Genomic DNA, 288358 nt, shown 5'->3' with positions numbered 1-288358 from the left:
CCAAAAATGTAAAAATCTGTGACATTAGAGTGTTGCAATATGAAGTTCAGATCTAAAAAGAGGACTTGTTATCACTAATTTTCTGCCCTCCTCTCTTGATTCTTGCTGGAGCACAATTCTACAGGTGCTGGATGCCCTCTGGTGTCTTGGCTGTTCAGTATGCGTGAGCCCAGGCACTGAGCATTAGCTGGCCATTTGACCTTGGGCAACATCGCAGTTTGGCATGATGCCATTCTCAGCTGACAATCTCACACATACACTTGCCTGCAGGAGGCATTGCTTACTGGTAAAGAAGGGATTTTGTTTTCCCCCTCTTCCTCACACAGGGGTGCTGAAGCTAAAAGAAATCTGTCATGAACGCTGTGTTGATGAGCCTTCTAATAGCTGTCTCTATTACTGATGAAGAACCCTCCCACCCCATTACATAAATACTCTGGAGCTGTATATGGGAAACCTGTCTCACCAAAAACTCCATGTAAACAATCATGCCTATCAACCAGATGTACTGTAAATTAAAAAACACTGACATAGTAAGTCCTTAAAGCAATAAATGTCTTTTTAAAATGAAAAATGGGAGAATGTTTATCTTTCTCTTTAATTATCTCACCAATAAAATCCATGACATTTTTATTCTGCACAATAAAGTCATTTCAATTTTTATGCAAGTATAATACTTAACTCCTAATTTTATTTTACTGAGATCACTGCATAAAATGTACAGATTGTAGAAAGCATTATCAGGCAGTAGAATTGAACCAAATGATATTCATAACCCATTCCAGTAGTATTTTATCTACTGCAATGTCATCAGAATCTCTTACGCACAGAATCACAGAATCTTAAATGGTACAAAAGGAGGCTAGTCAGCCCATCATGTCTGCACCGGCTCTCCAATGAGCATTATGACCTAGTGTCATTGCCCTGCCTCTCCCCCGTACCCCTGCATCTTATTTCTATTTACATAATCATTGAATACCCTCTTGAATGCCTCGATTGAACCTGCCTCCACCACACTTCCAGGCAGTGCATTCTAGACTCGAACCACTCGTTGTGTAAAAAAGCTTTTCTCACATCATATTTGCTTCTTTTGCAAATCACTTTAAATCTGCGCCCTTTCGTTCTTGATCCTTTTACAAATGGGAACAGTTCCTCCCTGCCTACTCTGTCCGCTCGCCTCATGATCTGGCAAACTTCTATCAAGTCTCCTCTCAGCCTTCTCCTCTCCAAGGGAAACAGTCCTAATCTCTCCAATCTTTCCACATAGCTGAATTTTTTCATTCCTGGGACCACTTTTGTAAACCTCTTCTGCACTCTCTCCAATGTATTCACATCCTTTCTATAATATGGTGCCCAGAACTGTAAAACAATATTTCAGCTGAGGTCCAACGAGGGTCTTATATAAATTTAGCATAACCTCCCTGCTGTTATACTCTCTGCCCCTATTAATAAAGCCCAGGATACAATACGCTTTATTAACTGCTCTGTCCTGTCCTGGAACCTTCAATGATCTATGCACACATATACCCAAGTCCTCCTGCTCATGCACCCTCTTCAAAACTCCACCCCTTATTTTATATTGTCTGTCCATGTTCTTCTTATCAAAAGGCATCACCTCACACTTCTCCACATTGAACTTCATCTGCGTCCTATCTGCCAATCCACCAACTTGTCTATGTCCTCTTGAAGTTCCCCGCCATCCTCCTTGCAGTTCACAACACTCCAAAGCTTTGTATCATCTGCAAACTTTGAAATTGTCCCCTGCACACCAAGATCTAGATCATCAATAAATCAGGAAAAGCAAGTGTCCCAATACCAACCCTCGGGGAACTCTACTACAAACCTTCCTCCATCCCAAGAAACGTCCATTGACCATATCTCTCTGCTTCTTATTTTTCAACCAATTTTGTATCCACGTTGCTACTGTCCCTTTTATTCCATGAGCAATAAAAACTTTCCTCACAAGTCGGTCGTGTGGCACCGTGTCAAATACCTTTTCAAAGTCCATGCACACCACATCAACAGCATTTCCCCATCGACCTTTTCTGTTACCTCTTCAAAAAACTCCAGCAAGTTAGTTAAACACAATTTCCCCTTTAGAAATCCATGCAGGCTCTTCCTTATCAACGCATATTTTTCCATGTGACTACTAATTCTATCCCAAACAATTGTTTCTAGAATCTTGCCCACCACTGAAGTTAAACTGACTGGTCTGTAATTGCTGGGCTTTTCCTTTACAGCCTTTTTTGAATAGGGTGTAATGTTTTCAATTCTCTAGTCCTCTGGCACTACCCCTGAATCTAGGGAAGACTGAAAGATTATGGCCAGAGCCCTTTTTACTCTCACTTCCTTCAATATTCTTGGATGCATCCCATCTGCTCCCGATGTCTTGTCAACTTTAAGTACTGACAATCTATTCAATGCTTCCTCCTTATCAATTTTGAACCTTTCTAGTGACAGAGTTTCCTAATCTGTCACCATGGCCTGGGTAACATCTACCTCCTTGGTAAAGACAGATGCAATGTATTCATTTAATATCTCAGCCATGGCCCCTTTGTCCATGTATAACTTCCCTTTTAGGTCCCTGATTGGCCTTGCTCCTCCTTTTACCACCCCTTGCATATTATTCCTTTTTTAAAAAAAACACTTCCTTAAGAATTATCAAATAACTTTAAAATTATCTGACAAAATAGTAATTAAAGATTGAGTAATTTTGCAGTAATTTAATCCCTGAGTTAAGGTGGCATCAGTTTTGTTCTTGGTTTGTGATGTCATTTGGCATAACTACAGTCAACTGCCACAAGTAGGCATACATTAGGGAATAGCTTCATAGGTAATCTATTCCCTCACTATCCTGGCCTCTCTCATTATTACCATCATATTTAATTATGGCCATATGGAATGTCTAGATGCATTGAGTGCCCACTGGTTCCAGAGATGGCAGAATGCTGCTATACATTAAAAAAGATCATCATACAAACCACAATCATTGGGCTTCCCTCCCTCCTATAGCAAGATCTCAGTCCCAGGGTATTGCTGCAGGTGTTCCTCAGGGTAGTGTCCTAGGCCCAACCATCTTCAGCTGCTTCATCAATGACCTTTGGTTCATCATAATGTCAGAAGTAGTGATGTTCAGTACCATTCCCAACTCCTCCGATGTTGAAGCAGTCCGTGTCCATATGCAGCAAGACCTGGACAACATTCAGATAAGTGGCAAATAACATTCACACCAAACAATTGCCAGGCAATGACCATCTCCAACAAGAGAGAATCTAAGCATCTCACCATGACATTGCTATTTCTGAATCCCCCAGTATCAACATCCAGGGTGTCACCATTGAACAGAAACTGAACTATACTAAATGCTGTGTCTGCAAGAGCAGGTTAGAGGTTGGGAATTCTGTAGTAACTGGGTCTCCTGACTCCCCAAAGTCTGTTCACCATCTACAAGACACAAATCAGGAGTGTGATGGAATACTGTCCACTTGCCTGGATAAGTGCAGCTCCAACAACACTCAAGAAGCTTGACGCTATCCAAGACAAAGAAGCCCATGTGATTGGCACCCCATTCACTACCTTAAACATTCACTCCCTCCACCACCGCTCCACAGTGCCAGTAGTGTACATCATACACAAGATGCACTGCAGCAATTCATCAAGCCTCCTTCCAAAGCATCGCCCAAACCTGCAACATCTACCACCTCGAAGGACAAGGGCAGAGGATGCCTGGGAACAACATCACCTGCAAGTTCCCCTCCAAACCAGACACTATCCTGACTTGGAACTATATTGCCATCTCTTCACTGTCGCCAGGTCAAAATCCTGGGACTCCCTTCCTAACAGCGCTGTGGGTTCATGAAGGTGGCTCATCACCAGGTTCTCAAGGGCAATTAGGGATGCGCAACTAATACTGGCCTAGTTAGCGATGCTCACATCTTGTGAAAGAATAAATAAAAATCTCCGGCAGAGTAAATTCCAACATAAGCTCAAAAATACATTAAATCCGGCTAAACTGGGAAACCTTGGGGTTCGCAGTAACACCTATTGCCTGGAGAGAGATCTCTCCCTGTCATGCTTACAGCTTATACTGAGGAAAATCTGCTTTAACCTTAGGTATGGCTAAGAACAAGTTTTTTTTTAAACTTCTCCGAGTATAACTGTGCAAAACCTTCGCGTAATTGATCTTTTAAAGCCATCAAAATTCAAATTTATGCCTATTTCTTGCCTGGCTTTGTAGTTATCCATTTTTTTGGGTTACTTGGGTAAGCTGTTTATGAAATGGTGAGCAGCTGTGAAATGTAGCTAGTTGCATATTAAAAGAGGATAACAGAACGAGCATATCCAGGTTTATGCTGTCCTGCAGGCATTTTGTTCAAACCTATTATTTAGTTTATGCCAGTGAAAGGATTAATGAAGGTACCAACATTTATAATTAAGTCCTACTTAATTTTCATCCAAAGTGCAAAAAGATGTTTCTCAGCCATGATTTGTAATAATCATGTACAATTTTGATAGTATTAACAATGACCCAAACCTCGTTGTATTCTGTGATGAACAAATTATTGCTAAACACATATGTATTGCAAAGTGTTGTGTACATGTGATCAGTTGTGCTTGCCGGTCTGTTTCCATCACTGTGGCAAAATTGAACCATGTTTCTCTCTATAATTCGTCTAACAACCATAGGGATTAATACCCTATAAGATCTCTGTATTCCCTTCAAAATACGGAATTCGGCACTATGTGCAAATCAAAGCTGTTTTTCATCATCTAATATCAACAAGGTAAGTGCTTAAATCATATTGGACTGGGTTATGCTGAAGGAAGAGAATAAAGAATGGGAGATGTTAATATTTTACAGTGAAACCTGAAAAATACAAACATCTTGGGACCAGGAAGTGCTCCTGTGTTTGAAATGTCTGCAAATTAGAGACAGCAATTTTGTAAATGATTAAATATGTATTTAGCTTTTTTAATTGTGTCATGGACAACAAAGGTATTATTCATTTTATTGTCTACATTGCTACATATGCATTTATTCTAGGAAGTTACCCAACAGAAATGGAAAATGGTATAAATAAGGTGCAGGAGACAGTGCTTTAGTAATGTGCACAAGATATTCAGTTGATAGTTTATCACATAACCACGGGGCTATACTTGAAGTTACATGAAGGTATTATAATGTATGGCCATGGTGAAAAATTCAGCTGGATTGTGCTCAAACTGGAGAAACTCCATAGGGCATAGAGGAGCTTCATCCTTTCAAAAATGTGGATAAATCATATCCTCAATTCTTCATTCCCTTTCAATCTGCAAAATGAGTGAGTGAGAGACAATTAGTGGGACTGGCAGAAGTGTGAGCTAATCTGCGGCACCTTTCCCATTACCAACCCCTTTGGCCTTGCACCATGAAGCCTTTTGTCATTTAAGCTCTCCACCTGTCACAAACTTTCCCTTTTGTTCTTCTTCCCACTGTCCCTCTGTTCACTTGCTCAAAGCCTATCACTTAAGGAATAGCAGGAAAAATGGCGTAAGAGGTAGATGATCAGCTATGATCTGTTTGAATGGTGCAGCAGGCTCGGTGGGCCGAATGGCCTACCCCAGCTCCTGTTTCCTATGTTCCGATATATAACTTTGTCCAATTCAACTGAAAGATCATGGACCTGAAATATTAGCTTTGCTTCTTCCTCCACAAATGTTGCTAGGCCTGCTGCACATTTTTCAAACACAATAGGAAATAACTGGTTTGAAGAAATGACACCAAAATAACAGTGCCATTAAATTTGTACTTTTATAAAAAAAAAAATATCACTGCTTTGTAAGAGGGATAAACCAAACAAATTGGGTTTGAGGTTGTAGAGATAAACATTAAACTGACAACTGAACACATTCAGTAAGCAAAGATTGCATACTCCAGTTTAAAACTGCAGCCATTAACACAGTTATTATTGCAGTTGTTAATGTTATTACTTCAGCCGTCAACATATTGTGAATACAGCAACCAAGTTATTTTGTGATCATTAATGTGTTGGTATGGATGGTAAATGCTTTTGTTCTACCGCAGTTTTTGTTGATAATTTGGCATTCCTAAATTGTAACTTGGTTTTGTTGTAATTTGCCATAGGTATTTATCACAATATGCTCCACATCCATGCTGGTGTTAAGAGGCTCTGAAGAAGTCATACAGACTCAAAATGTTAACTCTGTCTTTCTCTCCACAGATGCTTGAGACCTGCTGAGCTTTTCTAGCATTTTTTTGTTTCTGTTTCAGACTTCCAGTATTTTGCCTTTAACCTGGTGTTAAGAGGAACTTGCTTGAGGCAGTGATATCAAGGAAGCTCACATATTTTGGACAGTTGATGTGAACGTGAGAGGAGTGTTTGGAAAAAGAGGTAATGCAAGGAGAAAACGCCTGGGACACGTGCACAAGGAAGACCCAGGATTGTTTGGATGGATAATATCAGTATGTGGGCTGGGCTGCCTATGGGACAGGCAGTGAGGGTAGCGGAGAATAGGAATCGGCGGAGAAAGATTGTTCAGAGTGCAGCCAACCCTCTGAACGAGAATGGGTGAAAGACAGACAGATAGACAGCTCTACTCTAGAATGAAAATGATTTATAACTCTTCCCGACCTCCCTTTCCAAGCAGCATCAGGAAAGGTTTATAAAAATCTTTTCTACATGTGTCCCTTTAAACCCAAATCTTGATTGTTTTTCTCTGTGGCAAAATAATGAAACAAAATCTTAAATCACGCGCGAACAAGTCTAACAAATGGCAGATGATGTTAGATGACCTGCTGTGGCAAAATCTTCTTAAAATAGTGGTGTGTGAGACAAATATCTAGTTTTTGATTCCTGTTAATATTTTAGAGGTAATGTTTAGTTCTGGGAAGATTGTTGCTGTGAAGGTGGGGTCACTGAAATGCTGGGTTTTAGAGATTGCCAGAACACCTCAAAGAAAATGGTACTTCAGAAGGTTACCCATGTTTGTTTAATAGAGTTAGAATCGAAGAGATGGAACCTTAAAACAGCAGGTGGGCTTACTTAGAACTGGAGATGTGATGTCTACACTGCTTGCAAGAACGGCAGTCCAGAAAGATGTTTTTGTTTGGGAGTTAGAGCTAAATGAGTTTAGCATTTAGTGCACCCTGAAATGTCATCATGGGGAGGATTGGAAACTAAGAAGGTTGTCAGATTTCAATTTATCTGTGCATTTGCTGGGAGGGGGAACTATTTGCAGTTTGGACCTAGTGTGGTTTGCAGTTCATAGAGAAGCCTTGGGATGCAGTTAAGGCTTAGAAGAAGTCCTGAAGAGCCGAGAATGTGGCCAAAAGTTAATGGTTCTATGCTGGAGGCAGTTAGGGCTCAGAGAAGCCCTGGGAGCAATTTATAGCTCATTGAAGCTGGGAGACTGGAGTTTAAAGAAACCCAGGGGCAGTGCCAGCTTAGTAAATCTGGCAGTGAGAGTTGGTACCATGCCAGTTTGGAGGCGAGTAGTCATTAATGAGGTCCAAATCAAAACAGCTTTTGAGGGAATTCAGAGGTGAGGTCCTAGAAAGTGAAGAATTGAAATCCTTTGTGAGGGTGACAGTTTTAATGAGACATTAAGACTCTTAGTAATCACTGACATCTAGATGGGTTGCTGAGAAATCCACGGGATCTATCTTGGTTGCATCTACCATTTAATGAGCAGTGTGGTGTATTTGACCACAGTTCTCCTGTTAATTCATATTTACCTCATGTTATTTCTGAATGTTGGAGTGTAAGATAGATATTGTAAATTGTTTGATTTTTCTGACTTTGTATAGTAAAGTTTATTTTGTTTGTTTAAAACGATGGAACCTTGTGGCTTTATTCTCCTAGCGGGTAACTGGAATTTCAAATGTTGCCTACGTTAAGCAAAAAAGTTACTGGTCCCTAAATGGATAGTAACATAAGCAACCAGTGGAGCAGCCTTTTAAGCAGCATCTTTATATATCATGACACTATGAATCAGAACATATATTTTAAAAATATTCAGTTAATATTTAAATCTTTTTGATCACATATAAGCACGCATTTACAAAGATTATTCTGTTGATGCTCAGTGGAGGTCAAGATAATGATCACCTGAGTTTTTTGGTGTTTACTTCCATTGTTCTTAAACTTTAATTATTTGTAATTATTTTTAACACTGGTTTCTTTAAATAACAGCTTAACAGTCAATGTAAAGCATTACCCACAAAATGTATCTTTAAGAAGTGGTCCTTAAATACAATGAAATATTTATGAGAATGTAAATGTATCTTGCTTTTAGTCAAGGATTTATCTAACAATCTATGCAGCTTGAGATGTTTAATCTGAGCTATAGATTGATTTCACTGCATTTTGAAAAAAAAAAACATTCTGCAAAAACCAGCCTTTATCATTCTATCCAGAAAATACTCAGGATTTATATTTAAAGGGAAAGAGTCTTTATAGAAAAGTTTTTACAATTTTTTTTGCTGTTCCTATGGAAAGGAGAATAGAAAAAGTTGTTTATCATTTTCATTACAGTGCAAGTGAAGGTATATTTTAAGGTAATTCATATCCATGCATTGCACCTTTGTAAACAAAAGGGCAAAAGTGTGCCAAACATTAAGTGCTACAATTGACCTCAGTGTTCCTGAAGGAAGGAGAGGCAAACTAGATAACAAGGATTTCCCTTCTCGATTGGTATCCAGGGTCCCCCTGCTGGATAACACAACTGTGTCCAGTGGATGAGAAAAGGATCAGGCTCAGCGGTGGTCAACAGTAAACTGGCATGGCAATATTTACTGCCTAGGCTAACTCATGAAGGATGGTAACTGTGTAATGGAAGGTGGCCATGCCCCTGGCACTGCACAACAGCAAGTCTTAGTGTCTTCAAGAGAGGATGGAAGGTGGAAATTTGGTAGGGAAAAAAAGCTCCCTTGATAAAGTAAATGTCCATTTATAAATAAAGTTTATTCACCTGGTCAATAGATGCAGCAAGCAGAACCAATAGTCTGCTATCATCTTCAAATTCTCTCTGTGCAATATTCTATTGCCCCAAAATTCATTTCCTTATCTGAGATTTCGCATTAAGTTCCTTTATTATAGCTTAGAATATCTAGAGTTAAATGTTCATCTTCACTGTCCAAAGCAGGCAAGTTATATTGAAGGCAGTCAGTCTGCTTCATCAGATTACCATCCATGCAGTTAAAATGAAAATTTACACCCTTGTCTTCCCGAACCACCAAAATTTTGGTAACAATTCGGGTTATTAGCACTGTGAAGAAGAAAATTCAACATAGAAAGAAAACCACGATGCTCTGTATAATTATTAACGGTCAAGCTCATTTACGTTATATTTCTTTTTACAAATAAAAAGTGACTGACTTTTTTTTAAATTTTCAAAGCATAAGAGAAACAGCATTGCTTTTTGGCAAAATGACTCCAGTCATGGTCCAGATACATGTACACCTTCGGTCTGTCCACAAGCATGACCCAGACCTCCCTGTCGCTTGCCGTTTCAACACACCACCCTGCTCTCATGCCCACATGTCCGTCCTTGGCCTGCTGCAATGTTCCCGTGAGGCTCAACGCAAACTGGAGGAACAGCACCTCATCTTCCGACTAGGCACTTTACAGCCTTGCAGATTGAATATTAAGTTCCACAATTTTAGATCATGAACTCTCTCCTCCATCCCCAACCCCTTTCCAATCGTCCTTTTTTCCAATAATTTATTTGGATTTTTCTTTTCCCACCTATCTCCATTATTTTTAAATGTATTTCCATCCATTGTTTTATCTCTATCTTTTAGCCTATTTCGATCCCTTCCCTTCCCCCCACCACCACTAGGACTATCTGTACCTTTATTATTACATTCCTTAAATAATTTCACTAGCTTCAACACCTCTTTGTCCTTTTGTCTATGACATCTTTAGGTTATCTCCACCTATAACTGGCCCTTTAGCCAGCTTTACCAGTCCCACCCCCCACCCCCCTTAAACCAGCTTATATTTCACCTCTTTTCTATTTTTCCTTAGTTCTGTTGAAGAGTCATACGGACTCGAAACGTTAACTGTGTACCTCTCTGCAGATGCTGTCAGATCTGCTGAATTTTCCAGGTATTTTTGTTTTTGTTTTGGATTTCCAGCATCGGCAGTTTTTTGCTTTTTTCCAGAGACATGTATGCTTGGTCCAAAACAAAGATAAAATGTAAGATATAATAAGCAATTACCATTTACTCTCGATATATAGAATTCTTCTTCCAGGTACAACACTTAATGTACCATCCTGATTTAAGCAGAAATAGTCCTCCTCTTAATTACTAATGTTTTTATTGCTCAGCGTACTGAATATTGTCAGCTCAGCAGATGTCAGTCATCACTTGTCCATTAATAATGTCTACTGAAGTTAAGGTTTTGGATAATGAAGTACTTTAATTTATATTCTACTGCAGCATGACTGATTAAGCAAATATTGCCAATAAGTCAATTTTTAAAAATAAATAGATTCATTGCTTTTTTGGAAATTTGTAGAATTTCTGATCACATTTCTTAGAAATCTTATTATTTAATGGGATAGAAACATATTATTGCAAAATATTTATAAGCTCTGTGTAATCTAGGGGATAAACGCATCTTCATTAGCCAAATGCATGAGGCTAGACCCTGAAGCATATAATTTGCTCCTTGTAATTGCTCACTCTGGTCATTAACAATAACCATTTGGTTACACCCTTAGTTGCAAATTGTGCTTCAGTGTTTGGGTCCTAACTTCACAGTGTTGCTCTTATTTTTAGGTAGCCTTTTTATTGATAATGAGGTATAAACAATTATTTATAATGATTTATTGCACTATTTTTCAGTTTAAAAGGAGGGGGGAAATAAACTCACAATGACTATAAAGATGTTAGCTACCATTTCTAGGACTTTTTTTCCAGAATTTCACCCATGAGTGCTTTTTTTCCACCACTCGTAATTCACTTCAGTAGAGTTGATGGAGTAGCTGGTTTTCCTGAAAGAAGATGGGTGAATTTCACTAAAATGCAAAAAAAAAATATAAGATGTTAAATTAATCATGTACCAGCCTAAGTCTTCCACTCTTCTTGAGACACTCAAGATCATATAAAATATTCAGGGGTGACTTTGGGTAGCCATGGGGTGAAAGCACAGAAAGCTTACAAAAGCTGAGAGTGAGCAAAGTATATTTGGTCCCTCACAACAACAAAGACCTGGGCATTAACAGGGAAACAGGAATATAGCATCGGTGAAATAAATACAAACAGCATGATGCCCTGTTAAAGATAGCGTATATTGTTATTTCCAGCAGACACATATTACTTCAGCCCAAATGAGTAAGTGAAAGAAACTGCATATCCACAATCTGAATTGAAGTTTATCAGCTGTCACTTGTTCTATTTACAGAACTCTCTATTTTTCTATTCATGCACCAAAAGCTGGCAAGGACATCATGAAAGCCCTCTTTGAAGTGCTTCACTAATTCAAACATGCTGACATTGTGAGCAATTATTTAAAACAATTCTCTGGTATGATTGCTAAAACGTATCCACGTTTACTGTGTTGAAGAGTTTGTCCGTTAATGTTTGTCATTCATTGGCTATTGTTAGTATTGCTGTGTTAGTTACATGACAACTTTGGAGTATAGCTTTTGAGCATAATTGCAAATTATTCTACACCTTTCATTTCTCCCCCCACAACTCTCCCTTGCTCCCTTCCCCACATCATTCCAACCCTAAAGGGGAATGTTGGCTCCTGTAAACCTTTAAGGAGCTAGTCACATTTGTTATGGTGGCACCTAATCTGGTTTCACCCCCTACTTCAACCCACAAAAAGCTTGACCTATATTTTCCATTTCCCAGCCATAGGTACCAGACGAGAATGCAAATTAGGAACTTGATCTGTCGGTAGTTGGAAGAAAGAACTTGCGCCCTCCCACTCTCCTTGCTAAACCAATGGTATTTCAATAACATCAGTTACAATTTTCAAAATTATGCAAAAAATTAAGAATGTCCCAATAATGTAGCAATCATCCTTTTCTAGGAAACAAATCAATAGACTAACCATTTTTTTTTTTTCTTTGAACCATACATTATTGAACTTTTCAATTAGATTGGGATGTTTTGAAAATGTGTAGTACAAATGTAAGGTGCCTTTTCAACACTTACAAGCTCCAAATCTATTAAGTGCTACCATGCCCCAAATAATTCATTCTGCTCCCAAATCTGGATAAGAGCCAAAGGCAATCCACTCTATCTTCATCGCCACTGTCTTTTCCACCACAGCCAATACTCCATCCCATGCACCATTCCTAGTCTACACACTTCCTCCTTACCTCCACTAACAGCAGCAACACCCTAGCTTCTCTTTCACCTGCATTTGTTGGTCGCGCTTTCAAACATTCTGTACCATTTGATTCCAAGAACCACCCGATACAGGTTTGCTGTCAACTTTCTGTACATGCAGGGTTTTCACAATGTTAAGAGGTGGGAATTCAGTACAACAATGAGTAAGGAGCATGCGGGAAAGCAGGCAGAGAGGAGAATGCACTCAAATAAAAGCAATAGACACAGGGAGATGGACAACACCTTGAACCAAGTGCGAACCATAGAGACCATTATATCCTTCAACCCACTGAGAGCAATACCATAGGATATCAACTAGTATTTTATTATTACATTATATTAAAACAACGGCACCCAGTAGTATTACTGCAATATTGGGTGAGTTTTTACACCATATAGTATGTGAGCTGAAAGGTTGGAAAAAATGTAGTTGGTCCAGAAAGTACATAATTCCCAACATTGCCAGTCCTGTTAAGGGCTCAATTAAGTAATTGCCAGGCTATGAAATGTTTAAGATTATTAAATTAGTTATATGCTGGTAAATTATAGAAGCAATAGAAATCACATCATTTATTCAAAAATGACAGCAATTTTGACTGTAACCATAGCAAAAATTTACAATGTGAAGTCAGTTAATGAACACTATGAATGGAGCATGAAAATGTTTGACATTATCCCTCTTTTAACTGAAAATATTTTCCAGCTAGAGGACTTAACAGAAAACCAGTTTCAATACAACACCCTGTTTATATTCACTTCCAGTTCAAAGGCCTCATTGACATTTCATCAATTACTTTAGTATCATTGAAGTTGCACTGTCAATGTAAACTCTTCGTTGTAAGCGTGCAGCATTTCACTCACACAGGACTGAACTGTATATATTATTGTGGCAGTGCAGAGTTGGAAGTGAGCAATCAGCTTTTGGTCAGATTGAAGAATGGAATGACACAAAAAAGTAATTCATTCCACCATGGGGGAAGGAGGCCTAGGGTGGGAGCATTGAAAGCATGGTGAACATCATTTATTCTTAATCAAGTTCCTGCATTCAGATCTAGGTGTGACACCACAAGAGAGTCAGAGACGTGCTTAAATAACTAATTTTCTGCAAGGAAGAATCCAACATCCAACTTATCTCGGCATATTAAATCTATCCTGCTCTAATCTCTAGAATTTAAAACTATTGACATGACTGGCACTGAGGAGGTCATTGAGATAGGGCACTTTGCTTTCAGGTTGAGGCCTCTAAAGTAGCTCCAATGGATTAGAAAGAGGGATTTGCATTTACTTAGCATCTTTCAGGCACTTGGAGAACTCCAAAGTGCTTCCCAGTCAATTAATTACTTTTTGAAATATAGTTATGCAGGCAATCAAGGCAAGGTCCCACAATTAAACAGCATTGAGATTAATGACCAGTTAGTTTGATATTTTTGATGATGTTGGTTGAGGAATGAATGCCAGCTAAGGCACCTCCTCATTCCGAAAGCTGTGCTGGATGGACCTTATGCATTCACAGAAGAGGGCGCACGGGCTTCAATGTTTCTTCCAACTACCAGACCTCCATTAAAGCATCACCCTAGATTTCATGCTCAGATTCTGTAGAAGAGGCTTGAACCTATAACCTTTTTGACTGAAGTAGCAGCAGCACTATTCCTGGGTCAAGTTAACATGCAGAAAGTCATGATGGGCTGCTGGCTGCAGAGCACCTGCCAATTTTCCTCATTAGAAATCACTGTCAGTTATTTTGACGTACTCTATGGTGATCTGTGATCCTGTTAAAATAAAAGAAACACAGCTTCATCAGAGATCCCCCAATTTTTCTTCATCATGCCATGCCCACATAAAAGGTGTTTCCTTAAAGTGGTCCATGAGCTAAGAATGTAGGCACCTTTTAACTTATGAGCGATTTAATTAAAAATAACCCAGCAAACAACCTTTATCTTGTTTAAGGCTAAAGCTTATTACAAAGGCTAGTGCTGAAATTTATTTAGGTAAAAGTAATAAAGTTATATACAGACATAAAGATTAAACACAGATAAAGATAAACAGATACTTAAAAATGAGATTTTAAATCCCCTGAAGGGGAAAAAAAAGTAAAAACTGGGGAATAAGAATACTGGTCCGAACTGGTTTTTCCTTCTGAGTCAGTCTGAGAGACATTTTTGCCGGCTTGTTGCTCGAGTTCTTTTCTTTCTGAAGTGAAGGGGTTGGAACTTAAGGTTCTGCTCACGGCTACAATGCCTTCTGCAGTCAGCATTTGCCTTTTCAGGTGGCTTCAGCAGGTTTTTGGGAGAGAGGTGTGTCCTATTCTTCACTAATTCTGTGGTTATGGCACCATGTTTCCTGGGTGTTTTAGGCAGAAACAGCAATTGATTTCTGATTTCATTCTGAATTGATTTCATAGCCCCAGCTATGCCTGTCTCTTTATGGGGTATGTGGAACATTCCTTGTTGCAGTCCTACTCCGGCCCCCTTCCACAACTCTTTCTCCGGTACATCGATGATTATTTCGGTGCTGCTTCATGCTCTCGTCAGGACTTGGAAAAATTTATTAATTTTGCTTCCAATCTCCACCCCTCCATCATTTTCACGTGGTCCATCTCTGACACTTCCCTTCCCTTCCTTGACCTCTCTGTCTCAATCTCTGGTGATAGACTGTCCACCAATATCCATTACAAACCCACCGACACCCACAGCTATCTCGACTACAGCTCCTCACACCCCACTTCCTGTAAGGACTCCATCCCATTCTCTCAGTTCCTTCGCCTCCGTCGCATCTGTTCCGATGATGCTACATTCAAAAACAGTTCCTCTGACATGTCCTCCTTCTTCCTTAACCGAGGTTTTCCACCCACGGTCGTTGACAGGGCCCTCAACCGTGTCCGGCCCATCTCCCGCGCATCCGCCCTCACTCCTTCTCCTCCCTCCCAGAAACATGATAGGGTCCCCCTTGTCCTCACTTATCACCCCACCAGCCTCCGCATTCAAAGGATCATCCTCCGCCATTTCCGCCAACTCCAGCATGATGCCACTACCAAACACATCTTCCCTTCACCCCCCTTATCGGCATTCCGTAGGGATCGCTCCCTCCGGGACACCCTGGTCCACTCCTCCATCACCCCCTACTCCTCAACCCCCTCCTATGGCACAACCCCTTGCCCACGCAAAAGATGCAACACCTGCCCCTTCACTTCCTCTCTCCTCACCGTCCAAGGACCCAAACACTCCTTTCAAGTGAAGCAGCATTTCACTTGCATTTCCCCCAACTTAGTCTACTGCATTCGTTGCTCCCAATGTGGTCTCCTCTACATTGGAGAGACCAAACGTAAACTGGGCGACCGCTTTGCAGAACACCTGCGGTCTGTCCGCAAGAATGACCCAAACCTCCCTGTCGCTTGCCATTTTAACACTCCACCCTGCTCTCTTGCCCACATGTCTGTCCTTGGCTTGCTGCATTGTTCCAGTGAAGCCCAACGCAAACTGGAGGAACAACACCTCATCTTCCGACTAGGGACTTTACAGCCTTCCGGACTGAATATTGAATTCAACAACTTTAGGTCGTGAGTCCCCTCCCCCATCCCCACCCCCTTTCTGTTTCCCCCTTCTTTTTTTTTTTCCCAATAAATTATAAAGATTTTCCTTTTCCCACCTATTTCCATTATATAAAAAAAAACCCACTAGAGCTATACCTTGAGTGCCCTACCATCCATTCTTAATTAGCACATTCGTTTAGATAATATCACCAACTTTAACACCTATGTGTTCTATTGTACTATTGTTGTTGACATCTTTTGATGATCTGCTTCTATCACTGCTTGTTTGTCGCTACAACCACACCAACCCCCTCCACCTCTCTGTCTCTCTATCTCTCCGCCCCCCACACACACACCTTAAACCAGCTTATATTTCAGCTCTTTCCTGGACTCGAACTCAAGTTCTGTCGAAGGGTCATGAGGACTCGAAACGTCAACTCTTTTCTTCTCCGCCGATGCTGCCAGACCTGCTGAGTTTTTCCAGGTAATTCTGTTTTTGTAATTGATTTCTCCTCCTGTCCTCCCTGGGCCAATAATTCTTTCTGAAGTTATTGCTCAGAATTCTTCCTGGGGTGCTGCACACTAAATGGCTGTTTGCAGCCTGTCATTACGCAGTTCAAAAACTTAAAATGGCTGTCATCATGTGATCTTGCCAAAATGCCAAGTCATCTTTCAAATAAAGCAAGCGGTAACCCCATTTAGCAATCCGAAGACCCTTTAGCAGATGTAGTGTTCAAAAGGGGATAAGGTTTTTATACCTTAAGGGAAAACCATTGTCTGTTTGAAGACTCATTGAATTTCAAAAGTCTTTTCATGTCTGGGTATGTCTGCCTGCAATCCACTTAAAGCTTTCTAGAAGCTTGACTACATCACAATTGAAAAGGTTGGGTGACTTTTGGGAGTCATTTTTAAGGCTTCTTGTGTCCTTTTAAAAAGGAAGGTTAACTATTTCCCCAAAATCTACAATATCACAACTACACATTCATGACAACTATTTTAAAAACTTCAGGTGAAATGAGTTTGCGTGGCATTATAAACTGAAAACATTGAAAATTCTCAGCAGCTCTGGAAGTATATGTTGAGAGAGAAACCGAGTTAACATTTCAGGCTGGCGGCCTCTCATTGAATGATGTTGCTGGGTACATCCAGCATTTTCTGTTTTTGGTTCAGGTGTCAAACATTCGCAGAATTTTGCCTTTATATTGGGTGGTATTAATTCAGTTTCCAATGGGTAAATCGAGCATTCAACACCCATGAGTTAGTAATCTCGCCCAGCAATGCAGGTTTGCAAATGGAAAGGTCTCTCCGACTTTATTAAGTGGGTTGCTCTTTCGAGATTCAGGCAAATCCGTTTCGTCAGCACAATTCGCCGCAAGAAAATCACCAGAGGTCATCACATCATTTATGTTCTGGATGGATATTGGTTTCCTATTTTTGAGGTCTTCAATACATTTGCGTAGGATGTCATAAGTGACTAAATAAAAAATCCTTTGATTCTCAAAGTGATCTGTGGGTACACACTTACCTGTAGAATTGGACTGAACATGGATTCCTGGCTATCATCACAAACACATTCCGAATTCTTCAGATCACCCTGCAATGTGAACTCCATTTTAAGGATACAGTGAAACCCTACAAATCACAACCGCTCAAATAGAGAGCTTCAAAAGATGCATGAAGCAGTGACTTAACACATTGAATGTTACAGCAGAACTCAGTGGTGTGACCAGAATCAAAATGTCACTTTTTTTTCATTGTTTGCTAATAGAATACATTTCCTCAGTTTGTGTGCATTAAAGGGAATTCAAAACTTTAAACGCTTAACTTGAAGTTTAAAAAAAAAATTGAAATGAAAGAAGATGGGAGGAGGGAAAGGTCGAAATTTGCTCCAGTCAATGTTTCAGTCAGAGGCTGAGAGAAAGCCCCTGGAGGAAGATTGGATCAAAGTGGGAATGGAAAGTGGGGCGGGGTGGGAGGCAGGGGGTGTAGAAATATGAAGCCACAGGCAAGTCAGGGTCATGTTTGCATTCAACTGTTTGGACAGGAGAGAAACGTTTGTTAGTTAACCAATCGGTTTCCCGATACAGAAGGGACTAGCCAGCATATGTAAATTACTCCCTCAGAGGCAGGCAAAGTATTTGGAGCCATGTGCAATAGTGTGGTATGAAAATTGGGCTGTGCCTGCAATGGTTGCAAGTGTGTAGGAAGAGCAGCCAAGAGTAGAAAAAGATGCCAAGTCCTCCTGGTAAGCAGAGAGGGAAGGAACATACGAGGTAAGAAGTGTTTGGTGCAGCTGGTTACCATTGACGGCGAAAATTGTATTAGGTAATTTGTCAGATGCAAAATCTCATTCTTTGGAAAATTGAGGACAAGAGGGATCTTGTCATTGTTGTGAGGGGTGAGAGTGGAGGGCTGTAAAATGAAGATACAGTCGGATGGGGTGGGACTCTTAAAAAGCCTACCTCTGAAATCCTGCAACCTCCAATTACTGCCTCATCTGCAATTTTCTTTCCTCTCTCAAGGTTCTGGAATGAGTCATCACCTCCAAAATAAGAGACTACCGCTGTCTGTTCAAATGCTTTTCAGTCTGCTCTTCATCAGACCTACACTACTGAGATCATCTTCAAAGTCAACAACAACAAACCGTCTGACTTGGATCCTTTTTGCACTCCTTGGGAAGAATTTTGCCCTCGATGGGCGGACGGGCAGCCAATCGCTGCTGCCGAAACGGGTCCCGCTGCCATTTCAAGTGGGCGTGCCAATTAAGGCCCGCCTAGCGTGTCGCCAGACGGGAAGCGTTATGCACTTCCTGTGCAGGCGGTGGGGGGGGGGGTGGGGGGATTCCCCAAATGTGAGAGTGCTCTTTCATGCATGCGTGTGAAAGAGCACACATCTCCCTGAGGCAAAGTGCTGCCTCAGGGATAACGATGAAACCCTGTGAAACTCTAAAAATCGAAAAATTAAAAAAACATTAACATGTCCTCCTCATGTGAAAATGTCACACAAGATGAGACATGTTAATGAGGAACACAAACACTTTATTAAAAGTTTTTAAACCCGATATCAAACCTCATCCCGCCACTGGATGAGGTTTGTTAAATAAATCACTTATCCAACGTTCGCACGGGCCCCTCAAAATCCTGGTCGATTGGAGAGTTAATGGCCTTAACAAGGCCTTTAATTAATGACGGGTGCGTGTCCCGCTGCATAGCCCGGCCGCTGACCGAAATATCGTGATGCTGTGCGCTGACGTTGGGATGCTCGGGCGACATTTTAAGCAATGGCGTGTGGACTCCGCCACCCGTCCGTCAACCAGAAGATTCTGCCCCTTGATCTTTCTTTGGTTTCCAGCACTATCTCCTGATTGACAGAACACTTTGACTAACATCTCCATTTGATTCACAAGTGTGAACCTGACATCTCTGTGCCCAACCCCAATTTCTGCTCTTTCCCTTCCCACCTGGGCCAATTTCTGAGTTTTTCATCATTCACGTTGTACATTGTTCAAGTTCAATTAAACTTCAACAACATGATATTTCCCTCATTAGCATGATACAGCTCAATGATTTGAAGATAATTTAGAAAATTCGGCCCATAGCCATAACTAGTATTTCTGTGTCAGTTCCTCCCATTTACATTCTGCTTTGTTCCAATCCATTTTGGGGGCTCATTCATTAAGCTTTTGTTTTTCCAATGCCTTCTCATAGCCTCACTGAGAAGATCATTGTATACCATCCAAACAACATCACAGTGACCTGTACATACAATGCAAGGGCACCTTAAAAAAGAGCCTTACAAACTTTTGCATTGCAGACCGCTTTTTGGGAAAACGCTGCAGCTGACCAGCCCACGTAAAGGCAAGCACTGAAATTTGGTTCAGCATGCTTCAAGGGCAATCTATGCCAAACTTGCAACATCCAACTTGCCCAGGGGAAGATCAGAGGTGGTACAGCTGCAGAAGTTGCTCCAAGCACCAACAATGAGCCAGTTCTGTGGAAGTCCATGCCAATCTCTTCAGTCACAAGGGGGCCCACAGAAGAATGTGAAGTCGCTTACAGCTTGAACATAACAAAGAATCTACCACCACTATTATCCAAATAAAAAGTTAAATACCAAAAGCACTGGAGATCTGAAATGAAGGCAGAGAATGCTGGAAGCACACAACAGGTCTGTTTGCAACTGTGGAGAGAACAGACAGATGTTTCAGGTGTAGACCCTTACTCAGAACTGGAACATAAGAACTGACAATATGTGCAATGACGCAGATCATCATCTTATCTATGTAATGGATAGCAACATCAAGATATTAAAGAAAAATTATGAATAAGTAATGAGTGGTTTTCATTGTGGCAGAAGGAAAGTTAAGGAACAATAGAAATAGTAAACATGCTTGCAACGTTAACCCCATAAACTTAAGCTCACCCAAAGCACTAGTGCTCATACCCTAACTCGCAAGTTCCATTCACCTATCGCCATCCCGCTCACTAAACCTACATCGGCTCCTGGTTGAGCAACATCTTGGTTTTAAAATTCTCACCCTTGCTTTCAAAGTCCCCCATAGCCTAGCTCTCTCCCCACCTCTTTAAACCCCTCTAGCCCTGCAATCCTCTGAGATATCTGCACTCGTCTAATTCTGGCCTCTTGCACATGGGATTTTAATCACTCCACAATTGGTGGCTGTGCCTTCAGCTGCCACAACCCTAAGTTCTGGAATTCCCTCTCTAAACCTTTCCACTTTTTTACCTGTCTTTCCTCCTTTCTGATGCCCCTTACAAGCTACATCTCTGACCAGGGTTTCGGTCATCTGCCCTTATGTGGTTCAGTGCCGAATTTTGTTTGATAACACTTCTGAAAAGTGCCTTGGAACATTTTACTACCTTAAAGGGTTTATATAAGTGCAAGTTGTTGGTGAAATTTAACAGCTATACAATACTGAATATAAACCAAACCTACTTAAACTTAATTTCTCTGGTCCCATGCTGGATAATGGGCAGCAAGTCTCCACCACCAGTCCCAGGTTCATCGCAATCTCTTTTGCTCCAGAACAGGAATTGTACGCCCCTTGATGGCCCTCCTTAAATGTATGTTGCCACGTCTTCTTTGACCAGCCCCATTGTCTTCTTCCATCTGGTGATGTCATTCTGCTGCCACTCTGGTGGGGTATATGTCTGGGAGGTGAAATACGTGCCCTGCCAGCCTCCGTCGTCTTTCTGTCATATATAAATGAAAAGGCAATCACAAAGAAAAAACTATTAGTATGATGACAGTTACATAAATATTAGCATTATGCCTTTCTTCAAAATCAAATTAAAAGGGCCATTATTTCCATAATTAACCACTTTGGGTGGAAGGTGGTAATAGGTTTATCATTATTGCTTTGATTTCTATGGCAATAGCATTGTGTCGATCTACCAAAAAGTTGTGCCGCAGGCCTTTAATGCATAAGTTCACACTGCTGATTCACTGACCAATGAGGTCGGGGTTTAGCTAAACTGTTATGGACAAATCAATTATTGTATCATAACAAGGGAGGGAAATGGAATCACCCAGGTTGCCCTTGCATACAAATCAACACTAGTTTCCATAGGACATTTCAGAAAAGCCTACCTTTCTGCCTGGAACATGCTAGAATGACCCTAGGAAACCTTAGAGCAGACAAAATCATTGGCCCAGAGTTTCCTGGGACAATAACAGCAATATTAATGTACATATGGTTATTGGTGTATTAATAGCCCAGTGTTTGCGAGTTGTGAATTGGCACAAATTGCTGGACATGAAAACCACCACTCGCCATCAACCATTACTGCATTTGCACAGTAAATATAAATTTCTTGCCAAAGTTAGGGCTAGTATTTAATGATGCAAGGACCCTTTTAATGAAATATTTTTGTCCCTGAAATGCCATTCAACTTCACCAACTCAGAAAGGGAACAACTGAAACATGTAGAGCCTCATACATGCAGATAATAAATCTAAGATTTAAAATTTATTTTTCTTAATTTTCTTTGTCTTTTCTGTCAATCTAGTTTCTCTTTCCCTCTTTATTTCTCTTTCTGTGCTTGATTTGATACCAATTCACCCTATTTCCTTCTGTCATTCCTCTATTTCTTTCTTTATCCTTAAGTCTTATTGGTTAAGGAGATAGCTATTGGTCCCATAGTTCACTAAGGTCCCAGGTGTCTCGTTGACCTTGCCACACTATCATCAGCTTGCACTTCCAGCAATTTGTGGTGCAAAAGATTCGAGGTGAAGGGTCAGGAAATAACATCTAAATGGGGCATCTTGTGAGATATCCTGTTCCAGTTAATTCTGAGCCAATATATGCATATATTTAACACAATAGAAAATAAGTTCGTATCTGATCACAGAAAAGACTGTGTGCTTCAGTAAATCAGGTTTCAGTTTAAATATGTAAGCTACTGCCTCCAATAATAGGAATCAACCTCTCATCTGCTCAGCTAAAGAAACCTTATTGTTTCAGTGTTTATTACAAATTATCATACCATTCTTAACGCTGGTTAGAACCCTCTGCGGTGGTAAACACACAAGGGAATTCTCCAGACAATACTCTATAGACAGAGACAAGGTCATCCAGTGTACATTATACCCTTATAGTAATGTTTATTTTTCAGTTTTATTAACATTATGTAACACTGCTACCACCATAAAATGGAAAGTAAGTTAAATATGTCTGATGAGACAAAATTTAATTAATTTTATTTTATTTGAGTGCACATTAAAACAAACAAATGCTCTTAGCCCTAACAAGGAGATATAGGGGTATGTAAATCTCCCAGCAAAAACGTGCTCATTATCCAAGACAGAAGTGATCTATGAGTTAATGACAGAACAGTCACTACTGATGCCTACCAGCACTTCATACTTCCAATTTCTGGTAATTAAGTCATGACATCCTTGTTAGGATCTCTAATTGCAGCTAGCTAATTAAACCAACTGACATTTTGTGCTGAATGAGGGCTGAGGGAAGTCAGAATAGTTGGAATTGTAAGCATGAGTTTTAATTATGACTTCCCTGAACAATCAGATGGTACTAGTCAAAGTCTGTGTACAATATGAGTATAGGTATGACAAAAGCTTTTTAATAGGAACAACTTTGCAGTGAGAAAAACATTTCTTTTGTCAAACAGTTTCTATGAAGCAAACAGTGAGTTTATTTAAGAGAAAGCGACAAAGAACAGCCTAGCCCATGTCTGTCTCTTTATGTAAAATCGTAAGATGATGTAAAACACGCTGACATTATTCATTGTTAAAATGTCCTCGATAATTTACCATGGTAGGTAAGCAAAAGATGTGATATTATTGTACCATTTTAGAAAGTCATAATCATTAGCTTCTCTGAGGGCAGAATGATTATTTAACAATGAAGCATAAAACATCCCTGGAAATTTTCATGTACAGCATGGCTATCTACATAGAATATATTGTATTTGCAAGTACTAGCATGCAAAAGACAACATAAGCAGCATCCAAACACCATGTTTGATTAAATCCGGTACCAGTGAAAAACTCTTGGACCTTATTTGACCTGCGTATACTAATCTGCCACCAGGAAAAGTGAGCAAAATTAGCAGTATAGTTGCTGGGAACCACTTCGTAGATGCTGATGTCTTTGAAACCAACCTTTTAAAAAAACAATTTAGAATAGAGCTTTAATTTCACTTTTGCTGTTGGTGGTGCTACTTGACCACAATCGTGGATGAAAATTAGTGCAGACTACTTTGTAGAAGAAGCTTATGTGCTTTATAACGTTCTTTAATAGTGGCGATATGTTTACAATATAGGTTTCATAATGTTTGCAGATACATACCCTCAAGGTGGCACAGATATCATTCTATATATTATGGTAATGAATGCTTAGTGATAGCACCATAGACATTTCTAATGAGGGCTTGGTGAGGTTCAGAACTGGACTCGGCCACAATACCTAGAAAAACCCCATCTTATCCAATCACAGCCAGAACCTCTCCAATAGTGGCTTTTCCTCCCCCACCTCTGTTATCTCTGATGCCTCCAAAGAATCTATCCTTAGCCCCATCTTCTTCATCGATATGCTGCCCATTTAAAAATGTGGCATTAGTTTCATACAAATGCTGACAAGACCAAGCACTCTGACTCCATTTTAAAGCAACTTTTCCATTGTCTGTTGTCAGAATGTTTATCCCATGTGCATTGCAGTATAAGCTACAATTTTCCTCCAGGGAAACATTTGAGAACCCAAAACCCATCATTTCTGGCCAATCACAAATGGGTGCGCATCGCCAATTTACATGGGCAGGCCGATTAAGGCCCGCCCAGCGTGACACACACCAGGAAGCGCTGTGCGGTCCCTGGGCGGTGGGGGGATTCCCTGAGTTGGGGCCTGTGCTCTTCCATGCATGCGTGGGAAAGAGCGCAGAAACCCAGGGAAATTAGTTTAAGTCTTGAAAAATGTAATAAAATGGAAAAAAAAATTTTAAGGACATGTCCCCTCATGTGAAACTGTCACATGAGCTGGGGCACGTCCATTAATTTTTTAAAAACATTTTATTTAATGAACCCTTCATGAAACCTCATCCTGCCTGTGGATGAGATTTCATGAAAAACGCGAAGGCCTTAAGGTTGGATGGGCAGCATTCTTAACAGCTTTAATTACTTTAACAGCCTTAATAGGCCTTTGACAGTTCGGCGGGGGTGCAGCTGACTCAGGGAATCCCCCCTCCCTCGCACTGCACAGGGAGCGTATAGCGCTTCTGGGTGTGTGTCACGCTGGGCGGGCCTTAATTGGCCCACCCATGTAAAATGGCGGCGCGCATCTGTTCGGGGGAGCCAATCAGGTTTGCGCTCGCTCCTGCCTGCCCCCACACAACCCCCCACAACGGTCGGAGGGGGTGAGTGGGAATTCAATCCATGGAGTTCAATTACCTAACTGAAAATTGTATATGTATGTATTTAAGCAAACCGGAATAAACTAAAGTCACCAAAAGAGGATACTATTCCACTCCTCCCTCGTTAATGAAAATGTTACACAATGTTCAAAATTCCATACAACATTTCTTGTTTTTCATTTATTTACAAATCTAACTTAATCACTGGTGTGCTGTTCCTAAGAGGATACCTCCTTTCTTGACCCAAGCTTCAGAACTTGAGGAAGGACCTTGGCCCATCTGGACCTGAGTTTGAGGAGTTTTCTCCAACAAAGACTGATTTTGCCCTTGACCTTCAACTGAATTTTCCATACATCAGACATGCCTGTCTGTCTCGGATTCGGATCTGAACTAGGTTCAGGCAGAAGTTGTGTTGAAGTAACTATACTTTACTCGTATCACAACTATCCAATTCATCCAACACATCTGATTCTTCACAACTTCCTTCTTCATGAACCTCTAAAAGTAAAACATGATCTAGAAGCAGAAACTTAACCTTTCTACTGCCAAACATCTTGACCAAATATATTTTCACGATTCTTCCTGGTAGCCACATCAGCCACTTATGAGAATGTTCATTCAGCTCAATCTTCTGGTTCAACTTCAGACTTTTTCCTCTGACTCTACCCCTTTCATGGCTCTCTTCTACCTGAATTGTTTCTCTTCTGTTGACTGTGCTAAATGTAACTTCAGCAATGTAAACCTCATTCTAGGCTGTCTTCTAAGAAACAATTCAGCTGGAATTCCGCTGGTAGTAGTGTGAGGTGTGTTATGATAAGTAAGCAAAAATTTGCCAGTTTGTGATTCAATGAACAAATGTTGTTTCTTCCAATATGTATCTAGCATTTGTTTAACAAGAGCTTGCTTAACAATTTGTACTGTGCACTCTACTTCTCCATTTGAAGTAGGATGATATGGTGCAACGCTAATGTGTTTTAACACATTAATCTTCATGAATTTTGCAAACTCTTCTGAGAAAAACAGAGAAATGTTGCCAGACACAATTTCCCCAGGAACTCATAAGCAGCAAACAAACTCTGCAAAATATCGGGATTTTTGCTAGTTGTTGTTCAATTCATTAGAAACACCTCAACCCACTTTTGAATGGTTATACATCACAATGAATAGCTATTGCCCTTCAAATTCTGTAAAATCAATGTGCAGCCTCCACCACATGTAGTTGGCCATTTGCAAAGGTATCGATGGCACTTCTTTTCTACAGCTTGACATGCTCTATTCTGGTTCACCGTGTCTTCTATTTCCTTATCTGGACATCAAAGCTAGCTTTTCAATAGAATCCCTGTCAGGCTCATCCCCAAGTGCTGATCTTAAAAATCACATAGCAACCGTGATCTGTACCTTTCAGGAATTACATCCCTGTCTCCTCACATAACATAACCTTTGTTAACTGACAATGCATAAAAATGACCTGATTTCTAAATCCAGTATCTTGTTGCCCACCCAGTTGTAATGTAGTTGTACAAACTTGCCAATGCAGGGTTCTTGTAAGTCGTTCTACCAATGCTAGCAATTCATCTACACGTGAAAAGAAAAGCACATCTTCCCTGTTGGGCTCTACCTCTGATGGTGATGGTAACCGAGGCATCACGTCGGCATTACAATGGTCTTCTGATCATCTCTACTTAAGGTTGTACTGATAAGCAGGCAAAATCAGCACCCATCTCTGCATCACTGCAGCTCAAGTGGGTACTGGAGACTTTGGATTCAGAGTACCCACCAATGGCTTATGCTCAGTTTTGATTGTGAAACTACAATCATAAAAGTGCTTTTGAAATCTTTTTACTCCAAAAATCAAAGACAATGCTTCATGTTTTGAGCATTTTACTCACTGTCCTGAGGGTACATGATGCAAATGCAATCAGTTTCCCCTCACCATTATCCAACACAAGAGATCACAGCAGCCATCCATATGGAGCGGCATCACATGCTAACTTAATCTTTTTGGACATATCATAATGCAGAAGCACTGTACCGTTTACCAATTTACTTTTACACAACTGCAGTGCATCGTCACACTCCCTCATCCTAATTTCATGGAACACCCTCAAGAGTTCATTCAATGGATGCAATAAGGTTGCTAAATTTGGCATGAATTTACCATAGTAATTCACTAGACTCAAAAAGATCTGAGCTCAGATATTCTGAGGGTGTGGCGCATTTCTTATTGCCTGAGCCTTACTCTTGGTCGGATGTAACCCATCTTTTTCTACCCAAATACTCTACAGAGTTTTGAAATATTTCACAATTATGTGCATTCACCCGAACTCCACACTTTTCCAAATGTCGGAATAAGTTATTCAGCCTATCATGGGTCTTCTTATTTGGAGCTGAAATAAGTAAGCCATCCAAAAGTATGCTAATCCTCAAAGTCCTTGCAAAATTTGATTCATCATCCCTTGGAAAATTCTGCGAACTCAAGAAACACCAAATGCCTGTCTATGAAACTGAAAGACTCATGTCAATGATGACTTAGATTCATCTAATATAAGGTGCAGATAGGCATTTGTCAGTCTAACTGAAAAAATCTCACCTCCTGACAACATTATGAACAGATCCTCCATATTTGGCAAAGCATCAGGTAGGTTACATTCTGGTTCCTGACTTATGGTTACCTTCTAATCCCCACATATTCTTACACTACCATCTGAACTTTGGTACTACCACTATGGGAGTAGCCCAATTACTCAGTTCTATTTTAGAGATAACGTCCTCTGTCTCAAATCTTCTCAGTTCTTGCTCTACTTTCTCTCACAGAGCATAGGGTACAGGACGGGGTTTGCAGTAAACTAGTGTTTCTTTGAACCCATGCATTGACCTTATATCCTTGAATTGGTTTGCTGGTTTCGACAAACACCTGAGGGTACTTGGCAATCATGTTGTCTTGTATTGTGAATTTTACTTCTTTTGTGAAAAAGCACATTCCAGTTTAACTTGAGTGCTTTTAACCAGTTTCTGATTAACAAGGGTGGTTTTTTACCCTTCACTACAATAATGGGCAATTTCGCACATTGCTCTTTGTATGTGCCAGGAACCAATGCACTTAACTATCTTAGGATTCTTTTCTATCCATAACTTTGTAATTTGCTGCAGTTGATGTTGACTCAATTTCTGTTGGTACAGTGGTTCAGGAAATCACCCGAGTTAATCTCCAAGTTTTACTGAAGCTCCATCCAATGCTACTTGAACTACGACGCCCTGCAAATTTCCACTGGACACCCTTGTGCTTAAGATTGTAGGGTTCTTAACTGACTCACTTACCTGGTGCCATTCGACAGCTGTATGCAGTGACTGCCATTTCCTCCAGCCTGTGTTTTCTGTTTATTCTTTCGACATGCCTTGGCAAGATGTCCCTTCATCTTGCAGCTGTAGCACTGCTTTCACAAATGAACGATTCTGTGTCAATGTTGGTCTTAGCGCCAGTAACAGGCCTTTTTAGCACCACTACTGTTGCTAACTGCTGTCGTTAGGGCCTTATGCTTACTCAGTTGCAGCTTAGTTGCTTCAGCAGACCGCTGGGACGGTTGTTAACCTGACTTCTCAAGTCGCATTCCACCATGTTCATGGACAACGCTATTTGTCAAGTTATGTCAAAAGTTAACTTTGGCAACTTATTAAACCACACACAAATTTGTTCCACGATTCTCCAATTGTAATTTTGGGAAATCTCAAGAATGAATAGGTTTTTTAAAGCCATGATAAACGTCCTCACTGGTCAACAGATTCCTTGTTTCAAACCTACAGCTTTCTGAATTCTCCAATGGCTTGAGGCTGTAATACTGCTCAAGCTCTCACAAAATTTCACAGCAACATGCCTTTTGGCTTACCAGTGGTGAGAAAATTCCTGAGCATTTCATATCTTTCTGGGCCTGGTTCTGTGAAAAAGACAGCACTTTTCCTATTCCCCTCTCACCCGTTGTCTGATTAACAGCTGGGTTATCAGGATACTCAAGTATATTATTAGCAATGAAAAGCATCTCGAGGCACTCCACATACACACCAAAAGACTCTTGGTCATGGCTGCACTCTCCCAGGCACCCAATAATACTTGTTGGTGCAGCCATCTTCAAAGATTAGTCCATCCACATGTATGAACAGCCTTTCTTCTAAAACCGGATTTTTAAGCCTGTTTCTCAGCAAAATAGAAAAAATCTTCAGCTCCTCTGTTGGTTTACTGGAAGCTTCTCCAGCCCTAATTTGCTCAACTAGGGAACATTCACCTCGTTGCTAAAGTGTGATATCTTGCAGGACAGAGAGACTTGGAGAATGTGCATGGGGTTCAAACACCCAACTGAAACTGGTTTATTATATACATACACACACAAATGGCCATGAGAGTGATCATAATCTCTGCCTCAGCCCACTGACAGCTGAAACTGTAATTCATGTTTTTGTCACTTCCAAACATGAATCTTGCATTTTTTTTTGACCTGTCACCCATCTCCTTTTAAATTCCATAATTTCCAGCTCAAGCAAAACTTCACTGCCTATATCCTATCCTGCACACCCATGTCCTTGCTGACCTGCATTGATTCATGGACACCCCCTGTGCCTTAAGTCCCTTAATGGCTGTGCACCTTCCTAGCTCTGAAAGCTTCTCCAGTGCTATAACCTTCTGAGAATGTTCCTCCAGCTCGGGACTCTTGTGCACTCCTTTAGCTTCACCATTGACAGCTGCACCTTCAGCTATCTGTGCTTCAGAATTCCCTCCCTGAATCTCTTCACCATTCCCCCCATTCTCTAAGAACTTTAAAATGTCATTTTTCCCATATCTCCTCCCACAACTGCATTTCAGAGCAAGTAATTCCTTCATTATACCCAGCTGAAAACAGTTTCCACAGTTAATGCCCATCTACTAATGTTCCAAATTGATGTAAACATGCTGAATACATTAAAATAAAGCCTTTGAACAGGCTAAAGTTATTTGTTACATCACCACTAACAAAAATATCAATAGGCAGTGGATTACTTAACAAAAAGGGAAGCAAATCTCTCATCTACTCGCAATACCTTTTTCCCCATGATGGGTGTCTTTCTTCCAAAGGTTTAGTGCTACAAACACCAAGGAAACAAAAAACACACTTACTCATCCATCAATATTAATCTCACACATTACAAATATCTCATCCATTCATCTTGCAGACACAAATTAGCAATTCAAGAGTTTTAACAAATGAGCCTCTAAATGTAAACTTATTAGGTCATATATTTTTACTGCACACTGTGCTGTGCTCTCTGCAGATCTGCTCACTTCTGTACATGCTTTCTTGTTTCATGTTATTGATGAGAGTGAACTAATCACATTTTTAACGTTGTCTTAGGGAAAAGTGCTTGAAGTCAATGTAGGAACTAAACTGTGGAATGAATCCATTCTATTATATGCCAAACAACTTCTGTTGAATCACAAAGAAATATTTTCACAGTTAATATTGACCATGCTGCTTGTACACATAAGGAAACAGCAGCACAAATTTTTTTAATGTTCCATGGGTTCCGATCTCTGCAGAGACCATGAACTTTTAGAGAGAAATTTGAACATGCAGCGATTAAGTGAAAGAACCACACCACAAGATTTCATTTTTAAGCAAAAATCATTTTACTGTGCATATATAAAAAAATTAACAAAGTAGTACTAACTTAACACTATAGTTTGTCAAGACTTAAAAGTATAAAACCTAGTTCCCCTTTTACTTCCTAATACCACCCAAGAGTTTCCTTTTACATTATGAGATCTTGAGGTTTCATTCACTTCTCATATTGGAGTTCAAATCAAGTATGCCACAGCTCTTCAAGATTCACTTCAATTTCTCTTCAGCGATTCAACTATTCTCCAAGGTACAAAGTTTCATGAGGATCCATAAATTAGCTTTTTGCTAAGTAATTCTCCGACTTAGCTTCAAAACCCCAAGACTGTGGACTTATCAGCTCAAGCTTGGGTATCAATGCAATTGCACTCAATGATTTAAAAATCAGGAATATCCCAGTTCTTAAAGGCCTCTACTTACATCTCTTGGTCCCACAGTTGCTTTTCAGCTCCTGGCAAACTATTCCTCTCTGCCCGATTCTAAGCTGAATTGCTTGTTTTGACTTTGAGGGTTACTGTGGATTTTTTCTTCTAACTCCAAGCTAGGCTAATCTTCCAGCCTCTTATCCTCACAAACTCTCTCTCCAAACTGAATATGAGCCCAGACCCACATTCCATGTGGTAAACGATACAGTACTTTCTCTGCTAAAGTTGTAGGCCTAGCTTACATTTATCTCTTTTTGTCCCTCAATGCTGTGAGCTGTGTCTGCCTGTGCCTAAACCTAACTTCTGACTGCCTGCTTCTGTGAGCAAACACACACACAGATAAATTAAAACAGAAGCAACCTTCCTAACCCTTCCACAGCTTATCTCCATGGCAACATGGCATACTTGAGATGCTCCAAACAGAAATGCAAATTATTTACTTTACCTTCAAAACAACCCCTTTGATTCTGTGACCCACGTGACTAATTCGTACCTCTAATGGAGTTAACAGCCCTATTTTCCAGGCTCCCTGGTTCAACCAATGAACTATCTTATTTACAAAGGTGCTTTCAGCTTCTTTAATCTGGGAACTACGTGAATAATCAAAATCCCTTATTGAAATAACTGTAGACCTCCCATCCATACCAAAAGCTTAAAGGTGGGGCATCCCTTGTTTAACTTTATTCCCTTCTAACCCTGACCTTATTAAATAAACATAGATTATCTTTTAAAACCCCAGGTCTGTTTGAATTGCACTTACTTCAGGGCTGTTTAGCAGTTTCTCAATCAGATGCTTCCATTGAACATTTTAATTTCTAAAACTAAAAATTACATCTAAAATATTAACATAAACCATGGAACTAGATGGTTATTATATATGATTAATTGTAACTTGTAAGAGAGAACCTTTGTGCCAGTGCAAGTCAGTCAAAACATAACTGTAACTTCAACATTGAAATAAAGAAAAAGCACAGAAAAGGCTGAGCAATTTACCAAACGATTTTCCCCCAAGATGCTTTCAGTTTTATGCAGAAGAATATTAATTCAAGATTAAAAATGCACTGCTGCCATGGTGACCCCAAAGATCCTCTTTTGAAGACAGAATGGCAACTTAAGTTGATCTGTAACCAGTGTCAAAGTATGTGACTTAGCTTAATCCAATCCATTTACCAAAGTCTACGAGAAACAATGTAGGATTTGAAACATTCGGATCAATTTGGTAGTGGTGGTAACATTGCTGGCTCATTCTACTTATATTAATTATGGAGGTAGTTTATAATTGACCACTCTAGAAACAATTTGAGAGCCATTCGCAGTAGGAAACCAAACAATAGGCTTACACATTTCCCAGCTTGTTGCATGATTTCTCAGGGATAGCGGCTGAAGACAGGCTGATGAGGAGTGAACACTTCACTAACTTTCCTTCGAATTCAACTTTTATAAAATGGTACTATCTTGGGTGACATGCAGACATCCATACTAGGATACAGCCTCAAAGCACTGGAGAAGTACCACCAAAGGTGCCTTCACAAGATCCTCCAAATCTGGTGACAAGGAGGTCCAACAGCAGCATCCTCTCCCAAGCCAACTTGCCCTGCATCAAGCTGCTAATCACTCAAAACCAGCTCCACTGGGTGGCACAAGTAGTTCGTATTCCTGACACCAGATTCCGAAAGCAACTGCTCTACTTGGACACAAAATCAGAAGCAGCTGAAAAAACAGTTGCTCTGACAGCAACTGTAGAGAGAAAAACAGAGTAAACGTTTTGAGTACGTATGACTCTTCTTCAGAGCTAAAATGATGTACTATTTAGCACTGAAGAGTCATACAAACTCGAAATGTTAACTCTGTTTTCCTCTCCACAGATGCTGTTTTCCAGCATTTTCTGTTTTTGTTTCAGATTTCCAACATCCACAGTATTTTAGTTTTATCTTAGTACTCTACCCAGAACTTAAGTGAGGCAGGAGACTCCCAGGACGACAGCAGAAACATTTGTTCAAAGCTACCCTGAATAGGTCAAACATACCAGTTGGCTCATGGGAGATCCTAGCTTGTGACCAACCAAAATGGAGAAGACACATTTGGGAAGGCACCAAACATTAGAAATGTGCAGAGGCTGAGTTGAGGCAGTGGAGAGTGCACACAAATGTTCAACGCCTCATCTACACAATCCTTCAAGCACTATCTGTCTCACATGTGGCACAGATTGCACATTGGACTTATCAGCCATCTCAGAACCCAGTGAACCAGGGTAAGCGCAAGTCATCCTCGGTCCCAAGGGACTGCCGAAGGGGAGAGAGAGAAGATACAGCTTTAATTCTAAAAATAGTATAATTCATTATTGCACTGTGAATTTGCATTTGTAAAGAAAGAAAGCATAGTAAGTTTATTAGTATGGGCACCACTGGCAATGCGCCAGCATTTATTCCCCATCCCTAATTGCCCTTCAGAAGGTGGTGGCGAGCCACATTCTTCAAACACTGCAATCTACATGGGTTTATAGTTTCTCGTAATCATTTGGCAGGCCATTTCAGAGTCAAACATGTTATGGGCCTGAAGTCACAATCAGGCCAGACTGAGTAAAGGAGGACAGGTTTTCTTCCCTAAAAGGTCTTTATGAACTAGCTCTGTTTCTAATGACAATCTGATAGTTTCATGGTCACCATTACTGACACTAGCTTTTTTATTCCATATTTATTTAACCAACTGAATTTAAATTCCAGTAACATTAACACTCAAACATCTTTGTGTGCTTATGAGATCCCTGCAAATGAACGAACAGTTCCTTTTCAGTCATAGGACAGATAAGACGAAAGGTTGCCCTGGACAATAAGAACATTTGAGGCCCCTCTGCAGCCCCCAGCAATATCCTCATTATTAGAACATAAAATGTGTTATAAGATGTGTGAAATATGCCTGCAGAACACTTATGCACTGCAATATGAAGCAATATTCTTATGCAGTACTCATGTCGAACTTTTGTGTTGCAAAGAGTTTTGCCAGTTCCACCCCACCCCTCCTCACCTCCCTTTATTTGCAGGGGTCCTGGGCATGGGATCCATGAACTCATGCAATAATCCTCCCCTGTATAAGACAAAGGCAAAGTCAAAATTGGAAACAAAGTGATGCTGATCACATTGCTGACACCCACTTCCCATTTCATCACGGCAATCACGATCATAGAAATAACTCCATGTAGGAAAAAGAGGCACTTCTCAGAGAAGAGAAGCAGGTTTTTCATGTTGCCCTCCTACCCCTGCTCCATGGTTAACTAAGTGATTAACATAGCACTTCTTAAAGTTTTTTGCTACAGAAGAAATAAATTGAATGTGTATGCACCACTTCCCTCCAGCTCCAGTGCAATACTTCATACAGATAATCTCCAAATTCATGAAAATGTTTATGTATTTAGGTAATATGTTTCTATATTAGTGCTTGAACACATAAAAGAGTATTCATTGTTTTGAAGGAAGCTGGAGCCCCAAGCCCAGCAATTATAACCAGTGACACTCTGAAATCAATATTATATAATGTGCTTGTTATTGCTAACCAAGTTAATGCAACAAAGGCTTAATACAAGAGCAAAATATCAGACAGTGAGTAAAGGCAAATCGGAACTGGTTAATGTATTGCAATCTCTTGCTGAAATTATTAATCTATTAATTTTCCACATTATATGCATTTTTTTAACATCTTGTCAATTTGAGTCAGTGAAGTCACAATTCATCCCTCAACAGAAACAATTACAAAACGATATTCATAGTCCAATCTGAAATAAAACTAAAAACAAAGAAAATAAATATCTTGAGCTATGAATTTAATAGATCATTTGTTCTAATTTTACTACTAAAGTTATAATAGATCTCTATTAAATCTTAAAATTGAACGATACGACAGAATTACATATAGTTACTGCAAGAATGTGTCAATACAAAAAAATTGCACCAGGATGTACAAAGCAATTAATATCCACTCCTTACACCAGACTCCAAATTGAAAAATCTATTTGTTTTGCAAATAATGCTGATGCTCAAAATTCTGCCAAATAATAACAATCCTGTTATTTTTAAATGAGTGCTTTAGAAAATGAATTAGAAAAATTTGATTATTAACCACTAAGTGTTTTGATTAATAACAAACAATGAGTGACCCAAGCATTTGAGTGTAAATGTGCAAATCTTTGTGAATTTTAATTGTGAACAAGTCTGCCATGCAAGCCTAATTTAGCCAGAGATGAACCAGCACTAAGGGTTAGTAAAACTGCAAGTAAGTAATCCCTGGGGTGGGTATGGGGGGTAAAATAGCTGTCTTCTCTTTAAATGCTACATGCTGCAGAGCACAAGCCAAAGCAAATGGGAAGGGGGTTGTCATAATAAAAGCCGAAAACAAAGCAAATCAAATTTTTCACAATTAACTTAAGAACAAAGCTGACAGGTTTGGTGCTGAGCATTTTCATTTCTTTGCTCAAATGTAGTTATCCATCCTCTTTTATGCAAATGTGATGTGACAGGAGATGCTGGGAGCACTCAAGCAAACGTATCGTACACAACAGGGGCTGCAGTCTTGCAGGCAGAGTCACAGATTAAATGGAGTGAATACTGATGGATAAATGACTTGAGCAACGGTGAACAGCTCATAAAAGAGATTTCTAAACATCCAAGGGAGGAGTGCAACAATCCAATTAACATTGCCCATACCTAGGCCCTCTCTAAGCAGTGGAAAAGTGACACTTAGTCACTGACGAAATATCTGCAGGATCCGGTATTAGCATACAAACTGAAAATTATCACGAGGTATGGGTTTCTAAATTCACTCCCGCTGGAACATAAAGTAAAAAACACTGCAAACTGTCTAAGTAAAGAATTGAATAAAAAAAAACGAGCTTACATTAAACATCCACTGCTATGGCCGAGTCCAAATCTTTGTGGCCTTTACTATGGTGTCATAGTACGTCAGTGGTATAAGAGTTGGAACTATTGTCAACCGCTTGGGAAAAAGGGCACAATGTCATAACACATGAACAGTATTTATAAAAAGGTGCAAGCCAGCTTTATATACATGACAGAGGAGGGGAGACGGAAACGGTGGGGTGCAGGAGGAGGGTTGTCTAGATTGCAACTATCAGCATAGGCCAATTGGACTGAATGTCCTGCTTATGACAACGCAGAGATGTCTGTTACTCGGATATGAGTCCCATTGAAATAGTACTATTTTGGATGCCTTCCTTGTCATTGAACATGCCACTAGTCCAGGCGTGCTCTGACAGTATGTAGCAGATAATCCAATTTAAAATTATGTCCTTAATTTTTCAAATTAGTGGTCAATTGTCCAAATGTTGTATAGATTCTATGGCTTATCTTCTGTACGGTTTCCTGAAAGCAAGCATTGAAAGAAGTCAGTTATGCAAACTGGATAATTTGAAACTACAACACAAAATTCATTAAATCATTTAATAAAACCTTTGCTTGAATGACAAAAGAAATACATTGTCCATATTCTGTAATGCTTGTACCAAGTTTGTAAACTTATCTTTTCAGACTGCCCAAATTAAGTGACTTCTTTCGATGTCTGCTTATGACATTTAGGAGGCTGTACAGTGAATGAGCAGTCCTAGAACTACACAGAATCAAAATTACATTTGACCCAACTGGGCACTAAATTTGAAAAATGAAGACGGCTCTACCAAGAAAATGAATTCTCTTTTACCATCTTCATTTTTAAAAAAGAATTGAGTTATCGTCTATGTAGTGCAGGAGCAGGTTGGGCCAGTGCCACACTCCGTGATAACAAACACACCCGCAATGTTACAATCCCAGCTGAGGTTACCCCTGGACAAGCCTGATCCCAGAGTGGAACCTAGTTTGATAGATCATAAACTTTTGGCTGTTTAGAAAAGTGGAGAGTAGCTATTGAACAGTCACAGGAGTCAGCTGAACTTTTAACAAAACAATAGAACATTTATTCTACAAGAAAAGATGAACTACATTACAAAACTCCTTCACCCACACCTTTCCCTTTACAGATATACATATTTGGAAGGATAACACAAGTTACAAAAGCCATCTTATACTCTTAACGTTCAATGAATGCACAGTCTAAGTAAACCTATGGCAACCTGTGGTCAGGCACACCACACTCTGAAACCCAGTGACATGGATACTATGCATCTCTCAACTCCCTCCAGACACTTGTCACATTGTAAGGAGGGAAGACTGTACTCTCTGCAGTCTCACTGCACTCAGTCTTTCACACAAGGATTTCCAATCTTCATTCTCTAAGACATCATCTTGGAATCTTCTCTCAAACCGATGCTTTTGCTCAGACGCCTTCTGCAAGGGTTCACCTCCAGGGTTTCAAACTCTCTTTCTGATGTTCCTCTTCCCTGGGTTACCATATGCATTCAAGCTGTCTTCCACAGACTGTCTCCCACCGACTCAGTCGTCAACAGTACCACTGTATCACATGCTCATAGCAAAGAGTTACAGACCTTCCAGTTGTCTCTTTGGACCTTTTGCTTCTTGCAAGCTGTTGTCGTTTTAAATCTGCTTTCTGCAGCTTTTGTCTCTTTAAATCCGAAGCTTGCAGCCTTTCTCTCTTACCCCTCACTATTAACATCACTTAACAGGGCCTTTTCCAGGTTTCTGTCCTTCCTTTCATGAGACGGTCTCCTTGAGACTCTCTTGTTCCACTCCCCTGGATTTTTGGGTCTTTTCCTTAGCTTTGGACTAGCTATCTGTCCCCTTCTAGGCTGCTTCTACCTGGCAGCTATTTTCAAAACCAGCCGAACTCCAACAGCTTCCAAAACAAATTGCCTCTTCTCTTCTTGTGTGTGTGTCTGTGGGAGGGACCTGCCTCTTTGGGCCCCTGTTGCTAGGCAACAGCTCAATTCTTCTACTCCTGTGTTTGTTGAACAAGTCATAAAACTCTCATTAGAAAGTCAGGCATCTTTTAAAAGTGAAACTAAAACTCAATTTGACCCCTTCTTAACACACAGATACAGAAATACAAATCAAACTTAAACTTTAAAGCTAACTCATTCCTAACACCTACAAATACCAATATAACTTATTTAAATGCTCTCCATTTCCTAACAGCAAAAACAGTACTGTTACAACATGACCCAGAATTGAGTGACAGGGATCTTTGATTGTTCCCACCTCTCAGCAAATGTTATGGGTGGAAGAGAGGGGACTGTGCCTCTAGATTCTGTTGGTAAAGAGTGGTCAGGCTGGGCCAGGTATCCAGTTTTTCTACCCTCAATAAAATTGTATTAATGGCCAGTTATCATGGTGAGAGATTGCAGAGCTCTGAGATTCAGAGGGATCTGGGTGTCCTCGTGCATGAATCACAAAAGGTTAGTATGCAGGTAATTAGGAAAGCTAATAGAATGTTATCATTTATTGGGAGGGCAATTGATCACAAAAGTAGGGAGGTTATGCTTCAGGTGTACAGGGCATTGGAGAGACCACATCTAGAGTATTGTGTACAGTACTGGTCTCCTTATTTAAAGAAAAATGTAAATGCATTTGAAGCAGTTCAGAGAAGGTTTACCAAACTAATACAAGAAATGGGTGGGTTGTCTTGAGGAAACACTGGACAGGTTAGGCTTGTATCCATTGGAATTTAGAAGAGTAAGAGGTAACTTAATTGAAACTTTTTAAGATCCTGAGGCAAAAAGAACTTGGAGGGTGGATGTGGAGAGGATGTCCCCTCTTGTGGGAGAATCTAGAACTAGGGGTCACTGTTTGAAATAAGGGGTCGCTCATTTAAGACAGAGATGAGGGGAATTTTTTTCTGAGGGTAATGTGTCTTTGGAACTCCTCTTCAAAAGGTGGTGAAAGCAGTCTTTGAATATTTTAAATGCAGAGCTAGATAGATTCTTGATTAGCAGGGGGTGAAAGGTTATCGGGGGTAGGCAGGAATGTGAGATTGAGGTTACATTCAGATCAGCCATGATCTTATTGAATGTCGGAGCAGGCTTGAGGGGCCAAGTGGCCTAATCCTGCTCCTAATTCATTTGTTTGTATTAATGCCATTTTCTTCTCCCAAAGAGCTTCTGATTTCACTCCCCATATGCTGCCTGATAATTTCAGCTACTTCACAGTTTAGTTCGTTTGCATTTCTGCCATGCAAGTTGCCATTAATTGTTCCAGCCTCACTGCTCTCCACCCACACCATCTACTCCTTCAGGATTGTCCTGGACAGTGAAGATAATCCCCAAGTTCTTTTTGCCACTACCAACCCTAACCCCCACCTCAAGGTGTTATGATGTCACCTGTTATTTGGCATCAGATATCTGAACCAAATTTGTTTACACTAGAGTACTGAAGGCTAGTGACGGCATCTTATTGCAATACACCAATTTATTGGTTTCAACAAGTTGTATAAAGAAACTATTTACTAAATGAAAATGAGGGGATATAGGATCAAGCTCAGAGCGGCAAAGTGAATGAACAAATCAGATTTAACAGGACAGTGTGGAATAGACTTCCTAGAGGAGTGATCAAAATTGATAAAATGAGATATCGAGTGAGTTGGAATCAGCATTTAGGAACATCAGTTCAGGGAGATTGTGTATTCCCGTTTTGAACTCTGGGGCTGACCAAATAGACAAAAAAAAGTTTGTTACATTCCTCGGTACTCTGCCATTACATTGTAAAATGTGAAAGCTTTAGTCTATGAGAATTAGGCGACAGACACATTTGCTGCTACATGAATTCACTCAGTGATAATATTTCAACTACGTCAATTGTAAACTATAATGAAAAATATAGTTTTTTATTGCAGATTTCCAACATATAAGAACATAGATAGCACAAGGATTGAGTGGCACTGTAACTATTTTCGAAGACAAACAAGACGAGAATGCAGAAAAACTCAGGGTAAGGCTTTGGGGTAAGTGCATGGATCACATCATGAGCAAATTTGCCTAAGGGCCTGGCGACAGTGGCCTTTCATTTGAGACCCGAATTTTAAATCCATTCCAAACTTCAACCATAACAGTCATCTTCATGAAAAATTTCTTTGTGATGAGTTTGGGCAATGAGCACAACTCCACAGTACTAAACTTTTGCATTTGATATTAAATATAAACTTAGAAAGGTCAGCAGGGTAACTGGAACAAAGAATAAATGTCCATATTGGTCCACATCTCCCTTATATGGACTTGAGGAAAACCAAATAAACGTACCAACTTGAATAATGAAACTCTTACTTATCCCAGAAACAAGGCATCCCCTTGTGCTGTCACCATCCCGTCCTCTCACCATCTGATTATCTCAACTAAACCTTCTGAGTAATGAAATGCACCTGCAGAAACAAAAAACGGCAGTCAATCATATTTACATATAATCTCTCAAACACAAAGGGGAGGAGGAACATTAAATTAAAAGTGATTACTTCAGGATTCTGTATAGAACTATCTTAGTATATCTTTCACACAAGGACAACTGGCAGCACCTTCAAAATGACTTAAGGATTTTCTCAGACACGTTTGGACCTAGGGTAGAAAGGGAAAAATTGAGGGGAGCGGGAAAGAGTTGATCAGTAAATTTAAAAGAAAACCTTACGTGTCATTTCCCAGTAAAGGCAGCACAGAGAAGCCTGAGAAACATTCCCCGCAGCGCCCCCCGACCAGTTGGCCTGGGGTGGGGGGAGACAGAGAGAGAGAGGAGCGGGAGCGGATGGGCTCCCGATCGGTGCTCCGATCGGGAGCACCCCACCATTTTACGAGAGCAGGCCAATTAAGGCCTGCCCACCATGATGTCCGCCAGGAAGCACTATGAGCTCCCTGTGCAGGCGGCGGGGGGTGGGGGTGAACATTCCCTCAGCCTGGAGTACGCTCTTTCGCACCTCAGGGAGATCAGCTCTGTTTTGAAACTTTTAATAAAGGAGTTTAAAAATTTTCCCTGCCATGTCCCCTCATGTGACACTGTCACATGAATTGGGACATGTCCATAACTTTTATTGCAACCTTTCATTAAAATTTCAAAACCCTCATGAAACCCCACCCCACCAGTGGATAAGGCTTCATGTTTTTTCACAATCCTGCCTGGGCTCCTGGCCTGCCCGCCAACCTTAAGGTTGGACGAGCAGGTCCATTAATAAGCTGAATTAGCGAGTCCCGCCCCCCCATCCCCAACGGAAAAATTCTGCCCATTGTGATAAAGGCCAAGGAGAAGGAAAAGGTAAACTTCTTCTGGTATCCTGTGCCAATCTGCTTAAGGTCGTCTTAATTGTTCACATATTTTTCACTTATTATTTAACTCCCCTCTCCCACCCTCTCACTAACATTCTCTCGTTTCCAAGTCACTGATTCCTCATTAGGGTACAGCTCAATAATCAGTGTTCACGATACATTACCTCATCCAAACAGATATTACTAATGCACAAGCCTGAACGGTAATTGTTGGGGGTCTGACCATAGAGGGTGCCACAGCTAAGCCAGACATTCTTCTCACTAAACCTCCCTCCACACGTATTTCCAACAGGAATCACGGGATAACAAGCAGGATCTGGAACCTCGATCTATTTTGCCTCTCAAGCAAGGACACAGAGAATAAGTGTTGCATTCCAGCAAAGATCAATTACTACAGCACAAACTGGAGATCTAAATTGGAACACTGGTATACAGGCATCAGCTAAAGACTGAAGAAACTCATGTTATCGCTGATTGCTTTCCAATCGTTGAAGATGTTTCAGCCCGTAAAGATGACCTCATCAATTTAATCCACAACAGCAATGCCTTATTTTTATTCTATAAATTTTCCATTGTTTTCGTAAAAAATATAGTAAAAAGTCTCTTCCTCCAAGTAGTTGTTGGATCTTTTTTCCATTTACATCGCTTCACATTACTACTCATTATTTTCTCTAGAGAGAAAACTTGCCTCATTTCCAGCACCCCACACTCAGCGGCCAACTCCAGCACCCCACACTCAGCGGCCAACTCCAGCACCCCACACTCAGCGGCCAACTCCAGCACCCCACACTCAGCGGCCAACTCCAGCACCCCACACTCAGCGGCCAACTCCAGCACCCCACACTCAGCGGCCAACTCCAGCACCCCACACTCAGCGGCCAACTCCAGCACCCCACACTCAGCGGCCAACTCCAGCACCCCACACTCAGCGGCCAACTCCAGCACCCCACACTCAGCGGCCAACTCCAGCACCCCACACTCAGCGGCCAACTCCAGCACCCCACACTCAGCGGCCAACTCCAGCACCCCACACTCAGCGGCCAACTCCAGCACCCCACACTCAGCGGCCAACTCCAGCACCCCACACTCAGCGGCCAACTCCAGCACCCCACACTCAGCGGCCAACTCCAGCACCCCACACTCAGCGGCCAACTCCAGCACCCCACACTCAACGACGGCAAAAGGAAAACCTCAACTCTCTCAGGTTACAACAGAATGAAAGCTGTTTTTGCCCAGACTGGCCTACATGTGACTCCAGAGCCTTGGCAATGTGATTCACTGTTAACTGACCTTTGAAATAGCCTAGCAAGCCACTCAGCTGTCAGAAGTGGCTCAACACCACCTTTCCAAAGATAACTATGGGCAGAATTTTCAGGTTTGCGAGCAGGGGCAGGGCCCATTGGCCAAAGCATAAAATGACGCGCAGTGATGTCGGGCATGCGTCCCTATGTCACTGTCGTTTAGATCTCCAGTTCGGCGGGCGCATAGCTGACTCAGCTACTGAACTGTCAAAGGCCTATTAAGGCCTGTTAAAGACTAATTAAAATAGTTAAATGAGTTCCCCGTCCAACCTTAAGGTTGGTGGGGGGCAGGCGAAGAGCCCAGGCGGCCTTTGCATTTTTCATGGAATTTATCCACAGGCGGGATTAAATTAAGTTTTTCATTAATGTTCCTTCACATGTCCCAGCTCAAGTGACACTGTCACGAGGGGGCATATCATAAAATATTTTCTTTCCTTTATTTAGCTTTTAAAAACTTTAAACTCCCCGGGCACCTCCGTGCCTCAGGAAGATTTCTGCGCCCTTTTGCGTACGTGCGCGAAAGAGCGCAGGCCCCGACTCCGGCAATACCCCCGCCCGCACAGGGAGCGTTCAGTGCTTCCGGGTGTGCGTCACGCTGAGCGGGCCTTAATTGGCCCGCCCATGTAAAATGGCGGCACAGACCTGATCGTAGGTGCTGATCAGGTTCGTGTCAGCTCCCGCACAACGCCCCCCCACCCCACCACTGATGGTGGGGGGGGGAGAAATTCTGCCCTATGGATCTATTGCATGGTAACTATGACACTAAATGGCGGTGGCCTCACAAGTAATGCTGAAATCTCGTGAATGAAGAAATTAAGTTTCTCTTCCCTAGCTTGTGATCCACTTCAATTTGTACAAAATATACAATTTTGCCAGTCCCCTTGATCAATTACCTGAGACTGAGAGCAAGTACAGTGGATCTAAACATCCCTTCATTTCTGATCACAGCTGTATGGCTTCCCCCTCCTTAATCAGCTGCAATGGTTAAACCAGCAAAGCAGATTATCAATTCAGGGAATTGGAATTGGAAATGTAAGACTGATGCAGCATGCCATACCTTGTATTTACGAGACAACATTCTGCTCATTTAAGGTGTATTGCAACTACTTTCTATTTAAAATAATTACTTATCTGTTAATTTCCAAGGTGCAGAAAAATTATAATCTCTGCAAAGGCTTCATGTAGCAGTTCACTTTGAATCTCACCCATATGGCACAGCAGCAAATCCAGAAAGATGGTAGTATACAAGTTTAAGGTTCCTCAGCAAGAGGAAGGCCCAACACTCATGGAAGTGCTCCAATGGACATATGCAACACAAAAAGGCTATGGGAGCACAAAATGGCAGAAGATAGCAGTACTTATAAAACACGCAGGATGGGAAGTTAAGTGAAATAAAAAAAATGTAAGCTGAAAACTGGTTGATAATTTCCCCCAATCCAGCCAATTGGCTGGCTACTATTATGAACAAGTAGCATAGAAGAAAATAGGCCTTCTTGAACAGTGGTAAGGCGAGAAAGAAATAACCCCATCTATGCGTATCAAAGTGTCTATTATTTGTGTTACTTTCTATATTTCTGCTAGGACCAACATTGCAGATATCCTTCCCTTAAGTGGGCCTGATATAATGTTTCCAATGATTTTCTGATGAAAAGGTGGCATCTGTTAGACCCACTATGTATTTGCAGCATTTTGTGCTTTTATTTTATATACTTTCAAGACGCTATATGGCATACCTCACTCTTTGTCCAATACTCCTTAAATAGGAAACTTAAATATTCAAGTCTGTTGCACTGTTCTTGGAGGTACAGATTTTCTGTATTTGCATTAGTGCTGTTACATTAAATGAGAATCTGCTCATTGCAGCTGGTAACCATAGGTAAAACCCAAGGAAATAACTTAATAGAAATTAAGAAATCCATTAAGATATCCTAAGTTAAAAAGAAAGCTGCTAAGTTTTAACAAGGAGTTAAAGGCAGGGCTATCAAAGTTTGGCAACGTACCAGGTTAATAATCACTCATTACTATTTGAAGTGACACAAATAATTAAAACACAGGTCCAAATTTTCTGATCAGCGTCGGAACCGCCGCACCCGACACTGATCAGTCAGAAAACTGTGTACTTACCTGGTTAAATTTAAAAGGGTCTGGCTTCTGGTGCAGCATCCTGAAGAACTCGCTCAACACAGGGGCCTATGTATAGACCTGAGAAAAGAATCAGTGCAGAAGAAATGCCCCATTTTTAATAGCACTAGCTGCTGTATGCTAAGTTTAAATGTCCAATTTGAATGTGGGTGAGGGGCTGGGAAAGAAGAGATGGTGGGTGGTTGGGAACGTGGTCCGGTGGTTGGGGTTAGTCGGGTTGCGGGCTGGTTGGGCGGATGTTCGGGTGGGGGGTGGTAGTCAGGTCGGGGGAGTAGCCAGGTGGGTGGGGAGAGAGTCAGGTAGGTGGTTGGGTCAAATGAGATAGTTGTGTGGGTGCTCAGCTGAGATGTGGTCAGGTCAGGGGAGTTGGGGCAGGGAGTAGTTAGGTGATGTGTGACTGGGGAGTTGCTTTTGTAGTTACCCGCATGCTAGACTCGGTTTTAATCTAACAAACATTTCCTAGGTAAACATTCAGATAAGTAACGCGGAACTGTCCCAAATTTCAGACTCTAACTCAGAGTCGGAGACATTTGCAGAGGGTCCCAGGAGCAGGGGAATTGTCCAAAGTTGAAACTTCCTGGGCAATTCCCACGTAGGTCCATGGGCCAGGAGTTCCAGTGTCCCGATGCACAACTCAGTCATCCGCCTGATCTCCGATAATCCAGAGACAAGAAGATTTGGCCCATCGTCATTGATTGGAAACCAACATTAGATGAATCCTGAAACAGATAAAGCTGCAAACTGCAACATCTAAAAATAATGTGCATAATGCAGTAGAATTTACTTACCATCAACCCTTTGCTGCAAAGGAAACTTTTCAGAAGTTAATGAAAATGCAGAATTGGTTAAAGCTCTTTTGTGATTTATTTTGGTGGGGATTTGGAATGGTCTGTCTTTTGTTTTTACATGTAACCAATTCTCTTTTATATTACATACGTTTTTCTTTTTTTTTTAATATATATTAGACCATTCCATTTCTTTATTTTTTTTTTTAAACATGGCTCAAAAGTCAAAAAGACTTTGACAGAGCTGTTGTACAATGAATGTTTAAAATCAACCCTCAAGTAAAATACACATAAATCGAACAGAAGAAAACCAAGGCTAATACATAGTAAAGCCTAAAGCAAACTATGCAAAATAAAGGTATACATAACTTTTAACAAACAAGAGCACTTTTCAGTACTTCCCAAATTCTCTGCTTTATCACAAAGCTTAGAATGTCTCAGTTTTTCAAAACATCCATAAAGAGATTCAATGTCAACCTTCATTCCATAACAACATGGAACCATTTATAATAGTTACATTGAAATTTTCTTAGTCTGGTCAGATCATATGACCAAATCGGTAAATTACATGTAAAATCTTGGTATCTCTCTTTTAGGCCAAAGTTCAATGAACATTTATATACCAAGTTTCACAAAATGAATTTTAAAAAATGAATTACATACATGCCTCCTGTTGAACTAAAGCCGTAATTTCATTTCACTTCTTCCATATGGGTACAGTAGCAACTCATTGCAGGGCTAACCCTCTACCCCAAACAGTGCTTCTGGACTAATACAGGCAATTCACTACAATCTTTAGTACATTAGTTATTTAAAAAAACAAATCACATTATGATTTAGAATGCAGACAGCATAGCTTTCTGTAAGTAAACATTGGTCGCTCTCCGATCATCTTCGCCATGAACGCGATTCATTATCATCTTCTTCATCGTCGTCATCTTGGAGCAATAAGTCATCAATCAAAGACTCCTCCTGAAACTAAGTAGAAATTCTCCCATTAAAATAGAGTGAGTTTATTTAGAAGAGTAGATACCAATGAACTTCAATAACAACTGAAATGCGCTGTGTAATTAATATATATCACCACTTTTGTGAGCTCTCTGTCAACTAAAAGTCTCAGGTCATGAGTGCGATGGACTGCTCTTCATTTACAATCACCTCAAAGTTTTCCTCCAAATTACACATTAAAACAACAGTCATTCCTGGGTCAAAATCCCAAACCCCACAATCATTGCACCCCCACCTCCTTGCCAAAAAAAATCTTAATAGTGAGGCTATGGTGTTTCAGCTGTATGAGATACTGGTGGTATTTGATTTCAAAAGGAACTAAAACAATGGAAGCTAATCTCCACAGGCAAATCAAACCAGTCTGTCAAACTGCTCCCTTTTTTACTGAGGAGGAGTTATGGTTTATATATCAACAAAAATATGGAACAGTTCATATGCCAGGCACATAACTACATTCACCATGCTCAGACTAAATTGAAGTAATTGTCTGTACTGTGAATCAAAGATTTTTTTTAAATAATTCATTATCTTGTGCAACAGTACTGTGGTTCTCAAAGATTATGCTAGTTTCATTTAAAAGGAATATGGCCAAATATTGAACCATCTGACAGATGCCTGACATTTCAATTAGATCCTGCAAAAACAAATGGTTTGTTAATGTAGAAACTGTTGCAGTCAGAAGCTTGCATGGTTTACTTGATGCAACAGATATTTCTTTTTTTGCAAAGATCATAATGCAACAGCTTCTTTTAAACTGAATTAAATCCATTTCTAAAAAATACTATTGGCTCTTCCTGAAATAAACATGGTAACAGCTCCATTTTATACAGAATTAGGTTCTCAGTTAAATTTGGTTCCACTGTCTAAATACTAGTTAATGCAATCATTTAAACACACACGAAATGTATTCTTGTTTTAATTCATGTGATCTGTAAGGACACAAGAAACAGTCCAAAACAATGATGCCACTAAACTGACAGCAGCTAGCAACATCAAGATAGCATTCAATTCCATATGGTACCAACGAGTCCTAGCAAAACTGAGCTTATTGGGGATTTAAAAGGAAACCCATGGTTGGAGCAAAACATGACAGCTCACCTGAGACTTGGATGACGGGTGAGCAGTCTCACAACACTGGAGTGATCAAGAGATGAGGATGAGATAGAGTGTCATCGGAGACGTGCAAAAATTGATTCCATGCCTATAGATGCTACTGCCAAGGGACAGTGTGTAGAGCGGAGGGATGTGGAGTAAGAATGAGTCCTCACATAATGACAGCGTGGAGTAGGAAAATAAACATTGGTCCATATAGTCTGCTGATGATTGGATGCTTAAGAGTGGGACCAAGTTAGGGCAGTCCCATTAAGTTGGATAATGGAGTACAGGCACTGGAAGATCTGATGTAACTCTTTTGTTACAAATCAAGGGACAAAGTAAAAGGCAGCCCCTTAAAGGGAAACTGCAAAAACAAAAGACAAAATGCAATGGAAACATACCAACATTAAATCAAAATGTGATTAAAGGGGATTACAGTCCCCGCAGTACCCACCGAGCACGGAAGGCCTCAACGGTGCTGGCAAACACCGCGTGCTCCCTCTCCAGGGGCATCCGGTCATGAACATAACCACGGAAGAAGGGCAGTCGGGTCGGATGAGCCCCTTGATCGCCCATTGCCTGGACCTGTTAATGGCCAACTTGGCCAGGCCCAGGAGCAGGTTCACAGGGAGGTCCTCCTCCCTCCCGGCCCCCCTTCGCACAGGGTGCCCGTAGATCAGGGGCGTGGGGCTGAAGTGCAAACAAAAACAGCAGTAAAAGGTTCTTCAAGAAACTAATCAAGCATGTAATGATGTGATGGACAGATAGTAGACTACATCCTTCTGTTGTCACTGACTTTGGCTAAGGCCATTTTGGTTCTGTGGAAGAGGCAGAAGGCAGGTTGGAAAGATCTAAAAACAAAATTGCAGGAGAGATTTTGGGAGGTGGTACTCAAGATCTTTTGTCTACTTCAGTTGCATATCCTGCTAAATATTTTGATTCACACAATGGGCATCAATGACCATGCATGGAAACTGACTTGGAATCGTCACAAAGGCTGACAAGGAGAAGATGAATTAGCACAATTAAAAGAAACAAGCAGCAATAGGTTAGTAAATCATCACTCAGGCTTAGCAACTCCTCCATGTTAAGCAATTAAAAATTCTAGTGAAATACAGAAATTAAACTGAATGCAAAAATAGATAAATGTTAGAACACAATTTTTATGTAGCAAGTTGATTTCCTTCCTCAAAATAAGCACAGGATCGCAAAATGTCTAATAATACAAGGCTCACAATTTATTTTATAAGCAGTAACTCAGTTTAATGCACTACCAATGACACAGCTGAAGATTTCAAGAGCCAAATACTGACAGTGGTTGCAACCTCAGCAAAACTGAACACACTGGTAATCCACAGGTTTCGTCAAATTTGGAGACTTGAATGAGAAGAACTCTTCTTGGGATTTGATCAGTTTCACCCACTGAACATACTGCAACAAGACATATGCTGATACTGGAACTGGTGGCACAGGTTTTTGTTTGGTGTTTAAAGTGCTCCTAAGTACTATGCACAAATGCTTTATTTTAACTGAATATAAATTAAAAACTTTATAACCTTTAGAATGGTTGACCTAAATGGAGTTGGTGTAATTGGTGACCACTTTTGTGCCTTTGGAGATGGTGTGGCTGGCCAGTTCGCCTGGCAGCATGAGGCGGACGGTGCTCTGGATCTCCCTGGCAGAGATGGTGTGATGCTTGTTGTTGTAGCAAATGATGTGTGAGACCTCGGAGGCGATGCAGTCGAAAATGTTGACAACGAAAGAGTTCATGACACTCATGGCCTTGGACGAGATCCTGATGGAAGGGCGGACCTGGGTCAACACCCTGTACGTGTAAGTGGAATAGCTCTGCTTGTGAGATTTCCTCCACTTCTTGGGTGGCTTCTTTGTGACTTTAGTCAGCGACTGCTTCGACACCTCGTGGGACACATTGCTCTAGCCGCAGCCACCACCCCAGGCATGCCACTCAACTTGGACCAACTTATACATCAACATGCCCAACATCTTGATACCTCTATTTTCTTCAATTCTTTCCCAACAGCATTGTGTGCTTGCAAAACTAACAACCTTGCCTGTCCGAAATACCCTAGGTGGAACAATAAGCAGGCCCAAGACCGTTGCAAGTTATGGAGATATGAGTATCTTGAATATTGGCAAAATCAAGAATCTTTAAAGCAATATACGTGGCCTAGAAAATCAAGTTTGATTCAGGTACAAACAATGGCCAACAGATGCAGATGATGCCATCAACAAGCACTGCTAACTAGACACTTTAGCTTTGAAGAGTCATTAGAACATAAATTTTTCTCTCCACAGATGCTGTTAGACCTGAGGTTTTCCAGCATTTTCTGTTTTTGTTTACTGCTAACTAGACAGCTGGTTTCATCACAAAAACAAAACTGAGATATTGTTAGCACCCAAAACCTGATTGATAGGCAGAGAACAAATGGTGATGTTCGATGATCTGGCTTATACAAGGTCCATGTTAATTTATTATACTCCATGTACTTCAACAAAATTTATTTAAAAATACTTTTATTGGTATTAACTGGTTAATCACTTAAGAAATTGCTGCTCTCAATTCAACATTAAAACACTTGCTCAACCAGCCCTTTGCTTGTCATGTTCTACTTTCATCATCCCTTTTACCCTCCTTTGAACGCTCGTAACACTGATCATCTTCCAAAAACACCCCTCTACTTCAACCCTCTTTTACGACGCTTAAAACCCACCTTTCCAACCAAACTTTTGGTCGTCTGTTCAAATATCTCCTTTTGTAGCTCAGTGTCAATTTTTTATTGATAACGCTCATTAAACAATTGGGAAGTTTTCTAGGCTAAAGATTTGCTACGTTAAAAGGTGCTGTATAAATGCAAATTATTGCTGTGCTTCTCTAATTGTCACTCTTGATAAGTTTCTCCACTGCAAGCTTTCTCTGTCGACTGTATATCTCCCATTGTGTGTCTGCTTTTCAACTTGTTTTAACTCTTACTCATCAGCAGATAAGAGCACAGGGAAGTTAACAAAAGTAACAAAGATGGGTGGGAAACTGAAACAATTGGGCCAGGGAAACATCACTAACTTGTAATTAAACTATCTATTTACATATTGAATGGTTAGGGAATAACTTCCTGAAGTAGTTTGCAGAAGGAAAAAAATAACAAAAATGGGACAATCATTTAATTATCATGAGGAAAGAAGAGTAAAAGTTTGGTTAAGTGGAGAGGCAGAGCAGAAAATGAACAGAATGCCTAAGATGGAAGATTAGTGTGCAGAAATAAAATTTAGGTGGTTTGCTTAGAAAAGACAGGATAAAAGTGGTGACAGATTGAAGGATAATATGAAGTTTAAGTTCAATTTGTTGTACATCAGCCAGGAAATGTAATTCAGTGAGCTTAGAGGTAATGAGAGAAGCTGGGCTTGGTGCAAGACAGAATTCTGAAAAGTTTGGGTTCAGACCCATATAGCACAAATGGCAGCCATTCACAGAGTCATGTCTGTGGTAGCTTGTTGCTAGAGCAATCAAAAACTAATGCCATTGCCTGCTTAGTTCCCAATGGCTCCCCATCTTCCTCTACAATGGAAATTTTGAAGCTAAGATAGGAGGCTAACTAGGAATAAGTTAGAGCAATTAATGTCTTGTGGTGACAAAAACAGATTATGAGTTTTGGCAGCACCGGATGAAAGCAGGCAAACAGGCAGGGTCAAAGGAAGTAAGCAATCTTTGAAAGGCAGGACGACAGGAAGGGGATTGAGCAAACGAAGTGAGTCACATGATGAAAAAGATTAGCTTGAAACTAACGGGGTGGGGGGGACAGAGTGACGGGTGTTCTCAACGTTAGAGAGAGTAATTTTCATCAACAAAGGAGGAGCGAAGCGTCACAGGTGGGACAGGTTTTACACAATGTGATGTGTGACAGTGCATCAAAATTGCATCAGGCTGATGTGAGAATTCAACAAATGCTCAGCAAACAGACTAATGAGAGGGAAAGGAGACTGAGCAGGAGGGGGTAGGGGAAGGGAGAAAAGAAATGGAGATGAAGAGAATATATATAAAAAAAGACCGGCAACAACGTTATGACAACGAAGATTTGTGTGTGTGAACTGAAGAGAGCTATGATCTACTACTAAAACAGTTTGTCTGTTTAAGTTGCTACTATTATAAGTAAAACTGACTACTTTTAAAGTCTATCAATCTGAGGTACTGTTTCAGAATGTTCTCACCCTCTCTATACACTTACTACATGCACTTTACTGGCAGTATTTCACAGGCAATAATAGTAACTGACTGACATGAGCTTTCTTTTGTACTATTATAGTCTGAAGTAATTCACCCAAAATTGCTGCTTGCTGAAAAAGCTGGCAGGCAATAATGGAAAGTGCTTTGCCAAAAACAGCATTTTATCTAGTCATGTTCAGGAATCAAGCCCCAAAGCATTTTACAGATATGAAAAATCATCTTAACTTTCTCTGATAGCTTTCGTTGAACATTGTTAATGTGGAAAAAAGGGTATTTTGCACCACAGGAAATGGCAACACGAAAGATATGCTTTCACATGCATGCCATCTATTTGTATTCACTCCACCTAATAACAGTTTAACAGGACCTGTTCATATATACCTTTCTTCATCATTCAAGAGTAAGGAAATTAATTTGTCAAAGAAAAAAGAAATTCACAAAATTCAGAGTGATGCCAGAAAGAACAGAGGCACAGGCAAGATAAGCATAAATCTCTGGTTTCTGATGTCTATTGCTAAGTAGATACATAAAGATAAAGACAAAGGTACTGAACCAACAGAAGACACAGGAACCTGATTTTGAAAACCATACTGCCCAGATAAACACAGAAAATCAAGGGATCTGACTATTTTAAGGCACAGAATTGAGAGTGTAAATACAACATTGGACTTAGCTGCCCTAAACTGCATATATTACATTTGTACTGCATTAGACTATGTAGTTCACCAGGAGAAAAACCAGCAGAGACTTGATGGAAAAGACAGTCTGTTTTTTCAGTTACTTTTGTATAACTCATAATAGTGCACTGGAATGTCAGTTATTAATAATATTGCAAGAGCTCAAATAAAGAGGTCCTTCTTTATAGCAGCAGGGGCTTGGCAACAGGTTAGCTCTGACTGGTGCAAAGAACAGCTTCTTGACTTTCCTGTGCCGTATCAGTGGAGTGTCATGCATACAGAAGAGGGCTGATAAGGAATTTTTGATGTAAATCTCCAAAGTGGTTCAGGATATTGCCCTGAACATAGCAGGATTCAGAGGATTGAAACCAAGGAACAGCAGCTGCTGTTATGTTGGTTCACTGACTGAACCCAGAGTTCTGATTACTGCATTAACAGGGCATAATCCCCTATTAAAACCTAAAGAAGGATTACAAGTGGTGACATCTAGTGACAAACTTTGGCCAAGGAGAATCAGGACATGTACAGGTAGTATTGCATCCAACAAATAGAGATAAACTTGTAAAAACCTCAACTGGGGTACTGTGTCCAGTTCTGGGCGCCACATTTTAGGAAGGATGAAGCGATTAGAGAAGTGCAGAAAAGGTTCATGAGAATAGTTCCAGCGGGTGAGGAACTTCAGTTACTTGGACAGATTGGAGATCCCTCCTCGGAGTAGAGAGGATTAAGAGGGGATTTGTCAGGGCCTTCAAAATCATGAAGAATCTGGGCACAGTCGATAGAAGAAACCATTCCTGTTTGCAGAAGATTTTAGAGCCACACCTCACCTATTTCAGACTATTGGCAAAAGAAGCAATAAGGGCATGAGGAAATATTTTCTAGCATAGCAAGTGGTTAGGATCTGGAATGCACTGCCTGAGGGTGTGGAGGATGCAGATTCAATTGAAGGTTTCAAGAAAGAATCAGATAAATATCTAAAGAGAAAAATTTGCAGGGCTAAAGGAAAAAGGTGGGGGAGTGAAGTTGAGAGTTGTTCTTGCAGAGAGCTGACATGGGCACAATGGGCTAAATGTTACAGCACAGAAGAGGGCCAACTACATGTTTCTATTATTCTGTGATTCTATGTTCCTAAAACATATCAGAGTCAGGCCATAGCAATAACGGATGACATCGGTTATTAGAAATCAGAGTTGTAGCCAAAATTGCATCAACTACCAATTAATCCTCAATCCCAGGAGTTGATGCATAACATGATTCCAACTCTAACAGACAGAGTGTAATGCCTTGCACAATTAGGAAATGAATGCCTGTTACTTGTGTGCTGAACACAAAAACTGGACTTGAGACCTCACAATTAATGTAGACAGAATCACTTTCCAGCTTTTCAAATGTGCATGACAAATTCTATTCAAGAATCCTTTCAATGTAAGAAGTTGTGCAACATGGGTAAACAATGCATGCACCAGTAAAAGGCAATTATTGGAAAAGTATAGCAGCAAGAACTTACGAATCCAGTTTCTAACCTGCACGAGTGCTGTAGGGCAATTGATGAGAGATTTTGTTCAAAGCAACAATGACAAACTGTTGCACAAGTTTAACTGAAGCTCATAATGAAGAAGTGCACCAATGGGATAAATGGATAAGAAACTTAAGAATATTTATTTTATGCTTAAAAATGTCTATTCAAGAACAAACTAGCTGCTAAAGTAAACCGAATTCTTGGATTGCAGCAAAAAGAAAAGCCAAAATCAGAATGTGAGTTGGCTAAATACATGCATTATGAAACAACTCAGCACACCGTTGTCATGTAGCAGTGTTCTGAATTTTACTTGCAGCTCAACCTAAGTATGGAATTTTCAGAAAACAGCAAATTCACAACATTGTCCCCAAAACTGGAAGTAGAATTATTTCAATAGAACACGTACCTCCTCTTCATCTGCCTCCACATCCTCAGGTTCAGCAGCTGTGGTGGTAGCTCCAGGCTTGAACCATGCAAGTTGAAGGTCTTGCCCTTTGAAACGAATCCCATGTAAAGCAGCCTAAAATCCATATTTAACAGAGAAAAATCATATCCTGAACAAAAACTACTTCAAGAGCCTAGGTCAATAATTTCAATGGTACAGTTTATATAACATGATCTTCAAACAAACATTCCAAATTAACTTGGGTCTTCAAAATATCAAGAATGAGGACAGCCTAACTAAACGGCATACTGATTAAACATGCAAAGCATATTGCACAATACACATCTATAGTAAACTGTTCAACTCTCTAACCATCTAGAGTATTACAAGCCAAGTTTCACTAGATTACTACAAAAATTCAATGCCAATAAAAGTTGTTGCGAGGGAGCAGTTGATACAAGAAGAGGAAAACTTAGGGAAAGCAAGCAAAGGCATTCTTTTATTTTTAAATCACTGCAGCATTCAGGAAGTACATAACCCGAGGCTTTTAAACTAAATTGTACCAGAATGTGAAAAATTTCTATCTACAGACAAAAAAAACCGACTTCCTCAATCCAATGTCTTATTCAGTTCCAGACAGCGACCCACTGAAGAAAACAACTGCATTCAGCTGTTCATTTTGGAAGCAGCATGAGAGCAGAAAGATTATTCAAAAATTGGGAACTTCCTAAAATTATCTTTGTGGTAATAAATGTTACCTTTATATCTGAAAAAAATGTTTTATTGTTCTGGGCATCTAAATACAAACAAAACTTGCAAAGCATGGGGCGGGGTGGGGTGGGGGAGAAACAAAAACACTGCAAATATGGCATCATCTGTGGAGACAAGAAGGTAGTGTTAACTTTTCAGGTCAACAATCTTTCTTTAGATCTGCAAGATGTTACAGATGAACAACTTGTAATAAAGAACAGAGCCAGGGAAAGGGAGCAAGAGAAAGTCTGTGATTAAGTGCAGGACAGGAGATGATTAATGACAGAACTGATAATGGTCTGATAGGAGAGAACTTAGAGAAATAAATTATTTTTCAAGACCCAGAGGATCTGCGAATAGTTACAGCAAAACAGCCAGGGGTGGCAAGGCTGGGAATGGAAGAACTATCTCAGTTGGAGGGGGTGAAGGGGAGGGGGTGGAAAAGGGAGGTTGAAGCATGTAAAACCTGATAAAGTGGAGAAGGCTACAGTGACCTGAGATTCCATTAGCTTTGGTAGGTGAACCCACACCTCCCCTCTGAAACTCCTAGCTCTTGGTTCGGCCTGAATTGCTTTTAAATGTTGGCTTCTTTTAAGTTGAATGCCTTCTTAGTAAGGACCAGCTACAGTAGGAAAAGGCAAGTGGCATCAGGAGTCCAACCGATTGGCTGGTTGTATACTTCACAGAGGAAAATCAAACCCCAAGCACCGGCCCACAATGTTCCCCCAATGCTGGAAGCACTAATGCACTCAACCTACATTGCCAACACCTGCTATCTGAAAGAAAATGGGAGCTGTGAATAACGTCTGAAGTTGTTACTTCTACTTCAATTATCTGACTGACTCCCACCGCTCAGTCATTGGTTTCTTACAGTGCTGCAGTATAGCTTAGCACAATTCAAGGAAGAATGCCTTGGGGCAGAGTTTCTGCTTTGGGCGCAGTCAGACATTCAGGTGCAAATTGCAGCAGTTTTCAGAATTGAATGTTTTTGTGCACATATCTACTCAAACTCATTTGCAAATCACCAAAAGTAAAATCTTCCATGGGCCAATCAGGCAGTATTTCAGAACGTAATTATTTTTCATTCCAACATATATTCCTTGATATATTTGAGTGGTAAACTGGTTCAGCTTTAACGCAGCTGAACACGGGTAACCAACAAAAAAAGGCATTTTAATCTAGTCTTCCACTAACAAATAATCCAAAATTAAATAACTTAAAAATGACTTATAAGCCATTTACTAGTTTCAGTGGCGTAGTCAGTTTCTTCATAAATTAAAATGTGTGATATTGAAAAGCTCCTGCACCTAACAAAAAGCTTAATTCTAGAAGGCCCCTCGAAAACCCACAAACGAATGCAGTTAGGGGAAACTTGACAAGACTAATTGGAGGAAGGTGGGGCGGGGCGGGGCAGGGCAGGGGGCATGGCCTGATACAGGGATGGGGCCAAATTCCTCTTTTTTTTAAGCCAGTACATAAGATTACAGAAACTCAATTTGAACTGGACATAATTTCTGCCTGAAATTCCTTGATATTTCTGCATTAGTTGGGCAGTTTTTGGGCCACACTACTCAAGTACCCTAGTGAAAACTCTATCTCCTTTTTCTTTCCACTAAGTATTTCACAGCATTCTAGCCTTAACATTTACTTGATCAACTTTAGTCATTGACCACTTTCTCTCCAACAACAGATGCTGGCAATATGGTCGTGGCTGCGTTACCAGTCTGGTTGTAGGTTGATGCTTAGGATGAGGATCCTCTTACTCATGCATGGCTGGCTAGAGGGCTCGTCTCTCATCACACTCCCATGTCAATGAAGCCTTCTCTGCCAGCCAGATTATTCATGCTTTCCACACCCCACTATTTAGTTCTACCTGTACATTCGTCCTCTGGGTCCTGATGCATCTTTTATTTCTCTGTCAAAACTTTGAACAGTAACACTCACATGTGTCAAAGTTACACATAGTGTCAGTTTAAAAAAGATTTTCCTTCAACAGATACAAATCCTGAAGCTATTATTAGGTATTATAACATAACAGAAACTACAAATCGGAATTGAAACTTGAGCCCGAAAGACAATAAAGTAAGTAACACCACTTTACAACAGATGACTTAAAGAGACCAAAAGCTACATTTTGAGAAGGCATTTTTTAAAAAAAGGCAAGACAGCAGAGCTTACATGTAGCTCCAGATTAATGCCAAGATGGCTGAAAACTCTTTCACCAACAGAGGTCAAAGACCTAGAAAGCCAGAGTTGGAAACCGAGTGCAGGAAGAGTTGCAAGAGTAAAATGTGTAGAGGTATAATAGGATGAGGTTGTGGAGTGATTTGAAGGAAAGATTTTTTAACTAACATGGGAGAAGAAACATGGGGATGACAGACAAGAATTATGGAAAAACTGAGTTAATATTGAGAGTAGAAGTTGGGAAAAGAGCAAAAAAATGCATTCAAAAAATGATTTTATAGATAAAAAAAGCAAGGAGTCAGTTTTAAGCAGTGAATGGAGGCGGATATAAGTGGTCTTTTTGTTGAGTATGATGTACGATTTGAGACTCTGCTCTGGGCAAACAGGATGCCAAGGCTTTGTGCAATCTGATTCAATCTGAATGAGTAACCAGATAGAGCGATGTATTCAGTCATAAGAGTGCTTTATAGCAGAGGCTGAAACCAATGCCTTCAGTTTTCCCAGTGTCCAACTGGAGAAAATTGAGTCATCCACAATGGTACCGGAGATGCAGTTTAATTCACTGAAGTATTATGCTATTTTTTTTTTTTAAATGCAGGTGATCATATGTGAGGAACACTGTTTTCTGAATAAGTAACACTACTATGGAGAACTGAATTAAGTAAACAGGAATTTTTAAAAAGCTAGTGCTCAACTACCCTCCCAGAACGATACATCAGAATAAACTAAACCAATTTGCAAAGGGCAGCATATCAAATTAAGCTAATGCACAATATTTAGTGGATACATGTATATGAACTGAGGTTATTTTAGGAGTGAGAGAGAAAAATGAAAAAAAAAAATACACTGTGCCCCTTTCTGCCCAATGAGGGAGCTGAACACTGATAGCATATTTATAAAACGAGTCCGTGTAACCCTGAAATCATATTTTGAGGTCTTTTGCTGCAACTAGGAAATATACAGCAGTAAATGAACATTAAAAATCTGCATGAAGAATAATCATTGAACCAACCAGTGAAAATCAAATTCTTAAATTAAAACATAAATGAAAACAAATCAGCGTTAACACATTAGCGGCATACCAGAATAACTAGCACAGTCATAAGATTTATTGTGCAATTTGAAACTACAGCATGTGAAATGTAGAAACAATTACACCTTCAATGACATTTTAACATAAATTGTACAATATTATAGTCCCCAGGTATAAATTTTGAATTTTCACATTTAAATTTGTAATAAATTTCATGGGTTCCAGCTGCATTTAAACACAGCTGTGTTTTTCTCAGGCTGCACTTTTAACAGACTACAACTGAACTCGACTTTGCAAAGAATTGGTACTTTTGTATTACAAAGCAGCTCCTTACACACTAGCTGCACTACAATACAACCAAATAGAAACGTAAAAAATAAACAATAATAAATGATTGACGTCCATGACTCAAGAAACCATCCATATACGACTTTAATCTCTCCTAAAAATTAAAAAGTCACCCTCCTCTTCTCCAAAGCAACACTCTTAACTTGCTGATAAAAATGTTTACACACAAACAACATACTGGCCCATCAACGGATTCTAAAGGATCTTAATAAACACACACTATTATGATATCTAACCAAGAAAATGTCAAGTTTATGATTTCCACCATCTTTTCCAAACTGAAATGATGCTGTGGCTGTAAAAGTTCAGCAGATTTAATGGCTATAAACCACAAAACACTTCACTTCAAATGATGAACTACGCAATGGAAAGGAGGTTAAGCATTATTGAAATTGGATTAGTTCCCTAAATTGCCATGCAAATGCTTTCACTATCTAGGATCCCATTCATAAAAGAAGTGATCTGCTTAAAGATGTTGGAGCTCATTTTAATACTTGAAGTAATCTTGTATTTACATTATAAAAAACCATTTACTCACAGCCTCTGCTTCTGCTCTTGTCTTGTAAGTAATGACTGCATGGCGAGAGCAATCATCAATCTGACAATCCTCAATTTCACCAAATTGCTTAAAAGAGAAATACAACAAAATATTTTAACCATTAAATTTTCAAATATTGTTTTTATGGTCACATTTTCAGCCTTCTGTTTATTGAAGGTAATTAAATGAGGAAATGTATTCAATAGAAATTAAAATGCTGTTGGACATAACTTGAAATGAACCTTATGCACCGTAAAATATTGCACCTGAACGATAGAATTTAAAAATAACAGAATTGAACAACATTGGGGAAATGCATAATCCTAATTATCCCAGACTTGGCAATATTGACATGTTCCAGCACAGACACATCTGTGGCATGTGCGCACACATATCATGGACCGCAATGGATTTTGTGACATGTCCTGCGTGGCTCCTGATCTACTGGTAAAGAAAATGCCTGCCAGAAAGGTTGGCCTGCAGTGCATTTGACTGGGGAATGCAAAATTGAACAGAGAAGTAACTCTTAAAAGGACTGCAGCTTGTCATAAGATGTTTAGAATGTAGAGGTGACACAGAAGGTTTCTACGACAACAGTTTGTATTTAAATAGCAGTTTAAAGTAGTAAGAAGCTCCAAGGTGCTTCACAGGAGTGTTACCCAAACAAAATTTGACAATGAATCGCATAAGAAGATGTTAGGGCAGATGAAAAATAAAACTTAGTCAAAGAATGAGATTTTAAGGAGCGTTTTAAAGGACAGAAAAAAAGGTAGAGAGATTTCGGGAGGGGATTCGAGAGCTTGGGTCCAGGCAACTGAGGGCAGTGACAGAGTGAAGGCTATCAAGTGTTCCAGTTGTTCGCTTTCTACAGAACCATACAAGTTTAATGCGTGGGAGCCATTCGCCTATCATGGGCTGCCTCCATTATACTGAAACTAAAATTAATTTCATTATGTTCCGTCTTCATAGCTATGCATGTTATTCTGCTTTAAACGTTTAACAGAAGTTATTAAGTGACATGTGTGGCAGCACTAAGAGATCCACTGAGTACACTACAAAAATTTCATTTGTAAAATAAGGTTGACTATCATGTATTATTGGCACAGCAACGTTAAAATTTAATTGTATTGACTCACTTGCCACAACCAAATATAGTGAAGGTGACAGTGCAGTAAATCTGCCAAAATGGGTGCCCCTATTTGAGACAGACACCCACCTTTGAGCAAAAAAAATGTCAGCTACATGGAGGGAGGCTGATCAAGCTTATGCCATCACCTATTTCCCTTCTCTTGGCACTAATGTTTTAAACCAGTCTCCTTTCACAAATTTTGCGCACAAGATAAAAGGGAACCTCCTAGTATGAGGGCATGTTCTTTCTGGATGAAGGTGAGGGACAGAGTGGTGTGGAGGATTAAACATTGCCATAGTACCATAGAAAAGTTATAGCGCAGAAAGAGGCCATTCGGCTCATCGTGTCTGTGCCAGCTGAGAAAGAATTAAAAAACCAGCTGCCCATTTTAATCCCACCTTCCAGCACCTGGCCTGTAGCCCTGCAAGTTACAGCACTTTAGGCGCAGATCCAGGTGCCTTTTAAATGAGTTGAGGGTTTCTGCCTCCAACACCAAACCAGGCAGCAAATTCCAAACACCCACCACCCTCTGGGTGAAGAAGTTTTTCCTCATGCTCCCTCCAATCCTTTTACCAATCACTTTAAATCTGTGCCCCCTGGTAACTGACCTCTCTGCGAGGGGAAACAAGGCAACTCTGTCTACTCTATCCAGACCCCTCATCATCCTGTACACCTCAATCAGGTCACCTCTCAGCCTCCTCTGTTCTAAGGAAGACAACCCCAACCTTTCCTCATAGCTGCAATTTTCAAGCCTTGGTAACGTTCTTGTAAATCTCCTCTGTACTCTCCCCAGAGCAATTATGTCCTTGCTGTAACGTGGTGACCAGAACTGTACACAAAATTCCAGCTGTGGCCTAACCAGTGTTTTATACAGTTCCATCATTACATCACTGCTTTCATATTCTATATCTCATCCAATAAAGGAAAGCATTCCATATGCTTTTGTTACCACCTTACCCACCTGTCCTGCCACCTTCATGGACCTGTGGACATGCAAACCAAAGTCTCTCACTTCCTCTGCCTCTCCCAATATCCTCCCCTTTACTGTGCATTCCCTAGCTTTGCTTGCCCTCCCCAAATGCATTACCTCACACTTCACTGGACTGAATTCCATCTGCCACTACTCCATCCACTCAACCAAACCATCGATATCATTCTTGAGACAACAACTATACTTTTCACCATCAGTCATCTGCAAATTTCCCCATCACGCCATCCACATTTAAGTCCAACTCATTAATATATACAACAAACAGCAAGGGACCCAACATTCAGCCCTGTGGAATGCCACTGGAAACAGTTTTCCATTCAGAAAAACATCCATCAACCATTACCCTTTGTTTCTCATTGCTGAGCCAATTTTGAATCCAACTCACTAAATTCCCCTGTACCCCTTGGCCTCCAGCCAGTTCTGACCAGTTTGCCATGTAGGACATCATCAAATGCCTTACTAAAATCCACAAGACATCATCCATTGCAGGACCCTCATTAATCCTCCTTGTTAGTTGCTCAAAAAATTTAATTCAATTATTAAGGCATGACCTTCCCCTAACAAAACCATGCTGACTATCCCCGATTAATCCATTCCTTTGTAAATGACAGTTTATTCTGTCTCAGGATTGATTCTAATAATTTGTCACCACAGAAGTTAGACTGACCGGCCTATAACTATTTGGTCTTCCCCTTGCATCCTTTATAATTGTGGTACAACGTTCACAGACGTCCAAACCTCTGGCACCTCGCCTGTGTCTAGTGAGGATTGGAAAATGATCCTCAGAGCATCCGCTATTTCCTCCCTGACTTCCTTTAACAGCCTGGAATACAATCCATCTGGCCTTGGTGACTTATCCACCTTCAAGGTGGTCAGTCCCTCCAGTACATACTCTCTCACTATGCTTATTATCCTATCTCCTTGGAGACATGGTTTCAAATCCAGGCTAGAATACCATGATAAGTCTCCACTACCTGCAGGCTATGTGAAATCAGTTTTGGCAGCCCCTATTTCATTCCAAACAAGTTTTCTCAAATCCAGTTGTCATTTTGCCTACTTTAGTAAAATATGGCTGGAAGAGGAAAATTGTCTGACTGGTGCAGTAAGGGGTGCGCAGTGCATTAATGTGATATCAAGGCATGTTCAATGCCCTATTGGGTACTCCTAATCGCTCTTGGTTATGATCAAACAACGTGGCTCAGTACGGTATCTATCATGCTGACTGAAGTTGAAGATATCAAAAATACTTACTGCAAAATGTGGCAGGACTTCATCTTGGTCACTTTCAGAAAAGCCAGATATATTCAATGATTTTGGGCGATGGTCTACGACAGAATGAAAAGGTACACCTCGGCCTCGTCCTCGATGTCCTCTGCCCCGGCCTCTGTGTCCACCTCGCCCCCTGGAGTGGTGCCCTCTTCCACGAACGGAGGAAAGGATCCCGCGTTTAGCAGCCTGTAACATGATTGTGACACACATAACATGATCAGACATATTTAGCAGGTTAATTTGGTTATGAAAACTATGTTACATTGGAAAAACTTAATCCTGTTAAGTAAACAAGCAAACTCTCCAAAGCTGGTGGGAGCTCAAGATCTCCTCAGAAAGTAACAGGAGCAGCAAACAAAAGCTTAAGCTAGCTGAAAATGGGAAGTATCACAAAAAACCATTTATCTTCCATATTGACACAAGTGGAATGTTGGACTTGCATCAATTACCCTAACTTGCTTGCGCACACACAAATTTATTGACATTTTTTTCAACTTAATTTAATTTCCATTTTTGCCTCAAATTATGCATTAAGTAGATAATTAAGGAACAACACATGCTAGCCATTTTGTGGGAGGTAAATACTTTCATGACACTTCAATGAAGTTTATCAATAGTTATTCACAAATAGGGAAATCAGCAGAACACAATTTGCTCGCATTACTTGTGTCACAAAACTAAAAGCTAAATTGTCCAATCCATGTCAAAGGCAAATGGTAGAGGTTTAAAAATCTACAAGAATGTTCTCCAGTTGCGCCTATGCATCATCAATGAGGCATTTCAAAACTGGGCTCTGATCTCAAATGTCAATTTGGCAGATTTACAGTGCATATCTTTAAGCAATGTAGCAAAACCATCAAAAAATATGCAATACAAATGAAGCATTACATGGTTTTCTGATGATTATATTAAACTGGCGGACAATGCTGCCATCTCCTGCAAGCCCCCATTATTGCAGCAAGGTCCCTGGTTTTTATTGTTTCACCAAGTTATGATTTGAGACCGCCTATAAGCTGATAATTGAGATCAACAGAAATATAATGACAGCTTTGTATCCAGCAAAGCAAGCAGAGGTTGTGGTTAAAACGTTAAGGGAAACGTGAGGTCTCACCTCAGCTTAGCTTCAATTCAGAGGGCTGTAACATTATTACATATAGAAACACACACACACACAATTGTTACATTTAAAAAATACTTGATGAAAAATACTGGGCATGCACTTAGCTATATAAATTTGCACAGTATTCCTTTGACTAGAAATTCTGCCAGATACACAAGAAATTTGGACGAAACGATTTCCAAAATAATTAGTATAATGGTCAGCAAATTAGCTGGATCTGGAAGTATGTTTTTCAAGTAAAACATCAAATTTATTTTTGGAAGGGCCTCAAAAATATTGAGAAATGCAATCTACAATCTAAAAGAATGAAGAATGGAAAACTTTGTGACCAGTTAATACAGCAGGCACAGGATATACTTGTACACAAGTATGAAAATGAATATATGCATTTTCTTAATACTTTTCAATTACTGCAGTCATTATTCCTACCTCTAGCTGAAGCTCATTGTACTTTTTTCGAAGTCCAGTGATATCTTCTCCAGCCTGTACTTTCTTATACAAGTCCAACTCTGTGTCTAGTAGTTCTCTTTGCATCTATAAAAAGGAAAAAACAAAAATCAGTAATGGCTTAAATCTGAATAACTATCAAACTGTGCATAGATGCAACTGAAAATGAAGAAACAAGGGACCCAAAACTAAGATGACACATGGATGACTGGCTCCCTCTGAATATGTGGACATTTTGGTTAGTGCACGATGTTTGCAAGTCTCAAAACAAAGAGAAAGAAGAGGGGTATTTCAATTTTCATGGTTTGTAGTCTATTTAACAAAAAAAAGCGATCGACCTTTTGGACCGGGATGGATAACATCATGAGTTTCACTAAAGGCACATTAGGTAAAAGCAGCACCAAGTTAGCACAGATCAGAAAATACTTGATTTGAAGCAGAGTTGACTGATGTGAACTAGGACAGCAATTGGAGCAAAAAAAACCATCAAGGATTTGGGAAGCTCCGACAGAATACCAGGCAAACTGTGGCACCATGAGAAAAGAAAAGCTTGCAAATAAAAGCTATGAAAAGCGGTAATAACTTGAGACAGGGGCAAAGTCTGAATGCTTTCTTTTGCTATATTTTGGTTACTTATTGGCCCAAATTTTCCAATATGAGGAAAGACCTCTGACTCAAGTTGAGTTGCTGATGTGTCTTGGGGCCCTGAGGAAGTTACAACATACGCACATCCGCAGTACTTAGTCTTACTGGAAGTCTAAAGTTGCAACTGCTGGTCTTACCCTACCGGACTGATCCATGGTTTCAACGACAGTGGTGTCAGATGGCCAGAACCAGACAGACTCGGGTTGTTTGCTCTATACTTATGCTACTTTTTACACATATTTACGGAGCTTTTAATATCAGGTATAAAATCAATGTAACCCATAAATCAGCAGAGCGTCAAAGCATTCCAGCACCAACAGCAAGGTTCACCCCCACACCCCCTCCTTCTCAACAATGTTCACCACCACACCCCCCCCCCTCCCCTCACCTTGGACAATGTCCAACCCCCTCCCACACCCCACAGTATGTTCACCCCCTGCCACATCCCCTCTCCCAACTCACCTTCCAGGATCCCTGTCCAGCCAACGTTAGAAGAGTTGGTATAGTTGGGGAGTGCAGGGGCTGAACACTGATAGAGTGACAGAGGGAGGGTTGAACACTGTCTATGGTTGAGGGAGCAGGTGAACACTGTTGGGAGGATGGCAGGGAAATGAACATTGTTGAGGAGGTGGATGGGGTATTAGCACTGTCAGAGGTTTTGCAGTTTTGGAGGCTGACAAACATAAATCAATAAACCTAAGGGTGTGTCTTCAGTTCACAACGCGAAAAGCTGAGCTGGCATTACTTACAACAATTTGCTTCCCACTGTGGGTTTGCCCATGCATTGGAAGATGCAAAGACTCCAATGCAAAATGGTAACTGGGCAGTTTAAATAGGAGTCAGTCTCAGATGCACCATCTCTGACACTATTGGATGATCTGGGCCAATGGTTGTAGACTTACTAGTTAAAAACACAGCTGAGTGTTGTAGAGAAACTGTCATTATTTGAATGGTTTCTGGTGGGTTTACTACAGATTTCCATGGAAATGTTCAAGGAGCACATATACTTTAATCAAAATTTTGAACTTCATTTTATACATATAAAATGTTCAGGGGAAAAAACACAAGATTAAACTTTTTTTCTCACATCATTCAATTTTCGAAAATGGAAACTTATTCTCTGAAAACAGAACACCCAGAAAGCCATCAATTGAATACAATACCTGAGCTTTGGTTTTCACTGTTTTGGGAGCAGTAGAGCCTGTTCCACTTGCTTTCAATTCATCTTGTAGTTTGGTTATACTCTTGGTTAAGGCCTGCAGTGTTTTCATAATTTCTGTCTTATCTTCAGATTTCATTTTTTTGTTTTTCTCCAGCTTTGATATCAAGATCTAAACATTGATTCAAAAAGTATTGATGACAAAGTGCCCTGGATCCAACTTTCTTAGACAAGACTACTTTTCTTCAAAAGCAAAAACATAGCATATTATATTGGAACAATTTTGTTATAGTTCTGTTAGGCCAGAGTTTGGTGAGAGGATGGAGGAAAAAAATCAAGAGTTGGTTCACTATCTTTGAAGAATCTGTTAATTTCATTCTCCAATCTGTGGAATGGCTCAAATTAGGGGGTTTACATCTGAGTCAAAGAAGGGGCCCTGGGACTTTCAGCTCCATAAAAGCAATCAAGTAATTCAAACCATTAATGTTAATTCTGACTTTCCAAGTTTAGGTGATTAAAGCAGTGTTTAGGAGAAAATCAGAACTCAACAGATTTGCATTAGAAGAACAAAGCAGGTGAAGGGGACCGTTGCAATTTCCTACAAAAATAATAGTTTTGCCAAAATTGCACTGAACTGGGTTGAAATGCTAACTTAATTTCACTGCTCTAAACAGGGTGAAGAATGAGACTATGAAATTAAAAAAAAAACACTCCTTCCAATCTGATTCAACCTACTGCATAAGAAGTTGCAGTGACTTAACCAAGGCAAAGTACTTAACAGAATTTCTGTCCATTCCTCTCTTGCTACCTCAAATTTTTGGCAGAAAAGGCACTTACACTCTGCTGGTACAGCTTAGAATTCACTCCAGCTGCTTTCGTAGTACTTTTGATGTGTGGACCTTGTGCGCCAGCAACACCAGCAAGCCAAAATCAAAATTATACTTCAATTTAACACTAGAGGCAAGAAAAAACCTTTTTATACCCCAGTTGGATCTTGCTGACTGATACTAGCTTTCCCAAGATTGGCAAACACAGTATTCCAGCTCACCAGAATCCCCAACAATATAATGATATTGGGAAGTTGCTGCAGTGGATAGAAAAAAGTGACTGTGTGCTCATAGCAGAAAGCTGTTATCAATGACTGTGACGTGTTTAAACACTGGTTACCTGTAGTGTCCCCCACAAATTGTCATGCAGGTTTTTGCCCTCTCTTATCTATATAAATAGCCTGGAAGCAGATTAAGATTATTCAGGCAATGATTTCCAAGTCTCTGGTTGATATGTAGACTTGTGAAACTAAATGATTACATGAAGGCCATGGTGTGCTGGGGAATGCATCCACATTTGACAAAAGGAATTTAAGTTAGAAAAATGCAGTATTATGCTTCTCGGCAGGACCAATGCCAAGCATATTTGCAAATTTAAGGGACTGATGATCAAAAATGTTCGTGGGATTATAAAATGATCCCTGAAGACTTTACAATCAATGCAATGAAGTCATAGCTACAGAAAATATGGTAATGGCTTGCAGTCACAGGAGTCTCCATTATAAAATAAAATGGATCATTTTCAAAAAGACCTTGGTTAAGCATCATTTCTGGCCCCCTCAGATGATGTGCAATATTGAAGCTCGAGAAAAGGCTGAGAAGGAGCATAAGAAATGAACCCCTGTTTAAAAGACCTTTGCTACCCAGATTGGCTTAAAGAGCTCAGTCTAAATATTTCAGACGCACAGACTCGGGCAGTTTGATTGAGTTCCATTAAAAAGTGAAAAGACTTAACTGTGTTTGCGCTGACAAATGACTTCAATCAGATAGTTTGTGGAGAAACTGGGATCTTGCATATACATTCACAAGAAGAAACAGGGCTGATTTCTTGTTCCAGAAATGGTATATATTTGGCTTGCTCAATGGGGCTGATTTACCATGTAATTTCAGTTTGTGGAGGGTTTCCTGACCATGGTAGAGAATATTATTCAAGCGGTAGGAAATAAACATGGTCAAATGTGCTGCACTGGACCAGTTTTGATTGCCTACAGGCAATCACCACCACCAACCCACCTGCAATCAGCTCTGGATTTCCAATCTGCTTTTCTGTCCCTTTCACAAGTATACTTATTACCTCGGGCTGAAAGAATCTCTTGACATAACGCATAAGCAAACATGTATGGGATAGGCTAGATGGACTAACTGGCCTAATCTTAACATTTTTGTACGTTAATCTGACAACTGCAGGGCATCAATATGTATGTGAAGGGCAATTCATATGTACTGAGATTCTATCATTGCTTTGCATTCGCTCACAGCCAACCTGCAGGTACACAATATACCAGGATCCACTTTGCAGCCAGCTCACAGGGAGACTGATTCCACAACATAAACATAAATGGACAGAAAGCACACTGTGCAATTTTATCCATGTATAAATAATTAAAAAGGGACTACCTGCGCATCCATAAATTACACTCCCCTGTGAAAGTGGAAGATTATCCTGTTATATAAATCAATAAAGGAATATCTGCAGTGTTAAGACTATATTAAGCATCTCAATGCTGATCAGTGTGCTTAAAATATGTATTTTTTTATTCATTCACGGGATGTGGGCTTCGCTGGCTGGGCCAGCATTTATTGCCCATCCTTAACTGACCTTCCAAGAAGGCGGTGGTGAGCTGCCTTCTTGAATCTCTCCAGTCCCTGTGATGTAGTCACACCCACAGTACTGTTAGGAAGGGAGTTCCAAGGATTTTGACCTAGTGACAGTGAAGGAATGGCAATATATTTTCAAGTCAGGGTAGTCACTGTCATGGAGTGGAGCTTCCAGGTGGTCGTGTTCCCATCTATCTGCTGCCCTTGTCTTTCCAGATGGTAGTGGTTGTGGGTTTGGAAGGTGCTATCTAAGCAGCCTTGGTGAATTTCTGCAGTGCATCTTGTAGATGGTACACACTGCTGCTACTATGCGTCGGTGAAGAGAGTGAATGTGTGTGGATGTGGTGCCAATCAAGCTGGCTGCTTTGTCCTGGACGCTGTCAAGCTTCTTGAGTGTTGTGGGAGCTACCCTCATTCAGGCAAGCAGGGAGTATTCCAACAGACTCCTGACTTGTGCCTTGTAGATGGTGGACAGGCTTTGGGGAGTCAGGTGGTGAGTTACTCGTCGCAGGATTCTTAGCCTCTGGCCTGCTCTTGTAGCCACAGTGTTTATATGGCTAGTCCAGTTCAGTTTCTGGTCAATGGTAACCCCCAGGATGTTGATAGTGAGGGATTCAGTGATGGTAATGCAACTGAACATCAAGGAGCGATAGTTAGATTCTTTCTTATTGGAGATGGTCATTGTCCGGCACTTGTGTGGCGCGAATGTAACTTTCCACTTGTCAACCCAAGCCTGGGTATTGTCCAGGTCTTGCTGCATTTGGACATGGACTTTTTCAGTATCTGAGTCGTCACGAATGGTGCTGAACATTGTGCAATCAGCTAACAAATCAGAAGGCAGGGATTTCATCAGATTGATTTCAGAAAAATAAATGCTGATTAAATACCTTTTGGGTTTCTATGTGTTTTTCTAAAATCTCTCGTTTCTTTTTCCTCACATCTTGCTGAAGTCGAAGCGTATCCTGTAAAATCATAAAACAGGCTTAAAACTGTGACTGACTGGAACATATAACCAAAGAGGAAAGCAGAAGTCCAAAGTGGAGGAAGAGAAAAACCAGTGTTTATAAGCATTATATCTTAGCTTATCTTCACCTGTTGGTTACTGCTCAAGATATAGGCCCTCAGGTTTTATGTTAGTCTTATAATAATACTCAGCACCAGCCTAAGTCATCTTAAGGAAAAATGCTCAGCTGGTCAAGCTAGTTGTGTGCCTCCAGAATGCAGGTCTACAGTAAAAAGTTTGTTATTTCTCAACTGGTTTCCTATCCAAAGGAAAGTTGTATTTTTTGAACCACTGGAACAGAAATTATATTTGGATAACACCTATTATTCCTCCCAGTCAATCTTTCCACATTTAATTCGAAATCGGTGAATGCCAAAAAAACACAAACCAAATGAAGTGACAATTCTATTTAGAACAACTACATAATCTAGACTACTCAGTGAAGTGAACTTTTAGGGATAGGATATCATAGTTTGTAGCATATAAGTCAACTTGGCGTATAAGATGACCCAATTTTTCCAGTGCCAAATATCATGATTTTTGCAAATACTTGGTGTATAAGTCATATCCTCTTTTCTGTTACAAAAGGCTATACTCAAATTAGTATGCAGCCTTAATTTTTCACCCCAGAAATGTATGTCTTGCTTATATTGTAATTCGGTGCACAGGATCAAGCAAGCAATACGGGCTACGTTGCAAAGGACATGCACAAGAGTTTAAGATACGCCCATACAGACATGCATGGCATGGTGAGTGACAAACAAAAATGGGTCCTCCAGCCAGAAGAATGAAGTACGAAGCTGCTTTCAAGCTAAAAGTCGTAACATTTGCTAACTCATCAAATAACCGTGCTGCAGCAAGGGAATTTGGTGTTACAGAAAAACTGGTATGACAATGGAAGTGGGAGGAATCCTTCCTGAAAATGATGTCCAAGACCAAATGCAACATGAGAACAGGTACCAGTCACTGGTCTAATCTTGAGAAGCATGTATTGGAATGGGTCTTCAAAAATTGTTAAAATGGTTACATCATCACCAGAAATGCAATGTTTTTTTACCCACTTAAGTGAGCTAAATCAAACCAAGTCCAGCAAAGATATCACCAGCTAGTTGGTGTAGCTGCTTTATGGAATGAAATAGTCTAGTGTTGTGGCAGAAGACCAAGGTTGCTCAGACTATCAAAAGACCTTGATGCAAAAATTACTATTTGCTATCATTCATAATCAGACAACAGCAAAAACACGAGTACCCATTAAGTCACATGGCAACATGGATGAAATGCCCGTGAATTTCAATATGCTCAGCAATCAAACTGTGAAATGGAAAGGTTCGGAAACAATTCTAGTGAAAACAACACAACAGGAGAAAACGAGATTCATGGTGGTACTAGCTTGCATGGCTGGCAGAACAAAATTAAAGCCAATAGTAATTTTCAAATGTAAAACCATGCCAAAAATCTCCCTGTAGGAGATTCTGGGCATGTCCATGACAACGGATGGCTGGCTGGATGAGGATGGAGTGAAATTATGCATCAATAACGTGTGGAATAGGCATTCTGGTGGCCTACATAAAGAATGCAGATTATTGAGGGACATGTTCAGATCCCATATAACCGATGAGATCACGCGGCACCTGCTAAGAAATAACACCCACAATGCAGTTATGCCAGGAGGTATAAAGTCCATAGTTCGACCTTTGGATGTGTCCCTCAACAAGCAATTCAAGAATCATGGTCAGGCTGAGTGAAACAGGTGGATTGCTGTTGGAGAAAAAACTTTCAAGTGGACATATGTATGCTGCCCTGCTAACTGTTGTATGTTTTCATTATCAATGCTACATGCTATCAGCACAGTCATCAGATCATTCAAAAAGAAAGCGAAATATCCAATTCAATGGATGGAGAAGATGATGATTTGTTCTGGAGGGACGACTCTGAAACTGAAAGTGCCACATCTGATCCAGGGTGGGATCCTTATGATGATGCCACAGCCAAAGTGACTTGGAATGAATTTGGCATCAGATGCCAAGGACAATGAATTTGATGGTTTTAAAAACTCTTTTGTGTTGGTACATATAATATGGAAGTACCGCTTTTTTCACATTTTAAAATGGCAACCACCCACATCCACACCAGCTGTTCACATTTTAGTTCCAGCATATTAAGTTGACCCCCTGATTTTGGAAGAAATTTGGGACGCTTCAAGAGTTGACTTTTATGCCTTGATTTACTGTACTTAACTTGCTACTATGCAACCAGTTAATCAGGTAAAGAATTGGGCAATGGCATGAAACAGGAACCGGGTTTTAAAATGGAAAAAGTGAATGAATTTTGCATCATATATAATGCATTGTAGCTTTTATAGAAGAATTTAAAACTATGACTTGCTGACAACATAAGTCCAAATTCTTTATTTTTGTGAATAAATATAAATTTCCTATCCTCAAACATTCATCAGTCGTGTTCAAACGAACATGCTCAACAGTATGTACACAAATTACAAAGCATACAACTTTCATAAACCCAACAAACCTGTTTTTTTTTGGGCGTCTCTGTAGAATCTGATGAAATAGTACCTAATGTTTTTTGTGCTGCCTTTAGGGCAGCAGGATTGTAGACGGTTTTTGTAAGGCCTGTTGTAGTTGACAATACCTGCAGCACAAATATAGCTTTATTTTCCACCATAAAAGGAAATAAGGTGAAGATAAAGAAAAACATTTTTACAAGTACAGCAATTTATCATAGCGAAGATCATACAAAATGTCACGCGAAAGACAAATAATTTTGTGTGTGTTAACTATTAAGACAGAATATTTCAAATGATATCTGTAACCATACAGCATTTCCATAAGTAGGTTAAAATTGCCAATGCACATCAAGTTTGTTCTTGCAGACACAAAGAACTAGAATTAACCAACTGTGGGAATTCTGTTAAGAGTATAATGGGACCCAATTATGAAACGCATTTGCCTTTAAACACAATGTTCAAAAGAGTGAAAAGAGTATGTTTTGCAGATGCTAATGTTTCTGCTATTACTATCAACTGAACTCTACCTTTTCAGTAGGAGCAGGCTCTATGCGTTTAGTCACAAAACCAAGTCGATCTCTAACTGACAGCTTAGTTGCATTCTGAAGGGTAAAGGAAATGATACATTACATACAATACCACTCTCTCTCTCATTTTTCAATAGATGTATAACCTACTTTTACAGTCCAATTTCCTCATGCAGAGCAATCATCTAGGGACACTTACCTTTCAGAAAATCTATTACCTTTTGGGTTCTCACAATGGCTCGTCAAATTGGCTCAGTAAATTATGTCTGGACAGCTATGATTTTCCCCCTTCTTTCTTCCCCAAAAATGAATTACAGATGTTTGGATAAGGTATTGGACGCTGCTCAGCATCTTATTCTTTTAGGGGATATGGGTATCTCTGGCTAAGCCAGATGTGTTGTCAACATGAACTGCCCTTCAGGTGGCAGTGAGCAGTGTTCTTGAACTGTTACACTCCATGTAGTGTAGGTACTCCCAGATTGCTGTTTTGAAGGGAGTTTCAGGATTTTGACCCAGTGACAGTGAAGACAGCGATATAGTTTCAAATGAGGAGAGTGTGTGGCTAGAAGGAAACTTGCAGGTGGTGGTGCTCCAAAGCATCACAAGCCCTTGTGCTTCTAGGTGGTAGAGGCCACAGGTTTGGAAAGTGCTATCAAAGGAGACTTGTCAAGTTGCTACAAAACATCTTGTAGATGGTACACATTGCTGCCACTGTGCATCGGTGGTGGAGGATGTGGTTGCTCAAGGTGGTGGATGGGGTGCCAGTGAAGCAGGGGGCTTTGTCTGAATGGTGTCCAGCTTCTTGAGTGGTGTTAGAGCTGCACTCATCCAGGCAAGTGGAAAGTACTCCATCACACTCCTGACTTGTGCTTTGTCAATGGTGGACAGGTTTTGGGGCATCAGGACGAGAGTAATGAGCCGCAGAATTGCCAGACTCTGACCTGCTCTTGTAACCATAGTATTTATATGGCTGGTCCGGTTCAGTTTATGGAAATACACCCCAGGAAGGGAAGAGTGAGTAAGGAAAAAGTGCCAGAGGAAATTGGCAAAATTTGTATCAGAGCTGGTGAAGTGACACTGACCTGAAGCATTAACTCTGATCTCTCTCCACATGACTGATCTGCTGACTATTTCCAGCATTTTATGTTTTTATTTCCAGCATCTGCATCTTTTGTATTCCACCAAATTATTATTTCACCTTAAGCAATACACATCCTTCAAACTCATTATAGCTAGCCAGTTTTCAGGCCACACCACTTGAATAATCGGTAAAAGAGTTACCATCCCACATGAAATCATTTAGACACACATTATTGAGATAAAGAATCCTAGTATAACAAATATTTATAAAACATCTTTAATGTAAGCCTAAGGTGCTTCACAGGAGCATTATAAAGCAAGATATGACACCAAGCCAGACTGATATATTAGGTTAGATGGCCAAAAGCTTGGTCAAAGAAATAAGTTTTAAGGAATGTTTTAAAGAGGGAAGCAAGGTCGAGAGGCAGAGAGGTAGAGCAAAGGAATTTCCAAACTTAAGTCTTATCTAGGCAGCTGAAGACACAGGCATCAATGCAGCGGAGCGATTAAAATTAGGGATGCTCCAAGGAGTCAGAATTACATGAGTGCAGATATCTTGGAGTGTTGTGAGCCTGATGGAGTCTACAGAGATAGGAAGGGTCCAGGCAATGGAGAATTTGAAAGATGAAAGTTTTAAAATCAAGATGTTGTTTGACCAGGAGCCAATGTAGATCAGCAAACACAGGAATGATAGGCAAATGGGACTTTGCTGCCCGTGTCTCAACTCGCACAGAGTTTTGGATGATGTCAAGTTTATGGAGGGCAAATTGTGAGAACCAGCCAGCAGCCTGTTGGAATAGTCAAATCTCACTTGTAGCACAAAGTCAAAATGGTCCAGCATTTCAGGTTAAACTGGATTTTCAGCAACACAAAAAGAAGCAGCAGGAACATGCAATTTGAAAGTGTGAAGAAACTTGTGGGGCCAGGACAGAAATATTAACTTAAGAGTAACCATCAAAGTTGTGCTACACTTTTGGAGTGAATTACTAGCGGGGAAAAGTATTTTCAATGGAGGAAACTGCAGAGAACACATCCTGAGAGGAAAGAAACAATGGCAAGTCTCAGCATGCAATACTTCCACTAAGTGAAGTGGTCACCAAACATTTGAAGGAGGGAATTTGAGACTGCAATTGTTCCACAGAGAAATATGGGTAATATAATATGGTCTATGGAAACTGAAAGAAGAGTCTATACCAGAACTAGTACATTACAACAGAAACAACACTTGTGTTATGAATTAAGGAATGCTTGATAGCAGATCATAATTGTACATACCTGAATGCTGGCTATAGGAATGACCTGAGTTTGCGTGGGTTCTATATTTCCTTGTGGCAGGGGCCCCAGTCTGTCCTTCACCGATTGTTTGACAGCTGTGAAAGGGGATGGTGTCACTGGCTGCTGCAGTCCACAAACCATCTTAAAAGAAAGACAAGTGAAAAGAAATAACGGCCTAGAAAAAAATCATGTTACACACTTGAATTCCAAGGCAAACTTCAAATTTAGTTACAAGTGTGTCTTAATTCGTCTAATGTAGACTATTTGTTGTAATGTAGAGAAAACAGCTGACATTTAATCATTGGAAAAGGGTTACATCCAGCACTTAGAAGGATAAGAAATCTATTAATGAACCTTAAGCCAGATCACCAGGTCAACATCCAATATCTATAGCTAGACATTTGAGCACAGACACATGAGCCAATGACCTCTTTCTGTATTCTATCATTTTATGACTCTGAGGATGCAGCAAAGTATTTAAAAGGCTTGAATAAAAACAGAAAATGCTGGAAATACTCAGCAGGTCACATTAACTGTGTTTTTCTCTCTCTACATACTTTGCCAGACCTTTTAAAGCATTTTCGTTTTTTAATTTCAGATTTCCAGCATCTGCAGTATTTTGCTTTTGATTAAAAAACTTGTTTTCCCGTGTCTTATATTTATTCTTTCACTCCGTAAAAGAGAAGCCCAAAAAAAAGGATTTGTAATTGAAAAGATTTCAGATAATGAAGCAACAGGGCCACAACAACTTATATTTACATAGCACCTTTAATGTAATAAAATGTCCCAAGGTGCTTCAAAGAGGCATTATAAAACAAGGTATGACACCAAGCCACATAAGGAGATACTAGGTCAACGACCAAAAAAAAAACTTAGTCAAAGGAATAGGTTTTAAGGAGTGTTTTGAAGGAGGCAAGCAAAGTCAGGAAGTACAGGGAGGAAAGCATGGGGCCTTGAGAGCTGAAACATGGTCACCAATGGTGCAGAAATTATACTGGGAATGTACAAGAGGCCAGAATTAGAGGAGCGATGATGTCTCAGAGGGCTGTGGGGTTGGAGATTATAGAAATATGCGGGTGGTGGGGGTGGATTTGAAAGCAGGGATAAGAATTTTAAAATCAAGCAGCTGCTTGACTGGTAGCCAAATGTAGCTCAGCCAGTTCCATGGCGATGGGGAAACAGAACTTTTAATGAGTTAAGACAAAGGACAGAGCGTTTTGGCTGACCTCAAGTTTATTGAGGGTAGAATGTAGGAGACCAGCCAGGACGAGCCAAGACAGGGCGAAGCCAAATGTTATGGAGGTGAAAATGAGTGGTCTTAGAGATGACACGAATATGAGGTTGGAAGCTCATCTCAGGATCAAATATGACACCAAGGTTGCGAAGACTCATCTCAGACTGTTGCCAGTACTGATGACAGTAGTTAAGGAATGGAGTTTGAAATGGGACCAAAAAATATGGCTTCAGTTTTTCTGCTCATCCAGTACAAGATGTCAGATAAGTAGACAATAATTTAGCAACAGTGGAGTCGTCAGAAGATTGGTGGTGAGGTAAAGCCACCATGTCTTTGTATGATGTCGCCAAGGGGCAGTATGTAGATGAGAAATAGGAGGTAGCTAAACATTGGCCCTAATGGGGTGGGGATACTAGAGATAACTGTGCGGGAGTAATAAGAGAAGCCATTGCAAGTGATTCTCTAGGTATGACTAGATAAATAAGAATGGAACCAGGTGAGGGCAGTCCCACCCAGCTGGACAACAGAGAGGTGTTGGAGGAGGGTGGTGTGGTCAACTGTGTCAAAGGCAACAGATAGGTTGAGGAGAAGGAAAGGGGCAAGTTTACCTTTTATCACAATCACATAAGATGTCATTTGTGACTTTAACAAGAGCTGTTTTGTGCTGTGATAGGAGTAGAAGCCTGATTGGAGAGATGTAAACATGGACTTCCAGGAAAGGTGGAAATGGATTTGGGGGATGACAACATGTTTAAGGATCTAGGAGCAGAAAGGGAGGTTGGAGCTGAGATGGCAGTTTGTAATGATGGCGAGGTCAAGAGTTGCTTTTTTGAGGAGGGTGATGACAACAGATTTAAAAGGAAAGGAGAGAGGAACAACACCTGAAGAAAAAGAGCCATTTACAATATCGGCAAACATGGGGGCCAGGAGGGGAAGCTGAGTGATCAGCAGTTTAATTGGGAATAAGATCGAGGGAACAGGAGGTGGGTCTCATAAACAAGGTAAGCTCAGAGAGGGCATATGAGGAGATTGGAGAGAAACTGGAGAAAGATGTGAGTTCCGGGCTGGGGCAGGGAGGGGCATTGAAAGAAGTTTGGCCAGGTGGGCTAGTGGAAGGGAGAGACATGACACAAGTAGCTGATCGGATTGTCTCAATCTTGGTGACAAAGAAGTCCACGAGTTTCTGACACTTGTTGGAAGCGAGTGTGGTTTAAAACAGCAGCCTGCAATCTTGGCATTTCAGGATGATTCTGGAATAGTGAGCACATTGAGCAGACAAGAGCAAGACCCAATAGTGTTTTAACTAGTCCTGCCAGATCTGGCAATGGATGGTTAAATCAGCTGTGCACCATATTCTTTCAAGTCCATGCCCCTTGGGCGAAAATGAGTGGAGATGTGGACTCTACCAAGGTAACGACCAGGGTGATAAAGTGCAATGATTTTACTGAGACATAAAAGGTGGAGGTTAAAGGCACGTTTGAGTAAATCAGCAGCTGCAAAAACGACGAATGGAGGGCCATGGCTAAGTAGCTGACATTTTGAAAGTGAAATGAATTGGGGCTTAGCTTTTTCCAGGAATGGATACAGAAGGAGATGGGGATCAGGTGTGGAAGGTGGATCTAGATGAACAGGGATAGAAGGAAGTGACAGAGATACAAAATTTAAAAAAACATTTTTGTGCAACTTAGAGTGAAAAATCATTAGAAGTCTAATCCTCCATCTCTAGCCTCTATATCTAAACTTGTCCTGATAAGAGGAAAGTTTGCACCAAGGGACCAAAATTGAGACAGGAGGGAGTTTCATTATGCAACAGAATGTACAATACCTGACCTCAAGAATACTTGATGCCCATACTGAAATATCAAAATTGTAACATTCTACATCCTTCATTACCCATACCTTTGCCTTGAACACAAAATAATAATATTGGACATTTGAAAGTCAGTCAAGCCTTTGCCTGAGAAAGGAACCATTGAGTCAAATTACATTAGATCCAGATCATGTGAACAATGTTGCTATTTTATGCAAGGGGACATAACCAACTATTATCTTCCTGGGCTAAAGTTCTAGTAGCCTTGCTATCATGATTTCATCACAATGTGAAGGATAAATTCTTAGGGGCCACATGTAAAGTTTAAATACTTGTTGTCATTATGTTTTAAGCTACAGATACTAACCGACCCTGTTGTTCTGATTTAACCACCAAATTTGGCAAGAGCACTACAATCAGCACTCTCCAAACCAGGAAAAATTAGCAGATAAATACAAGCACAATAGGGCTGTGTTGCCTGGATTTGAACGATAGGGGTTTGACAACTGAAGTATAATGGTGAATACATACAACATTGTCTCATCCTTCCAAAGTTTAAATGGTTCTATAGGAAGTGATCACTAAGTTTACAGCACAAGAGCCAGCCATTTGTTTAATCATGAGTGCTGTCTTTTCTGGGGCAATCCAAAACTCATTCCATTGATTTTCTCTCTCTATATAACAGTGTTATAACTGGCTACTGGGTTACATTCTGCTGGATGTTCATAACTCTGCTACAAGCAAAACATGAAGATGGTGGACATTTGTGTGACAGTCACCAAAGGCCAGGGCCTCTGGAAGCTGATTGTTCAGAGGGGGAAATTGGAAGACATGAGGAAAAACAAAGGTCAGCTGGCTGACAAGAGGGTACCATCTCAGCCCCCATTGCTTTCATCTGCAGCAAATGTGACAAAGAGTGCCATGTCAGAATTAGGCTCCTGAGCCACAGCAGGTGATGTTTAAGAGTCGACTACCAAGATGCAAACCATCTTCTCATGAGACGGAAGGCTGCCACAACTAAAAAAAAATTGCATCTTACTCTGAGTCAAATATTTATCGCCAAAAGTAACAAAGCAGGTCAGTACCATGTACATGGTGGCGCTGGAAGAGATCCACTGGGTATGCTAAAACATTTCAACTCTGAAATTAAATTAATATTACTGACATTCTAATATAAAATCTTAAAAATTGCATTGCCTCACTTGTGACAACCAAACTAAATTGTTCACAGAAAAACGTAGTTACTACCTTTTGATTTGCAGTCGTCTTTTGCTGAGAATTGCTTTCCCGGTGCCAGTATACTTTGATGAATCGATTATTAAGAACTGCTTCTGTACTTGAGATTGCTCTCTTTGCTTCTTCATGCACAGCAAACTGAATAAGGGCACCCTCTAGATCACCTTGGTAAGCAACCTTGAAAGTCAATCAATACATTTAAAATAAATTTCAATTTCCTCATAAATCACAACATGGTGATCAGAAGTCTGTTTCTCTAGCACTCAAAATCAGCAGATGCTTGCATAATCTAAGCACTCAAGCAGATAACTAGGCTACCTGAGGCACATCAATCGATAGGGATTTCTTTCCCTCTTCTGTCTAGAACTCCATATGTGCTCCTTCACCCTCCTAACAAGAAGTCCCTTCCCTTTCCACCCTTGTTTTCCTAGCATTGCTTCATTTTGCAGTGATGAAATCAAGAATCACAACTAGTAGGCAAGGCCTGTCTATACTTTCCCCTGCTTCAAAATTAGTCTACAAGAGAAAGGAGAGGAACAAAAGAAAGGAGAACCAAAAGGTTTTCAAAACATAATTGACATTAAACCACAGTCATCTTTGCCAATTCAAATGGATGTTAAAAATCGCAGGGAGTTCAGAAGTTGACCGTTTACAGTCCTTGCCAACATTCTTACCATCAACACTACCAAAGACACATTCACCCTCATCTATCTCATTCATGCTTATGGGATTCTGTTGTGTTGTGCCTACAAACCAACAATCCATGGATTTCAAAATAATTCTTATTATTATGTGTGAGATGATAGTGCAAGTCTTCTCTTTTTAAGATGAACATAATTGTCCTGCTCCCACTGACAAATTTGGACACAAACTCTATTGAATATCTGAAGCAAATGCAGTAAAGCTGAGGAAACTTGAGTGCAGACTTGGAATTTGGTGAGTGGGGGAGTTTAAAGTGTTAATTTTGTTCTTAAATTTTGCTCTTAAAATCTAATCTAATCTGCAATTAGTAGCAACTGGAAAGTACTATGTAAGCAGGCAAATTTCTTCTTTTCTTGCAATGGAGACAGGACAAACTCAATTTCTGCTGTGAGAGCTGAGCAGTTAATTAGCTAAGTGGTTGAATCTGGTTTCTGTAACCCCAGTTCAGTTGGCTATAAATATAAGCCTCTTTAGGGCAGCTGACAAAACGGAGTACAGGCTTGGAGTTTGGTAAGTGGGGGAATTCAGTGATGGGGGGAGGAAGCATTTGTTTTCTTTTTCTATCTTTCTCATCCTATAGGAACTGGTTCTTACTCTACCACAGGGAAAGGAACTGGCTGTTTGGTGTGGTTAAAGTCTATTCTGTTCCTAAGGCTTAAAATATTACACACACAGGTGGGAAAGTTAATAAAATATATTTTAAAAAGTAACAAAAAAAGTGAATATAATTAAGTAATTATTTGAAACACATTAAAGATAGCAGGACAGGTGACTTGTCATGGTTACAGCATATGGGAGCTCCTGGATAACCTCTTGATCCAGGACAAACATGTCTGCAGTTTAACTTTTTGCAGCTCGAGGAACTTTGGCTCAGTCATTGAGCTGAAGGCTGAGCTGCAGGCTCTGCAATAAATCAGGGAGGGCGAAAGTTACCTGGATGTTTTGTACCAGGAGGCAGTCACAGCACTTAGGATCGGGTCTTCTGAATTGGTCAATGGTCAGGGACAGGAAGGTGTGACTGCGTGTGAGGCAGGCATGGGGACCCAAAGGGCAGGAATGAATCTATGCAATTGTCCGATAGTTTGAGGTTCTCTCAGCTTGTTTGGATGAGAGTTGGGTCTGCAGAGTGGATGAGAAAACTGACCATGGCACCATGATAAAGGAAGCCATCCAGGTGGAAGGAGTAAAAAGGAATGTAGTGGTAGTAGGGGACAGGATAGTGAAAGGGATTGACACTGTTCTCTGCAGCAAAGAACAAGAGTCCAGACTGTTGTGTTGCCTGCCCAGTGCCAGGGTTCGGGACATCTGCTCAGGGCTTGAGGTGAACTTGCAGTGGGAGGAGGAGGATCCGGTTGTCATGGGTCATGTAGTTACCAATGACATAGGCAGAACTGGGGAAGAGGTTCTGCATAGAGAGTATGAGGAATTAGGTACCAAATTGAAAATCAGAACCTTAAAAGGTTATAATCTCTGGATTATTACCCAAGTCGCGTGCAATTTGGCAGAGAGTACATAAAATTAGAGAGATGAACACGTGGCTCAAAGACTGGTGTGGGAGAAGTGGGTTCCGGTTTGTGCGGCACTGGCACCAGCACTGGGGAAAGTGGGGGGCTGTACCGTTGGGACGGTCTACAGCTGAACCGTGCTGGGACTGGTGTTCTTGTGAACCACATAACTAGGGAAGTAGAGAGAGTTTTAAACTAAATAGTGGGGGCAATGGATTGAATATGGAAAGATGTGGTATATCAAAAGAGTAGAGACAAGGTAAGAGAGGAAAATAATAACTTGAGAAATGAGGATCAGAAATGGCAGGAAGGTGAGAACAAATCTAAGAATACACCAAGAATCAAGACTAGATGTCACAAAGGTAACAAAAAAAAAAACTAAAGGCTTTGTGTATCTGTTATGAATGCTACGCACAAAGTAAACCAATTGATAGTGCACAATGAAGTAATTAAATATGATCTGATAGTCATTACGGAGATGTGGCTGCAGGATGACCAGGACTGGGTCCTGAATATTGAAAGGCATATGACTTTCAGAAATAAACTAGATAAAGGTGGAGGGGTAATCGCATTTGTGCAATAGTTAGAGATGACCATTGTTCAGATCATGGTGTAGAATCAGTTTGGGTGGAAATGAGGAATAATAGGATAAAGAAGTCACTCCTGGGAATGGTGTATAGGCCACCTAATAGTAACCACAATGTAGGACAAGGCATATAAGAAGAAATGTTGGGTGCTTGTGATAAAGGGATGGCAATAATCATGGGTGATTTTAATCTACATATAAACTGGAAAAATCAGATGAGGAGTTTATAGAATGCTTTCAAGAGAGTTTCTTACAGCAGCACATTCTGGAACCAGCCAGGGAGCAGGTTATATTAGACTTGGCATTGTGTAATGTGACAGGATTAATTAGTGACCTCAGGTAAAGGCACAACTAGGCAACAGAGACCACAATATGATTGAATTTTTATATCCACTACGAAATGGAGAAGAGTGGGTCTAAGGCTTGTATTTTAAACTTAAATAAGGGCAACTATGTGGACATGAAAGCTGAGCAAGCTGAAGTAAATTGGGATACTCGGCGAGGGGATAGATTAATAGAGAAGCAGGGCAGACATTTAAGGGAATTTTTCAGAATACTCAGAAAAAGTGCATTCCTGCTGCGAAGAAAAATTCTAAAGGGAGGACAACCATCCATGGTTAACTAAAGCAGTTATGGAACGCATCAAACTTAAGGAAAAAGCTTATAACTGCATAAAGATGAGTCAAATGATTGGTCAGAATAAAAACTGCAGCAGGGAATGACAAAAAGGTTAATCAGGAGAAAGATAAGAATATGAGAGGAAGACCCCTAGAAATGCAAAAACGGATAACAAGAGTTTCTACAGGTATTAAAACAGGAAAAGTAGTAGTAAAGTGAGTGTTGGTCCTCTAGAGGGTGACAATGGGGAGTTAATAGCAGATAATAAGGAAATAGTGGATGAAATGAACAAATATTCTGCTTCTGTCTTCCCTATAGAGGATATAGAAATAGCTGTAAATCAGGCGGTGGAGGGGAGAGAGGAACTTGGTGAAATTACAATCACTAGGGAAGCAGTAATGAGCAAACTGATGGAGCTGCGGGCTGACAAGTCTCCGGGTCCAGGTGGACTTCATCCTAGGGTCTTAAAAGAGGTGGCTAATGAGGTAGTAAATGCATTGGTGTTAATTTTCCAAAATTCCCTGGATTTTGGTAAGGTTCCATCAGACTGAAAAGTAGCAAACATAACCCCTCTGTTCAAAAAGGGGAGGTAGAAAACAGGAAACTATAGGCTAGTTAGCTTGACATCTGTCATGAGGAAGGTGTTAGAGTCGATCATTAGAGAGAGGTTATAGCTGGGCACTTAGAAAAGCTCAAGATAATCAGGAAGAGTCTGCATGGCTTTGTGAAAGGTAAGTCACATTTAACCAATTAGAGTTCTCTGAAGGAGTAACTTATGCTATGGATAAAGGGAAGCCTGTGGACATATTGTACTTGGATTTCCATAAAGCATTTGATAAGGTGCCACATCAAAAGTTTTGCAGAAAATAAAAGCTCATTGTGTAGGGCGTAACACATTAGCCTACACAGAGGATTGGTTGGCTAGCAGAAAACAGAATATGCATAAATGGGTCTTTGTCTGATTAAGAACATAGAAACATAGAAAAAAGGAGTAGGCCATTCGAACCTTCGAGCCTGCTCCGCCATTCATTCTGATCATGGTTGATCGTCCAACTCAATAGCCTGCTCCCGCTTTCTCCCTATATCCTTTGATCCCTTTTGCCCTAAGAGCTATATCGAACTCCTTGAAAACGTACAATGTTTTGGCCTCAACTACTTTGTGGTAACGAATTCCGCAGGCTCACCACTCTCTGGGTGAAGAAATTTCTCCTCATCTCAGTCCTAATTAGCCACCCAGTATCCTTAGACTGTGACCCCAGGTTCTGGATTCCCCCACCATCGGGAACATCCTTCCTGCATCTACCCCGTCTAGTCCTGTTAGAATTTTATAGGTTTCTATGAGATCCCCCCTCATTCTTCTGAGCTCCAACGAATATAATCCCAACCGACTCGATCTCTCCTCATATGTCAGTCCTGCCATCCCATGAATCAGTCTGGTAAACCTTCGCTGCACTCCCTCTACAGCAAGAACATCCTTCCTCAGATAAGGAGACCAAAATTGCTCACAATATTCCAGGTGTGGTCTCACCAAGGCCCTGTACAATTGCAGCAAGAAATCCCTGCTCCTGTACTCGAATCTTCTTGCTATGAAGGCAAACATACCATTTGCCTTCTTTACCGCCTGCTGCACCTGCATGCTTACCTTCAGCGACTGGGGAGTACAAGGACACCTAGGTCTTGTTGCACATTCCCCTCTCTCAATTTGTAACCAGACAATAATCTGCCTTCCTGTTTTTGCTACCAAAGTGGATAACCTCTCATTTATCCACATTATATTGCATCTGCCATGCATTTGCCCACTTACTCAGCTTGTCCAAATCACACTGAAGCATCTCTGCATCCTCCTCACAGCTCACCCTCCCACCCAGCATTGTTTCATCTCCAAATTTGGAAATATTACATTTAGTTCCCTCATCTAAATCATTACATTGTGAATAGCTGGATTGTGATTGGCAGGATGTGACTTGTGGAGTCCTGCAGGGGTCTGTGCTGGGGGTACAATGTTTTACAATTTACATCAATGACTTAGATGAGAGAAACAAAAGGGACGATAGCTAATTTTTAGACGACACAAAGTAGGAAAGTATGTTGTGAAGAAGACATAAGGAGTTTGCAGACGGATGTACGCAAGTTGAGTGAGTAGGCAAAAACCTGTATAATGTGGGAAAATGCGAAGTTGTTCGCTTTGGCAGGAAGAATAAAAAAAGAGTATTACTTAAATGGAGAACAGCTGCAGAATTCCAAGGTGTGGAAGGATCTAGGTGTTCTCATGCATGAGTCACAAAAAGTACAGCATGTAATCAAGGCGGCTAATGGAATACTATCCTTTAATACGAGAGGAATTTAACATAAAAGTAACGATGTTATGCTGTATTTATACAAGGTACTGGTGAGACTACATCTCAAAACAGTGCGCAATTTTAGTCGTCTTATTTAAGGATAGGTGTAAATGTGTTGGAGGTGGTTCAGAGAACCACAAGTTTACTAGATTGATACCTGGAACGAGCAGGTTCTCTTGTGAGAAAAGGCTGGACAGACTGGGCTTGGTTCCAGAAGTTTAGAAGAGTGAGTGGTGACTTAAACTATATAAGATCCTGAACGGTCTTGTCAAGGTGGACGTGGAATAGGTTCCTGTTTTCTGCCTCTGTCCCTTCTTGAATAGAGGGGTTATGCTTGCTACTTTCTGATGGAACCTTTCCAGAAGCTAGGAGAATTTTTTTGAGGGTTGTACGACTTTGGAACTCTCTGCCTCAGAAAGCAGTGGAAGCAGGGCCACTGAATATTTTTAAGGCAGAAGTAAATTGATTCGCTTCCCTAACAAGAATCTAAAGTTATCAGGGGGTAGATGGGAAAGTAGAACGTGAAATACAAACAGATCAGCCATAATCTTGCTGAATGGCAGAGCAGGCTCGAGGGGCCGAATGGCCTACTTCTGCTCCTATTTCATATGTTCGTATATCATTAGCACTGATTCTGAAATTGGTTTTAAACTATTGATATAAAACAAAAGTTGAAACAGTTTGTATGATGTGTCTCCGTCTGGTAATTTAACAACGGTTTTCATCAACACAAGTTAATGCCCGATTAAAATAACAGGTAAGTGAATGTCAAATATATTAAGTGCTGGTTGCAAGAACAATTTATAACCTAATTTGTTGAATGTTACATGCTGTATAATTTTTTGCCACATGGTGGAGACTGCTTTCAGTGACAACAAGGTTATAGTGGCACCTGCTGGCAGCAAGGAACTAGTTTTTCAGCCAAAATAGTTCATAAAATATATATGACTAATTCTGTAAAGATGTTTACAAATTAAAGACGAAGGAAAATTATGCCAAGTTAACAAACAAAAGCTAGACTCCAGATATGTTTCAAAAGTTAGGCAGTAATGAATGAAAGAAATATTGTTATGTTAAATATTTTGGACTTCCTTAGAAGATTCTTGTAAAGCTGCAAGGTTTTTCTCTCTCCCTCTGTATGACTCGTACAAATGAATTTGAATGAACTGTAATTTTCTCTCAAATGAAACAGCAGCTTTGAAAGTTTGCATTCCTGACTGAAGCTAATTATGTCCGTGCAAACTGACCACAAAGCATACCCTTAACCAACAGTAGCAACTGAAATAAGAAATATTATCATGTAAAATGCAATCTTATTGCAAACAGCTTCAAGAGAAGCATGCAATTTTCAGCATTCAGTGAAGGGAAAAAGCACATTTACCACAAAGTAATTTTAAGATTCCTATGCATTCTAAGAGGTGGAGCGAACATAAGTATGAAGACAAAACCAGAAGGTCACTATTCAAGCAGGCTATGTTCTGCTTTACGCATACGATTTTAAATACTCTTCCTTGGGAATTCAGATTGCTTTTACCTCCATGCTACCAGAATTCAATTGAGAGCCCACATTCTGGTCAAATTTGTTACATTAACTGATAATCTTAATGGTTAAACAATAATATGTGTTTTAATACCTACTGTAAAATTTGGGGCAGGACCCTGTTATAAATTATGTGACATACAACAAAGGGCACATCTCTTTAAAAAAAATTACATCTTCATCATGATAAACTATGGATAAATAGAAGTCAAGCTTAATTCAAGATCATTCAAGAGTAAGTCAACAGCTGAAGTAGGTTGTCAGGTGAGCTAGCTAGGCCAAGATACTAGATTTGTAATGCAAAGTCATTGGATTCGCAAACTGAAAGCAGGAGTTGGAATGTCCCCAAGCACCTTGTTTATACGCGCTTTTATACGAACCCATGAGTTTCTCAATACAAAGTGCATTTAAATGACAAGTCATTTAACACTGAAATCACTGGCAAAACAAAAAACATTTCTAAAAAGTGCACATAAGCATCAAGAATATTTGCAGAGAAACTCAGTTCACAGGCATTTGCGACAGCTGTTCTACCAGGGTTGGGTGATTCATTGTCAGCACTGAGGCGGATCATTAGTAAACTTAGTCGCGGCAATGTACTCCCAATTGTTATAAAGAGAGACAGGTAAACCATCACCACCATTTTTATAAAGGGAGACAGCTAATCCAAGTGATCACAGACCAGTTGGCTTAAACTCTTCCTACCATGGATGTAAAGAATCTTTATGTAAGAATAAAATTAAGATAAAAAAAAGAGATAGCAACACTAAATGGGCAATAGTGATAGATGAACCTCAGCTTTCTTTGAGGAAAGATGGCAGAATTGCAGTGGATATAGTGCAAATGGACTTTAGGAATGTCTGTGAAAGTACCACATGGGAGATTACCAGAGGAAAAAACAGGTATGGAAAGGAGGAAACTTTGGCAAGCCAAATTAAAAATTGGTTAGAAGGGCAAAAGACAGGAGACGTTATAAGGAATTTCTGCATAATAGTTGTCAGTGGATACCTGTGCTCTCATGGTTCAGTTCAGGTTTTCAGATTCAAAAGGCAGCTACAATTGAAAAGACGTTTTTGTGAAGAAAGAAATACCCTAAGGTTTAAGGGTTCATTTTGGGATTGGTCATATGATGTTGGGCACCATCCCACTGTATTCAATTATATAACTTGATGCTCACAGCACCACCTACAGATGCAACAAAGAGAAAAAAACTTCCTAAAACTGACATCATTCAGGGACCTTCTCCAAAGGCTATGACAACTAATAACTTATACAATCAAAAGGTCTCAAAGTTAACTGCAGGAATTTGCTGAGATGGGCAAACTAAGCAGGTTAGCAACTGAGATGCTTCATTTGGATTTAGTAACCCTGAGCCCAAGAATGGAACAATTAACCAGAGTTTCTACTCCAAGTTGCTACCAACGGTCTCTGTTATAAAATGCAGACAGACATTGGGTGAAAACAGGGCTAGACTTGGTTATGAAGGCCTTTAGAATAGTTTTCTGCCAACCACACAAATTCCGACCTGCAGATTCACGATTGTTCCAAATTTGCTGAAGTGTTCATTGAGCTTGCTGATGTTATTTAACTCCTGTGGAACCTTCCGAAGCTCAAGCTTAGTATTTTCAATCCCGTACTGTGGTTTCTTTTGAAATCCTTGGTTGTTTGCTTTGTTGAAATTTGACCTGTTGAAACAAGCAGATCACGTTAATCTACGTACTTATTAAAAGTAAACCGTATAAAACTAATGTCGACATGTTTTATATACATTTTTACTGATCAACTATCCACATGTCGATTAAGGCTCCCATGTATTTTGGAAGTTAGGTACTTTGCTTATTTGGATATCCAGAGCCATTCGAAGCTGAGTACCTTCCTGGGACCACTAATGTGGAATTAGTTGTCCAAATAGCCAGATCTTTGCAGCATTCCTTTTATATAGTACCAGTGGCTATTTCAATTTATAAATAATTGTTTTTGAAAAGTTGCTGAAAGAAATGGATTCCACTGTTGACACACACCAAGGAATCCATTCCAAGAAAGCCATAAATTTGAGAACTGGTCTTGGCCCAAAGTTGATTACAAAATTCCTCCAACTTGCAAAGGTATTTTTCAGACTAATCACATGAGCCTTTTAAAAACAAGAATGACATTATTCATCATTAATTCTAGAAAACACGTTGTGCCTTGGAAAGAACTGGAAATCATAAAAATAATAACAACTACAAGATTCAGTTCCAAATGGTTTCAGACAACTACTAACCCCAGATCAAATTCATGGTCTGGTTTTTCTAATGACCACATTTTTGAAACAAGGCACATTAGTCTGGCGGTAAATGGGCTATTGCAAGTTATGACAATTATTTCAGTGAAATCCTATGGAAGTTGAAACGAATGACATACTGGCAAGGTTCTACAAATACGCTCCTGAGTTTTCCTATTAATCCAAAACTGAAGTCCACATTGTGTCGAAAAGAGAGAGCTCCCAGTCCAAAACAGTATTTGCCAGAATCTCAAAATGGAAAACACAATGCCCTCAGTCTTCCTTGCTTTCTACAAACTAGAGGTTTTTGAAGCATTTAGAATCACCTAGCCACAGCTTCTTGGTTGATCTCATCTTCCCTAACTCTTTACCGACATTTTATTTTCCAGTTTTGGCACTATCCTATAACATTGGTACCCATCCCTTCACTTTTACTTCTGGTAGATACTGAGGTTGTTTCTGTTAGCTGTGGCATCTAGAACATGAGGATAGTGTCTCAGGACTAGGTGCTAATAATTCAGGACTGAGATGAGGAGAACTTTATTCATTCACAGTTCAAAGGGTTGTGAATCTTTGGAATTCTCTGGTCCAGAAGGTTGTAGATGCTCCATTGCTGACTACATTTAGGTTGGGATAGAGATTTTTGGTCTCCCACAGTGTCAATGATATAGGGAGCGAGCAGGAAAAGTAGAGCTGAAGCCCAATGTCAGCCATGATTATACTGAATGGCAGCACAGGCTCCTGCTTCCATCTCTTGTTCTGTACTTTTTCTTCTTCTCTCAACAATCTTCTCCCTTCTCCGGAAGGAGGTTCCTTGCTGTGGAACAGTTTAGTGGAAAGCCACCACCCTCTCGTTACCCATGTAGGCATCATTAACTTAGGAGCTTAAGAAATGAGTTGCAGGAAGACAACTGAACTCTGCAGGCAGAACTAACTTTTGGTTTGGTGCTAGCATTTTCACCAACAGAGGGAGGTGGTGGTGGTATAGTGTTATTGCCACTGGACTGGTAATCCAGAGACCCAGAGTAATAGTCTGAGGACCTGGGTTTGAATCCCACCAGATGGTGGAATTTGAATTCAATAAAAATCTGGAATTAAAAGTTTGATTGCCGATTGTCGTAAAAACCGATCTGGTGAAATCTGCTGCCATTACCTGATCTGGCCTATATGTGATTCCAGGCCCACAGCAATGTGGCAAGGGTAATTAGGGATGGGAAATAAATGCTGGCCTAGCCAGTGACGCCCACGTCCCATGAAAAAATAAAAAAGATACAAGGTGCACAGTTTGAACTCTGTTCCGGACAGGATAGAGGATTGGTTAAAGAACAGAAAGCAGAGGGTATTTTCAGGTAGGTAAGATGTAATGAGTGGCATACCACAGGGACAAAGATCAGTGCTGGGGCCTCAACTATTTTCAATCTATATCAATGACTTGGACGAGCAGATCAAATGTAGATCAAAGGTAGGTATGACAGTAAGCGGTCAAGAGGAGATAGAGTCTACAAAGGGATAGAAATAAGTTAAATGAGAGGAAAAAAATTTGGCAGATGAAGTATAACGTAGGAAGATGTGAACTTGTACACCTTGGCAAGAAGGAAAAAAACTATATTATTTTTATGGAGGGAGATTGCAGAAGTCTGTGGTACAGAGGGATCTGGGTGTCCTGGTACATGAATCAAGATAAGTTAGTATGCAGGTGCAGCAAGTGATTAGTAAGGCAAATTGAGTATTGGTGTTGCAAGGGGAATGGAATATAAAAGTAGGAAAGTTTTACTACAGTTGTACAGCATGTTGGTTAGATCACATCTACATTACTGTGTATAGTTTTGATCTCCTTAATTGAAAAAGGATATAATTGCATTTGAAGCAGTTCAGAGAAGGTTCCCTCGACTCACTCCTGGGATGAAAGGTTTATCTTATGAAGAAAAGTTCAACAGGCTGGGCCCATACCCAATGGAGTTAAGAGGAATCAGAGGTGAGCTCATTGAAACATGTAAGATCCTGAGGGGACTTGATAGGGTGGATACTGGGAGAATGCTTCCTCTTGTGGGGGAGAGTAGAATTAGAAGACACAGGTTAAGAATACAAGATCTCCCTTTTAAGCCAAAGATGAGGAGATTTCTTCCCTCCTTCAAGAAGTTAGTCTGTGGAATTATTTTCCCCAGAAAGCCGAAGGGGCTGGGACACTGAATTTATTCAAGGCTGAGTTAGGTAGATTTTTGATAAACAAGGGAATCAAGAGTTTTGAAAGACAGACAGGAAGGTGGAGTTGATATCACCACCAGATCAGCTATGATCTTACCACATGGTGGAGCAGGCTCGAAGGTACAAAAGGCCTACTCCTGCTCCTAAGTCCTATGTTCCAAGTCCTGCTGAAGGGAGAATAGGGCTCCAGCTATGACTCTGTGTTCAATGGGATACTCAACTCCACTGAGTTTTGATGTGGGTGCACCCTGCCCTCCCTGATTGTAGGGGTGTGGAAGCTTGTAAAATTTTCCTGCAGTATAACATCGACCACTCTTATCAGCTGATATAAAAAGATGGTTGCAACCATGGAAGGAGCATTCTCAGTTCATCAAACTGTTAAACAGTCCACAAATCCTCCCACTACTTCACATTATTCTCCATTGGATATGAAAAACAAGCTGCAGTGCTCAATCCACATTTGCAGAGTCCCAGCAAGGGTCAGTGGGCAGTATGCAATTGTGTGAACCTTGGCTAATATTTCCCACCGTACTTCAGGATGTCTGAACTACAGCATGCTTACTCCAATCAAATGGGACCAACTAATTCAATAGAGACCACGGATTACACCAAAGGACATTGCCAATTCTTGTGGCTCAGCAGTCATATGAAACTGCTAAACCATCAGGAGAAAATGATCAAATTTTCAATCCTTTTTCATAAAGTACATCTCAGTCATGTGCCATCACCAAAATTACTTGATAGAGAAACAAAGTGAAGCTAAACTTCAGCCAACAAATATAGGAATCAACAATAAAGACAATATAGCTAGCAACTGAAACTTGCAAAAAATCTTAATGATTTCGAAACCTATGTTTTTAAATAAGATATAGCTAAATATGAGGAATTGTCAGCAATAATGGGAGAGAAAAGATGAGGTTTATAAAAAGCATATAATACAAACCAAAATCAATGTGCCATATCATGCAAATTTCTTAAAGGCAAAGCATCACCACTCATTTCATTGGTGAACCACTGATGAAATTTTACTTGGCCACCCCAAACTTAAGAGTATTCTTATTGAAAGATCAGTGACAATAAATTTAGAGTTTATTTGTGATGCTAAGGAAATTACTTGTCAAACCAGGATTTCTTTGCAGGTACTCCTTCAGCAGCAGCAGCAGCACCTATTGTACGTTTCCGGGACTCAGAATCCACCACTATTCTCATGTTGTTGTTGTTAGCCGGTTTTTCTGTTTTCACAGTTATATTTACAGCTAGAATGTGAACAGATGGAACATAGTAATTTTCAAGACCAAAACATACTTCAATTAAAAGCTGCTGTCTTTCATGATTCATATATTGAAATACTTTGGGTGTATGGGAGGCAGTAATTAAAGATGAAAAGTTGCATTTACATAGCATCTTTAAATACAGTAAAAACAATCCCTGCTTCAGAAAAGTGTAATCAGGCAAAAAATGATACTGAGCTAAAGGAAGGTCAGAGGGATAGGTTTTAATAAGCAACTTAAAAGAGGAAAGAAAGGTGATTGGGTCGAGAGGTTTAAAAATAAAATTCCAGAGCTGAGATCATAACCAACATGGTAGGGCAAAAGGGAATGGGGAAAACTGAAGAGGCCCGAGTTTGAGGAATGCAGAGCTCTCGAGAGTTAAGGAGCTGGAGGGGGTTATGCAGATAAGGAGGGGCAAGGTCATGATGGGATTTTAACACAAGAATAGAAATTTACAAGAAAGGCACTGAGGGAGCCAAATTAGACCTGCAAGCACATAAGTGATGGGTGAACAGAACTTGCTACAGGTTACAATACAGGCAGATGTTAAAGGACACCAACTTAAGCTCCCTTATGATGGAGAAGATATAGGGTCAAATAGAATGCGAAGGTTAGGGTCAACCTTAAAACAGAGAAACTGGCTACCATAGATCTCTGAAGGCAGAGGGGCATGTTGGTAGGGTGGTGAAAAAGGCATATGGCACTTGCCTTTATCAATCGAGGCATAGATTACAAAAGTAGGGAGGTCATGTTGGAGTTGTATAGAACCTTGGTGAGGCCACAGCTGGAGTACTGTGCGCAGTTCTGGCCGCCACATTATAGGAAGGATGTGATTGCACTGGAGGGGGTGCAGAGAAGATTCACCAGGACTTTGCCTGGGGTGAAACATTTAAGTTACGAAGAGAGGTTGGATAGACTTGGGTTGTTTTCGTTGGAACAGAGAAGACCGAGGGGCGACCTGATCAAGGTGTACAAGATTATGAGGGGCATGGACAGGGTGGATAGGGAGCAGCTGTTCCCTTGAGTTGAAGGGTCAGTCACGAGGGGCATAATTTCAAGGTGAGGGGCAGGAGATTTGGGGGGTGATATGAGGAAAAACCTTTTTACCCAGAGGGTGGTGATAGTCTGCAATGCACTGCCAGGGAGGGTGGTGGAGGCGGGTTGCCTCACATCCTTTAAAAAGTACCTGGATGAGCACTTGGCACGTCATAACATTCAAGGTTATGGGCCAAATGCTGGTAAATGGGATTAGGTAGGTAGGTCAGGTCTTTCTCATGTGTCGGTGCAGACTCGATGGGCCGCAGGGCCTCTTCTGCACTGTGTGATTCTGTGATATTCAATTTGGTGAAGGGGCAAAGCTTTAGTCTTCCGAGACTTAACTGGAGGAAACTGCAGCTCATTCAGGACTGGAAGTTGGACAAATGGGATAAAAGCATATGAAGAGTGAAAGAAACGAGCTGGGAGTTGTCAATGAAAATGAGGAGTCCAACCCCATGTATTTGGATGTCTTGAGGAACAGCAAGTACATGAGGAGTGGGAAAGGGACCCAGGATAAATACTTGTCTTCAGAAGTGAATGAATGAGAAGAATTCATTATCCCCGAATTGTAGTTGAAACAAATCAAGCAAACATGAGAAAAGTCAAATAAAGGCAGTTTCACTTTGCTGAATGATGCGACAACCAATTCAAGGACTTGAAAGAAAAATGGCACATTGGAGAAGGGAAGGTAATTTGCAAGGACAATGAGAATGAATGCAACGACAATGGATTTGAAAAGGGAGGACGGTACCAGAAGCAAGGTAACCATTTACAATTTTAGCTTCTATTAGGGATAGGAAGAGGAGTTGGTAATCAACAGTTTAGTGAGAATGGAGTCAAAAAGAATAGGAGGCAAGTTGCGTGGATAAGCTCAGCTCAGAGTTGGCATATGGGGAGACAGGAAAGAAGTAAGAGAAATATGAGTGTTCATGGTTAATGCAGGTGGACACACAGATGGGGCATGATGTAGAATAGCCAAACAGATGATTTTAGGAACAGAATACAAAAGCAAGGAAGTTTTGGTGAACCTTAATAAAACACTGGTTCAGCCTCAACTAGAGAATTGTGCCAGTTCTGAACATCATACTTCAGGAGGATGTAAAGGCACTGGAGAAGGCGCAGAGAGGGTTTCCAAGAATGGTTCTGGGTACATGGGACTTCAGTTATGAAGATAGATGGTGGAATCTGGGGTTGGCTTTCTTAGGGGAGAGAAGGTTGAGAAGAGATTTGATAGGTGGTGTTCAAAATCATGAGGGCTCTGGACCGAGTAGGGATAAAGGTGTTCCCATTGTGGAAGGTTCAAGAACCAGAGGACAATGATTTCAAGTGAATGGCAAAAGAAGCAGAGGTGACATGAGGGAAAGCTTTATGCTGCTAATGATTAGCATCTGGAATGCATGATCCGAGCGTGTGGTGGGGCAAATTCAATCATGGCTTTCAAAAGAGAACTATTCAAATTATTTGAAGAGGAAATATTTACTGGGCTACAGGGAAAAGGCAGGGAAGTGGAGCTAGATGAGTTTCTCTCACAGAGAACTGGCACAGACATCATATGACAAATAGACTCCTTCAGTGCTGTAACATTCTATGGTTCTATAAAAAGACGTCAAGCTTCTCGCAGTTGTTCTTGGATGCAGCGTTTATGGAGATGGTTGGCAGAAGAGGAAAGAATCCAGGGAGATATCTTTTCATTCCAGGATGATCCTGGAATCAAGGGAGGTTTTGCCAAAGGAAAAAAAATCACCATATGGTGCTTTATGTGGCCCAGCCAGATTTGGCTGTAGAAGGTCAAACCAATTGTGCATCAAGTACATTCAGTCCATACTTCTTGGATTTGAGGGCGCTGAGATGGGGGCTACATTCAGGAGAACAGCCAGGTGGAAAAGTGTAAGGCGTTCACTGGGGATTAAGGCAGCAAAGGCAGAGGTAAGTAAAGGACAGAGCAGATTATTAGCTACACAACATCATGGTGAATGGAGGGCCAAAGGCTACGCAGCTGGGATGTTGAAAAGTGCTGCTGCAATGACTTGTGGGAGAGTCTTCCATCCCAGCCCCCCAAACCTTAAGGCAGTAATTGGGTAGGAAAACAAGGAAGCAGAGATGGTGGTGAAGACAACAGGAATAGAGACCACTGAGGTGGCAATAGAAAGTAGTGGGAGAGTTAATGTGGAGAGAGAAGTTAAAGGAGGACAAGGGAGAAGTAAAATTAGCAGAGCATATTGAGGTCGTAGCTGCCATCACAATGGATAAGGACACATTCTGTGCAGAGGCTCTATTAGGAAAGAAGAGAGAAAGTGAGGACAATGCAATGAGAAACTCAGGTGGGGGAAAGAGTTGGTAGGGAGAAAGAATTTTAAAGGAGAGGCAAGAGTTTGGATTAAACAAGGTACACAAGAACATATCAGGAGGAATAGGGGGAAGGCACCGAGGTGTGATTTGATGCTAATCGCTACACTGCCACTATGACAGTTTTGACAGAGCAGATGGTGGAAAGTATAGTCAGATAGGGAGGCTTCAGGTGAGGGTCAAGGTGTCACCACCTGCAAGCCAAGCTTCAGTAATGTTAATGCAATCAATCACGGACACAGTTCTTAAAATGCATTTCATTCTTGGGGAGAGTTGGGAGAAGAAATAGTGATCATATAAAAATATGAAACTCCGATGGTTCAGGATTTGACAATTCATGACCCCCCTCCCCAACTCACTAACTAATGATTCCTAATCAGAGAAAACTTAGCCCCCATTCACCTCATCAAATGCTTCATAATTTTACAAACCTCAATTATCCTCCTCCTGCCATCTCTATACTAGGAGGAAATAATCATAGCACAATATATCAAGTCTCTCCTCATAACCAGTGTTGCATCCCAGATATCATCCCATTATATCTACATTGTATGCTTCCAATGGCTTTAATACCCCTTCCATAATAAGTATCCAAACTGTACACAGTACTCATAACTGGCCTAATCATTTCCTTACAGTACCTCTTTCACTCTATGCTCTTAAGTATAAAGTTCAACCTACTAAAATGCATTAAATTTAAATAGCTGAAGTATCAGTTTCACAAGGGCTAAGGTTTCCAAGTTTTTACTTATTGCAGAAGTTTTTTTGGAACTAACTTTTACTGTACCTCGTGGTGGTAGATCCATATCGCCAGATGTAAGTCCAATTAAGTTAGGTCTTTGGCTGTGTACCCTGTGTCTGTAAACAGGTCTTGAAGTACTGGTTATACTTGGAGCTTCAGGATTATATCCATCAGTTTCATAGGTTTCTATAGACAAAGAAACATGCAGACCCAGCCTCATTATCCTGTCGTGATATCAGTTTCAACCAAAACAGTTTGTATATATACACACACATTGTACATATACACAGTTGGTAAATGCTGAGTTGTTCAAATCCCAGAGGGAAACTTGAAACAACTGCCACAGCTATTTTACAATTTGTTTATTTCAAGATGCGTGCCTTGAATTTACTAGTAATAAGACAAACTCTCAGAATTCTTACAAAACTTAATTAAACCTTTATTGATAAAAAAAAAATTAAGCACATACATAAGTTTACAAATTACTATGATAACTCCTAGCTCCCCTAGTTAATCTAACTCCTAGTTACACCTCTGTTAAGGCAACAGTAAAACACAGATTTTAAAAGGCCCAGGCAAAGTAACACGATACCCCGAACAGTCAAATTCAAAGTGAATTAGGTAAGAGGTAAAAGGCTAAGAGGGGAGTTGAGGAGAAAATTTTTCACCCAGAGGGTGGTGGGAGTCTGGAACTCACTGCTGGAAAGGGTAGTTGAGTCAGAAATTCTTGTAACATTTAAGAAGTATTTAGATATTCACGTACATTGTCATAGCCTCCAGGGCCATGAGCCAAGCGCTGAAAAATGGGATTAGTGTAATCAGAAATTTGTTGACTGGTGCGGACAAGATGAGCCAAATGACTTCCTTCTGTGCTTTAAACATCTATGAGTCTAACTTTTCTTCACTTCAGTTTGTGTAGCCAGCCACTTGAGGCTTAAAGGCTGGAGGCCTTTCACACTTGTTACATCTTAGAATGCCTTCTTTTCTTGTACACAACCTCATCTCCTTTATACAGGTTTCTCCCTTTTTAATATAAATCCCATTGTCCCAATATGTCTTATCAACTCTACTTTTCGAATAATCTTCCATAGTACTAATTTTATCAGTAAGCTTTGGGAAAAATAAACACACTGTTTGGCTTCTTCAGGCTAAGTGTAACATTTTGCTACCTCTTTTGAAATTCAAGTAACTCTGGTTTATCTAAAAATATAAATGTTCCCTTTACACCTCTCATCCTAAAACTTCAGTCATGTTTACCTAATTAGCATTTCAAACCTAGCTTCTCTTTTGATACATCAAAGCCTTCAGATCAGCTCTCTTTAATTCAATTAAGTCCCCCCACACACACACACAATTCCTACTTTACAATAAATTCCAACAACATTATGAAAATATTTTCCTGACACCCCCTTCCTACTAAAGAATGAAGTCATACTTTAAAAAGATATCTTCATTTTCTAAAACCATCTTTGATTACTTTCTATACTTATTACACTACTACATTACCAGATGCAGGCATTAACATAATATATATACACAAATCCTTTAAATCAAAAGGAATCATTCCAGTCCAGTGTCCAGGTTTTAAAATGTTCAGTTTTCCCTTTAAGCTTCAAACTCTTGACAATGCATCTGCAATCAAATTTTCTCATCCAGCCACGAGTATAATCTGTAGATTAATTGGTTGCAGTAATAAATTCCATCCGAATAGCCTTGCATGTCTTGAAATTTGTCCAAAAACTTTAAAGGATTGTGGTCTGTATAAACAATTGTTTCTGACAAATTGTTTATAACGTAAATTTCAAAATACTGCAATGCTAACACCAAATCCAATGTCTTTTTTTCGATCGCTGAATATCTTCTCTGCTGTTCATTCAACTTTAGTGAAAAATACCCAATCGGTTTTTCAATTCCATCGCCATCTTCTCGTAACAGTGCAGTCCAATGCCTATATCGCTTGCATTAACAGCCGAACTAAATTGTTTGGCATAATTGGGTACTGCCAAAATTGGTGTTGTAGTTAATAAACAGTCTTCAAACTGTCAAATGCCTTGACACTCCTGTGTCCATTGAAGCTTTTTGTTCTTTTTTTAAATAGTTTAGTCAATGGAGCAACCACACTGCTAAAATTTGGTACAAATTTCCAGTAAGACTCACTCATGCCCAGAAATCAAAACTTTTCATTTTGTTGTAAGCATGGGGAAATCCACGACAGCCTCGACTTTCACATCTCCCACAGCCATCTTACCGTGTCCAATGGTATGATCTCAATCCAGAACTTGAGCTTCTGCAAATTCACTTTTAGCCAAGTTCATCACCAAATTAGCAGCTTCTTCAAATCGACAAAACAATTCTTCCAGGTGCTGTAAATGCTCCTCCCACAACTGACTGAAAACTAACAAGTCGTCAATATAAACAGCACATTTGCTAAGATCTGCAATTACTTCACAAAAACAAAAACAGAATTACCTGGAAAAACTCAGCAGGTCTGGCAGCATTGGCGGAGAAGAAAAGAGTTGACGTTTCGAGTCCTAAGGGTCATGAGGACTCGAAACGTCAACTCTTTTCTTCTCCGCCGATGCTGCCAGACCTGCTGAGTTTTTCCAGGTAATTCTGTTTTTGTTTTTGTTTTGGATTTCCAGCATCCGCAGTTTTTTTGTTTTTATCTCTGCAATTACTTGTTTGTCAGACTTTGAAATGTTGCTGGTGCATTTTTCATACCAAATGGCATGAATTTAAACTGATATAGTTCATCTGGCATCACAAAAGCTGATATCTCCTTTGCTCTCTCCGATTACAGTACTTGCCAACATCTTCTTAGCAAGTCAATCTTTGTGATAAATTTTGATTGTCCCACTTTTCTCAATGCAACATTCCAACTGTGGTATTGGATATGAATCTGCTTTTGTCACTGCATTCGCCTTTCAATAGTTCACACACAGGCTATGTTCCATCCGGTTTCATTACCAGCACAATAGGCGAACTCCAGTTACTGCAACTATACTCAATAATATCATTTTGAAGCATGAATTTGATTTCTTTCTGTGCTTGTAATAACGTTGCCGGATTTAATCTATAAGGATGTTGCCTTATCGAAGATGAAGCGCCTCCACATACATCATGTATAGTTAAATGTGTCTTCCCCAGCTTATTCACAAAAATAGTTTTGTGACTATAATAGCTTCTCCAAACCACTTTGATACTTGTCTGGAAGGTAACTCAATATTACATTTAAATTTTCAAGTACCCCCTCATTAACCAATTTGATTGGAGGAAAATCAATTTTAGAATCCTGCATTTCTACCTCTTTCTCATCATCTATTACCACTAATACCTCCTTTCGGTCCTCTTCCCCGTCAGAGTACTTTTTAAGCTTATTTACATGACACACCCTCTGCTTCTTTCTTTGATCTGAAGTATTTATTAAATAATTTACTTCACTCAATTTCTTTTCAATCCAGTAAGGCCCACTAAACCTCACCTTTAACAAGTCACCCAGTACTGGTAACAGAACTAGCACTTTCTCCCCAGCAACAAAACTACAAGCTGTAGCTTTCCTGTCTACCTTCACTTTCTTCACTTGCTGTGATATTTTTAAATGTTCCCTAGCTAACTCACATACTCTGTAAAATCTTTCTCTGAGGTTTGATACATAACCCAGGGGAGTAGTTTCTGAATTTTGACCCAACAATTTCTCATGCATCAATTTCAATGGTCCCCTTACCTCATGACCATAAACTAGCTCAAAAGGACTAAAACCAGTCGATGCATTAGGAACGTCCCTAATAGCAAATAACAAGAATGGAATTCCCTTATCCCAATCCTGTGGATAATCCTGATTATATGCCCTTATCATAGTTTTTAAGAGTTTGATGCCATCTTTCCAAAGCCCCTTGTGACTCCGGATGGTAAGCTGTTGACTGAAATTGTTTTATCCCCAAACTGTTCATTACTTCCCTAAACAGCTGTGACATGAAATTTGAACCCCGATCTGATTGTATTTCTTTAGGTAAACCATATCTTGTAAAAAATTTAATCAACTCTTCCACAATTTTCTTTGTTGTAATATTTCTTTAGGAAACCTGGTAGACACATCCGTTATTGTCAGTAAGTACTAATTTCCACTTTTAGTCTTAGGAAGGGGTCCTACACAATCAATCATGACCCTAGTAAAAGGTTCTTCAAATGCTGGAATTGGAATTAAAGGTGCCAGCTTAATTACTGCTTGTGGTTTCCCCATCACCTGACATGTTCCACAGAATTTGACTATATCCCTATGCAATCCAGGCCATTAAACATGTTTTTGTATCTTTGTTTCTAAAGCCTTAATGTCCCCCCCTTGGAAGTTCATGAACAATCGTCCGAATCTCATTTCTATACCCAAATGGCATTACAATCTGATGCACCTCCCTCCAGCTTTCATTTGCTAAAGCATGATAAGGCTTTCTCATTAAAACATCACCCTTAAGGTAATAACATTCTGCCTCCGTTTCTGAGTAAGCTGTCTGATATAACTGTTTTAGTTGCAAATCCTTTTCCTGTAACTCCACTAACTGCCTTGAGTTAAACACCTCAGCTGCATTGTCCTCTGTTATTTCCTCCTGAACAATGTTATCAAACACAGTGTCAGCTGGTTGGACTTCCACACCTTCTCCCTGTCTTTGAACTTCCTGTTCTTCTTGTTTCAACCTATGAGTCTGTAATTTTGTTATCTCAAACCTGGAAACAATCCAGGATGCTGTCTCTGCAACATTTCTGTTGAAACACTTCTACAGGCTGCTCAACTACCATAGGCATCACCCACATCTGTGACACAGCTGTATCATTACCCAGAATAAATTGAAGCCCTGCAATGGTCAATTTTTCCACTACTCCAACAATCACTTTGCCTGTTTTCCACTTACTGCACAATGGAATAGGTTTAACATCTCCTTCAAGCCCACTTTTTAAATCACCAGCTCCTGCGATACTCCCTCTGAATAACAAATATCACAATCCTGCAACATTAAGGATTGACTAGCCCCTGTGTTCTTAAAATTTTATCTTTACCTACTCCATCCTGTACAAGAGGAAGACTTTCCCTTCACATACAAAGTCTTTAAACATTTCTGTAACCTGCTCCTTAGAATTCTCTTGGGCAAATTGTGAACACATTCCCACTTCTTTACCTATCACTGATTCTTCCTGTTTAACCTGTACACAAACCACTGCTTTTTCCTGTGCCTGAACCTCAGAACCCACAGTACTTTTATTTCCAAATTTATTTATTTCTGCACCCCAATAATCCAAAAAGATTTTCCCTGCAGTCTCCAAAAACACTGTTGTGTGTCCAACTTTATTACAATGGAAACACCTCAACTTTCAAATGTCACTTCTACCCTCAGCACCTTCCTTTTTAGTCTGAAAAAAAAACTTCCTGCAAATTTCCACCTAGTCCTTCTCTTCTCTGACTACTCATTTTGCTTTCACCTTCCCATTTTCTATCCTTCTGATTTAAAAGAGCGACGAACAAAAGGTTTAGCTCTTTGAACTAACTCATAATCATCAGCTATCTCTGCTGCTTATCTTACTGTTTCAACCCTCTATTCGTCCACATGAGTTCTCAATACCGAAGGAATTTAATCTTTAAATTCTTCCAAAAGAATTACCTCTCCAAGAGCTGCATATGTCATCATTATTTTTAATGTCTGTATCCACCGGTCAAAATTACTTTATTTTGTTCTCTCAAACTCAATATAAAAGTTTGCCCAGGCTGTTTTGTCATATCCTAAATTTCTGCCTGTATGCCTCAGGAACCAACACATGGCAAAAAAAGGCTATTTTGAGTGCATATTGTAGTTCACCAACATTTCTTCTGACAATGAAGCATAAACCTCATGTGCTCTACCCACCAACCTGGATCGTAATAACAATGACCAGCTTTCCGGCAGCTATTTCATCTCTTTAGCTGACCTCTCAACTGAAATGAAGAATGCTTCAACATTCTCTTTCCTCAAACTTTTCAAGAGCTTGTACAAATTTAAACGTCTCCCCACTGGGCTCTGATCTAAAAATAAGTCCTTCCTTGCCTCTTGACATCCTTTTAACTACCAGCAGTTTAAGCTGGAATTCTCGCTCTCTCTCTTTTTCTCTTTCCTGCCTTTCCAACCTCACCATTTATAACTCCCTTTGAAATGCCCTCTTTCCTTTTCTTTCTCAGCTGCCTCGAGCTCCAATTTTTCATTTGCAACTGAATTTGCGCCCATTCCAATGAACTACCCCTTGGTGAACTTGGTGTCTGATGTATTTCTTCCAATTTCAAATGCTGTGCTATACCTTCAATTATGTCCGATTTCCTTAACCCTGCAGATAACCCTAATTGTAACTTATCTGCCAATTCCATTAACTTAGCTTTATTTATCTTTTGTAAACCAACCAAAGTTACAACTTCTACTTCCAGACAAGTCTTGGCAACTGCCAAAGCTGTATTGCAGTCTCATCACTTCAAAAAAAAAATCACACCAATTCCTGAATTCAAAGTGCTTCTCGTTCTCATAACCTTAAGATTCAACAACTCCAAACCAAGCCATATATTCCAAATATATCCTGCAAAGAGCCCCCAGTTTAGTTTTGGCACAGCAGTTGGTAAATGCTGATTTGTTCGAATGCCAGAGAGAAACTTGAAACAGCTGCCTCATCTATTTTACAATTTGTATTTATTTCAAGATGTGCACCTTGAATTCAGTAGTAATAAGACCAAGTCTTACAGGTTTCTTACAAAACTAAATTAAAGCTTTATTAATAAAATAAACGATTTTAAACACATAGATTTAGAAATGACTACTATATAACTCCTAACTCCGCGAGTTAATCTAAATCCCAGTTACACCGCCGTTAAGGCAACAGTAAAACACACAGGTTTTAAAAGGCCCAGGCAAGTAACACGATACCCTGAACAGTCAAATTCAAAGTGAGTTTTCTAAAATACAATTGTCCCCTTTGCACCTCACATTCTAAAACTTCAGCCATGTTTACCTAGCTAGCATTTCAAACCTAGCTTCTCTTTTGATACATTATAGCCTTCAGATCATCTGACTTTAATTCAATTAACACACACACAATTCTTGCTTTACAATATATTCCAACAACATTATGAAAATTATTATATTTTCCTGACAAATATATCTAAGTCACTTTACAAAGAGGGAAGAATAAATTGAATTAGGAAATGGACACGGAGCTGTGCATGAGTTAGGAGAGATAATCAAAAAATTAGGTAGAAGTGAGGAGTAAGATGAGTGGATAGGGAAAGGTTCCAGCAAGTTAGGCTGAGGCAGTTGAATTTCTGTCACAAATATTGAATGTGGGATGCACAGAAATTCACTCAGAAGAGGAAAGATTTTGAATTTCCATATTGGGGTTTTAGAAAGTTGAATCAGGCTTTGTGCAGGACAATATGCAAATGGAAGATTACATTATCTGATGCTACTGTCTTCCTGTGGTTCAATATTTTCCTTTGCTTTGGAATTTACAGAGAAGGGGAATAGGCAACAGCAAAGATGACAATGGTAAAATCAAATTTAGAAGTTACAAAAAGATGGATAAGAGCCAAGACACCAAACTAGAAATAGCCCAAGAATAAATATGATGCTAAGAAGGGAAAGGTAATCTGTCACAGGCAGCAAGAGCACTTAGATATTCTCATTTGTAAATTTTTCTGATTGCTGTTAACAGATACTGATGAACACTTTAGCACACTTTGAAGGCGATTCAAACTTTTGGTCAGATGTAGGTCTCTTCACCACTATCAGCCATGGGCTCAGTCAGTTCAAAGAATAAGAAAACATTCTAGAGTTGCATTTAAAGCTGTTCTTTGAAAGGTGCTTTCGGGTGAGGGAAAATATAAAAATTCTTATACTCCTATACTTAAGAAGGCCTTTGATAAGGTGCTGCACAAAAGATTAATAAACAATATAAGATCACATGGAGTTGGGGTAACATATTAGCTTGGATAGAGGATTGGCTAACCAACAGAAAGCAGAGAGTCGGGATAAATGGGTATTTTTCTGGATGGCAAGCTGTAAGTAGTGGGGTGCCACAGGGTTTGGTCCTTGGGCCCCAACTATTTACAATCTATATTAATGACTTGGATTCAGGGATAGAAGGTACTAAAGCTAAATTTGCAGATGACACCAAAATAGGTGGGAAAGTAAGTTGCAATGAAGAAATAAGAAATTTACAAATGGATATGGACAGGTTAGGTGAACGGGACAAAATTTGGCAGATGGAGTTTAATGTGGATAAGTGTGTGGTTATCCATTTTGGTCAGAAGAATAAAAAGGCGACTTATTATTTAAAATGGAGAGAAACTTCAGAATGCTTCAGTGAAGATGGATCTGGGTGTCCTCGTGCATGAATCGTTGAAAGCTAATATGCAGGTACAACAGGTAATAAGGAAGGCAAATGGAATTTTGGTATTTATTGCTAAAGGAATAGAGTATAAAAATAGGGAAGTGTTGTTGCAACTACACAAGACGTTGGTGAGACCACACCTGAAGTACTGTGCACAGTTTTGGTCCCCTTACTTGAGGAAGGATGTAGTTGCATTGGAGGTGGTTCAGAGGAGGTTGCCTAGATTGATTCTAGAGATGTGGGGCTTGTGTTATGAGGAGAGATTGAGCAGTTTAGGCCTATACTCATTGGAGTTTAGAAGGATGAGAGGAGATCTAATTGAGGTATATAAGATGCTAAAGGGGATAGACAAAGTAGACGTGGAGTGAATGTTTCCCCTTGTGGGACATGCTAGAAGGAGAGGCCATAGTTTTAGGCTAAGGGGTGGTAGATTTAAATCAGAGATGAGGAATTACTTATCTCAAAGGGTCGTGAATCTGTAGAATTCACTACCTCAGAGTGCAGTGGATGCTGGGACGCTGAATAAATTTGAGGAGATAGACAGATTTTTAATTAGTAACAGGTTGAGAGTTTATGGGGAGAAGGCGGGAAATTACAGTTGAGGCCGAAATGAGATCAGCCATGATCATATTGAATGGCGGGGCAGGCTCGAGGGGCTGCTCCTAGTTCTTATGTTTAGTTGTAGCACCAGAAGGGCCAGCATCTGTCATTTGGTGACTCGTGGGTAGAGACTACATGAGTCATTGCTTTTCTACATTAAATACCAAGTGAAGCTTGCAATTAAACACAAATACTCAGTACGTTTTTTTTTTAAAAAAACAGCACCAAATTATATTGCATGCATTTGATATTCCAATTACTTGCCATCTTAAATATTCTCCAATCCTCCTTGCTTTTTCACTGTAGGCATTATAGTCATACCATCACACACTTAAGATCATGGTAAATTGGACAAGGAGCAAAATTTTCAATTTAGCAGAATGACTTCTGATAAAAGCGTGACTGTAATAACCTTGCATTACCTCATTTTTAATAGACAGAATAAACGGTTAGAAAAAAAAATTGCATGTTATGCTAGAGGAGTGGTCAATATTAAAAATATATAATCAACTGCACCCTTTTGTATACATCACAGATTTCAGACTATTGGTCTTATCCTAGCAAAATAACCTGCCCATCTTCCCATTAGTACAGCATCTAACCATCAGTTAAAAGTTCCATACCCTACCTACAAACATTATTACAGATCACCCACTGCACATGTTGCCACCTGCCATTCATGTTCAAAAATTTCTTGTTTACTTTCTGTAATGTGTAACTGTGGAGCCTTGGGCATCCCACCCAATATACCTCTACCATTTTGATCTAGCTCCCCTGTGCTCCCAATTCCCATCTCTTCAGCTGGTCACAAGTCCACATCCATGCTTAGGATATTAAGCAGTCTCTTACAACATTTCCCTGTGCTTTGATCCAGCTCAAGCAAAGCTTCCTCATCCAGGTCAGCAACATCAGATTCACCATTTAAAAAAAAATGAATAGAATGTCTTACCTAAATTGGCCTAAAAGCTAAAGAAAAAGTTAATTATTTTACCTGCTGTATATGGAGGAGGCTGTGCTGCAGGAGGCTGGTGATGAATCACTGATGTAACAACAGGAGGCACTGAACTAGTAATTGAGCTTGGGGGTGCATCCATTCCCGGAGGCTGAAGTGGTGGTAATGGTGGTGGGGGACCTACTAGAAAGAAAAACAAAATTTATAATTCCAGCCATTCTTTTGAAAAGACTATAAACGAGCAGGTGTTTCGAAATAAAATACTTCAAAAAAACCTTGAGAGTAAACCTAACTTGAAGACATTCAAAAAACAAACCTGCATTAAAATAGCATCTTTCAGGGCCCATGGTGCCTCACTTCCTTCATAGTCACTGATGTGTGATCACTGTTCTTGCAGGTAAACACAGCGCCAATTTTCAAACTACCTAGTCCCACAAATCGCAATGAGATTAAATAATCAGATAATTTGCTTTTGATGATGTCTTTTGAAAGATAACTTGACACCAGGAAAATTTGCTTGGGATCTTTTACCCACATTTCAGCAGGCAAAAAGGGCTTTGATTTAACATCTCATTTGAAAGATGGCACCTCCAACAGTGGAGCACTCCCTCACTGGTATTTCAGTCAAGATTACACATTCAAGTCTCTGGAGTGGAGCTTGAACCCTCAAACAGAAATACTGAGAGGCAAGAGTGCTTCCACTGAAACAAGGCTGAAATACAGAAACAGAAATATTTAATCTGTTAATTATTTCCAAAACAGACACACTTATTTTAAAAACAGATTTTGGCTGAAATTCAACATTTTTGAGACCTGGCACAACAAATGAAATCAAAAGATTTCTTGGCCAGATAGGAGTCCTGTTTTGAAAGAGAGAGAGAGATAGTAATTAAGGTCACAAGGCATCCAAAGGAAAATGTGCATGCAGAAACCATGGCCATGCCATATATATCATGGCAGCAAAGCAAGATCATGATTCTTAAAGCTATAAAAAGGGTACAATATCTTGGAGGGACACTGTCTTGAGCTTGTTTCTTCACTGGGTGACAGTCCTAATTTCACCTATTGCAAATACAACAAATTGTAAAAAAAAAAGTCCATTTTTTTTTTTAATTGTCTCTCTTCCCAATCCCCTTCCTGAAGGCATCAACTCTTCAATGTGCGATGCTTGCAAGAGCTATTGTTACCTCCTTTGACCTTGTCCAAATGGCCATTATTGTGCGGAAGACTGGACAAATCTAACAATGGGTTATTTAAGTGAAAGGGGCTTCAAATTGTGCCTGATCTTGTTCTCAACTACCATCCACTTGTATATTTACAAAAGTAATACATGCTAGCCAATGGCTTAATAACCAACAACATATTCTGTTCAAATGCTCTGTGCTTATGCTGTCATTTTTCAAAGTGATGGCATAAACAGAAAGCTTGTACTTTACCTGCAACAGGAGGCAGACTTGGTGGTAATGGTCCTGGTGGAGGGACTGGAGGCCTGAGATTAACAGGTGGAGGAGTCAGAATGGGTGGCGGTGGAGGAAGGGCAGGGGGATTTGGTCCCTCAACTATTGGAGGCTGCGACGGAAAAGGCAGCATGCCTGGAAGATTCACATCTTCTACGACTACTGGGTCACTTCCGTGGTCAAATGGACACATGTCGCCTCTCATGCAGAAGCCCTTCTCTGTAAAACACAAAGAAATGAAAGGTAAAGCACATAAAATTAAAATGATCTGCAACACATCAAAAGAAAGCTTTGTGCCAATGTATAATGCATAGTTGTTTCAACAATACAGTACAGTAGAAGCCTCTTAAATGGGACACCACTGCTGTGAGCGAAACATTCCCTTTATCCAGCCGTTCCTGTTAAGCAAACACAGTAGAATGGAGGGAATGAATGGGTGCCTGTGCCAAATGTTGTGCTTTAGTGAACATTCCCATTAATAAGTACCCATTAATTAGTTTGTACTGCATTTCCATTCCCTATACAAGGTTATTTTTCTTCTGATCTCCCCCAATATCAAATCAAGTTAGCAACAGTTACAGCATTTGAATTTAATGCAGTTTGTGCTTAAATGGGGTGACAATCTGTTTTAACATTATAATAACCCTGGCTTACCATCATAGTCTCTACAACGCTTCTTTGGAAGTGGTCCTCTTCCATACGAGTTATGATCTATCTGGTCTTCATGGTACTCTGACCAACTTTCTGTAGTAGTGTTGCCATGGTGAGCTGGTGCTATAACTGTGATTGCACTACTCAGAGTAGGAACAGGATAATGGCCAGATGTCAAGTTTGGCACAGTATTGGGAGTGTAGCCACTTTCTGATGATTCTGTCCTGTCAAGGTCATACTTCGATTTTCCCGAATCCCGCTCTAAAGAGAGATCCAATATTAAAATCCCAACCTTTTCGCCAATTTCTTTAGAACTTACTGAAAGTCATAGCTATAGAAACAGTTCATACTTGTGATTTTAGATATTTAGCCTTTGAAGTTACAAAGAAGATTATTACACCTACACATCACAATTAAAGTTATTAACTATGCAACAGCATATACAACATGAAATATTTTTAAATGAAAATTGATAGCTTTAATTATACAGCAACAAACATGTTCTGAAATGAACAGAATTACATAAAACTAACAGTTGTTTGGTAGTACATAACTTGAATATCACTGAACAAAGAAAGAGGTATGTTGCTGAAGCTATTAGTCTTGCACAGATCAGGGCAAATGCAAGATTTCCAAATTTCAAACAATTAATTTATATTACAGGGGAAAAGGGGTTCGACTTGGGGATTCAAGCTTGTAAAGTGGTTCATTTATGCTTGCTAGAAGTGACATATATTCATACGCAGGGGCCCATTCTCTGCAAACAAAAGGAATATATCAAGCCTAGCGCCTTTTTTGAATTACCAGCAAACATTGGAAGCCTAAATTCTGCATTGCTTGCTCCATGGCAACGGCTCGGCCGACCTGCCAACCAATAAGAACCCCTTTTCTTCGGTGGTATAAATTGTAGTGATTGTTTGAAATTTGGTATTCCTACATTTGTTCTGCTGAGTGCAACACAAAAAGCTTTGGCAACACTTTTCTCTTTTCAGTAATATACAAAAGTAATTGCTGGAAATTGGCTAGTAGTGCACTCTACAGTTATAGTCAGTCGAAACAAAGCCAACCGATAAATGAAAGTAGAGAACAGCAAGGAAGACACGATATGGTTAACCAAGCTATTTTTTTCCACCTACCATTGTGATATGCAATATTATTCAACCAATCAAACTTTTGCCAGCTCTTTTAGCATTAGATAGCATAGAAATCCATTCACAGATTTTGTCTTTCTCAGCCAGTTAAATGTCTCATCTCTGCTTTATCCTGCATCTCTTCTCAATTGCTCAGTTAAGATTGTGAATACCTCTTACAAAGAGTCAACACAGGAATGTTGGAATAAATGGCCTTTTCCTGTGCTGCATCATTCTTTGAATCCATATGGATTCAAACATCTCTTTTAATCTGTAAGATTTGTTGTGGGATCAAGGCACTCACCTCAAGTTCGAGTTACAACATAAAACTTTAGCTCTCAATTAATGGGTCAACGAGCGAACTTGAAATTTATCTTTTTAAATATTTTCCCAACTTACGCACATCAAAATAATTTTGATAGAACAGCATATGCTAAGTCAGCAACAAATGCACAAACAGCAACTGTATGCATGTTGCATGACTGAGCCATGGAAAATTCAGCTGCAGGACACCAACAAATCTATACCTTGTACATAACACAGATCAGTACAACTCCTTGCATTTATATCACACCTTTAATACAATACTTCACAAGAGCATTATTGGACAAATTATTAATGAACCATACAAGAACAGATGGCCAAACACCTGGTCAGAGGTAAGTTTTAAAGAGTGGCTTAAACGTAGAGTTTTAGGGAGGGAGTCCAGAGTTTAGGGCCTCGATGAAGGCATAATAACTAATAACTGAGCTATAAAAATTTGGGAATACACAAGAGGCAAAATTTGGAGGACTGCAGAGATCTCGGAGGATTGTTGGGCTGGAGAAGATTAGAAATAAGGAGGAGCAAGGTCATGTAGGGATCTCAACACAAGGATGAGAACTTTAAAATAGCAGCCAATGTAGGCCAGCAAGCAGAGGGGGAATGTTTGAACCAGGCTTGATGACAGTTAGAATATCTTCAGCAGAGTCTTGAATGAGCTCAGGTTTAGAGGACAGAACATGGGAGGCCAGTCAGGAGAGCACAGTCATTGTCAAGCCTGGAGATACCAGCCGAAGGCTGTCCCACCACAAGTCCCTTTAAATTAAAACATGTATACACAGGGAAAAACAGGGAAAAAAAGCGAGGCTACCCCATGACATTTCTGCAGCTTGTGGAGTAATTTTGTGGCATACTCACTACATCACAAAAAAAGTTATTGGATAATCTTCCTGTGCGATCCTTTTTAGTAGAAATTTAGGATCTTATATAGCAATTAAGTGATTTAATGAATTTGAATGAAAAACTTTTCAAACATATAGTTTGTCATGACTGTCTAAAATGAAGATTCACAACATCCCGAGTTATCAGGGACACCTGTCTGTAGCCACCCAACTGGAGTCACACTTCCTGCTTATTCTTCTACACTGCAAGCACCTCATCAACTGATCTAGTACATACGGTATCAAAGGTTATAAAGAACAAACGCATATTCTCCCCTTCAATTAAGCACAAATGCACTTTTCCACCAAACTACTGGATAAAAGCTGCAGGCTGAGAAAGCAAACAATTTTGGAATAACAGCCAGAAACGATAGGCAGGTTTCAATAAAAGTCGATGCTTTAGAAGCAAATGCACGGGAAACCGGTTCATGCTGCTCAAACTCATGTTACAAATTGACCCTGAAGCTAGTCGCTCAGTTTTTTAAAATGCCCTATATACCCAGAGAGATAATGTATTTATCTAATGAAAAGGAAAGTATGCCTATTCAAATGCCAAGTCCCATCAGATTTAGTTTTTATTTCAATTGAATGCTCAAAAGCCAGGGTTATAAAAGGTTTACCCTACAGTATTCCTTTAAGTAATCACAAACTTACTCAATCACTAGCATTCAAGACCACAACTTAACATAAAATGCTGACCCAATGTGTTAAGTGCAAAGCTCAAGACTTATTTACATCTGAATATAACTACCTCTGCTTCTACTCCTGCTTCTGCTCCTGTCCCTGTTTCTTTCCTTACTCCAACTGCGACTCCGACTCCTACTGTAGCTTCGGCTTCTTCCTCTTCTTCTGTTGTATCTGTCCCTGTATGAATCTCTCCTTGAAGGATATCGGTCGTACTCCCTTTTACGAGAACGATCATTTTTTCTGTCATCGCGGTTTCTAAAAGTTAACAGAAACTGTAACATTACTGAATGATTATCTGACTGCTCCCCTGACCTTAACTGAAACCCACGTACCCATAAGGCAACTATTTGAATCTAGCTGATGATGCACTTTTCTAATCCAGCTACACTAACATTCTTCCTGCTGAGGCGGAACTCATATAGGTTTCAGAACAATGCTGTGATAGGCTGTTTCAAGGTTAAAAATTGTGTGCATACTTAATCAATACAACACAGTGTTCTGACAGTTAATCATCCTAACGATATGTTTGGTATCCAAAATTTGATAGAATGGTAACATTAAATTTCCTTCAGATTCACCAATTCAGCTCTAAGGTAAAGGCATGTGTGCTGAGTCACAGGCAGCAGAAAGGTTCCAGGTTTGAGCCAATTTCAACCAAGGTAACAGCAGTCATAATATAACCGTGCTAAGTGTAATCAGGTTTTGGAGATGGTGGGGGTGGGGGAGTGCCGATAAGATAGGGATCCCTATCCCAATCTAGCCATTCACTCCTTTGGATAGTATTGTGGATGCTATCAGTCTTGGATTTGATGCCCATTTAGGAGAAAATAGCTTGACAATTGGCATTTATACATTAACAATGACAGGATGTATGCCGAGCTGTAGCTGAGACACACTGCTATGCATTTCCAGTATTTTCTATTTCTACTCCTGGGCTGCACAAGCATCTTGTTATACAGTTGATAATTAGTTTCAGATAAGTTAAGAGTTTTAAATAATTTAGAGCATTTAGTTTGCATAACAAAATTTAAAATTTGGATGCACTTCCAGTCCATTAATGGGGTGTCTGGAGTACTGCTAGCACGAATGGAATCATACCAACAAAATAGCAGCTTACAGGAAGAGAGGTTAATAAATTAGCAAGTTAAAAATATTATTATCCCATATTTCAAGTAAGCGAAAACAGAACTCAGCTTCACCTTTTCTGAAACCCTTGCCCACTGTAAGCATATAGTCCTAGTATGGATTGGGGTTCATGAAAGACACATGGATGACGAAGTCAGACTTTAAAAACCAATGCCAGTGTGCTGGAAGCATGTGGCTACCATCTGGAAATTTGTAGATTCTTGAAGGAGTAGGCTCATGACTGATTCATGGCCAGTGTCCAGGGTATTTCATATAACTGACAGTAAACAGTATAAGACTGAACGACCGACCTGTAATTACTACAAACTTTAGGGCACTATTAAAGAAACAAGAAAATTAACCCTGCACAGAGAAGCATTACTACACGCCAGCTGTGATTAGTGAGGTGTGACTTGGGCTAGGCTGTGAAACATTAATAACACAAAGATGAAATGGGGTGTAGCTTCACTGAGCAAATGGTTAGAAAATATCTATAAGATCACCCCAGCAAACCTGGTCCACTGGACATTCCATATTTACATCCTTCAAACTGTAGGTCATAGACAATCTACTCCCCGGTAGCCCAACAGTGTGTTGACGTTGTTTCTATCTGTACCTTTACATAGAACCTATCTGGAGTACTGTGTTTTTTTCATTAATTCAATTACAAGGAGGATGTTCCCACCTTTGAGAAAGCATAGTAGTCCTCAACATTATTCAAATTGATTTTTGAATATTATAAAAAGGAATTTAGAAAACTACCATCTTAATCATTAAGACTGGTCACTTGGCAAATAAAAAAGGCTTGTACATGCATATTACAATTGTCAATCTATTATACTAGTTATTGCATTTAACAGATAAATCACACATTCAACAAACACATTTGCTATAAGCAGTGGGGTCTTTACTTATGCCTGGTCTCCCATTAAAGATAAATCCACAAATTCCCCTCTGCCTGCATTTCCTGGGATGCTTCTACTCTCCAAGCTGTAGAGATGCCATTGCTTCCTCAAACAATCTAATTGGTCAATCCTTGGCTATTTTTCCCCCAACAGCTTTCTGAATTTCATCCATACCAAGAAGCTTATGCCAACCACATCTACAGTTTAGTTTCTAATTGAAGTAGCATGCTTAGCAGTGACCTCCTGGAGCAATGAAAATTTGATGTCTTAAATGGGTGCAATTATACAGTGAAAAGTCAAAACTTGCAAAGAGGACAAGCTCCTCAGGAGTATGTGGAAGATGATAACGAAACAAAAAAGTTGAAAAGAAAAACGGTCATGCAAAACCACAGGGATGGCTCACTTTGTGCCTGATAAGAACAGTAACTTATGGGGATGGCAAATTTGGATGGATGAAGTTTTAAGGCAAAATGGTGACAAAATTAGTCTTCCAAGGACAAGGCTGTTAAAAAAATGCTGACAGCTACAGTTTTTTAAAATAAACATTACAAACTTTAAAACAGCAGTTACCGGTTATCTCTGTGCCGTGAACCTGACTGCAGTGGGCTGTGATTTAACCTCCTTGTAAATTTTTTGTCGCGATCATCTTCATCTTTGCTTCCCTGTTTTTAAAGTGGGAAATGAACTAAAATTGAAGCTGAGCATCAGGAAAAGTTTTCAGTTCTACAGCAATTTAAAAATAAAATCAAGAACTGCAATCATGTTAAACATACCTCTTCTTTTCTATCCTCTCTTTCCTGTCGTTGTGCAGGGTCAGATTTTACATTCACGGATGGCAATTGCTCAGACTGAGGTAGATAACTCTTTGCAGTTATAGCTTCAAAAAGCTTTTCTACAAATGTATGGGTGTCTGTAAAAGAATATAGCATTATTGCAATACAGCTACAAAGATAAAACATTCTGCAAAATCCAATAATGTTTTAGCACAACTTAGCTCATTTGTCTTACAGTTTAAAGTTGATTTTTCCATTTTGAATTCAAACTGCTCTTTCAAAGACAAAATGCATGAGCCACAGATTATTTCCACTTAAGTTCTTAAAGTGTTAATATGTATAATATGGTTTTCAAAGCCATAGGCAATTTGGAAAAGTGCAAAAAGAAAAACTATATTTCAACTTCAATTACTTTGTTTAGAAAAATATCAGTGGAGCACTTCAGTTGTCAGTCGCACTCTTCCCTTAAGAGTTTGAAGGTCATGGGTTCAGGATCCATTCCAGAGATGTGAACACACATCCAGGCTCCCACTGCAGGGAATGCAGCACTTTTGGAGGTTCTGTCTTTCCAATGATCGGTGGATGTAAAAGATCCCATGACACCACTTTGAAGAACAGAGGAGTTTTCCCTGGTACCCTGGCCAATCTTTATAGCCCAACCGGCGTCACTAAAACAGATTATCTAGCCATCATCACATTGCTGTTTGTGGGGCCCTGCTGTGTGCAAATTGGCTGCCATGTTTCCTGCATTCCACCATTTGTTGTGAAGAACTTTGGGGTGGTCCTGAGACCATCAAAGATGATAAAAAAATGCAGGTTTTTCTTCTTCCTTTCAAATTAACCAGTTCAAATTCATGTAGTCCATAAAAATAAATGGCAAATAAAAAGAAAACTCTAAACCAGCTAGAACCAGGTGACACTTCAGCTTATTTCACAGTCTGAATTCAGGGTCCAACTAACTCCAGGTAAATGTCTATTTTGCACACTGCGAGTCTTCAGATGAAAGGAATTCAGCAGCCTCATCTTGAATTCCCGCTTAGTCTAATGAAATGGTTTCATTAGAACAGAGGAGATTTAATAGGTGTTAAAATGATAAACATATCTGGAAAGTCGATAGAAACAGACTGTTTCCAGTGGTTGAGCAGCTCAGAATGAAGGGACATACAGCTCAGAATTAATTTTATGAGAAAAAAAATCTTAGAAGTTAGGCACAATCAGGAAATTATGCTGTTCAAGTTTTTGCTAAAACGAGTTTGCATAATCACAAATGTAAAATCTTCCTTCCACAAACAAGCAGCAGAGTTGAACATAACATTTTTTTCTCCCTTTCCATTACAATATATTGACTGATGTACTTAAAAGCAGCAATCTGAAAATGCACTCAGCAAAAATACTTACTTTTTGTGTTAGGTGTCTACCTGTGAATAAATATCCTGATTAAAATCACTGTAAAAACGATACGCAACCATTTACTACTTTCGTTGGGACACATGAGACAGTTACCTTGCAAATGCAACAGTTTTTGATATCAGAGAACCGTGGAATTACAGATCTGTTTGTTACAGCACAGGAGGCCTATCAGCCTGTTGTGTCTGCACCAGCTCTCTATAGCGGCCATTTACCTTATGCCTCTCTTTCACTTTCTCTTCAAACCATTGCACATTCTTCCTTTTCAGACAACAATCTAATTCCCTCTTGAATGCCTCAATTGAACCTGCCTCCACCACACTCGCTCGCAATGCATTGTAAGTCCTAACCACTTTGTGTGAAAAAGGTTTTCCTCATGTCACCATTGCTTCTTCTGCCAATTACCTTAAATCTGTACCTTGTTCTCCATCCTTCCACCAATGGGTACATTTTTTCCCCCATCTATTCCGAATACCTCTATCAAATCTCCTCTGTTTTCTTTTCTCCAAGAAAAAAATTCCCAACTTCGCCAATCTTTCTACTTAATTAAGTTCCTCATCCCTGGGGTCATTCTCGTGAATCTTTTCTGCAATCTAACACTTTCACATCTTTAATGAGTGATGCTCAAAACTGGACACAATACCCCATTTGAGGCTGAACCAGTGTTCTGCACAAGCCAAACATAACTTCCTTGCTCTTATGCCCTGTGTCCTTATTAATGAAGACTAGGACACTGCAACCTTTATTAACTGTACTCACAATCTGTCCTTCCAACTTCAAGAGTTTTTGCACCTAGGTCCCTCTGCTCTTGCACTCCCTTTATTTTATGTTGGGTCTCTGCGCTCTTCATAACAAAATGAATCACTTCACACCAGCGCTCAAAATACAGAGGAGGCAAAGTTGCCCCCAAAAGCCCTCATTCCCTGGAAAATTCATTTGCAGGGCCACCCTGCGCGCACAGAGGTAGTGATAGCAAGACAAGGCTGCATTGGACAAGAGGGGGCTGTAAAAGGGGAAAAAACATTTTTAAACCTCTCAACAAAGGAATACAAAGCAATTGAAAACCAGGAAGGAAAACTTGAAGTCACTGAGGCAATGAACTCCTTGCAAATGAATGCGAAATCTCCAGCTTATGGTTGCAGAAGTTCAGGAATTACTGTATGGGGAGAAACATATTGGATGCTATTGTAGTGAACACTGTCTTAGTTGGATAATTTAACACAGAAGTTTTATTTCTTAAGATTTATATTTGTGTTATCATGGTGGAAAGCGTTTCACATGCTGTGAATTACATTGAGGTGCAGTGATTGTTAAGAGACAAACATGTAACCATTTTGTATACACCAAGATACAAACAGCAATGAACAACTTACATTTTTATAATGCTTTTTATGCCCTTAGGACATCCCCAAGTGCTTTATAGTCAAATGAAATACTTCCAAAGTGTAGTCACTGCAGTAATGAAGGAAATGTAATGAGGTAGATCTAGGGGAGTCTAGGGCTAGGGAGTATAATCTAAAAATTAGAACCATATCTTTCAGAAGTGAAATTAGGTAACACTTCTACACACAAAGGGTGGGATAAGTTTGGAACTCTGTTCCGCAAACAGCAATTGGTGACAAATCGATAACAATGCTAGATCAACTGTTCAATTTAAATCGGAGATTGAAATCCGAGGTGCAGTAAAAAGGATTGTACCTGCCTGGTTAAAATCTTCCAGCTTTGTGCACATGCGAAGGAAATGCATTAGCTATGACCTCACCAGCTCGTGGAAGGCGTGTTTAGGGTGAATGCTTCTTGTGTGTAGAAGTGTGCATCAGTTATTTAAAAATATCTTTTGTTGCAAACTCAAGCCTATTGTCTTGTGCCAATTTAAATGGTATTGTGTCTAGGAAATTAATGTTTTCCTCATCTGTGTGGCTTTCGGTTTAATGGAGTGGTAATGATATTTGAAGATATTGATGCATTTTTCTAATTCTGCTTCCATGCAAGTCCAAATACCCCATATGTCAATACAAATACAAAAGGTTACATTACTCTATGACGGCATCACCTGAAGGATAGTGACAAAGAAAAAGGAGCTCCTGAAAACCAAAAAAAAAGTAGCCTTCAAAAAATCAATAAGTAGCCCTAGAGAAACCTCAACAGCCTTTGAAAAAAATAGTTTAACCACTGCTTTACACTTATCTGCATTAAATATCACTGCTACTTATCTGTCCATTTCCACCAACCTATGTGCTTTTGAAGTTCTACACAATCCTCTTTACAGTTCAAAATCTAAATGCAAAATCTTACCACCAATACCTGTATGCCAAAGAGAAAAAGCACAGGACCTTTTCTTACTAGTGCTTCAGCGGAAGCTTGGAATGTCAATCAACTGCTGAGCAATGTCATGGGCAGAGTTTAATCTGGGAAAGTGAATTTTAAACCACCATAAAAAGGTGGTGAAAAACCTAAAAGTAAGTGGCAACTTGTGTTTAAATTTTCCTAATCTTTTGCATTAGTTTAGCCAATTACTCTAGAATCTGACTGACAAACTAGCAGAAAGTCAGGTCTGCATATCGACTGTAGCATACACTACCAGAGCTTGAGATGCAAGCAGAAACAAGTCAATATTTCATGGGCTGGACAGATGGTTGTAAAATGCACCAGACAACATATTACTACATAGAAAATTTAGCCATTGGTGTATTACTAACCAACTCAAAATATAATTACAAGTAATTCCATCGACCACATTAAACTTATTTTTAATTAGAAATTAAGTTGCCAGTAACTTGCTTAGCTTATCAAACACAAACTTGCTGCCAAGTCTAACACCTGGGGCTGTGAACACATCTGCCTGGCGGTAGCTAGCTCCTGCATAGCAACAAATTCTCACATGTCACAAGCTGATGATATATTCATATGTTTGAATGGAGTGCAAGAAAAGACCATCAGGGTCTCAAGCTCACCATTCAAGCACATGGTGAAAACATGGCTAATCCCCCAACCACACAATTACCTGGAACATGCAAAAGCAGAAGCAATCTTGCAGCAAGCTTGGAAATATCTCTGGGAAATTATTTTCCAACTCCCCAAGGCAATTAAGAAAAGCTGCACAAGACTGAGCCTACATATACACTCAGCACACAACTAACAATTCACCTTCTATAACTGGCAATATGCTATTCACTCAGAAATCTGCCAAGCTCCTTTGTGAAATGTTGCAGAACATCCCTATCCACATGTGCAGGTAGTCTGCCTCAACAGGCTACTGACAGTGAAACACTTCCAGGCATCTAACATAAGATGAGCACAGTCATTAGATAAGCACCTGAAATGCCATAGCATAGAGGGCTGTGGGCTGTGGAAAATGGGATCAGAATAGATAGATGCTTGATAGCCGGCACGGACACAATGGGCCGAAGGGCCTGTTTCCATGCTGTATAACTCAATGGCAACTCTTTTGCCTGTCCGTTATGTATGTATGTAGTACCCTTCATCGTATCATCCAATCTCTCAATCTATCCAAACCTGACTAAATTCAAATCCTTCATTTTAAAAATTTCTTCAATGCAGTACAAGTATTATAGCAAACTGATATGGAAACAGAGTGAAAAGCAGAACCAGCTCATTTCGATTACACTTTAAATGAAGAGGATATCGCTCCACACAGAGTTACAGGGAAATGAAGTAGGTTCCTGGAAAAATACTGAGAAAGCAGGAAAATTATACTCTTATGGTCACGCAGAAGATGAAATCAAAGCAGCTGAGCCATAATACTTTGGATATGAAGATATGGCTGAAGGCATAATCATAAGGAACAAGCAAGTTGTAATGCAATTGGGAGAACTTCATGGGCAAATGAAGTAATAAAATGAATGCCACACCAATTCAGGCGATAAAGCATACAGAGGATCTAGGGTGCAGATGTCATAATCAAAACAAAACTTGGAGTTAAGCTGAATAAATCAAAAAATACAAGGTAAAAGTTAGGGTAGCAATATGTATAGTGAGTGTAATTATACTTAAGGCAAAGGTGGCAGCGCTCAAAAACAGAACAATTCTGTTTTAGGTACTCAATCTCAGGAACATGTTAGATAAAACAGTCAACAGATCAGAAATTAAGTTCTTGCTATTCTACTCAAATATATTGCCTTAAACTCAAGTACAGAGACACGTGCACACTGGACAGACCAGATTGATATTTTTGGTCTTTTAATTGGAAAATGGGTCAAGTTACCCATAAGCCACTTTTGTATTCAGGCTCTTTTCAATTTGGATTCAAAGAGGCAAGGATAGTCACACTGATAAATCAAGCTTCTTTAAGGGACAGCACCAGAGTGCCAGTTTTGCTTGAATGTACAACTCTACAACTGGATTAAAAGACCAAGGCTTTCACAGTACAAATATAGGAAACTGGATCTTAGATATTGGTCTTTTAGAGTTGGAAATAAGCAACAATGGAGAAGTGCCTTTGTTCAATTCTGATCAGCAACTTTTGCACAGCAGTGAGAGTTGAATTTGATACCAGGTCAGTGGGAGAGAGACGGTGGCATGGTGGCAATGTAATCGCTTTGGAGTCATGGGTTCAAATTCCACCATGGCAGCTGGTGGAATTTAAATTCAATTAATAAACCTGGAATTGAAAATATGTCTCAGCAATGGTAATCATGAACCGATCATCTACTGTTGTAAAAACACCATCTGGGGCATCACTAATGCCCTGTAGGAAAGGAAATTTGCCATCCTTACCTGGTCTGGCTTACATGCTGATCCCACAGCAATGTGGCTGACTCTTAACTGCCCTCTGAAATGGCCCAGCAAGCCACTCAGATAAGGAAGATTAGGATGGGTGACAAATACTGGCCTTGCCAGCGACACCTACTTCCCATGAAAGGATAAAGGAAAAAAGATCATGTACCTCCCTCATTAACCAGCTCCTTGAACAACAAGACAACTTTTTTAAAAAAATGAATAGAAATCCTGGGAATACTCAGGTCTGACAGCAGCTGGGGAGAGAGAATCAGTTAACATTTTAAGTTAAACACCTTTCATCAGTACCGGAAAAAGTTAGAGTTGTAACAGGTTTTAAGCAAATAGAGGGGCAAGGAAAGGCTGTGGGATGGGGTGGTGGGTGAAGAACAAGTCTGCGATTATGTGGAGAGTAGGAGAGGTTACACGATAAAAGGGGTGATGGTGCAACGCAATAGGAGAAGTTAAGAAACAAAATGATGCATCTGCAGGAAGCTTAAGTGGGAAAAGCAGAATCATTGCCAAAATCAAACACACAGTGAATAAACCAAAATAGGGCCAGAGGTTATAATCCAAAATTGCTGAACTCAATGTTGAAGCTATAAGGCTGTAAAATACCTAATCGGATTATAAGCTTCTGCTTCCCGAACTTACGTTAAAGTTCAATGCAACAATGCAGGGGTCTGAGGACAGATAAGTCAGTGTGGGAGTGGAGTAGAGAATTAAAATGTCAGACAGAATCACAGAATGGTTACAGAAAAGAGGCCATTCTGCCCATTGTACCAGCACTGGCCCTCTGAAGGAGCAATTTACCTAGTGCCACTCCCCTATCTTTGCCCCATAGTCTTAAAAATGTTTCCTTTTCAGATAATGACCTAATTCCCTTTCGAATGCCTCAATTGAACCTCCCTCGATCACAATCACAGGCAGTGCATTCCAGATCCTAACCACCCGCTGGGTGAAATGTTTATCCTCATGTTGCCATGTTCTTTTGGCTATTACCTTAAATCTGTGCCCTCTGGTTCTCAATCCTACCATGAATGGGAACAGTTTCCCTCAATCTACTCTATCCAGACTCATCATGACACTGGATACCTCTATCAGATCTACTCAGCCTTCTCTTCTCCGAAGAAAACAGTCCCAACTTCTCTTATCTTTCTAGATAACTGAAATTCCTCATCCCTGGAACCATTCTTGTGAATCTCTCCTGCCCTGCCCCCAATGCCTTCACATCCTTTGTCAGTGTGGTTCCCAGAAATGGACACAATACTCCAGTTGAGGCTGAACCAGTCTTTTATACAGGCTTAACATAACTTCCTTGCTTTTGTACTCTCTGCCTCTCTTGATAAAGCCCAGGATACTTTATGCTTTATCCTCTTGGCATGTCCGACATGCTTCGATGATTTATACATTTCCACACCCAGGTCCCTCTGCTCTTGCATCCAGTTTGGAATTGTACCCCTTTATTTTATATTGTCTCTGCGTTCTTTCTGCAAAAATGAATTATTTCATACTTCACTGCATTAAATTTTATCCGACATTTGTCTACCCATTCCTTCTGAAGTTCTGCACTATCCTCTTCATAGTTCACAATGCCTCCAGGTGTTGTAGTGTCAACAACTTTTGAAATTGTGCCCTGTACACCAAGGTTTAGGTCGTTAATATACATCAGGTAGCCCAGGGGTCCTAACACCAACCCCAGTGGAACTCGACTATAAACATTCCTCTAGCCTGAAAAATATCCATTAACCACTGCTCTCTGTTCCTGTCTATCAGCCAATTTCGTATCCACTTTGCCACTGTCCCTTTTATTCCGTGAGCTCTAACTTTGTCACAAGTCTGTTGTGTGGTACTTTATAAAATGCCTTTTGGAAGTCCATGTACAATACATCAACAGCATTACCCTCATCAACAAGCTCCAGCAAGTTAGTTAAACAGGATTTTGACTTAACAAATCCATACTGGCTTTCATTAATTAACCTACATTTGCCCAACTGACTATTAATTTTGTCCCGAATTATTGTTGTTAAAAGTTTCCCCACCACTGAAGATAAACTGACTGGCTTGTAGTTGCTAGGCTTATTTTTTCACTTTTTTTTTGAACAAGAGTGTAACATTTGCAATTCTCCAGTCCTCCGGAATCACTCAGAGTCTAAAGAAGATTGGAAAATTATAGCCAGTGGCTCTGCAATTTCCATTCTCGCTTCCTTCAGGATCCTTGGAAGCATCACATCAGGTCCTGGTGTCTTATCAACTTTTAAGTTCATACAGTCTATCCAATACATCCTCCTTATTAAATTTAAATCCTTCTAGTGTCTGAATGACTTCCTCTTCACCATGACCTGGACAGCATCATCTTCCTCGGTAAAGACAGATGCAAAGTATTCATTTAATATCTCAACCACGCCCCTGCCTCCATGCACAAATTCCCTTTTTGGACCCTATTCAACCCCACTCTTCCTCTTACTATCCTTTTACTATCATATGCCTATAGAAGACTTTTGGGTTCCCTTTTAAGTGAGTTGCCAGTTTCTTCTCGTACTCTCTCCATGTTTCGCTTAATTGCTTTTTCAATTCCACTCTGAACTTTCTCTATTCAGACTGGTTCTCAATTGTATTATCCACCTGACATCTGTCATAAGCACATTTCTTCTGCTTCATCTTAATTTCTATTTCTTTCATCATCAATGGAGCTCTGATTTGTTTGGCCTACCGTTTCCTTTCGTGGGAATACATCTTGACTGTACTTGAACCATCTCTTCCTTAAAGGTGGAGCACTGTTCAGTTAGTTTTGCATGCTAATCTTGGATTTCAACTTATCTGGGTCAGATTCATTCTTACCAAATTGAAATTGGCTTTCCTCCAGTTAATTATGCTTACCCTGAATCTCTCCTTGTCCTTTTCCATAGCCAACCTAAACCTTATGATATAAATGATCACTGCCCCCCTAAATGTTGCCCGACTGACACTTGATCTACTTGTCCCATTTCATTCCCAAGAACCAGGTTCAGCAATACCTCCTTTCCCGCTGGATTGGAAACATATTGCTGTAGAAGATTCTCCTGAACACACTCTAGGAACTTTTGCCCCTCTCTGCCCTTTACAGTAATACAATCTCAGCCTATATTTGGACAATTAATGTTCCCCATTATTATAACTGTTCTATAATTCTTGCACTTTTCTGCAATTTCCTTGCAAATGTTTTCATCTACATCTTTCCCAGTAGTTGGTGGCCTTTGCACTAGGCAATGTAATTGCACATGTCTTGTTACTTAGCACTTACCAAATAGATTCCAACCTGGACCACTTTGCGACACCCTCTCTATCCTGCAATGCAATGTTCTCCTTAAATCACCCCTCTTCCTTTCCTTCTTTTCCTAAATACCTTGTAGTGAAGTAATATTTAATAACTCACCATGTCCGTTATCGCCACATCATATTTCCATGTGGCCATCTGCTTTTGCAACTCACCAATCTTATTTATCACACTCTGTGCATTTATATACATGCCCTATAATCCTAATTTCGACTTTAATTACTTTCCCTCCTGCGCTGAACCCACATAATACCTTGCTATTTCATTCTTTAGCATTATGTCAATATTTTTTGCACCATAGTATCTCTACCTCTAGTATTACCTCCTGGTTCCCACACCCCTGCCAAGTTAGTTTAAACCTTCCCCAATAGCACTAGCAAATTACTCTGCAAGGAAATTGAAAACTGATCCCAAAGTCCCAAGAATTAAAGACCTCTCTCCTGCACCATCTCTCTAGCCACAAATTCATCAGCACTATCCTCCTAATTCTATACTCCCTTGTGTGTGGTACCCGAGGTATTCCAGAGACTTTGAGGTCCTGCTTGCTAATTTCCTACCTAGCTCCCTAAATTTTGACTGCAGGACCAAGTAACAAAACAAAAGGTGCAATCACATTATTTACCTATGTTGTGGACCAAGACTGCTGGCTGTTCACTCAGGGTGTTATACAGCCAGTGATATCCTTGACCCTGGCAGCATGGAAGCAGAATACCATCCTGGAGTCACGTCTATGGTCACAGAAATACCTATATGTTCCCCTATCAAATCTCCTATCATTATTGCTTTCCAATCTTCTTTGCGTCCCCCTATACAGCTGAGCCAGCTATGGGGCCATGGACTTGGCTCCAGCTGCACTTCCCAGATGAACCATAATTTCATTAGCATTGAGAACTGGGTACTTGTTGAAGAGCGAGATACGCTCAAGGGACTCCTACACATTTCCTCATGACTACCTGGTGCTCACCCAATCTGTCTCTCCAAGCATACTTTTAAGCTGCAGGGTGATCACGTCTATAGAAATGCTATCCACAAAGCTTTCAACTTCGTAGATGTATTGCAGTGACGCCCAGCTGCTGCTCAAGCTCCGAAACCCTGATGATGCAGCTGACCACACTTCTTGGACGTGGTTATTCAAGGCACAAGAAATCCTCTGGAATTCCCACGTGGGACAGGACGTGCACTCCAGGGGGTCATAACTGCTCTGCCACTCCTCTTATTAGATAACCTGACTACTTAACAAAAGACAACTAACCAGGTACTCAATTTTCCTCCATTGTTACTTAAATAAAAGGAGGTTAATTGAAATGCCTTTACCAAAAAGCATATATATTTTTCAAATTTTCTAGCTCCTTAGGCCAACTTCCTAACTTTGGAAAAAGGGAAGTAAAGCTACAATACTCACCAGTCAACCAACTCATGACCTTCCTGTAACATCACAGTTTGATTATTTTTTCTCTCACTACAGCGGTCTGCCCCACAACAATCCTGACCTCCAGTGACCAGAAGCTCAGGGGTACACTTCTGAACAGAACGGAGGTGCTCTGCAAAAAGGTCATCTAATCTGTATCTGATCTGCCCACTGTAGAGGGGAATTGCACAAGTGAAACACTGTCTCACATAGATGTGTTTGGAGCATTGGATGGCGAGAACACAGGAGGTTAAAGGACAGGTATTGTATATCCTATACTTGAATGGAAAAGTGCCTTGGGAAGGGAAGGGGGTGACAGAGGAGTGGACCAAAGTGTTGCACACAGAACCATCCCTTTGGAATGCTGAAAGGGGAATTTGCTGGAGAAGGCAGCAGATGATATGACGAATATGGAGGCCGCTGGGGTGGAAGGTAAGGATAAGGTGATCTCGATCATATTTCTGGAGAGTGGCTGAAAAGACAGAGCCTAAGTTTGGGAAAAGGAATGGCTACAGTTGTCAACCATGGTGCAGGAAAATCCTCAGTTGAAGAAAAAGGAAGACATATCATATATGGAAGGTTGCATCATATGAACAAATGCAACAGAGACAGAGAAACTTGATACTGGAATCCTTACAGGAAACAGGATTTGAGAAAACGTAGTCAAAGTAGCTTAAAGTGAATATTGGCTCATTCCCACCCTGACTGCATTTTTTTTCCAGATGACAGTTGCTGGTGATGATTCTGCTGTTTTCATTTACACCCCCTCTAGATGCATCTTAGGTTTCTTCTCTTCTCCCATTATGTCTTGCTTATGTCTTGCACCATCATCCTTTTTGTCATTTAATCTCTTCAACCTTAGAACCCATCACAGACCTATCCTTATGCTTAAAAACTGACATATTAAGTGATTGTAGCTCTGTTGAAAGGTCATCAACCCGATGCTTTGCATGTTTTGTCTTTCCAGATGCAACCAGATCTGCTAAGTATTTCCAGCATTTTGTGTTGTTATTTTGGAATTGCTGCATCTGCAGTATCTTGCTTTTGTACACATTGATACAAAACTACATGAATATAGTTCAGAGCTCCACAAGCTCCAACCCTAACACTGTTTTTGTTAATAAGTTGTCTTGTAAATACAATGTTCTTTACTATACCTTTCTGTAGGAAGACATCTAATTGGTCAACACACAGTGCCTTCAACTCCTTCTCAGTTTTATCCTTCTTTACCAAAGCAACAACGTATTTAGCAAGCGCGGATGGATCTGCATCACATCTGCAACAGAACATAAGCAGAGAAATACTTAAAAGCCCAGATTTAAATACTAATGTTCTTTGAACAAAAGTGTGTTGAAATACATCGAGTACATTTTTTAAAGCCTAGAAATGGCTTGTTTTAAAGGTTAAGATAAAGGTTCCAATTTTGGAAGGGTGATCCTTCACAAAGATGTTAGCATAAGGAGTTAGATGATAAGTTTCCCACCTTTTTCCTGGAGTACACAGGTCATTCTTAATCATTTGTGAAAATTAGCGAGAATAAAAATAAACCAAGAATTTTTTGCAAAACAAGATTTATTGCCTCTTCCCAGTACAGCAGTCAACTTGGTGCATACTCTCACTTTAGTAAAGCAGCTAACTTTAAAGCTGCTGTGCTTAAAATAAAAGGTAACAGTCACTGCATTTTAATTTGCATAGATTTTCTTGTTACACGGTAACAAGAATATTACAATTAGCATTGGAAACTACAACTTAAGCAGTGACTACATAACTAATCCAATGGCTGCAGTGCTTTACAAGGACATGAAGGTGCTTTATCAATGCAAGTTTGCTCTTAACTTCTCATTCTCCCCGCTGCACAAATAAAATGAGTGGAAGTACATGAAAGTATTACTGCACCAAGATCAAATCAACTAATCACAATGCAGAAAGGTACAAATGTGTGTTGATCACATCCAGATTGTTGCAAAAGCAAGCCAGTCCGCACATTACCGAGTTAAGGTATGATGTATAGTATCACAATCTAGTGAATGTGATATATATAAATTTTCAAAAATATAGAATCAAAGAACGGTTACAGCACAGAAGGTGGCCATTCAACTCATGTCCACGACAGCTTGCTGCAAGTGCAACTCAACTAGTCCCACTCCCCTGCCTTTTCCCTATACCATTATAAAAAAGGTGCGCATGATAAAGTTTGGTGTATGTCGAGTCGTGGCCAGGTAGTAGAATAGACTGATAAATGGTTGCACAGCAGAAAACAGAGCAGCAGGAGTTAAAAGTTTTTACAGTTAGATTAACAGCACAAGAGTGGAAGCTCTCGTCAATTCAATTCATTTCCATTCCAATCTAGTAAGGGTTGCCTCATCAGAAAATCCTCTTGGGAAGCACAGAACCAATCACTGACACTAACTTCAGTGTTATTCTGTTGTGTGCTGACTTCCGAATTTGCTATCAGTTTCAGTGAGTAATGGCTGCAAAAGCAGAAAATTCAGGCTCAGGTTGAAACACCAGAGAGAGTGCAGAGAGGAGGTTACCAGATTTGATGAGACATAAACTATTCAAAAAGAGAGGTTGGAGGTACAAGTGGAGGTCTTTAAAATTGTGAAGAGTTTGTTTTGGGCAAATGTAGAGAAATAGCTTCCATTTGTGAGGGAGTCCAGAATCAGAAACAATAAATATCAGATACTGTCGCTAGCTAAAGATCAAACAAAGAATTTCAGACAAATCCTTGTATAGAAATTGGAACTCTCAGTCATGTGGAGTGGGTGATGCAGGTAGCATTGACTCATTTCAGGAAAGCCTTATGCATACATAGGGAGAATGAGATAGAGGGATATGGGGACAAAGTGGGAAGAGGCTTGTGTGGAGTATAAACACTGGCATAGGCCAATCTGGCCAATTGACTGTTACTGTGCTGTAGATTCCATGTAATACCAGTATGGACTAGTGCACTGGATCAGCTCAAATTCTATACAAAGAGCATTTTATCTTGATAACAGTAGGGAGACATATAGCATCCACAGCAATTTAGTAACTTCGATCCAACCAGAATCTACCTGGGAGTGGGGGCAATTACAGTGACATGGCTAGTGTGACCATCACAATTTATTAAGATGAATCCATCATCTCCCAAAGGATTTGGTAGGCGAGGAGATAATGGAGAAAGATGACAATGAGTATGCAGTCAGAAATAATCTGGGAGTGGAAGTGGACAGCAGGAATTTTGCTTTCAGCCATCTTGCTGCCCATCTGCGAACACACTGCAAATAAGGGGATCTGGAGAGCAACCGACTTGCATCTTTAAAAATGCATCAGCTCTCGAGTTATCTGCATGTGCCTCCCTTTCATTTCCACCATCCTGATTCTTTAGCTACTGCACAAGGCACTAGCAGGCCAAGATAAATTTATTTGGATTACGTGGTCAGCTGTACTTCCTTGTCATTTTGTACATTAGTGCAAGCACCACTGAAGTGCTCTCATGTACCTTGAACATTTTCTCAAAAGTTCATCATAAATTCGAAGTCAACTATTAAAATTATCTGCCCTTGAGGATCTTGGCACAGTTTTGTTACAATTTTGGATCTTGAAAGATGAATTTCAGATCCAGAACAAATGATTGTCAACACTTAGAAAAAATGTTAGCTATGTACTCGTGAATAATGATAAAGCAGTTAAAAATTGGGAGCAAAAATAAACAAGTTTGGAATATATTCTGGATTAATATAAATTAATATACAATATATTTTGATATTTTCCATTCAAGCAGACTGTGTTCCACAGGTGTCCTTGACACAAGAAAAATCCCATGGTAAAAATACCATCTTCAGCTGTTCTCATCAAAGTGGAGGAAATTAAACAAGAACAAAATTTTACAAACACAACTCCTTATTTCTTAGCCTAATGAAATATTTTCTCCAGCTGAGAAAGATGACGTTTCTTGACTTCCAGAAGCAAAAGTTCTTTCGCAGCACTTTGGAACAGAGATAAATGTTAAAGTCTAAAAGTTCAAACTCAACAGCACAACTAACGTAAGCTAACATAACGGGTGAATGTGGCTATACAAATAAAACTTAAGTCCATTATGGGCAGTTTCTATTAACATAGGTAAACCAAAATTAACAATGAGCTACTCAGGCTGTAGCAGGTTAACCAACAGCATCTGCCTTTAGTTAGAGATTTACCCCTCCTTAAACTCTTCAGAATCTCAGAAATGTTACAGCGCAGAAGGCCATTCGGTCCATTGTCTCCCCTCTGGCTCTATGAATGAGCAATTCACTTAGTGTGGTGCCCAGAACTGGAACTAATGTCCTGCACAAATTCAACATAACCTCCTTGCTCTTGCCCTAATAATAAAACCCAAGATACTGCATGCTTTATTAACTACTCTCTCAACTGTCTTGTATTCTTCAAAGTATTATACACATATACACCCAGGTCCCTCTGCTCCGCACCTCTTTAAAATTCTGCCCTTTATATTATACTGATTCTCCACGTTCTTCCTAACAAAATGAATCATTTCACATTTCTCCGTACTGAACTTCATCTGTCACCTGTCCACCCATTCCTCTAACTATTCTATGTTCTTCTGACGTTCAACACTATCCTCATGATTCCCAATTACTTCCAAGTTTTGGATCATCTGCAAACTTTGAAATTGTGCCCTGTACACCAAGGTCTAGGTCATTAATATATTTCAGGAAAAGCAAGAGTCCCAACACTGATCCCTGGGAACTTCACTCCAAAATTTCCTCCAGCCTGAAAAACATCCATTAACTGCTACCCTCTATTTCCTGCCACTCAGCCAATTCTATATCCATGTTGCTACAGTCCCTTTTATTCTGTGAGCTATAAATTTGCTCACAAGTCTGTTGTCTGGCACTGTTTGAAATGCCTTTTGGAAGTCAGTGTACATTACTACATCAAGTGCACTACCCTCATCAACACACACCGTTGCCTCTTCAAAAAAAAAAACTCCAGCACATTAGTTAAATACGATTTTCAGCTCAAAACAATTTTTTCCCATTAAGTTATTGAAGGTCTGAGTTGATCACGGCACAGAGAAACAGGGATCTAAGTGAACAGGACATCTCCTTGACGAATGAACATGGATTTGAGGATTGGGAAATAAACAGCAGAATGACTGAGAAGAAAGATGAATTAAAGCTGGAGAAATCAAATGTTAAATGAGATAAAGAAAGTGAGAGAGGGAAAAAAAACAGAAAATACTAAATTTTAAGATCTCTTAGAGCAATTCAAAAGCTGAAGTAATGAGCCTCCAAATTTATAAAAGTTAATTTTCAGTTACCTTCAGACAGTCACAAACACTTACCAGATCCTTAAAAGTATTTACACTTGTAATTACTAGCCCTATATATCTCTGATGAGTTTAGATCATATCTACCATTCAAGTACCACAACTTTATACCAATGGTGAGGGAGACAACGAAATGCCGTTTTTCTGAAGCTAATGGTGGAGCGCGGAACTCGGGCAGCAATGTTTGGACATTTGTAGTTAATCACCTATCTAGCCCTTAATGAATGCTGAACCACTAACGCATAAATCAAAGCAAGCGCCTCACTGTTATGTTGGTAATAACAGCTTACCCAATGTTTCTATTTGATCGCATAGTCTAAAAGGTATCGCAACGGCTCCCTCATGCCACATTAGGATGATAACATTTATCTGGTTGATCAAAGGAAGAGTTTACTCAGGAAATACATTAGATTGTTTTGCCAATAGATTTGTCTCAGTTGCCCAACCCACCACTAATATATGACAAATGTATCTTAACTGCATGAATACTTGCAAATTAATAACAGAACATTTGTGATAAATAATTGAAATGCTTGCATCTCAAGTTGCTATCACACTCACTTTCTAATGCAATACATGCAAAATGTCCTACCCACCTGCACCCACCCCTAACTTCTTTCTCTTGAACATGCATATTTCTGCCCTCTCCAAAAGCCTCTCAACTAATCCCAGCGCTGACCTCCAACATGCTGTTACGGTCAAAGTGAACGTGAGGGGCATGAAGACAAAGATTCAAGACAGAAACAATCAGCAAGTCAGGCATAATAGCAACACACTGAACTCCAAATGAAAGCCAGTGAGAAAAGAGACAGAAGCAAAAGAACAGTGAGAGGGGCACAAAAATTACACACAGAGGTACAATTTCATTTCTGTGAGCAATTCCAGAGGAAAATCAACTTTATGCTGTTCGTTTTGTGGCTCCTGCAATTATAAATAGGAGACTGATACCTCGACAGCAATGCAAAAAAAAAGTTAATGAATTTTCTGCCTTTGTGCAATCTGATCAGGCCATGAACTGCATTTAAAATTTAATATATTATTTCTTATGGTCTAACACTTGAGCTGAAATGTTACTTAATGCATCATAAGGGAAGCAACAAAATTGTGCACAAAATATCATAGGCTACATCACTTAAGAGACACCAGCCCACTATTTTGACTAAGTAAGCTCAAGTTTTCATGTACTGGTTTTTTTAAAAAGTGGGTATGGGGGTGGGTGAAATTGAGTAATCAAGGAGATTGCTGTAACATAAAACAAACAAAACAAAATCCCAGCTAATGACTAGAAAAAACTAACATCTCAAGGAAATTGATGCGTTTGGAACCAGACATCCACATGTGATGTCAGGAACCAAAAAGGGTTATTTCAATTCTGTTGACATTAATCTAAAGGGAATGGTTCTTGCAATTTATGGCAAGTGGTATATCGGTAACACCAGGAGTCCACTCAGATGGAAGCAGGAGTGTGTGAAAGTGATCTGATTAAAATTCCAAAGTGCATATTAAAATATAAAAGCCAACAAGGCCTGAGGGAAACAGTTAAAAAGGTCGAGTGAACAGACCTCTTGTTGATTGTCACTCACCAATGGAAGGAGCAAGTGGGAGTGAGGAGAGAGAAGGGTGGTGGTTCAAGATGACATAATTGTGGAGCAAGGAGTGGAGGATGCAGGTGTTCAGCAGGTAGATCAAAAGGGAAAAGAGGTAGAGGTGGCATGAAGCAACAATGATCTCAGGAGTATGAAGAATTAGGGTATGTGATGGGAGGAAAGAGCAGTTCAAAGCACAATTTTTAAAAAAAAAAGTTCTTGGCATGTGCACGAAGTGGGCAAGTATGATTTTCTGCTCATTCCCTAGTTGCCCTTCGTAGATGCTGATGAGCCTTCTCTTGAACAGATGTAGTCCTTGTCTGGATTGCCCTTTGACAATGGAGTTGCATAGGATATTCTGGCAATGACAAAAGAATGGCAATGCATATCCTAGTCAGGATGGTGTGTGACCTGAAGAGGAACTTGGAAGGTGATGCCCACAACATTGCTACCTCTGTGCTTCTTGGAGGTAGAAATCACAGGGGAAGTAGGTACTGCCAAAGTAACCTTAAGTTGCTGCAGTGCACATCATAGATCATCACTGATGGATATCATGCGGGGAGTGGGGGATAGGAAGCAAGTAAGTGAAGGCCACACCAATGTAGCCACTACTGGGTTCTTTCTCCACTCCAACACACCATCTCATGCTATTGCTAAACTCCATTTTTTACCTGAAAAAAATGCAGAAAAGGGTAGAAGACAGTTAAGAACGAGGGAGCAGAAAAGGCGTGGCAGAGAAACAGAAACACAAAGACAGCAGGGATAGTTAAGTGAGAAAGAGACCATGTTCTCTAACTTACCAAGTACAGTAAAATCTTTATTATCCAGTATGCATGGGGAATGGGTGGTGCCAAATAATCAAAAATGCTGGTTAACAGAGAATTCCATTTATTAATGGAATACAGCATAATAATTGGAGCATAAACTAATATGCAAGCATTCAAAATACTGTTCTTTAAATCTTCAGTATGTTGATACATAAATTAGAAGTAAATAGGAAATAAAGTATAAAATAATGCAGTATACAAGCACAGGTTCCAGATAACTTCGTAATTGCTTCCAGTTGGTAAAGCGATGTTCTTATTAGGGGAACTCCAGAAATTCTGGTTAGTAAAGAATTCCGATTGGTAGAGTGCTAGATAACACAAAGTTTACTGTACAATGCCACAGAAGATCAACCAGGGATATTAACGATCTTACATATGCATGCATTGTTTATTTTCTATCCCAAGTGTCAATTTTAGTAGTCTATGAGAAAATGCATTTATAAACTTCCCCAATTCTGATGTACTATATGGCCTCATTGGAAACCATTTAACTTTTGAGGAATGCAAGTAGACATAAAAAATATAAAAACAAAACTGCAGATGCTGGAAATCCAAAACAAAAACAGAAATACCTGGAAAAAACTCAGCAGGTCTGGCAGCATCAGCAGAGAAGAACAAAGTTGACGTTTCGATTCCTCATGACCCTTCAACAGAACTAAGTAAAAATAGGAGAGGGGTGAAATATAAGCTGGTTTAAGGTGGGGGAGGGTGTCAGCTTATATTTCACCACTCTCCTATTTTTACTTAGTTCTGTTGAAGGGTCATGAGGACTCGAAACGTCAACTTTGTTCTTCTCTGCCGATGCTGCCAGACCTGCTAAGTTTTTCCAGGTATTTCTGTTTCTGTAATGCAAGTAGACAATTGGTTTTGCCAATGTCAGATGACTTGTAAACGTAAACAATCTGATTTTCATTACTGCAGCAGCGACCCACTTTTTTGTAGGCCTTGTGAGCTGTCACTAGATTGACTGCTTCTGTGTCATGCTGACTAAAGGCAGAGAGTCATAATAGTAGTCTTACAATTTGGTGTTACTTGTGTTAAAATCTGCCCATTTCAAGTACAGGTTCTACCGAAAGTTTTGCTGTGAGCAAGAGCAGAAACATGGAGTGGAATTGGTGTTCTACAGGTTTACAGGGAACCACAGGACGAAACAAAATAAACAGGGTAGGACAATGGAGGGGAAAATACTACAGAGAGGAACATATTAGAGAGGAAAATACTACATTCTTTATCTGAAAATCCTCTTAGTAGAATAAAAATATATTAGATGAAGATATTGTAGACCTGTTGCATTCATTATGACAGAATACTTAAAAAAATAAACTTACAAATCCAAGTGTTAAAAACACCTTGAATTAACAGCTCTTGGAGAGTGTAAAATTGTGTTCACATCCAAAATATATTTAGTGATTGGTTTTTACACACTGTATCACAGAAATATAATTATTGCTGTCTGTTCAGCAGCTCCAGGAAGGAAACAGTAACTAAAAATTGTACATACATTTAATACTTAGCTGCAGCCAATCAAGCCTTCTCTAAAGTGAAATGTTTGGGGTTAGGGGGTTTGAAAGGAAAAGGGAAGGCATCATTATGCAAATGACCCTTTGTAGAGCATTCGTTTAACAATTACCCTGTACTTTCAAGTAGTATGGCTACATTTTGACAAATAGGTAAAAACTTTTATTAAAAAGTAATAGGATAAAAAGGATATACTTGATCATTATTTTAAATACCAATAAGAAATAGTACATGACTCACGCGACCAGGTCAGTAGATAGATATATCATAAATATCATAAATTGCAAATTACAGCAGCAATTTAGAAATGCATTTCCAGGATGAAAATCGTCACTTGCAGCACAAGTTAAGATAATGAGCTTGCCAACTCTTGCTAACCCACGATTGTCTACGTTTGGATGCTGTTTAGTATCTGGACCAACTACATCGCAAGCCAAACATTTGTCTGACGTTCAGCGCTTGCAAAGCGTTTGATACAGCAATGCAATTTAAAACAAAAAAATCTGCCAAATACCTATGGCACATCTAGTACTCAGAACCGTGAACCCCAAGAGTAGATGCCATGTAGCATATCCGCATAAAATACTCACCATGTGCAGTCACAGTTAGAAGTACTAACACACAACGCATCGTCTTTCAGGAGGAAACTGGAAAACTATTGACAGGTCGCTGAATTGTTAAGAGAGGCTAAACCAATTTTACAGAAGTACAGTGGGCGAGACACCCTCACCTCTGCTGAGTTACGGAGTTGAGCTATCTTTCTTTACAGGATCACCGATCCCAACCCTCCCCCCCCCCCCCCCCCCCCCCACTACCTACCTACCTCACACCAACCCACACCCCACACCAACCAGTACTCGTGGTACTTCTGCAGTAACCTGGGTGAGATCTTTAAATATCTGGATTTGCACCGGGGTGGCGCAAACTCTTGTACTTACATGGGTTCCAGGGTCTTGGTGAGCCACGACTTGAGGGCATCGAGGTTTTCTATCATCATTGTGATCGATCATGGGAAGGAGGGGGGGGGGGGGGGGGTGGGGGTTCCGGGGGGTTGCGGGGTAAGAGGCAACAGGGGCCTGAAACCCCCACGTCAAACACTGACCGGGGGGGGGCGGGGGGGGGGGCGCGATGTGGAGGTAACAGAGCTCAGGGGATGGGATGGCGGGGGGGAGGGGAAGAGTGGAAAGGGTTCTGATCGAAAGGAGCTGGAGTTGTTTTTCTCCCCCTTTAGATGGCGGGGGGAGGGGGGAATCAAAGTGCAAGCATCGAAAGTAAAGCACCCCCTCCAAAAAAAAAGGCAAACAGTAGCTGCGGCTCCGGCTGCTCAACGTGTCCACACACGGTGCCCAGAGGCAGGGCCTGCAAAGACTATTTAAAAAAATATATAATTTTTTAAAAAAAAAAATCTCCTCCACGCCGCGGAAAGGATAGAAACGCTGGTTGGGAGCCGGTAACGACCTTCTTTTTTTAAAACAAAAAAAAAACCACCCAATCGCCAGGAGTATTTCACCAGTCGGGCCCAAAGCGCCAGGTTAAAACTAACATTTCTGCTTTTTCTCTCTTGGCGAGTTTATTCAGAAAATGGCGGCTTCCTACTCTCGGCCCGGCCCCCAAGTCTCGCGAGATTCCCCCGGGGGCAAGGGGGCGCGGTCACACTCTTCCAACCCCCACCCCCCACCCCCCAGTATATCCATTTGATGCCAAGTACCAAGCGCACCAAAGGCAGCTCATGCGTTGAGTTCATGGTGCTGCCCTTTTTAGCACCCTGCCCCCCCCCCCAATCCCCTTCCATATTATCCCAATTCATTCGCCAGAGTATGAGACACACTAAATGGATGAAACCCTGTGTCTACCCTACACTGCCAGGTGTGTTGAACCCGTTGGAACCATCACCCATTCGTGACTGGGAATGGGAATTGCAATTACTTCCCATGAATGAGGAATTCCGGGCAGATGCAGGCCATGAGCTCGCTTGATTCAAGTCCCTGCCCGTTGTGCACACCGCTACTTACTGATTGGATGGTAAAGTCAGGTCTCGGGATTGGCAGCTCCACTGAGAATGTTTGGATAAATTTGAGTGGCAACCGTGGTTCAATTGGAAAGTACTCTCGCCTCTGAGTCACAGGGTTCCAGGTTTCAAGTCCCACTCCAGGGTTTGAGCACAAAAAAAGCAAGGCTGACAACCCACTGCAATGTTGAAGGTGCTGTCTTTTGAATGAGATGTTAAATTGAGGTCGTCTCACATGTACATTAAATATTTCATGTCACTATCTTGAAGGAGAGCAGAGGAATTATCCGCTGTCCATGACCTCAATCAACATCACAAAAACATATTATTTGGTCATGATCACATTGTGGGAGCTTGCTGTGCTGTGTGTTTCCTTCATTACAGCAGTGACTGTACTCCAAACGTACTTCATTGGTTGTAAAGCGCTTTGTGACATCCGGTGGTTGTGAAAAGTGTTATATCAATGCAAGTGTTTCTTTTGGAGAAGTGGAGTGGACAAGATATGACAGCAAGCAATGTACATGATATTAAGACATGTGGCTTAGTCACATCTTCGTCTCAGAGGTAGGATTGGAGGAGCATTTTAAAGGAGAAGGAGAGGCAGTGAGATTCCAGAGTTTACAGTTCAGGAGGCTGGAGACATGGCTGCCAATGATCGGGCAAAGAATGTAAGCAATGTGCAAAAGGCCAGAGTTGGAGGAAAGCAGATTTCCCACAGGTTTTTAGGGATGGAAGAGATCACAGATATAGGAAGGGGAAAAGATAGCAAGGCACTTGAACAGAAGGATGAGAATTTTAAAATCAATGAGGTTGGTGGACTAGCTGTCAGTGTAAGTCACCATGCACAAGGGTGATGGCTGAACATGAGATGGTGCGAGTTAGGATATAGACTGCAGAGCCTTTGTTGAGATGAAGTTCATTTTGGTCGGTGGAAAATGGGACAGCAGACAGGAGGGCATTGGAATGGTTGAGTCTGGTGGTAAACAAAGGAAGAGGTTTTCAGCATTAGATGGGCTGAGGAAGGAGTGGAAATGTAATTACAAAGGTGAATGTAGATTGTCTGTGTTGGAGAGATTATGGGATGGTAGCTGAGCTCAGGGTCAAACAGGATGCTAAAATTATGAACAGTCTGGTTCAGCCTCAGACAGTGACCAAGGAGTAGGATAGAATTGGGGGTGAGGAAATAGAATTTGGGATGGGAGCTGAAGATAATGGCTTTGATCTTCCAAATGTTTAATTGGAGGAAATTTTGGTGTTACAGGACTGGATGTCAGACAAGCAGCATGACAATACAGAGGTAGTGAAGAGACTGGAGTCGTGGTGAGATTTGGCTGGGTGTTGTCAAGGATGTTGCCAAGGGGCAGCACGTAGATGAGAGATAGGAAGTAGCTAAGGATAGAACCATAGGGGATTCCAGATGTAAGAAGTTGAGATAATAGAAAGAGAAGTCATTGTAGGAGATTCTGTGGCTGAGACTGGATAGGTAAGAGTAGAACAAAGCAGGACAATGTTAGAGAGGCACTGGAAGAAGATAGTTTGGTGTCTTTAGGTGCAGACACTTCAACAGGTACCAGGTGCTCCATGGTAACAGTCACCTTTTATGACTTTGATTAGTGCAGGGGCAGAAATTGGACTTAAGTATTTCAAAAAGGACTTGTGAGAAAGATGGACATGGATTTGGGGAGCAACATCATGTTCACAGAATAAAAACAGAAAATATGGGAAAAACTCAGCAGGTCTGGCAGCATCTGTGAAGAGAGAAACAAGGTTAACGTATACAGATTCAAAACATTAGCTCTGTTTTTCATTCCACAGATGCTGCCAAACTTGCTGAGTTTTTCCAGCATTTCCTGTTTTTATTTCATATTTCCAGCATCTGCAGTATTTTGCTTTTATTAACATGTTCAAGGAGCTTTGGAGATGAAAGGGATGTTCGAGATGCAGCAGTAGTTTGCAAGGACAGAGGGGTCAAGGGTTGTGTTTTGAGTGGAGATAATGGCAAATTTGAAAGAGACAATATTAGCTCGTCTGAGGGGAAGTAAGGGAAGTTGGGTGATCAGCAGTTTAGTTGGGAACAGGATCAAGAGAGCAGGAGGTGTGCCTCATGGATAAGGCATGCTTGAAGAGGGTATGAGCGGAGATAGGAGAGAAAATAGAGAAATATAAGTTCAGGGATAGGGCAAGAGGACTTTGCAGAAGTTTGGCTTACGGGGCTAAGAAGGATGTGACATAAGCAGTCTGAATCTGACTGCAATGAACTCATGAGCTTCTCGCACTTGTTGGAGATGGTGAGGGAAGGGACATGGGACTTAAGGAGTTGTTTGGTAATGCAGAAATGAAACCAGCAGTTATCTTTGCATTCCAGGGTGTTTCTGGCAGAGTGTGCAGTTTTCGCAGAGAGCAAGGCCCAATAGTGTTTTGTGTGATCAAGCCAGATCTGGCAATGAAGGGCTAAGCCAATTGTTCAATTGGCCAGGGTTCTGCTGCTGCTTACTGTCCAGTGATCCCTGTTTAATGTTTAATTCTGCATCTCTTAGATTTAAGGATACAAAAATGGGGGTGTACCTAAGGATTGACCAGGGTGGGAAAGACTAAGAGTTTTACTGGGAACATGGAGACTAATATTTAATGTGAGCCTGTGATGGAGCAGATAGGTAACCACAAGTGTTTTGACGAACAGAGGGCCAAAGATACATAGATTGAATCAAAATGGCACAGTAAATATTTTTCTTTTACTACTCTGAATTGCTCTAGCACAATCCTGTAGTTAATGTTATCCAGTCATCCTGGTAGCAGAACCAACCATATCCTATGTTATATTCTCATTTTTATTTTTTAAATTATATTTACTTTCTGCTCTCAACAAGTTCTCCTTTTTCCCACAGTTTCCTATTCTGAAGATAGCATTTCATATTGCAGCAGTGTTGGAGTTAGTTGTGGAACTAAAATACCTCATCGAGTAATTATTTTTGATGTATGACCCTCATCAATGAGTGATAGAGATAGGACTAGGCGCACACAAATCCAAAACAAACAGAAGCACACTTGCAGCATGAGTTCCCGTGTGTGACCAAAATTGCAAAGCTTAGCTAATTTCATCCCACCCTCACCAAGTGTTAATTTACACTGGAGAATAATTACATGGGTGCTGCATTAGCATAGTACCACTCAAAAATGGCCATTTCATATATGAGGCTAGCCAATTTCAGCAGAAGATTTAAACATGATGCCATAATTTTGAATCACTGTTTTGTCCTAACTCAACAGGCATCACTGGACAATAAGCAGCAGCAGGAACCTGGCTTAATTTTTCTCCTCTTTGCCCGCAGCCACCAAAGGTTATTTTGATCTCTTCACTTCTGGCACAAACATTACTTACACCAGGGATGAAATACATGACTGACTTTGATCTGAGCTCAGATTAGCTCACTAAGTAAAGAACAAGGATTGGGGATGCAGATCTCCATGGGCAGCATGATTTAGTTCCACATCATGTTTGTATAACCACTAACATTTGGGGACTTTGTTATCTTAACAAGCTCCTTTTTAAAACAGTTAATTGTTATAGGGCTAGATTTTCCTGGCAGAGGCAGCACTGTGGCACAACTGCCCATCATTTTGAACTTCTTGTAACCCTGACCCTTTTTCCAAGGTTCAAGATTATTAAGTGTCGAGAAGTGCGGGCAGAATCCTTGCCACCAAGTGTACGTTGCTACAAGGAATAAATTTTAGTAGTGCTACAGCAAGACCACCCCTGCAGCTCCTGAAGAGGTGGTGGTGAGTTAAAGGGCTTAGGCCTGAGGTGGCTGAAGGCAAGCTGCCAATGGAGTGAAGGGAATTTAAAATGCAAGAGGCCAGAGTTGGAGGAATGGCAACTTTTCAAAAGGTTGTAAAGATGGGGAAGGTTACAGAGATAGGATAAGACCATGAAATTACATTTTGGAGCTGGGAGCCAATATAGGTCAAGGAGCACAGAGTGAGTAGGATGTGGGGCAGGATAAGATACAAAAAACATATTTTTGGTGAGCTGAAGTTTTTTTTATGCAGGGTGGAGGATGGAAGCAGGCCAGATCAGAGGTTTAGAAGCTCGTTTGCTCTTTGCATTCCTGATTATAGTACCTGGTCTCGACTTGTTGTTACAAAGTGTATGCAGTTTTTCTGACTTGTTTGCCAGCTTATTATATTTAGCACGTGTGCGTCAGGGGAGAGTTTCTGCTCCAATTGACAAGAGATTGTTGAGTTTATCTCTTGCCTCTAGCAAGAATCACTCACTGTTCTCTAAAGACAATGTTTCCTCCTGTTCTGGTCTCTCAGGTACAGCAGGAGCTGTCCACGACAAATATTTAAGATGAAATATTTCTGTGACATGTATGTCATAGAGGGTAATATGGATTCTGTCTGGAAACACCAAGCAGCCTCGAGCCTTTTGTTGGAAGCGCATATAAACCCAACTCGTGGCACACTTACTAAAAACAACTTGCATTTAAAAAGCACCTTTACCATAATAAAAGATTCCCAAGATACTTTACAGGAGTGTAATCAGTGGTATCACTCTTGCCTGAGTCAGAAGATTGTGGTTCCTGGTTAAGCAAAGCCTCGATTTTCTCATCCCTGTTTTCAAATCCCTTCATGACCTGGCCCCTCCTTATCTTGAATCTCCTACAGCTGCACAACCCTCTGAGATATCTGCAATAATCTAATTTTGGCCTCTTGGGCATCCTGATTTTCATTGCTCCACCATTGGTGGCCACACATTCAGCTGCCAAGGCCCTGAGCTCTGTAATTTTCTCCTTCCTCTGTTAAGGTGCTCCTTCAACAACCCATTGATTACTTACTCCAATATCTTTTTATGAGGCTTGGTGTCAAGATTTTTTGGTAAGTTTTACTATGTTAAAGGCACAATGTAAACACAGCTTGTTGATTTGTGTTCAACTGTGCATGTTCAAACCCTATAAGTTGATGTCTGATTTAATTCATAATAATAGTGAACACTGATCAGCTTACCATTACTTTCATGGCTTCAGTCTGCTCAATATTTAGTTGGAAAAAAATTCTCATCCTGTACTTTATGTTGGATAAGCAGTACGAGAAATTAAATACAATGGGAGCGGTCAAGAGAGGTAGTGGTGAGGCAGAGCTGGGTGTTGTCAACATACAGGTGGGATTTGATGTGTTGTGTGTTGTCAGGTGATGCTGCTGAGTGGTAGCTCATATAGATGAGAAATAGAAGCAAGCCAATGATAAATTCTTGAGGAATTCCAGATGTAGAAGTGTTGGATTTGGAAGAGAAATCATTGCAGATAATCCTTTGGCTACAATGGGATAGATGAATGGAATGAGGTGAGTGCAGTCCCAACCAGAGGATGATGGAGGAGAAGCATTGGAGGAGGATGATTAAGTGTCAAAGGCTGTGGATCGGTTGAAAACGTCACAGTAATCAATATCATATGTGAATTTGAAAGAAGTAATTTCGGTGATTGGAGGGAGTTATGCGAAAGGCAGGCACAGATTTGGGAGGTGACAGCACATCGAAAGACTTGAAAGGAAAGGGAGTATTTCCAACTGCAGTGGGAGACTAAGCAGTAGAAAGGGTCAACCAGAAAATGTTTCCAAAGGAGCCAATGTCGCACATATCAGGACCAACGCTACCTTTACACCTTTCAGAATCAGAAGCTAAACTTTTTATTCCCCACTGTCCTTTTTAGGAGGCGGAGTAGGGGAAGAGGATTTGGCTCTCTCCAGGGACTCCTACCTGGCTTGCAATGTTTCCAGAGAAAAATGAAGGGGATAAAAAGGAAATCCTCGCGCAAATAGCAGGACTTCTCACTCAGCACATTGCTACGTTGCTGGAAAAGAGATTACGTCATTCCGAGAGGCGTGGCGTGACCTGGGCAAAGGGCAAGGAAAATGGGCGTGTCCCGAGGGTCGTGGGCGGGGAAATGGGAGCGGCCCTGTGTTCAGGGTTGGGGTAGTGGGCGTGACTCTGGGGTGGTTAGGGGCGGGGTAATGGGCGCGGCACAGGGCACAGGGGGCGTGGTCAGGGGGCGATTCCAGCCAGCGACGCGGCTGGCGACGTCACAAAGGCCGGGCAGACCGACGTCTCGGCTGGGTTCGCGCAGGCGCAGATCCGGGGGAAGCGTTCGTTCGCATTTGTCGGGACCGCGGCCGTTGTGTTCAGGCGGATCGTTAATTTTCGAATTGGGGGAGGAGGGAGAAGGAGGAGGAGGAGGAGGGGGGCAAAGGGCGGAGAGCGAGAAAAACAGAAGAATCGAAGAAGGGCAGCGGGAGTGTAAGGGACGTTAAAGAAGACGGTGGGAGGGGGGGCTGAGGTGGAATCGTAGCTTTGGGCGGTGAGAAGGCACCGAGTGCGGGTAACGGACGTGAGCCTGTGTGGTGGACACGGGGGGAGCGACAATGATGGAGCATCACCAGGCCTGCAGCCGCTACCAAGTGGTGAGTTTACCCGCTATGTACGTGCCGATACGCAATGTTTTCGTCAATGTGAGGTAACGCACTAGAATTTACCCCGGGCTTGGAGCAAGCCAGTGTGCCGTATTTCAAGCTTTGCTCTGGTTGCTGAGTAGCATTTGCAAAATCCCCTTGAGGATTGTATTTACCGTCCCTCCCTCTTTTTCCTGGAATGGTTTGCAGATTTTAATCTTGATTTCTTTTTATTTTTCTGCGGGGTTGAGGGAAGGAACAGCCCCCCTTCCCCCCCCCCCCACTACAAATGCGAGAATTGCCTGTGTGTGTATGTGTGTGTACGTGTGTCTATATGTACACATATGTATGTATGTGTGTGTATATGTCTATATATTTATTTATTTTAGTGACGAAATGTTGCCCTGAATAGATTTTGTGTTTTTCACCCGACGGTGTTAATCCTGCACCGAGCAGCAGTGGCTTGTCAGTGTGTGCGTGTGGAGGAGGAGGAGGTGCTGCTGCTGGAGTGTTTTTTTTTATATATATTAGTGCCTCTTGAAATCCACCTCCAGACAGAGGCAGCTGGAGTTGGGTCAAAGAAAGATGGCAGGTGGTGCTAGGGACTGACACCCTGCACTGATGGATCAGGTTTTGTTGTCCTGTCAGATTTCTGCTGCGAAGACAAGATTTCAAAAACTAAGCTATCGTTAACTGGAAATTCTTTTGGGAGAGAAGCTGCTCAAAGAAGAATCCCTTTCTGAACAATTTGTTTCACTAGTGAATAATCGGGCCTGATTTCTTGAAAGTAATGCAAGAATAATTGTGGCAGTCAATAAAAAATTTACATATGGCTTTTGAGCTTTGTGACACGACCCTAAAGGATTGATTTTAACCCTTGACTTGCACTAATACTGCTATGATTTAAGAATTGGTGTACTTAAAAACATCCTACTACCTGATGATCAATGAATTACAATAATGTGATGTTAATGATGTTCAATTGGCATAACTCTCAATTCAAAATTGATGTACCAGACTTGGGTGAATTCAACATAATAGCATATCAGCAAAATTCAACTTTGAGGATTGTAATGCATGCTTAACCCTTTTATTGAATGAAGAAGGCAGCAGTAAATGTCATGTTTTATGTCTTAGATATTAATGTGAAATCATGATTTGTTTGCTAGTTTAATTTCATCCTGGGTACAACCCTCCTTTCCTAACTTCATTGAGACCCCTCTACATTTATGCTGTTTAGCCATACCGATAGCTTTTGGAAACACTGTCAGATGCTTCTGGTCTGAGGTTTAGGGAAAGAAATATTCCAAAGTGCTGTCCAATGTGTGTAAGGAAACAGGGTGCTGCATTGGATAGGGAGAGATTGGGAGAAATAATGAAAACCTTGTTGAAAAGATAAAAAAAGGCTCTGAAGATGTTTGAGGTGAAGAAGCAGGGAGTTTTGGATGGGAAAAGCCAGAGAGTAGGTCCAAGGTGACTGAATATATTTGTCAGTGAAGAAGCACCAAGGAGTGGGAAGTCTAAAGAGCGTTGTGCTTATGAGGGCTCACATGATTGGCAGAATGGGATAAAGCCCCAGTGATTTTACAAAAAAATGTGGCTTTTAACTTTAACGGCTGGTAACCAATATAGGGTAACAAGGATGGCAATGGTGAATAGGTAGGATTTACTGCAAGCAGGATGCATGTGACAAAGTTCTGCACAAGATGGGTTTTATGCAGTGTAAGTAGGAGGCCAGTAAAGACACTATTAATTTGGAAATGATAAAGGTTGTTTAATAGTTTTGGTAATGGAGGCAGGCAGCTTTGCAGAGATTAAAGTAAGTGGCCTTGCAGATGGACGCAATATGAGGAATCAAACTCAGTTGACAGTTGAATAGGGCACCAATCTTGCAGATGATTTGCTTGGCCTGAGAGAGTGGTTTGTTGAGGTGGCAAGTGAGTGCTGTTTTTGGTTTGCAGACATCTTCCTCCTTCCTGTCTGAATTGTGTGAAACTGGTCTCGTGTTTCTATTTACAGACACCTTTTTCCTTTTAAGTTCTCATTACTTTAGAAAAAGCTGAAAATTAACATGTAAAACCTAGGCTCGAACTTTCCAGCATATTTTAAGGCTACTAATCACGCTAAAAATCCAGATGTACTTAGCACTTTGTATCAAGAGTGATTGCTTGCTTATGCCAAACTCCAGCTGCTAATTAAGGCTCCACAGTTTAAATAAGAGTTCTTATCTGATTGAACTTGTAACAGTTCAACCAAGAGCCACGGTTCTGTAAACTTTTGTTAGAAGACCTCCAGATCTTTGCCAATGCGTTAACTCCATAGTGTCTGATTAGCCACAGCTTTTCCTGCAGTAGTGTCAAATGCTGGACACAACTATTGAACCTTTTGTTAACTAAGTTTGTCATGCCCAATATGTGAGCCTGGACAATGCGTCTAGAGGATGAGGATGTTGTTTGACTATTGGGTACATCACTGTTGAACCTTGGCCTGTTTTGACTCAGCTCACAGATATATACTTAAAATTAGTGGGGCAATTTTGAGGACTGGGAAACAAGGCCAGTGCTTTTGTTTATTGGCTTAGGACTTTGGTCAGTTGTCGTGCCCTATTTTTTTTCTTCCGTAGCTGACATTTGCTAAGTAGCCTTAACCTAAACATTAGAACTTGGCACTTGCAAGTAAGTATGATTTAGTGTTGTTATCTGGCGGGTTTGTTGACTCGCATTTTTTTGCTCCTATACCCACCGACCCAGATTTTGCAGTTGTAACAACGGTGAACTAATGATGGCAAAACTCTGTTCGCCGTCATTGCTTAGAGAAACTGACAGCAAATTCTGCTGTCTGCAAAATGCAGAAATCCAGAGATTGTTGCCCGTGAATCCCTGCTTCTCCACAGAGCGTGTTATTGAACTCCCTGGAAATGGCAATCTTGACAAATCACTGGACTGGTGAGAACTTCCCCTTTTATGCTGTCTTCTCACTGTTCGAACAAAAAACACCAAAAAAAGCTATGCCTTTCTAGTGAGGTTTATCTGGGTTTTTAATGGTGGACTAAGTAATAATGTTGGCTACACAGCCTTGCTGGCCCTGAAAGAACTAATTTTATATTTGTGTAATATCAAATTTTACTATGATAATTCTATAGTTTATTTATATAATAATCATCGAATGGTATAGCATAGAAAGACCATTTTGGCTCACCATCTCCATTTTGGCTCTTTTCAAGAACAACTCAGTTAGACCCACTCCCCTAGATTTTTCCCCAAGTCCTGCACTTTCTTTCCCTTCAGGTGCTAATCGAATTTCCTTTTGAAAGCCATGATTGAATCTGCCTCCACCATACACTCTGGCAGTTTATTACGAATCCTAACCACTTGCAATTTAAAAAAAAATCCTCTTGATACCACTGGCTCTTTTGCCATTCACCTTAAATTATTGTCCCTTGCTTCTCTACCTCTCATCCAATGTACAATTTTTCCCTTTCTACCCTGTCGAGACCCCTTATGATTTTTGATTGCCTCTATCAAATTTCCTTTCTTCTCCAAGGAAAACAGCTCCAGCTTTTCCAATCTATCCATCTGACTGAAGTCACCTATCCATGGAATCATTCTTGTAAATATTTCTGTACCCTTGCTAAAGCTTTCACGTTCTTTCTAAAGTACGGTGCTCAGAATTATAAAGACTACTCCGTTTGAGGCTGAACCAGTTAATTTATAAAGGTTCTTTATAACTTGGTTGTTTTTGCACTCTGTGCCTCTATTTATAAAGACCAGGATCCCTAATGCCTTTTTAACCATTTTGCCAAACAGCTCTGCCACCTTCAATGATTTGTGCACATGTACCCCCAGGTGTCTCTGTTCTTGCACACCCTTCAGAATTGTAACGTTTCTTTGTTTGCCTCTCCTAGTTCTTTCTAACAAAATCTGTTACTTAATACTTCTGTGCATTAAATTTCATCTGCCACTTGTCTTTAAGTCTTTTTGAAGTCTATCACTATCACTCAATGCTACCAACTTTGGTGTCACTGCAAAATTTGAAATTGTACCCTCACACCTAAGCCTACGTCATTAATATAGATCAAAAAAAGTTCCTGATTCTGACCCCTGGGGAACCTCTCTGTATATCTTTCTCCAGTCTGAAAAACAGCGGTTCACCACTTCTCTGTTTCCTGTCACTCAGACAACTTAGTATCCATGTTGCCACTTTCCCTTTTATTCCATGCGATTCAGCCTTGGCAGGCCTTTTGCATGGCCCTTTATCAAACGCCATGTGAAAGGACATGTACACCACATCAACTGAAGTACTCTCTTTTACCTCATGAAAGAACTCAATCAGGCTAGTTAAAAATAATTTGCTTTTCTTTAGTAAATCTACCCTTCAAGCGATTGTCTATTTTGTCCCAGGTTATTGTTTGTTAAAGATTTTCCCACCACCAGAGTTAAACTGACTGGCTTGCAGCTGTTGGGTGTATCCTGACACTTTGTTTGAACAAGGGTCTGTCATGCCCACTACTGGCCTGTTATATGATGAACTTTCATTCAATACTTTTTAAAAATTGGACTTAAACAAGCTGTTAAGATGGCTGCCACAAATCATGTGACTTGGCATTTGGACCACAAGTACCATGTTTCCAGAGAAAACTTAATTAAATATGGACATAAGCGAGGGCATTTCTCAGCTGTTTGTGGAATTCACACATCTTATTGTTTGGGATGCGCCAACACCTGAAGACTGGAGTTTCCAGACCTCCTGCCCCCATGTTTCATATTGGACAAAAGGGATGATTGAAACTCAATTGCCACCATAAACTTCCCATCGTATCGCAACTACCTCCCACGTTCTAACTAGAGTGGGTGGGCCTCAAGTGTTAACCCAGTGGTCATGTGATTGAAACTAGTTTCAGGGACTGCTTCCTAGTACCCCATGACGCAATAGATCTCTCAGAACTATGTAATCAGCCAGCCTGAGAACCAAACTCTGAAACTATCTGCAAGTCATCAAGCAGCTAAAGTCCTAGTTTCAAAGTTCACCTAGAACCAACCTCCTAGATATTTGACTACAAGAAACCTTGCACCTTGCTGTGAACCCCTTACTTTGCAAGACCCTCACTTCAACTTTAAATCATTGAATCCATTCAACAAACTGCAGGCCTGCCATGTAGGACATTGGAAATCATAAATCAAAGACTGAATTAACTGTAATTTGTAGGAGTGTGCTATCTATCTGTATCTAATCTTTTTGTGTATGTTTGCATGAGACTGTCTTGTGCATTAATTCAGGGAAGTGTGAGAGAATAAATAACCTTTAATTTAAAGCCATGAAAGCTTGCTGCTGAATTATTAATTGGATTTACTGGAAAAGTAAAAAAAGACGCACCTCTTTTATTCCAAACATAATGATTATGGGCAGTGAGAGAGCACACATATTCTGTAAATAACAGGCATAATTCTTGCAATTCTTCAGTCCTCTGGCACAGCACCACCCTTGTATCTAAGGAGAATTGGAAGATTATTGGAAGTCCCTCTGCAATTTCCATACTTAGGTTCCCTCAGTATCTTTGGATGTATTCCATCCCTTCTAGAGATTTATAAACTTTTTAAGCACTGTCAGGTTTTCTAATATCTCCTCTTCATCAATTTTTAGTTCAGCTACCTTCTCTTTCACTATGACTTTGGCAGCATTTCCTTTGATAAAGACATAGTCTAAGTTACGTGTTTATTACCCCTGCCTTGCCCAGTCTCCATGCCTAGATCCTCTTTGTGGTCCCTAATCTGCTCTACTTTCCCCTTACTCCCTTTTATTAATTATATGCCAATAAAAGACTTTAGATTCCCCTCAGTCTCTTATATTTTCTCTTTGCCTCTCTCATTCCCTTTTTTGCTTCCCCCTCTGACTTTTCTTTATTCAGCTTGATTCTCATTTATATTATCAACCTGACTCTTGTCATATGCACCTTTTTCTTCCTGTTTCATCTTACTCTTCATCTCTTTTGTCATCCATGGAACTCTGGCTTTGGTTGCCTTATCTTTTCCCCCCTTGGGAATATTCCTTGGCTGTTATCAAACCATCTCCTTTAAGGGCCGTGCTACCATTTTGATTGCAATCTTCAATTCCAATTTACATGGGTGAAATCTGTTATTAATCCTGCTGAAATTGGCCCTCCTTCAATTAGCATGTTAACTCTGGATTGCTTCTTGCCCTTCTGCATAGCTAGCCTAAAACTTAAGATCTTGTGATTACTGTTCCCTAAATGTTCTCCCACTAACACTTAATTCACTGTGACCCACTGGATGGTGATAGCCTGTGTGGAGCAAATGGAGAATACACAGAAGGTTTAGACAAAAACTAAAGAAGCTACTACCTCCAAATCCTTAGATTCATACGATTTTTATATCCCAGTATTGGTCATACAGATATAAAATCAGATGTTTTATCTGCAGTACAAACAAATGCATCAATTAAAATACATTGGCCAGTAAAATGTCTGTTGGCAAATCTCCTCAGATTGTATTTTTTTTCTTATGAATGTACTTATTGTCTGCTATGGCTGACACTCACCTCTGAGTCATGAGGTTATGGGTTCAAGTTCTAGTAATTACAAGCCGGTCAATTTAACATCAATCCTGGGTAAGGTTTTAATAAACAATCAGAAAAAAAATCAACAGGTGCTTGGAGAGGCTTGAGTTAATTAAGAATAGTCAACACAGATTTATAAAAGACAGATTGTACGTAATTAATCTAATTGAATCTATTTGAAGTAACAGAAGGTTGATGAAGGAAATGTGATGGATATTGCCTATATGGATCTGAAAAACATCTTGGACAGAGTAGCACATAAAAGGTTGGTTTAAAAAAAAAAGAGTCGGTGTCAGTTTGGATAAAAAATTGGCTTAAGGACACAAAACAGCGAGTTGTGGTAAATGGCTGTTTTTCGGACTGGAGGATGGTAAACACTCCAAGGTTCAATGCTAGGACCATTGCTTTTTTGATATGACTTGGGCATTGAAATACAGAAAATTTCAAAATTTGCTGGTGATGCCAAACTTGGAAGTGTGGCTGACAGTGGGAAAGATACCAGTCGAACTGCAACAGGACATAGGCGAGCAGAATGGGTTGGCAAGTGATAGATGGAAATTAAGGCAAGGAAGCATGAGATGATATATTTTGGCTGAAAGAGTAGGGAGAGGCAATATAGATTCTATGACAGAGGTCCTTGTATATGTTTTAGAACTGGGATTTCCTGTGTATAGATCTTTGAAGGTGGCAGGACATATTAAGAGAGCCGTGAAGAAAGCATTTTGGATCATGGGCTTCATAAGTGGAGGTAATGAGTACAAAAACAACAGGAAAGTTATACTGAGGCTGTATGAAGCTCTGATTGGGCTGTGGCTGGAGTATTGCCTCCAGTTCTGATCACCACGCATTAGGAAGGATATATGAGCCCTTGACAAGGTGCAGAGGACATTTACCAGAATTGTTTCAGGGATGAGGAATTTTAGCAGCAATTTAATTGGAATTTTAGTTTGAAGAAGCTGGAGTTATTGTCATTGGAACAAAGGAGATTGACGAGAGATTTGATGGAGATGTGCAAGGTTATGAGAGGCTTAGATAAGGTAGACAAAGGACAAGTTGTTCCCATTAGCTGACACTGCAAAGACTAAGGTAAACAAATATAAGGTTCTAGGCAAGAAAAGCATGGGAGGCGGTGTGAGAAAGAACTTCCTTACGCAGTGAGCTGCAATGACTTGGAACTCGCTGCCTGTGAGGGTGGTAGAGACGATGACTGATTTCCAAAGGAAATTGAATGGGCACTTGAGGGAAATAATCTTGGAGGACAAAGGAGCTAGAGCAGGGGTATGGGATTGCTCTACCAAGAGCCAGCATGGATTTGATGGATCAAGTAGCTGCCTCCTGTGCCATAATGACTGACTGCAGAGACTTGAACACAAAAATCTAGGCTGACACTCCAGTGCAGCACCATCAGAGGTGCTGCTTTTGAGATGAAATGTTAAACTCTGCCTCCTTGGGTGGATGTAAAAGATGCCATGGCACTATTCTGAGGAAGACCAAGTGAGTTATCCTTGGTGCCCTGGCCAACATTTATTCCTCAATCAACTTTCCAAAAACGGATTATCTGGTGCTTATCACATATTTGGTTGTGCCAGCTTGCTGTGTGAAATGGGCTTCCACTTTTCCCGCATAAGAACATTTGCTGGGCTTTGAAAGCATTTCATTGGTTGTACAGTATTTTGAGACATTGAGGTCACGAAAGGTGCTCTATTAATTGCAATCTATATGTTTATTTTAGCATATTCTTAGAAAGTAGGATTTGAAAAGCGTATCTTCTGTGATCCGCACCAAGCCAGGAGTTTATTTTCCTCTTCCAAGCAATATTTAGAGCCTATAGCAAGATGTGGACATGTCTCTGGGATTCCCCACTTGATATGTTCATAGATCTTAGTGAAGTGGCTCTGTGAAGGTCATATACTTGCTTTGAGAAATTTGTCGTTTTTCCTCTGAATTGTAATCATGGGATTCCCTGTGTATCCCTTAAAAGCTTGCTAAGAAATAGGTGTAGCCTTGAGAAAATTCACTTGGTAGCTCTTTCCCAAGCAGTGCTGCATGGAGTATGATAAGCAAGGAAGAGGATAACATTAAAAATGTGCAAAAGTAAAGTTCTGAGACTTTAAAATCTTTTCTTTGAAAGCTTGCAGCATTGTGTGCACTGCCAAAACAGCAATGATCAGACTGTTTGTTAGCTCTTTAAAAAACCATATATTACAATTGAGTTTTTCAAATGCTAGAATGATGATCACATAGTCCAAATTTCAAGATTTGACAGGAAGAAATTTGTAGTGATGTGCCTGATGGTAAATGTCAATTTGTATAATAGTCTGTAAACATTTCCTGTTTAAAAAAAAAACTTACTTTCTATTGTGAAGCTTTTCCATCCTGGTTTCCTATTTCCATGTTTATAATGATAATTGCACTTGTAAATTTGTCATCCTTTAATTACGGCCTCCTATTAGGGGTGTTGTGTTGGCACACTTCTCCATTTCCTAGCTGGTCAATCTGTACTGTGGAAAATCTCTGATGTTCCAAGAAGCCCTATTTCTCGGCATCCTAAATTGGTGTATATTTTACTACTTAAGTAAATGATATTAAATCAAAGTTCATAAAGAAACAGAGGAAGAATACATTTGACTAAATTATGCTTTTGTGTTTTCGTCCGGCTGTCCTTCAGTCTGTAATCCTGTTTCATCTGAAGACGATATTCAGGAATTAATCTATCATTTTCTTCTCTTAATGTATTGAGTTTTTTTATTGGGAAATTTGTGGATTTTTACCTACTACCCCACTTTGAATTGATAAAAGCAAAAAACTGCAGATGCTGGAAATCCAAAACAAAAATGTAGCTCTGTTCAGCAAAATCGGTCAATCTATTGTGTATTAACTTATTCTTCAATGACAGCCTATAACAAGTTGTAGCCATGTATATCTGGTTTTGAGTTACACATGGAAAATGTGAGTATCTGAAGACACCGCTTTACAACACAATGTTTTAATGGGAATTTGACGCAGAGCAAAACTTTGGATCAGAGTGATCATGTCCAACCGTCCTCACTTTAATTAAAAGTTAACAAATTACTAAATATCAAACTCTCTTTATGCTGGCGAATCCAAATATATCAAATCCATACTTGCAAATTATTATATATGGGTCAAAATATCATAACAGTCTCTACTTTTGGACAAGTGCATATTATACACATTTTATAATGCATAACTTTTTCAAGGGTAATAACCTTAGAATGAAAATGGTTCAAAAACATAAATGTATTAAACTTGCATTTTGATAGTTATGCATGGCTGATGGTAAATGCTGAGCTGCCCAAATCCCAGATGGAAACTTGAAATTGCTGCCAAAACAATTTTTGCAATTTGTGTAGTATGAAGAGAGGTTTTGAAATTGGGAAATGATGTCCCCGACTATTGTGATGATTTTATAGTAGAGTAAACATTTATTAAAAGTAAATAGAGAAAAAAAAAACACAATTACACTTAAAACACAAGAATGGCTTCTCACACAAATATGGCTTCAAAACGGTTTTGCAAGACCTTAACTTAACTGCCCTCCAAGCTAATCGTCCCCTTTTCTGTTCAGCAACTATCCTTATAGATTTCAAAATCTGTGGAATTCCAGTAATTTTTGACACACAGTGCCTTTATCCTTGGTGCCCTCTGAGGCTGACGGCAACTGGGTCTTCAGGCCTGGTCTTGTTTACAATGTCTCCTGGGATTTCTAAACAGCTACCTTGCTGTCTTCTGGGAGATCTAAACAGCTACCCCCTCAAATGGGCTTCAGTATTTCCACAGATGTGCTCCTTCCCTTTGATCTCTCTATTGTCTCAACCATTCTCTTTAGAAATACTTTCTTCCCGGACTTGATTAGACTCTACTTGTTAGGTGTTTTTCAAAAAAATACACTTACCCTATCTTTACCTTGTTTACTTACACCTTTTTGCAACCTGCATATATCCCCCTTTGAGCTAAAACAACTCAATTCAGTTCTGTTGAAGAGTCATACGGACTCAAAACATTAACTGTGTTCCTCTCCACAGATGCTGTCTGACCTGCCAATTTTTTCCAGGTATTTTTATATTTGTATTTTTATTTTTGTTTTGGATTTCCAGCATCTGCAGTTTTTTGCTTTTATCAATTCAAAACTACTTTATGTAAAACTCTGAAGTTCTTCTTGGTTCAGTAACATATCAAAACCACTTCTTACTGTTGGCTTTAGACTCTTGCAGTCACTCTGGCTCTTACTCCAGTTACCATATTTACACCCCCAGTCTTCCAGTACATAAAAAATATGCCAGGGTTATTAACACAAGAAAAAATTCTTGTTTTCTTGACAGCATGATAAAGCAACGTCAAATGATTTGGATTCAAAGGTCTTTTTATAATCTTGAGTGAATTGCATCCTTTGTGTCACTAATAAAGCAAAGAGAGTATCCTTGGATGTAATATGTATATCTTCCAGAAGAAATGTGATAAGGCTCCATGCAAAAGAATATTAACAAAAATGAGAGCACGTGCAATTGTTAGCAATCTTTGATGAGGAGTTGGGACGATATGCACTCAGATCGGCCAACTGTGTCAGGTGGTGTTCCCCAGAAATCTTGAGGGCCTTAACTTTTCACCAAAGTTAATTATGACCTTCGTTGAGGAACAGGAAGTTGGATATCCATGTTTGAAGTTAAGCGTGACAGTAAATAATACAGATGGGAATGAAAAGTTGCAAAGGGACATGCACAAATTGAGTGGAGAAAATGATGACAGATGGAGTTCATCGGGGACAAATGTGAGGTGATGCACCTCGGATCCAAAATATGAATTGAGATTTTCTAAATTTTGAGAAGCTAGGTGCTGCAGAGGAACATTCAGAAGTTCAAAAACACAAGCCATTTAAAGCATGAAAAGCAATCAGAAATGCTAATGCAGTGTTGGCCATTATTTCATTAGGTCTGGAATCCACTGGGGTTGGCAGCTCTGCTGCAGTTGTATGGAGCCTTGGTCAGAATCCAATTGAGAGTATTATCTTATGAAGTGCAATGCACAAAACTGGAAGGATATATTGACCTTGAAGAGGATGCAGCGCAGGTTCACCAGAATGATACTGGGGCTTGGGAGGTTAAATTCTGAGGTTAAGTTGCATAAACTTGGCTTATGTTCTGTTGAGTGTAGAGGATTGAGTGATGAGAATTGAGAGAGGAAACATAGAAACTATGAGCAGGAATAGGCCATTTGGCCCTTCGAGCCTGCTCTGCCATTCGTTATGATCATGGCTGATCATCCAACTCAGCCTGCTCCCGCTTTCTCCCCATATTGTTTGATCCCTTTCGCCCCAAGAGCTATATCTAACTCCTTGAAAGCATACAATGTTTTGGTCTCAATTACTTTCTTTGGTAACAAATTCCACAGGCTCACTATTCTCTGGGTGAAGAAATTTCTCCTCATCTCAGTCCTACATAGTCTACACCATATCTTCAGCCTGTGACCCCTGGTTCTGGACTCCCCCACCATCGGGAACATCCTTCCTGCATCTACCCTGTCTAGTCCTGTTAGAATTTTATGAGATCCCCCCTCATTCTTCTGAGCTCCAGCGAATATAATCCTAATCCGCTCAATCTCTCCTCATATGTCAACCCTGCCATCCCAAGAATCAGACGGGTAAACATTCACAGCACTCCCTCTATAGCAAGTACATCCTTCCTCAGATAAGGAGACCAAAACTGCACACATTATTCCAGGTGTTGTCTCACCAAGGCCCTGTACAATTGCAGCAAGACATCCCTGTTCCTGTACTCAAATCCTCTCGCTATGAAGGCCAACATACAACTTGCTTTCTTTACCACCTGCTTACCTTCAGCGACTGGCGTACAAGGACACACAGGTCTCATTGCACATTCCCCTTTCTCAATTTATAGCCATTCAGATAATAATCTGCCTTCCTGTTTTTGCTACCAAAATGAATAACCTCACATTTATCCACATTATACTGCATCTGCCATGCAATTGCCCACTCACGCAACTTGTCCAAATCACACTGAAGTATCTCTGCATCTTCCTCACAGCTCATCCTCCCACCCAGCTTTGTGTCATCTGCAGATTTGGAGATATTACATTTAATTCCCTCATCTAAATCATTAATATATATTGTGAATAACTGGGGTCCCAGCACTGATCCCTGCAGTACTCCACTGGTCACTGCCTGCCATTCGGAAAAAGACCCGTTTATTCCTACTCTGTTTCCTGTCTGCCAACCAGTTTTCTATCCATCTCAATACACTACCCCCAATCCCATGCGCTTTAATTTTATACGCCAATCTCTTATGTGGGACTTTGTTCAAAGCCTTCTGAAAGTCCAAATAAACCACATCCACTGGCTCTCCCGATCAACTTTTATAGCTACATCCTCGAAAAATTCCAGTAGATTTGTCAAGCATGATTTCCCTTTCATAAATCCATGCTGACTCTGTCCGATTGTGCCACTGTTTTCCACGTGCTCAGCTATTAAATCTTGTATAAAGGACTCTAGAATTTTCCCCACTACTGACATCAGGCTGACTGGACTATAATTCCCTGTTTTCTCTCTGCCTCCCTTTTTTAAATAGTGGGGTTACATTAGCTACCCTCCAATCTGTAGGAACTGTTCCAGAGTCAGTAGAATCTCGAAAGATGACCACCAATGAATCCACTATTTCTAGCGCCACTTCCTTAAGTACTCTGGGAGGGAGATTATCAGGCCCCAGGGATTTATCGTCCTTCAATCCCATCAATTTCCCCAACATCATTTCCCTACTAATACTGATTTCTTTCAGTTCCTTCCTGTCACTAAACCCTGTGTTCCCCAACATTTCTGGTATGTTATTAGTGTCCTCCTTTGTGAAGACAGAACCAAAGTATTTAATTGGTCAGCCATTTCTTTGTTCCCCATTATAAATTCCCCTGTTTCTGACTGTAAGGGACTTACATTTGTCTTCACCAATCTTTTTCTCTTCACATACCTATAGAAACTTTTACAGTCAGTTTTTATGTTCCCTGCAAGCTTACTCTCGTACTCTATTTTCCCCTTCTTAATCAATCCCTTGATCCTCCTTTGCTAAATTCTAAAGTGCTCCCAATCCTCAGGTCTGTTGTTTTTTCTGGCCAATTTATATGCCTCTTCCTTGCATCTAATACGATCTCTAATTTCCCTTGTAAGCCATGGTTTGGCCACCTTTCCTTTTTAACTTTTGCCCCAGACAGGAATAAACAATTGTTGCTGTCCCCCCATGCGCTCTTTGAATGTTTGCCATTGCCTATCCACCGTCATCACTTCAAGTAAACCATCATAGCTAACTCATCCCTCATGCCATTGTAGTTTCCTTTATTAAGATTCAGGACCCAAATCTCAGAATCAACTATGTCACTCTCCATCTTGATGAAGTATTCTATCATATTATGGTTGCTCATCCCCAAGGGGCCTCGCACAACTAGATTGCCAATTATCCCTTTCTCATTATACAATACCAAGTCAAGGATGGCCTGTTCTCTCATTGGTTCCTCAATGTATTGATCCAGAAAAACATCCAGGAATTACTCAGCTACTTATTACTAATTTGATTTGCCCAATCTATATGCATATTAAAGTCACCCATAATTACAGATGTTCCTTTATTACATGAGTCTCTAATTTCCTGTTTAATGCCATTCCCAACATCACCACTACAGTTTGGGTGTCTATATACAACCCCCATTAACGTTTTTTGCCCCTTAGTGTTTCTCAGCTCTACCTGTACAGATTCCATATCGTCAGAGCTAATATCTTTCCTCACTATTGTGTTAATTTCCTCTTTAACCAGCAATGCAACTCCATCGCCTTTTCCTTTTTGTCTGTCCTTCCTAAATACTGAATAACCCTAGGGTAGATGCCAAGAAACTATTACCTCGAATGGAAAAGTCAAGAATGAGATTGCAACTAGGCCATTTGGGAGTGAAATCAGCAAGCGCTTTTTCATGCTAAGAGCAGTGGAAATCTGGAATTATCTCCCAAAAAGGTGATAGATGCTAGGGCATTTTTCAAAGTTTTTAAAATTGAGGTATTTATCAGACATGCCTATCAAGCACATGAGAGCAGAGGTGGGTTAATGGAGTTGAGGTACAAATCATGATCTAATTAATTGGCAGTGCAGACTCGATGGGTTGAATGGCTTACTCCTGTTTCCAATGATCCTCTTGTTCCTTTTCTCCTATGTTGTTTATGCATCAGGTGCTGAATTAGTTTTGAATTAGCTTGTATGTTTTGTTTTTCCCAAAGGAAGGTGAATTAGAAGAAACCTATATTCTGTGACTAAATGAGTATCGAAGAGAAACTGTTCCCAAGTAAATTATTTGAAATATGAATGATGTAGCAATTCTTAATTTAACACAACAAAAATGTGTAAGCCTTTGGCATATTTCCATAAGAGTTGATTACACTTGAGATTAAGGTTCAACGAAGTGTGAATTGCACTTGTACTCTGTTTAAATGTCATCACTCAGTTTGCTGTTTTGATTAGTCATCTTACTTGGCATCTCATCATGCTTACGCTTGCAGTGATGCAGCCTCCCCCTCTGAAGTGGCAGTCGTTTTGCAAGAATACCACAAGTGGAAGAAATGTTGCTTTTTCAAGTTTCGGTTCTTGAGTATTTAGAAGCTGCATTTCATATTTATGTTTTACGTTGAAGGTTTTGAACAGAAAGACCAGATAAACTTTTTTCCATCAATTCTGGAGTTTTGAATATCTTATCACCTTTTTGGTTGGACTGCTGGAGATAAAACAAAAACTTGGTACCACTCATATTTGCTTGTCTAAATACAGCTTTCTTCTGAAATGAATTAAATCTTTATTCAATATACTTTCTGGGTTGGCAGTTTCTCCACCCTCTGCAACTATATCCATGGCCATCCATTGCCACCAGCCTCATCCTCTTTTGTATATGCATTGTTGAATATAATTTTTTTGGTCATCTTGTTAATAGTTGCTACATTCTTTGTACTTGGATTAATTTACTTGGGTGTTTCTTTTTGAATTTTGATTTATCACCTGTAGCTGGGAGAGTGAAACGGTCCAATGTATTGATGATGTCATGCATTGTACAGTTGGGGATTAGCAAACAATGTAAAGGATGAAAATATGTAAGAACAATTTACTGTAGTACATTTAACCTAATCGCTCAACTTCTTTCCAGTGGTTATTGTGGGAGGAACTGGCAGAGGCCCAATTAAAATGGGGAGGATTGGCTCAGCCACAAAGGCAGAGCCTTCTACTCTGGCATCATGGAAACATTATCACAATTTGCAACTTAATTCTGCAAAACAAACCCATCTTGAATTTATCTTCAGCCTTTGAGGAAGTGGCTTTTGAAGCTGTCGCTCAGCAAGTCCAGAATATTCTAGAATGAGCCTTCCTGTTTTAAAGGCCCATTTTAGTGAACCCTCACTAGCGTATAGATACTATGATACCACTTTTCACACATAATTAATGATTATGTAGCATGCGATCAGTGCTATCACGCAAATGAAGACAGTTGAATCCATTTTTCAAAGCCATAATTTGAACCTTAACCAGGAGAGGGACCAAGGACAACAGAGCCTGGATCCAAGACATGGAGCAGAAAAGGTGCAGCATCAAACTGTTCACAATTTTTGCTAGATTGAGTACATTCATTAGACTATCTTGATTCTCAGTTTTTGCTCGTTTTAAAAATGTACTTTGAAGTATTATTATTAGTATTATTAATAATATTAGTATTGCCAACATTTTTGCTAGATTTGGGACATCACCAATTATAGTCATGTACATGAATTTAGGTAAAGAAATGTTCCCAGGGAAATATGCAAATGTGAATAGGAACTGCATTAAACTGTGTACAGTATTGCTATCTTTGATAAGATCTGTTATATCCGTGCATATTAAATAGGTTGTTTCCATTACATGGTGTTTTGCTGGACTTCCCCTCTTTCAGTGTGGTGATCAGTTGTATTTGTTTTAAAAAAAAAGTTTAAAAAATGTTCTTGGGCTTTCAGTATAGCTGACCTTAGTGCTTATGCCACTTGCATTATTCACCTGGGATTTTTAGCTCATAGCTAGTGGGATCGCTCCGTATACTGCAAGAAAACCGAAAAGGAAACTTAAGACAGATTCCCACTTAACTTATTGGATTCTGTTGATAACGGTATGACTCTTGCACACGACAATTCTGAGCTCATCATTATTGAGATTATCAAACCATTGAAGCAAAATTCTCATAACATTAAGTAGCCTTGTAAGCATTTTTCTTGCCTCTACTACATGATAATTGGCTTCTGTTTGATTATGCCAAAACTTAGTTCCATATCAGAAGAAATTGATAAGGAGCCTTGATCTCATCAAAACTCAGTCAATAGGTTGAATTCCTCACTAACTGCATTTTGCAGTTTACTTCTGTTATTGCATATATCTTTGTATTTAATTACAGTTCTTCCATGTGTACTTTATCATCTTTGATTCTGTATCCTTCAGCATTGCTCTGATCCTCCCACCCTATATAAACTTTATTTGATAATGTTGTGGATTGATATTCTCTTCTACAGGGTTAAGTCTGGCATTCTTGTGTAAAATCTCTATCTGGTGATTAATTCACATAAGTATATTAATACAGTTGGATCACAAAAGGATCAGTCTTTGAAAAAAAAATCACTGGGCAACATCTTGGGATTGTCGTGTACCTGCATAGTAGTAGCGTCAATTAATTATTTATGACATTTGTCATTTGACTCTTACCTTACCCTTCTAACAAGTACTCGTTTATTGTTATCCATAACGTGGATAACTTGAATTAGGTGTTCCTTTTTCTTAGCCTTGAATTGTTCCAATTTAAATGTCAATATGCAGGGAATTAACCCTGAGTTTTGGAATTTCCAATTTTGTTCTCTATTTTAGCTACAATTCCTTTTATAGACCATGCATATGAACCTTTGTCACTTCATTAATTCTTGTGTGCAAATTTTAGTTTCTCCTTGAAGCATATGTCCAAGCTGAGAGTAAAAATTAACATTAATAAATTTTAAATTAACAGTGATGCAGTATGTGTTCTGACTTTCCTGGACCACATTAATGACTTCATATCATGGTATTGTTATTGTGACTGAACATGTCAGGGACTTGCTGTGCGAGCTTTGATCATACATTCCATATATTGAATACTTCACATGCATCATGCCACATTTGCGTATCTTTTCAAGGGCAACTAGGGATGGGCAATAAATGCTTCCTCAGGCAGCGAAGCCCACATCCCATGAATGAATAAAAAAGAAGCGGCATCAAAGATCATACAGCGCAAGCCATCCCTGTACTTCTGGGCTGTTTATTAAAAGATCAGACTCCATAGGTATTAAATTAGAATCCTCCCTCACCTCTTCCCCACCAACTACCCCAGAAAATTTAAACTTCTGGTGGACAGATTTATGTTGCCTGGGCTCTTTGGCGAATGTTTTCGACACTGACTTTGGTGTCGAAGACTTTGGCTTGATGCCCTACGCTTAACCAGATAGTTACTCCAGCACTCTCCTGCTATTAATCTTTGGTGTAGGACCATGAGTTAACAGTGGGAACTATATCAGGAGGCCTAAAACACAGCATCTGCCCTCACTCCACCACACTCCGCAATTAAAAATCTTAAACATTTGAAAATTTTTTTTTCAAAAAATAACCATAACAGTGCAAGCATGCTGACCTTACTTGAGGAGTTACTTGAGTTGGTGACATCAAAAGGAGGCATTGACTCCCTCCTTCTCCTTACTAGTCCTGTTCATGGATCCCTGCAATGATGCCTCAGTCCGAGACAGGATGTCCTGGCTGGAAGGGCAAAAAGAGATAAGGGCACAGTTGTTTTAATGGAGTCAGCATGGCATCACCGTTGACTGGAAGATTTTGGCTAAAGTCCTCCAATATAGACTGGGATACATTTTTCTCCAAGAAAAAGCTGTGAATTAAATATTCTTGACTGAAGTTTCTTGACCTTTTAATATATTATGTATTGATTTTGGATTGCTACCTTTTGGCATGTTGTGCCCAGGTGATTTATATACCTTGCAGGTGTAATACAGACATAGGAATTAGTCGGCCATTCGGCCCCTTGAGCCGACTCTGCCATTTGATAAGATTGTGGCTGATCTGATTGTGGCCTTATCCCTACTTTCCTGTGTATCCCCTATAACCTTTGACTCCCTTTTCAATCAATTTAACTCGACCTTAAAAATATCCAATGACATTGTCTCTACTGCTCTCCACTGACTAATGATCCTCTGAGAGGAAAAAAATCTCGCCTCCATCTTAAACGGGAGCCCCCTTATTTTTAAACTCTTCCCTTGTTCTAGTTTCTCTCAAATCCTCTTAGCATTCATCCTGTTAGATCCCCTCAGGATCTTATGTTTCAATAAGATCACCCCTCATTCTTCTAAACTCCGATGGATACAGGCCTAACCTGCTGACCCTTCCTCTTAAGGTCATCCTTTCATCCCAGGAGTCAGTCGAGTGATCCTTCTCTGAATTGCTTCTTATGCAATTATATCCTTTAAGTAAGGAGACCAAACTGTATGCGGCTCCAGGTGCGGTCTCACCAACGCGCCATGCAACTGTAGCAAAACTTGGCTGCATTCCATTCCCCTTACAATAAACAATATCTTATTTGCCTTCCTAATCATTTGCTATACCTACATATTAACTTTTTGTGATTCATGTATCAGGACACCCAGCTCCATCTGCATCGCAGTGCTCTGCAGTCTCTCTCTATTTAAATAATAAACTGCTTTTCTACTCTTCCTGCCAAAGTGAGCGAGTTCATATTTTCCCACATCATACTCCATCTACCAAATTTTTGCCCACTCGCTTGACCTATCTATATCCCTTTGCAGACTTATGCCCTCTTCTCAATTTACTCTCCTACCTATCTTTGTGTCATCAGTGAATTTAATAACTATATATTCAATTCTTTCACCTGAGTTATTGATATAGATTGTAAATAGCTGAGGCCCCAGCACTGAACCCCGTGGCATTCCACTGGCTACATCTTGCTAACCCAAAAATGACTCATTTATCCCTATTATCTGCTTTCTATTAGCTAACCAATCTTCTATCCATGATAGCATGTTACCCCCTAAACCATGAGCTCTTATTTTGTGTAATAACCTTTGATTTGGCACCTTATCAAATGCCCTTTGGAAATCCAGGTACACCACATCTACAGGTTCCTCTTTATCCATATTGCTTGTCAGTTCTCAAGGAATTCTAATAAATGAGTCAAACATGATGTCCTTTTCACAAAAGCGTGTTGACTTTGCTTGATTGCATTAAGATTTTCTAAGTGCTCTGCCTTAACCCCCTTAATAATAGATTCTAATATTTTTCCTATGATAGATGTTGGGCTAACTGGCATGTAATTTCCTGCTTTCTGTCTCGCTAGTTTTTGGATAGAGGAGTTACTTTCACTATTTTCCAATCTGATCGAACCATTTTAGAATCTAGAGAATTTTGGAAAATTGCAGCCAATGCATCTGCTATCTCCGCAGCCACTACTTTTAAGACCCTAGGATGTTGGCCATCAGGTCCTGGGGACTTGTCAGCCTTTAGTTTTGATAGTTTTCTCATTACTCTTTTTCTGGTGATTGTAATTGTCTTAATTTCCTTCCTCCCGTTCACCTCTTGATTTGCCAGTATTTCTAAGATGTCTGCAGTGAAGAGAGACACAAAACATCTGTTCAACCTGTCCGTCATTTCATTATTTCCCGTTATTAATTCCCAGACACGTTCTCAAGGACTAACACTCTGTCGTTACTCTTTTCCTCTTTAAATACTTGTAAAAACTTTTACTAATCTATTTTTACATTTCTAGCTAACTTTCCCTCATAATCTAATTTCTTACTCATTTTTTAGTCATTGCTGGTTTTAAATTCTGTCCAAACTTCTGACCTATGTCTAATCTTTGCAGAATTGTAAGCATTTTCTTTCTTTGATGCCATCCATGTCTAACTATGGAAGGATAGTGAGTCTTTCTCGTAGCCTTTATTTTTCACTGGAATATATTTTTGTTGAGAGTTATGAAGCTCCCCTTAAATGTCTGTCACTGCATCTTTACTGTCCTACTCTTTAGCTTAATTGCCAGTTCACTTTAGCCAGCTCTGTCGTCTTACCCTAGCAATTGCCTTTAAGTTTAAAACACTAGTCTTAGACCCACACTTCTCATTCTCAAACTGAATGCGATATTCAATCATGATTACTGCTACCTAGAGGCTCTTTTACTATGAGACCATTAATTAATTCTGTGTCATTGCACAGTGCCAGGTCTAGAATAGCTTGCTGTCAGGTTGACTTGAGAAGTTGCTGCTCTAAGAAACTCTCCTGAATACACTCTTATGAACTCCTCTTCCAGGCTACCTTTGCCAATCTGAATTGCTCAATCCATATGTGGATTAAAATCACCCATGATTATTGCAATTCCTTTCTTAGAAGCCCCTGTTATTTCTTCCATCTTTTTCTCTGGCCCCTCCTTTCAAGTTATCTCCAGTGTTACTGGTGATCAAATTGGGTGATTTTATTAGACCCCAGTGGATGGTGCGTTTTTCTTGCTTCTGTCACACTCAGTAACTTCCTCATGTCCACTTGAATTACATACGAACATAGAAATTTGGAGCAGGAGTAGGCCATTTGGCCCTTTGAGCCTGCTCTGCCATTTAATAAACTCATGGCTGATCTGATTATAAGTTCAACTCCACATTCCCACCTACCCTGATAAACTTTCACCCCCTTGCTCTTCAAGAGTCTATCTACCCCTGCCATAAAAATATTCAAAAACTCTGCCTCCATCACCTTTTGAGGAAGAGAGTTCCAAAGGCACTCAACCCTCAGAAAAAAAACGCTCTGCATTTCTGTTCCTAAGTGGGCACTATTTTTAAATAGTGGCCCTTAGAATTAGGTTCTCCCACAAGAGGGAACATCATCTCAACATCCACCCTGTCAAGACCCCTCAGGATCTTTATGTTTCAGTCAAGTTGCCTCTTACTCTAATAAACTCCAGCAGCTACAAGCCTAGCCTGTCCAACCTATCCTCACAAGACAATCTGCCCAATCCAGGTATTAGTTCAGTAAACCTTCTCTGAACTGCTTCCAACGTATTTACACTCTTCCTTTAAATAAGACCAATACTGTACACAGTACCCCAGATGTGGTCTCACCAATTCCCTTGTGTAACTGAAACATAACATCCCTACTTTTGTATTCAGTTCACCTCGCAATAAGTGATAACATTCTATTAGCTTCCCTAATTACTTGCTGTACCTGCATACTAGCCTTTTGTGATTTCTGACCTAGGGCACTTAGATCCCTCTGCATCTCAGAGCTCTGCAATCTTCACCATTTGAATAATATGATTCTTTTTTTTTTCCCTGCCAAAATGGACAATTGCACACTTTCTCACAGTATACCCCATTTACCATGCTTTTGCCTACTCGCTTAACTTATCCATATCCCCTTGTAGCCCCCTCTGTCCTCTTCACATCTTACTCTCCTGCCTATCTTTTGTGTCATAAGCAAATTTAGCAACCATACCTTGGGTCCCCTTTATCCACAGCATATGTTACTACTTCAAAGAACTCCAATAAATTGGTTAACCATGATTTCCCTTTCACAAAACCATGTTGACTCTGCCTAATTACACTGAGTTTTCCCACACGCCTGTGCTTTTTTTTCATTTGTTCATTAGACCTGGGTGTTGCTGGGTGGGCCAACATTTATTGTCCATCCCTAATTGCCCTTGGGAACTGAGTGGTTTGCTAGGCCATTTCAGAGGACATTGCTGTGGGTCTGGAGTCATGTGTAGGCCAGACCAGGTAAAGATGGCAGATTTCCCTTCCGTAAAAGACATTGGTGAACCAGATGGGTTTTTCCGACAATTGACAATGGTTTCATGGTCATCATTAGACTTTTAATTCCAGACTTTTAATCAAATTTAAATTTCACCATCTGTTGTGGGATTCGAAACCAGGTTCCTGGAGAATTAGCCTGGGTTTCAGGAGTACAATTCCAGTGACGTACCACTATGCCACCCTCTCCCTCATATTGCCTTGCATTGCCCATAATACTATCGAACAATCTTGCCATTTCATGAGCCATGGAGGATTCTTGCCTTGAATTTCAGTGCAGGTAAAAGCAGATCATCCATTTTGGACATAAAAGGGATAGATCAGGGTACTTTCTAAATGGTGAAAAGCTTGAATCAGTGGAGGTCCAAAGAGATTTGGTGATCCAGGTACACTGAGCATTAAAATGTTCTGAACAATTGCAGAAAATAATTGGGAAAGCTAATGGAATGCTTGCCTTTATATCTAGAGGAACAATACAAGGTTAGAAGCCATGATTCAGCTATACAAAGCCCTGGTGAGGTAACACCTGGTGTAGTGGCATCATACCTTAGGAAGGATTTATTGGCCTTGGAGGAAATGCAGCTCAGAATTACCAGAATGATACCTGGATTTCCAAGATTTAAAGTACAAGGAGAGATTATACAAAACAGGGTTATGGAATTTATAAGGTTAAGGGCTTGTTTTATGAATTTTCAAGATATTAAGGAGAACGGATAGTGTAGTTTGTGAGAAACTGTTTATCATATTTGTGGAGTATCAGGCTCTGGCTCTTTTTTAACTACTCCAAAGCTTTCAGTAGTGAAGTTAGGAAACACTTCTGCACGTAAAGCGTGGTAAAAGTTTGGCACTCTCTTCTGCAAATGGCAATTAATGCTTGATCAATTGTTAATTTTAGAACTGGAACTGATATATTTTTGTTAACTAAATGTGAAAGGATATAGGGCAAATGTGCAGATATATTTAGATCGCAAATAGCCATGATCTCATTGAATTGTGGGACAGACTCGAGGGGCTAAATGGCCTACTCTCATTCCTTTGTTCCAATCCAAAACATTAAATGTGCCATTTTTCAGACAACTAATTACCAAATTTCTTGATAAACACAGGTCATTTCTTTCACAGCCTAGTTCAATGAATCATTAAGAATTTTGCTTACTTTAATAATTCCTTCTGGACCTTTTTAAAATATAATGCATATTGCTTAATTAACATTTCCTGAATCTCCACTTCTTTTATTTCCACATCAACTTATGCACTTTGAATGTCATTTTCCCTGTTTAATTGTGCCCAAACCTGTTTCACCTTTTCATGATTGTATCAATTGCAGAAAGCAGTGCAAGTCTGAAAGATGAAGGCAGACTAATCACCTTTTAACATGACTGTTTTTCTCCCCCGCTTCCCTGCCACCGACACCCTATTGCTCAGTCGTTAAGGTAATTTCAGACTGGTTTCGTTCAGATCATCATTGGTGCCGAGCTGTTAGGACTTAACTGTATCAAGTAATCTCAGTTTTCTTCTTGTATTTGCAATTCTCAAATGCTGATCCTGAGTCCTGCTGCCCGAAAAGCCTTTTGTATTTGGTAACCACTTAACCTCTAATATGCCAGTAATTTTTGATCTCTAATATACTGAATCCCAAAGGCCTTTAGCTTCAGTTGTTCAACAATTTTGGTATAACTCATGTATCAAAAGCTGCCCTCTTTTATCTAATCTACTTCATCTTACTGACATGATTTTTTTTTTTTCTGTTCTTACATAATACATAATGTGCAGGAACCACCTGTACTGGACTCTGTTCTTTATAATAAAATGTTATGTGTTTATCCTTCTCAAGTGCTTGAATATGCCCAATAAATTCTGTCGAATTCTAGCCTTAATGGATCTAGTCTACTTGCTTTATTGTTTTAACTATGGCCAATTTCCAAACACTGAACTATGAAGGACAAAAGTTTCCCCAATTGTTGGCATTGTACTTGCAGTACTGTGGCTTAAGGTAACAATGTACAATTATGCAAATACAGGTGTTCCAAGACACACAAACTTGCATTTTTAGGCAATATATATCTAGTAAAGTTTTGGAAACCAATCGCTAATTTAACCCATTATCACAATCAATACCCTTCATGCTTCAGTCAACCTGTGTAGCAATCTATAGATAAAAGCACAATACTGCAGATGCTGGAAATCTGAAACGAAAACAGAAAATGCTGGAAAAACTCAGGAGACCCTCTGAAGAAGGGCCATACGGAGTTGAAACATTAACTCTGTTTCACTCTCCACAGATGCTGCTCGACCTGTTGAGTTTTTCTAGCATTTTTTGTTTCTGTGCAACAATCTTGATGGTGAAGATAGAATTTTATTTTGTTCATACCCTTTAAAATGAAAAGTGGTGTCTCACTGTCCTATCTCATGTACATACAGGATCTACATAGAAATGTTTTAGGCAAAATGCCAATTTTGGTTAAATGATTTATTCTTTTGTAGTCAAGAGGATTTTGACATCCCATCAGAACCTTCCTCTTTGTTAATTCTTTTTTCCATATAACACTACAGTAACCAATGGGACTAATGGAGGTAACTGAGGAGGTTCCCAAAATTCCCTCCTTCCTTTAGTACTGGCATGTGTGGGGTAATCAGCAAGATGATTGTCAGATGGAATATCTCTGTACCTCTTCAAAATATATAAAATAGACATTGGAATACAAACCCATCCATATACCATTCACATTGGTATACCAGTGAACTTCTTGGCAAATGGACTCATTACCTGGCATGTTAACTCAGTCTCTAAGTATTCAGCTGGGATGGACATTCAATTGCATAGCGCTATTCACTCATCCACTGAAGTGGTCTGGAACCCATTGTAGTTTGAGGGTAAACAATGAAACAACTTCTTGCTTCACATGACAATGATCATTTCCTGTTCTTTTGCTTACATGGAGGTTGGAATGTTTTCTGTGAAACAAATTTTGATATATTCATCTCTCTTTTCTGGTGAGTACTTAAAAAAAAAGGTATTCTTAGGATATGAATGTAGTTAACAAAGCTGGCATTTATTGCCCATCCTTAGTTGCCCTTGAGAAGGTGGTGGACTTTATTCTTGAACTGCTGCAGCCCTTCTGGTAAATTCTTACAATGCTGTTGGATAGCAAGTTCCAGGATTTTGATCAAACAATCATGAAGGAGCAGTGATATATGCCCGAGTCGGGATGCTGCATGACTTGGTAGGTGGTTGTGTTCCCATGTACCTGCTACCCTTGTCCTTTTAGGTGGTGGGAGTTGAGTGTCTGGGAGGTGATGCTGAAGAGCTCTTGATGACTTTCCTGCAGTGCACCTTATAGACTATAAAAACTGCACCTATGGCGCTGGAGGAAGTGAATCTCTAAGCTGGTGGCTGGGGTGTCAATCAAACAGACTGTTGTTTTTAGATATCATGGGCTCCTTGAGTCCTGTTGTATGTGTGACCATCCAGGCAAGTAAAGAATATTCCATCACACTTTGACTTGTTCCTTATAGGTGGTGGAGAGGCTTTGGGGTGTTGGGAATTAAGCTACTTGCCAGATGATACTCAGCCTTTGTCATGCTCTAAAGGCCACAACATTTATGTGGCTAGTCCAGTTGAGTTTCTGGTCAAGGGTGACTCTTGGGGTAAAAGCAAAATACTGCGGATGCTGGAAATCTGAAATAAAAACAAAAATAGCTGGAAAAGCTCAGCAGGTTTGACAACATCTGTGGAGAGGAAGACCGAGTTAACATTTCGAGTCTGTATGGCGCTTGAGATATTGGTGGTAGGAGACTGATGTCGTTAAATGTCAAATAGAGTTACTTAGGCCCTCTCTTGTTGGAGATGATCATGGCCAAGCACTTGAGTGATGAGAATGTTACTTGCCACTTATTAGTCCAAGTATGAGTATAGTATAGGTATTGCTGGATGTGGGGATGGACTGCTCCATTATTTGAGGAATTGTGAGTTGGGTTGAACATTCTGCATTCAGTGAATATTCCCATTTCTGACCTTATGATGGAGGGATGTCATTGATGAAATTGTTGAAGATAGTTGTGCCTGACTCTGCCATGCAGTGATGTCCTGAAGCTGATATGATTGGCCTCCGGTAACCACAATCATCTTTCTTTATGCAAGGTACAACCCCAGCCACTGGCGAGGTTTTTTCCCTGATCCCCAGTCTTCTATTTTCCTTTTGCTCCCTTATGCCACACACGGTCAACTTCTGCCTTGATATCAAGGGTAGTCAATCTTGCCTTATTCAGCACGTTTGTTCATATTTGGACCAAGGCTGTAATAAGGGCTGGCGTCATGGTCTCCTGGTGGAACCCTAACTGAGTATGTGCCACTTGATATTCAATTTTGACAATTCCTTCCACCTTTTGTTGGTAATTGAAAGTTGGCTGATGGAGTGGTAGTTGACCATGTTGGATTTGTCTGCTTTTAAAGGGCAGGACATTCCTGGGGGCTTATCCACATCTGGTGGATGTCAATATTGTAGCTGTACAGTAACAATTTGGCAAATTGTGGAGCAGAGTCTTTAGCACTAATGCCAGAATGGTCTCAGGGCCAAAATCCTTTTTCTCTATTTAGTGCACTCTGAAATTTCTTGAAATCACGGGAGTGAATTGAATTGATTGAAGACTGTCTTCTGATTATGGGGAACTTGAGGTGGCTGAGAAGGATCATCCACATGGCATTTCTGGTTAAAGATGCTTGTGAATGCTTCACTCTTGTTTACTTTTGTGTCATGTGCTGGCCTTATCGTTGAGAATGGAGATGTTGATGGCACCTGCTCCTCCTTTTAGTTTATGACTAGATGGTGTAAGACTACAGAACTGTGACCTGTAGATTCACTTAGTTCTATGCATAGCATGCTTCTGCTGTGAGGATGCACAATTTTTTATTCTTTCATAGGATGTGACCAGCATTTATTACCCATCCCTAATTGCCCTTGAGAAGGTGCTGGTGAGCTGCCGCCTTGAACTACTGCAGCCCCTGTGGTGTGTGTACACCCACAGTGCTGTTAGGAAGAGAGTTCCAGGATTTTAAACCAGCAACAGTGAAGGAATGACGATATAGTTCCAAGTCAGGATGGTGTGTGGCTTGAAGGGGAACTTGTAGGTGGTGGTGTTTCCAAGCATCTTCTGCCTTTGTCCACCTCGGTGGTAAAAGTCACGGGTTTGGAAGGTGCTGTCAAAGGTGCCTTGGCGAGTTCCTGCAGTGCATCTTGTTTAAAGCACACACTGCTGCCACTGTGTGGTGGAGGAAGTGAATGTTGAAGGTGGTGGATGGAGTGCCAATCAAGCAGGCTGCTTTGTTCTGGATGGCATCAAGCTTCTTGGAGCTGCACTCATCCAGGCAAGTTAGGAGTATTCCATCACACTGCCAAGTTGTGCCTTGAGGGTGTGGACAATCTTTGGAGAGTGAGAAGGTAAGTTATTCGCTACAGTATTCCTAGCCTCACCTCTTGTAACTACAGTATTTGTGTGGCTGGTCCAGTTCAGTTTCTGGTCAGTGGTAACCCCCATGATGATGTTAGTGAGGGATTCAGCAGTAGTAATACTATTGAAAGTCAAGGGGCAATGGTTTGATTCTCTTTTATTGGAGGTGGTCATTGCCTAGCACTTGGGTGGTGCGAATGTTACTTGCCAATTATCAGCCCAAGCCTGGATATTGTCCACGTCTTGCTGCTTTTGTACATGGACTGCTTCAGTATCTGAGGAGTCACGAATGGTGCTGAACATTGTGCAATCATCAGCGAACATCCCCACTTCTGACCTCATGATGGAAGGAAGGTCACTGATGAAGCAGCTGAAGATCTTTGGGCTTAGGACACTCCCTGAGGAACTCCTGCAGTGATGTCGTGGAGCTGAGATGACTGACCTCCAACAACCACAACCATCTTCTTTTCTGCTAGGTATGAATTTAACCAATGGAGAGCTTTCCCCCTGATTCCCATTGACTCCAGTTTTGCAAGGGCTCCTTGATGCTACACTCAGTCAAATACGGCCTTGATGCTAAGCCTCACATCCAGAGTTCAGCTCTTTTGTCCATGTTTGAACCAAGGCTGTAAAGAGGTCAGGAGCTGAGTGGCCCTGGCGGAACCCAAACTAGGTGCCAGTGAGCAGGCTATTGCTAAGTAAGTGCCACTTGATAGCACTGTTAATGACCCTTTCCACATCACTTTACCGATGGTCGAGGGTAGACTGATGGGCCGGCAATTGGCCTGGCTGGATTTGTCCTGCTTTTTGTATACAGGACATACCTGGGCAATTTTCCACATTGCTGAGTAGAGGCCAGTGTTGTAGCTGTACTGGAATAGCTTGGCTAGGGGCGTGGCAAGTTCTGGAGCACAAGTCTTCAGTACTATTGCTGGAATACTGTCAGGGCCCATAGCCTTTGCAGTATCCAGTGCCTTCAGCTGTTTCTTGATTTCACATGGAATGAATTGAATTGGCTGAAGACTGGCATCCATGATGCTGGGGACCTCTGGAGGAGGCCGAGCTGGATCATCCACTCGTCTTTTCCGGCTGAAAATTATTGCAAGTACTTCAGCCTTATCGTTTGCACTGATGTGCTGGGCTCCCCCATCATTGAGAATGGGGATATTTGTGGAGCCACCGCCTCTAGTGAGTTATTTGTTTGTCCACCACTATTCATGACTGGATGTGGCAGGACTGCAGAGCTTAGATCTGATCCATTGGCATTAGGATCGCTTAGCTCTGTCTATCACTTGCTGCTTATGCTGTTTGGCATGCAAGTAGTCCTGTGTTTAGCTTCAGGTTGTCACCTTATTTTTAGGTATTCCTAGTGTTGTTCCTGGCATGCCTTCCTGCACTCTTCTTTGAATCAGTGCTGATCCCTGGCTTGATGGTAGAGTGTTATGCTAGGCCATGAGATTACAGATTGTGTTCGAGAACAGTTCTCCTGCTGATGGCCCATAGCGTCTCATGGATGCCCAGTCTTGAGTTGCGAGATCTGTTTGAAATCTATCCCATTTAGCACGGTGGTAGTGCCACATAACACAATGGAGGGTACCTCAATATGAAGGCAGGACTTCGCCTCCACAATGACTGTGCGGTGGTCACTCCTACTGATGCTGTCATGGACAGGTGCGTCTGCGGCAGGCCAATTGGTGAGGATGAGGTCAAATATGTTTTTGCCTCTTGTTGATTCTCTCATCAGCTGCTGCTCACCTAGTCTAGCAGCTATGTCCTTTAGGATTCGGTCAGTAGTGGTGCTACAGAGGATTGAAATGATTGATCTCCAACAATTTCAACCATCTTCCTTTGTACTGGGTATACTTCCAGCCAGTGGTGAGTTTCCCCCTTATTCCCATTGATTCCAGGTTTGCAAGGGCTCCTTGATGCCATATTCTTCCTTGATGTGAAGGACAGTCACTCTCACCTCAATTCGAGTTCAGCTCTTTTGCCCATGTTTGAACCGAAGCTGTAATGAGGTCAGGAGCTGAGTGGCTCTGGCGGAAACCAAACTAAGAGTCAGTAAGCAGGTTATTGCTGAGTAAGTGCTGCTTGATAGCACTGTCGATTACACCTTCCCCATCACTTTGCTAATGATCGAGAGTAGACAACTGGAATGGTAATTGGCCAGTTTAGATCCCCCTTTTTTGAGGACAAGATATGCCTTGGCAATTTTCCACATTGATGGGTAGATGCCAATGTTGTAGCTGTAGTGGAATAGCTTGGCTAGGAGCGTGGCTAGTTCTGCAGAACAAGCTTTCAGTACTATTGCTGGAATGTTATCAGGACCCACAGCCTTTATCGTATCCAGTGCCTTCAGCCGTTTCTTGCTGTCACATGGAGTGAATTGAATTGGCTGAAGACTGGCATCTGTGATGCTGGGGACCTCCGGAGGTGGGCGAGATGGATCATTCACCCAGCACTTCTGGTCCGTAGAACATGTCCCTGTATTGCAGCTTAACTAGGTACCTCATTTTTCTGGCACACCAGTTAACGGAGCTGGCATGCTGTTCTACCAACAGGAGATCAGTGCCGATAGAGTCAGTGTGACTCTGATAACCCTATGGAAATTGAAATTACTTGAGTAAGTTTCAAAATTGGCGACATTTCATATTGTGTGAGGAGCAGACCATGAAACAAAGAACAAATTATGCAGCACAGCATTAGTTTCTATTTAGTGAGTTCTAGAAAAGAACACAGTGAAACCAAGGTGCCTTATTTTAAGTGAAGCAACCCAAGAGATGTCCTCTTGTTTCAAATTTGGGCAATTAGACATCCAATACTCTCAGTGACCTGAATGCATTGTCATAGTTCTGTATGCGCTGTATATCAAACCTGCAGTATGTTGTGTAGCATTAATCTATGTGAAGATAACTAATAAGTCACTGTTTAAAGCAAATCAGCTTTCTTCAGAGTAGTGCATTGATTCATTTTAAATGTCTTGTGATGACACCGAGATGAACTTTTGGTATCAAGAAAGGAAATACTCTGGGTTCAGCAATCCATTGCCCTTTATTTGACATGTACTTCCTAGCAGATGAAGGCTGTTCCCATGTGCCCTCCACCAACCCCGCCACACACCTTTGCAAGTACTTATCTCCTCTTTATCCTGAGGGGCTGCTTTGTTAGTCTTCCTCCATGACCGTGAATATTCCATTCTTTGAAGAAGGCACCTCCATGTACCCATTTGTTATTCTGGGACTTGTGGGGAAGTGCACATCATTAGTTAGTATTTTTCTTGGTGTGTTTGCAGGCAAAATCAAACTGACACATTGGGGTGGGGTGAGACCCTTTATATCATGCAGATAAGGGGACAAATTTTACTTCCAGGTGAATTGAAGAAACATTCTGCTTCTGGCCCACTCTGGAGATGAGGCCAGGCATGTCATGGTTTGTGCTTCTACACCTAAATGTAAGACCCAAGGCTCATTGAAATTAAGCCTGAGGCCAACATCTAAAGTTGCCTGGTGAAGCGGACTCAGGTTTGGGATTGAAGCCTGGCAGCAAATTGGGGTGGGTGCCAGATGTTCAGTGTTGGGAATCAGTGCTGGGGATCTCAGGGACTGAATCGGCAATTGTGGAGTGGTTTGGAGCAGAGGGGAGATTGACATTCAGATTGGAAGTGATGTTGCTCCTCCCAGCTCCACATTGAGGTAAGTTATTTGACTTCTTTGTAACAGAGGATGTCTTTCCTTTGTGCTACCAGTGCTGGTGCAGGTTCCTTTATCCTGCCTTGCAAAAAAGATGTGGGTATAGGATACCTCTTAATCCTTAACCAGTATGTTATTTCCAGCCGGAATTATGCCCACACTTCCCCCCTGCCATAGTGGGGCTTTAGTAGCCTGATGCTGGAACTAATTTCTTGGCTTTCTGCTGTGGCCTTGACTTAAGTGGGAAGGTGGTTCATGGTTTCTGACTTTGGCAGATAAACATTTGCTTGAAATATGCCAAAGGAAATAAAAGGTAGACTATGCTTTTCTAAAAATATTTTTTCATGGGATGTGGGTGTCGCAGGCTAGGCCAGCATTTATTGCCCATCCTCAACTGCCCTTGAGAAGGAGGTGGTGAGCTGCTTTCGTGAACTGCTGCAGCCCATGTGGTGTAGAAACGCCTACAGTGCTGTGAGGGAGGGAGTTCCAGACTTAACTCAGCGACAGTGGAAGGATGGCAATCGATTGCCCTTGTCCTTCTAGGTGGTAGAGGTTGCAGCTTTGGAAAGTGCTATTGACCAGGCTGCTTTGTCCTGGATGGTGTTGAGCTTCTTGTGTTGATTGGAGCTGCACTCATCCAAGCTAGTGGAGAGTATTGCATCACACTCCTGACTTGTGCATTGTAGATGGTGGACAAGTCTTGGCGAGTCAGGAGGCGAGTTACTGTTTGCAGAATTCCTAGCTTCTAACCTGCTCTTGTAGCCACAGTATTTATATGGCTGGTGCAGTTCAGTTTCTGGTCAATGGACGGGATGTTGATAGTGGGGATTCAGCAATGGTAATGACATTGCACATCAAGGGAAGATGGTTAGATTCTGTCTTGTGGAAGATGGTCATTGCTTGGCAATTAATTGTGTGTCATGTTACTTGCCACTTATTAGCCCAAGCCTGAATATTGTCCAACACAAAAACAGAAATACCTGGAAAAACTCAGCAGGTCTGGCAGCATCGGCGGAGAAGAGCAAAGTTGACGTTTCGAGTCCTCATGACCCTTCAACAGAACAGTTCTGTTGAAGGGTCATGAGGATTCGAAACGTTAACTTTGCTCTTCTCCACCGAAGCTGCCAGACCTGCTGAGTTTTTCCAGGTATTTCTGTTTTTGTTTTGGACTTCCAGCATCCGCAGTTTTTTGTTTTTATATATGAATATTGTCCAGGTCTTGCTGCATATAGCTATGGACTGCTTCAGTATCTGAGGAGTCATGAATGGTACTGAAAATTGTGCAGTCATGCACAAACATCCCCTCTTCTGACCTTTATGATTGAGCGAAGATTATTAAATTAGCAAGCGCTTCTTTGGCTTCTGTAATTGATGCATTGCAAGGAATTGGATGTGTTTTACTATTGTCAGAGTGTGTGTTGATAGAAAAAACGAAAGGCTTTAATCAAGTTTTAAACTGTTGGGCCTTGTCAATCTCAAACTTGGAGTCTTTGATATTTATAATGGGGGGGAAAATAAACTATTGGCTTCTAATTTCCGTCAGTGGCCAAGTGACCTCACTGCCAAACTCCAAGAAAGCCAATTTGAAATATCTTGTGTTATCTGACGAGAACTTTACCTCTCTCATGCAGTTGACTAAAGTGTTATTTAATGGGAATCCCCAGCACCATTTTGCAATGATGTTAGCAAGCTACCTTAAGTCAATCACATTAAAGAATATTCAGATAGCCAAACAGGAAATGAAAAACAAATCTACTTTTAAAAATGTTTACAGAGAATGAAATAAAGATTAGGAAATTTACTTGACGTTAAGGGAAGCTTAAATATCATGAATAAACTTTAAAACTCAATGTTTTAGTTTTTTTAATGTCTAATAATTATTCATAATGGAGTAACTTAGACAACATTGCGTTTTTTTCAGGGAAAGATTGGTTGCTTAATCATAGTTATTTCTCAGATTGCTGTTAAAAGTCCAGTTGTACCTCATTGAGCAAGACTTAACCTTCTGTGGAGTTTCTAACAATAGAGTTATAGAATAGTTGCAGCACGGAAGGATGCCCATCAATGTCAGAGTAGAAAAAGAGATGCTCTCATTAATTTATCTCACTGATTGCCTGCTTAGGTTGGTAGTGTGGTACAGTGGTGGTGGGAGCCCCATAGCACATCCTGTGGAAGAGCAGACTGCAACTTCAAGATTTCTGCATAAATCTGCACTTGCAGTAAAGCCCTGAAGCTGTTGTTGGATTCAGAGGAGTAATAATGGTGAATGCTGGCTGTTCACCATCAAAAACCCTGCAAATTCTGGGCCAATATGATCCTGCTTTTGAACACTTTTCCAAATGTAACACTTTCATTTCCTGAATGATTTCCTTCAAGTTCTTACGAATGTGAGGCTTTATAAAATGTTTAACCAACTCCTTTAATTCAAGGTAAAATAGAGTGGTGTAGAGGGACATGTGACCTATTAGTTCTGCCAGGCGATAAGCTAATATGACCTAGTTGCCATGGGGATTTAGGTCCATGCCAAAACTTATTCGAAGTCAGGTACAAGCATTAACACCTGGATACAAAGGAAAAGACAATTGGCCTCACTGTTGCTGGCTGTTAACCCTCTGAATCAGTCAGACCGAAGGAGTTGGGAAAAGAGAATCCACTACAGATGCTGGTATGCAAAACGGAAGAAAATGACTGCTTTTGCATTAATCACCAAGCGAAGGGTCGATGAGCATAGAACCCATGTTTAATGGAACAAGAATTGTCAGAAGTTAGAGACCACAGAATCACCAGACAGAACTTTACCATGGGGAGTCGAATCGATTATGCACAAAAGGTTGAGTGAAGAGGGCTTAGTTTAAAAGAAGACAGGATGTTTCACCTTGGCGAAGCAGGGAAAAGGGACCCTGTTAATGCTGGGAGGAATTGGACTTTTATTTTAAGTCTACATGCCTATGGAGGGTGCAGTATAATGTATAAACATGGCATAGGTTTTTCCTGTTACGTTGAGAAGTTAAACAGAGGCTACCATATTGGATGCCTCCAGGCAATGGTTAACTCATGCTGATTTTAGGTTAGGTGGCCAATTTTCAAAATTCAAAATCAGGACACAATGAAAAACCTTGGAGGTGAGGCTTCATGATGATGCACATGTTGGATGACTGATGGAAGGAGTTTGGGGGCAGTTGAACGTAGGAGGTCATGTGATGACATCTCCCGGAATGCATTCAGTCAAAGCTGGCAACCCTATTAGATTACCTGTCTTAAACATCTTCATGTAATGTTCCTATTTGTGAGAAGATTTCTCTCTCTTGCTGGGAAAGCAACCTGCAATGTATTTTGTGTGGTGCATGAGCGTTCAGTGTGGAGACAAATATTTAGTATGATTCTTGAGGAGTATTTGGTTAGACTCATGAGTCATTGGGTGGAATATTGGAATTTAATGCCCCATCTTCTGGAGATGAGTTCCAAGGCATCAGTGGGGATGGGTGGGGAGTGTGGGAAGTGCCCTTTGTTTGATCGGGCGGGAGGGTGCGGTGCTCATGTGGGGACCCTGCAGGGACATAAACAACAGTATTCCACATCATCTTCAACCTAACTGCAGAGGCTGAGCCCAAATTACAACCTAATATGCTGCACTGCTCCCCCGACCCTTGTCAGTTTTTTCCCCTAAAGACTACTGTTAGCTACTGGCTACCTTCAGTACTTTAGTCAAGTGACCGTAACACAATTGAAAGCCTGTTAATTCCATTAAGGTGCAAGAGTGTCACACCCACCAATAATCTGGTCTATGTCAAATCTACACATGCCAACTTTTCAGAACTGCTAACAGTAGCAGATTTCAGCCTAAAGCTGGATTTTAAACTAGCATACATAACTCAAGTATGGGAGATTTTGTTGTACCCAACCCAGAGTTGCAAACAGGAAAGTACACGACCTTGCAGTGAGAAATTTTCTTGAGCGCCCCACAGCTCAACCAAACTTGCCTGCCACCTTCCTCAGCACTGGTGGTTTACGGATGGGCACCAAGCTGCCACCTAACTACCTCTACAAGTGTGACTTGTGATTGGTGGACACTGCTGTCAATCTTCTTCTGTTACTGAGATGCTGATTCCCTCCTGGCTCTGGATGCTGGTGAGAAGAATTTCTGCGCATGTGGGAGCTTCATGGTGCAGCTGCTTAATGGTCAGCAAGTGGGTGGCATTCAGATTCCCGGGGTGCAGCACAATGCGTGAAGTTTTCTTTTGGGCTTGCCGACAGTAAGTAGAATTTGTGGGCAGGATAAAGGGGCAGGGACTTGGGAGAGGAAGTGAAGAGACGCTAATGCCTTGCAAAATTAAAGGTGAAGCGCTGACAGAAATCTCTGATATTGTTTGTGTGCCGGTTTTGACTTTTCCCTTTACATGTGAACAATTTGAGATACCGGGAAGTTTACTGAAAATCCAGGACACTGTCAGCACAACAAGGATGTCTGGCTGCCTGAATTTTAGGGTCTTTGTTACAGTAAAAGTCTTAAAATGTGAAATCTTGTCATGTGACCCATTGAGTTGTTTCCTGGGAAATTCATACCCCTTTTAAAAAGTTATTGATATCTATGGGATCTTTAACAAAATGTATTAACAGGGAAGCTTATTCCCTGTTTAATTATGCTTGGGATTATATTCAGATTCTATTTATTCAAAATGTTTTTGTTGTGCCTGTGGTACTGATGTGTAACATACATTGCTTGAAGTAAAGACAGTTCAAGTGAACCTGACCACGGCCATAAAAGTAGGAGCCTTTGTTCTGCCCCACCCTCCCCATAGGGTGGTGACTAACAGCTATTAAGAGCTTAATTGTTGGACAGAAATCATATATTGTCCTTTAAATTTGGAATTTATTTAAAATGTTGTCATTACTCTCCTGATTAAATTTTTTTGTTCTTTTTCCATTACAACAGCTGCATAATGAGGACGATTCTCCACGAACACCTGATGTATTACAGCCAAACCTTCCCGCTGAGTCTCCTCAAACATCAACTGAAACTGACGTAGCTCCACCGCCTTACAGCAGTGTCACAATGGGAGCAACTGCAGCCACAGGTCAGAGGTTTAGAAAGGCTTTCATTTTATTTTTAATTCATTCATGGGATGTGGGAATTACTGGCAAGGCCAGCATTAACTGCCATTCCTTAGTTACCCTTGCGAAGGTGGGCGATGAGCTGCTTTCTTGAACTGTTGCAGCTCACGTGTGAACAGTCCACAGTGCTTTTAGGTCAGCTGACCAGATTTTTGACTCTGCAATGAAGGAGCAGTGATATATACAAACTAGGATCACGTGTAACTTAGAGGGCAATTTGGAACTGGTAATGTTCTATTCCCCTGCTGCCCTTCTGCTAGATCCTGGAGGTCATTGGTTAGAGAGGAAGAAGCTTTGGCAAGTTGCCAGCGTGCATCTTGTAGATGGTACACATTGCAGCCATATCGCGGCAGTTGTGGTTGGAGGTGCCAATCAAGAGTTGCTTTGTCCTGGATGGTGGTGAGCTTCTTGAGTGTCTTTGGAATAGCACTCATCTGGGCAAGTGAAGAGCGTTCCATCACACTGCAGGATTTTGGAAAGGCTAGGGAAGTCAGGAGAAAGTTACTTTCTGCAGAACATCCAACCTCTCTCATGCTGTAGCCATAGTAAGCTGGTCCAGTTAGGTTTCTGGTCAGTGGTAACCTCCAGGATGTGAATGGTTGGGGAGTCAATGTTATTGACTCAAGGGAGGTCGTTAGATTCCATCTTGTTGGAGATGATTAATTTTTGGCACTTGTAAGGAACAAATGTTACTTGTCACTAATCATTCCAAACATGGATGTTGTCCACATCTTGCTGCATATGACCATGGCTTGCTTCATTACCTGAGGAATTGAGAATGGAATTGAATACCATGCTATCATCAGCTAATTACCTCACATTTGGCTTTATGATGAAGGCAAAGTCATCGATGAAGCAGCTGAAGATTGTTGGCCCTGGGCTACTGCACTGAGAAACACTTGCAGTGATTTCCTGGACTGAGATGGTTTTGGAGCATATTCTCCCCTATTCTATTTGTAAGAGTGAGCAAAATAGGAAACTGAAGCAGAAAATTTGCAATGGCCTTGCAAGGCAACTGCATTGCAACAACGGAAGATAGAAACTGAAATTAAAAATGGAGCAACCCAGTTGATCTCAAAATGTTTACAGTTAGAAGGAGCAATTGGTTCCATGAAAAAATATTGACTCCCTAATTTCTGTTTTCCTCATTCACTTCTACTTTTCTCCATCTCTCCTTTTCCTATCTCTCTAAAACTGACCTAAGCAGAGTCATGAATGACACACGTTTTGAGATTAAAACAATGTTATGTTATTTCTCCATCCTTTCCTTGACATCTTTGCAACATTTAACACAGTTGATCATGCAATCTTCTTCAATATCTTCCCACCATTGTCCAGCGCTGGGAGATTGTCTTGCACTGTGCCTTCCTTACCTATCTACCAGTGGCTTCTACTTCCTGCCCAGCACCAACACTTTCTGAGCCCCCTAACAATCTATTGATGGCTCCTTCCTAGCCTATCTGCTGACTGTCAATAACATAACCTCAAGGCATGAGTTCAGCATCCAAATGTATGCTGAAGACTCCCTGCTCTCCTTCTGTACCACTTCTTGATGCAAAAACACGTGTGTGCATTTGGATTTCCTAACTAATGTCAATTCTTGATTGAGACACTGATGCCATCTCCTGCTCTAGCTACTTGTTTCGGCTAAATTTACACTGCCATGTGTAAATTTGCATTGCATTGTCCCTTCAGCTGAGCATACTGGAAAAATCTTTAAAGCTGCTGGCTTCCAACACCGCAGCGTAGTTCACCTTTTTCTCTCCCCACCTCTCCCTCCTTCATGCCACTAAAACATCTGCCCATGCATTTGTCACTCGCTGACTCTAAAGCTGTCCATACTGACCTTCCATCATCCTTCCTTCTTAAACTCTAACTGGTCCAAACAATAGTTGCCTGCTTGCTGCCCGGCATGAACTATATTTATCCATTACTTCAATTCTTGCTGACTTGTAAACACAGTCTATTTTCTAACAAACCCAATTTAAAATTAGAACAGAAAATGCTGGGAAAACTCAGCCGATCTGGCAGCATCTGTGGAGAGAGAGAAAGAGTTACTGTTTGGAGTCCATATGACTGAAGAAGAGTCATAGAGATTCAAAATGTTAGATCTGTTGCTTCCTCTACAGATGCTGCCAGACATGCTGAGTTTTTCCATTTTTATCTGTTTTTATTTCAGATTTCCAGCATCCACAGTATTTTACTTTTATCCAATTTAAAATTATTGTCTTTGTCTTCAAACCTATTCGACTGCATGTCCTGAAATGCAATCTCTTCCAGCTGTAGATCCTTTCACGCAAACTTCAGCCCTCTGAATTTGATCTCCTATTCACCCTGCCTCTTGTTTATTCACAATCTGCACATCCCTCTATCTGTCTACCTCTTCTGCCCTTGTTTAAAGATATTTTCAAATTTCATCTGTCTTAGCATTCAGTCAACCCTATTAATCTCTCTCCCAACAATAATAACAACTTGTATTTATGTAGCAACTTTTGTGTAGAAAACTTTCTAAAGCGCTTTACAGGAGAATTCTAATACAAAATATGACACCAAGCCACATAAGGAGATATTTAGGCAGAGTTAGGTTTAGAGAGAGAACTCCAGAGCTTACAGCCTTGGTAACTGAAAGCATACTTACCATTAGTGGAGCAATTGTAATTGGGAATGCACAAGGAGCCAGAATAGAGGGGAACAGATATCTCAGGGTTTAGGGCACGAGAAGATAACAGATTTGAAAACGAGGAGAATTTAAAAACTGAGGTGTTGCTTAATCTGTAGTTCAGCAAGCACATCGGTGATGGATGAATAGGATTTATTGTGAGTTAGGACATGAACAGCAGATTCTTGGATGACCTCTAGTTTATAGAGTATGGAATGCAAGAGGCTGGCTAAGAGTGCTTTGGAATAGTCCAGTCTAGAGGTAACAAAGGCACTTATGAGGTTTTTAGCAGCAAAAGAGCTGAGGCAGGGACAGAGTCAAGCGATGTTGCAGACATGGAAATAGGTGGCCTTAGTGATTGAATGGATACTTGGCCGGAAGCTTATCTCAGGATCAAATGTGGTATCAAGGTTGCAGGTTGGTTCAGCCTTCAACAAGTTGCTAAGGAGAGGGATGGAGTTGTTGTTTGGGATATAGAGTTTGTGATGGGGACCAAAGGCAATGACTTCTCTCTTCTCATTGTTTGGATGAGCAGAAATTTTCTCCAGTTATTGATGTCGGATAAGTAGTCTAACAGTGGATGAGTTGAGAGAGTTGGTGAGGTAGAGCTGGGAGTATAGTGTACACTGGAAACTGATGACTATGCTTCTGGATGATGTTGTCGAGGGGCAGCATTTGAATGAGAAATACAAGGGGGTCAGTGACAGATTCCTGGAGGACACCAAGGGTAATGGTGAGGGAGCAGGAAGAGAAGCCAGTGCAGGTAATTCTTTGGCTATAATTTAGGTGATAGCATTCCCAGCCAGCTAGATGACCATTGAGTGACATTTAAGAGGATGAGACCTGGGAACAATGTTCAGAATTTTGGAATGAAAAGGGAGAGGAGTATATGGAGTGATATGGTCTTCTCTTTGATGCACTTTGGTATGTTGAAGTTGTTATAAATTCAGAATATAAATTTTGTCTTTCCTTCCATTATACCGGTTTTTTATGCTCCTTGCCTTCCTGTCACTTGCGCTTTCCTGCCTTCTTCCTCCTCTTCCAAACCACTCTTTTGCTTCTTTCCCTTCTTTTCACATTCTCTCTTGCTTGCCTCCTTTACTTTCCATTTCTTTTTCCATCTCTGTTCTGCACCTTCCCTTTTGTGTGTCCCTCGCACAAATATGTCTCTTTCCTTTCCTTTATATCTCTCTTTTGATCTTTTCTCCTATTTTGTTTCTCTTATCTCTTTTGGTTCGACATTGTCCTTTCCACTTCCCCCTCCTGCTGTCGGCTCTAGTTCTCTTCACTGCTTTTGACTTCTTCTCCCCTTTTTTTGCCTATTTAACTCTCTCAAGGTTCTCAGCTCTTGCTTCTGTTTCCTATTTTTTTTTCTTTCTCTAATTCTCTATATACTGATGCTTCCTCATTCACTCTTGTTTCTTTTCCTTTATATGCCCCTTTCTGCTGATTTGTCTTGTATAAAATCATTTTTGTGCTCGTAACTCCCTGCAGTTTCAACCAAATTGGCAGTTTTGCTTACTGACACAAGATTGGCACTTTGCTAAGGTTGGGTCTGTGACTCATTGTTGAAACAGCAAGCTGCAACTTTTCTCTGTAATTGGATGTGGTTTAAACCTAGGAGTTCCAGATGCAGACACAAAGTTCAAAAATGAAAAATAAAATGCCTTTCTGAAGCGCAAACACATTGCATTGTTGCTGTGCATATTTAGGAAATAAGATATTGCTGTTTTCTAACCCAGAAAGACAGGAAAAGGTGATTGCATCTTGTCCCTTTCAACAAACCAGGATGAAACCAGTTGAGTGATCCGCAGTGAAAATAAACTCCTTAAATTTTTTTCCCTGAAGGACCTAAACTGCATTCTCAAAAGCTATATTATAAATTTGAACATGGGCATAGTGGGTAAGAATTCCTCCATAATAATAAGTGTAAAGAATGTGTTTATGATTTTCCATTCTCATGGTAACAATTTTCAGTATTGGAATAATCACATTTAAGCATAATGAACACAACCCATTACAAAGGAACTTAGGAATAGATTTTTTTTGTCATCTTCATCCCACACCAACACTTGAACTAATTTTTGTCCATGTCTTCTCTTGCAACAGAATCAGATCTCCAGAGTGACCTTATGCCAGTGCCACCCCCTTACAGTGTTGCCACCTCCCTGCCAACATATGATGAAGCAGAAAAAGCCAAAGCTGCTGCAATGGCAGCTGGAGCAGCAGAATCTGGACAAAGAGTGAGAAATTAATTTTTTAAATGCAAAATTTCAAGATGATACCATAGCTTTTTTTTAGCTTTATTAGATGCTGACAAAATGGATTTACAGAATGACCTGATGGATACAAGCTAGAAGTTTTGAGTGGGAATTCATGAGCAGCAGAAAGCTTTAGTGAGTTTTGCTATTGTAATAACATTACTTGAAATGATATAATTAACCAGTTATTCCTTGAAGCCTCGTGCTCCATGTGCTGAAAACAGGTACCCAGTACAATTCTGCCATCCAAGTAGAATTCTTAAATCGCTTTGGTCAGTCTGCTTCACTTAACTGTTTGTAATACTGCAAGATTGACAAATGGGGGTGCCTATTTATTTCAGTTATTGTTTAACCCTACAGAAGCACTAACATTTTTTTTGAAAATTGCATCCTTTAGAAACTGTAAAAACTGTTCACCATCTGAATTTTACGTAAAAATAACAATTTTCATTTTCAGCAATTGTTTAAAATAAATGTACCAAATCCATAATCAGGTTTTTAGAAACTTGAATGGCAGTGCATCGTTTGACATTTTGTATTTGGTCTCTACTCATTTTTGTTATCGTATATTGTCTTGTGTTTTTCTGCTTAACAACCTGCTACGCACGGACAGTTTAGGGAGCCTAGGAATCTGTTTGATGAAATTCTACAAGGTACACCTCAGGTACAGTTCTATCCTGCATACATAATTATGAAGTGCTTGCATTGCGTGTTCAAAAAATGTGGTTTGTGCATTTTTTAAATTGAATGCTGTACACTATCTCGAGTTTCTGTGCTAAGCTATCATACGTCAATCAAAATTATAATTATCTAGGGTGTTTCCTGTTATAAATTAACCCTTTCACAAACTGAACTAGTTTATGAATAAAATGTCTTCAAGTTGGCATTGATTTTGTTTGAGTTTGTGTGGTCACCATTAAAATGATAGGAGGAAAGTAACTTTTCCTATAACAAACATCATTATAGCTCCTGTGAAGCTGGAGATCCTGAATGATGGCTCCACAAGTGGCAGTAGATCTCGATTTTTTTGGATGGGTAAAAATTAAATATTACCACATTTTCTTTTTGTGGAAATTGGGGGCGATTTTCAAACAGAAAACACTTCCCCATATTTTGCTTATTGACTGAATAGACAATTTTGAAGGACCAATGTCTGAGCTAAGATTATATTTTTTTGCAAAAGTTATTTATAAAAAAAAAAGATAATTCACTCTGAATTTCATACCAAATGAAAATTTTTCTGGTAAATACACCATATTTGCAATATGATCAGGACAGCATTAAAAAATGTCAGTTTACCTATCTCAGCTTGCAACACTAGTTATTACATGACTATGAATGTGCCTCCAAACACACTTTGATATAATCCAAGAATCTTTAATAGTTGCCGTGCTTAACCAGGTATTAAGTAAAGAAAAGGAACTGAAAATAGATTCATTTGAATTCAATTTGTATTTCAAATTTTAGATCAATAGTCTACCTCCTTAACCAGTGGCACTTAGGAATTAAGAGAGAAAGGGAGAAATGATGGAGGAGGAGGGTGGTTTAGAGTCAAATCAGGTACAGAAAGAGAAATGAGGGAAATTTGACCTTTAAATCTAAAAATAAGCTTGCTAAAACATTGGGCCTGATGTTGTCGGAGTGGGGCATCTCCTTGCAAGTGCCGCTAGTTGGATCTTTTCCTGTACCCTTCAACTTAATTTTTTTTTACGTGACTTGCTGGAACTGCGAGTTTATAACGATATGCCACTGGCACTTAAGCTTCTGGGGACTTAGTGAATGATGGGACCAGCAGTCTTTCTCTTTAACCAGTGAGATTTCAGGATTGAGAAAGAAACGGGAAAAGTGGAGGAAGGATGAGTTTAAATGTCAAATCAGGCAGAGAAATAAAGAGAAGTAAAGAAAGATTGTACTAAGCACGAAAAAGAGACAAAGGGAATTTTTTTTAAAAGTCTTAATGTAAAATTTGATTGAACAGTTCAGAGAGGTTGGTTGACATTAATTATGGCACGTATTTAAAAAGGTACGTTTGCTGTTAAGCTCCAGCCGATCTTTCTGCAGCAATTTAATGAACAGTTAATGTGCAAACCCAGCAAGTTCCTCAAGTTAACAGAAAGGCTAAGAGCAAGATGCTATTTATGAGGTGCAAACATTAGAATGCTATAAATCAACCAGCAAGTTTGCAGATTCACAAGTCATTGAATCTTCCTTAATCCCCTGAACTTGCTGTCTGGTTTGCATATGAATAACAGCAAGAATATTGCTCATTATTGTTTTGAAATGTCTATATTTTTTATCAGCTATTTTTAATATTGTTGATTTGACAGTATATAAAAGTGAATTATTAAAACAAGTGTTGCATATAGTTTAGGAAAATTAAATTATCTTTAACCAGCAATGCAAAATTTTTGCTTTCATCCTTTCTCAGGATTGTAAAATGTTAAAACGCAATACTTGAATGAAAGTGAGATTAAGAAGTGCTACCTGGATTATAAATTTGGGTATATAGGTTTACAACATCTAAATCCAGAATCCTTAAAGTATTAAAAGAAAATTGATTCTCCTGACATCTCAATACATTGTAGCTAAAAGGACAACCAAAAGCTTCAGTAAATTGAAACTCTAATATTGTTTAATGGATTTCCATTAGCAGAATTCTTTTCAATTTTTCTTTTAAGATCTAGACCTTCACCCAAAATACACTTCAATCTTGTATGAAATTAATTGAGCATTCAATCTTGTATGAAATTAATAGAGCATTAGTTTAGTTTCCTACCTTTTGCATTGCCTGTGAGCCATGGTCAAGTTGAAAGTGGGATTTTCCATCACTGCCAGTCTGCATGTAGGTTCTGGGTTGAAAAAGGAGCTGCAGAGGATCAAAGTAATGCTGTTTTGATCCCAGATGATTGAAATGTCTACAGTGGAGACAGGAAAGCTTACTGTAAATGGTGGCGATACTTGTGTCCATTAAACTTAACTAATTCAGATTTTTCAGGCTTCAGGGAGGTAAGGCTGATGAGATGACTCTTTGGAGTGCAGAACATTTTGAATCAACACTCGAGGTCAGGCACCATCTGTTGAGAGAACAGATAAGTTAATGTTCCATCTGTGGAGCCTTCAGTGCTGGAAGATATTAATGATAAGAAGTATTTAAAAAGAAACGGGAGATGGGATAGACACATCCCTTTCATTGGAACATTGTCAAAAGCCAAACATGGAAGGGTCAGAGAAGAAATGGGATGGAATGTTTGGAACCCTAGATAGTGGTGTGGAAGGTTGTGAATGGGTAGTTGATGCATTTTCTACACTTGAGTGTAAATTGCAATGTCAGTTTACATTGAAGCACAAAGATTCAACATTTTGACTTTCAGCTCCTCTGTTTATTGATGAAGAACAAAGTTTTCTATTTATTGTTACCCCTTGTGACCAGGACTACAGCAGAATTTAACATTACAATATTTAATTTATCAAAGTTTAAAAATTGCAGCTCCTCAGAGTAGGATACAAGTTGAATATTTTAAAATAAAGGTGGTCTGTAGCTTTTCATGTCCTTAAACAAAGAAGCTGCAAGAAAAGTAAAAGGGCAGGGCCAAATTAGTAATTGAAAGTTAGAAATACGTGGAAATCTCATGCAGCCTTTTGTTTGAAGAAGCAATGTATCAGACAACAAATTGTACTTAATGCCTGGCTAACTTTGGTATAACAAGCCACGCTTATAATTAACACCTGGTTTTAATAGTCCCAAGAGCAAGACCTTTTCCTTTAAATGTACATTAGCCCTACTAAAATTAACATTTAAGCAGGTTCAACCCAGACTGAGCTGGGTACAACTGGTAATCAAGCTGATACTATAACTGGTTATCTTCCAATTAGTGTGATTTCTGTATGACATATGTATTTGTTGCCTGACAAGTTTGCATGCAAACTAAAAATAGGCAACAGGCATGTGAAGGCAACTGCAAGAAGAAACCACGCACATGCACGAAGGTGGTGAGCAAAAGATCTTTGTCTCTGAAAACAAAGCATCAAATCATCTATGACACACACCATAAAGTAAAATCCACAAAATTTAACCTGAAAAGGACTCAACTCAAATTGGTTGTTTATTTTTCTGATGCAGCAAATCGCCAAACCTGACTTTGATGAGCACCCTGATATAATGATCTTCTATCTGCTAGTCCCAACTTCACATTATAGCGAAGTTTGACTGTTACATTATTGGCAGTTAAAACGGGTTAAAAATTAAAGGATGTATCTTGTGCTCAAGATCAATGTACAGTAGATAAAGGATGGTCGTTTGCCTCTCTGTGCTTTTGTAAGCCTGGGTTAGCCATCTGACTGGTTCGCTATGTACATCCAGCACTTTCCCTCCTGCCACCTTGCACCCCTGAAATTTCAGTATTTGCAGATTTTTATGATATATTTATACCTTATTTAAGTTCATTTTTCTTTCCTCTTGGCTTTGTGTGTCCAATATTGAACTCAAATTTGCCAAAACATGACTTCAGTTACTTTTTTTGAGTCACTGAAACCACAGTATGTAGATTAACATTGAGTTTTTGGTTGACCAAAAATGAGCCAAAAAATGTCAAAGTAGATGGATAATTTGTTTTGTTTACAGGTGTCATTTTTAGTATTTATAAGTTAACAATGGAGCCCTAAATGAAATAATGTATCAAATTTGAATAAAGATCCTTTCCAGATTTGTGAATGTCATTTTTTTAGTTATCCGGTTCTAATTTTTCCAGTTTTTGCACTCCAAGGTGAGGGATTGTAATACTTTTAATGTCTGATCGGTAAACACAGAAATACCTCCAGGCCGTGGCTCAGTTGGTAGCACCCTCATCTCTGAGCCAAAAGGTTGTGTGTGCACGGACTTGAGCGCAGGAAATTTAGGCTGACCCTCCAGGGCAGTACTAAAGGAGTGTTGCACTGCTGGAGGCACCATCTTTCAGGTGAGATGTTAGAGATCCTGTGTGCCTTCTCAGGTGAACTTGAAAAAAAATCCCATGGCACTAACTCACTATATCCTGGCCAATATTTATCCCTCAACTAACATCAACAAAGAGAATTGTGGGAGTTTGCCACATACAAATTGGCTGCTACATTCCCTACATTACAATAGTGACTATTCTTCAAAAGTGTTGGTTCTTAAGCACTTTGGGAAGTCCTGAGACCATGAAAAGCACTTTTTTTAAATGCAAGTCTTTTTTTCTTTTTTTTTACACAAAAATTCAAACACAAATCTGAGGTTTCTGTAAATCTGAAATAAAAACGGAAAATGCTGGAAACATTCAGCAGCATCTGTGGAAAGAGGAAAACAAAACTAATGTTTCAGGTTAATGATCTGAAATATTAATTTTGATTTGTTTTGACCCCATCTTGACAGTCTGTCATTTGTGAGCTTACTAAGCTTGGAATCTTGTAGTGAATCTGTGTTATCATGCCCAGTGTTTTGTTGCCCTGTTAGTACATGGTTTCATCTTACATTTCACAATAGGCTTCCAAAACTTTAGAATCCTAGTGTTTCTAAAGAATTTAAGGCATTGCTTATGGGAAGTTTCCAGCAGCAGTGTATATTTTTCAATGATTTCATTGTCAATTATCTAGATAACTATTAAAAAGTAACATGCATATGTGGCTGCGTGACTTTCCCAAGGGGTATTTTGCCCCATATAAGTACAGTTGGTGAGTTTGTTTATTAGAACTTAAGCATGCCGGTACTTTAGTGGTGATGCTATATCCATATTAACCTACAGCTTTTATTACACTACTGCACAGAGTTCCAGTTAAGGAGATTTGAATACTACTTGTAATTACATCTACAGATGGCTACTGCAATTTTTTTTTAAGGTAAAATGCAAGAGACACTGCAGCTGGATTTATATGAAACTTGGCCTGTAAATTTGATGCTACACATGCTAAGTAGTGATTAAGACACTTAAATATCAGAAGCTGTATTTATACTCTAAATCCCAGAGCATTTACTGTCTTTTTTTGCTGCTGTCCCACTTGTAATATGCCATTGTTTCTAACTGGTATTTACAGGGGTGTGAATGTCAATGTTCACTACAGTTTCTTAATGTGCCAGTTTGTTATTCCATCCTGAAATTTAAAATGCTTGTTCACAGATACAGTAGGGTGATGTGCATTTACAAATGCAGCACTTACTTGAATACCTTTGACTATTTAATTTGGAAGTTAAATTCTGCTTAAGTGAATTACCACATATAACTTTCCGACAAAGGTTTACTTCACCTGTATTTAGAGAATAAGGGAATCATTTTTTTACGATTGAAGCAGACTGTAGGGAGGGTAAAAAAAAAGTTAAATATTTGAAACAAATGAAGCATGAAAATGCTGTAAGTCAATTGTCTTTTTTTAAATCATGAGGTAGAGTTTTTGCGTGGGCCACAGCCAGCTTTGTATCTGTTTTTACAATGTATTTTTCTCTCGTGTTTCTGCTCAATCTCGCTTTCATATTGTTAGGTGTAAATTCCTCCATAAATCAGCACAATTGGGAAGCATTTTATTAGAATAGTTTAAAAGTTGCATGTTTCTTTAAAAGAAAACCTGTGATATATTTAAGTGTGGTAACTTGGTTATGTTCAATTAATACAGAATGGAATGGGATAGCTAGCTGGCTTCAAAACATAAAGCAGAGAATAGGAGCAAGTATTTATTCAGAGAAGCAAAAGATGTAAAGTGAATCGAGGATCAGTGCTGGGACCACTGCTGTTCACAATTTATATCACTGGTTTAGACTTTGTAATCAAAAGCACAATTTCTAAGTTTTCAGATGACACTAAGTTAGTTTGGGGGGTGGGGTGGGTGGAGGGGAGAACAGTAATATTGAGGAGGATTGCAACATGTTGCAAGAATATATTAACTTGTTGAATGAGCATATAAATGGCAAATGAATTTCAACATAGATAAATTTGAGGTGTTAGCTTTTGGCAAGTAAAATGAGGTTGGATATTACATTGAAAAGAATCTAAATGGAGATTTGGAAGTAAAAATATGCAAATAACTGAACTAAAAGTTGGAAACAGTTCATTTTTTTAAAAAAAAGCAAACCAAACACTTGAATTATTTCTAGAGGGTTAGAAGTGAAAAGCAAAGAAGTTATGCTAAACTTATGCTAACCTTGATTATACTGCACCTGGAGTGCTGTGTAGAATTCTGGTTGCCATATTATGAACAAGATATAGAGGCACTGGAAAGGGTGCAATAAAGATTCACAAGAATGATATCAGGAATGAGGGATTATACCTATTGGAACAAGATGGATAGGCCGGGTCTCTTCTTAAAAAGAAAATGGTAAGGATGACATAAAAGAGGTCTTTAAGAGTATGAAGGTTTTGATAGAGTAGACATGGGGAAAATATTCCCATTTGTGAGGAAGAGCATAACTAGAAGCCATCAATATAAGATAGTCACAAAAAAATCAATTGGGTAATTCAGAAGAAACTTCTCTACCAAAAGAGTGATGAGAATGTGGAACAAGCTATAGGGAATTGTTGTGATAAGTCATATAGATGTATTTAAAGGGAGGCCAGATAAGCATATGAGACAGAAGGGAATGGAGAGTTAGGCTGATAGGGTTAGATGAAGAAAGACGGGTGGAGTCTCAAATGGAAAAGAAACAACAGTATGGACCGGTTGGGCCGAGTGGTCTATTCCTGTGCTGTATATCCTGTGTAACAGCTGAGTATGGGTTTATCACACGGAACTAAGCATTTTAAATCTGTATCAACTCACCCCCTGGTCATTATTTAGACGCTCATATCCATTAAGCAAATTTTGAGTAGATATGTTCTACCTATTTTAAGAAGTGACTAGCTGGTTTTTCAACTATAAATTGCAGAGAAGCCTATAAGTATAAGGGCTAAAGGCCCTTAGGAGGAAGATCGAGAGAATGGGGTGAGGCTGGTGGAAAGGAGCACAGAGCAAGGAATGTGATTTGGGGTAAGAAAGAAGGGAAACAATGCAATAACTGATTATCACATTAGATATGCCTAATTGAGTTTCAACGTGAAATGTTCTCATTTTATGGAAGATGACATTTTCAAATAATTCAAGTTAGATGTTGTGTCCTGTCAGACTAGAGTTAAATTTTATAAAAGCACAACACTGCGGATGCTGGAAATCTGAAATAAAAACAGAAAATGCTGGAAAAACTCAGCAGGCCTGACAGCACCTGTGGAGAAAGAAACGAGAGTTAACATTTGGAGTCCACAGGACTTCAGAGCTGATTTTAGAGTTAATTTTCTTATTTTTTAAGTGTCAGCCTTGGCTAATCAGCTCTTACCTGAGTCAGAAGGCTGTGTTCAATTCCCACCCCTTTTCCTTGAGCGTACAATCTGAGCTGACAATCCAGTGCATTTCTGAGAGAGTACTGCATGTTCAGAGATGCTATCTTTAACATGAGCTATAAAAAGGCCCCATCTGCCCTCTTAAGTTTTTTGCACTCAGAGGGTTGAGAGTCTTTGGACTCTCTTCCTGAAAAGGTGGTGGAAGCATAGTCTTTGAATATTTTTAAAGCAGAGGTGGATAAATTCTTGGTAAGCAAGGAGGTGATTGGTTATCGACAGTAGGTGGGATGCAGATTTCAGGCTATTATCAGATCAGCCATGATCTTATTAACTGTCGGAGTAGGCCCGAGGGGCTGAATGGCCTGCTCCTGTTCCTTGTTCGTATGTTAAGTGGATAGAAAAATTCCATGGCATTATTAGAAGAACCATATGTTTCCTCTGTGTTCTTGTCAATTATTATTCCTCAGTCAGTATCTGGGTGTTAGTTCATTGCTGGTTGAGGGGATCTTCTGAACATAAATTGGCTGCCGTGTGTTCCTATATTACAACAGTAACTGCAATTCCCGTTTGGCCAGTTTCTGTTCTGTGTCATGTTATTGGAATGGAAATCAATAGGTGCCAAAGGTAGGAAAGGAAAAAGTCCGATTAGTTTGTCACTTGCAGAAGTTTCATTGTAGCAATGTTATGGTCTGGGTGTAGGTTGCCATCAGGTCGTCTTTAGGGAATATGTATTGCTGAGATACCTCCGAGAGGAAGAAGAATTTTAAGTTTAGAAGTCGCAAATTTAAGATTACCCTGGCCTATATGTTTGAGTAGGTTTGGTATGTATAGGTTGAGATTATATAACAGGATTGGAGTTAGAGCGACTAGACAATGGCATTTTAGAGCTTTAGCATGTCCCATCTATTAAATCCAATATGTTACAAACAGAATTGCATCAACTTTATCTTAACCACTGAAGTCCACATCTTTGAATATTCATAACCAGGTTCATGGCCTTATAAGCAGATTGCCTCAAATAAAGTTTAAGCTAATGAATTTGCAGCTTCAACACAAAGTGCTTAATTAGAAGTGAAAGCAGTCGGTGCAGTTTGTGTGTAGAACTTAACATGAAAAATTATTAACTTTCAGATAATAAATGGAATAACATGCATAATTTAAGAAAATTTGTTTTAAAAAATGAATTGCACTGTTGTCTAAATACATCAGGATCCTACAAAAACTTATCTTTCACTCTTTTTCCATATTGCTGTTCAATTCCAATTAACCTAATAAAAATAAAAAGGAAGGTTTGCTTTTAAGCCAGTGTTGAAACACGTCAAGCTAGTTCAGCTGATACTTTTTGTTAATAGCTTCAGGGGAAGATTTTTTTGAGCCATTTTGCTCTGGTGACATTGTAACCACAGTGGAAAATTTCCTCCAATTGCTTTTTCTGCCAGTTGCAAACTGAATCCTTTAGAATATCTGTATAATTTTATTAGAATTACAAATGAGAGGAAATCTTGCCACTATGTTTGCAATGTTGCTATCATAATTCCCATTCCCCAGGATTCGTTTTAGATTGTTGTTTTACTGGAATTTTATCATACAAGTAAGGTGCTGTGTCGAGACCTGGTTGGTTGTGGAAAATTTAGCAATGTGACTCTAAGCTTTTAATGATTATGACCTAAAACTACCTGGTTTCACATAAAGCATTATGTCACCTTACAATTATAGGAGGAAGATTTTCCACCAAGAGATGACTTCAATGATGCTGACCAACTGAGAGTAGGCAATGATGGCATCTTCATGCTAGCATTTTTCAGTAAGTTGATTATCATTTTTTTGTGGGTTTTGTGTTTTATCTGGTTATAACATTAGAATGATGTAATATTAATGCAGTTGCTTACAATCTATTCACATTATAGAGAGTTTAATTGAGATCTCTCAAGTCTCATCACCTATAAATAAATCAGTGTAGGTTAAAGGATTTCATAGGACTCTGCAATAAAACAAATGAATAGCGTTTAGCAGATTGAAGTGAGACTCGCAGCACTGAAACATCAAAGTTTTAAGTAATTAAAGATGTTGCTTGTTTGTAGGTTTTGCTTACTATATGCAGCACCATCGACATTTGTGATATAAAGCAAGCGTTATAAGATTCCTAGCGTGATAGTGGACTGAATCGCTGCTTTTAATGCATTTTACTTTAAATATGTTCTCTTTAGTATGCATGTTGGACTTTGTGCATATAATATTGTACAAGTAATATGCAATTTGACTATACAAGTTGTTATGTTACAGACTGACCGACAAATTGACTTTTTCTTCTTCCTTGATTTTGCTTTTAATCTAACCATCTCTCTTTAAACACATTTACTAGGTAAATTTAATGATTTTAAGGATGGCTACATCCAGATATTTTCTTTTGCTCCTTTTGAAATTTGCCAATAAGCTGGTGACACAGTAATGTCTTGGGCACAGAAGACGATTTGTCTGTCTAACATACATACCAAGCCCCTCCCCACGTCCCTTGACATGATTCTAGAACAATTAACCATGTGTCACCTTTACTAACAGAAGCTAACTCAGTTTTGTATACAAAATAGTTTTCTGTTCTACCCCATTTGCTGGTAATCTGTCATCTAAATTCAGTTATCCATGGCACCTTAACTTTAAACAATGCTACTTAGTCCTTGAATCCTGTACCTGACACAACTTCCTTGTCTCCAAATTCTCCACTGCGGTGAGCTTTCCTGAATCCAAGTTGCCCAAAACTTAAAGACTTCCATTAAGTCATTTTTATTTTTCTCAAGACTGAATAACTTAGTCCTTTTTTTTTCAGAAATGAGACTCATGTCTCTCCTGATTCCTTCTAATAAAGGTACATTTTCTTTTGTTATTTGAAACAAAACAGAATGTGGTACTCCTGATGCAGCTTCAACAAGCCTTGCTACAACTTCAAATGATCTTTTAATAACGTGCCTATATATCCAAATGTTTTTGCCTTACCTGCCTCAACTGCTGAACTAATGGTTTTAGCAATCTATGCATCAACCAACCACCACCAAATCTCTTTCCTGCTGTGTTATGAGAAGCACGCTAGCGTTTAACGTATACTCAACATTTTCTCTTCTACAATTTGTATTTACCTGGTAGCTTTTGAAATATTCTAAGGCATTTACAGAGTGACAGTAAAATAAATAGAATGCTGAGCCAGAAGAAACTGTTCAGAAGGGTGGACTGAAACTCGGGAGAAATAAAGGGGTTTTGAGAAGTAGGAAGGTGGGGAGACTTGGGGCAGAATTTTTCTTTCACTGTGCAGGTGTGCACCCGACATGCTCGAGCCTAAAGTAGCGCGTAATGGCGTCAGGTGAGCGTCCCGACATCATTGCACACTCACGTGATATTTCGGTCGGCGGGCACGCACTAGACTCATGAGTGCATCCGCTGACAATTAAGAGGGCTATTAATGGCGCAATTAACTGGGATTTTTCACTGCCCTTCCCAATGTTAGGCTGGGCGGGCGAATCGGCCAGACGGCCTTTGCATTTTTCAGGGAACCTCATCCCAGGGTGGGATGAGATTTCCGTCATTAAATTAAAAAAAAAATGTTAGCACAGAATTTTCATATTGTACATGTTCAGATGACTCTTTCTGATGCGTGGGCATTTTTTCCAAATTTTGAAATCTATTTTTATTGGATTTGAATTCTTCAGCTCCCCGAGGAAGCCCTCTGCCTTCAGGGAGCTTTCCTTCCGCACTCCCTTGCGCCCACACTGACTTCAACGTTTGCCCTCCTCCTATCCCCACCTTGTCAGCGCTGAGAATTTTGGCGTGCCTCTCACGCTGGCTGTCGTCAATTGGCCAGCCAGCGTGAAATCGTGGTCGGGGGCCGATCGCAGGCAGTGGGCTGTTTCCTGGCAGCTACTGGGCCCGCCGACTGCGCCCACCTGCTGACCTCAAAATTCTGGCCTTAGAGATGAAGTTCTAGAGAACAAGACTTAAATTGGTGAAGGCAGTGCCAACAGTGATGGGGGATAGGGAGTGTGTTTGCACAGGAGGCCAAAGTTTAAAAACTGAAGGGGGCAGGAGGAGATGGTAGGTCTGAAGGAAGTTGTAGAGCCTGGACACAGCAAGATATTCAGGAATTGAAAATAGTCTGGGCATTTTAATTTAATGCACTGGAGGACAAGTCTGCAAAGTAATCTCAGGATTACTCTCAGTGCTATGTGCTAGCGAGATCAAGAATAGGAGAATAGACCAGATGAATGTGTGGCTGGAGAGATGGGGGGATTTAGACACCTGAGGCACTGGGACCGATTCTGGGGAAGATGGGACCTCTACAAGCTGAATGAGTTGCACCCCAGCAGGACCAGGCCCAATATCCTCGCAGGGGTATTTGCTGTTACTGTGGGGCAGGGTTTAAACAATAGTGGCAGGGGGATGGGAAGCTGAGCCCCAGGGAGACACAAAAGAGCAAAACAAAGATAGGAATGAAAAGCAGAGCAGTAGAAAACAAAAGTGGAAGGCAGAGGAAACGAGGGCTGGTAGCAAATAGGGCCATAGTACAAAAATAATTTGTAAAAATGTTTTAAAAAAAGGTCTAAAAGCACTGTATCTGAATGCATGGAGCATTTGCAATAAAGTAGATGAATTAACAACGCAAATAGATGTAAATGGGTATGATATGATTGCAATTCTGGAGACATGGCTGCGAGGTGACCATGACTGGGAACTGAACATTTAAGGATACTCAACATTTAACAAGGACAAGCAAAAAGGAAAAGGATGTGGAGTACTTTGTTAGTTAAGGATGAAAATGGTGCAATAGTGAGAGAGGATATTGGCTCAGAAAATCTGAATGCCCTGGCTATTTCACAATAAATATCAGTGATTTGGATGAGGGAACCAAATGTAACATTTCCAAGTTTGCTGAAGACATGAAACTTGGTGGGAATCAGTGTGGTGAGGTGGACGTTAAGAGGCTTCGAGGCGATTTAGACAAGTTGAGTGAGTGGGCAAATACATGGCAGATTCATTATAACATGGATAAGTGTGAAGTTTTCCACTTGGGTATGAAAAACAGAATGGTTGAGCATTATTTATATGGTGATAGATTTGGAAATGTTGATGTACAAAGGGACCTGGGTGTCCTTGTACACTAATCACGTGAAGCAAGCATGCAGGTGCAGCAAGCAGTTAAGAAGGCAAATGGTATTTTGGCCTTCATTGCAAGAGACTTTGAGTACAGGAGCAAGGATGTCTTACTGCACCTCTACAGGGCCCTGGTGAGACCGCACCTGGAGTATTGTCTGCAGTTTCTCCTTACCTAAGAAAGATATACTTGCCACAGAAGGATTACAGCGAAGGTTCACCAGACTGATTCCTGAGATGGCAGGATTGTCATATGAGGAAAGATTGGGTTGACTAGGCCTGTTTTCACTGGAGTTAAGAAGAATGAGAGGGTATCTCATTGAAACATATATAAAAGAAGTCTGACAGACTGGATGCAGGGATGATGTTTCCTCTGGCGGGCAGGGGGGAGGTGGGGTGGGGGGGTAGTCTAGAACAAGGGGTCACGGTCTCAGGATACAGGGTAGGCCATTTAGGGCTAAGGTGAGGAGAAACTGTGGGTGGTGAACCTGTGGAATTCTCTACCACAGAAGGCTGTGGAGGCCAAGTGACTGAATATATTTAAGAAGGAAATAGATTCCTGGACTCTAAAGGCATCAAAGGGTATGGGGAGAGAGCAGGAGTATGGCATTGAGATGGAGGATTAGCCACGATCATACTGAATGGCGGAGCAGGCTCGAAGGGCTGAATGACCACCTGTTCCTAATTTTTGTTTCTGAGGTGAACAGTGTGAAATATGAAAGATTCAGGGAGGACCTGACAGGAAGTCTTCTGCAAGGCTGTTTTCCCCTGGTTGGAGGGCCTAGAATTAAAAGCATAGTCTCAAGATAGGAGGTTGGCCATTTAAGACTAAGATGAGCAAACATTTCTTCAATTAGAGGGTTGTAAATCTTTGGAATTCTCTAACCTAGCGGGCTGCGGATGCTCAGTCATTGAGTATGTTTCATAGCTGAGATTGGTAGATTTTTAGACTGTAAGGGAATCAGTTGAGGGATAGGATTGGGCAGGAAATTAGAGTTGAGGTTGAAAATCAGCCATGATCTTATTGAGTGTTGGAGCAAGCTTGAGGGGCAGTATGATCATCTATTCCTATTTATTATGATCTGATGCCTGAGCAGAACAGGATAAGCTTGGCAGAGTTTTGGGGCAGATTGGAATTTTGCATGATGGGGTTGCAGAAGGCTAACCAACAGAGCATTAGAGCAGTTGAGTCTGACAGACTTATGTATTTACATGAATGGTGAACGGGCTGAGAGAGGATGGCGGTAAATAGTTGAGTCTGACAGACTTATGTATTTACATGAATGGTGAACGGGCTGAGAGAGGATGGCGGTAAATAGCAGCATGTCATAGTGCTGGGAAATAAACAGGCCACTAAGATTAAGAATACGCTGATTCTGGCAGAGAAAGCTTTTGATGGGGAGGGAGTGGAGCCTATAGCAGAGCAGTGATGTTTTTGGTGAGAGCTGAAGACAAAAGCTTTGATTTTTGCAATGTTGAAGTTAAGAAAGTTGTGATTCGTCAACGTGTTAGAAGTGATTTGGCGGGGTCGAAGGAAGTGATGGAGAGGTAGAGTTGCATTTTTTTATTCATTCACAGGATGTGTACATCGCTGACACAGCCAACATTTCTTGCACATCCCTAGTTACCATTAAATGAGTGCCTTGGTAGGCCATTTTGGAGGGAAGTTAAGAATCAAACACATTGGTGTGAGGCTAGTCACATACATATAAGACAGCAGATTTCCTTCCCTGAATAGTTTTGGTTCTAGAATGTGATTCTGATGTAGAATGTTTTAAGTATTCAAGTTTTGTGTTGTTAAATTGTACAGTAGCATTCTGACATCTTTAATGGTGATATAATTTGAAGTAAAAGCAAAATACTGCGGATGCTGGAAATCTGAAACAAAAACAAAAATAGCTCGAAAAACTCAGCAGGCCCGACAGCATCTGCGGAGAGGAACGCAGTCAACGTTTGAAGAGTCATTCGGACTCGAAACGTTGACTGTATTCCTCTCCACAGATGCTGACAGACCTGCTGAGTTTTTCCAGCTATATAATTTGAAGTGATTGGTATTAGTAGACTTTTCATGCCATCTTGTGGAAGCTTGAAGAAGTGCAGTGTAGATCTTTGAGTGCATTACACCCAGCATTCCTGAAGAATCCTGTTATATTTTATTTTCCTGTGCTATAATCCACAAAGTACAGCATTCACAGTTCTCTTGTTGTTTTTCATTCAGATATCCTTCAAACACTAAGAATTTAGCTAAGCTTGACATTGTGCCTGGTGTCATGTGCTAAACGCACTTGTGCTCTAAGCTTTTGTTACAACGCTGGCCAGTGATGCAAACAATCTCCTATTCCTGCCTCGTATAAATCTGCAGAATCTGTCCAGTAGCACCGGTTACTTTTTTCCTCATGTTTTGGAAAGATCTCTGCTCCGAACATTGTAATTTCCTGACTTTTGGGGCTGCACCCTAGAGCTGATAATGTTTTTGAAAGGATACTTAAGTTGTGCATTTGGAAAAATAGTCACGCTGTGACATGTTATATTGTTAGGAACTAGCTATAATTTTAAGTTGTATTGGCATTTCTGGGTGCTAGGAACAAGATATGGCTAAGTTTAATGTATACTTTTTTATTTGTGTTAAAGTGAAACCTGGGTTTTGTTTCATTTTAGAGTTTATTTTTTGAGATGGAGCTGGGAAGCCTCCAGGCCCTGTTTGTATACATGCATTTTTAATGAGGTTTTAGGACTCTTGAATTGAAGAGATGGGTTAATAAGCAAAGGGGGAATTCATTCATGCCCACTGTCAGGGCACCTGGTAGCTGGCACCTAATTTACAGGGTCTCTTTCTCACCTCAGCATCTGAGCTGAGTGCACAAAATGACTGGGGACAATATGGAATCCGCTGCAAAGTGGCATATTCTCTATCCAGACATCTATCAGTTATCTGTTTCTGCTCCAGGACATTACATTGTGCCTGAAATCTGGATGGCCTCTTTCACTGAATGCGAGATCTTCTATACCCTTTTCTTTATCTGATCCATCAAGATATTACAAAAACCAACCAAGGACAAGAGGATATTCTAATAACCACTCACTCACTGAGCCGACTGTGGCCATTAGATATGTCTTATGAGCCAAGTTTGCATTGCGTTATGTCTCAAATAGGTTTTGCTTCTAAAATCTTCACATGAAACCGTGGTTAGCGTCACAAAATTGCAATGCAGGAGGAAGCCCATTGACCTATCGTAGCCATACTGTCTCTTCAATTGACGTCTACCCTCTTAATTCCTTTTCTTTGCCTTTCTTCGCGTTGATTTATATTCTCAAAGTTAGCCATTTTAGATGATTATTGCAGTCTCAGCAACCACTTCTAGCAAAGCTATCAATATTTTGTGATCAATATTTTGAGTGTTACACATATCAGCAAGAAGTTTAATGTTAATCATGCTGACATGCCATGAACCATTGGCCTCGAGTCGTGTAACAGGAACACCCTTTGGTCACTTGCTTTTTGCAGGCTATCTGGAAATTATTTGGTCTTCCTCCTCCATTCTTATTTTTCTCTCACTCTCCCTCTCTTTGTGTCCACTCTGCTTAAATTTACTTCTCTGGTTTCAATCTATAAACAAATTTCTTTTGTTGTTTAATCTCTCGCACTTTCTTCCTACCCACATCTCCTTTCTTTCCACTCTTCCCTAACTTGCCCCACCACTCCTCACCCTACCCCTGGAGCCGAAGCCTCACTCTGCAATCCCTGTTTAGGTTTCGTATTGCACTCATTCCACTTGTGCCCCCCCTCCCCCCACCCAACCAGTAGAAGTCTGGAATGTGCTTGCACTTCTCTTAAACAAAAACAGAATTACCTGGAAAAACTCAGCAGGTCTGGCAGCATCGGCGGAGAAGAAAAGAGTTGACGTTTCGAGTCCTCATGACCCTTCGACAGAACTTGAGTTCGAGTCCAAGAAAACACTTCTCTTTCCTGATAGGGGAAAGTGTCAGCACTTGATGCATTCTAGTAGCAATTATTCAGAGGAAAGATCCTCAGTTATGATCTGAGGTTCACTGTTGTTTACTTAGACAGGGAGGGAAAGTAAGGAAGATCATACCGGATGCCAAGTCCTCCTACGGGAATCATTGGCTATTGACCCTCAAATATCTGAAATAATATCTTCACATGCTCTCACCTTTCAATTTTTAACTTTCCCATTCTGTTCTTCCTTGCTCTCTCCTTTTTGACTGCAGCATTATAAACTCCTGAGGCAGATTTGAAATGGAGGAAGAGAACATCACCACTCAGTGTGACACAAGCATAGGGTAAAAAAGGGGATAAAACAGCAAATAAGTGGATAAAAAATAAAATGAATTTTTAAAGAGGGGTGGAGATAGAGGAGACAGTTAATGGTCTGAAGTTGTCAAACTCAATGTTCAGTCCGGAAGGCTGTAAAGTGCTTAATCAGAAGATGAAGCCGTTCCTCCAGTTTGCGTTGGGCTTCACTGGAACATTGCCCAGATGTCCATCCTTGGCCTCCTGCATGAGAGCAGGGTGGTGTGTTGAAACGGCAAGCAACAGGAAGGCCTGGGTCATGCTTGTGGACAGACTGAAGGTGTTCCACAAAGCGGTCACCCAGTCTGCATTTGATGTCTCCAATTTAGAGGAGGCCACATTGGGAGCATCGCATGCAGTAGACCAAATTGAAGGAGGTGCAAGTGAAACGCTGCTTCACCTGAAAGGAGTGTTTGGGTCCTTAGATGGTGAGGAGATAAAGGAGTAGGTGTTGCACCTTCTGCAATTCATGGGAAGGTGCTGTGGGAGGGGAATGTGGTGTGGGGATGATAGAGAAGTGGACCAGGGTGTACAAAATGCTGACCACGGTGGGGTGAGGGGAAGATGTTTGTTGGTGGTATCATGCTGGAGTTGGCGAAAATAGTGGATGATCCGTTTTATTTTTTATCTGCCCCCATCCCACACCCACAAGGACCATCTGTTACTTGTTTATCTTCTTTCAGAATGCTTACCCTTGTTCTGCTATTATCACATTCTGCTTTCTTACCTTTGCCACTATCAGCACCTTTTTTTTAGCCCTTACTACTACCGTTAACACTCCCTTTGTTCTTTTGTTCATGACATCTTTGTCAATCTCTCCTTTGCCCTGACCTATTGCTGGCCTTCTATCCAGCTTCACCTGCTCCACCCCACTTAAACAGTATAAATTTCATCACATTTCTTCTCTTTAGTTCTGAAGAAGGGTCATACAGACTTGAAACGTCAATTCTGTTTCTCTCTCCACAGGTGCTGTTAGACCTGCTGAATTTTTCCAGCATTTTCTGTTTTTGTTACAGATTTCCAGTATCTGCAGTATTTAGCTTTTAATTTGCATTTACGTATTGCTTTCCACAGCCACCTGATGTCTCAAAGCAGTTTACGGCCAATGGAGTACTTTTGAAATATAGTCACTGTTGCAGTTTAGGAAAGCTGACAGCCAATTTGCACACAGAAAGCTCCTCCAAACAGCAACGTGATAATGACCAGATATCCAGTTTTTGTAATGACAATTGGGGGATAAATATTAGCCAGAACTCCAGGGATATCTCCTCCTTTTCTTCGAAATAATGTCATGGGATCTTTTATATCTACCCGAGAGGACATTGGCCTCATTTGGAAGGCAGCACCTCTGAAGATGCAACACCCCTTCAGTACTGCACTGGAGTGTCAGCTTTGATATTTATGCTTGAACTTAGAACCTTGTGAATCAGAGGCAAGACTGCCACCAACCTAGCCATGGCTGACGCACAAATGAGATGGATTCAGCCTGTGGTGAGGAATTGAACATTATGTTCTACAGTTGCCTTAGGAGAAGAAGAGCTAAAAGGTTGATATTGGTGGAAAAATGTAATCATTATGGAGCTCATATGCAGTGCATTGGCAAATCAGTTGGTACAAGAGCTACCTTGTCATGAAGGAATACTGGTTGTAAAGCAACAGAACTAGTTCTTAGTAAAGGAGCACTATTTATTAGAATTCTCGAACAAAGCTGAGATAAAAATATCAAATGGCTAGAAAGAAAACTGACACTGACATTTTAATTGAAGAAAATGTTGATAGTGGAGCATCATTTCTACTCATGCCATTGACAGCACATACTGTACCGTCAGTGGAGCCGGACCCAGTTTCTTTCCTACCCAAGTGTATTGTACTGCTGCTTAAATAGCTGTCATAGAGTCTTCGAGGTCTACAGCACAGTAAAAGGCCCTTTGGCCCATTGAGTCTGCGCCAGTCAAACAAATATCTAACTATTCTAATCCCATTTTCAAGCACTAGGCCCATAGCCTTGTATGCCATGGCAATGCAAGTGCACGTCCAATTACTACTTAAATGTTACGAGGGTTTCTGCCTCTACCACCCTTTCAGGCAGTGAGTTCCAGATTCCCACCACCCTCTGGGTGAAAAAGTTTTTCCTCACATCCCCTCTAAACCTCCTGCCCCTTACCTTAAACCTATGCCCCCTGGTTATTGATCCCTCCACCAACGGGAAAAATTCCTTCCTGCCTACTCTATCTATGCCCCTCTTATTAATTTTATACATCTCAATCATGTCTCCCCTCAATCTCCTCTGCTCCAGAGAAAATAATCCCAGTCTACTCAATCGCTCCTCATAACTAAAACTCTCCAGCCCAGGCAACATCCTGGTAAATATCCTCTGCACTGTCTCTAGTGCAATCACATCCTTCCTGCCATCAGCCTCAGTACTTCCTACAAATGTTTCCTTCAGAATTTACTTGTGCACAGCCAGTTTGTTTGTTTTCCCCAGTGTGTGGGTCTTGAAATTTTTTTTGCATGGCCAAGCGCACATGCCATATATAATAAGGCCTGCTCAACAGTTTCCAGGCTTTCTGGGACATTACCCACTATTGATCTGATATGATGGTTTGCTGTCTTATTGCATAACTTAGCCTTTTACAAAAAGTGCATGGCACAGACTACCACTACTGCTTGCGTATGACATCTTGCAGTTTTACAAGTCGGAGCCTCAGTTGAACAGCCAAGACACAGCACTCTGTGTGTTGTTAGGTGGATTGCCTTGAATCCTGCAATGTGTTTTCGGAGGCCACATTCATTCAAAATTCAATGAACAGTCTGATGTGGGTTACCGCAGTCGCATGCTGTTCTGTCCTTGACGTTGCGTTTGTGGAGGAGGTATGATGCCCTTGAATGGAGAGTGTTTATCCTGTTGACTTTTGAGGAAAGTCAAATCCTGGAGGCGCTGCTGTCGGATCACTCACCAGAACTTTGTTGGTGATATTTGTGTCAGCCCAGAGGTTGCACCATTTGCCCTTTTGTCAAAACCTGTATCACTCAAAGTATTCACAGAGCTCCAAAAAGATTTGTGAGATGTGAATCGCATATTGAATAGGTTCTGGAGATATTCGTGGATTGGAAGTCCTATATTGGCTTCAATCCAGTCAAACTCAGCATTTTTGCCTTCAGGCGCACATCAGGAGGTGGGATATTAGGCAAGACTGCGAGCCATTGTAAAGATGCTAATTTCAGTTTACCACTAATTATCCGCACTGATGTGTTGAAGACGGCCTTCAACCTTTTTGTGTGTCTGCCCACACGAGCAGTATTCAGCAAGCAAGAACACAAAAGCAAGGCTCGCAGTGCAAAGAGTGTATGCACTGGATCCCCAGCTTATTCCTGTTAATTTCTGGATAATGTTTATCCTAGTTTGATCATTTCTGTTACCTTTTACAGGTGTTTGCAATACGTGAGATCGTGATCCAGGGTGTCTCCAACTTACTTGGGATATGGTTCATTTCTGACCAGTTTGCTGCAAAAGGAGATCTGGAGTCTACTGTTAGCTAGTCAATTGCTGAGGTGGAAAGCAATGACTGTGGTCTTAGTTGGGTTTGGGTGGAAATGCCAGTGCTTGAAATGTTGCTCCATCACTAAGCCCTGGGTCAAGGTCCTGCTGAGATCCTCAAGTTTGATTGCCTGGATAGCAAGAGCCAGATCATTTGCATGATCTGCATCATTTTTTTTTGTTCGTTCATAGGATGTGGGCTTTGTTGGCTGGACCAGCATTTATTGCCCATCTCTAGTTGCCCTTGAGAAGGTAATGGTGAACTGCCTTCTTGAACTGCTGCAGTCCATGTGGTGTGGGTACACCCACAGTGCTGTTAGGAAGGGAGTTCCAGGATTTTGACCTAGCAATGGTGAAGGAACAGCAGTATATTTCCAAGTCAGGATGGTGACCGACTTGGAGGGGAATTTTTAGATGGTGGTGTTCCCATCTATCTGTTGCCATTGTCCTTCTATATGGTAGTGGTCATGGGTTTGGAAGGCGCTGTCGAAGGAACCTTGGTGAATTCCTGCTGTCAACCTTGTATATGGTACACAACGCTGCTACTGTGCATCGATGGTGGAGGGTATGAATATTTATGGTTGTGGTGATGGGGAGGCATGTCACTCACATAGATGAAGAAGATTGGAGCTAAAACAGAGCCTTGGGAAAGTCCATCTTGAGGGCACATGTTTGGTCTCCGAGTGAAACCCTTTATCTTCAATTGCCAAACATTTTATTTTATTTTAAAACTAAAGTGTGACTTACATATGGAAAGTAGGCTGTGCATCCCAACGATTGGCTGATCAAATCAAACGACATGTTCCTCCTGCTGTTTGTAATAGTCTGAGTGCAGAATGTAATCAACCAGTCCACGCTTGCAAAACCCAAAACCAAATGTCATCTGTTAGATGTGATTCTGCGATTGGGCAACACTTGCTTAACAATCCTGAGTGTGCTAATAGCTACATTAACAACTAATTTCACATAATCAGTCGAGCTCATAACATGACTCATTTACATTTCCTGGAAACAATGTACATTCATATGCAGGGATCAGCTCTCTGAAAACAAAAGGAATTTGCTCAAGCCTTGCACATTTTTGAATTCCCGAGAACTTGGAAAACCTATAGTTTCCTGTTGCCTTTTCTATTGGAACACCTCCAACCAATCAGAGTTGTCTTGCCAACCAGTCAGCACCCCTTTCTCCTATAGTATAAATTGTTGTAATTTTTTTGAAATTTGGCATTCTTACATTTACCCTGATGAGTGCAAGATCAAAAGCTTCAGCAACGTGTCTCTCTTTTCAGTAAAATTCAAACTTGAGTATTGTTTCATTGAAGATGAGAGAAGGTAGTTAAGATTGAATTGAAATTAAATTAATTGTTAATATATGCAATTTCAAAAATTGCTATCTCAAATCTGTATCCTGATGCTAATAAAGTACTGGCTTGGTACTTCAAGACTTCTAATTAAAAATAAATTATCAAGCATGAAACTTTTCTGAATGGAGGTCGTCTTGCTGAATCAGATTGTTGGCTTGCCAGTGTGGATATCATGAGAGACTTGGAAACAGGCCTGATGTCAATACAGGTACAGATCCTCGCACAAAATAAAATAGAATAGAATTGAAGGCATGTGCCCTTCAATCAAAGTTAGATATCCTTAGTAAAAAAGCTTGACCAATTCATTTAACGTGGAAATTTAAAATTTCCGTGATGATGTCATTGTGCCAAAATGTTGAAAATTTACAAGTATTTATTTTGTTTCTCTAGTGGCATTCCTGTTTAATTGGATTGGCTTTTGTCTGTCGTTCTGCCTCACCAACACCATAGCAGGCCGTTATGGTGCAATTTGTGGGTTTGGATTGTCTCTGATAAAATGGATTCTGATTGTTCGGGTAAGTAGCATTTTATTATTTTGTTTCATCTGTACATGTAGGATCAATACTGTTTTTAAAAGAAAAATTGGTGCTTTTAAAACAACAGAAGCCTCTGGCATTTTCTTTCAAGACCGGTTTACCTTGCCACCTTTCTGACTCTTTATGAAGTTTTTCAATTGCTTTTTCTTTTTTACTGCCTGCTTCCTTCAGTTTAGTGCTAACTGACCAGCTGTCTCCTTTATAAGCTGCTCTGAAATGTTTTCAACATTAGTATTGCCTTATAAGTGCAGGTTAACTTTTTTACTTTTATGTTAACTCTGGATTGTGAAAGTGGCAATTAAATTCCAAGGGTGAGATGAGAGTGACTGTTCTTGATATCAAGGCAGCATTTGACTAAGTGTGGTGACAAGGAGCCTGAATAAAATTGAAGTACATGGGAATCAGGGGTAAAGCTTTCCATTGGTTGGAGTCATACTTGGCACAAAGGAATATGGTTATGATTACTGGAGGTCAATCATCTCAGCCCCAGGACATCACTACGAACTTCATCAGGGTTATGTCCTTGGCCCAATCATCCTCAGCTACTTCATCAATGATTTTCCCTCCATTAGAAGATCTGAAGTGAGGATGGTTGCTGATTGCACAACATTCAGTACTATTTGCATCTCCTCAGATACTGAAAAAGTCCGTACCTACATGCAGCAGGACCTGGGCAATATTCAGGCTTGGACTGATAAGTGGCAAGTAACATTTGCACCACAAGTGCCAGACAATAATCATCTCCAAAGAAAGAGAATCTAATTGTCTTCCCTTGAAGTTCAGTGGCAACATTGCTGAATACTTCACCCTCAACATTCCTGGGGTTACCATTGACCTGGACTGACCATATAAATACGGTGGCTACAGTAGCAGTTCAGAGGCTGCAAATTCTGTGCTGTGTAACTCACCACCTGACTCCAAATACCGGTCCACTGTCTACATGGCACAAATCAGGAGGGTCTCATGGACTGGGCACTCATGAGGTGCTGTGGGGCAGCAGCAGAATTGTACTCAACCACAAACTGTAACCTCGTGGCCTGGCATATTCCCCACTCTACTGTTACCACCAAGCCAGGGGATCAACCCTGGCTCAATGAAGAGTGCAGGAGGGCATGCCAGGAGCAGCATCAGGCATACCTAAAAATGTGTCAACCTTGTGAAGCTTTAACACAGGACTACTTGCATGCCAAACTGCATTACCAGCAAATGATAGACAAAGCCAAGTGATTCCACAACCAACGGATTAAACCTAAGCTCTACAGCCCTGCCACATCAAATCGTGAATGGTGGTGGACAATTGGACAATTAAACAACTCACGCTGGAGGAGGAGGTTCATCCTCAATGATGGAGGAGCCTGGTACATCAGTGCAAAAGATAAGGCTGAAGCATTCGCAGCAATCTTCAGCCAGAAGTGCTGTGTGGAAGATCCATCTCTGCCTCCTCTGGAGCTCCCCAGCGTCACAGGTGCCAGCCTTCAGTTAATTCAATTCCACGTGATATCAAGAAACGGCTGAGGATACTGGATACTGCAAAGGCTATGGGCCCTGACAGTATTCTGGCAATAGTACTGAAGACTTATGCTCCAGAACTTGGTGTGCCCCTAGCCAAGCAGTTCCAGTACAGATACAACACTGGCATCTACCCAGCAATGTGGAAAATTGCCAAGGTATGCCCTACACACACAAAATAGGACAAATCCAATCCAGCCAATTACGCCACCCTATTAGCCTACTCTAGATCATCAGTGAAGTGATGGAAGGGGTCATCAATAGCACTATCAAGTGACAGTTGCTTAGCAATAACCTGCTCAATGACGCTCAGTTTGGGTTCTGTCAAGGTCACTCAAACATGGACAAAAGTGCTAAACTTCAGACGTGAGGTGAAAGTGACTGCCCTTGACATCAAGGCAGTATTTGACCGAATGTGTCATCAAGGAGCCTGAGCAAAACTGGAGTCACTGGGAATCAGGGGGAAACTCTCTGCTGGTTGGAGTCATACCTACAACAAAGGAGTTTGTTGGAGGTCAGTCATCTCAGTTCCAGGACATCACTGCAGAAGTTCCTCGGGTAGTGTCCTAGGCCCAACCATCTTCAGCTGCCTCATCAATGACCTTCCTTCCATCATAAGGTCAGAAAAGTGGGGATGTTTGCTGGTGATTGCACAATGTTCAGCACCATTCGCGACTCCTCAGATACTGAAGCAGTCCATGTCCAAATGCAGCAAGACCTGGACAATATCCAGGCTTGGGCTGACAAGTAACATTCACGCCACACAATGGGCATCAGGCAATGACCATCTCCAACAAGAAAGAATCTAACCATCGCCCCTTGACATTCAACGGCATTACCATCACTGAATCGTACTATCAACATCCTGGGTGTTACCTTTGGCCAGAAACTGAACTGGACTAGCCACATAAATACTGTGGCTACATGAGCAGGTTAGAGGCTAGGGATCCTCTGGTGAGTAACTCACCATCTTACTCCCTAAAACCTGTCCACCGTCTACAAGGCACAAGTCAGGAGTGAGATGGAATACTCTCCACTTGCCTGGATAAGAGCACTCCAACAATACTCGAAGTTTGACATCATCAGGACAAAGCCTGCTTGATTGTCACCCCTTCCACAAACATTCACTCTCTCCACCACTGACGAACAGTGGCAGCAGTGTGTACCACCTACAAGATGCACTGCAGAAACTCACCAAGAGTCTTTTAGGCAGCACCTTCCAAACCCACCACCTCTACCATTTAGAAGGACAAAAGCAGCAGATACATGGGAGCACCACCACCTGTAAGTTGCCCTCCAAGTTACACACCATCCTGACTTGGAAATATATCACTATTCCTTCACTGTTGCTGGGCCTCCCTCCTTCCCAAACAGTACTGTGGGTGTACCTACACAATGTGGACTGCAGCTTTTCAAGAAGGCGGTGTACCATCACCTTCTGGAGGGTAGTTAGGGATGGACAATGCATGCTGGTTTTGCTAGCAATGCCCACATTCCCATGAACAAATTTTTTAAAAATCTAGGTAGGGTGTCTGAATCCATGTGGAAAGTAAGAGAACCCTGTCACAATGCACATAGAATGACAGAGATTGTGGAAGGTAGAACTCATTTGTGGATCAGTATGAATGACTGCAGAAAGAATAAGTTTTGATATTCGTGGTCACTAATGTCCAGGACTAATGTTACTGCAGCATAAGCAGCTGTAGAATTCTGGCTGCAGATGTCACCATTTTCAGAAGACCCAGATTTGGCGGCAGCAGTTGCAGAATTCCAGCAATGGATGGCAGTGTTGTGGAAAGTATAAGTTGATTATAGAGACAAAATTCATTTCTTTGGAGGTGGTGAGGGTGGTGTTCTTTCTCTAACTTATTACGGATTATAATAACTGAAGCTTCAGAATGTAATATCAGTTGCAGTTAAATTTACTCACTTTTTATAAAGTGTCACTCCATGCTGTGAGAAGATGTACCCTGAAGTAAACAAGCACTGTTCAGGAAAACATTGAAATTTTCATTTCAGGGCATGTATAAACTTGAATAAAATTTACTGTAATAAATTTGATTGCACAACAATTATAAAGCAGATCAACACCAGTAATCACATGTGATAGCAATAAAACTGGCCTATTTTTTACAATTTAATGTTCATTCAGAGTAGAGATTTAAAAGGAACTGAGGAAAGCAATCGGGTTGCATTGGTTTGTTGAAGACACTGTCAAAATGTCAGTAATGTACATAAATAACAGATAAGTGAAGAATCACATTGTTTACCACTTTGTCAGAAATCATAGGAGTGTTTTGCTCCTCTGATATTATTGCATTGCGACATTGTTGTTTTGTACTTTTCTTGTGTTCAGGCTCATGGTGTGGATGAAACCCTTGTCGTGATTTCATACAACTCAGTGTCTCGCTGGGCCATTTCACAGTAGTTAAGTGTCAATTACATTGGTGCAGGACTGGCCGTACTAAGTGAAGATGACAGGTTTCCTTCCATAAGGAACACTAGTGAATTAATTGTTTTTTTAATCACGATGAAATAACTTTTTACTGATGCCAGCCTTTAATTTCTAACTCTTTTTGATAAACTAAACTCAATTTTCAAACTGACATGGTGGGATTTGAACACTCATTTTCTGGATCATTAGTATAGTCACTGATTACTTATCCAGTAATATAATCATTCATTACCTTATTGTCATTCCTTGTTCCTCCTTGTTAATTGAAGAAGGTGTTTTCCCATTTTATTAATGGGAATGATACTGTATTCAGATTTTTACATTTGTCAGCAGTCTTCTCACACATACAATGATTGTTTTGCATACCTGTGTCTTTTGACATCAGTTATATGTAGTTGCAGTTAAGTTGACATTGTTTCTTCAGAATGTGATCCAATGTAAAGGGCTGATCTTACTTTATTCTGTTATCGATATCATCCCACACTCCACATGGTGTCGCACTCTCACATTAATGTAGTGATCCTTCAAATGTTTTTGCTATGATTGAAAGCTCCACAGTTCCGTTCATTTTCTATTGCTGCTCATGCCAGGATTTTTAAAATTCTATTATAAAGTTTGTGTTTTTTTGCTTCCATTTACATGTATGAAAGCACTGACTCATGTTGGAAGTGTGATTGCATGAGTCTCTTGTTCTTTGATCAAGTGATTATTTTTCATGCCCAAGTCTAAATAATAAGTGTTAGTAAGCTGTTACATTACGGAGAGCATTACAGTCAAACCTGAACTTTCTCAGCCAACAATTTATTTTCAGTGACTTTTCAGCTTAACTTAATGGAACATGGCCAGGAATGGGGAACTAATTGTTGCGCCTTAATTGCTGGCCCAACTGAAATCAACTCATTCAACATGGACCATGCATTGAACCCGAGATCTTGTGATCTGTAAGGCAACTGTGACTTTGGGATATGGTGGGGATGTTGTTATATTTTAGTTTTGTGATTTTAGAGCTTAATTTTTGGCATAATTTGACACTTTGAGCTTTGACCTCCCTCCAGATGATACCTACTTAATTGCAGTGACTGACATGCTGTTAGCATAGTGACCAACGGAATATCCTGTTTAAGTTCACCAATTCTCAACTTCTAGTGCTAGTGAAAGGTTAAGCATTGTTGCAAAATGCGTTAAACCCTTCAGTGCGCAGAGAGCCATGATGGTTATCTGAAATGCATGTTGCCCTTCTATGACTATCATTCTACTTCATGTCCCCAGAGTTCACAACCATATTTGCTTTGATAGGCTGTAGCATATTCCCCAAAGGTAACAGGAGAATTATTTTTAAAAGAAAGCAGCACACTGACATGACTTTTATGCCAGATCTGTCTTTAGGTACTCTGACAATCCTTATATCAGCCAGTGTCAGACTCCAATGCAGCTTTTCATTAGTTGTTATCAAACACCCCTCCAGGCAACTCCGCACCTAAGGATACCATCTCATGATTCTTTTTGCTTCAGTATTATCTAATTTGTAGCGCTGAATTGTACACCCATTCAGTTACATTGAGGGGATCAGTATTGAGGGCTGTCTGACCATGGTGTGGCAGCAAGCAGTGCTGAATGGAGATATTCCTGGTGCTGCATGAAGTGCTTGGGCTGGATGCTCTAATTGTGTAGACTGGGTCATTGTGTGAGGAATTTTACTGACCTAGGTTTTGCCTTTTCTTCAATCCATATCACAGGATAAAGCTTTGGCACCAGTGAATTTGATAACAAATGTTATTGTTAAAAGAACAAGTCATCTGTTAACATCAGCCAGTATCAACGAGTGCCACGCTACTGAGCGAACTCCTATTAGCCACCTAGATAATTCTGAGCTGAGTTTGAAATGTTGGTCTGATTTGACATCCTACAGCCCTTGGGTAATTACCATGTAGATTTTTGCAGTCTTGCTGTAGGAAGTTTACTTTGGAATGTAGTAGAAGGATTCCTAAATTTGCATTGAGATGGCCTACTAAATCTTGTGGGCATGAGGTTATTTGCTAATCCATCATTTTGCATCACTGGGCACTTCTCTTCTGAAATCTAGATCATCAGTCGGGAGGCCAGATGCTTTTTCTCTATATAGGCAATTGTTTCTATTTACATTTTCACTGATATTATATTGCCATAGAAAATCAAAATGCAGGAAACAAAGGTAATTCTATGTAATTTCATACTCGTTCAAATGGCGGATAGAGCCCACCTGATCGCACTTCCCCCATAACACAGCAAACTTGTCTCAACGCACAAGTCCTATTCTCATCCTCAATATTTTTTCTGTTGAACTAACAAGGTCTTGATCTAACTCCCTCACAACAAAGCACACCTCTCTAAACTTTCAGTTTGTATTTCACAGCTCCACCAAGCCAGCATCCACTCACCTGTTGAGAGGGGATGAATACAAGTAAATGGTCTATCATAACCTTTGTTTGCTATTTATGCAAAATACCCATTAAACTGAACTTGTAACATTTGAAGTTTGTGCATTAGTTTTCATCTCAGATTATCAGTTATTTCTTTTGTGGAATACCATATGTTATTGGATAGCTGCAATGTTTTGTGAACCTAAGACTAAAACCCATTCTTTAGTCTGACTTTCTGAAGGATACCTGGAAATTAAGTCCTGAAAGGCCCCTGTTTTGACTCTAGACATCTAATTATTCATCGTAAATTTGAAGCTTCTTCCTTTCAGTTCTTTTCAAACTTGTGAATTCAAATATTTGTCATGGAAGCCAGATTAATGAAATGCAAGTAATGGCTGTCAAAAAGTTTGAATCTGATGGTGTCCTATTTTTACTTAACACAAAAAAAAGTGATTTTTCATTTTATCCCCTGTCTCATGAATTTAAGCTTAAATGCCATTTCCACCATGTGTATGATCATAAAAGCATCTGCCTTTTATGTATACTCCTCCAATATTGTTCTGAAAGTTATGAGCACATTAGTCATCAAGCAGAGATTTGTCAGTGGTTAATGGAATATATTCTCCACTGTTATTACCTCTCCAGCAGGGAACCCACTCGTTTTGTAAAAGGTTGCTATACCTGTTCTGTGGCTGTTTTCTGAGCATCCTTAACAAAGTGTTCATTAATAGTACCTGCAAAATTGCTACTTGGGGCACCTTCACCATGTACTAGAGTTTTCCCTTGCGTCTCAAAAAATCCATAATCATTGCAGTGGGTGAAAATAAACAGGATATTGGAATGTATCGTTGGGATAACCCAAAACAAAACCAAGTGCTCTATTGTGTCTCTGACGTACTTTAATGGGCCTTGTTTAGGCCTCATCTAGAATGCTGTGTCAAGTTTTGGTCCCATCATGTGCTGGGAGAAATAGTCATGATGTGGTCACGTTGCTTAGTTGTAACATGACTGAAAGGGATAAACTTGATAGACCAGCTGGTCGTTTCCTCTCTGTCTTCTATTGTATGTTTGTACCTATTGTTGCTGCTGCTTTGACAAGTGTCTTCCTCTTCTTTGTGCTAAGTACCATTAATTCAGTATCCAGTAGTTTTCATAGGATGCTGAATGAGAAAAAAATTTCCCTGCCTTGTGCAGATGTCATCCTTTGAAGAGGACAGATTTCATGAACCACATTCCAAACCAGGCATTCCCTCGTGTCTTGTCAGGAGTGCATACATCCTGTTCTTTTTTCCAGTATAAGTACTAGTTAAAACGATTGATGCTCTGACGCATTTGGAGACCTTATGCATCACACAGGAGCACAGCACCATGTGGAGCGATGCTGACTAATATCTAATATGTCTTGGAGGAAGGTTGTTCATTTTTGTGGTTTCCCCAGAATGTAATACAAATCTAGTTCAATTCCAACTATTATTGAAATATTTTGATCATAAAGATATATTGCACATTTGCGTTATAGGTTGCTACTGGGGAAGCACCTTAAAAGAAAGTACTTGACTGTTTTTTAAATGTCAAGTATTACATGTTCAAGAGGTTATGCCAACTGGAAAGAGACTTACTCATCTGTTTCATTTGGAATGATGAAATGCCAAGAGGCCTGCTTGTATTTTTAAGATAGAAATTAGTCTAGTAAGACCCTGGTTTAGACTGTTTAATCTTTCTTAATTTGTCCATTGGGTCGCACCAGCAGTGACAGTTGCTTTACTTCTGTAATTGTTTGCTTTCTCATTTCATTTAATAAGATTTTAGTGTTGCACTACTCAAATGGCAGCTTCAGTAATAGAATAACAATGTATTATTGTAAGCAGTCTGACAAACTCTTGTTGCTCCATTAAAATCCTGTGGAGAGAAAAATAAGGTCTAAAGGAATTTGAGGATCCTTAGCAGAAAATGTAAATGAACATATAACAAAAACTTGACAAAACACTTTGGAAGCCAAATTTTTGTTTGTGTTATGGTGCCTTTTGGGGACCAAAATGATTTGCGAGTGCACATTCTGCCATGAATCGTGCTAGATGCCATCTTGGTAAAGGAACCAAAGAAGTTTTTACCCATATCTGAAGCAGTATTTGTCCCATTACTTATGCAAATAAAGGACCTTTCATGTGCCATGAAGCAGCAAGCGCCAGTGCTGATTTGCCTCCACAAGACCAATGCTAAGCACCACTTTAATAAAAAATGGAAAGTACTTACCATAATCACTACACTCCTGGTCACATATGTCTCCGACAATTCTCCCTCACCCCCAGCCTTGACCCCAACCTCTTAGCCCCACTCTTCCCAACAGCCCTTCTAAGGGCTGCAATCTTTGTATTTGATACCTGACAGCACTCCTGACCACCCTAATTGTACTCCCGACATCTGCGGTCTTCCAACCTGACTCTTCGCTGATCCTCGATCACAGACTCTGAGCCCCAACCCTTCCTTCTCCAGGCCCCCATGATCCAACCCAATTACTTGAAATTGGCGGACTAACCTGTGTGGGCTGATAGCACAGTGCCATCTACATCTTGATGGAGTCTCGGACTCCTCGGGGCTCCCCATTTGGGTGCAGGAATTTAACACTGCGGGTAAGGCTCCAGAAAATAGGTGCACCCATCTGTTAAAGATCTTTGATTTGTGTTGAATGGTAACCACAGAGGGGTATCTGATTAACCTTTTGATCATTGTTGCGTGCAATCTGGTTTCTAGGAAGGCGCAGTACCTGTTCTCTATTCCATAACAACCCTTGTGCTCCAGCTGCCTTAAGATTTCTCACATCATGCAGAGTCAAATCATCATAGCATAACCATTAACAGGAAAAGCTGAAATTCAGTTTTCAGGTTCATTTAGCCATGTTGAAATCTGCTGGGAACTGAATGCTGGAGTGGCTAGTTTGAAAAGTAAAAGACTCTAATGAGTTTGAGGCCTTTATGGCACTGGTATCCTTGGCAGTGATTAGCAGCAGGAGCGCTTAAGGTCAAAAACTCTTCTTTCAGGAGGTCATTGTAACATCCCACTCTGATACGATTAAACTAATATGGATGTGGTATTAATATCGAGATCAGTGGGATGCTGTATTCTTGTGTCAGTGGTTTGATTTTGTTAGTGGCTGTATTGTAGCATTGTGCAAGCAGTAACAACAATGTAAAGCAAGAAAGCTGGCTGACTGTTCATTCAATAACAAAACAAAAGAAGTAACAGATCGATGATCTTATGGTAGCATTATATAGGAAAAATTTTCCAAGTCCCATGCAGCCAGCCAGTTCATACTGGAAAATTGTGAGTACACTGAATTCTGTACATAGAAGTAATTTGACAAAAAGCTGAGGGCAGCGCGTCTGCACTTTTACAAAATGTGTTGGCTGCACGCAAGGCCCTTCCAGTGAGACTGAGGAACGTTTGCACCCATGAACAAAATTTTACCTGAGTCAATTGTTTTATAACATCTTTGGAGTACACTTATTGTAGCTAGTCACCTCTGGTTTGAAATTCATTGAATAAGTACTGACAAAGTAAACATAGATAAAATTTCATTTTATGACCTCTTATTTAAGGGGAGGCATAATGTCAAATATAAAACTCTTGTTGGAAAATCTTAGGATCATGTTTTAGCTATACTCCATTTACAGATACAGGTTTTGTATAGTGTTTAGGTGCAATGCTCCAAATTTGTCCAAAGTAGTGAAATCTCGTTTCAGGCCATTGTTCTGCTTTCTTTTTATGCTTACTGCTATTTCAAAGCCTGTTCTCTTTGAATTTGCTATATCTTTTCCTATGGTAGCAAAAAGTGCAAAGCAATTTTTTTCTTCGCATGATGAAGCCAAATAAAAGCTCATTGCACAGTCTTAGCATGCAACATACCACCAAAACCATGAAATTGAAAATTTTCAAAATTACAGTATTGTCTGTTTCAAAATTTATGCTGTAACTTCTTACAAAAGATGGAAAAAATCTTCAGTATTGTCTGTGTGATTACAAAATAATCTTCTCTTTTTCTTTTTCAGTTTTCTGATTATTTCAATGGCTATTTCAATGGTCAGTATTGGCTTTGGTGGATATTCCTTGTTCTTGGTGAGCTGATTTTTTTTTCACACTCAATATGCTCGTAACTAAAAGTCTTTTTTGAAAGATGTGGCTTTTTTTTCTTAACTACACATTTTAAATCATTCATCTGCTTGGTATATTTTCAACAAGCCTCATTCCACTTGGTACAAATGCATAAATTGAAAATATGTTGCATATTTATTGGATCTGAATTGTAAGGGTAGGAACTTTTGTGTTTTTATGTGGGGGAAAAATTAGTCTGGCATCGGGTGTTATTGTAGAGGTATTTATGCTTGAACATTGAAGTTTTTTTAGTCCCTCCCCATCATTCACAAGAGAATTTCTTGATCTTTGTTATGAAAATAGACAGTATAATTGAAGTTTCGTTTAGACATGCATTATAGAGTGGCTTGAAGTAGTAATTTATTCCAGTTAATTAATTAATAATGGGCATTTAATTGCTTTTTTAAAAGTGCCTGTTTCATGGTCCTTAACTCGAGAATGGTAGCGTCCATTTTAGTTATAATTCCAGCTACTGTTGGCAGTCCGAACTTGCCTGTGTTTAGTGATTATTATCTGTTTTTATTTGAAAGTCCAGAAGAAGCCTAACATGTCAGAACAGTATTGCATTTTGGAAAGGGTGGCAGGAAAAGCGATATCTTTTGAAATGTACCAAATGCCTGACTGCTGACACAGGCTAGTTGATGCAGTTTTCCGCTTTCTGGCCTGTATAGACCTTTCTCAAGTGCTACACTTATCAAAAATAATTCTAACATGTTTACCATAGTTTTAATGTTATTGACAAAGTTGCAAATTGATCAAGTAATACTATAATATTGTTTGGGAATAAACAAAAATAAACGGATGATAGCCTCTATTTTGTACGTAAGCGAACACATTTAATTGTCAAACATTAAATTAGTATTGTAGTTGAGATTAATCACAATCTATTTACATTTGTATTTTTAAAAAATAATTTTATTCAATATTGATTGGCAATGGGATGGGAAAAGAAATACCTTCAATGTATTTTGAGTGTATTTGAGGAGAAATTGCAAATTTTTAATTGCACACAACCTGTTGGAGGCTTCTCGTGTTGGTCTCCCAGCAGAAAGGGAGCTGCTCACCATGCGTAGACAGCATGCTCCCATTATAGACACGTGGATTGGTATTATTTCCTGTCCTAAGGGTACCATGTGATTAAAAAGAAATGCTTGTTTTAAATCCCAGCCAAAATGAGATACACTCCTTTGAGCTTTTCTGATTATAGAGTTAATTTGAATTTTCTATCACTATTCATATTAAATGTTTAAGCTTTTCTGTATAACAGTAATTTTGGGGGCTTTTCATGATTATAATGTTAAGAGGACTATAGAGTGAGGTGCAAAGAGATGATCAGATGACATCCTAAACAGTTGAGATATATTTTCTTGATGTATTTTAATGTATTTATTCTTGTTAATAAATTGCCTGAATTTTTCACTCATCGGGTGCACGTGATCGGCCGGCCCAGGAATGGATGGGAAATGGGCCTCTGACCGCCATCAGCCCCCCACCGCAATTTTACACCGGCTGGCTGGTTAATGGACAACCAGCATGAAACACACACTGAGAAAGGCTCAGCATTGCCACTGGGAGCGGGAAGAGGGCGGATGCTGATGTCATCATGGGTGCTAGTGAGCACTTCCACTGAGCTCCCTGAAGGCAGACAGCTGCTTCAGTGAGCTGCAGACCTCCACAGAATAAACAGAACAACAAAAATGCTGCAAAATATGTCCATGCAGCACCATCAATCACCTGAAAGCATAACCCATTAAAGAAAAACAGTCCCTAGATATCTCTCTTTACTTTATTTCCCAGTGATTTCATTCCGCCCTGGATCAAGGTTTGAGCGAAATGTAAAGACCGCCAGGCCGATTGGCCCGTCCGCAAAGTAGACGAGCCATGAAAAATCGCTTTCAGTTGCCTTCTTAGTGGGCTTAATTGTCAGTGGGCGCACTTCCAATTGCCGTGTGAGCCCGTCAAGTGAGATATTGCGCATGTGCGCGACGATGTCGGAAAGCTCGGCAATGTCATCTTGCACTACTTCGCGTCCGGATGGGCCGGACTTGCGCCCGCCGCAGGGCATAGAAAATGAACAACTTCATAGTTTTAAAAAAAAAACCTTCCCTAGATCTGTGGGTAAATCTCTGAAACAGACACGAACATGATATTGGTGCAAAGCATTAAGTAAATGGAAATTGAGTTTGCATAACACTGCTGTTCCTTTTTCTGTTTTCTTTTGCAAGAGTTGCTATAAGAAAACAAATAAAAATAATTCTGCAGATGCTGGAAATCTGAATGCAATTAAAATTATTAAATGAAAGCAGATGTTTTCAGATTGCTGCATATCCCTGAAATTCTTGCCGCCTTCTTCTAAGTAGGAAACATGAAACTGAAGAATTAAGTTGCAACAAAGTGTGTGTTTATATGTATCAAATCTAAAATAAGTAATTGAGATCACTTGGGCAGTAAGCACATATTCTTGTCATTTGTAATCGTCCACACGGGAGAGGAGCCAGGCAAATCAGTGTTTTGAAGAAGTCATAGAGTGAACGATGCCAATGCACACTGAAATTTGGTGACACCAATCAATGTGGTAGTCTCTCCCCCATTGTATAAAAGGATCAGAGCATGTGTCAGGACAACTTGTTTTTTCCTCAGCCTGTGACAACATTCCCCACTACGACATTGCTCAGCCCCGTGCTTCTGAATCGAGTATTTCTATTGCCACTTTTTCATTTCTTCTATTTAGTAGACATTTTTTTTGCAGATGACACTTGTGCCAAATTGATAACTGGAGTATCCACTTATAAATTGGTTTGGCAATGATAAGTGAGAGCAAAAATAAAAACATCTGATGCTGAAAATGCATAGCTGGTGTGTTGTCATCTAAAAGGACTAAAAAGGTTAGGATATCATGCGGGCACCTCATTGCATTTTCTGTTTTTGTAGATTGCCAAAACCTGTAGGTTTTTTTGATGTGACAATATTTTCGTTGACATGTCAGCGTACAGTAATTTTAAAAAAAATACTTTGCCCATTTCCTTTCTGCTTAGGATAATCTGAGGGATTGTATAGTTTAAAAAAATAGGATTTGTCTTTGTTTTTCTATTAGCTGTCTCTGAATACTTCAGGTGATGTAATCATCAGATTTTACCAAATGCTCCTTGTGACTGGGATCTTTAAATCCCATGCTTGCTAGCATTGTTTCCCTATTCTTTTCCATAATTTAATAACTGTAAAGCATTTTGAGATGTCCTGAGAATGTAAAAGATGCTATATAAATGCAAATTCTTTGTCTTTTAACTTAAGACAATAGTTAACGTTATTTGTTTTGCCTCAAGTAGCCACCTTTTATAAAGTAGAAGAACTTTAATGTAAATAAAATACAAGATCTGTTTAGAACCATAAATGGGAGGACAGTGGACTACACAAAAGCTCCTAACTAGTTGAAGTTGCCTGGTCACCTGGAATTGCTTTATTTTTCACTTTAAGATCCTTGAAAGCAGGTATATCCAAACTTTTTGGAGCATTCAGGATACTTGTCATGCAATTAATGAGTCACCTAACACTAATTAAATGTGAATTTACACTGGAGCATGTTCTGCTGGCGAGTTTGAAACCAGGGGGGCATGTTAAATCCAGCGGTTGGCATACTTACCACCCATCCACCTGCCACCACTGCAATTTTACCAGCAGCAAAGGTGGCAGCAATGCTACCTAATGCTGGGGCAAGGATACGAAGATCCCTTGGTTGGTGTTTGACTGTACAGAAAGGATGCTAGCAACCTCAAATCAGCCTGCCAAGGTGAGTTATCCTGCTGCTCTGACATCCAATAGAGAGCTACAAACAAGTAGCTTTGAGCAGCACTGAAAATTGTAAGGGCATCTGGTCTGGATTGAATGTGCTTTAGGTTGCTGAAGGATGTAAGGATGGAAATAGTTAAGGCTTCACCACTATTTTTCAATCTCTTTTGATGTGGGAGTGGTGCCAGAGGATCCCTGATCAAAAAGGGGAGACAAATAAACCTAGCAAATACAGGCCAGTCAAGCTAATGCCAGTGATGGGGAAACTTTTGAGACTATAACCTGGGACAAAAATTTGATTTATCAAGGGTTAATAAGGACTTGTTAGAATATTTTGACAAATTTGATCTGAATTTCTCAACCAAGTAACAGAGAGGGTTGATGTGGATCATGCATTTTTTTTGTGTGTGTATATGGACTTTCAAAAGGTGTGAATAAAGTACCACATTGTAGATTTGTGAGCAAAATTAATGGGATTAAAAGGACAGTGGTAGCTTGGATATGTAATTAGCTAAGAGACAGAAAGCAGGGAGTAGTGATGAATAGTTGGCTTTCAGGCCAAAGAGCAGTATACATTCGTGTCCCCCAAGTGTCGATATTAGTATTATTTCTTCTTCTGATATATATTAATGTCCTCAATCCCTGTACTGACTGAGGTAGCCTGCCTTACTCCGTAGTGATACCATGGCATAAGCAGCCCTCAGTCTTCAAGGAAGCTACATTAGATTGAGGTAGAAAAAGAGAGAAATGGGATTAATTGGGCAGTTCTTCATCACAGATCCAGCATATAAGTGATATGCTGTATGATTCTGTGAAGTAAGGTAAACATTCATGAAAAATCCTCACTGCTGAAAAAAGTTAATCTGTCAGTGGGTTTGTGGGAAGCTTAAAGCAACTTTAGGGGCACTTGCAAACATTGTCAGAAGGAGTACAATGGATTGACATGCAATTCCCATGCCCGACTGTTCACTTCCTTCAGTAGGGACCTGCCTCGGATATTCATGACACTGCAGGTCCTGACTGGAGGAGGAGAGCAACATGCTGGAAGCAGGAGCTGAATGTCACTACAGTGAGCCCCTGCTGATGAAGCCTATTACAAACCCATTTTTGATCAGATGTTTCTGATGGTGGGGAACCAAATGCTGGAGCTGCTTGAGCCAAATAGGATTAGGTAATAGGTTGGATTTGACTTGCTTCAATTCAATTGATTCGGTTTCTTCAGGCATGTGTGTATTGGGGAGTGAAATAAACTAAATAATTAAATTTGATGGAAAAATCAAGCAAATTAAATGCTTGAGACAAATTTTGAAAATTTATAGTTGTGACATTGTTACCGTTATAGTGCAAATTTCAAGATTCTAGGCAGTGTTTTAAAACAACTATAGGGAAGATGTCCATTACATTATAAATAGTGAAACCATAAACTTTTCCTTTTACAAATGCATTTATAATTTCATTACACTCATTGGTTGTCAAAGAAGTGCTTTTTTTTCAGGTAAATTTCTGAAAACACGCAATAACTTGTACTGCAATTGTATAACTTTACTGATCACAATATTGAAGAACCCATTTTACAAACTTGGTGAAAGGTCAACTCAAAGCGAGGAAACAAATGTAAATGAAGATCAATATAAGTAGAGTACTGTTTGAAAATGACAGCTGCTGAACATAAATTTTTACAAATCATCAATGTTGACTACCTGTATAATGGCCATTATAAATCATTATTAATATTGTGCAACATATTCTCAATACTATTTTATTTTAAATGTTTTTCTTGCCAATAAAAAACAGGAAAACTAATATTAAAACATTATTTCAAAGTGGTGATTGTCCTTAATTGGCTTGTCATCATCTCCGTTTTAGTTAAATCAAAACTTCAATCCTGGCCTTAGCAAAATCTGGGCAATTAAGGTAAAATTCAGGAAATAAATGTAGAGGACTGCTTGTTCTGAGTTTGAGAGTTTATTCAAACTCCTGTAAGTATAACCTCAATTTGTTTGTAGTAAGAGCTGTGCATGTGAGCTAATCATTTTGGCCTCCTAGTAGCTTTTTCTTAGCATGCGTTTATTATTTCCCTTTTATTCTTTAAAATCATCCTTCCATGTGATAATATGACATCTCCATATTTGATGTATGTGCATGTAGCATTGCTCAACTGGGGTCAGAGCTTCTCCACAGCCTGACCAGGACCTCGTGAGAGTTCAAAACAAAGTGGAGAAACTGGAGGCAATAATTTGTAGTGAGTGCCCTTTCAGAGTAGGGATGCATGAAACCTGGCTATGTAGAGAACTTTATTGGCAATTAAATATTTCCAGATATTTATGAATGCAGGGGAGGGAAGATGGGGGAGATGGCATAGCTGTACTAATGAAAGATAGTGGCCCAGAATCTTCCAGTCTCCGAATTGTTGGAGAGTGGATGTAACCCCCCCCCACCCCAGATGCGCTACAGGACCCATCGGATGTTGCAACCCACTGACTCAGCGGGAATTGCCCAGGGAAATTGAACTTGCGATGGGCAATTTCTCTGTTCACTGGCCACCGACTCCCCCTCCCTCCTTGTCCACGCCATAACCTTCTCTACCACCCCCCCCCCCCCCCCAACTCCTCCCACCAACCCGGCTTGAGTAGCCCCTGACCCGACCAGACCCAATCTCACCACCCCACCCTATCTAGCTGTCACCCTACCCCCTTACCCACTTGCCTTCTCTCCATAGCTTTTCAAAGAAGCTTTTGGACATTTAAATTCTTTACTTACCAGAATATGGCAGCTAATGCTGTAAAAAGGAGGTGGGGTGGTGGAGGTATGGTTTCTGCACTGATTACACATGCTGATGTCCCCAAGGCTTCTTGCGCTGAGTGAGCTTGGAAAGATCTTCCATCGGATGAATGCCCAAAAAAATTGGAGTAAGGTAAATGGGTATTTTTTGGTTGATCAAGGTCAGAAACGGGTCCTGACCCTGATTGGAAGTTTTGGGCCAGTTTAAGTTTGGGAGAAAAAGGGATGTAACTAGCTGTACGGTAGGTACAGAATCCCTATTGATTGGATTAACAAATAAAAGGGACCCATCACTCTGATAGGGGCATTCCACTGATGACCAATTAGTGGGAAGGGACCAATTAGAGGAAGAAAAATGTATGCAAGTTTGAGATGATTAACAGGTACAGAATAATGATCCTGGAAGATTTCAACTAGCCCCCAGGTAAACTGGCAGGAAGGACTAGTGAAAGGAGAAAAGGAAACTGAGTTTTTACAGTGTATACAGGACTCCTTCCTCACTCAGTACATTTAAGTACAACATGAAAAGAATCACTGCTGGATCTTGTCATGGGCAAGCAACAAAAACAGATAAGAGAAGAAAGAGTAGGAGATAGGAGCATCTTAATAGTAGTGATCATAACAAGACTTATGTCTAGAATAACATAATAGGACACAAACTGATTTAATCGTTGGGATAAAAGCAAATTATGAAGGAACTAAAGAAGGTAATCCTGGAGAAAATCTTGAAAGTCAAAGAGACAGATGATCAATAGAATTCAAGAGCAAGATATTCCATTAAAAACCAAAAACAATTAGCAAGCTAATTATGTGGCACTATGGGTGAATAAAAAACTAAAGGAACATTTAAATCATTAAGAAAATGACATGTAAAATGTACCAAAGGAGAGGGAGACATCAGGGGAAAAAGAAGAATTTAGGGGAGAACTTGAATCAAAACCCCCATCAGGAAGGCAAAGAGAAATTATGAAATCATATCATCAAGGAATGCAAAGAGAAATCGTGTTCAATTTTTTTAAAACAGGAAAATTAAGGTAGTTAGGGCCACTAAAAGATGAGCAAGATAAACTTCTGCCTAATGAAGGATGAATGGCAGTAGCATTTAATACCTACTTAGCTTCAGTTTTTACTGAAGAAGATAACAATGATGAGCTTAAAAAGAATAATACTACAGTTGAGATAGAGAGGGAAAAAATAATTGACAAACCCTCTTATTTCCTTCTCCCTCATATGCTTGTCCTGCTTTTGCTTAAGTGCATCACAGGTTCAGCACTCCATGTTCACGAGTTTCACATTCCTATTCATTGGATGAAGGAGTTTCTTCTGAATTTCCTATAGGGTTTCTTGATGACTATTTTAGATTGAAGGTCTGTGGTCAAGCTCTTTCACATGAGAGAAAACATTCTCTCTGTATCCACTCTTATCAAAATTTCGTAATTAAGAAAAAAACCTCCATTATATCACTTCTTTCCCAAGAGAATTGAGATCCAGCCTGTCCATCCTTTCCTGATATTTTCATCAGACATATCTGGTATACCCATGTAAATCATCCCTGTGCCTTCTCCAGTGCCTCTCTATATCTCCAGTGCCTTTATACTTTGGAAATAGACCTGCATGTGTAGTACTCTTAAGTGTACAGTTTTACATAACCTCAGTGGGGCTGGTACTTTGGCTGTTGCACTGATCCAATCGGAAGTTGTTGGATTCCAGAAAGCCCTCTATAGCCTGAGTATATGGCAGTTCAGTACTTACCTTGTAATATGTCTTTCTTAGAAATCAAAACTGTTCTGTGATATCACTCATGTAGCTTCAGATCAGTATCAAATCTTCTTTGCCATTCATTTTAAGGGAATAATAAATATTTTGTGATCTATTTCCAGTGTTAGCTCCTAATATGTGGTGCTACGAAACTTCAGCCTACCTGTGAAAGTAATATCAAATCGTTGCCTGTGATTGTAGAAACTTAGAGTGCAATAGTGCTGCAGTACTTTGCTTTATAAAGATACTATTGGTAGACTTTCTCCCCCCACCCCCCCGAGATTAAACAACATTTGCAGCATAATTTAGTAAGATGTTCAGTATAACTGCAGAGTAGGCTTGAATAAGGTTTTATCTGAATGAGTTTGCTGTTTAATCTGTGCTGTTGGTCTATGATTTTAGCTGTAGTTGAGCTAAGGACTCTATAATTGGCTTTAATAAGATTACACATGAAAAATGGGCACTTGGAAGGGAAGGGGTACCAGAGGGTCATTTATCCCTGTGGAGCCATACCTCAGCATGGAGCCAACATCTCCAGAAAGGGAGGAAATAATATTTGTGATAATTCTAATTATAATCTCAGAAATATTTAATGTTGTAATCATCTATTAACATTGATTTACATTTTGTATGATGGCTGAACTCTGAAAATAAGAAAATTGAATAAACGGACACAGCAAAAACTTAAATGTAGCCAATAGAAATGTATGTTTAATGAATCTAATCTTAATTTATAGCAGGATCCTAAAAGCTACTTGATACCCTGGAAACCTACAGAAGTGCTTTGTTATTTTAGCTTTAATTCTGTACCAGTTAGTTTGAGCCAGTGGTATATATTGTCAAGAATAAATTAAAACAGTATGATGAGCTGCAATCTCAGTTGCAGAAATGCCTGCATTTCACCATTTTAAATTTAAAAGGCATTCTCTGAATTGTTTTATACAGTGCATTAATTATAGCTACTGCATTAAGCTACTCGAACTTTAACAATTTTTATTAATATTGATATGAGTTTTGCAGAGGAGCCATAATTTCAGGATTGAAAGTAAATCAGGACTTTTAGATTAATGGTTTGTTCAAATGTTGTAAATTTTCAATTAAACCTGAAATCACTTTCTTTTTCTTCCATCCCAGACCAAAGTCCATTTTTCAAAGGTTACATTTTAACTGCACTTCCAAAAGGCATTTTGTTTTAGCACTCTACTGAATTATCTCATATTTTGCTGTTTTATTATACTAATTTGATTACTGATTTGTTCCATTTTAGTGAAAATTTTCAAATTAATTCACTTAAAATTTGCCTCAAGTTATTAGTTGTGCAGATGCCACTGAAAATGATATGTTTGTCTGAAGATAGTTGGTGAGTTTTAGTTGTCAAATAAAGATTGCTTCTGGAAATGGGAATTCTGTTCCATATGCCAATTCACCTGCATTGTAACCTTGTGAAAGATTGAATGAGAAGATTCAAATTTTTCACCATAGCTGTGCATTTAAATTCTTGCAGTAGGAGTTATATGCATATAATCCAATTCCTACGTTTAAAAATTATGGAAGTAACTTAATTTATTGAGGTACTGAGAGAGAGGAGGGAAGTGATGCTTTCCAGAAGGGAAAAGTAAGGTAACAAAAGCTATGTTTTTATTTTGTTGCTTTGGTTTCTGATTTCTGTGTTCAAGTGGCTATATAGCAATTTGAACACCACCCTTCTATTAGACCTCCTATTGAATTCAAATGGAATGGTTTTAATATATTTTTTATATTAGTTGTAGCATAGTTTTAAAAGGTGATCGGAAGTAGGTTTGTAAAGCTTTTCTACTGATATAGCATACTCATATTGAAGACAGAGTGATGTCCTTGTATCCATTATAAAATAGCGTGTTTGTGTTCATTTTATTACTTGCTCCTTTCAGATGCTTTCTAAAAGAATGCATTAAGTTGTACATTTATTTTTCCTTTTAGGACTGCTGCTGTTTTTCAGAGGTTTTATCAACTACCTGAAAATCAGAAATATGTCTGAGAACATGGCTGCGACACACCGGACCAGACTTTTCTTCTTGTACTAGAGGTATGAACCATTTCAATGGGGAAATAGGTAGCAAGCTGACCACTGACTTGTTTCTACCTGAGTAATTCAGTAGTTACCTATTTCTTCAGTGTTCTTTTGGTCAATATATCCTTGTGTTTAATTAAGAGAGCATCTGTTCAATGTGATTAAAATGCATTTCCTCTGTAGTTCACTGCCTGCCTCCTGATTCCACTCATACTTATTGCTATAAAGACGCTACATGTCATGCATTTTCTCCATTTGTATTAGCTGCATTGTCACTTTTGTGTACTGAGAACTTCATTCTTGATCACTTCTCTTGGATCTTGGGCGTCATAGGTGGAGGTATTGAGTACAAAAAGAGCAGGGAAGTTATGCTGAGCCTGTATGAAGCTCTAATTAGGCCACAGTTGGAGTATTGCCTCCAGTTCTGATCATCACACTTGAGGAAGGATACACGAGTACTTGTAAATCTCTTCTGCATTTTTTCCCAGAATGGTTCCAGGGATGAGGGATTGTGGCAGCAAAGTTAGATTAGAGAATTTGTTGTTTTCGTTGGAGCAAAGGAGATTGAGGAGAGGTTTGATGGAGGTGTGCAAGATTATAACAGGTTTATATAAGGTAGACTAAAATTTTTTTCCATTAGCTGATACTGCAAAAACTAGGAAATCAGATTTAAGGTTTGGGCAAGAAATGCAGGGAGAATTTGAGGGAGAACTTTCTTATGCAGCGGTGTTAACGACTTGGAACTCGCTGCCTATGAGGGTGGTGAAAGAGGAGACAATGAATGATTTCAAAAAGAAATTGGGCACTTGAGGGAAATAAACTTGCAGGAAGAGGGAGACAGAGTGGTGCTATGGGGTTAATTAGATTGCTCTACGAAGATGCAGCATGGATTTGATGGGCCGAATGGCCTCCTTCTGTGCCATAATGACTATGACTCTTAATTTATGTCCTATCGGTTGGCAATATACTATTGAAGCATGGGACTTGATTTTTAGCTTGTGTAAGTGAATGGGTTTTGAGTGAGTTAAAATTTTGCTCCATGAAGTCAGCTTCAACATGCCTTTCCACTTAAACATTTATCTCATGGCACTTGCTGCTCTTCTTAACTAACTGTCCAATATGAAGACTGTGTTAAATGAGATTCCCTCCAGCTTGACCAGTGTCCGGTCATGACTCCCATCAACTTATGCAAGTGAGTTACTTTTCTCATATCGATTCAGCTACCAAAATTGTTTTCCTGTATCCCTGTAACATTTTCCATTTTTGTTTCATCTACCCATCTATCTAATTTGCATTTGAACGGATCAGTATCAGCTTATCCCTTTGGCTCCACAGGGAGTTTGTTCCATAGATTGTCCACTCATTCACTGAAATACTGTTCTAGCAGATTAATTTTGAATTTTCCTCCTTGAAGCGTAGGCTGTGCCCCTGATTCTACTGCTCTGAACAAGGTGAAAAAGCTTGTCATGGTCAATATCCTCTAGTCACTTTCAAAACCTAAAAGCAGCTATTACATCATTTCTCAGCCTTCCCTTTCCCATTGGGAGCATACCTAAATTTACATAGTCACTTCTCACAATTCAATCCATCCTTCCTCATTGTTCTCTTCTGTATATTTTCAGTAGCTGTAATATCCTTTTAGCACTGCGATGACAGAACTGTACACAGCTTTCAATGAGGCATTGACCAGACAAGCGATTGTACCTCATGTTGTCATTTCTGAGCAATCGATGTGGCCGTCTCAATGACTTTGCAGCCATTGTGGATGCAAGTTGAAAGTTTTCCATACTGTTATTAAACCTTATTGAACAATGTATGAGGGGGTCGGGGGAAGGCAGGTAAAATAGCTGGATCAAGCTACTTGTTCATTAGAGCCTGTTTAAATTTTTGCAAACATGTCAGGCCATCAAAGATTTAAATTTAACAATAAGTCAGAGGCAGGCCTGTGCTGTGGGATATCCAGCAGAGGGTTTGAGGCAAGAGGAGCTCAATGGCCAAGGTAAGTGCTGAAGATCAGCTTTTTGCACTCCTTGTAGGCCAGAAGGAATGGCAGGGAGTGTTCCCCTCAGCTTCAGGAGGAAGCCCTTCATCTTCCCTAGTCCCAATCAATGCCCCAGTACACTAGCTCCCTTACCCACCGTTGCCGCTGACAGCCCCCCTGCCCCTTCACAAAACCCCTACCCTGATCATGGTCACAATGTCTTGGCATCACCTCACCCTCCTGATGGCTGCTCCAATGTCCTGGCCCCCTATCTCCAGTTGCAGTCCAGATTCTTCATCTTTCACTGACTGCTAAGGACTGTCCACCATCTACAAAGCACAAGTCAGGAGTGCAATGGAATCCTCTCCACTTGCCTGGATGAGTGCAGCTCCAACAATATGCAAGAAGCTTGACACCATGCAGGACAAAACAGCTGGCCTGATTGGCACCCCTTCTGCAAACATTCACTTTCTCCACCACCAACAAACAGTGGCAGCAATGTGTACCATCTACAAGATGCACTGCAGGAACTCACCAAGCCTCTTTAGGCAGCACCTTCCAAACCCACAACCACTAGCATCTAGAAAGACAAGAACAAAGACACACGGGAACACCTTTCAAGAAGGCAGCTCCCCATCACCTTCTCAAGGGTAACTAGGGATGGGCAATAAATGCTGATCCAGCCAGCGATGCCCACATCCCATGAATTAATTTTTTAAAAAATCTTAGAAAATGCATTTGTGATGGTCAATCTTTAAATGACAGACAATATTTCAAGTCATTCATGTAACAACAAAAACTTTTATTTATATAGACCTTTAATGTAATAAAAGGCACTTCACAGGAGTAACACGAAGTATGACTCTGAGCCACAAAAGGAGACATGAGGGCAAATGATGAAAAGCTTGGTCAAAGAGGCAGATTTTAAGGAGTAACTTAAAGGAGGAAATTTAAGTGGAGAGGTCTAAGGACGGTATTCCAGAGCTCAGGGCCTAGGCAAATGAAAGCCCGGCCATCAATGGTGGAAAGATTTAAATCACTAAGTATCTATCGTAAAGAGAATGGTATTAAGTGAATACCACTCATTTCCACCTGCATAATATCGCCTCTCAATGCCACTGCCTCAGCTTTTCTACTGAAACCCTCATCCATGCCATTGTGACCTCCAGATTTTATTATTCTAATACACTCCTGGCCTGTGCCTCATTCTGCCCTTCATAAACTTGAGGTTATCCAAAACTCTGCTATCCCTGTCCTAACTCACACCAAATGCCATTCACCCATCACCCTTGTGCTCACTAGCCTACACTGCTTCCAATCAAACAACACCTCAATTTTAAATTTCCGTGTCTTGTTTTGCAAACCCTCCATAACCTGGCCATCCCTTTCTCTCTCATCTCCTCCACTCCTATAACTCTTCGAGATAATCTGCATTTCTCGAACTCTATCCTCTTGAGATTCCTGATTTTAATCGTAAAACTAGGAGCAGGAGTAGGCCATTCGGCCCTTCAAGCCTACTCCATCATTCAATATGATCATAGCTGATCCTCTATCTCAACGCCATATTCCTGCTTTCTCACCATACCCCTTGATGCCCCTAATATCCAAAAATTTATCAATTTATTTCTTGAATATACTAAGTGACCTGGCCCCCACAGCCTTCTGTGGTAGAGAATTCCACAGGTTGACCACTGTCTGAGTGAAGAAACCTTTCCTCATATCAGTCCTAAATGGGCTGCCCTGTATCCTGAGACTGTGGCCCCTGGCTCTAGAGCTCCCAACCAGGGGAAACATGCTCCCTGCATCCAGTCTGTCTAGCCCTGTTAGAATTTTATACGTTTCAATCAGATCACCGCCCCCCCTCATTCTTCTAAACTCTAGTGAATACAGGCCCAGTTGAACTAATCTCTCCTCATCCTGCCATCCCCAGTATCAACCTAGTGAACCTTCGCTGCACTCCCTCTATGGCAAGTATATCCTTCCTTTGGCAAGGAGACCAGAACTGCACGCAATACTCCAGGTTTGGTCTCACCAAAGCCCCGTATAACTGCAGTAAGACATCCCTACTTCTGTACTCAAATCCTCCTGCAATGAAGGCCAACATACCATTTGCCTTCCTAATTGCTTGCTGCACCTGCCTATTTACTTTCATTGACTGGTGTACAGCTCATCCAGATCTCTTTGTACATCCACATTTCCCAGTGTATCACCATTTAAATAATGCTCTGCCTTTCTGTTTTTCACACCAAAGCGTATAACTTCACATTTATCCACGTTATACTGCATCTGCCATGTGTTTGCCCACACACATAACTTGTCTAAATTGCCCTGAACCCCACCCAGTTCTGTGTCGTCAGCAAACTTGGAAATATTGCATTCCCTCATCCAAGTCATTTATACATTGAGAGTAACTGGCACCCAAGCACTGATCCCTGAGGTACACTACTAGTCACCACCTGCCACCCTTGACCTTCTCCACCTCTCTATCTCTTTCCTCCTTAAGACACTCCTTAAAACCTATATTTTTGACCAAGCTTTTGGTCAACAGCCCTAATATCTCCTTCTTTGACTTGGCGTTATTTTTTGTTTTATAATGGGTCTGTGAAGCACTTTGGGACATTTTATTACATTAAAAGTGCAATATAAATACATATACAATATAAAAAAAGAGAAAATGCTAGAAACACTTAGGTCTGGCAGCATCTGTGAAAAAAGAAACAGACCTGAAACTCTTATTTCTCTTCACAGGAGCTGCCAGGCCTCCTGAGCAGTTCCAGCATTTACTGTTTTTATTTTGGATTCCCAGCATCTGCACTATTTTGCTTTTGATTTTGTAGCTGGCACAGGCACAGCAGACTGAACGGCCTCCTTTTGTGGCATATTTTTTCTGAATGGATGTGCTTCGAAAATGGATTGGAACTACAGTGTGATCAGCATCCAGTATTCATTGTCAGTGTTTACTTAGAATTGATGGTCCCTTCAGAAGGTTGATTACAAACACAGCTGTTGCCTATTGTAAGTTCTTGCCCACAGAAGAGTGTAAATATAGATTAGGAAGAAAATGAGGAAAAAGAAACAATTTCCGAAATGATTAATTTAGTAATTTTATATCTTTCTTCCAGAATGTGGCTAACGAGCAACTCGAACATTCCTTCCTAATGTGAAATGTCCAGATGTTGTGCTTCAAGCTGCCAAGTTATTTGGATGTAAAACTACTGAAGAATAAATAATTTAAGGTGTTACCAAAAATTCTAAGCAAAATACTGAATTTTGAGAAGCTTCATAAAATGAGACAAGTTTCTGAGTTGCTGGATGGCTGGAACTTTCCCTTTCAAATTTTAAATACAGAGTGATCCTTTTCAATGTAAAAGGGTTCTAATCTGCAAATTGCTGCAGAAGAAACGCAGTGGAGCCATTCTTGTAACCTTAATCATTGACCAAACATTGACGCTGAAATAAGTTTGTAACTGGATATCCAAAGTGCTTTACCTTCCCACCTAACCAAACCATAAACAGTTGATAAATTTGATTTCAAGCTAACTGATCTATTCCTTGAACTATTTAAAACGATTGAACTTTAAAAGCAGCCTTTTTGTCTTCTGATAAAGTGGTAATATTTGATGAACAAATATGTAGTTTACTGGAATTAGGGTTAGAGTGCTATTATGAGTATCTTCATATGCCTTTTTAAAAAAAAAAATCAGAATAAGTAGTTGTTCCACTTATTTCTCTGGTTTTCAGCTTTTGAAGTTGCTTTGCTGGTTTATTATCAGTCTTCACTTCTACAGTGACTATTGCATGACATGAAATGCTTTGTTAACACAACTATTTTCTTATTGGCTTAAACATTGCATCAGATTGCTAGAGAAATATAACTGGAATTTAATTTTAACATAGAGGTTGTAAATTGTTACTTTTTACACCCTATTATAAAAATGCTTTATTTGGCTGTTTATTTCCTTTGTTCTTTTAAAGTAATTTAGCAATTCAAATGACGGAATTTAAAAGGATTGTTCATTTCATTTTGTGCTGATTTTACAGAAAATACATTATTTGTAAGCTAGTTCAACAGAAACGAAATAATAAAGAAAATCAAGATCCTATTTGAGAATATTTGAAGTCAGTGATGGTGACTTCAGTCATGACTTTGCAAAAGATGTATAAAAACAAAATCCTGCACTTGTAAAAGTTTGAGGATAAAGAATAAAAGCTGATTTAGTACTACTGCTTTGTTTTGTTTTCACCAACTCTCAGACTAGAAAAAAATAATTACTTTTTGGTTTCTGAATTTGAATAAAAATACATTTAAAAACTTCTGTAAGAATATATTGCTTTGTATTTATCAGCCTAGATAATATAAATTCTCTCGCATTTATTTTAATCTTGCAGAAACATATTTGGGTGTCTGCATCCAAAATGTGGAAAGGTTGTTCAACGTTATCTTTGACAAGCAGCAGAATTAAACTTGTGTAACCGAATGAAATATAGCACTTTCCAATGCATATATTAAGGAACCAAAAGAAGGAAGCTTGGGTACAGATGATACATCATGTTCAATATAAAGGGTTGGATTAATCATGTTTGTGTTACCCTGGTTCAATGAGCAGTATAGAAGAGAATACCAGGAGAAGCACCTGGCTTATCTAAAAATGAGTTCCTAGATGCTAAACAGTTGAAGCAGCATGCTATGTACAGAGCTATAGGATCCCATAATCAGATTAGGTCATAGCTCAGAGGTCCTGCCACATCATTCATGAATAGTGGTGCACAATTAAACACCTAGGAGGAGGAGAAGGATCCAGGTACATCTCAATCTTCAATGATGAAGTAGCCAAGCACATGACTGCAAAAGACAAAGCTGAAGCGTTTGCAACCATCTTCAGCCAGAAGTGCCAGGTGAGTAGTCCAGCTCGGCCTCCTCCTGAGGAGTCTACCATAACAGAATCCAGTCTTTAATCAATTTGATTCACTCCACATGATATCAAGAAACAGCTGAGGGCACTGGATATAGCAAAGGCTACAGGCCCTGACAACAACCCAGCTGCAGTGCTGAAAACCTTGTGCTTCAAAACAAGCTGCACCTCTAGCCAAACTGTTCCAGTACAGCTACAACACTGACCTCTACCTGACAATGTGGAAAATTGCCCCACTATGTCTTGTTCACAGAAATCAGGAATTATCTAATCTGTCCAATTACCACTCCATCAGTTTATTCTCAATTATCAGCAAAATAGTGCAAGGTGTCGGTAACTGCGCACTTAAGCGGCACTAACTACTAAACTGCCATTGATGCTCAGTTTTGGTTCTGCCAGGACCACTCAGCTCCAGACCTCAATACAACTTGGTCCAAGGATGGGCAAAAGAACTGAATTGTCAAGGTGAGTTAAGAATGATTGACCTTGACATTGAGGCAACATTTACTGAGTAGCATATAGGAGCCCTATTAGAATTGGTTTCATAAGAATCGAGGAAAATTGCCCACTGATTGATTGGAATCATGCCTAGCACTAAAAAAAAATGGCTTCCAACAACCATGCCCGTCATTTCAGCCCCACATCGCTATAGTTCCTCAGGGCTGTGCCTATGCCCAACCAGCTCCAGCTGCCTCATCAATAATCTTTCCTCCTCATAAAATCAGAAGTGGGAATTTCACCGATGATTGCACAGTGTTCAGTCATGTTTGCAACACCTCCGATACTGAAGCAGCCCGTGCATGCTGCTGCAAGACCTGGACGACATTCAGGCTCAGGCTGAGAAATGGCAAGTAACAGTCACACTCCAAGTGGGAGACAATGACCATGTCAAAAAAAAAAAAATGCATGACAACCCCCTCGCCACAGCACACACCCGCCATTCAATGCTGTCACTGTCCTCTAATCCCCCATTATCAACATCTTGTTGGGCATGGGGTCTGCATGGAATTGGATGAGCTACGGTGCACAAGCTACAAGCTCAGGTCAAAGGCCGGGTATTCTGTGTAAGCGACTCACCTCTCGAATCCACAAAGCCTTTCCACCACCTACAAGGCTCAAGTCCAGAATGTGATAGAATACACGCCACTTACCTGGGTGACTGTTGCTTATGTACCTTGGCTGCGGTGTGCACCATCTACAAGATGCACGCAGCAACTCACCAAAACTCCTTTGATAGTACCACCTAAAATTCATAACCTCTTCGTCTGGAAGGGCAAGGGCAGCAGGTGTGTGGGAAAGCCACCACCACCATCTCCAAGTTCCTGTCCAAGTCTTGAACCGTGCTCATTTGGAAATATATTGCCTTTGTTGTCACTGGGTCAGAATTATAGATCTCTGTACCTAACAGCACTGAGGATGTACCTATACTTCTCAGCAGTGGTTCAAAAGATGGCCTAGCACCATTTTCTCAATGGTAAATTGGCATGGACAATAAATGCTGACCTTGCCATGATAACCACATCCCATGAACAAATAAAGGCATTTTTTATACCATAACTCTGCAAAATGCTGTGGTAAGAAAATTCAATGCCATTTTTTTGTTAAAGAATCATTAAGTAATTTACTAAAGGTAATTACGAATATCAAGAAATATGCAAAACCGCAGCACCAAAAAGTAGAAATTGCCATAATGAACGCTGATGACTAAATGCCTTCACAATGTTTATCTTCAACCGGATTTTGCCCGTGCTTCAACCAGTTATTGAAACTGGTCACCACAGTGGCTGCAAGCATAGCTGCAGTGTCACAGAGGATGTCATCATCTGTAGGTCATTATTTCATCAATGACACGTGTTTTTATGCAGCAGTGATTATATAATCATCTATAAGTCATTTGAATGCAAGTTACATATCAGCAACAATATATATTGCATTTATATGATGCTTTTAATATTGTGAAAAGTCCCAGGAACTTCACCAGAGTGTTAGCAGACAAAACTCGACCCTGATCCACATAAAAAGATATTAGGATTAGTGACCAAAAACTTGGTTAAAGAGGTAGATTTTAAGGAAGAAAGAGGAAAGTAATTCCAGAGCTTTGGGCTTAGGCAGCATCAGGCACAGCTGTCAATGGTGGGCCAATGAAAATGGGGTATGCAAAACAGCTCATATTGGAGGAGTGTGGAGATGTTTGAAGGACTGGAGGCCCATGGAGAGAAATGCAGAGACATTTAAACTCCAGACATTGGCAGACCAGGTCTCAATGTAGGTCAGCTAGCATTGTAGCGTTGGATGAATAAGATTTGGTGTGAGTTAGCATACGGGTAGCAGGTGATATATGCTGCAGATGCTGCTTCCAAATATAATTTCAGCTTTTGTTACAGAAACAGATTTCAGAAGTCAGAAGTATGTTTGTATTATCTTGTCATAGTGCTTTTAATAGACAAAAATGAGACTTTTAAGGTATTATTTAATATTTTTATGTAACTTAAGCCTTTTGAGTGAAGGAAAATTATTCTGTTTGATTCTGCCTTGTGTACTTGAACTTAGCCCTCTGCATTCATTCCTGTAGTTCTGCATGTTCTAACATTAAAATGTCCTCGCTTGTGCATTTTTGCGTCATGACTTGGTTGTAATGTTATAATTCCCTTGGTTGTTCCCTGTTATTGGCATCTTCATCACGCAGTCATAACTTCAAATTTGATTTGGAATGGAACGTTTGCACATTTTTGAATTTTGTCTGAACTAAAAAGTTCAGTTCCATCATAAAGTTGTAGAACAGATAGGGTTTCTAGCTCAAAATTCCTGAAGGTAGCAGAACAGATAGATAGGGTGGTTAAGAAGGCATATGGGATACTTTCCATCATTCACTGAGGCATAGGGCAGGGTGGGCATGCTAGAACTCTGTAAAATACTAGCTGGACCACAGCTAGAGTACTGTGTAGTGTTCTGATCATCACATTACAGAAAGGATGCAGTCACACCAGAGAGGGTGCAGAGGAGATATACAAGGATGTTGTTAGAACTGGAAATTTTTAGCTTTGCAGAAAGGTTAGATAGGCTGGGGTTGGGTTATTTTGAAAAGAGATGGCTGAGGGAAGATTTAATGGAGGGGCCCAGGGACATAGATTTAAAATACTTGGTAGCAGGATTAGAGGGAAATAGATAATTTTTTCACTCACCCTCAGCATATTTAAAAATATCTGGATATACACACGAAGTGCTGTAACCATCAAGGCTCCAGGCTAAGAGCTCAATAGACTGGATAGCTTATTCAGTTGGCAGGGACATCATGGGCTAAATGACCCATGATGCCTGTGCCAACAGATTCTGTAGCAACATTTTATGACCAATGAGAAAAGATTTGCATTTAGTATGTTGATTTTTATTAGTGCATTAATCTATAATAATGACACAGTTTCTGTCAGCATTTTCTGATTGGGCTGTAATTTGATTTTAGTAAGCGGAGAAAGGCATACATGCCTCGCTTACTGTCCAGGCCCTCACCACACCTTCTATTCCTTACTGTTCCTGGGCTTCACTACACCCCGACCTCACTTCCTGAGCTTTTGATGATGAGTGGTGGAGAGGGGAGCAGCAGGAACGGGGAAGAGGGTGAGATGGAACGGCGGGGTGGGGGTGGGGTGGGGGTTAATTTAGCATAGGAGGGGGGACAACTTGGAAGGGTGGTCACAGGAATGACAACAATGGGATGGCATGGGAGAAAGGGGAGCCACAGCATGCGCAGCAGCATGGGGTGGGGAGGGGGCAGTGAAGCTGGCATGGGAGGGTGGAAACGGCATTGAGTGGCAGAGGATCGGGAGAGGAGATGGAACAGCAAGGGCTTGGGGTGGGGAGGATGTCCTGGGAGCTGTGGACTGGTGGATTGCGATAGGATATCAAAGGAGGGAAGGGATGGCCTAGGAGCTGGGAATGACATTGGAAGATACGATGGGATGCAGATCATATGAGGCAGCTGAGAGGAATGAGATGGGTTTGGATGGGAGTGATGGAATTGGAAGGATGGAATGGTGGGGATTTAAAGAAGTACTGTTGCAATAAAGAAATTTCACCACAAATATTTTGCTGGTCTCTGCTACTTTTGTAGCATTTATATAATTTAGTTTAACATTAGACCTTTAATTGCTCAAAATTGATTTCAACGCAAGTAAATTATTTGAATTCATAAGGGGTAGGACAGGGTTAATCTCAATGCTTCTTATCTAATTCTAAGCAATTTTGTTGGCTATGGTGTGGAAGTCTGAAATTTCATCACTGGGAACAAGGGAATTGGGCATTATTTTCAAAGACAAGCAATCTTTTCCAGATGTGCCAAACGCTGAGTTCCTTCCATGCTATTTCCTGTTAGCCTAGATTGGAGCAGCTGCTGCCATGGTTTGGGGACACCTAGCCAACTTTTTCCTCTTCCTTAAGCATGGAAAAACTTGCAGTGTCAGAGTGATTTATTGTCTTTGGTTCCCAGAACTTCTTGATCATCTGGGATCTGAGTCTGACTTAGAACATAATTGCTCTGCACACTGCACACTAGGATTTGGTTATTCATTCATCATGTGTGTGTCACTGGATGACTGGGCAATTGATGTAGTTCGATATAAAGATGATATAAATTTGATAGCAAATAAAGCTATTATGTTTCAGATTTTTTTCTTATTAGTGTAAGTATAAAAAATAGAAAATCATTTTAAAGTGGAACACTCTTATAAATTGATTGTATTTTCAAGCACCCTGGCATCTTAAGTGCACACCATTGTGTTTGGTATGGCTCCCACATAATGCATCTGTCTACCAGGTGATTTTTACAACTTAAGATCTGAGTCACATTTTGTAAAATGTACCTGTAATGTTAGATGTTTTCAAGATTTAAATCGGCCATTTTTGACCGGTTCCAGCTACAACTATAGACAGTATGAAAGAAGATAGTTCCAGAACAGCACCATATTTTATTTTGCATGTTAGACATGTGCACATTTGCACATTATAAAAAACGTGGTTGTTTTTTCTTTTCTAATTTGAAGAGTTTTGTTTTATTGGACACTGCTAAGCATGGAGATAAATGGTTAGACCCTCTTTCAGTACTATCAGCTCTCCATCATGGTGTATGAAAAGAAGTTTAACTTATACAAAATAGCCTTCAGGATAAAAAAAAACACAGCTGTGGTTCAGTTGCATGTCAACATAGTTCTGCGCAAGAAGTTTACATTAGGAGACAAATAGGAAAATATTTATGCTACATGTCTGCACTAGAAAATGTGGAATTATTTACATCCATGTTAGGTGACAATGATCAAACTTCGAAAACTGAAACAAGTTGTGTCTAAGACAGAGACTGTTTTTGAATTTAGTATTTAGGCGTTAGTTGGGAGATTTTGAAGATGGTAGCCATTCACTTCTGGAAAAGAACTAACAGGGTTGCTTTTACAAATTTGCACTCCTGGCATGGAGCTTGCACATTGGGAGAGCATATAGGGAATTCAGGCGATGAAATCAGTGGGCCGAATACTAATTTCCATGTATCCTTGTAAACCTCTGTGTCTGAATTCCTGATATGCATTCCTGATGCACAAAGCTCAGGAGGAAAGCTGGATTAAGAATTCCTGGTGCCTCTCTGACTAACCACATAACCCTCTCTATCCATTAACACACAAAAGTGTGGTGGAATGCATGATGAAAAAGGCTCCTAGTAGGTTTACACACTGCATTAATAATAATATATCACCATATATTACACTTACTCCAGTGGGATCCCCATAGTTGGCTGGAGTCCTCGGACACAGACCCCATGTGTTAATCCGTCGTTACTCTGGAGTGGAAGCACAATTCATAAAATATACCCAAACAAGCTTGTGTCACTTTCTTGGCTGAGTAGATAGTTCTATTGCCTCTTGAGTTAAAAGGTAGTTGATGCACGTTACACACCAGAATGTGAGTACCTAATCCACTCTAACATTCCAGCGCAGTACTGAGAAAATGCTGTATCGTTGGAGGTGCCATACTCCAGATTGAACACTGAATTAGAGTGTCCATTTGTCCAATTTTATACTAGACAGCCTAGTTTTTAGCCGGTCAGGTTACCACTGCATCTTTTCCATCTCAAGCCACGATGGACCTTCATGCATGATTGGCAGTGGTCACCCTACATTGACCTGAAACCCACTCATGTGAAAAATAAATATTCCATGTTCCTACATTGTTTGCAGGAAAACAGTGAGGTCAACATCATACCTTTAACCAACTATTACGCTAAGTGTAAACCTGCCTTTAGTTGGTTGACAAGTGACAAATAATAGGTAGTGCCTTTCACAGCAATGTTTTTTAGCAACTTATTTTTATTAAGTGCAATGGCAGTTATGTAAGTGAATTGTTTTGTTAGTTTGTAATTTTATACGTGTGTGGAGAAAACAATGAACCAGAGGTGACATGAAGAAAGCTTTTTTCTGTAACGAATCGTCCGAATTTGAAATGCACTGCCTGATCAGGTAGTGGATACAATTGGAGAAAATATTACAGGGATATGGAGAAGGAGCATGGGAATGGGACCAACTGGATTGCTTATCAAAAGAGTCAGTGCAGACTTGATGGGCCAAATGGCCACCTCCTCCACTGCACTATTCTAAAGCTCCCAAAAAAAGATTAATTCATCTAATTGCTGTTAGCGAGATCTTGCTGTACATAAAATAATCTGTAGACACAACAACTTCAAATTATGTGAAACATGCTTGCAGGATGTGATAAAGTACCCTATAAATGCAAATCTTTTAATTAGGCATATCCACATACCTTCTGAATATTGTTTTATCTAAAATTGAATTACTTACAATTATAAATTACTATATGTGTGGATATTGGATGATTGACAATGTGATGTAACTCACTCATGGAAACACTTACTACAAACCTATTCATTAGTTGCATAGATGTGGAATTAATTATATTTGATTCTCTAAAGTCACCACAGTTTTTTTGTGAAGAACAGAATGGAAAATGCAGCGTTTGCTCAAATGAGATTAACTTTTGCCTACCCGGAGTGATTAATATGAGCACAACACCAAAGAATTCTTCAAGCTAGTATAATAATGTTGGTTATACATATTGGGCCAATTTTTGTGGTTAGCGGTGAACAAATTCATAGACTTTCTATGGGCTTTTGCATTCAAAGATTCTGTCAGCCAACCATCCAAAAAGTGCAGCACCCCCCCCCCCCCCCCCCCCCACCCCCCCAGGGCATCTGGGACCTGTATAAGCAGGACGAACAACTATGTATCTCCTTAATGAATCAGATTGAAGGATCATTATTGAGCAGTGTAGTCTGGACTGGGAATTGTTAGTTAATTTAATGTCATATGATGTACAGAAAAGAAAATAAAGAGAGAAAGAGAAAAAGGCTTTATGCAAATTGCTTCATTTCTTAAATCTCTAATAATAATGAAAACCTGAATGAATGATACCCCGCACTTGTAATTTTCACTGCCAGAGAGGTTATTTGGCAGTAATTGAGACTTATCAAACTTTTAACCGGATACTTACACAGGAATGGACAAATCCTAACTTTTACTGGTGTGTTTAATGCATATTGATGAGGTAAGTACATGAACTATATGCTGTTCAAGATATTTGAATGGGGAGTCTCTCAGCAAGATGCCATTATTGTGCAGCTTTTAGGAGGAGTAAGACATCTTGGATGGCAATTTCCTGATTTGCATGTTAACCGTGCATGTGTGGTCTCTGGAAGCTGCTGTCTGATTTACACGACAATAATGGTGAGCCTCACTGTTAATTCTACTGCAAAGCTCCACCCAAAATATTGTTTGGTTTACAGAAAACAAGTTGTTGTTTTAAGACTGTTGCATGTGATGACAAAATCAGGCAATTCATCAATAGAATTCATTAAAGAGTTACATGGTGGGGTAAGGGTTAATTGTTCCCAGAATAAGTAATTATATAACGTGGAACCCCATCTGGGGCCACATTCTCCACATGACTCAGTGATGTCCTGAAGATAAATTGTTCTTTTTAATTCAGACTGATATCAGTGCCCACCCAGAAGGCTCAATAACCATTCCCTTTGCTATTGGATTAATTCATGCTTTCAACTTCTTTCCTGAATCCTGCTATATAAACTTCTAATGAATGCCCTATTTACATAACTCCTTGCCTGTTGGCAAATGCTTTTTGATGTAAAAACTCTAAATGGCTGCAGTCTGAAACCTCACTTCTCCAAGCCTGTATTATGTTGATACTTGCAACTAGTCTGAGAAACAGCAGCAGGGAGGGAAAAGTGCTGATAACAATTGTCCCCTGCCAGTAGAAGCAAACGTATTAGCAATGAGTTTTACATCCTGCTGCTTGAAGTTTTCAGTTTTGGATGCTTAAATGAATGGTCATTAAATGCTTGAATCTAAAGATGAAAAAAATATTCAGAGTTGCATGTGCTTAAACTCCAGGCACCTGGTTGATCTGTGTGTGTGTGTGTGTGTGTGTGTTTCCCCAGTGTTATTGTGATGGTTTTTAGGCAATGGTTGTATTCTTGAAATTGTACTGTTGGCAGAATTTCCCAAACCAAAAACATGTTTGTTATTAGATGACAGTTTTGTTTCCTGAAGCTAGGTCAAGGACTGTGAGCTTGGGAGTACAGAGCTAATTTATGTTTTCAATCATTTCCTGAAGTAGTTTTTTTTTTAAAAATTATTTGAAGAGTGATGTGATTACTAATTTGTGATTTAATTGTTATTTTAAAAGAGCAACACAGAAAGTACATATCATATGTATTATTTTGGGTGGGATATTGTCTGCTGCATGTTGTCATATGCTGCCTTTGCAGCAATGTCACACTTACAGCCTCTAATATAATATAAGAACATAGGAACAGGCCATTAAGCCCCTCGAACCTGTTCTTCATCTGAAACACAACTCCATTTACTGTCAATGAATATGTAGGCAATGGTTTTTCTGTACTTACTCCATTGCATCCATTTATCATTTGAAACACCACAATTAAATCACCCTGCAACCTTCTAAGTTCAAATCAGTGCAAGTTTTTGCAACATGCCCTTGTAATTAAACATAGATTTATAAGGTCAATTTTTAACTCTGGAGAGGGATTGGGTGGGGAAGGGGAGACAAGCCCTCCTTTAATGAACAATTGGTTGCAAAGAATGAGTCACACAGCTGCCCTCCATTTTTCAGATGCCTCCCTGGAGCAGGAAGTGAGGTCTAGAAGGAGATACTGTTCCCCAACACCAGCCCACATATCCCCAAGGCCACTGTCAAGCAGGCTTGGACAGAGGTCAGTGCCACCAGCATCATCCCCAGGACCTGGGTTCAGTGTAGAAAGAGGTGTTTGGTCTCGGCAGAGCAGCAATATTGGGTACACCTCTTCGGCTCTCTCATCAACACTTGATCCCCCCCCCCCCCCCCCAACACCCCCCTCATCAGTCTCAATTATTACCTGACCTCCAACACATCCTTCAACATATAATCTTGTTCATTCCAAACACATCTCCTTCTCCCTCTCTTCACTCAGTGGTAACACTCGTTCTTCTGATACAGAAGGTTTTGTGTTCAAATCCCACTCCACGGACTTGAGCACAGAATTCAATACAATCCTGAGGGAGTGTTGCATGGTCAGAGATGCCACTTTTTTGGCTGTAGCATTAAACCAAGGCTCTTTCTTGTAAACATCAAGCAACTCCCATAGAAGCAGATTTTGGAGGAGAGAAATCCTATTGAGGATACAAGATAAGGCACTCCACCCTTCAGAGACACCAGCCCAGAAATCTCTGATAGTGAGTTAGAGGAGTCTGCAGGTGGTGAAATACCCAGGAGCAGTAGGCAGAAGCATGTCATGCTGGAAGAGATGGAGTAGTAGAAGCCTCTCTGGAGAGCTGGGCCCTCGGCCAGCTCTCCTGACATGGACAGAAGTGAGGATTTTGTGGATCCAGCCAAGAGAAGAAAACAGCTGGCCTCATAAACGAGATACTGATAGACGTGCCAAGGAGCTTCAGTGCTAGGGCCGAGGGTATGGAGCAGTCCACATTCAGCCTCTTGTACCATGTTGCATGGCATCACTAACTCTGTGGTCTACCAGGATAATGTGCTCACCTCCAGGAATTCTGCATCCAGACCCTCATAGCAGAAGTCCATACTAGTACACCTTGCAATTTTGATGGAAACCCAAATGCCTGTCATAATTGTGGGCTTCCCAATAGAGAGATTGATCAGTTGAATTGATAGGGGCTTTCACTCATCTTCAGCAGCCTGCTTTCCCAAGATCAGTGGACATGATGAGTCCACAGGGCTGGGAGCAGCAATGATGTTTTGGGAGCTGTACATGCTAGCCTAGAGAAGTCAACAGATCTGCACATTCACCTCCATTCAACTGATACCTGCTAGCAAGTCAGTTGGTCCAGACTGCCTTTGCAGCATCATTTAAAGAATGACTATGATATTGTGTTTGGTGTTAATCTTTTCACATAACAGAGGAAGCAAATCACTTCAGGATTCCAATTCTATATCTACCTTGGAATAAGTCTTTATGTCAAAAGAATGATAAACTCTTTCTGGCTATTTGGAAAGCTCAAGAACACTTGAATATATTAGAATCTGGTGTTTTCCAGTTCAAATCAAAACATTTCACATTTCCAAAACATTTATATATTTAAGAAATACAGAGATTTTTGTATCTGCAACTAAGGAAATAATCAAGAAAGGTTCAAAACAAGTTTGTTTAAGTATCTGAACTCGGGTAATATTTTTCAAAGGTATCCATTCCGTATTGGTGTCTTTATCTGTTTTAGGCATTTTATTTTCCAATTTAATCTGAAATATCTTTCTTGGAAAGTGTCCAATCTGTTGTCTGTTCCATGCTCCGAGGCTTCTAATCAACTTTGCAGTTTCAATTTTTCCAGTCCAGAAACTACATGCTCAACATCTTGCTTTCCAACTGAGAGTGAAAGGTTCTCGCTGGGGATTGCTTCAACGATATTTGTCAAATAATACAGGTCACTTCATGCTTTAAGCTCCACTTGGAAGTGAAACTATGGAGAGGATTTTGGCTGAATTAGCATGCATGACTTAATAATCCTGGATTTTCACCTGTATCTAAAAGCTTCCCAGAGGCATTGTCTTGTTCACCAGTTCCATGTTCTCCCAGCTGAGCAGGTCAATCTCATTACTTTCTGTTGTTGAATGTATGAGATTTTAGGGCTAACAATGAGTTGCCTGGTGTGCATCTGCTACACCAGGGATGTGCTAGCCTTGCTGAGGTCTCAGATATATTAATAAGATCATAATGCCCCATAGTGTGATCTCAGTGCCTGAACAAAGCTTTTGGGAGTCATTTTCCCCCTGGGCATCAGAGGAATACATGTGGTTGTAGATTGGCTGGCCATTATATACCTTGTCTGATTTTGCTTTCCATTGAAGTAATATGTATAGTAGCCAGCCAATCCACAATGCCAAGGTTACTACTGAGTTGTAAAAGTTTAAATATGCAGTCCACTACCCATATACAACAGACACTGTAGGCTGGATTTTAACTATGTTTGAGTGAATGGGATCTCAGTGAGTTAAAATCAGACCCTATGTGTTTGGCCCATTCAACCATGTTGATGCCAGTTCTTAAAGGCGTGCCTCCCTTGCAATTGGTCTTACACACTGAGTTTGAGCTAGATAATCTACTCAGGTTCAAGAAGTTGGCTAACTTGAATGACGTGCTCAAGATTCTGGGAAGCGCATCAAAACGTACAACGTTAACAAACTACCCCTCACTATTACATTTAATTAATAGCTATCAACACAATATTTAAAAAAAGGCATTAGTCCTACATTGAATTGATCAATCCCCCTCTAATTCATTGCCGCTGCAATAATATAATCGCCAGTTGTTTCCAACAGGATTTTAGAAAATAATAGTACAGGCCATCCACCACACAACTATTCATTTCCTCTGTATGCTCCATCAAAGCTTATTTGACAACAAATCTAGGTTCTAAACTGCTGCATATCAGAAGTGCTGGGCATTGCCTGCAAGTTTAACTCTTTCTGTGCTGTGAATGGTTAAGAAGCCAAGCAAATAATCAAGTAGACAAAGATGTTGCACTCCTGTTACAAATGCATAAGTAGCAATGAATTGACCCAGCAATATCATGTTTATTTCATGATGTCCTTGAGTTTCACTACTGCAGTGTATTCACACTTTCTTTAGGCAGCATCCTATCTGCTACCTGTGGGCATTAGTGAGTGGAGAAGTTATTTGAGCTTTGAATGAATAGAGCCAAAGAACATTCTATTGGTTATCCCCCTGTATCTATTAATTTTAGAGTAGAAAGGGCACAATTAGAGGATGCCTGCTGTACTAGTTGGCCTAGGTATCCAAGATGATTGAAACCTGATGTGTCATTAACTTTACCCCCTACAAAGAGCCATTGCCATGGAACAGAGATACAGGAAGAAGGTCTGTCATCTCAACCGAAGATCCCATCCTTCAAACACTTGATGCGAGTCTGTGAACATCTAGCAAGCAAGCACCCCATGTTGGCTGTGTGCTTGGAGTTTATTTCTTGCCACATTTTATGAGTCATGGGGCAAATGACATAACAGGGCAATAGTGCCGAGTGCAATGTTAAACACCATGCCTGTACATTTTATATGTGCATAGGCAGTTGCCACATTCTCCCTATCAAACCTACAGTGCAGTGCTACAAAGATGCATTGTACAGCAACATTGTAAAAGCATTCACTACGGTAGCCTCCTTCAGACCAACAAATGTCTTCCTCACTGCTCCTCGGTTTGACAATATTTTCTGTTCCACTATATTTCTGCTGCTTTCATCCAGGATGCTCTTGTGCTACTCTTCAGGGCAGTCGTTTTCTGCTCCAAAAGGGACCATCCATTTCTCAAACAATTCCTACTGCAGAACCTCCAAAGTCTTTTCTTGGAATGGTGTCATTTTTCAAACTAACGTTACTTCGTGCATTTCTTTCTTTTTCAGCATTACATTTTAAGATGTTCAACAGCCTTTTAAGAGTTTCTAATAGGAGATAATACAGTCATTTCCTTTGGGTGGTTGGCAGCAGAAACACGGCAATCTTATGTAAAGTGACTGAACTTGCATTATAATACAGTCAGCCTAAAGCACTGCAGGCATAACACCCAAAAAGCAGCACTCCTACTGACATAGTGATGGCATACATCATTGACGCCATTATGAGCAATCGCTTGTGCTGTTGTCCAGCATCCAGCTCAGACTGGTGACTGAAAATCCTTGAGTGTTATGGTTAGAAAACAGATGCAAACTGAAAAAAGGCATTTGGCCCCTTCCTTAGGCTTTGATATGGACTGGCATGGACCCGATGGGCTAAATGGCCTCATTCAGTGCCATGATGATTCTATGATTGTGACTCCATGACTAAGCACCACAGTCCAGTGGTTAATATGTTCAATTGACTTCAGGAACCACACAAAAGTTCCTGGAAATTAATTATTATCCAATAACTTTCATTCAAACTTGTGAGCACCTAGAAAACAAGGTGGTGTTAATAAACACAAGCATTTTATTTGAACAAATGAATTGGAGGCTAATTAAATGTTCTTTCAATGTGTATTGCTGTCCAGATTGGAAAAGTGATTTGAAGACCACCCACTTAGCAGATGTGTCACGATGTGTTAGCTAACCATACATTAAATCCACCCACATGGCAAAAGTCTGACATTCCAGCTTTACTGCCAATCAATGGATGTTTTTAATCATAGAACAGCCAGCTCTTTTCTGTCCAGCTGAGATGGTCCTTGCAAACACTTTTTGGATTTCTTTTCTGCTTTACTTGCTGCTTTTAATCTTCTGAGCCTTCAATCTGTTCCAGTGAAGTAAATGCTGATATCCCTTATTCTTCCCATTCCATTAAATTTAGTACTGTGCCTTCTTTCAATCATGCCTACCATTATGTAGTCTCCTGTGAAATTCTGCCTCTTGCACCTGGCCTCTTGATCAGTGTAAAGCCTCCTCGTAACCTCTGCAAATTCACCATTAGATCTGCCAAACACAATGTTTTTGAAAGGACACGTCAACTGCTGTCTTCCTGCCTTCCTAGCAGCTGCTTCTTCTGGCTTCCTGCCAAGGTTGCCTCTTGTGACTTCTACAAATGCTCCTTTCTATACTTTTCCTGCCCGGATGGCTCTCCTCAAAAGAAGGCTGACTTTTTGTCTCACTTTGCTCCTGAAACCCTAAACTCAAAAACGTCCATACTGAGTTTCCCCCATTGTGGGCCAATATCAAGTCTTATCTACCAAGTCTATCCAATCCTTTGCTCTCTGGAGTCAATTGGATCTAAATGCAATCCATTCCAGTGTCTTCAACTTATGTGCTGCTGCTGAAATTACTGCAAAGCATCTCTGGATCTGAGCCCATCTATCATTCTCTTTAGGAGTGTATTTATGCTCAATCTGTCCTTAAGAAAGGGAATCCATCTTCTCTTAATTGTGCCTCTGCTTCATCAGTAATTTTTCTAACCCTATCAATCCAGTTCCATTTTGGAGTGTTACAACAGAAAAAACACATCTCCGGAATTGGTTTCCCTTGCTGCTACCACGCAGTCAACTCTGCATCCGGAGATTCCTTCCATGGCTCCTCCTCTTCATTGTCTACATAACTACCTTGGGGACCATAGTTACACAGCACTCCTGCTAGAACACAGTCAGGAATGTAACAGAAGGACCGTAAAAGACCAGGAGCTGGATATACCAGTTCTGAACCTTTGCACCAAGTAACCAAATGACTGTATAAGAGGGTGGATCTCTATTCACCCCTTCCAAAGACAGTGATGTAGGAGGGACAGGTGGTCATATTGACCCTTTAATCACAAATCAATCAAAGTGCTTCCTGAAAACATACCTTCACGATTCTTTTAAGGGAATAATTCTTATTCTCAATATTCAAAAAAGTTTTGCAAAGAAAGCTTTCGTAATAATATAATCAAGTACCATTAAATTGCCTCTATACAGCTTTTATAAGTATTTGACTTGAAAATTCCAGCTTCTCCCAAAAGTCGGAGCTTGGATTTAACATGCTTGCAGTCTGGGCATGAGCAATGATTCTGTTTTCTCAGGGTAAATCAGTACTGTTCAGCCAGTTGAACTGGTGGAATATTTTGCCCATGCGACTGGCAGTCTCTACAGAGTTGCTTTGCAAACTATAGAAAGAAAATGTTACAAGCTTTGTTCAGGTACTTTTTAGAGTGAGGTTTCTTTGTATAGCAGTGTGGATGTAAGCAAGTATGAGGGAAATGACAGTTTAATGCTTGCACAACTGGTGCAGCTTTTGTATTGTGTTAAACAACCTTTAGAAAGTTTTGGACCCAGTTGTGATAACTCTACTTCCTGGCTGCATAGCCTGCTGGCATCCACAATCAGGTGAATAACAGCCAAATGGACAAGGTATTGCAAGACTCCCACGACCTATAGAATCTTACCTTAGCAAGGGATCAATGCCTTCAGGAAGGAAGCAGCGAGTGGGAGAAAATTGTAAAAGAAAACATAATGAAGCAGAAATGTTGAAACAAAAACCAGACACAAGCTTGAGAGAACCCTAATATCCATGCATGTGCCATGAAAATGACTCGTTGCTGCCACAAGCATGGAAAAACTATTGACTATTATACGAGAACATTGAAGACAACAGTGATAGATTTTCCCTTTGAATGCTGAAACACTAGTGTTGAATAAGGTAGAAGCCCATATCACAATAGAATGAAGCTGCTTACAATTTTTCAAACATTAAAACAAATGGATAGAACACAATAAAGCCGCTTGCTCCTAATTTTGTGACAGGGGTTTCTGCCTATCAAACTCTTACACTGAAGAGGAAAATCTACCTATGAATTTCCCACAGGGTTCAGGGAGTGATTGTTCACTCTGCATTTTAACTTGGGAGCACACTGGCAGGATTCAAGAGGGGCAGAGAATTGGCAATGCCTTTCATCACTTCTTTCAGGAGCTGATCTGACATTTTTGAACATGCTGAATATTAAAGTGCCCCAGTAGATAGGCATCTGGAATTCTTGAAGGGATTGACCAAAAAGTCAACTGTTCCCTCCTTTTGCCTCTTCCTGTGGCATCTTTTTTGGCCTTTCAGTTGAGCATTACAATCTCTGCCAACTTCATTGCGCTCCCCCAACACCACCCTTCCCCCACCTCTCCTTATGCTGCAGCCTCCCAAAGTGATTTTAAATCCTTTCTCCCAATTATTTTTTAAATTTATTCTTTCACAAGGTGTGGGCATTGCTGGCTAGGCCAGCATTTATTGCCCATCCCTATTTGTCCTTCAGAAGGTGATGGTAAACTGCTTTCTTGAACTGCTGCTGGTCGTGTGGTGTACCCACAGTACTGTTACAGGTTGGTGGAAGGGGAGTTCCAGGATTTTGACCCAATGATAGTGAAGGAACAGTGATATAGCACCAAGTCATTTTGGTGTTTGGCTTGGAGGGGAACTTTCAGGTGGTGGTGTTCCCATGCATATGCTGCCCTTGTCCATCAAGGTGGTAGAGGTTGCAGGTTTGGAAGGTGCCATTAAAGGAACCTTGGTGAGTTGCTGCAGTGCATCTTGTAGATTGTACACACTGCTGCCACTGTGCATCAGTGGTGGAAGGAGTAAATGTTTAAGGTAGTGGATGGGGTGCCAATCAAGCGGGCTGCTTTATCCTGGATGGTGTCACGCTTCTTGAGTGCTGTTGGAGCTGCACTCACCCAGGCAAGTGGAGAGTATTCCATCACACTGCTGACTTGTGCCTTGTAGATAGTGGACAGGCTTTGGGGAGTTAGGAAGTGAGTTACCAGCCACAGAATTCCCAGCCTCTGAACTGCTCTTGTAGGCACAATATTTGTATGGCTGGTCCAGCTCAGTTTCTGGTCAATGGTAACCCCCAGGATGTTTGCAAAATTTTCTGCTCAACATCTCAGCCTCCAGCTCTCAGTCTGGATAAAACCTCATGTGTCTTGTGGTACCAGATTAAATACTTCTACTTTCTCCCTGTCTTTGCTTTTGTAGCAGGAGAGAATGTCTCGAACACTGCTGGGATTCAAAGCTATGCCATCCTTCTCCATGCTCTGAAATTGGTAGAGTCTGTACAATGATGCACTATTTAATCATTCCTTTTATTGTGTCATACAGCACTCAGTGTTTGACCATCCATGCTTCATTGTTTGATCACTGTTTAGAAACATCAAACACAAATAACTCAAAATGCAAACTTAACACCAACATTTTTGATATTTGCATCATAGCAGGATATGAGTATTCCCTAAGCAAGCCATAAATATTTTGAACAGCGGAATAGTGTAACCATTTATGGAGAAGGAGGAAAGACCATAAACTGCATTTGATACATTTTTTTTTTAGTTCTTTCATGGGATGTGAGCATCACTGACAGGGCAGCTTTAGTTGTCCATTCCTAATTTCCCTTGAGAAGGTGGTGGTGAGCCGCCGCCTTGAATTGCTACAGCCCACCTAGTGTGGGTACACCCACTGTTAGGAAGGGAATTCCAGGATTTTCCAGGAGTTCCAGTAACAGTGAAGGAACAGTGATATAGTTCCAAGTCAGGATGCTGTGTGGCTTGTAGGGAAACTTGCAGGTGATGGTGTTTGCATGGATTTGCTGTCCTTGTCCTTTTTGGTGGTAGAGGTCGTGGGTTTGGAAGGTGCTGTCAAAGGAGGTTTGGCAAGTTGCTGCAGTACATTTTGTAGGTGGCATACACTGGTGCAATTGTGTACTTGTGGTGTAGGGAATGAATGTTTAAGGAGGCGGTGGACTGGATGGTGTTGAGCTTCTTGAGTATTGTTGGAGCTGCATTCATCCAGGCAAGTGGAGAGTAGTCCATCACACCCCTGACTTGTGTCTTGTAGTTGGTGGACAGGCTTTGGGGAGTCAGGAGGTGAGTTACTCGCCACAGAGTTCCCAGCTTCCAACCTGCTCTTGCAGCCACAAATTTTTATGGCTGGTCCAGTTCAGTTTCTGGCCAATGGTAACCCCGGGTTGTTGATAATGGGGCATTCAGTGATGGTCATGCCATTGAATGTGAAGGGAAGATTGTTGGATTCTCTCTTGTTGAAGTTGGTCATTGTCTGGCATTTGTATGGCATGTATGTTACTTGCCACTTATAAGCCCAAACCTGAATGTTGTCCAGTCTTGCTGCACATGGATTTGGACTGCTACATTATATGTGAAGTCATGAATGTTACTGAACATTGTGCAATCATCAGCAAACATCCCCACTTCTGACATCATTTTGTTTACTAGTTGCGTGGCCTATCTTATCTTGAGTAACTGTAGTCTGACTCTGGTAATTACTTCAAATTGGTTTATTAACACTATATATTAGAAGGTTACAGAGTGGGTTTGTGTCTCAGGAGTATAGACTGTTTCATCCTTTCTACAGGGTCCCTAGCACATGACTGCTTATATCACTATTACATCATGATTGACATCACTTATTACCATAACTGTTCTATTAACCCATTATGCTACATTTACATTGAAGGGAAGGTCATTGAAGGAGCTGAAGGTGGTTGGGCCTAGATGCTACCCTGAAGAATTCCTTTAGAGATTCCTGAGGCTGAACTGATTAATCTCCAACAACCAGGGCCATTTTCATATCTGATCTTTTTGTGTTTGCCTGTGTTTTAAAGTGAAAGTGAATTTTACTTTAAAAATACAGTAAATCTATTATGTCAGATCACATTGAAACTATGTGAAGAGCTTGGAAGCAAGACTTGAATAATTTCTTAAAACAAAAAACATGGAGGCTAACAATGATGATCTCTATTTCCAGAAAAACCATGAAAATGCCAACTCAATGCCAAGTGTCAAACTCATAGTATGCATCATAAACTACCTGAATAGATGTTGGAAGGATGGTAGCCAAGGACCCACTAATGCAAATATTCTAGTGAAATCCATGTCCTCAGACAGAAACCCTGGAGAACATGAGAAGTTCTGACCTGTCTTGCAATCTTCCCCCTTCCCAATTCCTCTTGTACGCTAAACTTGCTATCACGTTCAAACTTGCTAACTTGCACGGCTCTCAGTAGCCATTGCGTAATGCACATCTAAATTATTGCTCAACCTGACCTCTTCCATTACAAAGTGAAAAGCCAACAAAGTATAAGTAAATGTTGCAAACTACTTAAATAATATTCAGCCCCATTGGAATTTGGAGCAACACTTTTGTGGACAGGCCTGTAATAAGCTATACATTTGAGTGGACATAGTATAAGCCCGTGTAAATGAACAAAATATAACAGATAGAATGACATTTTCTCTCAGTACTCTCTTAATGGCACATGACACCAAGTTTGCCTAAGACAGGCCAGTTTTGCTCAGGCTAGAAAGAGAAGGGGAAAGTGAGTTTTAACAATCACTGGTCAATTTTCCAATGTAATGGACTAAATTGCCTACACCAGCAGACTATGTCAACATTAGTTTTTTAATTGCCTTCAGTGTTCTTCAGCCCCATTGCTTATTAATACTGTGGCAAAGTACTAAAGCAACATCCTCCACCCTCTCTCAGCCAGGTGCCCAAATTGTGTGGGATAGTTTGAGCACCTAAGTGCTGTTAAATAGTCAAGCTCTGGGATTTCAGATAGGGTTAGGGTCTTCCACACTGGTGGTTACAGGGAAATGTGTGTATAACAGTAAGGGGATAAAGACTTGGCGGGGAGATGCAGAGTAAAGGGTTAACTCTAATGATTGCTACTGAGCATATGCATGAGGAGCTATATCACCGTGATGTCACTCACTGAGAGAAGGTGACTGAGAAGCATCTTAGAGAGTAGCCCCAGTTATGTCTTGATCTTACTTGACCTTTGTTAATAGTTAGTATGTAAATAAATGTGTTTCCAACAAAAGACCATTGTCTCCAGCAAGATCTCTTTTAGAGTAAGACGCTAGCGAATCCCGAGATAAAACCCAATAACAGAGGTGCGAAGTTCAGCTCCATCCCTCATCTGCCCTCTGGCATCCCCAGCATTTTCACAATTTCTGTCTTTATCCCTTCAGTGGACATGTCTTGTGTCTCAGACATGGCTCAGTTGGTGAGCCTGTGGGTCAGAATGTTGTAGGTTCAAGTCCTGCTCGAGGACTTGAACACAAAAATTAAGGCTGATGCTCCAATGCAGTGTTGAGGGAGTGCTGCACTGCAGGAGGTGCTGTCTTTTGGAAAAGATGTTAAACTGACACTCCTGGTCTCTCAAGTGGATATAGAAGACGTGATGACCAATGATCCATGATTTTACATGTTTGCTCCATAATCAAAGATATTGTCCCTTTGCATGTTGTGCATATGTGTGGTTGCACTGCTCCCGATTGCCTGATTGGACAGGTTCGCCAGCACCTCTACCCCACACTCCCCAGCTCTCACAGATTTGCCAACAACCCCTGTCTGCTCGTGTGGCCTCCCACACCTCATATTTTTTCCCGAGAGTTGATCACCCTGGTAAAAGACCCATGGCACAATTTGAAGAAGAGCAAAGGAGTTATCCCTAATGTTTTAGTCAATATTTATCTCTCAGTCGACATTACAAAAATGGATTATCTGGTCATTATCACATTGCTGTGGCGGGAGCTTGCTGTGCACAAATTGGCTGCTGCATTTCCTCTGCTAGAACAGTCACTACACTTCAAAAGTACTTAATTGGCTGTAAAGCACTTTGGGACATCCTGTGGCCATATGAAAGGTGCTCTATAAATGCAAGTCTTTATTTTCTTTTATTCTATCTGCTAATAATATTCCTCCCAACCAGAAACTGATCCGACAAAGGACAACATTGTCTCCATGACTTGCTCCTTCTGGTGGATGTGTATGTAATTGCATCCCATAGTCCTAAATACTACTTCGAAAGAGAGTACTTGGACTTTGAAGCTAAGGAAATGATTCAGGTGAACATATCTGATCTGAGACAGTCTGGGCAATGTGCCAGAAAGGAAATTATGAATAGATATAATTTTTTTTTCTCTTGGGTGCTCTCACATGGAATATTATGCTACCATGGGAAGCTCCTTAACTACTTGAACTTTGCATCTCCCTTGTTCTGTTCCCGTTGATTAATATTTAACTTTTGATTGTGACCTTTGGATCATCTATGTAAGAGGATAGTGAACAAGAGAACAGATAGTTAGGGACAACTTAATTGAAGGAATAAGAGAAATCAGTAAAAGAGAGGTTAAGAGTAGAATGCGGCAGTTACACCATTGCATCAACATTTAGTGTATTTCACATTGCAAATGAAGTAATTTAATGCTTATGCTAATGATCACATATAGATCTTTCTATCCTTTAATAACATTTCATATGTGTTTTGTGTTTATCATGATTTTAGAGTCACAGGTTAATTGTCTTCTTTGTCATTGGTTGAGTGTTTACAGTTCTGTGTTTCTTTGCTTTCTTTCTAATGAAAGACTTGTATTTATGTAGCACATTTCACAATATCAGGTTGTCCCAAATTAAATACATTTGAAGAGTAGTAGTTCCTATTGTAGGAAACATGGAAGAGAGGTTCCACAAACAGAAGTATGAAAATGATAATGCCTGTTTTGGTGACATTGGTGCGAAATTTGTCTAGGACAACGGGACCATGCCACTGCATTTCTTCAAAAGAATGCCATGGGATTATTTTTTTTCCACCTGAGGTGGGCAGACGGAGCCTTGGTTTAATGTTCCACCTCAAGGTCCTATCTCCTATCGTGCAGCACTTCCTCCAATCCAGTACTGCACCAGAGTACCAGCCTAGATTTTATGCACAAGTCTTTGGAGTGAGACTTGCTGCCTTTGGCCAGCAGCCAGTAACCCAGTAATGGCTGTTGTGTACAGGCTTCTTAGGCCTCCCAGTTGTGTGCTAGGAGAATGTTGGACCTAGGCTAATGATCTGAACCCAGAAATACAGACGTGCTTCACCTAACTTGTGCACAAACAGGAACCTGAAGGGGGAAGCATGTTGGCCTCACTGCTAACAAGTTGAAGACTTTCTTGATCCCCTATCATGTTGCAGAACCTGCTGATGTGAGAAGGAGAGAAAAGGAGATATGCCACAAAGTGGAGATGAGAGGCTAAATACATGGGAGAGAAACCTTGTGTAGCAGATGGTATCTCTGGGCCTTTTGGAAGCAAGAGTGATGGTTGCTTTACCTTTGCTCCCATGGGAGGTGCAGGAGTTCTTTTGCAATCTGCCACCATTTGATGTTGACTTTGTGCACAGTTAGTGTACTTTTGCTTCACATTAATCGTACAACACTGGGAGTTTGGGACTCATTCAAATCAGACCCTCAAAAATATTGACAGGATAGATTTTAACTCCATTCACCAAAAAAAAAAGAAACGAGCTTTCAGATGGGTGGCTAAACCATCTAACCAAAGCCAGAAGATGTTGATGTGTGAAGGGGATTAGTTGGGCCCTGATGATGTCAATGGATTCTGAGTGCAATTGTAAATCTGCCTTAAGTATAGTATAAAGGGTTAACAGATGCGGTATGCTAATGTTTAACATAGATGATGATATACTACTATACATACGTTAGACTCAAGAAAGAGAGAGGGAGAGAAGCTGGAATCATGCCTAGGATCAACGTGCCTACTCTGTAACTTGTGTAGAAGTAGTACTAATAAACAAGTGACAAGCGGATACCAGGGCATGCCTACAATCTAAGAACTAAATCCCACACCTAAAGTCCAAAATAGAGGGACACATCTCAGAACATGGTGGCAGCAGTGGAGACATTGATGTAAAAGACACATTGGCATTATTGAAGGAACCACAGAATGCAGATACATTTGAAAGCAGCTCGTAAAAAAATCGGTGGAAGAAAGAGGCACACTGGAGAGAGATAACGATGACTGTATCTGGTGAGCGGTCCCTGCTCTTGCTCCACCCGTTTGACTACCTTGAGGGCCCTCAGAGAGGCCAGCAATGGGAATTACGGAAATGCTATTTTCTCTGGTACTGAGCATCACCAGGTCTTCACAAAAAAGTGCCAAAGCTCCAAGTTAGTTCCCTTCGTTATGCAGTAGGTCCAGTAGCAGATGATGTCCCCCTAAGGCAGGGTACACAGGAGTCCACCATGGACTTTGAGCCCATTCTTAAACCTATTTTAGCCCAAAGCAATACTGAATAATTGAACAAGCATGTTTTAACCAGAGGTCACATAGACCTGGGGAATCAATTGAATTATTTGTAACCGACCTATATCGCCTAGCTAGTTCTTGTGGATACAGGGCGCTGAAGAATGAGTTAATCAGTAATTGCAATGTCGTGGTGTCTGGGATGAAAAACTTTCCAGACCAAAATTAATATTACTTTGGATCAATCGGCCCAGTATGAAAGGCAGGTTGAGCTTAGAGCATTTAATTGGGCAATAATTTAGGGCAACTCAGAGGCTTCACATGACTGGGTAGGCAACAGGCAGTGGCCCCACTCATGAGAGAACCTACTGAACCAGGCGAAAGGGTGGGAAAATCCACTCTGGCAACCATTTTGGATTGCTTGTGTTGTGGTATGAAAATGCAGCATAGATGCTAGAACAGTCCAATAGGGGGCAAGAAATACTTCCAGTGTGGCAAAACTGGATATTTCAAGTGTTTCTGCAAATCCAGTCATTTTAATCAAACTCAAAGACCAGTAAGTATTCATGAAACACTTTCCAACCAAGAAATTGGAAGTCAAGACAAAGACAAAATTACAGAGTTCCTATGGGAAGTTGATTCTCTTAAACAAGACTTTGGGCAGAATTGTCCCAGATTTGTATTATGTGCAGTAGCGGGTGCGGAAAATGACATTTTACCCACTAGCCGTTATAATGGCTTCTTACACCATATTGTCTCAAACCCGCTGCATTCCCGGGAAACACGCCATTTCGATGATTTGCCCACCATGCCGTCACCTCGTCGCTTCAACATGCCAGGCACCATATTTAAAGTTCACGCACACCTCTCGGTGCTTCCAGCCGAAGACTGCTGCAAAGAAGACATGACCTCGAAAGGCAAGAAGACTGCAGCCCCCAGGTTTAGCGATGCATCCCTTAAGAACCTTTTAAATGCTGTGGAGGCCCATTGTGATGTCCTGTAGCCCTGCTCTGGCTGTAAGAGAGACAGCAACATTACCACTCTGGCTTTGTAGGCGATGGCAGTGGTGATCAGTGCCAAAGTTGCACAGAAGAGGTTGGCCATCTAATGCATGAGGATGAATTACCTCATCCATGCAGCCAGGGTGTGGCATCCATCTCATCACTCCAAACTCACACACTCAAGCCCATCACACATTCACTGGCATCTCACTCACTGCCAGCTCAAGGGACATCACCACTCACTCTCTCACACACACCCTCACGTCTCCATTGGGCCTCATCTACTCTGGAGACGACCTCCTCAGCCCTCACCATTTTGAGGCCACTTGCACAGATCAACTTGTGCCTCCACACAAACCCTGGATTACCCTCCTTCCCCAGAACAGCCCTCATCCTGCATCTTCTCCCCTTGCCTGAGGCCATTTCTCCCCCTTCCCCAAGCAAGTCCTAGCCCTGCAGCCATACAAAGTCACCTCCACCTTATGGCTGGCCTGGTAGGTAGAGACCTGCCCATGAGGCCCCCTAAAAGCGAGGTGGTGCTGGCTGTGAAGCCTGGCACTGATGACGGCGAGTGCTGTCCAAAGCAAGGTAGGCAAACAAAGCTCAAAGTCTTGAGTGAAGCGCAGCTCGCCAGTGAATGTCGCTTCTGTGCAGTTGCGAAACATGGCAGCCTGCAATCAAGCCAACGTGGGTGGACGATCCAGCGTGGGGGGATGATTCTGGTAGGCTGGCCTTATAATAATATGCAGATGTATTACAATGAGGTTTCCGATGTCCAATGGCAGGAAACGTGGCCCGCCATCGATGGGCTGAGCAGATAATTGCAAGCTGGATTCACGACATTATGAGACCTTGCCGCCATATTGTCTGCTCATGACACCGAGCATGCCAGACACCAGTGGGCATGGAAACTTACACTCTATTGGTCAGTAACTGTCCTAGTTCAAGGCTTTGATGCTACTTTTAAAATCGTTGCTGAAGCTGCTGTTAACTTAATAGCAGATGACCTTGACTGGCTTTAGCCAATAACACTTTACACATCAGACATCAAGTTACAAGGTCCAGGTGGTATAGATCTTCCAGTCAAAGGCAGAAATATTGCTTTTCTCAGCCACAGGGGGTGGCAGATCGTTGATTGTCTCTATGTTCTTCACAATCAATGTACGTATATGTTGAGTGGAGATGTTGACATACTTCTATGAATTCTAGAAGAACTAGATGATGTTCATCATTTGAATGATTCACTGTCCTGCATGCAACAGTTTGCAACATTTTACTTAGAAGCAGTGGAAATTCAGCCTTCAGAAGCTGAGGAAGTTTATATAATTAACAGTAAGTTCTTTTTTTTTTCACAGAAACAGCATCCGCTAGACCCTGGGCAGAGATTGAAGTTATAAATCTGTTCTTCATGAAGTAAGGCCAGAAGAGGCACTGTAACAGATGGTGACCACTCCCATGAAGACCTGCTGGACCTGAATTCACTCTTCTTAGTGTCATATAATAATTTTCATAATATTATTGTGATTTATTTTAAAGGTAGTTTAACAGTGGGGTTTGGATTAGTTTCTCTGTGTGAGATTGTGTGTTGGGGGGGGGGGTGGTTTCAATTGAATTGCAGACAGTGAGTCTGGAACTTTTGAGTTATCAAAAGAGAAGCTAGGTTTGAAATGCTAAATATGTAAACACGGCTGAAGTTTTAGAATGGGAGGTATGAAAAACATTTGCACTTTTAGATAAACCAGAGTCATGAATTTCAAAGAGGTAAGGTGTTACACCTAGCCAACAGAGGCTAAGCCAAATATTGTGTTTATTTCTCCCAAAGATTACTGATAATATGAGTACTTTCAAAGATTTATATTATGGAAAAAATAAAGTTGCAAAGACATATTGGAACAATGGGATTTACATTAAAAATGGAGAAACATGTATAAAGGAGGTGAGATTATGTGTAAGGAAAGAAGGCATTCTTAGATTCAACAAGAGTGAAAAACCTCCAGCCTCTATGTACCAAGTGCTGTCTCCAGAAACTGAAAATAAGAGAATTTATTTTAAATATCACTGTCCAGGGTATTGTGTGCTTTGCCGAGGTCTGTTGAAATCTATGCTGTTTTTCTGTTGCAGTAGCGAAGTTGTAGTTAGGGGAGCTAGGAGTTATCATAGTAGCAATTTGTAGACCTATGTATGTGCTTAAAATCTTTTCTTTTATTAATAAATGTTTAATTTAGTTTTGTAAAAAAAACCTCTAAGACTCGGCGGACTTATTACTACTGAATTCAGGACATGCATCTCGAAATAAAAATACAAATTGCAAAAACAGTTGTGGCAGCTGTTTCAAATTTCCCTCTGGGATTTGAACAGCTCAGCATCCGCTGTGCCATAACAGTAGAGAGTGATGAAGAAGAATCCCTTGCAGTACTGATGATTTCATTGAGGTTGAGGTCCTAGGGGAAGATTTGCCTTTCCAGTTGATGGATGCACCTTATGCAATCTCTGTTGTCCTTTAGAGGATTCAGCCATGTTTCTAGTGGCTGAGCAGCATTCAGATACTAGTTCCATTGAACTTACTAATGTATTGCTTACTTTATCTCCTGTGTCCATGAGGAACCTTCCACAGAGGATGCCTTGCCTGAGTCCCAGTCAGAGTCCATAGAGGATCACACTGTTAAAGAGCTGGGTGAAAGTCAATTGCCTGCCATACTTCAGTCCCAGCTGAAAATCTTCTTCCCTCCAAAGCTGGAGGTCAGCACAGACACTGTGGCAGAATCTTTAACACTTCTGAAGCAGCAGAATCCTGTACAGAAAACTTGTTCCAGAGTTAAATGTTACAGGAAATTCATCCCATTACAGAAGGTGAGGCTGTCTTGTCTACATATTCTAAGCAGTTCTTTCCATTGCCCATAGTGGAGCAACCTCACAAAGGGAGAAGTGTGGCTTACCACTACCTGCAGAAAGTACCTCCTAAAATATCATTGGGAAATTCTCCATTTTTTTTAGCATTTATGGGATGTGGGCGTCCCTGGCTAGGCCATCATTTATTGCCCATTCCTAATTGCCTTTGAGAAGGTGGTGGTGAGCTGCCTTCTTGAACCGCTGCAGTCCATATGATGTAGGTACACCCACAGTGCTGTTAGGGAGGGAGTTCCAGGATTTTGACTCAGCGACTTTGAAGGAACAGCGATATATTTCCAAGTCAGGATGGTGAATGGCTTGGAGGGGAATTTCCAGGTGGTTGTATTCCTATGTATCTGCTGCCCTTGTCCTTCTAGATGGTAATGGTCATGGGTTTGGAAGTTACTATTGAAGGAGGCTTGGTGAGTTTCTGCAGTGCATCTTGTAAGATCGTACATACTGTTGCTACTGTGCGTCAGGGGTGGTAGAGGGAGTGAATGTTCATAGATGGAGTGTCAATCAAGCAGCTGTTTTGTCCTGGATGGTGTCAAGCTTCTTGAGTGTTGTTGGAGCTGCACACTTGCAGGCAAGTGGACAGTATTCCATCACAATCCTGACTTGTGCCTTTTAGATGGTGGACAGGCTTTGGGGAGCCAGCAGGTGAGTTACGGACCACAGAATTCTGAGCCACTGACATGCTCTTGTAGCCACAGTATTTATCTGGCTAGCCCAATTCAGCTTCTGGTAAATGGTAAGCCATGGATGTTGATTGTGGGGATGTCAGTGATGGCAGCGCTATTGAATGTCAAAGGACTATGGTTAGATTCTATCTTGATGGTCATTGCCTGGCACTTGTGTGACGCAAATGTTACTTGCCACTTGTCAACCCAATCCTGGATATTGTCCAGGTCCTGCTGCATTTGGACATGGACTGCTTCAGTATCTGAGGAGTCTCGAATGGTGATGAGCATTGTGCAATCATCAGCGAACATCCCCACTTCTGACTTTATGAAAGAAGGAAGTTCTTTGATGAAGCAGCTGAAGATGGTTGGGTCTAGGACATTATCCTAAGGAGCTCCTGTAGTGATGTCCTGGAACTGAGACCATTTTCCTATGTGCTAGGCTTGACTCCAACCAGTGGAAAGTTCCCCTCTAATTCCCATTGGTTCCAGCTTTGCTTGGGCTTCTTGATGCCACTCTCGGTCGAATGCTGCCTTGAAGTCAAGGGCAGTCACTCTCACCTCACCTCGGGAGTTCAACTCTTTTTACCATGTTTGAATCAAGGATGTAATGAGGTCAGGAGCTGGGTGGCCTTGGCAGAACCCAAACTGAGTGTCAGTGAGCAGGTTATTGTTAAACAAGTGCCGCTTGACAGCATCGTTATGACCCTCTCCATTCTTTTACTGATGATCATGAGTAGACTGATTGGGTGGTAATTGGTTGGTTTGGGTTTGTCCTGCTTTTTGTGTACAGGGCATACTTGAGCAATTTTTTACATTGTGGGGTGGATGTCAGTGTTGTAGCTGTACTGGAACAGATTGGCTAAGGGTGCAGCAAATTCTGGAGCACAAGTTTTCAGTACTATTGCTGGAATACTGTCAGGGCCCATAGACTTTGCAGTATCCAGGGCCTTCAGTCATTTCTTCATAGCACATGGAGTGAATTGAATTTGCTGAAGACTGGCATCTGTGATGTTAGGGACTAAATGAGGCTGAGATGGATCATCCACTCGGCACTTCTGGCTGAAGATTGTAACAAATACTTCAGCCTTATCCTTTGCACTGATGTGCTGGGCCCCCCATCATTGAGGATGGGGATATTTGTGGAACCTCCTCCTCCAGTGAGCTGTTTAATTGTCCACGACCATTCACAACTAGATGTGGCAGGACTGCAGAGTTTAGATCTGATCTGTTGGTTGTGGAATCACATAGTTCTGTGTAGTAACTGAAGGTATAGCCTCTCCTGATGTCTATCAGGGGTCACGGAGTTCTTCGATGCTCCGACCAATGAGCCTTAAGCGCAGGCAATCTGGGAGGTGGGGCTTCCTGACGAGAGTTCTGATTGGACATGTAGCATCTGAAAAAGCTCTCTGTTATAAAGTTTATCTGTTTCTTATTGAAACCTGCAGCTTTGTCGACTCATTACATTTGGCGATGAGGATAAAATAGCTCCGAAGATGCACCTCGCCTTGTTACCGTGAATACATCAAACCTTAAAAAAAAAGTAAAGACTACACACCAATCTTGCCACACTTCAGCAGAATTGATCCTTACGATGTGCCTATGGAAGACTGGAGCCAGTATGTGGAGGAGGCCCTCGGATTTTATTTCTTAGTGAATGAAATTACCACGGAGGAATAGCAGAAAGCAACCCTTTTGAGCATATGTCGTAGCAAGACATTCAATCTCATCCGCAGCCTGACTGCCCCAAATGTGCCCTACTCTAGGTCCTTTAATGAATTAGTGGACCTTGTGAAAATGCATTTCCAGCCAAAGCCATCCGTAATAATACAGTGGTTTTAAGCTTAATTCCAGATTTAGGGCCCTGGGAGAGCCCATCGCAACCCTGTCCAGCAAAGCTGAAGCAGTTGACAGAACTCTGCGACTTCAGGGACATATTAAATGATATGCTGCGGGGCTGATTAGTTTGTGGGGTTCAAGGTGACACCATTCAGCACCTTTTACTCACCGATGTCGACATTGACTTGAAGTGCTCCCTGGAAATATCACTCGCCATGGAAGGTGTTGCGAGAGACTCAAAGGTTTTGTAACACATAGAACATGGCGCTGTTCTTCATGTGGGGTGGGAACCTCCTGCCAGGCCTGGCGCAAAGACCAGAGACACAGCATTGAAGTGAGAGGCAATGTCCACTGCTAGAAACACGAAAAGGCCTAGTAGAAACACTTCAGCAGCAACTCCAAGATTAATTTGTTATAGATGTTGGGCAGATTCAAGGAGGCAGAATACCATTACTGTCATAAGAAAGGTCACGTAGTAAGGCAATGCAGGGTGAAGTCGAAACAACCCATAAAGCAGCAAACCAACATGACTGAAATGAAACATACAGCAGAACCTGAAGCTGTCGTTACTGACAGGTATTCCCTGTATAACGTCACCGCTGTAAAAACCAAACCTATCACAGTCACAATGCAAGTTAATGGGAACCCAGTAATAATGGAGGTAGATATAGGAGTGGTGGGAGAGCACACATTTAATTACCTAAATGAAGGTGCCCAGCCACTGAATTTGGAGTGGGCAATGGCTCAATTGAAGACAAATACTGAGGAATCTATACAGGTAAAGGGCATCGCTGCAGTACCTGTGTTATATAGGCAACAGACAGCCCAGCTTCCAATGATAATAGTGACAGGAGAAGGGCCTAGTCTTCTGTTTACAAAAAATCAAGCTTAGCTGAAATATTTCACCTGAAAATAGGATAAGTTCCTGAACTGCTGCAAGGATCCCTCGGGTCAGAGTTGGTTCCTCTGAAAAATCATGAAGAGAAACAAAATTAATTTAGTGCCACTCTGAACAAACTGAAGAAACAGTTGGCAGAGAAGACTCAACAATGTTCAATATTCTAGGAGGAAGCCAAGAGATACAAGAAAGAGGCTGAAGATCTGAAGAATCAGCTGAATGAAACAAAAGAGACCTTAGGAGGAAAAGTCGTGGAACTTTCCAAGATGCGAGTGGATAATGAAGCCATGGGTGGCTCAACCGCTGAAATGAACCAAGTTAAGATTTCACCAGAGAGGAAATTGGTTGACTGTGAAATCAAATTGAAGGACAGGGCAAAACTCTGCAGCAAACAGAAAAAGAAATGGAAAAAATCATATTAGAAAAAGCCAACCCGACACTAGAGTTCAAGGTGCTAGAACTAAGAGCATTGAATGTCGCAAACATACCGTTAACTATTAATGGGTTTATTCAGTGAGGATAAGGCCATTCTGCCAATAGCATCAGCAAGAATATAATGTTGGGCTTTGATATTTTCTGCATATGAGTATACTTTTATAAAATGTCCTGGCTTACATATTGCAAATGTGGACACACTCAATCATCTCCCATTACCAGATAGCATTGTACATGTTCCAGTACCACAAGAAGTTGTGACAACACTGAATTTCTTGGATTCTTCACATCTGTGTGTGAAACAAATTAGAAATTAGATGAACAAAGAGCCAATTTTGTCAAAAGTCAGAGACTTTCTTTTGCAATGGTGGTCAAATTCACCCATATCTGAAGAGATGAGACCAACCCATGCCCAAAAAACAGTTATGTTGTCAAGATAGAAATTTGTTGTGGGGATCAAGAGTTATTGTCCCTTTGCAAGGAAGAGAACCACTCTTGACAGAGCCTCACAATGGACACCCAGGCATATCAAAGATGAAAATGCTCATGTGAAGCTATGTCTGGTGGCCAGGAATTGACAGTGACATTGAAAGCATGGTCAAGCACTGTCTCCATTGTCAACAACAATAGAAATTGCCTGTTAAAGCTCCACTTCATCCATGGGAGTTGTCTGGTTAACCCTGGGCTAGACTACATATTGAACCACCGATCCCTGAGGTGACAGATCAATCTAGAATAGACATGCCTGAAGTCTCTGTAGAGTTGCCAGTCCCTGAACTGCCACTTTCTAATGATGTATCTCATGCTGCAATTCCTGATCATGTCGATCCTGTGCAGGAACCTCAAGTGGTAGAGCTATGCTGCTCTAACCGAATAAGGAAAGCATCTCAGAGACTTAATCTTTAATCACCTGAAGTTGTACATATGTATATGTTGTTGGATAGTCAAATGTTCTATGTAAATAGAAACTGTAAAAAGCTAAAGCAGGAGGAAATGTAGTAACTGAAGGTATAGCCTCGCCTGCTGTCTATCAGGGGTCACATGATATTCTTGGAGGGTCAAACCAATGGGCTCTAAGCGTGGGCAATCTGGGGGCGGTAGAGCTTCCTGACAAGAGTCCTGATCTAAGCTGTAGCATCTGAGAAAGCTCTCTGTAATAAAATTAATCCGATTTTTTTTAAAACTTGTCCAATCCGTCAAGGCATTGCACTGCGTTGTCCTGTGTTGTAGCTTCACCAGGTTGACACTTCATTTTTAGGTATGCCTGGCACTGCTCCTGGCATGTCCTCCTGCTCTCTTCATTAAACCAGGGTTAATCCACTGGCTTGGTGGTAATGGTAGAGTGGGGTATATGCTGGATCAGGAGGTTACAGATTGTGATTGAGTGCAATTCTGCTGCCACTGATGGCCCACACTGCCTTATGGTTGCTCAGTCTTGAGTTGCTAGATCTATTCAAAATCTACCCAATTTAGCACAGTAGTAGTGCCACATAACACACTGGAGAGGGCCCTCAATTTGAAGACTGGACTCCTCTCCACAGGGACTGTGTGGTGGTCACTCCTACTGATTCTGTCATGGACAGATGCATCTGCAGCAGGCAGGTTGGTGAGGATGAGGTCAAGTATGTTTATCCCTCACCACCTGCCGCAGACTCAGTCTAGCAGCTATATCCTTTAGCACTTGGCCAGCTCAGTCTGTAGTGATGCTACTGTGCCCCCTCTTGGTTGATAGACACTGAAGTCCCCCACCCAGATTACATTCTGCACCTTTGTCACCCTCAGTGCTTCCTCCAAGTGGTGTTCAACATGGAGGAGCACTGATTCTTCAGCTGAGGGCAAGAGGTGGGGAGCAGTACGTGGGAATCATGAGACTTCATGGGGTCTGCAGTTAATATTGAGGACTCCTAGGGCAACTCCCTCCTGATTGTATCCCACTGGGTCTATTCTGGGACAGGACATACCCAGGGATGGCGATATCTGTCAGGTATTCCATGAGTATGACTTGAATAATCTGTGGGATAGCTCTCCCAATTTTGGCACCAGCTCCCAGATGTTTGTAAGGAGGTTGACAGTTGCCTAGGTCAAGGCCATTTGACAGTCAACCACTGTGGGTCCAGAGTCAGATGTAGACCAGGTAAGGACAGCAGATTTTACGGGTTTTTTTTAAACAACAGTTGACAATAGTTTCATGGTCATTATTAGACTTCTAACTCCAGATTTTTATGGAATTTGAATTTCACTAACTGCCATGGTGAGATCCAAACCCAGGTCTCCAGAGCATTATCCTGGGTCTTTGCATTACTGGTCCAGCGACAATACCACTACATCACCACTCCCCTCTTCTAGCCCTGACAGTCTTACCGGAATTCAGTTGTTTTTCCTTCATCGTCTCAGTTCATTGAAATCTCAGATCTTAATGCCTTTTTGGTCATCAATACAGCAGTGGGTGATACAGCTGTGACAGTCTTCCCTGTAGTTGAAGATCATTCTTCTTCTGAAACCCTTTCCCTGTGTCTTTTGAGGGAGCAGCAAGTTCCGCAGCACGCCCTGACTTCTTCTCTTTGAATCCCAGAGAGTCCAAAGGTCAATTCTCTTCAGTCTTCTCTTTTGGATCAGATTTTCATTGAAAACTCTCCATCGTCCTTGCATTTCAGTCATCCTGCAACCTACACTCTGCTTCCCAGCAATGCTGACAGCAATGCTGCTTATGTGTTGACCTATTTTGTAGATGATAATGTCCTACCAGTTGCAAAAGAAAGACCTCATGTTTCCAAGACGTCTTCCACTAGGGCCGAGAATTCTGTGGGAGATTGAATCCCCCAGAACCATGGCTTGGGGATGGGAAAAGTAGGAGTTGGAGTTGGGTAGAATCTGTCGTTGTAACAAGGGAGTTACAGCAATGTAATGTTGTTGTTAAAAATTGAATAGCATTCTTGGGGGAAAGTGTAGTGTAAAGGGTTAACAGACGGGATATGCTAATGTACAATGTCGATAATGATGTACTACTGACAGCAGTCAGTCATATGTTAGACACTCTGTCTCTCTCTCTCTCTCTCCATCTCTCTCTGTCTCTTTCCCTCTCTTTCTCCCCCTCTCTCTCAAGAGAGAGACAGAGATTGGAATCATGCCTCAGAGCAAAGTGCTGTGTTTAGAAGAGGTACTAATAAGCAAATGTTAAAGAGCTATCGGATCTGATCATTCTCTGTTTATTAACCAAATCCTACACCTCGAATCCATGATAGAAGGCCACACTTCAGAGCACTGAGTGGGGAAGTTGCCACAATTTTCACAGCTGGTTATGGCCTGTAACAGGATGATTGGAAATGGGAGCATTCGGAGCAAGTTGATTTTTCTTACACCTTCCTTTGTGGAGGTCAGGAGTGCATTTTGCCCCAAGCCCCACATTTACCTGAGTACTCAGAAAGACCAACAGATGCCTGATTGTTCACAGGCTGGCAGTCACTCCCTGCCTATGTACCCCAGCCTGTTCAGGGTGGGAAGCCAAGTGGTGGAATATTAATGATATTCAATTGGTCTCATTCTGCTGACAGGCAGGAAACTAAATTTCCAGCTTGATCTCTCACTGGAAGTCCATGGCCAGTTAAAATCCACACCATTCCCCTACCTCCTGTCCAACAGTCTGGTTGTGATATGCCAGGCTGAGTGCAACAGTTAGAACTGACACAGCATGAACGATTAACTCATTTATTAGCATACATGGACCAATAGTTAGATTTACACCAATAATGAACTTAAACCTCTTTCTGGACAGATGAGGTAGGATACACATACGTGAATGCCATGTTCACACACACACACACACACACACACATGCACATTCAATGGCTTTGATCTTCCATGTGGAGTACTGCACTTGTTCTGGCTGCATGTGCATAATGACAGGCTCAGTTTGAGGATAAGTCAAAGCATTGGATAATTATATTACCAAGAAATTTAGGTGGCAATAGGACTGTTTAATGCAACTTCATACTCCTGCAAAAGAAATGGGGAACTTCTTTACCTAGAGAGTGGTTAGAATGTGAAACTCTACCAGAGGGAATTGTTGAGATGAATAGCACTTTAAGGGGAAGCTGGATGAACATGTAAGGAAGGAAGTAAGAGGAAGCTTTGCTGATAGAGTTAGATGCAGTAGAGCGGGGGGGGGTGGTGGGGTGGGTGGGTGCCCAGGTAGAGCTTAAAAGTTGGCATGGATCAGTTGGGCCAACTGGCCTGTTAGTTGGCTGTAATTTCCATGGGCTGGCGTATATGCTGAGGGCTTCTGCAGATTCTAGCGGCCTCCCTCTGCTGGCACAAATGTGTATGGTAGCTTCAAGTGAACAGAATGAACATTGCAATTTTCAAAACACTATACAAGACAGGCTCATAGAGCTGCTAGCTAATCAGAGACCAGCAGCTCTGCATCACACCAGGATCAATGAACACTGCTGCTATTGCAGGAGGCTCAGGAAGAAGAGCAACCATGGACGTCCTGGAACCCAGGTAAGTCCAGGAACTTGCTGGGGCCCAGGCTGGCAGGCCCCAGTGAGGGGTTGGGGATCATGTTGGACAGGGTGGTGGTGGGGGGGGAGGGTGGATGTACGGAGGGAAAACTGTAAGGAGGAGCCTTCAATTGGCACCAGGGACTTGAAAAGGAGTCCCCCTCCCCTTTTCACCACCCAGCAGCCCGAAAGGTCAGGCAGCATGTTGGGTGTAGGCCTCTCCTGCTGCCTGTTTAACCTAAGCCATGGTGGGATGAGGCCCTTAAATGGGTATTAATTGCCCACTGAAGGGCCTTAACTGGGCCATGGGCAGGTGGTACCTGACGCCCACCCCTCCCCTCCGCCCCTGCTGCTGGTAAAATTGCAAACAGGGCAGGAGGGCAGATGCAGGAATGCTGTTGGTGGCATAGTGCCCCATTTTACAGGTCTAGCCGCCTGCTTTCCCACCCCCATAAAATTTAGCCCTATGTCACTCTTTGTAATTCAAATGCATGCTACCTATACTGTAGCAGAGTAACAGCAGTATTAAATGGGCTCATAAGGAGAAAATTAGATCAAATATATGGAATTTCCTCCTCTTCCATAAATGTTTACCTCCATTCTGTTGTTCAGGATATCCACATCCTGTTTATTGAATACTCACATCCTGCTATGAAGCAAATATCAAAAATGTCTGTGGTGAGCTTTTACTTTGGGGTCTATGATCCAAACATGATGCATGGATGACAAATTGGCCAGGACCCCATTATACCAGAGTGAAAAGAACAAACTAAACAGAGCTCACCTAATGTTTAGACAGCTGAACCAAGCGCATTAAAGCTTTGCGTCACACAGATACTAAAACGACCTGAAGATCACTGCTCTGCTCAACGGTTTGTCATCATTTCATTTGCAGCCCTGCGCTTTCCTGTGTCACTTTGTGTTCCCTCATTCCTGGTCTTTCAGACTTCTGTTGAGACTACACATTTTTATGAGGATATACCTTAGATGAACCTGTATATATTGGATTTCGCCATCCATCTTGCAGCCTGCTATGGAAACGGCTAAAGCTTTTTTGGCTTGTGAGTTTATGTGGAAGAAACTGTTTAAAAGTTGATCCCTGTCCACAGCTTGAGCGAACAAAAGACTTTTTTGGCCAGCGCTGATTTCTAAATTCAAAAAGCTAACCTGTTGAAGCTTAATGTTTTCAACAGATCATTATTCAGGCTATAAGTGCTGCAATATACTATCCTGCTGTCATTGTTTAGTTATCATTTTACAGCTTTACTGTATCATTGGTGATTAAACTACCTCTTGCAGTCTGCTTTATGTGGGAAAATTCAGTCATGCAAAACACATTATAGTAGCCGTCAGAGCATATTTCTGGAATCTTTTCTCCTTCCCCTGTCTCTGCACTTGCCCTGAAGACAATGATTCATGTTGTCATATGGTTCCACACTCATTGCCTGTCTTATGGTAATTTGCCCAAACGGTCATTCTTCATGCGTGAGTGCAGAGTGTTGATGAGCCATTTAACCATGAAAAGCGTCACAGCTGAGCTGAATGATGTCCTCATCTGATGTCCTTGCACATGCACTCCAGTACAGGAAAGCAATCAGATTAAGCAGGACCATGACTGATTCCCTTTTCCTCCTTAGTCTAAATGGTGCTGTTCTCACTGACTCCCGAATTGGGACCCGTTAATTGGGAACTTCCTGGGGCCAGGTTTTCAAATGCCAACAGGGTGGGACCCAGTGTGGGCATCTTTTCAAAATCACAGTTGAGCGGGGGCTGGGCGTGGGGGGTGGGGGGGGGGTGGTGGTGGGTTGGAGGGGTGGGGGGTGGGGTGGAGGTGGGGTGTGGGGGGTTTGTCTCAGGATCCTCCAGGACAGTTTTAAATTTCCCAAATGCTGTTGGCAGTGGGATGGATTGAGGACCTGCTTGCCAATAATTAAGAGCCCATTAAGCCCCTTGAGGAGCACACCACCTTGAGGTGGTGTGGTCAGGAATTTAATTTTTAATATTTATATTGGTGAATCTGAACCGTCTGGTGCACGTTAGTTGGGATTGCTGTGGGGTTAAATGAAACTTCTTTTTCAACTGGTGAAAGTTGTAGAGCCCTTGGACAACCTGCACCAGAGTGTACGCATTACCTTGGTTTAGCCTGGTTGCTCTCATTCTGAGGAATCTATCCTCATGGCCATCTGGTGAACTGCCTCCTCTCCTTGGCAAGGCAGGCTCCATCATGGCTGCTACTGCCTTAGTTGCTGGCACCAGGCAGACAGCTCCTGCCTCCTGGAGGCAGTTGGCACCACTAACTGGTTTAGGGTTGGGATCCAAAATTCATTCAGGTGTGGAGTTCCCGAACCTGCTTTGAAAATCTAGCCCTTAGACCGAATGGCTCAGTACCACATCAGGAAGTCTATTTGCTTTTTGCTGTCAACTCACACAAATTTCCTAAGTTTACCCCAGATCACGGCTGACTGTAAATTTGCTTACAGCAAGGTACAAACTTATACCTTTGGTGTTTAATGCCATTTTTTTCAGTATTCATTTTATTTCTCCTCATTCAGACCTAAAAGATATTTCTATAAACTTGAATAAATATTTATGGGATCAGAATATGTATGAAAGATCCAAAAAACGTACACTCATGCCAAATGTGTTTTGAACTTTAATTCTCATACATAAAGGCGAACCTGAAGAAGCAATATGGCATCAGTTCAGTGTTTCACTTGGGTCCGGATTGTTTATGCCGATTTGCACCTGTTTTTAATATTCTGGCATTGGCTAATTTGTTGGGTAGATCAACACAAGTCTTGGTGTAAGTTTCAACATAACTTGCCAGTTTATCAGGAAATTCTAGGTCATAATTGTGAAAGATGTTTAATTATCCAAAAATAGATACGGATAAGGAAAATGTGGTGAAAAGGGAAGTTTTTTTTTTTTGCTGTGTGTTCAAGTCTGTTTTCTCAGTCAATATGTTGCTCCTCCAACAGAGAAGGAAATCCTACTTAGACCAGTTCTGGCTACCAAAGTGGAAAAGCCGTCAACCTAAAAATAGTGGGAAGCAGTGCCTGCAATATAATTAGATTAAGAGCAAGAACATTAAAATAAAATAAAAATAAAAGAGGAATGGAATCATAGTGAGTTTTTAAGAGCCCTATCCAAAGTCACAACTAGAAGAAAAATAATTGCAAAACAGATCGGTAATGGGACATCTTGCAACAGGGGATAGAAAGCCTACAGATCAAGTACATTCTATTATGGATATATGAGAAAAAAGACAAACTTGCATTTATATAGTGCTTATCATGACTACAGGGCATGTCAAAGTGTGTTATAGCCAATGAAGTACTTTTTGAAGTGTAGTCACAGGTGTAATGTAGGAAACATTAGAGATATAGAGTATATTAAAGGTTGGGATAACATGGATGACTAGCAAGATCGGAACAAATTTGAAATGTTTACATTTTTCTGCCTTCTAACCTTCTTAACCTAGATTATTTTGGCTCACATATCTTAGATGACTCGCATTGGCAAATCCCAACCTTGAAATCGAGATAAACTTTTGGTGAAGCATCTGGGAAACAAACAGAAAACCCTATGTGGTGTAATGTTTGATTAGCAGAATTATGCCTTCATACGATCGTGCATTTAGTATTTAAAAGTAAAGGAACATTACGATAGACTTTGCTTCAAGTTAAAAATATCAAGTTATTTATTTACAGTAGGCAACCCTCCAAATAACTTGAATGGACAAGGTAACAAAAATGAAATCTAATCACATAAGAATAACTTTCAAATAAATGCAGTATTTCTTCTTTCATTAAGAAATATCAACTTGATTATTATAAATTCAGCATCTTGCTTTAGATACCTTCTCGTGTTCAGTGACATCAGCCATTCCTGTAAGTGGATCCCTGTTACATGCCGAGGTTGATTCAAACTTGCCATTATCTACCGATCCAGTGCTGCAAGCTAAAGATTGCAACAAAGGGTCCTTGTTGTTATATGTAGTCATCGGAGATGAATATCGGAATAATAATTTTTATGTTCTTTCATTGGATGTGGGTGTTGCTGGCAAGGCCAGCATTTGTTGCCCATCCCTAATTGCCCTTGAGAAGGTATGGTGAACCTCCTTAATTGAACTGGTGCAGTCCATGTGGTGCGGGAGGTCCAGATTGTTGACCAATGACAGTTCAAATCTGTTGTCATCAAAAGAGGCAGCAGCATCATTGTGCTTTCCCCTCCTCTTGGGCTCCATGTCACCCTGGCCGTTGATCCAAAGCAGACTGCAAAATTTCTCTCCATGGATCAATGCATGACACAGAAATAGAATTCACCATATAACCCAGTAGACATGTCCTCTTGTCACTCACAATTTTTCAAAAACATCCTTCCTTTGGGTGAGTGCCAGATATGATCAGTTGTGGATGGATCCAATCCCACCTTTTAACCAGACACTTCTTCTTCCAACTGTGCCACCTTCTCCTGCTCTGTTTTTCTTTGCTTCACTCAGTGCATTCTGCTCAAATTGACTTTCTAAATTTTCCAAATATCTATACCTGTCCTACTGCCCACCAGAGTAAGGAGTAATGTTCTTCTTGGTCACTGTTCCTACCTCAGCTTCTCATGTCATTGCTACAGAAACAACAGGATATAAACTGTTATCACGTCCTTATCAACATGTCTTTATTGCAGAGGTGGGGTCAGAGGCATGCCAGGGGTTATACTGTTCAGGCTCCAACTTATGGAGGTGATGCTAAGAAAGTGAGGTCTTTGAGAAGTATCCCACTCTTCTTTCGGCCTACTGATGTTATGTCTGATATCAGGCCTCCCTATCTCTCTCTCCTCCTTTAGCTCAGTCAGCTTGATGGCTAGTATGTAGCTCTGAATAGTGCCAACAAAGTGGGTTCAATTCTTGTTCCGGCTGAGGTAGACTTGGCAATGGCAATGGCAAACAACCACAGAAAAAAACTGCCAAGAAAATCGCTCAGGATGAAGCGTCAGCAGACAATGAACCAAGACCTGCTTTTGGTACACATGAATGAATGAATTGTTCCTGTTTAGTGCCTTGGGTTGCTTTATTGTGTTAAAGTCGCTATAGAAATGCAAGTGGTTGTTGCTGAACTGGAATTTAAGACTCATCTTTTGCTTCTAGCCTCCCCCCTCCCCACGCCACCCCCCCCCAACATATTTCTGCACAAATCTTCATGATTCAACAAAGCATTAAAGAAGAAAAAGTAGCTTTTATTCACAATTTGTTAATTTTCTTTAAAATAATCTTCCAAACAGAATGATTCTCAACGCACACCTGGTTATCTGCTGCTGCTGTCCACAGATATTGTATCCCTGTTTTTTCTAATAATTATTAAACACAGGAAAATATGGCCCATGAGGATGCTGTTCTTGAAAGAAAGTTGGAAATCTTTTTCTTGTGGGGTGTTCCCTGTAACCAATAGTGAGACTATTCCTTACTCTACATTTCCAAACTTACTGCCCACTTACCTGCACATCAAAGTAAGGAGAAAAGCACAACCCTCAAATAGATGGCACTCTTAGTGCAGATTCTTGCTGAACAGGTCAGAGGACTGGATGTGGAGAACAGTGTACTGTATCTGCCTGAAAAATATGGTCCACAACAGAACCGTTTTATCATTACCTGTGTGTCTTATATTTGAAGATCTGCGTAAACTGGGTTGTCCCACTCACCTTAATTAGCAATGTTACATTACTAGATTTGAGGTAAATAGACGTTAGCCCTTTAAGGGAATTTTCTTTAATCCTCAAAATTTAATGCAAATTGCAACATTTATTATAACCCCTGAGTAGAAAATATAATCCTTATAAAATGTACATCTAATACTGGCAGAGGAAATGGTATCAGAAATATCCCAAACTATCTCTTTTAACTCCTTCCTCCAAGTTTGCATTCACAATTTGAATGAAATCTTTGTCAGATTTCAGAATTTAACCCATTCTAGTCTGTAAAATGCAATTTAAATGGGCCTTCTCTGTTCTATCTACAGTCCAAAGTTCTGATTCCGCCTGTGATACACGATTTTTGCTTAGTCAAATAGTCCACAGAAATAAAGTCACAAATTGGTTATGCTGGTCTAATTTAACAAAGGCATTAGATGTACAGACCACTGATTATGGCTAGGTTTTTTTTTAATGTTAATAGTTATGGAAAATATTAAGGGTGGATATCCAATCTGGGCTATGTACAAAAATCATTACTTTATTTATAAATAGGCTTGAAATTCCACTACCCATTGTGCATGGAGAAAATCTTCCCACTCTGAGCTAGCGGTTAGTTACACGTTGCAAATAAGCACTAATGTGCATTTTCACAGTCAAAGGGATTATAGCTTCCTCCTTTTTCCTGAAAAATATACAATTTCCTCTTCCTGTCTGACACTTTAGGCTGATGGCAGCGTTCCACTAGCTTGCTCAAACTACTATTCATCATTTATGGGCTGTTTGCAAGCTATCATCACACCCATGCCTGACCATGTCATCACATGTATCCAGGCACATGTGCTGAGCAGCACACATCAAGGTAGAAATCATGTGCCGGAACCCTGACTCATCCACCTTTAACTTAGCTAACTCAGCACACACTGGAGAGCTATCATGTGATATTACTGGTCCGTAACTCTTAGAAACATAGGAAATCTATGGCACAGAAGGAGGCTATACAGACTCCAAATTCCATGCCATATGAAAAGTATGGCCTAATCCCTCTTTTCAGTTCTTGATTTGTGGCCTTGTAGGTTATGGCACTTCAAGCACATATCCAAGTATTTTCTTAAATGCAGTGAGGTATCTGTCCCTACCATCCTTTCAGGTAGTGAGTTCCAGATGCCTACCATCTTCTGGGTGAAAGAGTCTCTCCTCAATTTCCTTTTAACTCCCCTATCAATTAGTATAAAACTAAACTCCCTGATTATTGACCACCCTGTTAAGCAGGTTTGGTCCTTCCTATCCACTCTATCTAGACCCCTAATGAATCGATACACTTCAATTAAATCTCCCCTCAGCATCCTCTGTTCCAAAGAAAACTACCCCGACCTATCCAATCTTTCCTCAGAGCTAAAATTCTCAATTCCTGGCAACATCTGCATAACTCTCCTCTGTATCCTCTCTGATATGATCAGAACCTTTCTGTAATGCGATGACCAGAACTGCACACAGTACACTGGCTGTGGCCTTAGTACCACACTGGGTGGCACCTTTAGCTACTGGGCTACAGGGGCTTTTGGAGATTTAATGTATTGCTATGTGAAACAGCTTACTGGAGGTCAGGGAGGCAGGACAGTGAGAATGATTGTAAGGGAGATGTCCTGGTGTCATTCCTCACTTAACTGCAACTTGCACACATCTCATAAGCATAGCAACCCAATATGTGGTCTGGGGAGATCAGGACGATGGGGAAGTAGTAAAGAAGCTCGCCTCTAACTAATGTTATAGGTTGAGCACTGCATTCATGAGGTGTTGTGGGCCTTCAGCAGCAGCCCGGCACATCCCCTACTCTATCATCACCGCCAAGCCAGGGGATCAACCCAGGTTCAATGAAGAGTGCAGAGGGCAAGCAAGGACCAGCACCAGGCATATCTAAAAATGAGGTGTCAATCTAGTGAAGATACAACACAGGACTACTTGTGTGCCAGACAGCATAAGCGGCAATTGATAGAGCTAAGCGATTCGACAACCAACAGATCAAATCTAAGCTCTGCAGTCCTGCCACATCCAGCCATGAACAGTGGTGGACAAATCAACAACTCACTGGAGGAGGACGCACTACAAATATCCCCATCCTCAATGATGGAGAAGCCTAGCACATCAGTGCAAAGAATCAGCTGAAGCATTTGCAACAATTTTCAGCCAGAATTGCCGAGTGGATGATCCATCTCGGCCTCCGCCAGAGGTCTCCAGCACCACAGATGCCAGTATTCAGCAATTCGGTTCACTCCTTGTGATATTAAAAACGGCTGAAGGCACTGGATACTGCGGCCTATAGATTCTCACAATATTCCGGCAATAGTATTGAAGACCTGTGCTCCAGAATTTTCCGCGCCTGAGGCAAGCTGTTCCAGTATGGTTGCAACATAGGCATCTACTCGGCAATGTGGAAAATTGCCCAGGTATGTCCTATACACAAAAAGCAGGGCAAATCCAATCCGGCCAATTACCGTCCCATCAATCTACTCTCTATCATTAAAAACGTGATGGAAGGGGTCATTAACAGTGCTATCACATGGCACTTGCTTAGCAATATCCTGCTTACTGACACCAAGTTTGGGTTCTGACAGGGTCACTCAGCACCTAACCTCATTACATCCTTGGTTCAAACATGGACCAAAAAGGTGATCTCTGGAGGTGAGGTGAGAATGACTGCCTTTAACACCTGATTGTGGCATTAAGGAGCCCTAGCAAAACTGGAGTCAATGGGAATCCGGGGAAAACTCTCCACTGGTTGGAGTCATACCTAGCACGAAGGAAGATGACTGTGGTTGTTGGAGATCAATCATCTCAGTTCAAGGACATAACTGCAAGAGTTCCTCAGGGCAGTGTCCTAGGCCCAACCATCTTCAGCTGTTTCATCAATGACCTTCCTTCCATCATAAGGTCAGAAGTGGGGATGTTCGCTGATGATTGCACAATGTTCAGCACCATTCGTGACTCCTCAGATACTGAAGCAGTCCATATCCGAATGCAGCAAGACCTGGACAATATCCAGGCTTGGACTGACAAGTGGCAAGTAACATTCATGTCACACAAGTGCCAGGCAATGACCATCTCCAACAAGAGAGAATCTAACCATCGTCCCTTGTCATTCAATGTCATTGCCATCGCTGAATCCTTCACTATCAATATCTTGGCAGTTACCATTTACCAGAAACTGAACTGGACTAGTCCATGTAAATATTGTGGCTACAAGAGCAATTCAGAGACTAGGAATCCTGTGATAGGTAACTCACCTCCTGACTCCCCAAAGCCTGTCCACCATCTACAAGGTACCAGTCCAGAGTGTAATGGAATACTCTTTGCTTGCCTGGATGAGTGCAGCTCCAACCCTTAAGAAGCTTGACACAATCCAGGACAAAGCAGGCCACTTGATTGGCACCACATCCACAAACATTCACTTTCTCCACCACCAATGCACAGTGGCAGCAGCATCTACAAGATGCACTGTAGAAACTCACCAAGACTCCTTAGGCAGTACCTTCCAAACACACAGCCACTACCATCTAGAAGGACAAAGGCATCAGATACATGGGAACACCACCAACTGGAAGCTACTTCCAAGCCACTCACCATCTTGTCTTGGAAATATATTGTCATTCCTTCACTGTCGTTGGGTCAAAATCCTAGAACTCTCTCCCTAACAGCACTGTGGGTGTACCTACACCACAGTGACTGCAGTGGTTTAAGAAGGCAGCTCACCACCACTTTCTCAAGGGCAATTATGGATGGACAGTAAATGCTGGCCTAGCCAGTGACGCCCACATCCCATAAATGAATTTTAAAAAATAATTGGATGTCGCATTTTCACAAAACAAGACTATGGCTTGAATTTTCCAGACCTGTTGGCATACGAACATACGAATTAGGAGCAGGCCACTCAGCCCCTTATGGCTGATCTGAATGTAGCCTAAAATTAACATTCCTGCCTACCTCCAATAACCTTTCACCCCTTTGTTAATCAAGAATCTATCTAGCTCTCCCTTAAAAATATTCAAAGAGTCTGCTTCCACTGCCTTTTGAGGAAGAGACCTGCAAAGACTCACAACCCTCTGAGAGAAAAAAATTCTCCTCACCTCTGTCTTAAATAAGTGAACGCTTATTTTTAAACAGTGACCCCTAGTTCTAGATTCTCCCACAAGAGATAACATCCTCTCCCCCTCCACCTTGTCTGGACCTCTCAGGATCTTAGAAGTTTCAATTAAGTCGCGTCTTACTCTTCTAAATTCCAGTGGATACAAGCCTAACCTATCCAGTCTTTCTTCATAAGACAACCTGCCCATACCTTGTATTAGCCTAATAAACCTTCTCTGAACTGCTTCAAATGCATTTACATCTTTCTTTAAATAAGGAGACCAGTATTGTGAACAGTGTTTCAGATATGGTCCAATGCCCTGTACAACTGAAGCATAAATTCCCTACATTTGTAATCAATTCCCCTCACAATAAACGATAATGTTTTATTAGCTTTCCTAATTACCTGCTGTACTCGCATACTAACCTTTTGTGATTCATACACTAGGACACCTAGATCCCTCTGAATCTCAGAGCTCTGCAATCTCTCACCATTTAGATAATAAGCTACTTTTTCATTCTTCCTGCCAAAATGGACAATTTCACATTTGCCCACATTATACCCCATTTGCCAGATCTTCACCCACTCACTTAACCTACCTATAACACTTTCTAGCCTCCTTACATCCTCTTCACAATTTACTTTCCTACCTATCTTTGTGTCGTCAGCAAATTTAGCCACCATTCCTTTGGTCCCTTCACCCAAGTCATTTATATAAATTGTAAGAAGCTGAGGCCCCAATACTGATCCCTGTGGCACACCACTCATCACATCCAACCAACCAGAAAAAGACCCATTTATGCCAACTCTCTGCTTCCGGTTAGCTAGCCAATCTTCTATCCATGCCAATATGTTACCCCCTACACCGTGAGCTTTTATTTTTCGCAATAACCTTCAAGATGACAGTTTATCAAATGCCTTCTGGAAATCTAAGTACAGTACATCGACCGGTTCCCCTTCATCCACAGCACATGTAGCACCGTCATGGTTGGGGGGGGGGGGGGGGGGGGTGGTGGTGGGGGGTGGGGGGGGGGAGTGCAGGGTGATGGGGGGTTTCGGGGGCAATAAGGCATGAAGGCCAAAAATCGGTTTCATGCCATTGTGAAACCAGTTCGCGATCCCCTGCAATTGATCCCCGTCAATGATAGGCCGCATTTCCTGCTGCCGCATTTTGAGAAGTTAACTTCAATACTTTAGCATCTCATTATAAGCCCTGCTCACCTGAATCACCCCTTACAATGGATCATCTGGGCACATCGGCATGATTGCATGCCTACTTATCTCACAACCATACAAGCTGCACTTTGCTGGGGACTTCGGGGTTTGTTTGCCTACCTTGCTTCTGGCGGCACTCGTGGTCATCAGCGCCAGGCTTCGCAGGCAGCACCACATCACTTTTAGGGAGGCTCACGGCCAGGTCTCCACCTACCAGTCCTGCCATAAAACGGGGGGTGGCTTTTCAATGGCTGCAGGGCTAGGGCTTGCTTGGGGAAGGCTGGGAAGTGGCCTCAGGCAAGGGAAGAGGCTGCAGGGTCAAGGCTGTACTGGGAAATGGATATCCCAGAGTGTAAGGGGGGGCACTTGCAAGTGGGCTCAAGATGGTGAGGGCTGAGGAGGCAGTCTCCAGAGGAGATGGGGCCAGATGGAGATGTGAGGGTGTGCGTGAGAGAGTGAGTGGTGATGTCCCTTGAGCTGGCAGTGAGTGAAGTGCCATTGAACGTGTTATGGCCTTGTGAGTGCGTGAGTTTAGAGTGATAAGATAGTTGCTTTACCCTGGCGGCATGGATGAGATCATTCATCTGTTTCCTGCACCAGACGGCCACCCTCTTGTGTGCAACATTGGCGCTCACCACCTCTGCCACCGCCTATCAAGCCTAAGTGGTGAGACTGATGGGCCTCCTGTGGCTAGAGTGCGGGATAGAGACATCACAGTGTGCCTCCACGGCATCCAGAAGGCATCCCAGGGATGTGTCACTGAACCAGGGGGCTGCAGTCTTTTTGGCTTTCAGAGCCATGTCTTCACTGGACCAGCCCTGAGCCACAAGTATTGAGAACTGTGTGCGTGGCTGCAATTTAAATAAGGCGCCCTGTGTGAGGAATTAGCGCAGTAACTGAGCAGTGAGCAAATCAGAGGTCGCCCGCCAGTGAGACGGCTTGTTTCCTGTGGCTGTATCATTTATGAGATGGGAATGGGACGATATGGCGTGAAAACCCACCCTTGAGGCCGGGGGTAAAACTACTTCTTTCCTGCCCGTTACCGCATTTTGTGCAAATCTGGGGTGATTCTGCCGCATGACGTATTAGATTCTTATTAGTGTTTAGCTAACCGGCCAAGCCACTAATAATCTCAGTATGGGACATTGATAATAATTTTAGCACATTCCCCCACAACATTATGATTTGTATAAGTGAATTGGCATTTAAAATAGTACGAGAGCATAACAACTTCAGATCATGAACAATCTCCTCCATCCTCACCCCTTTTTGATTCCTTTTTTTCAATACTTATTTTTTAATTTTTACATATATATATATTTTTGCCCACCTTTTCCTATTATTATTTTTTATATTTTTCCATGCATTATTTCATCCCTGCCTTTTAGCCCATTTCGATCTTTTTTTCCTACACCGTCCTCTCCCCCCGCCCCACCCCCAACTAGGGCCGTCTGTCACTTGCTCATCCTGCTTCCTACTCTGAATGTCACCATTAGCACCTCCTTTAGCCAGTATCACCACCGTCAACACCCCTTCGACCTTTTATTTATGACTTTTGCAACCCCTCCTTTGCCTCCACCTATCACTGGCCCTCTATCCAGCTTCACCTGTCCCACCCCCTTAAACAGTATATATTTCACCACATCTCTACTCCTCTTTAGTTCTGAAGAAGAGTTATACTGACTTGAAACGTTAACTCTGTTTTTCTCTCCACAGATGCTGTCAGACTTGCTGAGTTTTTCCAGCAATTTTTGTTTTTATTTAAAATAATAATTGTCCTGAATGCCATGCTGCTCTTGTTCAGTGTCATACTCTGCATTTCATTAAATAGTGAAGCAGGTTGGTGAATGAATAAAAACTGTATTTGAAAGGAGTTCAGACTTGAGTTTGTGCTGTTCTGGTAACAGCGCAGTTACGTTCTGTGAGTTTGCTGTGTGTACAATACTTACCCTCTAGTCTGTTTTGTTTATCAGTTTGCATTACTGCCAGTGTGCTTAGAAATGCTTCCTGTCTTCAAATGATTTGACAAGGTTAAGCGGCACTGATGATACACAGTTGAGTACAGCTCCGTGTCTTTTTTTCTGTTTGTTTTCTTAAATAGATCCCTGGCACTAGCAGTGACATGAACCTAGAGTGCTTATTTTTGCAAAATGCCTTGAGGTCTCTGAGATGTACTGATTATGTGTTAGAACTTGGGTTTTGAAACGACTCACTTCGTGATGAGCGTGTCTGACTTTAGGTTCACACAAGGCAGACGTGTTTAACAGGGCATTTTTGCTTCCATAATTGCTCGGTGAGTTTACCTAATAACTCGCTGAGACAGGCCGAGAAAGTCTTTTGTTCAATTGGTGGTTGGTGTGGAATGAACTGATCTCAGGTAGGCTGGCGTTCGGGATGCTGTGGTTGACCTAAGGGCACCTTGTTTGTGGGAGGAAAAAAATGGCCTAGCAGTTTCCCCTCCCTCGTTGCCATTCAGTGCTACATTCCAGAATATGCGGACATCAGTTGAGAATGCGATCAGGCCTGGCAGTGATACACCAAATAACTTGCTGGAACTCACCATAGAGCACATAGATAAATAATGTCCACTTGGGTGACATACCATTGGGCGATGAGCAGAACCCAGAAGGATAATGAATTTAGAAAAGAAGGCTGAGAAAGAGGAACACATTTTACAAAGAGAAATGAAGCACATTTTTTGTGCTCAGGTACGGACAATTGGTATTTTAATCCAATTTATTTTATCCCTAGTTTATATCCTTCGGTTCTCATCCTGCAGTGCATCCCAACTAATAGAATGGAGAAACAAGCTGCATTTCCCTCTAATGCTACTTCCCAATTCATCTCCTTGTGCTTTGTAGCAATGTGTGGGTTGAAAATAGAAGTATGGTATTAAATGGACAGTGGTAACTTGGGTGTGTCATTGGCTAAGGGTCAAGATGCAATGCAGCCCCTCAGGGTTTGATAGAGCATTACTTTTCTTGTTATATATAAATGGTCTGGACTTGGATATATGGGAGCACAATTTTGAAATATGTGAATGATATAAAACTTGATAACATAGTAAATAGTGAATAGAATTGTAGCAGAATTCAGGAGGACATGGATGGACTGGTGAAATGAGCAGTCAAATGGCAAATACAATTTAATGTGAATTTGTGAAGTGATGCACCTTGGGAGAAACAACATGGGGAGTTGTTACTATTGGCACTATTGTTACTATACAAATGGCACTATTTTGAGGGCCCAACGGTTGCAAGAATAGAGGGACATGGGGATGCCCATTCCCAAGTCCTTGAAGGTGGCAGGGCAAATTCACAAGACGGTTAAGAATGTGCATGGGATACTTAACTGTGGGCAAAATTTTACATTTGGCATGCAAGGGCAGGCCTGACATGCTGGAAAGTAAAATGACATGTGATGACCTCGGGCGTGCATCGTGATGTCATTACGCCATATCGCCATATTTCATTGAGCGGTCGCGTGCCAGAGGCGGCTGCATGCCCACCGATAATTGAAAGGCCTATTAAGGCCATTAACGAACTAATTAATTTCAAATTTATGCTGCCCATCAAACCTAATGGTTGGTGGGAGGGCAAAAAGCGTTTTTTAGGAAACCTCATCCACGAGCGGGATGAGGCTTCCTGAAGCTATTACAACTTAAATAAAAACTTTCTTTGAAAAATGAAAACAAGTCCCATCTCATGTGACACAGTCACGTGAGGGGATATGTTTCATTAACTTTTTACTGTATTTATTTATTGTTTTAACAACCGCTTCAATCTCGCTGTGCCTCAGGGAGATTGAAGCGCTCTTTCGCGTGCATGTGTGAAAGAGCGCTGGGCCCGACTCTCCCTCCTCCTCCCGCCCGCACAGGTAGCGCTCAGCGCTACTGCTTGTGTTCCACTCTGGGCGGGCCTTAATTGGCCCGCCCATTTGAAATCGCAGTGTGGAGCCAATTGCGGGTGGCGGTCAGCCCCGTGACTGCCCCCACCCGCTCCTGCCGCCCCCGCCAGACCAATGAAGAATCCTGGCCTATGTGAATTGGGGCAGAGGATATAAAATCATGCTAAACATTTACAAGTCATTGGTTGGGCCTCGGCCATTGCTTATTATTCAGGGCACTATACCTTAGGATGGATGTCAAAGCATTGGAGATTGTACAGGGGAGATTTACCACGATGATTCCAGGGATAAGGGACTTCTGTTATGTGGATATATTATAGAGCTGGGATTGTTCTCCTTACAGCAGCAAAGGTTAAGTGGACACCTAATGGAGGTAACCAGATATTTGAAAGGTTTTGATTAAGCAGGCAGGATAAACAAACAAACACATAAACTGGCAAAGAATGACCAAAAGTTTAATAAGGAGGGAGAAATTAGAGTATGAGAGAAAGCTAGGTAGAAATATAAAAACAGATAGTAAGAGTTTCTGCAGGTATTTAAAAAGGAAAATAGTAAGCAAAGTGAGCATTGGTCCTGTAAAGAGTGAGAATGGGGAATTAATGACGGAAAATAAGGAATGGCAGATGAATTGAACATATATTTTGCATCAGTCTTCACTGTAGAGGATACAAATAATATCTCAGAATTAATTGTGAATCAGGAGGTGAAAGGGAGGGAGGAACTTAAAACAATTGCAATCACCAGGGAAATGGTACTGAGAAAATTATTAGAACTAAAAGTTGACAAGTCCCCAGGTCCCTCTGGACTTCATCCTAGGGTCTTAAAATAAGGGGCTGCTGAGATAGTAGAAGCATTGGTTTTAATTTTCCCAAATTCCTGAGATTCTGGAAACATCCCATCTGATTGGAAAATAGTGAATGTGATTTCTCTTTTCAAGAAAGAAAGGAGACAGAAAGCAGGAAATTACAGACCAAAACTTATATATATATATATATATATATAAAAATAAAAAACTGCGTATGCTGGAAATCCAAAACAAAAACAGAATTACCTGGACAAACTCAGCAGGTCTGGCAGCATCGGCGGAGAAGAAAAGAGTTGACGTTTCGAGTCCTCATGACCTTTCAACAGAACTGATCTTTCTTTACAAGGAGAGGGAAATATAAGCTGGTTTAAGGTTGGGAGGCGGTGGGGGGGGGGAGAAGTGGAAGGGGGGGTGTTAGGATAGGAGCAGATCATCAAACGATGTCACAGACAAAAGAACAAAAGAACACAGAGATGTTGAAGTTGGTGATATTACCTAAACGAAAGTGCTAATTGAGAATGGATGGTAGGGCACTCCAGGTATAGCTCTAGTGGGGGTGGGGGAGCATAAAAGATTTAAAAATAATGGAAATAGGTGGGAAAAGAAAAATCTATATAAATTATTGGAAAAAGAAACAAAAAAAACAATAGGAAGGGGGAAGAAACAGAAAGGGCGCGGGGATGGAGGAGGGAGCTCAAGACCAAAAGTTGTTGAATTCAATATTCAGTCTGGAAGGCTGTAAAGTGCCTAGACGGAGGTATTGTTCCTCCAGTTTGTGTTGGGCTTCACTGGAACAATGCAGCAGGCCAAAGACATACATGTGGGCAAGAGAGCAGGGTGGAGTGTTAAAATGGCAAGTGACAGGGAGGTTTGGGTCATTCTTGCGGACAGACCGCAGGTGTTCTGCAAAGTGGTCGCCCAGTTTATGTTTGGTCTCTCCAATGTAGAGGAGATCGCATTGAGAGCAACGAATACATTAGACTGAGTTGGGGGAAATGCAAGTGAAATGCTGCTTCACTTGAAAGGAGTGTTTGGGCCCTTGGACGGTGAGGAGAGAGGAAGTGAAGGGGCAGGTGTTACATCTTTTGCGTGGGCATGGGGTGGTGCCATAGGTGGGGGTTGAGGAGTAGGGGGTGATGGAGGAGTGGACCAGGGTGTCCCGGAGGGAATGATCCCTATGGAATGCCGACGGGGGCTGAAGGGAAGATGCGTTTGGTGGTGGCATCATGCTGGAGTTGGCGGAAATGGCAGAGGATGATCCTTTGAATGCAGAGGCTGGTGGGGTGATAAGTGAGGACAAGGGGGACCCTATCATGTTTCTGGGAGGGAGGAGAAGGCGTGAGGGCGGATGCGCGGGAGATGGACCGGACACGGTTGAGGGCCCTGTCAACGACTGTGGGTGGAAAACCTTGGTTAAGGAAGAAGGAGGACATGTCAGAGGAACTGTTTTTGAAGTTAGCATCATCGGAACAGATGCGACGGAGGCGAAGGAACTGAGAGAATGGGATGGAGTCCTTACAGGAAGCGGGATGTGAGGAGCTGTTGTCGAGGTAGCTGTGGGAGTCGGTACGGTTGTAATGGATATTGATGGACAGTCTATCACCAGAGATTGAGAAAGAGAGGTCAAGGAAGGGAAGTGTCAGAGATGGACCATGTGAAAATGATGGAGGGGTGGAGATTGGAAGCAAAACTAATAAATTTTTCCAAGTCCCGACGAGAGCATGAAGCAGCACCGATGATTACTTCGATGTACCGGAGAAAGAGTTGTGGAAGGGGGCCAGGACTGGAACAAGGAATGTTCCACATACCCCATAAAGAGACAGGCATAGCTGGGGCCCATGTGGGTACCCATAGCCACACCTTTTATTTGCAGGAAGTGAGAGGAGTTGAAGGAGAAATTGTTCAGTGTGAGAAC

At 40.6% G+C, this 288358-nt stretch overlaps 2 protein-coding genes across 7 annotated transcripts; one reads left to right on the top strand and one right to left on the bottom strand.

The window, feature by feature from the left end:
- Positions 1-45334: 45334 nt before the first annotated feature.
- On the bottom strand, positions 45335-135285 carry rbm26 (RNA binding motif protein 26). 4 transcript variants are annotated; one of them, XM_041199563.1, is made up of 22 exons: positions 135204-135285; positions 126178-126296; positions 114153-114289; positions 113950-114041; positions 111414-111604; positions 108334-108591; positions 107659-107898; positions 106262-106405; positions 96325-96465; positions 91997-92138; positions 87940-88099; positions 79137-79301; positions 74845-74985; positions 72490-72564; positions 71968-72087; positions 69323-69397; positions 65795-65962; positions 63969-64073; positions 62402-62605; positions 59031-59117; positions 54199-54312; positions 45335-46231 (listed from the first exon to the last, which is right to left on the bottom strand). In XM_041199563.1, exons 1-22 carry the CDS (start codon positions 135260-135262, stop codon positions 46142-46144), a joined length of 3027 nt encoding a protein of 1008 aa, XP_041055497.1. In that variant the 5' UTR covers positions 135263-135285; the 3' UTR covers positions 45335-46141. The 4 variants fall into 4 exon arrangements, with proteins under 4 accessions (XP_041055497.1, XP_041055499.1, XP_041055498.1 ...); XM_041199565.1 differs by having other exon boundaries at positions 92006-92138; XM_041199564.1 differs by having other exon boundaries at positions 106262-106402.
- Positions 135286-142474: 7189 nt separating this feature from the next.
- ndfip2 (Nedd4 family interacting protein 2) lies at positions 142475-261661 on the top strand. 3 transcript variants are annotated; one of them, XM_041199259.1, is made up of 9 exons: positions 142475-142726; positions 179268-179409; positions 184215-184348; positions 184980-185030; positions 194398-194485; positions 207422-207546; positions 217977-218043; positions 228364-228469; positions 260828-261661. In XM_041199259.1, the coding sequence occupies exons 1-8, from the start codon at positions 142688-142690 to the stop codon at positions 228465-228467; spliced, it is 750 nt and encodes a 249-aa protein (XP_041055193.1). In that variant the 5' UTR covers positions 142475-142687; the 3' UTR covers positions 228468-228469; positions 260828-261661. The 3 variants fall into 3 exon arrangements, with proteins under 3 accessions (XP_041055193.1, XP_041055191.1, XP_041055194.1); XM_041199257.1 differs by lacking the exon at positions 260828-261661 and adding an exon at positions 233558-234659 and having other exon boundaries at positions 142484-142726; XM_041199260.1 differs by lacking the exons at positions 184980-185030; positions 260828-261661 and adding an exon at positions 233558-234659 and having other exon boundaries at positions 142500-142726.
- The last annotated feature ends 26697 nt before the right edge of the window (positions 261662-288358 follow it).

This window comes from Carcharodon carcharias, chromosome 11, assembly GCF_017639515.1.
Source record: "Carcharodon carcharias isolate sCarCar2 chromosome 11, sCarCar2.pri, whole genome shotgun sequence".
Taxonomy (NCBI): domain Eukaryota; kingdom Metazoa; phylum Chordata; class Chondrichthyes; order Lamniformes; family Lamnidae; genus Carcharodon; species Carcharodon carcharias.
This window is presented reverse-complemented; position numbering and strand designations above follow the sequence as displayed.

Excerpts from the sequence above, each read along its gene's own strand:
- rbm26 (XM_041199563.1), bottom strand. The coding sequence starts at position 135,262 with ATGATGATAGAAAACCTCGATGCCCTCAAGTCGTGGCTCACCAAGACC. Across the intron at positions 96,466-106,261 it reads GCCTCCTCCATATACAGCAG|AAACCTATGAAACTGATGGA; the intron begins GTAAAATAATTA and ends CTTTGTCTATAG. Across the intron at positions 92,139-96,324 it reads TATGGATCTACCACCACGAG|CTGTAAATATAACTGTGAAA; the intron begins GTACAGTAAAAG and ends TTCACATTCTAG.
- ndfip2 (XM_041199259.1), top strand. The coding sequence starts at position 142,688 with ATGATGGAGCATCACCAGGCCTGCAGCCGCTACCAAGTG. Across the intron at positions 185,031-194,397 it reads TTCTACAAGGTACACCTCAG|GAGGAAGATTTTCCACCAAG; the intron begins GTACAGTTCTAT and ends TTACAATTATAG. Across the intron at positions 194,486-207,421 it reads CTTCATGCTAGCATTTTTCA|TGGCATTCCTGTTTAATTGG; the intron begins GTAAGTTGATTA and ends TTGTTTCTCTAG.